Source organism: Bos taurus, chromosome 7 (genome assembly GCF_002263795.3).
Source record: "Bos taurus isolate L1 Dominette 01449 registration number 42190680 breed Hereford chromosome 7, ARS-UCD2.0, whole genome shotgun sequence".
Classification (NCBI taxonomy): domain Eukaryota; kingdom Metazoa; phylum Chordata; class Mammalia; order Artiodactyla; family Bovidae; genus Bos; species Bos taurus.
The window spans coordinates 109,073,590-109,361,947 of record NC_037334.1 but is presented as its reverse complement, the minus strand read 5'-3'; the positions used below and the strand labels follow the sequence as shown (position 1 = coordinate 109,361,947).

The 288,358-nt window shown below is 44.9% G+C and overlaps 3 long non-coding RNA genes across 10 annotated transcripts; 1 reads left to right on the top strand and 2 right to left on the bottom strand.

Annotated features, from left to right (window-relative positions):
• Positions 1-47,690: 47,690 nt before the first annotated feature.
• LOC112447502 (uncharacterized) lies at positions 47,691-189,739 on the bottom strand. 8 transcript variants are annotated; one of them, XR_009495383.1, is made up of 9 exons: positions 189,620-189,739; positions 142,635-142,725; positions 107,079-107,138; positions 101,576-101,648; positions 96,969-97,186; positions 54,246-54,407; positions 52,699-52,865; positions 51,095-51,167; positions 48,685-49,231 (listed from the first exon to the last, which is right to left on the bottom strand). It is a non-coding gene; the product is annotated as an uncharacterized lncRNA (long non-coding RNA). The 8 variants fall into 8 exon arrangements; XR_009495385.1 differs by lacking the exon at positions 189,620-189,739 and adding an exon at positions 186,879-187,181; XR_009495381.1 differs by lacking the exon at positions 189,620-189,739 and adding an exon at positions 162,018-162,721.
• LOC132345810 (uncharacterized) lies at positions 118,287-119,585 on the top strand. The gene is made up of 2 exons (XR_009495380.1): positions 118,287-118,371; positions 119,217-119,585. It is a non-coding gene; the product is annotated as an uncharacterized lncRNA (long non-coding RNA).
• LOC132345811 (uncharacterized) lies at positions 185,781-186,865 on the bottom strand. The gene is made up of 2 exons (XR_009495388.1): positions 186,510-186,865; positions 185,781-186,244 (listed from the first exon to the last, which is right to left on the bottom strand). It is a non-coding gene; the product is annotated as an uncharacterized lncRNA (long non-coding RNA).
• Positions 189,740-288,358: the final 98,619 nt, after the last annotated feature.

Below are 288,358 nucleotides of genomic sequence, written 5' to 3'. Positions count from 1 at the left end.
GAACTGTGAAAAAAAATTACAGTTTCTGTAAATAGCAGAGAACAAATTACTAGCTTACAGACTGACTCGGAATCAAACTTCAGCTCTCAGTATCTCTCCTGATTCCCCTTCTAGGGAGGGGTTAGATCACTGAGACTCCAAATCCTCAGGACTCATTTTGCAAACAGCTAGAATGCTTTCTAACTCATCTTTCAAGTTAGATGAGTCCTTACCAGGTTTGCAATCATGTCCAAAACGCAGACAATATATTCACTCAAGTGCACACATACCCATGTGTGGCCCACCAACCACAGTAAGCACCGTGGCGGGATATACTGCGCTGTCGTTCAGGCATTGAGAGCGAAGTCTGTGCCCCAACGCCAATTCCACGGAAGCTGAAGTTGGATGGTTCTCTAGTGACTAACAAGACCTCCTAGAACTAACACCAGAAAAAGATGGATGTTTCAACACAGGGAACTGGAATCCAAAAGTGGGAATTCAAGAGATACCTGGAAAAACAGGCAAGTTTGGCCTTGGAGTACAAAATGAAGCAGGGCAAAGGCTAACAGAGGTTTACCAAAGGTCAACAGAGTTTTACCACTGGTCATAGCAAACACCCTCTTCCAGCAACATGAGACGACTCTACACATGGACATCACCAGATGGTTAACACTGAACTCAGATTGATTATATTCTTTGCAGCTGAAGATGGAGAAGCTCTATACAGGCAGCAGAAACAAGACTGGGAGCTGACTGTGGCTCAGATCATGAACTCCTTATTGCCAAATTCAGACTTCACTTGAAGAAAGTGGGGAAAACCACTGGACCAGTCACTTCAGTTCAGTCGCTCAGCTGTGTCTGACTGTTTGTGAACCCATGAGCTGCAGCACGCCAGGCCTCCCTGTCCATCACCAACTCCTGGAGCTTGCTCAAACTCATGTCCATGGAGTTGGTGATGCCATCCAACCATCTTATCATCTGTCATCCCCTTCTCCTCCTGTCTTCAATCTTTCCCAGCATCAGGATCTTTTCAAATGAGTCAGCTCTTTGCATCAGATGGCCAAAGTACTGGAGTTTCAGCTTCAGCATCAGTCCTTCCAATGAATATACAGGACCGATTTCCATCCTTGATAGCTCAGATTCAGGTATGACCTAAATCAAACCCCTTACGATTATACAGTGGAAGTGAGAAATAGATCCAAGGGACTAGATCAGATAGACAGAGTGCCTGGAGAACTACGGACAGAGGTTCGTAACGTTGTACAGGTGGCCATAATCAAAACCACTCCCAGGAAAAAGAATGCAAAGTGGTTATCTGAGGAAGCCTTACAAATAGCTGAGAAGAGAAGAGAAGTGAAAGGTAAAGGAGAAAAGGAAAGATATACTCCTCTGAATGCAGAGTTCCAAAGAGTAGCAAAGAGAGATGAGAAAGCCTTCCTCAGTGATCAGTGCAAAGAGATAGAGGAAAATAATACAATGGGAAAGACTAGAGATCTCTTCAAGAAAATTAGAGATACATAGGGAACATTTCATGCAAAGATAGGCACAATAAAGGACAGAAATGGTATGGACCTAACAGAAGCAGAGGATATTAAGAAGAGGTGGCAAGAATATTTAGAAGAACTGTACAGAAAAGATCTTCACAACCCAGATAACCACGATGGTTGTGGTGACTCACTTAGAGCCAGACATCCTGGAATGGAAAGTCAACTGGGCCTTAGGAAGCATCACTAAGAACAAAGCTAGTGGAGGTGATGGAATTCCAGTTGAGCTATTTCAAATCCTGAAAGATGATGCTGTGAAAGTGCTGCACTCAATATGCCAGCAAATTGGCAAAACTCAGCAGTGGCCACAGGACTGGAAAAGGTCAGTTTTCATTCCAATCCCAAAGAAAGGCAATGCCGAAGAATGCTCAAGCTACCGCATAATTGCACTCATCTCACACGCTAGCAAAGTAATGTGCAAAATTCTCCAAGCTAGGCATCAATAGTACAGGAACCAAGAACTTCCAGATATTCAAGCTGGATTTAGAAAAGGCAGAAGAATCAGAGCTCAAATTGCCAACATCCGCTGGATCAATTAAAAAGCATAAGAATTCCAGAAATACATCTACTTCTGCTTCATTGACTATGCTAAAGCCTTTGACTGTGTGGATTACAACAAACTGCGGAAAATTCTGAAAGAGATGGGAATACCAGACCAACTGACCTGCCTCCTGAGAAATCTGTATGCAGGTCAAGAAGCAACAGTTAGAATCAGACATGGAAAAACTGGTTCTAAATTGGGAAAGGAGTACATCAAGGCTGTATATTGTCACCCTGCTTATTTAACTTACATGCAGAGTACATCAGGTGAAATGCCAGGCTGGATGAAGCACAGGCTGGAATCAAGATTTCTGAGAGAAATATCAATAACCTAAGACATGGAGATGATACCACCCTTATGGCAGAAAGCAAAGAGGAACTCAAGAGTCTCTTCATGAAAGTGAAAGAGGAGACTGAAAAAGCTGGTTTAAAATTCAACGTTCAAAAAACTAAGATCATGGCATCCAGTCCCATCAGTTCATGGCAAATAGATGGGGAGACAATGGAACAGGAAGAGAGTTTATTTTCTTGGGCTCCAAAATCACTGCAGATGGTGACTGCAGGCATGAAAGTAAAAGACATTTGCTCCTTGAAAGAAAAGCTATGATCAACCTAGACAGCATATTAAAAAGCAGAGATATTACATTGCTGACAAAGGTCCGTCTAGTCAAGGCTATGGTTTTTCCAGTGGTCATGTATGGATGTGAGAGTTGGACTATAAAGAAAGCTGAGCGCCGAAGAATTGATGCTTTTGAACTGTGGTGTTGGAGAAGACTCTTGAGAGTCCCTTGGACTGCAAGGAGGTCCAACCAGTCCATCCTAAAAGAAATCAGTCTTGAATATTCATTGGAAGGACTGATGCTGAAGCTGAAGCTCCAATACTTTGGCCACCTCATGTGAAGAGTTGACTCATTGGAAAAGACTCTGATGCTGGGAGAGATTGGGGGCAGGAGGAGAAGGGGACAACAGAGGATGAGATGGCTGGATGGCATCACTGACTCGATGGACGTGAGTCTGAGTGAACTCCGGATGTTGGTGATGGACAGGGAGGCCCAGCATGCTGCCGTCCATGGGGTCGCAAAGAGTCGGACACCACTGAGCAACTGAACTGAACTGATGCAGTGTATCTAAAGAGGATGAAGTCTTCTGATGTACATATAAATCATAATCATAGGAACACTCAGTAGTCTGTTTTCTCAAATTTAATTCACATTTAATGGCATATGTCGTGTACCATGTGAACTTCTTTTCATTCCTCAGAGGTTTTTTTATTGCTTCTTATCAGAAGGCATCAGAGTCCTTCATCAGGATCAATAGTCAACTTAAGAAGATGGATGGCTGCTCTGAGTTGTTTTAGATGCTGTTCCAGGATTGACTGTTCCGTTTTTATTGTGACTTTTCTTTCTCATGGTTCATTTACGTGTAGCAAGTATAAGCATTGGGGATAAAGTAACTGGTCATTCTATTGCTTCGGAAACAAAAACATTTTCATGCTTTCCTCAGTTGATATTTTATCATTATTATCAGGAATGATTTATATTTCAATAAAAGATAAAAATATCTCTTTAAGTATATGACTCATTATTTTACCCTAATTGTTTTATTTGAAGAAAAGCCACAATCAAAAGATCCACTCATGCAGACAAATCATATCTGTTTGCTTTTTCCTTTTCTCCTCTGGGTCTTAAACTAAAAGGCTGCAAAATGCACTACAGCTCTGTTACATTTTTTAGTCATTTTAACAGGATCTGTTACTGTGAAGAAATGGCATTTTTTTCCATAAAAATATGTGAAAATTATATAGCCATATTATAAAGTGCTATTATTTTAAATGACCATTCTCTAGGAGAGATAACGTGCATAAATAAAACCATTGTTCTAACTCACAAGAAGCTATAATTTAACCTGCATGATTGCTTCATGTAAGAGTTTGGCCAGGAACCTTCATATTTCTTACCCCTAGTTTCCTCATCTTTGAAGTGAGGAATAGAACCGGATGATGTCTAGGTCCCCTCTGGTTCTCGAATGCTGTGATTCTGGTCTCCTTTATTTAGATAATGTTTCCATAATGAAAAACACTGGTGTGATTGTCTCTGCGGGGTTGTACTCTGAGTACCAGATTCCCTTTTGAAAATTCCACACTCTTCCCCTTTTCACGTTTTCTGCTCCGAGGCTGCTGCTGGTGGGTTTCCTTCTCCATGGCTTGAACCAGCTCCCTCTTTCTCTGTGTTGGCCACGACAGGAGGCCACCCGTCGGGTGCCTGGCAGGAAGCAGCAACCCGGGATGCTGGCCATTGAGCAACGCTCAGGGGCACTGGTTTCCTGCTGTCCTCCGCCACCTCCTAGTCTAAGTGCTGGGAGGTTGGGACTGTGCAGAGTGCAAAGAGCATTGGATCCATCAAAAGGCTGAAGGTTCAAATTCTGGCTCTGCTACCAGCCTGTGTGAGCTGGAGGACGTGCATGTAGCCCTCATGAACCACAGTTTTCTCCTTTGTAAAATGAGGGCTGTTGTGAAAATGGATGAGATAAGGTGAATGTTCCTAGCACAGGGTCTGTCACGCTGTGGGTACCCATCAAGCACTAGCTGAACCTAGATCTGATATTGGCACCGTTGATTGAACACCCGAACCGTGAGCATGGCTTTTAGGCCAGAACTTTGTACATTTGTTAAATTCCACTGAAGTGGCTTCCCATGACTGATGTTCGAGTTCCCTGGGACTTGCAACAGGAGGTTCATAAAACAATAATCTATTTCCCAGAGAGACTCACACAGAGCTTGGTCTCCTCTTGGGATTTGTTGACAGAGAGGATGCAATAGACATTGGCTAAGCAATCACCTTGTTTAAGATCATCTGCCAAACCCACGTCTGCTGCCTGTACCTAAAAACATGTCAAGATTGTTCAGTGTAGAATCTGTGAAGGAGAAGGGCTTCAGAAATAAGAAGTGTTGCTAACAGACCGTTTCCTCCTTTGGAAACTCCTTTCTTTTTATTTTTTATTTTGTGTCTCAAGGGGTACAACCATAAAGCAGAAGGTACGGCAGCATGGACAGCTGGCTAAGCACTTGCTGCTGGAATGGGAAGAGTTATTTTCCTAGATAAAGGGAGCGTAAGTGTGGATAGGCAGAGCTTGCTCCTTGGAAGCAGGCTTCCTATGGCTGCTGTAATAAATCACCGCAAACTTGGTGGCTTAAACCAACAGAGATTTATTATCTCACAGCTCTCAAAGTTAGGATTCCAACATGGATCTCACCGGGATTAGATCACTGTGTTGGCTAGGCGGGTCCTTTCTGGAGACTCTGAAGGAGAATCCACCTTCTTGCTCTTTCCAGCTCTTAGAGCCTGCCCGCATTCCTTGGCTCTGGGCCCTCGTCTGTCTTCAAAGCCGGTAATGGCTGCTTGAGTCTCTCTTCCTTCCTTCCACGCTAACACTAACTCTTCTGTCTCCTCCTTCCACATTTGAAGGAACTTTGTCATCAGGCTCACCAGAATAATCCAGGATAACCTCTTGATTTTAAAGTCAGCTGGTTAGCAAACAATTCCATCTATAACCTTAACTCCTGCTTATCACGCAGCATCATGTATTTACAAATTTGGGGATCAGGGCATGGACGTCCTGGTGGAGGGCTGTCGTTCTGCCTACAAACAATGCATGGTGGGCACAAAACTGGGGAGGGTCTGTGAATGGTGCCTTTTAAAATGTGCAGTGGCTTCTGGGAAGTCCCAGGTTTAAACTGACCCCTGAATGCGGGGACTAAATATTAGCAGAGAGAGGGATACAATCATCCAGCTAGTATTTAAGGCCGTTACTCCATGAAGAGAAAGCAATACTTCATTTCTAATAGTTCACATCCCTCAATATGATGATTTCACGCCAGAAATGCAGTCTGGCTGTGACAGTAGTAAAGACGCGCGATGAAGAACTCGGCAGAGCACTACAGGAAGTAGACAAGACATCCAACAATAGCAGATTATTTATATACACCATGACACATCAGATCGCTACATCTGTTGGATCACAGAGAAAGCAAGACAGCTCCAGAAAAGCATCTACTTTGTTGATGGTGCTAAAATCTTTGTGTGGATCACAACAAACTGGAAAATTCTTCAAGAGATGGGAACACCAAACCCACCTTATCCGCCTCCTGAGCAACCTGTATGCAGGTCAAGAAGCAACAGTTAGAACTGGACATAGATCAACAGACTGGTTCAAAATTAGGAAAGGAATATGTCAAGGCTGTATATTGTAGCCTTGCTTATTTAATTTAAATGCTGAGTACATCATGTGGAATGCCAGGCTGGATGAACCACAAGCTGAAATCAAGATTGCTGGGAGACATATAACTAACCTCAGATATGCAGATGAAAATGAAAGTGAAAGTGAAGTCGCTCAGTCATGTCTGACTCTTTGCGACCCATGGACTGTAGCCTGGCGGGTTCCTCTGTCCATGAGATTTGCCAGGCAAGAATACTGGAGGGGATTGCCATTTACTTCTCCAGGGGATCATCCTAAACCAGGGATAGAATCTGCCTCTCCCACATTGCATTCACACTCTTTATCATCTGAACCATGAGGGGAGCCCAGTTAGAAATGCAGATGACACCACCCTTATGGGAGAAAGCAAAAAGGAACTAAAACAACTCTTGATGAAACTGAAAGATGAGAGTGAAAAAGCTGACCTAAAACTCAACATTCAGAAAACAAAGATCATGGCATCCTGTCCCATCACTTCATGGCAAACAGATGGGGAAACAATGGAAGCAGTGACAGACTTTATTTTCTTGGGCTCCAGAATTACTGCATGTGGTGACTACAGCCATGAAAGTAAAAGACACTTGCTTCTTGGAAGAAAAGCTATGACAAATTTAGACAGCATATTAAAAAGCTGAGATATTACTTTGCCAACAAAGGTCTGTCTAGTTAAAGCTATGGTTTTCCAGTGGTCATGTATGGATGTGAGAGTTGGACTTTAAAGAAAGCTGAGCACTGAAGAATTGATGCTTTTGAATTGTGGTGTTGGAGAAGACTCTTGAGAGTCCTTTGGACTGCAAGGAAATCAAACCAGTCCATCCTAAAGGAGATCCGTCCTGAATGTTCATTGGAAGGACTGATGCTGAAGCTGAAGCTCCAGTATTTTGGCCACCTGATGCGAACAGCTTACTCATTGGAAAAGACCCTGTTCCTGGGAAAGATTGAAGGCTGGAGGAGAAGGGGATGACAGAGCATGAGATGGCTGGATGGCACCACCCACTCAATGGAAATGAGTTTGAGCAAATTCCGGGAGATAGTGAAAGACAGGAAGCCTGGAATGCTACAGTCCATGGGGTCACAAAGAGACGGACACAACTGAATGACTGTACAGCAACAATCATGGCACTGTTCATATGACTGCATATTATACATCCATAAGGGGCTGTTTTTTTGAGAAATAAATTGTATTGTCTGGTTTGAGAGAATCCAGTTTAACTCTCCCATGTTTCTGTATGATTCTCTTGCCTTGATCCAGTGCTCTTGAGCTTAATTACTAAATGCTAGTCTCTGTGTTGCATGATAAAACACATTACTATACATTTCTGATCAAGTTTTTAACGGAGCTTAAACAGAGAAATTAGACACTACTCAGATAACCATAAGTACGATGAACATTTTGAAAGAGGTAGTGGGAGATACTTGTGGATAACACAGAATGGGAATCTGTCCACTTGTCAGCTTCCTAAAGTGTAAAGACCTTATCTGCTGGCTGAACCCTACTGCCCTATCCTTACTAGGACTGGAATCATCACTGCCTACAAGAGGCACGTTAGCTGAATCTGGTGCTTTAAAATAAACAACTGTCTTATAGGCATCACTTTTCTCTACTTTCTTCCTACTTTATGATCCCTGACCTTTTTTGGGAAATTTGTCACCTGCTTTCAATAAATGTTATCTCATTATATTTTACATAGCTTATAGTCTGCCTCAAAATCCGTTTGGAACAAAATGGGAGAAGCCAATTAATATTTGAAAATAATAAGAGCCATACCCACCAAGTTAATGTGTCATCAGCAAATGGGCTGAAGACCATCAGTATCTGACTCTGAGCAATTTCCCTTTGTTCCTCACCCTTTGCTTCCCCTTCCATCTGTTTCTGAAGCAGACAGGCACCCACTTCCTGGAGATTTGCCCTCGTTCCTTGAGTTCTCCATGAATTTTTCTGTTCAGAGGAATGCCTGCATATGGACCTCTTTTCCTCTTCTGCAGAATGACCGAGATGAGATTTGCTTGACTTGTGTGCTTCAGGTCATCTCTAAACATCACAGTTTTTGGCATAGCACATGTGCTCAGTGAAGGTCCGCTTATTTTTGCTCACTTTGTTGAGGCGTGCAGAGGAGACACTTCCCCAGGACCAGTGGGCGAAATGTTTGCCATGAATCCCAGCAGCAGCAGCAGCAGCAGCAGAAGAAGAATCCTGGGGTTTGTTTTAACAAGATCTACAGACCATTATTATTTAGCCTTTCGTAGGGGGATCCCTTGGACCATACCATCTGCAAGGTCTATTCCACTCTCCTCTCCTACATCTGAAAAATCTTCTAATGACACAGAAATATGTTTACCATGTAATGTTTACCCTAAAAAGGAGAAGTGTCAACCACACGGAACCTAATTTTCAGCAGGAACATCTCTGCCCAAAATTTCCTTAAAATTAATTCATAGGAACATTTTCTTGCATTTCTCCCTACTATATACAGAGATGACTGAGACCAGAATCTTGAAATTACTTTAAATTCCCCCCAAAGCATTCATCTACACAAGAAAATACTGGATAAGTAGGAAGAAGGCACACTCTGCAAATAACTTTTGGTCAAATCCAAATTTCCCATTGGAGCAATGGAAAATCACTGAATATGCACAATTTTTGATATGTAAATTGGAAATATAACTCTGGTTGCATGAGAAGACATGCTTTGGAGAACCAGAATGAGACAACATAGAAAGCTAACGACACAGTCTGGGTCATAGACTATGACGATGGCTTAGGGGCAGTAGGAACAGAGAAGGAAAGAAATTGATTTACTGTCTTAAGACAGTAACACTGGCAGAGGTTAATGATGGGCAGAGGATGAGGGATGCGGGAGAGAGAGATATCTAGGATGCCTGCCAAGTTTGTGCTTGGTAACTACATAGACTGTGTATGAGTGCCTTCACAAATCCTTCAAGGGGGTCAGGTAAACAAAGCCCTTACAATTAATTGGGTCCACCATTCCCACAGCAGAGTAAGGGTTCTAATTAGGTTTTTTTTGTCTTTGCCAGTGCTAAGTCACTTCAGTCAAGTCCAACTCTTTGTGACCCCATGGACTGTAGCCTGCCAGAGTCCTCTGTCCATGGGATTCTCTAGGCATGAATACTGGAGTGGGTTGCCATGTCCTCCTCCAGAGGATCTTCCTGACCCAGGGATTGAACCCACAACTCTTAGGTCTCTTGCATTGGCAGGAGGGTTCTTTACCACTAGCACCACCTGGGAATTCCAATGTAAATAATAAAATTCCAATTATTCTGTATGTGTATTTATGTTCAGTTTAGTTCAGTTGCTCAGTCATGTCCAACTCTTTGCAACCCCATGAACCGCAGCACGCCAGGCCTCCCTGTCCATCACCAACTCCTGGAGTGCACCCAAACCCATGTCCATTGAGTTGGTGATCCCATCCAACCATCTCATCCTCTGTCAGCCCCTTCTCCTCCTGCCTTCAATCTTTCCCAGCATCAGAGTCTTTTCCAAAGATGTCAGCTCTTTGCATCAGGTGGCCAAAGTATTGGAGTTTCAGCTTCAACATCAGTCCTAGTGAACATCCAGGACTGATCTCCTTTAGGATGGACGGGTTGAATCTCTTTGCAGTCCAAGGGTCTCTCAAGAGTCTTCTCCAACACCACAGTTCAAAAGCATCAATTCTTCAGCGCTCAGCTTTCTTTATGGTCCAACTCTCACATCTATACATGACTCCTGGAAAAACCATAGCCTTGACTAGGCAGACCTCTGTTGGCAAAGTAATGTCTCTGCTTTTGAATATGCTATCTAGGTTGGTCATAACTTTCCTTCCAAGAAGTAAGCATCTTTTAATTTCATGGCCGCAATCATATATATATATATGTACACATACACATATGAACACAATACAAATGTATATGTATGTATATGTACATACACACACACACACACACACACACACTTGGAAAGCATTTAAGTAAGATTATAACAATATGATGATAGTAGTGACAAAGAATGTTGAGGTTTTAAGTCATTATATTTTCTTCTTTTATTTATATTGTTATTTACTTTCCAGAATTTCTGTACTGAATAGAAATTATTTCTAGAATCAGAAAAACAACATATATAAATTTATTTTTTAAAGTTTTATTTTTCTTTTCAAGAAAATGGCTACTCTAGGGCCATCTGCCCATGTTTTTGTACTTCACATCTTGGTGACTATAGCATATTTGTATGTCCAAGATTTTTAGTTATAGTAAAATTTATGAAAGATGTAATCTACCTTAGTTCCTATTACCACTGTAACAAACTGGCAGGAATGTAGCAGCTTAAACAGTACATATTTATAATCTACAGTTCGAGAGGTGAAGAATCCAAGTTCTCACTGGGTAGGTGCAAAGGTGTGTTCCTTTCTGGGACTTCTAGGCAGAATCCACTTATTTCCCTTTTTCAGACTTTAGAAGCCACCTGCATTCTTGGCTCTAGCCTCTTTATTTCCTCTTCAAAGCTAGCACAGTAACACTCTCTCTGACCTCTCGTCTATTGCCGCAACTCTCTCTGATCTAGCTGGAAAGGTTTCCACACTAAGGACTCATGATTAGACTGGATTCAGCCAGATAATCCAGAATAATCTCCCCGTCTCAAAGTCCTCCACCTTCACTGTATCTGCAGTGTCCCTTCTGCCGTGTACGGTAGTACACGCACGGATTCTGGAGACGGGGAGGTGGACATCCTTGGACAATTATTCTCCCTGCCCCGAACTTCAAAAGACGAGACTATTACTATACTTCTTGGCTTAACTGCCTCTCCAGTTGCTCTGTAATTGCGTAACATAGGATTTGTAAAATGCATGTGAAGCAAATGGCACTGCACACAATGAAGAAAGACTTCTTCTAATCCTAACTCCCCATTTCCAGTGTTTAGCTGCCATCTATACTTCCTCTTCCCACTGTTTTCATTGATTCAGGTCTTTATTCTCTGAGCTGGCACTTTTTGACTAACCATCTTAGATAAGTTAAGGCTCCAAGTTTGACAGCTTTGGGGAATTGCTTTTCCATCTTGAATATTTCTAAATTAGAAAGTATCATGAAATGATGCCAGAAACCACCAAATGTACGAGAATTCAGTGTCAAAGAAATTTGAGATTCAAATCTCTAGTACCCCAGAAAAGAGAGCTTTAGTAAACAAGCAAATAAAATTAGTGTATCCTCAATAGAAATTGGAAATGCCCCAGCTCAGTTGGTAAAGAATCTGCCAGCAATGCAGAAGACCTGGGTTCGATCCCTGGGTTGGGAAGATCCCCTGGAGAAGGGAAACACTACCCACTCCAGTGTTCCAGCCTGGAGAATTCCATGGACTGGATAGTCCATGGGGTGGCAAAGAGTAGGACACGGATGAGCGACTTTCATCCGTGTTGGAAGGGCTTCCAGCCTCTTTGCTTGTACAGTCCTTTACAAATGGGATTAAACAAGCCTTTCAGAGGTGGAGAAGTGTGACGTGAAGTCTGCCAGACTTCTTTGCATCCTGCCCGACTCTGTGCAACCCCATGGACTGCAGCCCGCCAGGCTCCTCTGTCCATGGGATTTTCCAGGCAAGGATACTGGAGTGGTAGAGGTGGAGAACTAGACCATTAAAAACTACTTCTGCCTATAGGAGCTTATTTTCAATGCGATTGTCCTATTACGTCAGCATGCCAATGAACACAGTGCTGCCCTAGTCAATTTCCTTCCTATATTTTTCTATCCCACAGGACAGATTTCCCTGTAACTGATCCCAAACTGACCAGCAACCCTCTCTTACAGCTTTGGCATTTTCCAATATGAGTTTAGAAAAATCAAAAACTTCTTACTCCCTCATTTTCCCATTTGTGAAATGGTGCGACCATTTCCTGCTCTCTGACATAATCTGCTCTGTCTAAAAGCCAGGCTCTTAATGAGGCAGCTGGCTCAGTCTCCCCTGTAATCAGTGAGGGGAAAGCTTGCTGACAAACTAGCATTTCAATCTGATGGTTAATTCTTTCAGGGAAGCTGTAGCAGTGCCGCAAGGAGAACTCGCTACCCCGTTCATGAGTCAGGAAGAGAAGCTCAGATTTTCTAGCCCCTGAATAATACTAGAGCCATTTCCAGTGGACTGCGCTCTTCAGAGATGTGTCTTACCTAATTTCCTTGAAAATCCATGATGCATAATGGCAATGGTGGCACCTTCTTCCTCCCTCTCCTTCTTAAATCCCCGCATGCAGATGTTAAATCCTGAAAGGCAGCTGCTTCCAGCCGCCCAAGAGACAGAGCCATATGGAATACTGAGAAATACGGAGACCTGGAGGAGTGCCAAGCATCTTGACTTCTTCTTTTATCTCATGTTTTACCACCACAGATGTTGGTTTGATTCAGAGTCAGACCTTGGTACGTAAGCTCCAATTAGAGACAGATGATTATTTTCCTAATATGCCAGGCTAACCAGACAGACCAAAAAATAAGCGGCTGAAACGTAGCAGGATTATATGCAAAGTCTTAGCTTCCAGCAAAAAAATAAATCCCAGCTCTACAAGTTTCCATTTTTCTCCATTTCCTCTCCCACCACGCTGGCTACTCTCGCAGACTCCACTGCAGTGATGAATGGGCACATCTTAATCTCATTGTTAGAGCCAAAAATCTAGTGGTCATCATTATTTCTCTCTTTTTCTCATTCTCTTCTCAAAATTCACCAGCAGATTCTTTTGGTTATCCCTAAAAATATATCAAAAAATCCAGCTTGTTTATGAAAACAATAAGAAAAGGAAGTTGTTGATAAATTCAGCTGTGCCTATCTCCTATGCTTCAGAGCTGATGACACAAAAATCTGTTGTTTCCTAATAGTAAGCAGGATAAAGGGATCTCAACACAAGAGAAGTCAGATGATGACATTCATTCATCATAAGCAAGGTGGACACAATTATTTAAATGAAGGGCATGTTGAGAGTGGCATCCAGGGTAACCTAACCCACAGGAGTATGGAATGTGAAATTGCTGGGAGCAAAACAGACAGTAGCCAATAAGTTTATGGTTTAATTTATACATTTAAATAAAAGTGGAAGATTCGGAAGCCAAAGGGAGTCACGTCAGTGAAAACTCAGGATCCCTTGGCCAAATTCTGGATGTCAGCCCATGTTTAAACAGTTGAAGGAGAGGATCCGTCCCCAGGAAGAAGGACTCTGCAACACCACAGAAACGACTGTGATTTACCAAACTCTTCCCCAAAGGAACCAAGAGCTATTTACTGTGCTTCACCACACACGTTACAGACTGAATGTCAGTGTTAATATACAGATAGTATACCAACACACTACCCCCCAGTGTGATGGTATTAGGAGGTAGGAAGGTGCTTAGAATTAGATGACACCATAAAAGCGGGGCCCTCGTGAATGGTATTAGTGTCTTGCAGGGGTCACTGGGGAACTTGCTCCTTCCCTGGGCCCTCTACCAGGTGAAGAGACGACCAAAAGGCAGCCACCTGTAACCTGGAGGAGCTCTCACCAGAATTGGGTCATACCAGCACCCTGATCTCCGTCTTCCGGCCTCCAAAACCATAAAAACTAAATTTCTTTGTCTTTAAGCCATCTGGTTTATGGTATTGGGCTATAGCAGCCCAAACTAAGATAATATGTTAATGAAATAAAGTGTTCAATACAAGCTTGCAAGTATCAAGCTGACAGTTATACCCGGGGACTCAAAGTGTCATTATAGCCCTCCTGTTGTGGCGGGCTTTACCGGGTAAGGACATGAGTGAGTGTTGGGTGGGGTCAGCTCACAGCAGGTGCAGTGGGTCCGTACACCCCTGCAGTGGTCATTTCTCAGGTCCCTGAATGTCACGGCATACTTGGAGATGGAGAGTTTGCTCTGTTTTCCCTCTAGTTTGTAGGGTAAAAGCTAGCATGAAGGAAGGCTAATTGGAAGTCTCCGAAACTACTCCCCACGCCCTATCCCACACCAAGACAGTTAAGTTGAAAACAGCAGGGCATATAGAATTGAAGAAATCAATGCCACTCCTAATGGCCTGTAGACAGACCAGTGGTGGCCACATCACACATCTCTTGCTTCACCAGCGTGACTTACATAAGCGATACCTCAGAGGATAACAGCAGACCACGTCTAACTCACCCAAGTCATCGCCTCCATTGCCACCGCTGCTTATCGGCTGCAGCATCTTTAGTAGCAGGGCTTCAGTGGCAGACAGCCACTGATCCGACAAAAGAGCTCTCTTCCATCCCATTCGGGACGGAGGGTCTGAAGAAGTCTGCATTCATGGGAGACTCACAAAAATACACACTTACAGGCTTACCCTAGCCTATGTTGATTCTCTTGCCCTCTGGACAATGTAATCCTCAGGGATCTACTCTATTTGGACACCCAGCAGCAAATTCCATTGGTCCACATGTCTATGACATTGCATTAATCAAACTGGATGAGTAAGAAGTGGCAAAATGTTCTCGGTGTCAGTAAGAGACAGATGGTAGGAGATAAACCTGGCAAAGTTTCAGGCCTGTCACTTCAGTTAACTTTTTTAGGGGCTCAGTAATGAGGGGCATACCATCCACCGTCCAAAGCAGAAGGCCCATTTTTGCATTTAAAGACACTCGTTACTGGGTGGCCTCTTTAGGTTCTGGAGCCAGTGTATTTGACTCTTAGGAATACTGCTCTGCTCATGTTTGGGAGGAACAGATGGCAGCTGACTTCCGGGCCCAGGCCAGGGGTGACCTCTGACGCGAGCCCTGGCGGTGGGTCCACAGCCCCGCCGCTCTGCTTGTGCAGCTGCGAAGGCCCGGTGGCCGCTGAGGCACCAATGGTTGGACATGTCCTTCGACATCATGGCAAGCCCCAGTAGCAGAATCACAGCCCAAAACCTTGGGGTCTGGAGAAAGGCTCCACCAGCGCCTATTTAATCCACAGCTTTTGGCACGTTACCCAGTTCTGGGAGCAGCAGAGCAGCATCTTGAGACGTAAGGGGCCACGGAGACAGACTGACCATCGTGAGCCACTTTCTCTCTGACCCACCAAGTCACACATGTGCGGCGGCCCAACAGTGATTCATCACAAGGTGGGAAAAGCACCTTTGAAACTGGTGTGAACAAGGCCAGAGGGCGGAGGGCAGCAGCGTATGCTGGTGCTACAGATCCCACGACATCCACCACGGGAGCACTGCCCTGCCCCTCTCCTCGGTGCCTGCAGAGGAGTCCTCGTGGCCAGTTTAGAAAGGGGCTGGGCTGGGGAGTCCAGGTAAGACTGATTGATTGCTTCATGGATAGGCTGGCTGCACGTGTTGGCACAAGCCAGAAATGAATTGTGGCTGCACGATTACTCTAGTGTGATACGCTGCTAAAAGACAGCAGTGAGAGGAGACTCTCCCGAGGGGCAGGGCGTTAAACAGTGGCCTTGCCATCTGCTTTACATATAGGTGGAGAAGTAGACTGACGTAATGACAGTGAAAGTGAGAAGCGCTCAGGCGTGTCCGACTCTTTGTGACCCCATGGACAGTCCACGGGATTCTGCAGGCCAGAATGCTGGAGTGGGTAGCCTTTCCCTTCTCCAGCGGATCTTCCCAACCCAGGGATCAGACCCAGGTCTCCCATACTGCAGGCAGATTCTTTATCAGCTGAGCCACCAGGGAAGCCCAAGAATCCTGGAGTGGGTAGCCTATCCCTTCTCCAGCGGATCTTCCTGACCTAGGAATCGAACCAGGGTCTCCTACATTGCAGGCAGATTCTTTACCGACCAAGCTATCAGGGAAGCCAGCCTGACATAATAATACATATTAATTTATGGACAGAGAGGTGAATGGCTTTATTAATTTGGGGGTGGGATGGAAAAGATGATTGTAACGAGGAAAGTGGAAAAGAGGCACCCTATGGAAACGGGCACGAAGGTGGAAGCCTTGCTGTCATGTGTGAATGTCCGCCTCACCTTATCCACTGGGGGAGAGACTGAACGACTTCGCCAGTGGATTTTCACCTGTATTCATTACCAGCTTCTTCACTACCTGTAACAGATTTTGTTAACACAGTCACGTTGGTGACAGGAATGTAGGCTAGGCATGTAACTCCCACTCTCGAAGGCCAATCTAGTTTCTGTCACTGCCGAATGTCCAACCTGCCAGAAACGGAGACTGCTGCCATCTCCCTGATGCGGCTCTGCACCCGTGCTGCATCCCTGTCTCTCAAGGAGCCAGTCACCAGTGGCAAGTTGACTGCATCAAACCTCTTTCATTCTGATGGAACCACTTGAAGAGTCAGCATTTCATCTTGATGAAAATTGACACATATTCTGGGTATAGGGCTGCTGTTTATGTTCTCTGTATCTCAGCTAGCTGCCTTATCTGAGGATTTGCAGATTTTTGATTCACTGAAGCAGGATCTTGTTTAACATGGCATCTGTCTAAGGATCCTGCTTTACAGCAGAAGAAGTTTGTCAGTGGGCATATAACTCTGATAGCCACTAATTCTAACAGGTATTATATATCAGCCCTCAGAAACCATCAGGATGATGGAGAAATCAAATGGTCTTTTGAAGACACAACTGAAGTGCCACATTGGTTATGATACTGCAATTCCCATCCATCCGAACAGAATCTATGCCTTCAATCAACCACCATTATAAAGCACTGTGATTATAAAGTTATCAAGTTCACTCAATATGTCAAAGGCATAGGTCCTGGAACCAAAAGATACAAATAATGGAACTGCTTGGCATCATTCCAGTGACCTACCTGGAAATGTCTGGTATTTTTCCCCACTCATCTAAGCTTTGTGTCGTGCGTCTTAGTTCCCAAGAGGAAATACATTTACAAGGACGCACAGAAAGTGTGAAGTTAAACTTTGAGCCATGTCTGCCACCCAGTATGCCAGGTTCCTCGTGCTGAGAGACAAGCCAGCAAGGAAGAGCTAACAGCCTGTCAGGGCCAACCAGCCCCCGTCGTCAGGATGAGGCAGGTGAGCTGCTTCCAGCTGGGGGAAGGGAGAACACCTGGCATCCAGGTGATACACTGGAGCATCTCTTTCTTACTCTCTGCCCAGTTTGGTCAGGAAATGGACAGCCGCAGCAAACGTGTCCTGAAAAAGGCAAGGCTGACTAGGGGCTCAACCCTTTCAGTGATGAGGATTTGAGTCATTTTACCAAATAAACAGCATATTAAAAAGCAGAGACATTACTTTGCCAACAAAGGTCCATCTAGTCAAAGCTATGGTTTTTCCAGTGGTCATGGATGGATGTGAGAGTTGGACTGTGAAGAAAGCTGAGCACCAAAGAATTGATGCTTTTGAACTGTGGTGTTGGAGAAGACTCTTGAGAGTCCCTTGGACTGCAAGGAGATCCAGCTAGTCCAATCTAAAGGAAATCAGTCCTGAATACTCATTGGAAGGACTGATGTTGAAGCTGAAACTCCAATACTTTGGCCACCTGATGGGAAGGGCTGACTCATTTGAAAAGACCCTGATGCTGGGAAAGATTGAGGGCAGGAGGCGAAGGGGACGACAGAGGATGAGATGGTTGGATGGCATCACCGACTCGATGGACATGGGTCTGGGTGAACTCCGGGAGTTGGTGATGGACAGGGAGGCCTGATGTTCTGTGGTCCATCGGGTCTCAGAGAATCAGACACAACTGAGCGACTGAACTGAACTGAACTGAACCAAATAAACACCCTAGACCAGCTGAGATGCTAGCTGAAGGTGAGGAGGATCTACATTGAGCAATATGGGACAAAAATCAGTGCGAATTGCATCCTGAAATGAGTATCAGCCACAGGAGGCTGCAGTTCACGCCACTCAATTTCCTCTCTTCAGTTCCGCAGAAGTGAAACCAACCGGAAGCCTGGAACCGCTGTTCGCTGGTGGAGTGGAGCATTTCTATGGAACAAGTAGGTCTGAGGAGCACAGGAAGCAGACACGAAGAACTCTCGTTGGTTGCCAGCTCTGACCCCTCGAGACACCCCTTCCCCAGCGGCCCGAGGCCCATAGATGAGTCCCTCCCTGGAAACCAGCCTCGGCTGATGGTCTGGCATTTGCCTCCTCCCCAGGAGCCGGCTACACCCAGTGATTAGTGGATGACATGGTATAAAAGGGCCTTCTCTTGGCTCAGTTTGGGTCCCCTCTACACGGTCACCAGGGTCCCAGAGCTTGTTGGGGAGCAGGTGGAGGCGCCCGCTGCACCCACGCTGCGTATCCGCATATCCTCCGCCTAGCCGCTTCCCCCGGGACCCGGCCCCTGCTGTTTCTGGGCGCACCCACAACCAAACACCTTACAAGCGAAACTCTTAAGTCATGGTCTGTTTCCCAGGGCCCCTAACTTTAAACTATCACATTCTTAGTTAGCTGCTCCATACCCAAATTAGAGAGGTGATGAAAGCCTAGGATCCGAACTCATAAGACCACAGCTTGGACAACGTTCTGGGTCTCCAGTTTTAAGAGTGTCTGACAAATCCAAGCACCTGAGTTGGTGAAATATCTGGAAAAGTATCAGATAAGGGCAGTCCAGGAGTATGAGTTTGTAAACAGAGTACATTAGATCTAGTTAGATGAAGCTGTCATTCTTAAGGTAATTGAAACACTAACATATGATGGAAGACTTGGGGATTTTTCTTTTTTTTTTTTTTATGGCACTGCATGGACCCGAGATCAAAGAATAGAAATCACAGAGTGGATTTCAACCCTCTATGAAAAAGATCATAATGTGTAATAATTAAAAGCTTTTCTAGCAGATGAATGAGCTGCTTTGAAAGAGAACGACCCCCTTGAACTGAAGGTGAGTAAGGAGAAGCTGGGTGATCACCTTCATGGAGATTATCAGTGTAGTTTTTACATCATAAACCAAATGCACTTTGAGGCATATATTAGTTTTCTGCTACTCTATAATAAGTTACCACAAAACTAGCAGCTTAAAACAATACAAATTTATCATTGAACAGTTTTCACAGGTCAGGAGCCTGGGTATGAGTTAGGTAGGCCTCACCAGGTTAAAAGAAGGGCGTCAGCTGTCCTGGGGTCTTGTCTGATGCCTGGGGGCTCTCTTCCGAATGCACTCAGGCTGTTCAGCTCCTGGCAGCTCTTGGACCAGGCGCCCGTTTTCTTGCTGGTTACGGGCCAGGAGCCACTCTAGGTTATTAGAGGCTCTCCTTCCCTTGCCCTGTGGCCACGGTAGCCCCTCACACTCTCCCACTTCAAATCCCCTGTCAGGCAGGGCCGAGGGCCTTTGAAGGCTAATTTGATTAGGTCAGCCCCGTCTAGATAATTTCATTTTTGATCATCTCAAAGTCAGCCGGCTCATAACCTCATCTTGGGAATGATGTGCCACGATGTCCACGGTTTCTGTGGACGCCCTGGGGAGAGAATTACGCAAGGCACGTAGCCCAGGGGGCGGAGTTTGGGGGCCGGCTCAGCCAGCTGCCCACTGCGGTGTGCTTTCCAACCGAAGGCCCAGGACTCAGGTCCCAGGACCACGCATGGATTCTCACTAGATTAAATGTCTCCTGGGTTAACAGCGGGTACCTCCTGGGGCTGCTTTTACAGTCCGGCGTTAGCCTCAGCGCAGGCTGGGACAACCTGGCCATCTGGATCCCATTGGCGGGGCTTCAGAGGTTCCTGCAGAGGCTGGAGCAGGCTCTGAACAGGTAAAGCAGCTCCCATCGCCCTCCAAACTTCCACAAATGCCTCAGAAACGTCTCTGATCTGGAGACACCTGAGAATGGCCGATATTTCTGAGCACCAACATGAACAATTACTGAGCACCCAGAAGTATCTGGCGCTACTAGACATACATTTCTGGGAACAGACCAGGAATTTTCAGGGGTGAGACACGAAAATGTCCAAATCTCCTTATTTGTTTCTTTCTCTCAGTTCTCAGCTTTTCATCTGGGCACGAAGCAGGTTCGGATTTTGTGCAGAATCATGCAAGAAGCTCAACTGAGACGCTGCTGAAGACAGGAAGGCAGGAGTCCAGGACAAGTCTGGAGACAGAAGGCCACGCTCACCAGGAATCTGGCTGAAAGCGCCGCCAGGCCCTGAAGGAGCCGTGAGGGGCACGTGGCCATCCCGATGGAGGGCCAGCCCCAACTGCTCGCTCTGTGTGGCTGCCACCCCCATGACCGCGCCCTCCAGATCAAACGGGAAAAACCTCATTTGGCCTCAGCACGGTGAGGAACCGGAAGAGCGGCTGGCCCTCCTGACGCTTTGGCCTCCAGTGGGGGTCCCGCTGGCCCAGGCGCCCTGAGCTGAGCAGGGAGTCTTTCTCTTTGCTCAGTGAGCTGCTCTTTCCACCCTCAAGCACGAACCAAGCAGCCTTTGTAAAGACGGGTGTGCTGTTGCGCAGACCCAAAACATGAGCTTTGCTTTGTATAGAAATAAATGCTCTGTACGGAATTACGGCCAGATGAACACAGATCTACACTGATATTCAAGTGGAATCACAGTGTTATTTTCTCAAATAAGCAGTGAACATATTTGAGCTATGCTTTTTGATCTTGTCTTGAAACTTATACCCACAGAATTTGAAATATACTTCACCCTTCTTTTTTATGCCTTGGGCACGTATGTTTGTGTGTAGAAGTTCACATACATGTAATTATTCTGATTAAAAAAAAAAGATCATTATAGAAAACACAGAAGAGTTTCAAGAAAAACCAATAAAAGTTACCCACGCTTTCTCCATTTACAGATGAGCATTCTTAATGTTTTGTTATATCCATCATACCACTTATATATATATTTTTTCATACAGATCATGCACGCTGCTTGGTAGACTGAATTTTTTTAATGTAAAAATATATCGTGCATGAGATTGAGAGACAGCAGGGACCACAAACTCCCCAAACCTCAAAGCAGATACTCTCATTATTACTATCAGGCCTTGGCTTTATGCTTCTTTGTAGAACCCCATCTCTGGGGAATTTGACCATATCTGATAGGTGACAAGGGGCTATGTCAGGCTCTCTGGTCTAGGATTAGACTAAGAGATTTGTTTTTCTTTCTCCTGGACTGCTATACTCACCATGTACTTTTAAGAGAGAGAATCTAGAGAGAAAAAAGTTCCAAGAGCAAGTGTGAAAATCCCGGGAAGCCTTTGATTACTGCCTTTTTCTTCAGCCATACTGAAGACTTCACCCTCCAGCAGAATGGCCAGGGGACTGACCATCTTTCTCCCGTGTGAAAACTCTTTTCCACAAGAGTAGAGAGGAATCTTTGAACACATACCTCCCTTCACCTGAGGAGTCACCGTACATCATTTGGGGTGAACATTTTCTCAATTAATGAATCTTTGAAGGCTGTTTTTTTCATGGAACAGCATCCCATTGTTTGAATGTACCACAATTTAATCTACTGTGTTGGAATATTCATGTTTACCATTTTTTTCCTTTATAGATAAGGCTATGATAAATGTCTTTGTACACGAATCTTTAAAAATGTTTCCCCCATCATTTCAGAGGATGAGCAAACAATTTTGTTGCATTCTGACAACTGAAAACCATTTTTTTTCTTATATGAACTGTTAAAAATAGAATATATCATTCTAAATGACCTAAACAGAATTATTTCTGGTCTTAAGAGTTTAGAAAATTCAAAATGAGTATAGTACATAGAGAACCAATGTTTGGGAACCTCTTGGTGGCAATTCTATACAAGTCTTTTACAGAGAGGATATGAACTACTGATTATTCAAAGTTGTTGGAAAAAAAGAAGCATTACATTCAGACCAGTAAATTATCAGTGACAATGAATACAATGATGGATACCAAATGAGAACAGATCAGTGACATTAGTATGTCAGTAAGATAGACTCTGTGATCTATTCAAACTTTTCATAATCATAAAACAACTTGAAACACCTAGTGGCTTTGACTGCCTAAAAAGTACCAGCAATTAGAGAAATCTGTACTTGCCGTTTTTTTGTGATCTTCCTTTGCTCCTTTTCAGAGTTCAGCAGCATTCTTTGATGCAAAGAAGGAGTTTAGAAACTCAAAGTCTTCATCCCTTCTCAAGTGAAATAGATACAGATTACACTTGGGGGAAAGAGGGAGGAGGCGAAGCACCAGTGATGGGGAAGGAATGAGGAAAGGCGTATGTGGCTTTAGGGAGGAGGTTCCAACCAGTCAAAGGCGAGAGTGACAGACTTCAGGATGCAGCAGGAACCCAAGTTTCCTGTCTATCCACGGCTTATCTGCTTATCTAGCCGACTACTCACCTACCCATCCAAGCATATAGCCCAAACAATTTACAGTGGTTCGTTTGGCCAGATGTTAAGAAAAGTGTCTGGTGAGAATTCATGAATACCAATCTTTCTACTAGAGCATTGACCCTCACCAATATTTTTGAATTAAGTTTGAGAATAACAACAATATTTTCATGTAGTCCTTCTGTTTTTTAAATAATTTATTTTTTAAAAAGGTCTTTCTACTAGTCATGTACAGATGTGAGAGTTGGACCATGAAGAAGGCTGAGCACTGAAGAATTGATGCTTCTGAACTGTGGTGTTGGAGAAGACTCTTGAGAGGCCCCTTGGACTGCAAGGAGATCAAACAAGTCCATCTTAAAGGAAATCAACCCTGAATATTCATTGGAAGCACTGATGCTGAAGCTGAAATTCCAATACTTTGCCTACCTGATGTGAAGAGCTGACTCACTGGAAAAGATCCTGATGCTGGGAAATATTGAGAGCAGGAGGAGAAGGGTACAACAGAGGATGAAATGGTTGGATGGCATCACCAATGCAATGGATGTGAATTTGAGCAAGCTCCAGAAGATAGCAGAGGTCAGAGGAGACTGGTGTGCTGCATTCCATGGTGTTGCAAAGAATTAGACATGACTTAGCAACTGAACAATGACAACATTTTTTAAAATACTATTTGAAGAGAAGAGGGTAAAAAGATAGTGGAGAACACCTACTACATCCTCTAACACTATAAACAATTATCTTTGACTTCTGTATCTCAGATGTTCTCTTTTTCCAGCAGACAAGATGCCAAACATTTTGCTCCTCTCTAGTTCATCTTAAAGACCATGCATTTGAGAAGTATCAGGAGGGCAGGGTCTGGTGTAAAGCACTGAATCTTTGGCATTGCTGCTTAAGGTATTTGAGTCTTCAGACACATCCTTCATTTCTTGTGCCCGATTTCCCCATCTTTAGAGTGAGATGACTATGTCTCATCTTCCCTTAGGACGTACCCATCCTGAGTCACTTGCTAGTATCAGTAAATTGCCCCTCAATAAATGGCTGTTTAGAAGAGTTATCCTAATTTTTAAAGGCCAAATGTATAAAGAATTGGCTGAAACTATATAAAGAATTGGCTGAACTAAGAGAAGACTTTTTTGGTATCAGGAATAGCAAACGAGCAACATAGAGGTTTGGGAGGAAGCTAGAAGGTAGAGACAGTAGAACCTTGGAGAAGAAAAGTTCTGGCTCGGAGACTTCTCCAAGGCAGCTTTCCCCTGAGCTCTTCTCCCCATCACCGCAAGGCAGGCTGCCCCAAGCTCCTCCTCTAATCTCGTTCCAAGGGCCTCATTTCTATGGGAAACCAGTCAAAACACTGTCAAGCCACAGTGTGAATGTCACCCTAGGGAACAACTTTGGAATTAGACTTGCCTGCTTCTTAAACAGGTGAGGCAAATATACTCCCAAGAGCATGGTGTCAATGTCAAACAACCTCTCAGGGCTTTTGAGAGTGGGAGAGCAGACAAGGAGAAAGTTTCATATGTAGATATTGCTACAGCCAAATGCTGGAAATAGAAAGTACATATCCAAGTGTTTATTAGTACAGTTAAACCTCATCATAACAGACTCCACAGACATGAAGTTTTCTTAAAATAAGCATTACTTGCTAGCTCTTCTCTTCCTGCAGCTTTTCAATATTACACCCACAGTGCTATAGGGTCCTGTCTAAAAATACTGCAACATATGTTTATGTAAAAATACTGCACCATGAGGATAATAAGGGAGGACTCCCTTGAAAGGCACCACAGGATGGTGGAAAGAGAGCTGGGCTCAAAACCAAGAGATTCTGGCTTCTACTTTTGATTCTACCTGTGATTGAGCCTGAAGATGTGACCGCATCAAATGACCTTTCTAAACCTTGCCTTTTTTACTCGTAAATAAGAATTTTTTGAACAACATTCAGTCTAAAGCTCTTCTAGTTCTGCTGCCATAAGATAGCAAAGGTTACAGGAAGTGCTGTAACCGGTACTGCTGCATGAAGTTTTGTTTATATTTTTTATTTTTTAAATTTCTTTCTTAAAATTATTAAATTCAAAAGTCACTTATTGGGGTCACCAAAAATAGCACTGGCATTAAAATGCTTAAAAAATAAGCAAACACATCCATTTTTATAGTTCTTGAAACTAGAAATTTAAATTTTAAATTCAAGAAGCCTTTTTTTTTTTTTTTTCATTTAAATGGAAGACAAATCTAGGTCATGAAGATACCTTCCACTATGAAAGGGCAGAGACAAGAACACTACGGGGACAAAGTTGCCTTAGAGAAACTTTTTCTAATTACCAATTTCTTAAAAGCTGGTAGTTCTCAACTGGGGGCAATTTTACCCTGGGGGACATCAGGCAATGTCTAGAGACAGTTTTTGGTTCTCAAAACTGGTAAGAACTATTGGCATCTAGTGAGAAGAGGTCAGGGATGCTGCTAATCATCCTACAAGGCACAGAAGAGCCTCTGTAACATAAAATTAGCCAGCCTAAAATGTCAATACTGCCAAGGTTGAAAAACCCAGATATGATGCTCTCAAGACTACTAACCGTATTATGTTAAGCTTGAAATACCCAAGTTGACATTGAGAGCAGTTGCCTCACCACAGAATGGTTATTTTAGTTTTGCCTAGAGAGAAACCATCCTCTCAGACGAAATTCTCTAAAGGAGTTAGGCAAAATTATTACTTTTGTGAATACAGGCATTTATTCCTATACTCTGAGTTAAGATCCAGCAAACTCAGCTTTTTTGTGTTTCCTATATTGCTATTTCATATCTTGATTTCTAAATATTCTTTTTCAATCTCAAGCAAAAAAAGACAGCTAATATTAGTTAAAGTCATATTGAAAAATATGACAATCCAGGAAGCTAGTCAGATTTTCAGGCATTCCTGAGGACTATCAAATTGGAAGACATTAATGCAGAGCCATGCTGTAGTTTCAAGTACCCCCACATTCAAACTACTTGTGTTCTCTGTGTCTCATAGGCTTTTATGTTGGACGTCAGTCTTCTCTCTCTCTCAAGTAAACACTGGTAGCTGACATTCGGGCTTCCCATGTGGTGAGAGAGGTGAAGGGCCCATCAGCCAAGGCAGGAGACATAAAAGACACGGGTTCAACCCCTGGGTCAGGAAGGTCCCCTGGAGGAGGGCATGGCAGCCCACTCCATTATTCTTGCCTGGAGAATCCCCTGGGCAGAGGAGCCTGGAGGGCTATGGTTCATGGGGTCACAAAGAGTCGGACACAACTAAAGCAAATTAGCATGCAGCTGACATTTACAAAGGAGAAAATGATTAGTCAGTGATTGAAAAAGAGTTTCAAAAATCTCCTGAAATGAAGACAGGAGACTCTACTGACCAGAAACCAAAGGTCTAATGCTACTCAGTCCTAGTTTCAAACCTACCGTCCTATATTAATCACAGTGTGAGGGCTTGTATGCAAAGATGGACACAATCAATTTGTTCCTTCCCTATACATGCAAGTCCCTAATGATGAGAAATATTGAGAGCAGAAGAAGAGGGCATCAGAAGATGAGATGGCTGGATGGCATCATTGATGCATGGACATGAGCTTGACCAGGGCATCAGAAGATGAGATGGCTGGATGGCATCACTGATGCATGGACATGAGCTTGACCAAACTTCAGGAGACGGTGAGGGACAGGGAGACCTGGCATTCTGCAGCCCAAAGGGTCACAAAGTGTCGGACACGACTGGGTGACGGAGCAACAACAATTCACGTATGCCAGTTTCTTGTCAAATGCAGTCTATTCCTTCACCCTCTTGAATTTTAGCTGGCCTGGGATTTCTTTGACTGTTAAAATACAGTAGAAATGATGTTATGCCAGGTTGAGGCCAAACAGTTAGGAAGACTGATGTTTTCTGCTTTCTCCCTCTTAGAACCAGCCCCCATGCTCTGAGATGCCCAAGCAACTGCACAGACAAGTCCATGTGAACAAGAATCAAGGATTTCAGACCACAGGCTTAGTTGACCTGCCAGCTGATAGCAATAAACAATTTGCTCCTCCTGTGGGTAAGCCAGCTTATAAATGAATCTATCAGTCTCATTTGGGCCAACTGATACCACACAGAACAGAAGCAAACTGACCACACATGATCCAGGCCAATTACAAATTCATAGGATAATAATTGTTGTTTTTTATTTTTACTTTTTTGAACTTTATTGAAGTATAATTTTCAAAACTTGCATATATTTATGGATGTTTTAATATATGTATACATTGTGAAATGATTACCATAAACAAGATAATTAACACATCATCACCTTATATGGTTATGTGTTTTCCCTCTTCCCCTTTGTGAGAACAATAAAGATCTACTCTGCTGGAGAAAAACAAAAAAATCCATTTAAAATGATGCCCCCCCCCAAAAAAAAAAAATCCTAGGAATAAACTTAAGCAAGGAGGTCAAAGACCTATATGCTGAAAAAAAGAAAACACTGATAAAGGAAGGTTAAGATGATGTGAAGAGGTGGGAAGCTACTCTATACTCTTGGACAGGAAGAATTAATATTGTTAAAATGGTCACGCTACCCAAAGCAACCTACAAATGTAATGTTATCCCTATCAAAATGTCCATGGCATCTTTCATAGAACTAGGACAAATAATCCTAAAATTTATCTGCAACCACAGAAGATCTAGAATTGCCAAAGCAATCCTGAGGAAAAGGAACAAAGTTGGAGGAATAACCCTTCTAGATGTCAGAGTATACTACAAAGCTACAGTAGTCAGAACAGTGCAGTACTGGCACAAAAAGAGACATACAGATCAGTGGAACAGGGTGGAGAGTCCAGATATAAACCTACATACCCACAGTCAGTTAATCTATGACAAAGGGGGCAAGAATAGTGGTAGAGAAATCACAGTCTCTTTAGGAAGTGGTGCTGGGAAAGCTGGGCAGTAAATCAGTGAAATCAGAATACTCACTCAAACCACATGTGAAAACAAACTCAAAATGGCTTAAAGACATATATAAGACATTACACCATAAAACTTCTAGAAGAGTACATAGGCAAGCATTCTCAGATGTAAACTACAGCAATATTTTTAGATAAGTCTCCCAAAGGAAAAGAAATAAAAGCAAAAAATAAACAAATGGGACCTAATCACACTTAAAAGCTTTTACACAGCAAAGGAAACCAACAAAATGAACAAAAAACCTATGGAATGGGAAAAAATATTTCCAGATGATGCAACCAACAAGGAGTTAATATCCAAAATATACAAACAGTTCAAACAACTCAAAGAAAAAGCAACCTAATAAAACAAATGGGCAGAAGACCTACATTGACATTTCTCCAAAGAAGACATCCAGGTGGCCAATGGGAACACGAAAAATGCTCAACACCACCAATTAGAGAAATGCAAATCCAAACCACAGTGAGGTATCTCCTCATACCTGTGAAAATGACCATGATCATAAAGTCTGCACATAATAAATGCAGGAGAGGGTGTGGAGGAAATGGAAGCTTCCTACACGGTTGGCAGGAATGTGCACTGGTGCAGCCACTAGACAAAACAGTATGGCGGGTCCTCAAAAGACCAGAAGTAGAGCTACCGTATGACACAGCAATGCCACTCAGTCTTTTCACCTGCTTGACCTAGGTGAAAAGCCAAGTGAAAACACTACAGTTTGTAGACGAAAACACTACTTCAAATAGATACATGCATCCCAATGATAAGAGCAGCACTATGTACAATAGCAAGACACAGGAATGCCCAAATGCTCATCAAAAGATGACTGGCTTAAGAAGAAGTGCATATACAATGGAATAGTATTCAGCCATAAAAAAGAATGGAATATTGGCATTTGCAGCAACATGAATGCTCATAGAGAATATTTGTTTTCTTGCTGTTGTTACTTGAGTACCTTATGTATTTTGTATATTAACCACCTATCGGCTACACAGTTTGTAAATATTTTCTATTTTGCTTTTAAATGGCTGTTTTGGAATAGGTTTTATACAGTAATCTAGTACCAAAACATACATAGAAGTTTGATTTTTTTTAAAAAAATTCAAATTAATGGCCCTTGCTAACATCATATAAAGTATGATTTTATTTCTATGAATAGCAGATGTCCTATAATTTACTGTCTTTCTTAGAAACTGGACTCTCCGGGAGCTTTGAGATATTCAAATATACAAACAAAACCAAGCTTATTTTCTATCGATGAGATAAGGACATGATTCTACTATGAAGCACGTACGTGTAGTTTTTGGTAGTGTTCTAGGACCAAGATGGTCCACACTAGGTCCTTTTTGTGCTGGAACAGGCAAAACAAGGCCATGGCACTGTGTGACAGAAAGGAATCCTCTACCTTTACCACGACCCTCACTTTACTTAGACAGGAATAAAGCTGAATCCACATCCTGTCAAAATGCACAGCTAGAAAAAAGTTGGTGTTGGATGTAACATAAAACCACTTGAATTTCTCTTGGTAATAGGTATTCATCATTGCTATTATCTCTTGTCTTTTAACTTCATGCTTACCATCCCTAAGCTAGTAAGCATTTAATCAAATGTCTTCAAATATCAGTCAATGCCTTATATGTTAAGTACAACTTAAGGACCTTATGTTAGGGTGAAAGCACCAAGAAATTTTGGAAGATATTTCTTTTTCTTGCTTTGTAAGAACATTCAGAACATTAATAATTTTTACAAAGTCTACCTGGCTGTCCTGAAGTCCTTTAAAATAGGATTTAAACTGATAAAGGCTAACTTTATCAGGAACTACAATCAACCCTGACTGCTACAGATCTGACGACTCTAATTTCTATCAAATGCAATAATAGCAAGTGTAGAGACGGGAGGTCGCAGACTAGAGCTCTATTTATCTGTATCTGAAACTCATACACTTCAGAGAAGATAAAATATTCAATGAGAATATCTGGAGCAGACTTTTAATATAAACATGGAAATTACATTTATTTTTTGAATCACAGCTTCTTGAATATGGAAAGGCACAGGGAAATTTAAAAAGTAGCTGGCTTATGTCAGGAAAAGGCATTCTATTCACTTTCTAACGGCAATGGCTGAAACCACCAAAGTGCTGAGCAGCAAGTATTTCTGTTGATTCCTTTGCGGCCTCTGTGTGACTAGGAAGTTATTTGAACAAATGAAAACTGAAGAACTTCAATTCCACCTAGCTGAAGGAAGGTATCCACTAGGCTTCTATTTCAGGGACAAGAACTTGATGTTACATAAAGCTTTGTGAAGTATGGTTGCCACAAGAAATGAAATGGTTTGAAGGAGAATGTAGGGCAATTTAGAGAGAAGTTATCAGAATGCATCATTGGCATGGTTTGGATGAATGAAAATCTCTGCTAAACCAGCCAACTTGGATGGGGGCCTGAAATGAAATGGGGCTTTTGAACGCACCTCCCTCCACATGAACTAACCTCACTCCATGTGCCTTCCATAGATTTGCTGTGTGCACGTCACCGGAATGTCTTTAATCCATGAATAAGATGACCACTCAATGTCAGGTTGGAAATCAAAATAATGCACATTATAAGTAATTAGAATAAATATTGTATCTATTCAGTACTCAACAGAGCAGGTAATCTATGACAATATGCATATGTACATTTATATATCTCTGCACATTTTGTGAGAAAACCAATTTCTCACTGTTTTTTGCTTTTTATTGTAGTAAGAGCATTTATGGAGAAGGCGATGGCACCCCACTCCAGTACTCTTGCCTGGAAAATCCCATGGATGGAGGAGCCTGGTGGGCTGCAGTCCATGGGGTCACCAAGAGTCGGACACGACTGAGCGACTTCATTTTCACTTTTCACTTTCATGCATTGGAGAAGGAAATGGCAGCCTACTCCAGTGTTCTTGCCTGGAGAATCCCAGGGACAGGGGAGCCTGGTGGGCTGCTGTCTATGGGGTCACACAGAGTCGGACACGACTGAAGCGACATAGCAGCAGCAGCAGCAGCAGCATTTAACTTGAGATCTACTCTTTCACCATAACAGTACAGTATTTTTAACTGTAAGTTGATTGTATTTCTAATCAGTTTTTGCACGTCATTGTAACCAGTGGAATATATAAAAGTTCCATAAAATCAGGAAAACCACCTCTTCTCTGGTTAAATTTGGCATTTTACCCTCTGGGATGAGGAGCATGTCTTTTTTATGACCTAGCTAAGAAAGAAAAAAGGAAAACTTGCTAGGCTGGTGTACAACCGGTACTAGGCCGACCTTGGAGGATTGCGACCTTGGGGCAGAAAGAGTTCCGTGCTTCCCGGGGAGTGAGTGATGGTAGACCACTCGGCATCCTCCCAGCAGGCAGCGGAGTCCGCACTCTCGGACCTGAGCGAGGACTCTGCCCGATTCTTAGGCCCCGCCCTGCCCCCTGAAGGGCTGTGCTCTGAGCCCTTCTCTGAGCCACTGTCTCCGAGTCTATCAAACAGACTTAAAAGAAGCGCCTCACTCCGCATGAAAAACGTCTCATTTTATGTGCCTTCCACAGATTCGTTATGTGTACATCACGGGAACGTATTTAACCAACCGATAGGATTGCTTTGATGATTAAATGAGAAGACGTACACGTGAAAAATATTAACATATAAATATTTACAGTCTCACCCACTCCGTTACCCATCAAAGACAGTGTACGAGTCAAGACAGCTTAGGTTTGGGGTGATTAAAAAAAAAAAAAACAACCCTCCAACTCTCACGCAGCCCCTTCATGAAGATCTCTGCAGACAAGTTTCTGAGGAGCAGTCCCCCAGGTGTCAGCTTAGCGCATCAGCTCCTTTGATTTTACACCTTTCTGTCAACACTTGCTTCCACAACCCCCAGCAGGAGAACAGAAGGCCAGAGTGTCAGGTAACAGTGGAGCTGGGAAGATGGAGGTGGGGTTGGAGGGACATGTGTGCCACCCAAGAAATGCTAAAGATTGCCCTGAGTGACCGGAAGCTGAAGTAGGAAGGAAGGACACCCTGTAAAGCCTTCAGCAGGAACACAGCTCTGCTGACAGACTCATCTCAGGCTGGTGCCCTTTGGAACTGCGAGAGAGTAAATGCTGTTGTTGCAAGTCGCCCAGTTCGTGGTGACTGTGTTCCAGCAACTTTAAGAAACTCATAGATTTGAAAGCCAGTGTCTCTGGCAACCTCTCAGTCTTTCCCTCTTTCTGTCAAGATGGCTGTCCCACCTCCAAGCATCACGTCTATGTCCCAGAAAAACTAACAGAGAAAGAATGTTGCAAATGCCATTTGTCCCTTTGATTGAGAAAGTTTAGGCTCTCCACGAAGTGAACCTCTCTAGCAGGCTTTCCTTATTTCTTCCGTAGCTGGGTCCCTAAAAATGAGGTGTTCCTAGTTCAACCAAACCCAGAGAAAGTGAAGGACGCACTCCCTATGACTGGCTTAGCTCCAGCAAGTCTCGCTGCTTGGTAACAGCATAATGCTTCCCAAACAACATCTGTGTGCTATGAAGCAGGAAAGCAGAGGATAATGGATATTGAGTAGGAATAAAGTGTCATCCAAATCAGTGTTAGCTGTTCAGTTCAGTTCAGTTCAGTCACTCAGTTGTGTCTGACTCTTTGCGACCCCATGAATCACAGCACACCAGGCCTCCCTGTCCATCACCAACTCCCGGAGTTCACTCAGACTCACGTCCATCGAGTCAGTGATGCCATCCAGCCATCTCATGCTCTGTTGTCCCCTTCTCCTCCTGCCCCCAATCCCTCCCAGCATCAGAGTCTTTTCCAATGAGTCAACTCTTCGCATGAGGTGGCCAAAGTACTGGAGTTTCAGCTTCAGCATCATTCCTTCCAAAGAAATCCCAGGACTGATCTCCTTTAGGATGGACTGGTTGGATCTCCTTGCAGTCCAAGGGATTCTCAAGAGTCTTCTCCAACACCACAGTTCAAAAGCATCAGTTCTTCGGCTGTTACACTATCTCAAAATGGTGGCTCTTAAGTAAGATATTAGAAGAAGAGTTTGGGGTTCAGGACTTCCCAAGTAGCAAACCAGAGTTAGTGAGTGTGCCACACACGGGCTAGGCTGTCATCGCGCTCCCAGAGACCAGGGCTGATTACCTCTATCATCCAACAGTTCATCTCATTACCCTGGCGGTACGTTTAAGCATGACCACATTTTGTGTGTGGAGTTACGTAGGAAGGGTTGGGATCATTTCTAATTGCCAGAGGGTGGTGGCAGGAACTTCATCTAAACTCCGGGCAAAAGCAAAATGCCGTCCAGAGAACAAACGATGAAGAAAAGCAGAATGGAAGATTCAGGACACAGAAGGTGTAGAGCCGCCTGAGCCACCACGCCTCCCGAGGTGCGTTCACACTCCTGACCCCAGTGAGTCCTGCCTCCGGCTATCCTGAGCCCTGCGCTTCCTCCTTCCACCTTGACCCTGGGCCCGACCTTGTGATTTGCTTTGGTCCTTGGGACATCGAAAACAGGATGCAAGCAGAGGCTGGTGAGGCTGTTGGGAACTGAGACTCATATTCTGGGAATATTGTCACCATCTTGTCAAGAAACTTTAGTGGGCAGCACGTAACTCAGCCGGGAGCCAGCACTGATCTTCAGATACGTGAGTGAGACCACTTCAGACCAGCAGACACAGGGAGCAGAACAACTCACCTGAACCAGCCCGGACTGAAGAATTGTGACCAAACATTTGGCTACTGTTTCAGGAGACAAGGTGCGTATAAGAGACAGCATTAGAGAATGGACACAGCTCTCCGTGCCGATCTGCCATTTTCTCTTCCGTCTTGCCATCTTGGCCTGAGGTCTTCTTTCTCTTCCTTGAATAGGACAGGCTTATTTCTGTCTCAGGCCCTTTGACGGGGTGCTGGCTCCACCTGGGAAGCTTCGGTTGCTTCCTGCCTCACATGCTCATTGCCTTCAAGACTAGGATCAACCACAACCTCCTCGAGGAGGCCTCTGTTCACCACCACATCTAACAGACCAGTCCCATCCCTGTGCATTCTGTCGCCATTTCTTTTTTCTATTTTTTCTTGAGATCTTTTTTTTGAAAATATAGGATGCATTTCTTGGATTATGAGGTTATTTTCCGTCTCCTCCATAAGAATGCAAACTCCAGGGGGACAGAAACCATGTCTACTTGTTAATAGCTCTATCAGCTGCAGCTAGAATAGTGTGGCATATGGTAGACACCTCAGGAATGTCTTTTGAATGAACTGAAAAATAAAATGAAATTTATAAAGTGTGGACTTGGGTAGGACTAGAGGGAAGCAGAGGGATCCCCAGGTGGCTCAGTGGTAAAGAACCCACCTACCAGTGTGCCAGGGCAGGAGACACGGGTTCCGTCCTTGGGTCTGGAAGATCCCCTGGAGGAGGAAATGGCAACCCGCTCCAGTACTCTTGCCTGGAAAATCCCATGGATGGAGGAGCCTGGTAGGGGTCTCCATGGGGTCGCAAAGAGTTAGACACAACTGAGTAACTCAGCACACCACAAGATGGAATAAGATGATATTCAGTGCAAGGACTCAAAGACTCCTTAATTAGAAATACACTCCTAATAATTTTCATATAAATGCAATTTTTTACCCTTTGATTTTTTAAGTTGACATGTCAAATTTTAAACCCTTGTTTAGGGCAGAGCTCTTACAGTGTATGTATAATACTTTAATTCTAATTATATATTTAGTCACGTTTCCTATAATTTATAAATAAAATTCTTAATAAAGGCTACCATTTTAAATGTACCATTTCTTCATGGGATTACATATATTCTTCCTAATGAAAGACCATATTACCATTATTTTACAACTTCTTGAACATAAAGTTTCCAAGCAATTATGAAATTATACTTTACTTGTTTTGAAAAGCTTCATAATTCTTCACACTCCTAACTTAGACCTGTTCAACAAACATTTTTAATAATAATATATAATAAAATTCACTATTTTTATATATGAGTGACATACTTTAAAATCCTTACTCTCTTGGAATAACATAGAATCCACTATATGTATCAAACCATCTGTGGATTAAATCCTACGCAATCCACAATCTCATTCACAATTTTTGTATCTTTAATGTGAATAGTAGTCTGATAATTTTCTTATCTAGATCTCTAATCCCTAGCAGACTATAAGCAGAAAGCTGTACGGAAAGGGAATTTGAGGGTCTTCTGGAAAAGGCAAATCGGCACACACCCTGATCCATCCTCAGCTCAGATCAGATCAGTCGCTCAGTCGTGTCCGACGCTTTGCAACCCCAGGAATCGCAGCACACCAGGCCTCCCTGTCCATCACCAACTCCCGGAGTTCCCTCAGACTCACGTCCATTGAGTCAGTGATGCCATCCAGCCATCTCATGCTCTGTGGTCCCCTTCTCCTCCTGCCCCCAATCCCTCCCAGCATCAGAGTCTTTTCCAATGAGTCAACTCTTCGCATGAGGTGGCCAAAGTACTGGAGCTTCAGCTTCAGCATCAGTCTTTCCAAAGAAATCCCAGGGCTGATCTCCTTCAGAATGGACTGGTTGGATCTCCTTGCAGTCCAAGGGACTCGGGTCCTCTGAATTGCTTGTGTCCATGAACATAAAGTTATCCTTTGTACAAATGTCCAGTCAGAGTCATCAAGAGTCACTCACATTTAACCAGGAGGCCTTCAGTTCACTGAGGCCTCTCCGTCCTCACACCCGTCTCTATCGCCCTGCTATCTCTAACAACCTATGACTTGACCGTTCCACCTGCCTCTCTCTGTGTGTCTTTCTCTCAATCACACACACACACACACACACACACACACACACACACACACACACAATTTTGGCGCTTCCTTTTGGCACTAGGACTTCAGATTAGAAGAAGCCCCATCTTTGGTTTTGGTCTTCCCTGGTGGCTCAGTGATAAAGAAACTGCCCTCAACGCAGGAAGCAGGTGTTTGATCTCTGGGTCGGGAAGATCCCCTGGAAAAGGGAATGGCTACCCACTCCCATATTCTGGCCTGGAGAATCCCATGAACAGAGGAGCCCGGTGGACCACAGTCCATGGGATCACAATGAATCGGAGGTGACTCGGCGACTAAGCAACAGCAATAACCTTTGTGGCTTGAGCGTCTTAGGACTCACAGCAGTCAGCATAGTTTTTTCCTTCCCTTTCCAGTGGGGGACAGCCAATTAATACAGAGAGAAGGGGTTGATGGGCAAATAGGGAGAAGGGAGACCATGAACACTTAAAAACAACAGAAAAGCATGAAGAAAATGTGTGATACACACACACATATTTTGATTCTACCAAGTGTATGTGCATATACATACATAGATCCATATGTACTACATAAAGAAACCTGAGTTGTGCTTTATTTTACAGTTTTTTGTGTCTGTTCCTCACCACTGACCTTATGTTCATAGCTCACAGCCACCTGGGCCCACTCAGTGTAGGAACAAAGAAATCTGCATAGCGTTCATGTTGACCAGCGCTAATGGTGTGCATGTGTCTGCTAGAGGAAGCACGGTAAAGACAGAGCAATTGCTGCAGATCAACTCAAGTTAGTCTCACCCTTACTGACTTGTTGGTTGAAGACAACACACGCTGTATGGTTTGGTTCATATGAGGCCTCCTCTGAAGATAAGAGATGCTGTTGTCAAACATACCAGCCTGCTCTGCAAGGGCAGAGACTAATTTATACCTGGCATCCAGCATAACACACACATACTAGAAAACACACCAGGGAAAAGATCACGTGTCATGAGCTCAGCCCAGTTGCCGGTGCGTGAACCTGTTTGCAAATCATGGCCTGTCATTCCACAAAAGTGAGATGATTCCAAGCATCAGCTTGAGCAGATGAGAGTTTTATGCCTTCACAGTATGATTTAAGGATGTGACAGAATTGTTACAAGATCCACGTCTAAGGACATGGACTCTTAAATTCAACGGGAAGAAAAGGGAGCAGTTTCAGAAAGAGATAAGCAGAAATGTTTGACATGTTATCAAGGTTGGAAGCAACATTTCTCTAGCAAAGTATAAGTCAAAGAAAAGAATGAAAGAGGGTGATGAAATATGTAATCTCCTTTAGAAAGGATTCCAACATAGACAGTTAAATTTGAAAAAAAATTGTTTTGATGTTCAGAAATTCAGTTATCTTAAGCTGAGTAAATTAAACATCACTGTGACTTGTCATAGATTTTTAAATGGACAAAGGACAAAATGAAGCACACTCTAGACCCTTTGCTATAAGATGACAGATTTTTCTAAATCTGTGGCTTCATACACTCACTCACTCACTCTCCCTATATGACCACCTCTCCCCGCCCTTCCCAATGCCCACTCTGCTCTCTTTTGTCTTCCTAACTGTGTCCCTTTTATTCCCTTCTTTCGCCATCCCGCAAGCCTCTACACTTTGCAAGGTCACTTTTCTTCTTCTGAATTTCACCTTCTTTTGTTGTTAAACAGTGGTAATAACTCTCATGTACTAAACACTTGCTAGTTGCTCAGAATTTTGCATTCAGTGGCCCATTTGATGTTCATTAACAACAGCTATGGAGAAGGCGATGGCACCCCACTCCAGTATTCTTGCCTGGAGAATCCCATGGATGGAGTAGCCTGGTGGGCTGCAGTCCATGGGGTCGCTAAGAGTCTGACATGACTGAGAGACTTCACTTTCACTTTTCACTTTCATGCATTGGAGAAGGAAATGGCAACCCACTCCAGTGTTCTTGCCTGGAGAATCCCAGGGATGGGGGAGCCTGGTGGGCTGCTGTCTATGGGGTCGCACAGAGATGGACACGACTGAAGCGACTTAGCAGCAGCAGCAGCAGCAACAATAGCATAAGGTGGACACTTTATTACAGACAGGTCACATACGAGAATTATAAGGCTAGGAAGAATGCACTAATTCACTTAAAATAAAACAGCTACTAAACAGAAGAACCAAAAATTTGAACCTGACTATGAAATTTCCAATCTCCTGGTCCTCACCACGCTGTTTTAATGGCAAACCTCTTGCCATATTATGGCAATGATTTAAGTCAAACCAAGGCACAGTCATGACGCATATAAGTGCGAGACATCCCTCTAGACATCAGGGTCCAAAGCAGGGAAGCAAGAGCAATTCCCATGGTGCTGGAGAGGATTCTGTCAGGAGACAGAAACCGTACCCGTTACTTTATCAGAGAGAGTGTCATGTAAAGAATGTATAGAATAGCATCTAGCTCTTAAAGAACCGAAAGATCATGATGAAATAAACGTTCAACTCTCACAAATGTAGTAGGACACATATTCGGCCCCAGGAACTGAAGGATCAGAGGAAAAAGTTTAGAACTTCTGAAACTTAGACTTTGAAGGTGGGGACCCACAGATTCACCCCTCAGACCTCTGAGGAGGAGTCAGCCAGTAGGGGCTGGGGTCTCACTCAGAAAGGCTTGGTGAAGCTGGGGGGCAGACGCCACAGAGGGAAGCCGTGCTGGCGGGAGCCAGGTCTCAGGGGACACAGTGTCCCTGGCCCTGGGAAACTGAAGGTGCAAAATCAAGTGCTCCTTCTAGAACGGCCTGCCACGCAGATGTGAGTGGTGCTCCTGGTGCTCCTGGGGGACACGACAAGGACGTGAAGCAGCAGGGGGCAGGTGCGCCTTCCTCCTCCGCCAGCTCCTTGCCTCCAGTTTCCCTCCTGGCAGAGCCAGCAGAGAGATGCTGGGCGCAGCAGGCACTCTACTGGCGAGTTTCAGCAAAAAGTAGACCTTGGAGGGAGACGTTTGAAGCGGAGACAGAGGCTCACTCATTCTATACCCTTGCAGCTACAGTCTAGCAGAACGACTTGTGCAAACTATTATGCAGGGGCCACAGGGGCTGGGACACACACAGATGAGGTGGCGTGAAGCTACAGTCTAGCAGAACGACTTGTGCAAACTATTATGCAGGGGCCACAGGGGCTGGGGCACACACAGATGAGGCGGCATGAAGCTCAGCCCGTAAACCTGTGCACAGGCGATGGTCAGAAGGCATGTTTCAAATATATATATATTTCAAAGTACATATTTAATATGTATTTCCAAATATATTCTATAGTATATATTATAATATAATATATCCATTATGACATATTTAATTCAAAGTATGTATTTAATATATATTTCAAAATATGTATTTAATATATTTTAAAATATATTCTATAGTATATATTATAATATAATATAATATATCCAATATGACATGTATTTAACTCAAAGTATGTATTTAATATGTATTTCCAAATATATTCTATAGTATATATTATAATATAAATATACTTTAATATATCCAATATGACATGTATTTAACTCAAAGTATGTATTTAATATGTATTTCCAAAGATATTCTATAGTATATATTATAATATAAATATACTTTAATATATCCAATATGACATATATTTAATTCAAAGTACGTATTTAATATGTATTTCCAAATATATTCTATAGTATATATTATAATATAAATATACTTTAATATATCAATATAACATATATTTAATTCAAAGTGTGTATTTAATATGTATTTCCAAATATATTCTATCATATATATTATAATATAAATATAATTTAATATATCCAATATGACATATATTTAATTCAAAGTATGCATTTAATATATATTTCAAAATATGTATTTAATATTTTTTAAAATATATTCTATAGTATATAATATAATATATCCAATATAACATATATTTAACGCAAAGTGTGTTTTTAACCCACTCTGAGCCCTGCCGCAGGCAGGCCTCTCCCCTCCCCTTGGGTTTTGCTGTGGGCGGTGTGGCACGTTTGCACTGGTTTCTCCTGAGAAGCCCATGTTCTCCTTCTTCCCTCTGAGATACAACCATCATTCCTTCAAAGAACTTACAGCATTGCAAAAGGGGCAGAAACAGCCTCTGACTTCTGCTCTGGGGTCTTCAAAGACATCCTAAAGTGGGAAATCCTAAGAGGCTGTCTATCTGATGGGAAACAACTTTGGAAAAATCAAACAAGATTATTTAGCATACTGTCCTGTTACACACATACAATGCCTACGGGTCTAGAACAACAACAATATTTGAAGAGACAAAACTGGAAACTGGCAGATGTGCCTGCTTTAAAGCATGCGAGCTACTTTTTCCTACTGAGTTGTCCTGAGTATATCAGCCTTGAGGGACAGGGGCCGAATCTAGAATGTTCCTCCTGCTGTGCTATGTAAAAAGAGCATGTGATCAAACGCTGTTCAGGATCTAAGTTCCATTAATATGATTTACCTGCCCAACTGTGAATTTTCTGAAAAGGGAATAACAGTTTGGTTGTAATCCTCGTTACTATTTTCAACATGTGTACAGCGCTAGTTTCCCTGGGGGAACGTTCCTTTATGACAGTATTACCTGTGTCCACGAAACATTTCCAATTCCCTGCTGTTTTCCTCAAAGCAGAACAGAGGTGGCCTGAAACTCAACTTAATTTCCAGTGCTAATTTCCAGAACCTTGGAGATAACGAACATGTTATTTGATTTATAAATTAAATGTAACCTGCCAACGTGACTCACGCTCTGGAGATGCTGGTTGCATTCCAGAGCATGCCAGAGTTAGAGTGTTGCCTCAAGAGCCTCTCCCTAGGAGGGGCCTTGTGAGAGCAGGCTGCTGATCTGCAAACCAGCGCCAGGGACGCCTGTTACGGGCAGGTGTGAGGGCTTCAGCGCACTGTGAACGCTGAGAAATCACTTTCCAGGAACTTCCCGCGGCTTCAGATGTCTAACACTACCGTCTCAAGTGTAGAACGAGAAGAGATGTTAAAGTGTCTGCTTCGGGTTTGCTTCCTGCCAGAGACGACTTATGTTGCACCCCAAAGATACCCAGGAGTAATAATATGAATAAGAAGGTACCACCCACAGCGCTGGGGATTGGGAGCCGACAGCACTGTCAGAAATGAAACCACAGTCCAGATGCCTCGGGCCCTTTTTTTTAGCACGTTGCAAACAAGGGTGAGGGCAGAGTCCTAAGAGGTGGTACTTTGCTACACAATTTTCAAATGTTAAAACTTCTCCCCTTGGAGTCGTGACGAACTCCAAAACGGAAAGGAGCTTTCGTGATCCGCCTCCGCCCATTTCCTCCCTCACACTCACTACATCAAGAGACGCTTCCCCAAAATGGGTTCTCATGAAACAATAAACCCATGAAAATGATTTTCTTTGGTTTATCCTGACATAACAAGACACATAACCATTCAAAACAGCAGCCCACTGCTTCAGTGTGTACATGCAGTTCAAAAGGAAGTGGATGACGCTCTAAGACTTCTCAGACAATTACGCTCAAGGACTCTACAATAGTTAGTCCCCTTGATCACAAGCAAGTGCGTGCTGATAGCCAGCCCCGAGGCCTCTCTCACATCCTTTCTTTCTTCCAATAGAAGAACAGCGCTCCTTGTAATAAGGCTTCCTCTTCCTACTGCCCCTCAGTGGCACCAGGATAAATAGTAAATTAAAGTCTGTGCCCATGAATCACTACGATTCTTCAGCCTTGCCGAGGCACAGTGATTTATGCGACGGGAGCAATCGCCTTCTGCAGCCTGTCTCACCCTGTGCACTCTCCGCTCAGTAAGACGTGTCTGTCTCTCATCCTCCACGTTAGCTGGCCGCTAAAGGTCACAAAAGCTAAACCCACACATAATGACATCAGTAACACTTCTATTGCCAGGAGACTCCTAGCTGACTTTAACGTGATGCCTTCGTTAATGCAGAGTAGCACGTCTCTGAGCATTTATGATATGCCTGTGCATAGACCCAAATCGTTTATGTTTGCTCTGAAGAATAAAGCTATTCTGAACTGAAAGGAAAATGAAGGTGTTAATGACCATCACCACCAGGCTGATTTGGATTTTGCTGCTGTTTCCATTTCGGCAAGAAATTTCAGAAGAAATTACCCAACTGATGACTTAAACCAAGAGCTAAATCCTATGTGTAGATAAACAATGTGCCTTCCCATGGAAGTGGATATTACCTTACACAAAATTCTAAACTGAATTCTAACAGAGCTATTAGTCTAGGTGTTCATTAGCCTGTTGGAGCTCAGCAGTCCCGAGAACTGGAAATCTGTTTCAGTCATCCCACTGGCACTAGGAATAACTTAAGAACGATGTTGGAGTTCTCACCCAAAGCACTCAGAAAAAAGGGCAGGCTTGTCTTCCTGCTGTTGTGACTCTCCCCACATCTGAACCCAGTGATTTCTCCTGCTCTCTCCACAGATGCAATCCAACATCTTTAGAGAGACCGAGCCCTGGTGGCTGAGTTCTCAAAAGACTCAATGAGCTGTAATCAGCGTTGTGCAGTATGTTATTTGCAATCCCATAATAGTGTAATGTAAGTGGAGAACCTTCTTCTCTCCTTCACAGGACCACAGCTCCAGTAAACATGGAAAACCACGCATTTCCTTTCCCAAAGAGAGCCCTTTAATAGTAAAATGAAAAGGCTCCATCCCTCCTCTGCTGCGGTGGTTCCCACGCCTACCTAACTGAACAACACTGTAAAGCTCTGGTCGTTGCACCCTGCAGAAGCCACGTTAAAGTGTGGCTCTGGGTGAGAAATAACTAGACATCAAAGTCTCTCGAGAAACACGCATTCATTAGGCAGGAAAACAACACGAGAGGCAAGCTCAAGCTTGCCCTTGAAAGAAACACAAAGAGTCAAGATTCTGAGGTCACCGTGGATCCTAGAAAGCCAAGGAAAACCTGTATTTGATAATGTTGCTTTGGTGTGAAGAGGCTATTTATGGCATTGTATCACATTAAACCTGAATCGAAGGGTGTGGTCCCCCACAGAGTGTGCGCATGCTCAGTCACGTCTGCCGCTTTGCAACCCCATGGACTGTAGCCTTCTGTTCATGGAATTTTCCAGGCGAAAATACTGGAGTGGGTTGCCATTTTCCTCCTCCTGGGGATCTTCCCCACCCAGGGATCAAGCAGCTGTCTCCTGCATCTCCTACATCAGCAGGCAGACTCTTCACCACTGAGTCACCTGGGGAGCTGCATGGTCTCCACTGAACACTCATACTTAAGGTCCAACTCAATCACGGCCCCCGAGGAGAAATGAAAATGATGCTATCTGCAACTCTGAGTCCTGCCTGGAAGGAAATAGGTGATGCAACAAGCCTTCCTCTGAGGAGAAAAAGGAGCCATTTAAAGAATTCTGAACCTCTCAGTGGTCTATGAAATAAGGCATAGTGAGATGAATGAATTTTCTGTTTCCTCAACTTGGTTTAGAGGAGGGAGGTAGACTCAGAGCCAAGGATCCTAGCTGTCATTTCCATTTATACTTCTGGCTCATTAAAACCTCGAACTCGTTTTCCTTGTCTTGGCTTCCATTTATTAAATTCTAAAATGTGTCTTGCTGAAGATGTTCCCAAGTTACTTAGACCTTCTGAAAGGCCTATATAGCCCTATATAGCCCATTATTAAGCCCCTAAATAGTAAGGATTAAACTCAAATAGAAAGCTGGTATTTGGGCATCTAATTACAACGTATGAGATATAAAATTTTAAATATATTTGTGTAGGACCTAATATTAGTATAAATTAATATAAATAGAAATCTATTACATTTAAATGATTAAAGACATCATTCAAGATGCTCCTATTCTTATTTTTTCTGCACTTGATGAAATATTCTCAGAGAAATGTCAGTATGTCTCACTATGAGTATATATTTTTTCTTTTCCCTTATATTTCTTCTGACTTTTGCTTTATGTATCTTCGTTTCTTTATTGTTGTGTGTCTAATGATTTATGATGTTTATCCTCTTTGTCAATTGTACCTTTTATCATTAAAAATATTCCTCTTTGTTTCATTTAAAAAAGAATAAAACTGGTGTTTTCCCTAAGTTGGAACTACGTCCCCAGGTCTCCCTTTGTCTCGTGGCTCACATAGGCATTGCCACAGAAGAACCTGCATGAGACGCAGCAGTGGGGCATCATGGCGCCATCCAGCTCAGGAGGAGTCTCTCAGACTCCCGTCCTGTGCTCTGCCGCTGGCTTGCCGGCTCACCTCCCGCATTGGGCAGCAGCAGGCACTGTGGCCCTTCAACCGTCACCACGTCTTTCATTTTTCCCAGGTACATGTGCAACTGCAGCAAAGGGCCCCCGGTTTGCACATCTCCTCCATCATCTAGGTCGGTCATAACTGTTCTGCCAAGGAGCAAGCATCTTTTAATTCCATAGCTGCAGTCACCATCTGCAGTGATTTGGGGGCCCAAGAAAATGAAGTCTGTCACTGTTTCCACTGTTTCCCCATCGATTTGCCATGAAGTGATGGGACCGGATGCCATGATCTTAGTTTTCTGGATGTTGAGTTTTAATCCAGCTTCTTCACTCTTGTCTTTGACTTTCATCAAGAGTCTCTTTAGCTCTTCTTAGCTTTCTGCCATAAGGGTGGTGTCATCTGCATATCTGAGGTTATTGATATTTCTCCCAGCAATCTTGATTCCAGTTTGTGCTTCATCCAGTCCAGCGTTTCTCATGATGTACTCTGCATAGAAGTTAAATAAGCAGGGTGACAACATACAGCCTGGACGTACTCCTTTCCTGATTTGGAACCAGTCTGTTGTTCCATGTCCAGTTCTAACTGTTGCTTCCTGACTTGCATACAGATTTCTCAGGAAGCAGGTCAGGTGGTCTGGTATTCCCATCTCTTTAAGAATTTTCCACAGTTTGCTGTGATCCACACAAAGGCTTTGCTTAGTCAATAAAGCAGAAATAGATGTTTTTCTAGAACTCTCTTGCTTTTTTGATGATCCAACAGATGTTGGCAATTTGATCTCTAGTTCCTCTGCCTTTTCTAAATCCAGCTTGAACATCTGGAATTACATGGTTCACGTACTGTTGAAGCCTGGCTTGGAGAATTTTGAGCATTACTTTGTTAGTGTGTTCCCTTGGTATCTCTAATTTTCTCAAAGAGATATCTAATCTTTCCCATTCTGTTGTTTTCCTCTATTTCTTTGCATTGATCACTGAGAAAGGCTTTCTTATCTCTCCTTGCTATTCTTTGGAACTCTGCATTCAGATGCTTATATCATTCCTTTTCTCCTTTGCTTTTCGCTTCTCTTTTTTTCACAGCTATTTGTAAGGCCCCCTCACACAGCCATTTTGCTTTTTTGCATTTCTTTTCCATGGGGATGGTCTTGATCCCTGTCTCTGTACAATGTCACGAACCTCCATCCATAGTTCATCAGGCACTCTATCTATCAGATCTAGTCCCTTAAATCTATTTCTCACTTCCACTGTATAATCATAAGGGATTTGATTTAGGTCATACCTGAGTGGTCTAGTGGTTTTCCCTACTTTCTTGCAAAGATGGGCTTGATAAAGGACAGAAGTGGTATAGACCTAACAGAAGCAGAAGATATTAAGAAGAGGTGGCAAGAATACACAGAAGAACTATACAAAAAAGATCTTCATGACCCAGATAATCACGATGGTGTGATCATTCACCTAGAACCAGACATCCTAGAATGTGAAGTCAAGTTGGCCTTAGAAAGCATCACTATGAACAAAGCTAGTGGAGGTGATGGAATTCCAGTTGAGCTATTTTAAATCCTAAAAGATGATGCTGCAAAAGTGATGCACTCAATATGTCAGCAAATTTGAAAAACTCAGCAGTGGCCACGGGACTGGAAAAGGTCAGTTTTCATTCCAATCTCAAAGAAAGGCAATGCCAAAGAATGCTCAAACTACCACACAATTGTACTCATCTCACATGCTAGCAAAGTAATGCTCAAAATTCTCCAAGCCAGGCTTCAGCAAAATGTAAACCATGAAATTCCAGATGTTCAAGCTGGTTTTAGAAAAGGCAGAGGAACCAGAGATCAAATTGCCAAAATCCGCTGGATCATGGAAAAAGCAAGAGAGTTCCAGAAAAACATCTATTTCTGCTTTATTAACTATGCCAAAGCCTTTGACTGCATGGATGACAATAAACTGTGGAAAATTTTGAAAGAGATGGGAATAGCAGACCACCTAACCTGCCTCTTGAGAAATCTGTATGCAGGTCAGGAAGCAACTGTTAGAACTGGACATGGGACAACAGACTGGTTCCAAATAGGAAAAAGAGTACGTCAAAGCTGTATATTGTCACCTTGCTTATTTAACTTATATACAGAGTACATCATGAGAAATGCTGGGCTGGAAGAAGCACAAACTGGAATCAAGATTGCCGGGAGAAATATCAATAACCTCGGATATGTAGATGACACCACCCTTATTGCAGAAAGTGAAGAGGAACTAAAAAGTCTCTTGATGAAAGTGAAAGAGGAGAGTGAAAAAGTCGGCTTAAAGCTCAACATTCAGAAAACTAAGATTATGGTATCTGGTCCCATCACTTCATGGGAAATAGACGGGGAAACAGTGGAAACAGTGTCAGACTTTATTTGGGGGGGCTCCAAAATCACTGCTGATGGTGACTGCACCCATGAAATTAAAAGATGCTTATCCTCAGAAGGAAAGTTATGACCAACCTAGATAGCAGAGACATTACTTTCCCAACAAAGGTCCGTCTAGTCAAGGCTATGGTTTTTCCAGTGGTCATGTATGGATGTGAGAGTTGGACTTTAAAGAAAGCTGAGCACTGAAGAATTGATGCTTTTGAATTGTGGTGTTGGAGAAGACTCTTGAGAGTCCCTTGGACTGCAAGGAGATCCAACCAGTCCATCCTAAAGGAGATCAGTCCTGGGTGTTCATTGAAAGGACTAATGCTGAAGCTGAAACTCCAATATTTTGGCCACCTGATGAGAATAGTTGATTCACTGGAAAACACCCTAATGCTGGGAAGGACTGGGGGCAGGAGGAGAAGGGGACGACAGAGGATGAGATGGTTGGATGGCATCAGTGATTCAATGGACTTAAGTTTGGGTAAACTCCAATTGTTGGTGACAGACAGGGAGGCCTGGCGTGCTGTGCTTCATGGCATTGCAAAGAGTTGGACACAACTGAGCGACTGAGGTGAACTTGCTAGAGTGAGATGAGTGCAATTGTGCGGTAGTTTGAGCATTCTCTGGCATTGCCTTTCTTTGGGATCGGAATGAAAACTGACCTTTTCCAGTCCTGTGGCCACTGCTGTGTTTTCCAAATTTGCTGGCATATTGAGTGCAGCACTTTCACAGCATCATCTTTCGGGATTTGAAATAGCTCAACTGGAATTCCATCACCTCCACTAGCTTTGTTCATAGTGATGCTTCCTCAGGCCCACTTGACTTCACATTCCAGGATGTCTGGCTCTAGGTGAGTGATCACACCATTGTGATTATCTGGGTCGTGAAGATCTTTTTTGTACAGTTCTTCTATGTATTCTTGCCACCTCTTCTTAATATCTTCTGCTTCTGTTAGGTCCATACCATTTCTGTCCTTTATTGAGCCCATCTTTGCATGAAATGTTCCCTTGGTATCTCTAATTTTCTTCAAGCCATCTCTAGTCTTTCTCATTCTATTGTTTTCCTCTATCTCTTTGCGTTGATCACTGAGGAAGGCTTTCTTATCTCTCCTTGCTATTCTTTGGAACTCTGCATTCAGATGGGTGTATCTTTCCTTTTCTCCTTTGTCTTTCGCTTCTCTTCTTTTCACAGCTATTTGTATGGCCTCCTCAGATGACCACTTTGCCTCTTTGCATTTCTTTTGCTTGGTGATGGCCTTGATCACTGCCTTCTGTACAATGTTACGAACCTCTGTCCATAGTTCTTCAGGCGCTCTGTCTATCAGATTTAATCCCTTGAATCTCTTTGTCACTTCCACTGTATAACCATAAGGGATTTGATTTAGGTCATACCTGAATGGTCTAGTGGTTTTCCCTCCTTTCTTCAATTTCAGTCTGAATTTGGCAATAAGGAGTTCATGGTCTGAGCCACAGTCAGCTCCTGGTCTTGTTTTTGCTGACTGTATAGAGCTTCTCCATCTTTGGCTGCAAAGAATATAATCAATCTGATTTTGGTGTTGACCATCTGGTGATGTCCATGTGTAGAATCTTCTCTTGTGTTGTTGGAAGAGGGTGTTTGCTATGCCCATGCGTTCTCTTGGCAAAACTCTATTAGCCTTTGCCCTGCTTCATTCCGTATTCCAAGGCCAAATTTCCCTGTTACTGCAGGTATTTCTTGACTTCCTACTTTTGCTTTCCAGTCCCGTATAATGAAAAGAGATTACTAACCTCAAGAATATAGTTTAGAAAAAAAATGGTAATACCATAATTTTAAAACTGGTGAGTTGTCAGTATTTATTTTTAAAGTAGTAATTAACATTTAAATAGCAGGTTTAAACATTTTAAAATACTAGGCTGGTATAATTTAGTTTTTAATAATGGCTGTGTTTAAGAACCAGTTTTCAAAATTCCTGAAAATTTGGCAATTGTCTCTTTTGATATGGAACTAGTCCTCCCCGCACAGCTGCTGGCGGATGGTCTGAGTGGCGGGAAGTGGCCTGGAGCAGCCGCGCCGCACCGCAGCTCGCTGGGGCCCCTCCTGGGAACGGGGGTCCTGCAGTCCTCTCGCCTCTGGACGTGGTCGTGTGCACCGAGTCCTGATAGCAGAGGACGAGTGGGAGGGATGTGATCACTTTCAGGCGTAACTGGTGGCCCTCCCCACCCGTCTCCTCCATGACACATCAGCTCTCTTCCCATCTGCCAGCTTAATGGAGAGGACTCAGCGGTCCCAAAACACAGAGGCACAAGAAGCAAGAACCTGGCTCCTAAATAATACGTCCTGAAGAGCAGAATCTCCCCTCGCTTGACTCAGACTTACCTGTCACAGCGACTAGTTTTTTTTTTAAGCTCGACAAACACAAAATCAATGCAGTTTCCTTTTGTTTGCTCTGTTTTGTTTCTGCATCAGAATCTCAGCTGTGTTTCCTGTCTCTATTCATTGCTTTTCTAGCACATCTTAAGCAGAGGCTTCAGGCTGGAGACTCTGTTGAAGATCAGGGGCCAGGGAAATGGATCTTTCCAAACAGGCCCCATAGAGTGAGAATTATATTGGAAAACAAATTATATTGTCAAACCCACCTGAGGTTTGACAGCCTTTTTTTTTTTTTTTTTAAGGAGAAACAGCTTCTAAGCCTAGGGTTATGAAATTCTTTATGAATGAGGGAGTGGGAAATCTTAGATACCCCAAGAAGGAAAGCATGTCCTTCAACAACAGCATGTACATTTCTTATACTTGAATAGTGACACTAAAAGAAGTACCAAATCAGGCCAGATTAAAGAAATTAATTTTAGAAAATCAGGCTTCCACAAAAAACACTGACCAGTCCTCCAGAGGACAGCTGTCCCTACAGGACAGCCTGTGGACACCGACTCAAACTCAGATGATTTCTCCTCCTTCCTCTCTCGCCGCTCCAAGCGGATGTAGCTCAGCCACCTGAGCTTTGAGTGATGTGTGCAATATTACTGCTGTCTCCTGGGGTTTCCTTACTGCTTGTTTCTTTTCCCCTTTGACTGGAATGCTTCCACATGCCTTGAACAATACTGTTTCACAGTCCGGGGTCTCCTTCTTTATCTTTTAGTAGGATCCTTTAAAATGCTTCCCGGCTTGAGTTCTTTCTCTGTGCTTGCTGACCCTCTGCTGCAGGGAAAGACAGACACACCTCTCCCAGTCTCACCTTGTTAGTGACCCCAAACACACACACACTTCTTTTTCTTCACCTGCGGTGTCAGGCCCTCCAGCATCAAAACATCTCCTGTGTCTGCCAAGCTCACTCTTGTTTTTTTTAATCAAGAATAAGAGGTAGGTTCTTTGAAAGTAATCTGAAATTGAAACGAGTTCAAAGATTGTTTTATGATATATTCAGACCAAAATTAATGGAAAAATATGAAATATTTAAAGTCCTGCTTTCAAAATATAACCCTCCTTTCATAGGTGCATAAAATGCTAAATAAATGTCCTGTTCTATAATACACTGCTCGGCAAAATTTACAATAATAATGCCATCTAATCACATCCTGAAGGGTGCCTTCTTAAAACTTGCTATCAGGGTTCCTACATGCAACATTTTTCTACCATCAATGCTCTGAGTCTGTGCTTTTTCATGTGTAGTATTTAAATATAATAAAAATCAAAAGCCCATCACTCAATATCATAGGAGAATCATATAAAGAATTCCTAATACGTAAGGCCCAGATGCTGTCATTTGGATGCAAACTTCTATGGAATTTAAGGAAGAGAGACTATGAAGACGGTCAGCTGTTCGCAGTATCTATCATCTGCTCATCACTGTTGGTAACTGTGCCTCAGCTCCCCTCTGAGCCGCCTCTCCCCATCAGCTCCCAAGCTCTGGGAAAGTTCTGGCTGCTGACTGGAGCGTTAGTATGTGCTCCCAGTCACATGCAATCAGAGGATTTCCCTGAGTGATTGCTGCAGAGAAAGGCAAGAAACCCCATCAGAGATGGTGAGAGTCAAAGAGGCTGCTCCTGGGCCTGGGACTGGTTTCTGGACGGCTGTTTCTTTCACTCTGGCCTCTCCCTCGGGCTCCTTGGCTCCCCCTCACACGGCAATCACCTTCCATCACTACGTGGGCCTTCTAGCCCTAGTCCCTCCTTTGGGGGGCACAGAGGCCCCGGAGGGCCAGCTAACGTGGCTACCACAGTCCATCTTCTTCAGCACAGCCACATTCAGCTTTCCAAGGCTGATTCACGTCGCTTCCTCCCTGGCTACACTTGCTCCTGCGGCTTTAGTTCACAGCCCCTTTCTGGGGTGCTCTGCAGGGATGCTCTGCAGGGATCCACAGCACATGCCCCGCCGCCTCTCCCCTAACTCTTCCAGCCCCTCGTCTGCAGTCCCAGCCCCTCCAGCCTTCCGTGTGCCCCGAGAATATGCCAAGCTCCCCTGTCTCAGGACATTTGCAAGTACTCTTGATTCTGCTTCAGTCATTCTCGGGATGTTTTCAGGTCTGTTTTCTCATTCAAGCCGGACTTCAAAAAACAGCTTCCGGAAGTCCTTACCCCACTGTCCTGGCTAAAGAACGCACCCTGGCACCCATGCTCCCTCACACTTCTACGCTTAGTGATGCTTGTAAAAATCTAAATTTGTTTCACTGAGATTCTGTTTCCCCCTGGACTGCAGGCTGAGAATAGAGTGTAAACCGATGTAGGATATTATGGAAGTGGAGAGAGAACCTGGAGAGCGGTGCCAGCAGGAGGGCAGCCCAGTGAGGCAGAGGAGAAGCCAGCCTGGGGAGGCTCGTGGCTGAGACGACACACAGAGCCACCCAGCCTGGGGAGGCTCGTGGCTGAGACGACACACAGAGCCACCCGACTTCTGCTCATCTAGTGAAATTATATAGTAAATCTCTTAGTAGGTTTCAACTGGGTTTTCTGTCACTTGAGTTTACAGATAGCAAGGACTCTAAGGAAAAATCAGTGGGGATATTATTTAAAGACCAAAAGTAAACAAAAAAACCCAGGATACTCCTTAGAGAAACTGTCTTAAATATCTTAAGGAAATGTCTTAAACATCAAAGGAAATAAGAATCATACTAGAGCAAAGAGTTGCAGAGCTGATCAGACTTGAAGATACTTGTCAAACGAAAATTTTATTTGGTACTTTGACATAAGTTACAAAGGCTGAGGTGCACTGCCCTCCCCTGGAGATGCTGTTAAAGAGTGTCTCACCTGCTTGAGGTGACTGAGTTGGCATCAGTCTCGTGACAGGGAGAATCTGAATGATATCAGACTTCTTTTGACCCTGGATACAAACAAACCAAAGAAAATGAAAGTTGTCAATAAAAAAGCAGGCATTTGTAGGATAACACACAGTAACCAGACTAAGCAAGGACACATGCTTACAGCATGAAGGAAAAAAAAAAATAAGCAATAAGGATAACCAAGATAAGATGCACAAACTGCAAATTATAAAACAGAATGAAGAATATAACAGCCAGTAAATTTACCAGGGCTTCCCTGGTGGCTCAGACGGTAAAGCATCTGCCTGCAATGCAGGAGACCTGGGTTCGATTCCTGGGTCAGGAAGATCCCCTGGAGAAGGAAATGGCAATCCACTCCAGCACTCTTGCCTGGAAACATCCCATGGATGGAGGAACCTGATAGGCTACAGTCCATGAGGTCGCAAAGAGTCTGACACGACTGAGCGACTTCACTTCACTAAATTTATCAAATTTAGATATGACTATATTTTGGACCTCAGCTACTGAAAGCATGTTCTTGAAATTTAATACTGTGAGCAAACCAGATAAAATCTGAAACTCTGGTTTTCCATAGCTCTAGAATGTGGTAATTTACATCAGCATGAGGCAAAAACTCTGGATGTCAGAGAGGGGGCTGATGACGCTGGGCTACTTGAGGAGACAAACAGCAAGGAATGAAATAAGGCTAGACTGTGACCGACCGAGGAAATGGCAACGTGCCAGTTAGGGAGTGAAAACAGGGAAGTCCAGAGAACTTAGTGCATGCAAAGGCTTTTTGTTTTTGGCCCTGCAAAATGAGTCGATTTGAAAAGCTTCGGGGAAAATAAAATTTCTGTGTTGAGATGAAGTTTTAGATGAATGAAGAGCTTAAAGTACTTTCAACTTGACATGGCTTGGCTTCATTATGGAGTATAGACTATGCTACTGAAAGGACATCTCTTATCATGAACCAAGAGAGACCCAAAATGGTGAAGAACAAGGTTTGATTGCCAACATGCATGCTGTGCTTGCTAGCCTCATGTATTTTAAAGGGAAAACCCTTTTCCTCTAAAACTTTTTATATTCCTTCACATACATGACATCTTTCCTAACAATGGCATAATCCTTCAGGGACAACTCTGTACTCAAGGGCCAAATTATGGGTGAGAACTTGGAGCAGAAGATCCCAAGGAACAGAACAGGATTTCCCAGGGTGCACACCAATGAGACTCTGGCTGGAAGGATAACTCAGGGAAGCTCCAGCTTTTAGCAAGTATATGCTCCAGTGCACAACAGGAGGTAGTGGGAAATAAGGTTTGACTTAAAAAGAAAAAAACTAATTTCTAGGAGACATTTTCAAAATAAAACAGTGAATCTTTCTGGGTGGCTGGGGTGCATCAGTGTTCTGAAAAAAATGGGGGTGAGGGCTTTTGCGATGTTGCTTTCCTCTCTTACTAGATTCAAAACAGTGACAATTTCTGGAATATCTCTGCGCTGAGTCATTCTCTTACAGGCGTAAGGCTCTGGGAAAACAGGTTGGATTCTTTCAGACAGGTAAGGGTGTAGAGGTCTGCAGAAAGTAAGGGATCTTACAAAAGCCTCAGTAGGTAGGACAGTCTGAAGCAGAGGCTGTTGGAATCTTGAATTCTCTAGCTCTCAGCTTGCGGCCTCAGGAACATAAGATCCATCCCTTTCACTGGGGCTGTTTGAATCCTCTCTTCTTATATTTTCAGTTTATTGTGATGAACAGCAATAACCACCTATGAAATACCAAAGCACAGTGAACCCATTTGAAATGCCGTGATGTGATTCCAGTCTGTCTGCCTCCTCTCCTTGCCGGCTGCTGCTCACACACCTGGCGAGACTCAGAAGGTGCAGCTGGAGTCCTGCTTTTTAGTCTTTTTTTAAACATCAATTGGAAGCTGAAACTCAAAGCAATGTGACCCCTGCACAACCTGAAGCCTAGAAGTTTCCCAAGGCTCTTCTGTGAATTAAATGGCCAGGTTTCAAAAACACGCACACGGCATTTGAATGAGGTTCAGGCCAGCTGGCCAGAAAAAGGAATTGAACAAAAGAAGGGCAAACTTAAGCTCACTAAAAGAGCAGGCAGACCAACAACAAAAGCAGGCAGACAAGGCGGCGGGGCCAGGCAGAGATTCCCGGCCTCCAGCAGAGGGAGGGCTCCTGAGAGTTGGGCAACAGTGTAACTAATTAGGGAGCCCAGGACACTGGGAGTCCAAGCCCTGTTTGGCCTCCCAGATGTGACCTGGACAGCTTCATAGCTGTCATCTTTTCCAGGGACCCCTAGAAGCTTTCTGGGTCAACCTCCTTCAGCAATTCAATGGTGCTTCTAGGGGTGGCTCGCATGACCCTTTTCTTGAAATGTGCCCTGAGATTAGAGCGGAAATTCTTCCCCATCTACCATTCCTTTCAATTAATAAAAACAGCAGCCTAGATCAACATCTATAGTGTTCCATAATGTTCAAGGGGCTTCCCTAGTGGCTCAGACAGTAAAGAATCTGCCTTCAGTGCAGGAGACCTAGGTTTGATCCCTGGGTGGGGGAGATCCCCTGGAGAAGGGCCCAGCAACCCACTCCAGCAAACTCTGGGAGATAGTGAAGGACAGAGAAGCCTGGTGTGTTGCAGTCCATGGGTCTCAAAGAGCTGGCCACGACTGAGTGACCAAACAACACTCCAACTGCCACTTTTCCCGTGAGGGTCTACTTTGTATCCAGAACTGTGCAAATTGCAGTCAAAAATCTAGACTTCAAAGTATCCCTGTAATTTACAATTGCCTTTTGGACACAAGATTTATAAACCTGAACCAGTGTGGTAACAATGCAATACTGTGCTGAAAACCAACTTAGCCTTAATCAATATATTGTGTGTTCAATGGAGTTGGTCTCACAGCTCCTCTCAGAATGTGAAATCTCAGAGTGCAAGTCCTTGTCATCTGTATCCCCTAGAGCTTTGGCACTGAAGCTGAGTGCGGCAGGTCTGCAATGAATAATCCACTGGGAGCCTAAAATGCCTGTGTCTTCATGGGGTAGGTCCCACGGTAGCACAAGAGATGGAGGCGGCTGAAAAATGGCAGTAGCTGAATCAAAGAACTTCACTCCGGGCTGCAGAAGAGAGTTTACCTTATTTTTGCCTTCCTGTTTTAAAGTCTGAGGGTGGCCTCCCCTCAGGCCTGGGTGGTGTCTGGTGAGGAAGTGTTCCAGTAGGGAGCTTCCTGGCAATGTCCCTGGCCCACCGAGACCAGCACCTGGCTCGCGTCACAGGCATTCTCCTACTGGATCAATCTGTCAGGAGGGCAGATACAAAAACACCTTCTAGCATGGAGAGCGTGTTAGCTGTCTCCACATGTGTGTGTGCATGTGCACATGTGCACACACACTATTGACACAAAGAAAGTACAAGACAGTTGTTGAAAGCAGAGCAACTAGCTCAAAACGAGATTGCGGTTCTTCCTCCGGCAGAATGGGGAGAGCAGGAGCGGGGGGATGCCACAGCCCCCTCCCAGGACTCCGGAGGAAGCAGGTTGGCCACACCCCCAGCACGCGCTTTCCTCAGCTGCAGGAGAGAGGCTCCCATTCCTGAACTTTGTTGCAAAGGGAGCTGTGTGTCAAAACCACCTGCAGCTTTTGTCATCTAGTTGCATTTTACAGACTGTTTTTGCTAGTGCTGTCCAAAGAAAACGATGGCACTCCATCGTTCACCCATCTAACCAACATTTATCAACCACCTCCTGTATGCCAGGCACAGACTCCAGCGCTGAGGATATACTGTTGAACCAAAGACCCCTGTTCTCAGGAGACTATAACTAGTTACTCACTAGCTACATCATTATATACCACTAGTCATATCATTATAACCAGTGGTGTAACTAGCATATATCATTATAGCTAGTGATGTACCATTGCAACTAGTGATTATCACTAGTGATTTCATAGAATAAAAATGCTTTCTTTGAAGGAAATTAAACATGATGTGCTGGTATCAGAGGGAAACATCTAAGGTGGCTGCCCAGAGCAATCCTGGATGAGGAGGTAACACTTGGACTGAGAGCTGAACGGTAAGAAGAGAACGTTCCTGGCAGAGAGAAGAGCAAACACAAAGGCCATCGCGTTTCTTGATTTGCTTGTGAGTACAATCAGCCTGACCCCCGGCCCAGACAGTCGTCCGTGGCGGTGAAAGCCGTATGTTAGTGTGGCCTCCAGTCACAGGGTCATTCTTTCAGCTGACCCAAAGGCGTGAGAGCTGAGGACAGGGGCCCAGCAGAGTGCCTGCTGCTCACTTTCCCAGGAAAGGAGAGAACATCAGAAGAGGCAGGGCCTATCTCCCTCCCCTCCTGTAATAATGGTCCCTGAAGCCCTGAGGTATGGGAGTCGCCTGAAAGCATCCAGAGGGCAGAGGCTGGTCAGGGACGGAGCGCCCGGAGCCTTTACTGGTGATGGAGCACAGCCTGCCACGCAGACCACAGACCTGGCCAAGGTCGACTCAGAGATGGCCTCTCATCTCTGCTCTCACTTGAAATTAACGTGTCTTCCAGTTTCCTCTCTGCAACATTTTAACCTCCCATATTGGTATGATGTGAGGAAGAAGGTGGAGAGGCAGCCTGCCCCTGGAGCGCTAAGTCTCCGATCTGACAAGGTTCTGATCCTTCCATGTGTGATCTGGAATCATTTTATAAACTTCCATGTCGTGGTTAAAAGCAGAGCTCTGGAGTCACGCTGCTTGGACCAAACCCTGGCCACACTTCTGGTGGAGGGACCTAGAAAAGGTTCCTTCACGTCTCCAAGCTTCAGTTTCCTCATCTGTAAAGCAGTGGTTACGTTATCTCACGGAGTGGCTGAGAGGATTAAGAGCTCACTCAGGTAAAGCGAGAAGGCCTGCAGCCCCTAGCACACAGAACTTGATCAAACCGGCAGCCAGAGCAGAAGTAGCCAAGGAAGAGGGAGAAGCCAGCGCCGCAGAGACACTCCTAGGCTCAGCACCTGGTGCCCATGCGTGGCATCAGTAACACTTGGCTTCAGACACGGACGCAACCCCAGCACCCACCCACTGATGAAAAGAAAGAACGTGTGGGGCACACATACAATGGAACACTGCTTGTCCACAAGGAGAGTGAGACGAGCCCACTCGCAGCAACATGGATGAACCGAGAGAGCATCACGTGAGTGAAGTCAGACAGAGACAAATATGACGCCACCCATGTGAGTCCACAGCAGCAGTACCAATGCACCTGTACAGAAAACGGAAACAAACTCGTGGGCCTAGGAGACAAACCTGTGATCACCAAGGGGAGAAGGGACAACGGGGAGCAATGCATCAGGAGTGCGGGAGAATAGACACACAGCGCTGTGCACAAAACAGATGAACAAGGACCTACTGTGCAGCGCAGGAAGTGTATTCAACATCTTATGTAATGTATATAATACATTATGTATCACATATAATGGGAAAGAATCTGAAAAATATACATGTATAACAGGGACTTTGCTGTACATGCCTGAAACTAACACAATATTATAAATAACCTACACTTCAATAAAAAAAACAGAATGCTTGTCTTTACTAGACATGTTAGCCCTTAAAAAAAAGTCTCAAAAGCCTTAAATTAGAGAAAGTGGAAGAACTAATTCCCCTGTTCTACTCTCACTCGTGTTTTCAGAGCCCTCTAACGGGACTCAAGGGCTGAAAGCACCTTTGTTTGAAGTAAATATTAAAACAACTGCAAAGAGAAAAGGAAAGCTGTTTTGCAGCTGTCTGGCTATCCATAGTCATCTTTCCCTGGTGCCTCAAAAGGCAAAGAATCTGCCTGCAATGTGGGACACCCAGGCTCGATCCCTGGGTCGGGAAGATTCCCTGGCGGAGGGCACGGCAACCCCCTCCAGTATTCTTCCTTGGAGAATTCCATGGACAGAGGAGCCTGGTGGGCTACAGCGCAAGGGGTCACAGAGAACCAGACACAGCTGAGTGACCAACACTTTCACGTTCCTCTTGGACTGCACCCAGCCAGTGAAGGGAAGAGAAAGTCCAATCTGAAAGTTCTGGGCTCCTTATGAGGTCACTGCTGATTCTATGGTAACAGTGCACTTCCAGAAGCTTATTAATTTTTCAACAATAAGCCTGAAAGGAAAAGAAGCACAAATCTAGCTCTGCCTGGATGCTTGTGAGCGTTAATCACTTTATGCCCTTCTGTCCTCCTTTCCTACTAGGCTGAATTTTTTCCCAAAGCCAGAGACCAGGCCCACTCTTCTCATATGCCAAGAGCAAGGCTGACTTGTACTGTAATCACCTGAAGTCACTCACTGCACTTCTTTAGAAGGGGGTGGACTAGTGAATGTCTCACACCCATGACATGTTACTAATACATCACTAATCTTTGTTTTCTAGTTGCCTGGCATAGTTCCTGGAACACTGGTTTCCACTGAAGTTTATCTGAGGGAAAATTTGAAATAGGAGAAGGTGTATAAAGATGTTAGCAGCTACCATAGAAATTTAGCACAGAATAACAATAAGATAAAGTACACCCAGCATGTTAGCACAGGCTGACATACTATAGTTAGTATAAGATTGAAGATTACATTACAACTGGACTTGAAAGGGCTGGCAAATATTTATTTCTCGTACATAAGCCAAAAAGCATGGACGTCATTAAGCCTGGGCTAGAATGACAATTCCTTGGTCACCACAGACTCAGACTCTTTTTGTGATTACTACGATGTGGCCCTCATCATCAGGGTCCCAAAAGGATGCTGGAGCTCCAGCCGTCACAGCCATAATTTAAATCAGTATAAGAGTAGAAGGGAAGAAAGAGACTTCCCAGAATTTCTACACATGTGGTTACTTTTCACTGGCAAGACTTAATCATCTGGATCAGTCAAACACAAAGAAGGCTACTGCCCAGTTTCTGGCCTCAGAACAGTAGTGGCCAATAGGCTTGGCAACGGAGTCATAAGGGTAATAACTCCAAGTAGAAAAATACTTAGCGTCTTGCAGAGGATTTCACGTGTGCCTGTGCTATGACACAGGAGGAAGGAGGGCAGAAGGGAGAACTGGCTCTTGGAAACATAGCTAAAAGTAGCAGGAAGAGCGTCTCACCTGGGGCCTGTCCTGACAAAAATAGATGCACTTACAGACAGGGTCAGGGAGGATGCACGGAACGTAAACAGACCACCTTCAGCGGACGCCCTTGGTGCTGTCCAATCCAGCTTATCACAGAGACGCGGGAAGAGATTCGGGCAGAAAGCTCAGGTCCGGATGAAGACTCAGTTCTTAGCCTGTGTTCTGAATCTCTCAGAACTTGAGTATGACCTTGGGGGTGAAAAGATGAAGACCCTAACTGACCCTGAGAGACCCCGAGAAGGGCGGGGGGCCCACTGACCTTGACAGACCCTGAGAATCCCGACAAGGGAGGGGAGCCCACTGAACCTGAGAGACCCCGAGAAGGGAGGGGGGCTCCACTGATCCCGAGAGAGCTCAAGAAGGGTGGGGAGCCCACTGACCCTGAGAGACCCCGAGAAGGGAGGGGGCCCACTGACCCTGAGAGACCCCGAGAAGGGAGGGAGCCCACTGACCCTGAGAGACTCCGAGAAGGACGGGGGGCCCAGTGCTGTCCCTCACCCCTGCCCACGTGTGGGGTCTGCCAGGCATTGTCTTGGCCTCTCATTCTAGAGTCCTTTGCCAAACCTTCTTTGGCTCCAAATATTGTTATACTGTGATTTTTGCAAGGATAATTATCAGCCAATACTAGCGTTGAATGAGCATTCAACCCATCACGGTAAATACACCACCACCTGCCCTGACACACTCCACCACCACACTCTCATACACTTCTTATCTCAGAGCAAGCAGGCTTCTGGGAATTAATCTATCAAATAATTTGAAGGAAGACCCCACAGTCTGGAAACAAGACTTATGTTTCCCCAATGAATAATCATTCCATCATTAGCTGTAACTGGGAGAAGAGCATCACCTTGACCCTCCTGATTCCTTGCAGAGACAGGAGCGGGGTCCAAGACAACTTACAGCCATGGGAGATTCTGCCACGCTGAGGCTGCCCCAGAAAGGTTTGTCCTGGGGGAAACCTCCTCGAGGCAGAGGTATCATAGGCGACTGGAAGGTAAAAGTAGGAAGTCAAGAGATATCTGGAGTAACAGGCAAGTTTGGCCCTGGAGAAGAAAATGAAGCACAGCAAAGGCTAACAGAGTTCTGTAAAGACAACACACTGGTCATAGCAAACACCCTCTTCCAACAACACAAGAGAAGATTCTACACGTGGACATCATCAGATGGTCAACACCGAAATCAGATTGATTATATTCTTTGCAGCCAAAGATGGAGAAGCTCTATACAGTCAGCAAAAACAAGACTGGGAGCTGACTGTGGCTCAGACCATGAACTCCTTATTGCCAAATTCAGACTTAAATTGAAGAAAGGAGGGAAAACCACTAGACCATCCAGGTATGACCTAAATGAAATCCTTTATAGTTATACAGTAGAAGTGACAAAGAGATTCAAGGGATTAAATCTGATAGACAGAGTGCCTGAAGAACTCTGTGGAGGTTGGTAACATTATAGAGGAGGCGGTGATCAAAAACATTCCCAAGAAAAAGAAATGCAAAAAGGCAAAGTGGTTGTCTGAGGAGGCCTTACAAATAGCTGAGAAAAGAAGAGAAGTAAAAGGCAAAGAGAAAGGGAAAAGTGAAAGTGAAAGCCATTCAGTCCTGTCTGACTCTACAACCCCATGGACTATATAGTCCATGGAATTCTCCAGGCCAGAATACTGGAGTAGGTAGCCTTTCCCTTCTCCAGGGGATCTTCCCAACCCAGGGATCGAACCCACATCTCCCACACTGCAGGAGGATTCTTTACCAATTGAGCTATCTGAATGCAGAGTTTCAAAGAATAGTAAAGAGAGACAAGAAAACCTTCCTAAGTGAACATTGCAAAGAAATAGAGGAAAAGAGTAGAATGGGAAACACTAGAAATATCTTCAAGAAAATCAGAGATACAAGGGAACATTTCATGCAAAGATGAGTATGGACCTAAGAGAACCAGAAGATATTAAGAGAGGTGGCAAGAATACACAGAAGAACTACGCAAAAAGATCTTCATGACCCAGATAACCACCATGGTGTGATCACTCACCTAGAGCCAGACATCCTGGAGTGCAAAGTCAAGTGGACCTTAGGAAGCATCACTACAAACAAAGCTAGTGGAGTTGATGGAATTCTTGCTGAGCTATTTCAGATTATAAAAGATGAAGCTGTTAAAATGTTGCACTCAATATGACAGCAAATTTGGAAAACTCAGCAGTGGCCACAGGACTGGAAAAGGTCAGTTTTCATTCCAATCCCAAAGAAGGGCAATGTCAAAGAATGCTCAAACTACTGCACAATTGTACTCATTTCACATGCTAGCAAGGTCATGCTCAAAATCCTTCGAGCTAGGCTTCAACAGTACATGAACTGAGAACTTCCAGATGTACAAGCTGGATTTAGAAAAGGCAGAGGAACCAGAGATCAAATTGCCAACATCCATTGGATCATAGAAAAAGCAAGAGAATTCCAGAAAAACATCTAGTTCTGCTTCATTAACTATACTAAAGCCTTAGACTCTGTGGAGTACAACAAACTGGAAAATTCTTAAAGAGATGGGAATAGCAGACCACCTGACCTGCCTCCAGGCTTCCCTGGTGGCTCAGCTGGTAAAGACTCTGCCTGCAATGTGGGAAACCTGGGTTTGTTCCCTGGGTTGGGAAGATCCCCTGGAGAAAGGGCAAGGCTACCCACTCCAGTATTCTGGCCTGGAGAATTCCATGGACTGTATGGTCCTTAGGGTGGCATAGAGTCAGACATGACTGAGCAACTTTCACTTTACCTCCTTCCTGAGAGACCTGTATATAGGTTAAGAAGCAATAGTTAGAACTGGACATGAAACAACAGACTGGTTCCAGATTGGTAAAGGAGCATGTCAAAACCGTATATTGTCACACTGTGTATTTAACTTCTATGCAGAGTACATCATGAGAAATGCTGGGCTGGCTGAAGCACAAGCTGGAGTCAAGATTGCTGGGAGAAATATCAATAACCTCAGATATGGAGGTGATGGAATGTGAAGAGGAACTAAAGAACCTCTTGATGAAAGTGAAAGAGGAGAGTGAAAAACTGGCTTAAAACTCAGCATTCAAAAAACTAAGATTTGGCAACTATTCCCAAGACTTCACACCAAATAGATGGGGAAACAATGGAAACAGTGAGAGATTTTACTTTGTTGGGCTCCAAAATCACTGCAGATGATGACTATAGCTGTGAAATTAAAAGATACTTGCTCTTCGGAAGAAAAGATATGACCAACCTAGACAGCGTATTAAAGAGCAGAAACATTACTTTGCCAAGCAAGTTCTGTATAGTCAAAGCTATGTTTTTCCAGTTGTCACATACAGGTGTGAATGTTGGACCATAAAGAAGACTGAGCACCAAAGAATGGATACTTTCAAACTGTGGTGTTAGAGAAGACTCTTGAGAGTCCCTTGGACTGCAAGGAGATCAAACCAGTCTATCCTAAAGGTATTCATTGGAAGGACTGATGCTGAAGCTGAAGCTCCAAGCCTTTGGCCACTTGATGCGAAGAGCTGACTCATTGGATCTTGATGATGGGAAAGATTGAAGGTGGGAGAAGGGGACAACAGAGGATGAGATGGTTGGATGGCATCACCGACTCAATAGACATGGGTTTGGGTGGACTCCGGGAGTTGGTGATGGACAGGGAGGCATGGTGTGCTGCAGTCCGTGGGGTCGAAGAGAGTCACACACAACTGAGTGACAGAGCAACGACGAGAGAGCAGCGGTGCTGTTGTGAGGTCAGTCCTGCTGGACCCTGGGCCCTGCTCCAGACCCAAGTAAGAGTAGATAAAAATGGAGATTGCTGAGCTGGGGACTTTGTGCTTTGTTTACTTAGTTTGGTTTTGGTAGCTCAGACGGTAAAGTGTCTGCCTACAATGCGGGAGACCTGGGTTCAATCCCTGGGTCAGAAAGATCCCCTGGAGAAGGAAACGGCAACCCACTCCAGTATTCTTGCCCAGAAAATCCCATGGACTGAGGAGCATGGTAAGCTACAGTCCATGGGGTCGTGAAGAGTCGGACATGACTAAGCGACTTCACTTTTCACCTTGGTATGACAGAAGACAGAAGTGAAGGAAAGCATTAGTTATGACTGTGAATTTGATCTCCAATCTCCTCTTTTCTGCTGTACGGACTGGGAATTATGCAAGGCATCAAGGGCTATGAACCAATAACCTTAAAGGAATTCTATGAAATTGATCTACTCTCAGAAATTCAAAACAAAACAAAACACCCAGAGACCTGTGTCCCCCCTACCCTTCAGCAGGTTTCTGAGGCCTCTGCCACAGCAGGCATTCTGGCTTGGGAAGCGGGTAATCTTGGTGTATTTTACTTTACTGTCCACCTCAAGATTTACAATATACTGCCTGAGTTTTGGTTAGCTCAAAGTTTTGAATAAGACCTATCCCTTCCCTCACCACCAACTTTTCCTATTGGCAAAAATCAAGAATTCTCTGAATGTTTTCTGTTCTGACTTTGTATTCCTGGGAGGATCATAATGATCACAGGAGGAATTCATGGCACAGTAGTATTTTCACAATTTTTTCAGAACTCAATCTGAGCTTATCTCCAATGACTTAAAGGGAGAGAGAGTTTTTAAGAGGTGGGATGGTGGGAAATCATGGGTTACATGGATTCTGTAAGGACCTGGGTGAGAGCGAAGTTGGGCCAAGGGGCAGAAAGCAGGCTTTCTAAACTCCAGCCAAGCAAGAGGAACCTGAAGGTCATCCTGGTCAGTCCTTGCCATGACACCATGGAGTCGTGGATTAATATGCTCATCTTAGGGCAGGTTAAGCATTTCTAAATACACATTGTAAACAGCCATTTCTCCAAATACTATATGCAGATGGCCAACGTGAACATGGAATGATACTCGACATCTCTAATTATTAGAAAAATGCAAACCAAAACCACAACGAGGTATCATCTCACACTGGTCAGGATGGCCTCATCAAAAAGCCTACAAATAATTAATGCTGGAGAGGGTGTAGAGAAAGAGGAATCCTGTTACAGTGTTGGTGGGAATGTAAATTGGTGCAGTCACTATATAAAACAGTATGGAGGTTCCCAAAAAACACTAAAAATTGAGCTACCACATGATCCAGCAACACCACTTCTAGAGAAGACAAAAACTAATTTGAAAAGTGCATGCACCCTAATGTTCATAAAAGCACTATTTACAATAGACAAGACATGGAACAACCCAGGTAGCCACTGACAGACAACTGGCTTAAAATAGAGTAGTCTATATGTATACAATGGAATGTTATTCAGCCATAAACAGCACGAAACCTTTACAGCAGCTTGGATGGACCCAAAGACAATCACACTAAGTGAAGTCAGACAGAGAAGGATAAATGTTATACCATATCACTTACACATGGATTCAAGGTGAATACAAATGAATCTGTATACAAAACAGAAAAAGACTGACATAGAAATGAAGCTTATTGTTACCAGAGGAGACAGGGAGGCGGGTAGGGATAAAATAGGAGTATGGGTTAACAGATAAGAACTCCTATTTATAAAACTCCTATATATATAAAAACAAATAAGGACTAACTATAATTCAGTGTCTTATAATAAATAATGGAAACTAATCTGAAATGTGTACATATGTGTAACTGAAAGACTTGCTGCTTACCTGAAACTAACACAATATTGTAAACCAACCATATTTCAATGTAAAAAATGAATCTTTTACAATGCTGATTCACAGATTAGGAAACTGAGCTACAGAAAGGCCGGGACCTGCTCCGTCTCAGGACGCCTCATGCTTTCTGAGCCATCCTCCAGTGTACACCCCCCTACAGCACTCGATTTCCCACTAGTGAACCACGTTTTTCTCCATGTGCTTTGGAGCCAGGAGCTGCCTTGGACAGCACCTTCAGAGACAGTCTGGGGAGACAGGGAGGGGAGAGGGCGGATGAAGTGCGGGTGACGGGGAGGACAGTGAGCCTCATCCCCTCAGCCTCAGCCGGCACGTGGACGCAGTCTCCAGCAGCAGCTTCAGAGCTGGCGTGGCGGGAGCCTAGGAGTAATATCCCGGATGAACTCAGTGGGAACAGGAATACGACGGATGCGCAAATTTCGGGGACACATCAGAAGAGAGGCAGGAGTGCAAAAGAGAGAGGCTGGACGGGACTCCATCCAGTATGCCATTAGTCCTGAAAAGCCAGGACTGAAATGGCTTGGGAGAGGGAACAAGACTTTCGGGGAAAGATATGAATAAAGAATTATAGCATGTTGTCTTTAAGGTAGACTGACACGCCTATTACTTTGGAAATATTAGACCTATACTATACTATACTATAAGATCAATGCTGTGGACTTCTGTTTTCAAAGCGTTCATCTTCACAGCAATGTTACAGATACAAAAATAAATGACCTCAGTCAAAGAGGAACTTCCAAAGCGATACAAGCAAAGGGTAAGATCGGGAATCTTAAAGAACTATCATCTTCGAGGATCAGCCAAGGAGAGGCAAGAAAGAAAAAAAACAAGAGAAATGTAAGAGTCCAGAAAGGATCACATCACAGAAATTGAGGCAATGAGAAGTTTATGAAACATATTCCAAAGAGGCAAATGGTGCATTGAAGGAGAACTGCATTTTATAAGACACAGGACTATACTGGTGACTTTCAAGAAAGAAGTCTCAATATAGTTATGAGGGTGAAAACCAGACTCCAGCGGTTAAAGGAAGTGGTAAAGGATAAGAACCAGAAGCACGGGGTCACAGCCAAACACTAAAAGGAAGGAAGCTTGGATGCTAGTTGGAAAAACAAAGATCTTTTTCAATAATAAGGGAAAATGCATGAAGAACCTGAAGCATTAACCCTAGATCCAATATGTTCATCGGGGCTCCTGTACAGACTGCTGTTGTGTTCACAAAAAGCGTATGGCTCCATAAAAATGGCCTGTTTCTCTACCATATGGTGGCCCCGTCTCGGACAAGCAGCGTTCATAATGGGGGCGCTCTAGCCCAGGGACCTCCAGCCTCTGACGAGTGGAGAAGGCCGTTGCTCTCACCCTGGTTGCCAGTCCAAGGCCCTGTGGCTTGTAAACCATTTGGAGAGACTCTACTCTGGGCCTAGAGATCCCTACAGAGGACTCGCTCATCTTGGTGTCAATCACTATAGGCTCTTAAAACAAGCTATCACAACTGCGTGGCTTCAACAGCAATGCATTTCTCACGGTTGTGGAGGCTGGGGTGTCAGAGATCAAGGTGCCCAGTGAGAGCCTGCTTCCTGACTGGAGGGAGCCAGCTTCTCACTATACCCCTGCTTGGCAGAGAGAGCAGAAAGGAAGCAGGCCAGCTTTCCTGGGCCTCTTCTTACAGAAGCCCTACTCCCGTTTATGAGGACCTACCCCCGACGTAATTCCCGCCCAAAGGCCCCACCTCCTAATACTACCATACCGGAAGGAAGGACTTCCACATGTCAGCTTTGGGAGGTCACAGGCATGCAGTCCACGGCGCCTGGTGAGATGAGCCAGCGTTTCTGGGGATGCAGGGAAGGGTGCTGGTGCTCTTAAAACGGCTCAGGACATGGCAGCAGTGGTCACACTCACAGGCGACGCAGAGAATTACGAGAGAGAGCTGTCGCTCTGTCTGATGTGTCCCTGCCGTAGGGAGCTATTTCCAAATGGTGATCGTTTGCTCGCTCTCGACAGTCCCCAGCTATTTGCTCTGAGGCTACCAGGCATATATCTTTGTCTTATCAACTTTTGTTGAGTGTACATATATCTTTTTTCCAGCTATGGCCAGCAAACGCACTTGGAATAAGGTAACGTATCTTTCCTTCCCTGCCTTTCCACAGCCCTTAAAGCTCTCTGCTTCTGTAGAGCCCGTCCCCACCTGATCGATAGCTCAGGAGATTTATTCCAGGTCCTGCCTCTGATCGTTTCCTGCCCTTAACTTCCGTGTCCGTTTCTCCCCTGTGGTTCTCCCGAGAGCAGGCCTCTTCACGCCTTCCCCTCTCTCACCTGGCAGATTCAGCTCTGTGTTGCTCCATTTTATGCTTCCCCTTCATCTCTCCCAGTAGCCGTCCTAAATCTGCTCGCCCTGGAAACACTCTCAATGATATCTCTGTCCTCCAGAGCCCGGACAGAATAGACTGAGGGGCAAGGAGCAATTAAAAGCAGAGACCAAGTGCTTCCAATTACATGCTCGCTTTCGGCAATAATGGAGACAGCCAGCATATCAGTTCGGCACATGCACACGGGGAATCTTTTCACCAAATGAGCCACAACACGAGTTACACTCCAAATGCTATAAACTGGCTTTGAAAATAAGTGAAAACAATTAAGTACAAAGTGTATGCCTGATTCAGACTTGAATAAACCCTGTGATTTCTTCAAACATGCTATCTTTAGGAAAGAAGGCGTTGCCCCATCAGGGAGCAGGTCGAGGAAGCTGTGACGTGAGTAGCACAGATGTTTCTAAATGTCCAGATGGTATTTGAAAAGTTCAAAGCTTTCCAGTATCTGTTAAAGTCATGGGTCAGAACCGAGTATGCTGTTTGAAGCCATGCTCAGACACTGCTCAGGATATTAACTGTCTACCCAAATTATCCATGCCATGTAATTAATACAGGGCACCAGTTTATCCTGGAAGGGCGACGGGAAGTGGAGGGGGGACTGCACAGGCCACCGCTGCCCTGACCACACGGCATCAGGGAAAGGCTGGTCCCTCGGCCCAGCCAAAGAGCGAAATGCAGGTTCATAGTTCTTTTTGTTCACACATACGCATTCTTGAAAGTTCCATTGCTAGCACATGTGTCTACTCCCCTTTTGAAAAGCCACAGAATGAAAAAAGGTTTATCCGTTTTAAAATGCCATCTTTGCACAAACTGGAACCTGTGGGCACCCTCTGGCTTATAACCTTGCTGTTTCTCTGAACCTCGTAAAGCCTACGTGAGCCAGGTCGCTTGCCGTTTGCCCTCAGACGCTCAGGCCCTGGCTGGTAGGGGAGCCAATGCGTGCGGTTGGTTAGCTTTTCCTCGGCCTAATGAAGCTGAAGAATAGCAGTTTCCCATGTGAATTTTCTTCTCCTCTGCAGCACTGAGGAGGTGTTTGCAGGTTCTGGCGGGTCCAGGGGACTATTGTGTGTGCCTGCCGAGTTCCTCCAGCTGCAGGAGCGACCTGCAGGAGGCAATTGTGCTGAGAGCCTGGCACCCCTTAGACCGCTGTGTGAGGTCTGTGCTCCTTCCCAAGGCCTTCAGAATCACCCAGCTAGAGTGACTGCCTCCACAGCTGAACTCAGCACATCACGGGTGACTCCCAGGGAGCTGATGCCCACTGAGAGAGAGAGACAAAGAGAAAGTGTTGGTCTGAGAAGCGGGGACTCAAAGGGAATGAACCAGGGAGCAAGACAGAGACATCACTAGGGGCTGCTCTCCCCGGGCCTTCAGAGGGAGGTTCATAGCTAAGACTGAAGGTTCAGGGGGCTGTGCTTGTGCAGAATGTGTGCAGACCAGCTAGTGCAAAAGCAGAGACGAGAGCTGGACCCAGGAGTAGCCCCACGGCTGCCACCAAAATACCCGCAGGCCAGCGTCAGCTGCACCCAAGCATAATGGAAAGGGTGGAGCTGATGGTGTCCCCATTTCCATTAACATACATGAATACTAGGCTTTAAGATAGGGTAGGGACACCAAGTCGGAGAAGGCAATGGCAACCCACTCCAGTACTCTTGCCTGGAAAGTCCCATGGATGGAGGAGCCTGGTGGGCTGCAGTCCATGAGGTTGCTAAGAGTCGGACACGACTAAGCGACTTCACTTTCACTTTTCACATTCATGCATTGGAGAAGGAAATGGCAACCCACTCCAGTGGTCTTGCCTGGAGAATCCCAGGGGTGGGGGAGCCTGGTGGGCTGCCGTCTATGGGGTCGCACAGAGTCGGACACGACTGAAGCGACTTAGCAGCAGCAGCAGCAGCAGCAGGGGTACCAGGTATGAATCATCTCGTGTCTCTAACGTGACGGCTTGTGGCATGGCTGTGTGTGTGTGTGTGTTTTCCTGGGTGCAGCAACTAACAGTTACTGCATTCTTCAGGGAAGCATTAATAAATTAAACAGTTTGGAGCAGAAAAATATTACCAGTGGGCAGAGAGTCCAGAAAAAGTACTAAAATGATGAAGGAGCTGGCGGCCGCAGGGAACCATGCTGGAGCTATAAATACAGAGAGCACAGGCAATGAGTGAGGACTGGTTGCTCGAGCCACCCCTAAACACATGTCCCCAAGCAGGCAGCCCGAGCCCCCCACACTGCTCCCAGCGGGCCGGCATGTGGCCTCCGTCTCCAGGGCTGCGGACGCTCTCACAGGGTCGATTGCTCAGACAGAGATGCTGAAATTGGAGTATGCAAAGGATCACACAGGACTTACACAAACTTGCACAGCCTGAGTCCCACCCACCTCTCTCCCTACGCCCAAGAGAGAACTGACTCGATGCCTGTGTGATGGGACTCAGAAATGTGAAGTCTTCAAGCTCCTCAAATCTTCAAGGGACACTCTTCTCACCAATGCAAAGACGGACCCTGGATGAAACTCCAAGACGGAGCTGCCTTCAGAGACCTCACTGTTTTCTCTCTCGCGGGCGCTGTACTTACCGTCAGCTCTCATGGACCATCCACAGATAAAAAAGTGTTTCAGGAAATTAGCAGCTGATAGACATTTATGCCTTAGGTTAAGTTTAAGTCCATGTATTTCCTACCTTTGGATCATTGCTGGGCACATAAATCCCAAAAAGTGTTCGTGGATAAAATGAAACTGCTTAAAGAAAATAACATACATCAAGGAGTCCATTAAAGATGATCAGTTTCCTCTACATGCAATTGTTGGTACATCTGCCTCCTTGTTGGGCTGGGACTGTCTTGGCAAATGGAGAAACCAGACTCCATAAAACCCTACCACAAGGACTGTCCGCCTACCCAGCTCTGGGCCACATGGGAAGACTGTGTTTTTCCAGAAGAGCATTTTATGCCTGAAGCCACCAAAGGAAAGCAATAAATATTAATTTCCACTCTGTGCTTATTTGTTAGAAATCTAACTGAATTTAAGAAGACGGGGAGCCTTGCTACTGTGGTCATTCTCACTGTGCGTTAGAACACCCTGCTGGTCAGACCAGATAAGGAGGCTAGCAAGATGAAGCCACCTTCCATTTATTTTACCCAAGTGTAAAAAAGAAAATACTTGTTGAGAAAATAGTGGTTACTGGCTCAAATAAAGATGTCCTCAGTAACACTGAGATGGTGAGAATTATGCTTCTTTTGTTGTTTATAAGAAAGTAAATGGGAATCGGATTATCATATAAGGTAATGTTTATTGAGCACATAATATGTATGCACAGGTCACTGTATTAATAGTTGTACATGAATTTTCTTTTAATTTTCCTATTCAATGAGTACATTACTTTTAGCATTCTCATTTCACAGATGAGAAAAATAATTGGTGGATATTTGTTTGGTGGAGGAGAGGGTCATTCCACTGATTTGTAAGAAGCTGTACGTAGTAGTAATAGAGCTCACCAGGGCCCAAATTCCCCTTATAAAATAAGCAAGGCAAAAAAAGATTTGAGAAGAGATAAGTTAGATTATAACTAATGCAAAGCAGAGCAAAGATTCAAACATTGCTACAGTGATGCCAAAGCTCATGTTCGTAACAACTGCCCTGTACTCTTTCCTCTTGCTTCACTGCTTGGGTAAATCAACAGCGGGGAATGCTACAGTCCGGATGTTAAGTACTTACATAGATCATCATTTGAAAGGTCTCTCAGTGTGTATATCTAGGACAACTACCATCAAATAAATAGGTAATTGCTATACTTCTTTGAAGTAGAAATTTTCTTAAAGTCGGGCGTATGAGGGGGTCAATAAACTGTAATTTGCTTTGCTACTAAAATTGTGCACTGTGGGCTCAGGGAATTAGAAGCCACAGTAGCCATCTTCTTGTAGGACCCTGGATCCAACCAGGAATTCCACTCACAACATCCCCAGTGGAAAATCCTAGTAGCTCAGGCAACAGGCACTTGAGTCTGTTTTTACTAATGCTTCCAGATCCGAATTAAAGGATAGTTCCTATATGAGGATCTGCCTGATGGATGAGTCAGAATTTCTTTTAATGTTTTTAATCATAGTGTAGGTTACATGAGACGATCATATATTTTTTTCTCTCTCTCATTTTCTTCCCAGCTTTAGTGAGCTATAACTGACATATATATGCTTAAGTATAAAATACAATGCTCCTTCAGGGATCACAGCCTTGTCATGGCAAAGGGGCTTGCATAACTCAGTCACGCTAGGAGCCATGACGTGCAGGGAATGCCAGAGAAACTTGTATGCAGGTCAAGAAGGAACAGTTAGAACCGGACATAGGACAAAAGACTGGTTCAAAATTGGGAAACGAGCACGTCAAGACTATACTGTCACCCTGCTTATTTAACTTATATGCAGAGTCCATCATGCAAAACGCTGGGCTGGATGAAGCACAAGCTGCAATCAAGATTGCCGGGAGAAATGTCAACAACCTCAGATATGCAGACGACAGCACTCTAATGGCGGAAAGTGAAGAGGAACTAAAGAGCCTCTTGATGAAAGCAAAAGAGGAGAGTGAAAAAGCTGCCTTAAAGCTCAACATTCAACAAACTACGATCACAGCATCTGGTCCCATCACTGCATGGCTGTAGCCATGAAATTAAAAGATACCTGCTCCTTGAAAGAGAAGCTGTGACAAACCTAGTAAGGTTTTTAAAAAGCAGAGACGTCTATAGGCCAACAAAGATCCATATGCACACTCAAAGCTATGCTTTCCCAGTAGTCATGTATGAACCTGAGAGCTGGGCCATAAAGAAGGCAGAGAACCAAGGACTGATGCTTTTGAACTGTGGTGCTGGAGATTTCCAGTAGTCATGTATGAACCTGAGAGCTGGGCCATAAAGAAGGCAGAGAACCAAGGAACTGATGCTTTTCAACTGTGGTGCTGGAGAAACTTGAGAGTCCCTTGGACTGCAGGGAGATCCAGCCAGTCCATCCTAAAGGAAGTCAACCCTGAATATTTATTGCAAGGACTGATGCTGAAGGTGAAGCTCCAATACTTTGGCCACCTGATGGGAAGAGCTGATTCACTGGAAAAGTCTCTGATGCTGGAAAAGATTGAAGGCAGGAGGAGAAGGAAATGACAGAGGATGAGATGATTGGATGCATCACTGCCTCAATGGACGTGAGTTTGAGTAAACTCTAGGAGTTAGTGAAGGACAAGGAAGACTGGTGTCCTACAGTCTATGAGGTCGCAAAGAGTCGGACATGACTGAGCAACTTTCCAACAAGTAGTTAGTTGCAATTTCTTGTAATAGTTGGGTTCATATCTAACATCCTGTGATTCATTTTCCATTTTCTCCATTTGTTCATTGTTCCTCTATTCTTGACTTCTTTTAGGTCATACTCAACATTTTCTATTAACTTTCATCATGCATTCTTATACTCTTCTGTTAAGAGTAGCCATCAGTTCAGTTCAGTTCAGTTCAGTCGCTCAGTCGTGTCCAACTCTTTGCAACCCCATGAATCGCAGCACGCCAGGCCTCCCTGTCCATCACCAGCTCCCGGAGTTCACTGAGACTCACGTCCTTCGAGTTAGAGATGCCATCCAGCCATCTCATCCTCTGTTTTCCCCTTCTCCTCCTGCCCCCAATCCCTCCCAGCGTCAGAGTCTTTTCCAGTGAGTCAACTCTTCGCATGAGGTGGCCAAAGTACTGGAGTTTCAGCTTTAGCATCATTCCTTCCAAAGAAATCCCAGGGCTGATCTCCTTCAGAATGGACTGGTTGGATCTCCTTGCAGTCCAAGGGACTCTCAAGAGTCTCCTCCAATACTACAGTTCAAAAGTAGCCATGCTGCTGCTGCTAAGTCGCTTCAGTCATGTCCGACTCTGTGCGACTCCATAGATGGCAGCCTGCTAGGCTGCCCCGTCCCTGGGATTCTCCAGGCAAGAACTCTGGAGTGGGCTGCCATTTCCTTCTCCAATGCATGAAAGTGAAAAGTGAAAGTGAAGTTGCTCAGTCGTGTCCGACTCTTAGCGACCCCATGGACCGCAGCCTACCAGGCTCCTCCGTCCATGGGATTTTCCAGGTAACAGTACTGGAGTGGGGTGCCATTGCCTTCTCCGAAAAGTAGCCATAGATAACTACAAAAAATACTCTTGAATTATATAGTTCATTTCCATTTCTTACACTTACCACTCTGTAGCACTGTTGTTACTTCAAGACTTTTAAACTCCTTTTATTGTCGTGATACATTTTAGTTCTACACATAAATGAAACTCCATAATGTTCATGTATGATGAACATGCATATATTCATGTATCTATCAATATGTTTATCTTTTATTCTTTCTGCCTTTTTATTCCTTCCTACACTTCTGTTTTTGATAATCTTTCTGCTTGATAAATTCTAAGTTTTTTGCTTTTTATTTTTACTAAAAGCTAAGTGAAGAAAATTTCTCTCAGTCTTTGTCTGAAAACATTCATGCTATTCTAAAGGATATTCTTCCAGAATACATAATTCTTGTGTGGCAGTTATTTTCATTTAGCACTTTAAAGATATCATTCTATGTTTCTGACTTCTGTTGTGTTTGCAAAGAAGTAATTTAATGATCTAACTTTATTTCCCTTGAAAGCAATGTGGCTTTCTTCTCTGAATGCTTGTAAGATTATTTTCCTTTTTAGTTTAGTTTTTTTTTTTTTTTAACAGATTAATTGTATATGCTTATAACTATTTTTTTTCTACTTTGGACTTGCTAAATTCTTGAATCTTTGGATTGGGTTCATATCTAACATCTTGTTATTAAAAATTATTATTTTTTAATTTTGAAAGTTTTAAATCATTATCTTATTAAATACTGCTGCTGTCCTATTATGCATTCTCCCTTTAGGATTCCTTTTATGCGTATGGTACATACTATATATTGGTGTTTTAAAGTGTGTTTCATACGTCTTTTGCACTCTATTCTGTTCTGTCTGTGTCTTTTCATCTGTGTCTCAGTTTGCATCTTCTCTTCTGACCTGCTTTAACTAAATCTGTGTTCCATTGTATCCAGACAAATTTCAGGTTTGATTTTGTTGCTATTGTCTAGTTCTAGGATGGTTATTTTATTTTTTGAGATAGGCTTTATGTATTTGGCCCTTTCCTCTAATTTCTTTGATATATTGCTTGTAGTTATTCTAAACACTTTGTACACTAACTCTGTCACCTTGATCATCAGAGGATTGCATATATGTTATGTCTCTTCATCACTGGCCCTATTACCTTGTCTCTTCATGGTGCTATTAATGTTTAATTGTATCCCAGATATAATGAATAGAATGATCATAGATTGTTCAAGATACACAAATCAATGTTATATACCACATTAATAACGAAAAGATGAAACCATAGGATCATCTCAATAAATGTAAAAAAGCATTTGATAAAATTCAACATTCATTCATGATAAAAACTCTAACCAATGTAGGTACAGAGGGAACATATCTCTACATAATAAAAGTCATTTATGACAAACTCACAGCCAACATAATACTCAGTGCTAAAAGCTGAAAGCCTTCCTGCTAAATTCAGGAAGAAGACAAGGATGCTCACGCTCACCCCTTCTGCTCAACACAGTGTTGGAAGTTCCAGCCACAGCAATGAAATGGGAGGTAAAAGGTACCCAAACAGGAAGAGAAGAGGTAAAATCACCATTAACTGCAGATGACATGATACTCCATATAGAGAACTCTGAAGACTCCACACAAAATCTATTATAACTAATTAAGAAACTCAGCAAGGCAGCAGAATACAAGATTCATATACAGAATATGTTGCATTTCTTTACACAAGCAATGAAATATTAGAAATATAAAGTTAAAAAACAATACTCCCTTTAAAATCATGTCAAAAAAATGACCTAGGAATAAACTTAACCAAGGCAGTAAAGTCCTATATGAAATCTATAAAACATTGATAACATAAACTGAAGATGAGTCAGAGAAATGGAAAGATATTCCATGCTCTTGGATTGGAAGAATTAAAACCATTAAAATGGGCATACTACTTCCCAAGCTATCTGTAGATTTAATGTGATCTCTATCAAAATAGGCAGACATTTTTTTTCCACAGAACTAGAAGATATAACCCTAAAGTTTGTACAGAACCACAAAGACCCAGAATTGCCAAAGCAATCCTGAGAGAAAAGAACAAAGCTAGAGGCATAACCCTTCCGGATTTCAGACACTATTACAAAGCTACAGTAATCAAAACAGCATGGTATTGGCACAAACAGCATATAGATAAGTGGTACAGAATAGAGAACCCAGAATAAACCCACACACCTATGGTCAATTAACCCATGAGGTTAACTGAGGAGGCATGAATGGAGAAAAGACAATCTCCTCAAAAATAGTGTTGGGAAAGCTGGACAGCTACTTGTAAAATGATGAAGTTAGAACACTCCCTCACATCATATGCAAAAATAAGCTCAAAATGGTTCAAAGACATAAATATAAAACATGACACCATAAAACCCCTAGAAAAGAACACAGGCGAAACATTCTTGGACATAAATAATAGCTATATTTTCTTAGATCAGACTTTAAAGGCAAAAGAAATAAAAGCAAAAATAAATAAGTGGGACAGAACCATACTTCAAAGCTTTTACACAGCAAAGGGAACCATCAGCAAAATGAACAAATGACCTATGGAATAAGAGAAAATATTTGCAAATGCTGTGACTGACAAGTGGTTAATATCCAAAATACACAAACATCTCATACAACTCAATACCAAAAAAACATATAATCCAATTTTGGGCAGAAGACCTTAATAGACATTTCTCCAAAGAAGATATTCAGATGGCTAGTAGGCACATGAAAGGATGCTGAACTCAAGAGTACTGGAGTGGGGTGCCATTACCTTCTCCGAGCTAATTATTAGAGAAATGCAAATCAAAACCACAATGAGGTATCACCTCATACTGGTCAGAAAGACCATCATCAAAAAGTCCACAAACAGTAAACGTTGGAGAGGGTGTGGAGAGAAAACACTATGCTGTTGGTGGGAATGTAAAGTGGAACAACCAACATGGAAAAGAGCATGGAAGTTCCTTTTTTAACTAAAAACACAACGACCATAAGAACAAGCAATTCCACTCCTGGATATACATATATAGGAAAGACAAAAACTCTAATCCAAAAAGATATATTCACTCCAATGTTCATAGCACTATTTAAAACAGCAAAGACACAGGGACACTCCAAGTGTCCGTTGACACATGGTTGGTTTAAGAAATGATATGTGTGTATGTATGTGTGTATATATATATTATATATATAATATAATATATTACATATATACATTATATATATAATATATAATATTATATATATTACATATATACACACATATACACACACATACATACACACATGTCATTTCTTAAACCGTCCCATTATATATATATAATTATATATACACAATGGAATACCACTGAGCCATAAAAAAGAATGAAACATTACCTTTTGCAGCAACACAGACGGACTTAGAGGATATCATGTGAAGTGAAGTGAAGTCAGAGAAAGACAAATATTATATGAGATCACTTATATGTGGAATCTAAATAAAATACAAATGAATCTATATACAAAGCATAACTAGACTCACAGGCATAGAAACCAAATCTGTGGATAACTAAGGGAAGTATGGAGAGGGGGCAAATTAGGACTAAGGAATTAGCAGATACAAACCTCTATACATAAAATACATAAGCAACAAGGGTTTATGCGACAGCACAGGGAACTATATTCAATATCTTATAATAACTTATAATGGAAAATAATATGAGTATATATAACTGAATGACTTTGCTGTATACCTGAAACTAACACAATATTGTAAATCAACTATATTTCAATTAAAAAAAATCATAGAAGGTCCAGATCATTTTTTTTTTTCACCATAGGGTGCTCTCTCCCCAATTAAGCAAATGCAGTGAAATATCATCTTAAGCCATCTAGAAATTCATTATGGACAGAACCAGATTGCAATACTTATAGTATTCAGACCATTTCTAATTTTTACTGCTTGAAGGGCATAAATCTCCCAGATTTTTTTGAATAGAACCCTGATAGGATTCTGTCTACTGAACCCCAGAGCAGTAAATGGTTTCCATCTCTCCTCTTTACAAGTTTCAGGCAATATATCCATCCCCTGGAGCAAATGCCTTGAATTCCTGACACATATTGTTGAAGAATGCTCTCTCACTGGCAGATCTTAGTTCCTAACCATCAGGAAACTATAGATACTTTACTCTGCATTTTAAAATGAAGCTTTTAGCTTAGCTCGCCTGCAGCTCCAGAACTTGTGTGGAAAAAACATGAGTTTGAGTTCCTTCAAGTTTCTGAATTGCCACATCGGTCACATTAAGCTGCTGAAAGCTTGGGTGGTTACTCTCACCCCAGCAGAGTCCTGCTGAGTCAGCAAGACTACCGCTTGGGTCATGCCCCGAGCCAGGAGATGACTCAGGTTGAAACCTGACTGCAAGGGGCCAGCGTACTTCTCCCCTCTCAAGCGTGAATCTCACCTCTGCTACTTCCATAGCTCTCGTGCATTCAGAAATATGAACTTCACAGCTTATCTTTTTACGTCAAGTTGTTGCCTTGGGAGCATCCACTGCATTCTACCTAGAAGCACAAGTCTACCACACTCTATCTAGAAGTAGAAAAGGCCAAGTTAGGAATCTTTTGGTTGCAAGCAGCGAGCCACCAGACGCAAACTGGCTTAGGAAACATGAATCTGTTTCACCCAACTGAATAGTTCACGTGTCAGGCTGGCTTCAGCTACAGGCAATCCACAATTTCTTTCTCTCTAAGTCTCATTGACTATAGTCAGTTACGTGGCCATTCCTGTCTTAGTCATCACCCAAACTAAATGGCCTTAGAGAAGGGGGAATGCATGATTCCTGGGAGCAAAATCTGCATTGTGTTATTAGAAAAAAATAAGCAGATTGCGGGCAGTCAGAGCAACTGTGCACTATACCCAACCCGTCTAGCTGTCGTTCACCTACTTGTCTTCTCAAACGCCATCGTTTCTACCAGCCACTTAAGCCCCGAAATGAATTCCTTTCACTTGTGTATTGCACAGATTAAGCTGAAACCTTGTTCTCAGTACTTGTTTTGATATCCAAAGCACAAAACCCACGCTGGACGGCTGCTAGATGCTTAATACCCTGTGTCTTGGTTGGTTCTGGGAAAGTTGTGTGTTTGTGTCTGCGGTCACTACAGTTGTGTCTGGCTCTTTGCGACCCTGTGGAATGCAACTCTCTGTCCATGGGATTCTCCAGTCGAGAGTACTGGAGTGGGTTGCCATTTCCTTCTCCAGGGGATCTTCCCAACCCAGGGATTGAACCCTGGTCTCTGGCATCTCCTGAATTGGCAGGCGGGGATTTTACCACCAGCGCCACCCGGGAGGCCTCCTCGGTAGGTCACCTGATTGCATTTTATGCTGCAGGTCAGCGAGTGAAGAAGGATTCGCTTCTCAGTTTTCAACTCTAATCGTGTGCTAATAAGCTGTCAGAAGAAAGCACTTTAAAATAAGCTGTGGGCTACTGTTGTACATTTTATACAGTGCTCTATTAAGAAAAGCCAAACAGCACAGCGGCTGCCTTGCTAACCCCTGAGCCTCTTCCCTGGCGTGGAGGCTGACCTCGGAGGCCCACTCTGGGTGTGATGCGGCCCATCCCATTTCCCGCCCTCCAGGCGGCAATTACGGGGCCACGGCGGTGCTGCTCTGCAAGCGAGGAGACTATGGGCTGCACGGAACTGTGTCAGAGAGGCAGCCCGTTTCCTCCCACCTGCTTGATGTGTCTCTCCCAACAAAGGAAATGGTTGGGCATCCTTTCTTTCACCTGCCTGCCGCCAGAAATTGCATAAAAGAGTCTCCACTTTGAGCCTGAGCTTGAAACGAGGAACTGACTTCAGTCAGTGGAGGGCTGGGATTACCCGATCACGCTCGTTTCAGGAGGTGTGCAGCTCCCACAGTGGCTGTGTAAACTAAAGGCATCTGAGAGAGACCCAGAGGAAGTAACCAGTGAGAACAGAGGCGTGGTGTGACAACGTGGAGCAGAGTCTCTGGGGTCAGAACCCTGGCTCTGCCACTGGGTGGCCCTGGGCCTCCGTGCCTAGATACAGCCCTTGTGACTAATCGGGCTAACGCGAGTGAAGGGCTTAGCATGGTGTCAGGCGTAACTGATAAAAATAGTCATTATTGATATTTTTATTGAATTACACAGGGAACTTTAGGGATAGCTATTTATCACCATGGTAATGAGCTAGCGTGGCAACAGCCACAGATGAGTGCTGTAGATAAGCAGAAGAGGCTTAAGGATTAGGCTTTTTGAAGTGTGTCCATATATATTTTTTCTGCACATTAAAATGCCCAAAGTATTTTGAATGCCTGCAGACCCAAGAGCAGAGGTTATCATTAAAAGTTAACAGCATTAATTAAAGCAGGAAAAATTAGAGGTATTTTCCTCAGGACTAATACGGATGCCAAAATCTCCTTAGACTGTAACATACAAACTCGTATGTTAAATGCATTTTTTCCCAAGAAACAAAGTAGGAAGAAGCTAGGTGGAATGACTGGCATTTTATTTACTTATATACCCTGCATCTATGGTTATCCAGAACCATCCTGGATTGAAAGCAATTAGTATCCAAGCTTGATCCATTTTCTCTGTTCGAAGTTTTGACTTCTTTCTTCTTCCCTGTTGTGAATCTCATCCATAAGAACATTCTGCTCACCTAGTCATCACAGATACTTATTGATTTGTAATTGATTTGAAAAACACGAATAGTGTATGCCAGGCCTTGTGCTACTGACATGCTTTCCTGATGGCCCGGCAGAAAGAATCTACCTGCAAATGCAGGAGACATGAGTTTGATCCCTGGGTTGGAAGATCCCCTGGAAGAGGAAATGGCAACCCACTCCAGTATTCCTGCCTGGAGAATCCCACGGACAGAGGAACCGGGCAGGCCACAGTCCCTCGGGCTGCAAAGAGCTGGACCTAACTTAGCAGTGAACGACAGCAGCAGCGGCACAGACGTTAAGAGTGGAGGTCCTGCTCCCAGCGCCCTGGGGGTGAAGGCAAGGAAACAGTGTTCTAGCACAATGAGAGAGACGTGCAGACTGTGAGAAGCCAGGAGGCTCTGACTCTTAAATGATGATGGGAGTCAGGCGGACAAGCCCAGAAGTGAGGATCTTGGCACAAACAAATGTATAGAGGCGAGAAACAGCTCAGCATGGGAAGAAACTAAAAATCATTGGATGTTGCTCTCATAGGAGTTTCAAAGTAGTCAGTGGCAGAGGAATTCTGGAGAAGTGGACGGAAGCAAAGTAGCGAGGTGCCTCTTTCGCTTGAAGAACTTTGAGTTCTTTTCTGTACATAGTGAGGAGCCACTGAAAGTCCAGAAGCAAGAAGTGACCAGGTCAGATTTGACCAATGAGACAGATTACAGAGCCGAGGAGGTCATCCAAGGCTCTAGCTGGAGGCAGCAAGCCCCGCGGTGAACCTGCTGCAGTTCTCCAGGCCAGAAACCCGAGGGCCGGGATGCAGGCCAGGGCTGTCGACACCACCGCTGAGAGAAGACTAGGAAAACATCTGTCTAGGGAAGATGAAATGAAGCTTTCCCAGAAGAATCTTTAAAAGAAAACACAAGGAAAACACTCAGAAGCAAAAGAAAGATAAAGTATAAAAATACAGTGACCAGTGAATCTACACAACACGCGTCCAAGGTACTTAAGTCACACTGACCTCATATCCTACCAAGTGCTTAAGCCCCGTAAGTTTCCCTGGCCTCCGTCCGGCCTCATCCTGGGGCCGACTGTGATGGCACTGCAGCCAGCAGGGGAGGCGCCCTCAGCGGCCCCCGTGTTTCTCCTTCTGAGAACCGTGAAGCAGGTCTTCAGGCCTTAGATGACGAGGCCGTTGCTGTGTGTCTCCCATTTCCTACAGCTGACAGTCCTGGTCCCAGGCTCTGAGGCCTCAAAGGGGAAAGCTGCCTCTCTCCCTGCTTCCCAACACTTTTCTCATGGACTTTAGGCCTCTCGTCTTCATTTTATATTGACTTCCAGCACCTGGCCTGATACCTTTCTTCAGAGCAGAACTTCTGAGAATTCTAATCAGAGAAGCTCTTCTGTGAACCCTGACCAGTATCTTTTTATTCGGCAGTCTTTAAGAGAGTCACAGTCAATGGCAGGGAGACAAGCTAATCTCTTCAGTAGCAAACGTTTTGTTCATTTATGGTCCTAAGCGGAGGTCCCAAACCTATGGCCCTCAGGTCAAATCTGGCCCGCTGTTTGTTTTAATCAAGTTTTATTGGAACACGGCCACTCATTCACTCAAGCATTTCCTCAGTTGCATGTGCTCTACTGGAGCAGAGTTGCCCCCACAAGTTGAGGACATGTGTTCCAGAACATTAAAATATTTACCACGTGGCCCTCCACAGAGGATGTGGGCTGACACTTTCTCTAAACCACTCACAAGACTGACTTTTCTCAGTAGTGATATTTATGCAGCAGTAAATGCCCATACGCTTAGCATCTTTGGAACACTCCCCAGCTCCCCACCACAGCTACTATGTCCCAACCTCAGTACCGGATTCTCACGTGGGGACAAGCTTCAGCTTCACCAACTCCTCCCCACCCCATAATCCACCCTAGTGACCATCAGAATTCCATGAGTAAATTCTACAAATTATCTGCACAAAATTGCTTTTTTACACATGGTATCAGCTTTTGAAATTTTCCAGGCAACAGGAAATGGAAGAGTACTCCGTGGTTAGTGAAAGTCACTCAGTCGTGTCTGACTCTTTGTGACCCCATGGACTCTACAGTCCATGGGATTCTCCAGGCCAGAATACTGAGGTGGGGAGCCTCTCCCTTCTCCAGGGGATCTTCCCCACCCAGGGATGGAACCCAGAGCTCCAACACGGCAGGCGGCTTCTTTGCCCGCTAAGCCACCAGGAAAGCCCAAGAATATTGGAGTGGGCAGCCTCTCCCTTCTCCAGGGGATCTTCCTGACCCGGGGATGGAGCCTAGGGCTCCCACACTGTGGGTGGCTTCTTTGCCTGCTGAGCCACGGGGATGCCCAAGAATACTGGAGTGGGCAGTCTCTCCCTTCTCCAGGGGAACTTCCCCACCCAGGGATGGAGCCCAGGGCTCCCACACTTCGGGCAGCTTCTTTGCCTGCTGAGCCATGGGGATGCCCACTGTGTGGCTGAGCCTCTATGAAATCGTGCAATTAGTTTTCCTCCTTTGTTCTCTTTCTTACAAGACACATCAGCAGAGCAAAAGACCGAGGAAGCAAAGTGGAAATCTTTCAGCAATACATATTCCAGAAAATCAACTCATAACCAGAATTTAGCTGAACCACATATAAAGTGTCCTTGATTTTCCCGTAATACAGTAAGATAATTTACATCTGCTTTTACTTAAAGAAGTGTTTTGTTAAGAGACTATGTAATTTAATATTGCCTTGGCCAAAAATTTCAGTTGGGTTTTTCCGTAAGATGATATCAGTTCAGTTCAGGTCAGTCGCTCAGTTGTGTCTGACTCTTTGTAACCCCATGGACTGCAGCACGCCAGGCCTCCCTGTCCATCACCAACTCCCGGAGTTCACCCAAACTCATGTCCATCAAGTTGGTGATGCCATCCAACCATCTCATCCTCTGCTGTCCCCTTCTTCTCCTGCCTTCAATCTTTCCCAGCATCAGGGTCTTTTCAAATGAGTCAGTTCTTTTCATCAGGTGGCCAAAGTATTGGAGTTTCAGCTTCAGCATCAGTCCTTCCAGTGAATATTCAGGACTGATATACTTTAGGATGGACTGGCTGGATCTCCTTGCAGTCCAAGGGACTCTGAAGAGTCTTCTCCAACACCACACTTCAAAAGCATCAATTCCTCAGTGCTCAACTTTCTTTACAGTCTGATTCTCACATCCATACATGACTACTGGAAAAACCATAGCTTTGACTAGACTGACCTTAGTTGGCAAAGCGATGCCTTTGCTTTTTAGCATGCTGTCTAGGTTGGTCATAGCTTTTTTTTCTTTAATTTCATGGCTGCAGTCACCATCTGCAGTGATTTGGGAGTGCAAGAAAATAAAGTCTGTCACTGTTTCCATTGTTTCCCCATCTATTTGCCATGAAGTTATGGGACTGGATGCCAAGATGTTAGTTTTCTAAATGCTGATTTTTAAGCCAGCTTTTTCACTTTCATCAAGATGCTTTTTAATTCTTCACTTTCTGCCATAAGGGTGGTGTCATCTGCATATCTGAGGTTATTTCTCCTGGCAATCGTAATTCCAGCTTGTGTTTCATCCAGCCCAGCATTTAGCATGATGTACTCTGCATAGAAGTTAAATAAGCAGGGTGACAATATACTGCCTTGACGTACTCCTTTCCCTATTTGGAACCAGTCTGTTGTTTCATGTCCAATTCTAATTGTTGCTTCTTGACCTGCATACAGATTTCTCAGGAGGCAGGTCAGGTGGTTTGGTATTCCTGTCTCTTGAAGAATTTTCCACAGTTTGTTGTGTTCCACACAGTCAAAGGGTTGGCGTAGTCAATAAAGCAAATATATATGTATTTCTGGAACTCTTGCTTTTTCAATGACCCAACAGATGTTGGCAATTTGATCTCGTTCCTCTGCCTTTTCTAAAACCAGCTTGAACATCTGGAAGTTCACGGTTCACGTATTGCTGAAGCTTGGCTTGGAGAATTTTTAGCATTACTTTGCTAGTATGTGTGGTCTCCCCATCGTGTCCAACTCTATTGTGACCCCCTGGACTTTACCCCACCAGGCTCCTCTGTCCATGGGATTCTCCAGGAAAGAACACTGGAGTGGGTTGCCATTTCCTTCTCCAATGCATGAACGTGAAAAGTGAAAGTGAAGTCGCTCAGTCGTGTCCGACTCTTAGTGACCCCATGGACTGCAGCCTACCAGGCTCCTCAGTCCATGGGACTTTCCAAGCAAGAGTACTGGAGTGGCTTGCCATTGCCTTCAAGATATATATATATATATATATATATATACACACACACACATATGTATATACATGTATAGTAATTATATCTATACAAAGTTTCTTTATATATAAAGTAATTATATATATAAAATATTTATTGTAAGGACTGATGCTGAAGCTCCAATAATTTGGCCACCCAATATAAAGAGCCAACTCATTGGAAAAGACCCAGATAGGGGGATGGATTGAGGGCAGGAGGAGAAGGGGGCGACAGAGAACGAGATGGTTAGATAGCATCATCAGCTCAATGGACTTGAGTTTGAGCAAACTTCAGGAGATAGTGGGGAACAGTCCATGCGGCTGCAAAGAGTTGAACACAATGGAGCAACTGGACCACAAAACAAAGTAATTAGATGAGAATCACAATATTACCTCACATAGTAGAGTTAGTCACTCAGTTGGGGTCTTTTGGACCCCATGGATTGTGGTCCACCAGGCTCCTCTGTCCATGGAACTTTCCAGGCAAGAATACTGAAGTGGATTGCCATACCCTTCTCCAAGGGATCTTCCCAACCCAGGGATCAAACCTGGGTCTCCTGCATTGCAGGCAGTTCTTTACCATCTGAGCTATAGGGAAGACTGATATTATCTGTAAGTAAATAACCATGATTTGTCCCTAATTTGTCTGATAATGTTTCCACTCTTCCGGTGTTTGGTAATCTATTTATGCTGCTAACCATTTATTTGCTATTATTAACTCAGCATAAGCCTATAAAGTACATATTTGAATCCCACATTCTTCCTCAGGTGGAGGCTCTTTTGAAAAATGAGTAGCACATTGTTCTCGCTCCTGTTCTGAAGGAATGCCACTTAAAATTAAAAATGACAAATAATATAACATGTTAAGTGTTAATCACAGCAAGGAGGAAAGGCTATTGGAGAATGGAGGAGAGAAAAATTATTCTCTTCTACAAAGGAGACATCCAGGGCCACTTTGGAAATTGGAGATATTTCAGAGGAACTTTGAAGTTGAAACTTGCCAAGCAGTGAAGGAATGAAGGAATACGTCTGATAGATATGGATATCGTAAGACAAAACAAATTTTGAAAATGGCACAGCGTCTGAGGGCCTAGAATAGAGAGGATGCATTGGGGAGCAACAGGGGTTGAGACAGAAGATGCTTGAAGCCAGACTGGTAAAGCCGACACGTGCCCTGGAAGTCATCAGCGAGGTTTTTAAGGAAAAGGTGGTTGTGCCTCATCCCAGAAACTTCCACTTTGTGACTTGGGAAGATTCCTTGAGTTCTACCTATGAGCTAGTTTCCTCACCTTCAGGATATCCTGATCGAGGCTCTCTTTGGGGTTGTTGTGAGAACTAATGAGTTAATATATGCAAAGTACTTAAAACAGTGCCAGACTCAGGCTAATTCACATGTCAAAAGATTTCCTACTATTGTCTTCGAGAGTGAACTTCTCATCCCTGAGCCGTTGCTCAGGCACTTTGGAAGATCTACCACGTCTCTACTGCTCGGTCCCCCAGAATGGTCCATCAACGGAATATATGCCCGTCTCGGGTACTGTTCCCGCCAAGGCCCCGGGCCACGGTGAGGTCTGTGTCGGCTGCACATACATCAGGTGCCAAAAGCCCAGCGTGCGGATGACAAATTACGGGCTGAACCGGCTATTAATCACTCATGCCAAAGAAAAGGGAAGGATGTCCACAAGTTTCTGCAAGGTGAACCCTAACTTTGTTACCTGGACCAACATTATTTTTTGCTGTGCTTTCCTTCCTTCAAGATTTCCTTCTGGAATACTTTTTCAAAGAAATTTTGCTTATCAGATTAGTTGTAACTTTTAAGAAGCTTCCCCCTCTGGTGCTTTTCATCACACAGCTCCCTCTGAACGTGCTGAGTGCTGAAGTTCTAGGGATTGTCAGCAGAACAAATTGCTTTCCTTTATTATATGAAACTTGACCTTTATTTCCCCCTATATTATATTGGTATTTGATGTGGTTTTCCATTTTTAAAAGCACCAATATGGTAAAAATAAACTATCAGTGTCTGATATGCTCAATGCCAATGCTAGGAATTGGCTGCCCAGGGGCTAACTTGGAAACAGCTCTGTTTACCCACTGCAGCTCCTTCAGCTGAGAAATGAGCTCATCATATATTGCTCATCCAGGTTGTAGTCCAGAGAGCAGACTCCTAAGATGACTAAGCTTCACAACGGTTCTATTTAGCGCAGAACATCTGCCTTGGCCCATTGACACACCGAGGGGCCGCCCTCCCACTCTTCCTGCAGGCACTCTGCTCCTCCCAGGAAGACCACCGACCTGGTGGTCGGGGGCCCTCGGTATCACCCCTTGTCTGGACTCACTGAGCTTAAAGGGCTTTGTTCCTAAATTAAAATGAGTGGTGAAGTGATGGCCTTGGGTGGACTCTGTACTTGATAGTGATAATATGTACTGGACTTTGATCAACCTTTTATGCAAGAGAAGCTTCAAAATCAATAGTAGGTTCAGGATAGAGTAAGACTAACTGTGACGATATAAGTGACACGTGCTGGTAGCGAGCACTTTTCTAAGCCCAGCATCTGCTTTATTTATGCGCCATGTGAGAAGTGGATTTACAACAGGCCTGCTTTGCTCATTCATTAGCCCACTTGTTTATTATTTACAAAATCAATATTGGAGGAAAGTCACACTCTACCGATGACTTCTTTGCATTCTCCTCTGAATTCTAGTAGCTCTCTGCACATCACTTATAACGGTATTCATGTTTAATAGATAACCCCTAAATATCTTTAATCTTAAAGAAATAATATGCTGATATTTCTTTGTGAAGATTTTTGTGCTATTATTTTTGTTGCAGCATTATTTATAGTAAAAAATTCTAGAAACAACCTAGATATTCAGGAATAGAGGAATTGTTCAATGATGCCACATGTGTACAATAAAGTGCTACGAAGCCATCTCAACGTGTATGTGAAATTTTTAACAACAGCAAAATGTTTCATAATGTTCCTAGAAAAAAATGATGCACAACACTTTATTCCTAAATGCTCATAAATAAAATGATTCTTATTAACTGGTATGTTACTAGTGATTCTTTCTGAATTAGAAATTTAAGAACAGCATCTGCTGTTTAGTCAACAGCATCTGATGACCGCGTGCAAAGCCACTCCTCCGCTTGGAACCTGACCCGGTCCCCGGGCCCGGAGGAACCAAGCCGGGCAGGCAGGAAGCCAGGGTCTGGGACCTCAGAGCCGACCCGCTGGGGTCAGCCCCAGACCGGATCTGCAGCACCAGGAAGGGAACTCTTGAGCAGTAACTGGGTGGAGTGGAGTGAGGGCCGGATCCTCTAGTGATGCCCACCCCCCACGACAGGCGCGGTCCCCTCCGCGGGCCTGGGGCTGGCGTCCGGCGCACGCCTGCTAAGTGCCTGTTTGCAGACTCCTCCTTCCTCCGCTTTTCCCCTGGGCTTGGGGGCCAGCTGGGGGGTCAGGGAGCTGTGGGTGCTGCGCCACCGCGCCACCCGCAGACCAGGCCAGGCAGCAGGCGGGGAAGGCCCCGGAAGCCCCGGCCAGAGAACACTCTGCCCCTGCCACCCACAGCGGGTGTCTGGTGGAGGCGGCCCCAGAGCCAGGCTGGGGAGAGCTCAGGGGAAACTGCTGCCCAGGAGGCTGCGGGCCGCAGCCCATGGGGAAAGTGCCGCGTAGGGGCCCACGGCCCCGAGCCCAGAGCCCCGGGGAGGGGCCGCCCAGGAGGCCGCGGGCCACAGCCCCCAGGCCATTATAGAATGGCCTGGACAGAGTCGGGCACTCAGGCCCAGAGGTTAAGAATGTGCAGAACCAATAACGCTTCACAGTTTCTCTACACACCAATAGCAGGTGAGAAGTAAATGAAAAAGAGATCACTACCCCCATCTCTGTAAAGCACAGTCTAGAGTTAGAGAAGGAATAAAGTAGCTGCTGCCTCTCTTTCTTTCTTAATCTTGTATAAGTGCTTCTACTTGGCAAAAGGTCAATCTATCTAGAACACAGGAGTCAAAGTGCTCTAGAAAATGTAGTTGCAAGGCTTGTAGCCTCTGACACAAAGGATGAAGCAGAAAGGCGTAAAAATGAGTGCTGAGTACCTGACTGCTTCCCCAGATATTTACCACAGACAGTCCCGTTTACCCTTGAAAGCCAGGGTGAGAGCTTAGCCGTAAACACCAGAAGGTTTTTTTTAAGCAGACAGGAAAAAAAGAAAGAAAAAAAAAAGACCATGTTGGAAAAGTAAATTGGTTAAGAAAAACTATCTCACTGCGGTAAATGTATTTCAAGTTGCTTCATTAACACAGAGTTCAGGAACAACACAAACAAGCTCACAGAACTAAAGGGAAATCAAAAGGGCAGTAAAAGTTATGTGGGGTCAATTTAAGGGCCATGTGCCCAAACCTCACTATGGGTCTGGAGTTGTTTTACATGAACCACCCTGACCCTTTTACAAGTCTACTTACTGAAACGATAAATTCGGTGGGAAAAGTATTAAATCCAACTGGGTTTTAAACTGTTGTTCTGGTTGTACCATGTAAACCCAACTTAATAGCTTCTACAGTCAACTCTGGTCAAGTAAGAAATGTCATACTCATGCATACGAATCCTCTACTGGGATCTTTTATTCACATACTATTTTCATGTCATCCAATGCCTGGTTTTCAGTTTCTCTCAATGTGATTTAAGAGCATGATATTTTAGATTTCTAATGCATTATGAATAGAATGAATTTAATATAAACTCCCACTTGCTGAAAGATAATTTCTGTTTAGAAACAAAGGAATTTCAAATAGACAAAAAGAAATGAAACTCTTAAACTCTCCTCTCTTTTGGGTATTCCTGCAATGGCACCCCACTCCAGTACTCTTGCCTGGAAAATCCCATGGACAGAGGAGCCTGGTGGGCTGCAGTCCATGGGGTCACTAGGAGTCAGACACAACTGAGCAACGTCACTTTCACTTTTCACTTTCATGCACTGGGGAAGGAACTGGCAACCTACTCCAGTGTTCTTGCCTGGAGAATCCCAGGGACGGGGGAGCCTGGTGGGCTGCCGTCTTGGGGTCACACAGAGTCGGACACGACTGAAGTGACTTAGCAGCAGCAGCAGCAGCAGTGAGATAACTATAAGGGAGAAAGTCATGGAGGGTTTTTAACAATTTACCCTACTCTCCCACTTTTCTGTCTTTACAACCTTGTCGTTCAGTCACTAAGTTGTGTCTGATTCTTTGTGAGCCCATGGACTGCAGCATGCCAGGTCTCCCTGTCCATCACCAACTCCTTCCTGGAGTCTACCCAAACCCATGTCCATTGAGCAGTGATGCCACCCAACCATTTATCCTCTTTTGCCCCCTCCTCCTCTTGCCCTCAATCTTTGCCAGCATCAGGATCTTTTCCAATGAGATGACTTTTCACATCAGGTGGAGCTTCAGCTATAGCATTAGTCCTTCCAATGAATGTTAAGGATTGATTTCCCTTAGGATTGACTGGTTTGATTGCCTTCCAATCCAAAGGACTCTTAAGAATCTTCTCCAGCACCACAATTTGGAAGCATCATTTCTTCAGCACTTAACCCTCTTTATGGTCCAGCTCTCACATCCATCCATGACTACTGGAAAAACCTTTGTCGGCAAAGTGATATCTACTTTTTATTATACTGTCTAGGTTGGTCATAGCTTTCCTTCCAAGGAGCAAGTGTCTTTTAATTTCACGGCTGCAGTCACCATCTGCAGTGATTTTGGAGCCCCCCAAAATAAAGTCTGCCACTGTTTCCACTTTTTCCCCCATCTATTTGCCATGAAGGGAAAGGACCATATGCCATGATCTTAGGTTTTTGAATGCTGAGTTTTAAGCCAGCTTTATCACTCTCCTCTTTCACCCTCATCAAGAGGCTCTTTAATTCCTCTGCACTTTCTGCCATTAGAGTGGTATCATCTGCATATCTAGGTTGTTTATATTTCTCCCAGCAATCTTGATTCCAGCTTGTCATTCATCAGCCTGGCTTTTCACAAGATGTACTCCTCATATAAGTTAAATAAGCAAGGTGACAATACATAGCCTTAATATACTCCATTCCTACTTTTGAACCAGGATGTTGTTCCTTGTCCAGTTGTAACTGTTGCTTCTCAATCTGCATACAGCCTCAGATCAGATCAGATCAGTCGCTCAGTCGTGTCTGACTCTTTGCAACCCCATGAATAGCAGCACGCCAGGCCTCCCTGTCCATCACCAACTCCTGGAGTTCACTCAGACTCACGTCCATTGAGTCAGTGATGCCATCCAGCCATCCCATCCTCTGTCATCCCCTTCTCCTCCTGCCCCCAGTCCCTCCCAGCATCAGAGTCTTTTCCAATGAGTCAACTCTTTGCATGAGGTGGCCAAAGTACCGGAGTTTCAGCTTTAGCATCATTCCTTCCAAAGAAATCCCAGGACTGACCTCCTTTAGGATGGACTGGTTGGATCTCCTTGCAGTCCAAGGGACTCTCAAGAGTCTTCTCCAACACCACAGTTCAAAAGCATCAATTCTTCGGCACTCAGCCTTCTTCACAGTCCAACTCTCACATCCATACATGACCACTGGAAAAACCATAGCCTTGACTAGACGAACCTTTGTTGGCAAAGTAATGTCTCTGCTTTTGAATATGCTATCTAGGTTGGTCATAACTTTCCTTCCAAGGAGTAAGCGTCTTTTAATTTCATGGCTGCAGTCACCATCTGCAGTGATTTTGGAGCCCAGAAAAATAAAGTCTGACACTGTTTCCACTGTTTCCCCATCTATTTCCCATGAAGTGATGGGACCGGATGCCATGATCTTCATTTTCTGAATGTTGAGCTTTAAGCCAACTTTTTCACTCTCCACTTTCACTTTCATCAGGAGGCTTTTTAGTTCCTCTTCACTTTCTGCCATAAGGGTGGTGTCATCTGCATATCTGAGATTATTGATATTTCTCCCGGCAATCTTGATTCCAGCTGTGTTTCTTCCAGTCCAGCGTTTCTCATGATGTACTCTGCATATAAGTTAAATAAACAGGGTGACAATATACAGCCTTGATGTACTCCTTTTCCTATTTGGAACCAGTCTGTTGTTCCATGTCTAGTTCTAACTGTTGCTTCCTGACCTGCATACAAATTTCTCAAGAGGCAGATCAGGTAGTCTGGTATTCCCATCTCTTTCAGAATTTTCCACAGTTTATTGTGATCCACACAGTCTACTGGTCTGTAAATTCTTTGGATACAGATGGTGTGCTTTATATTTCCCAACACAGCTGACCTCAGACACTTGCCTACAAGCTTGTTTGATGAATAAATCTATTCTAATAGCCTCCACATCACTGATGCTATATCACAGTCCACAGTGACACTTAAAAAGATGGAAATTTCTTAGTCTGGAATTTTCTTATGTTAGAAGGTCCTCAGTAGCAGCATTAAATGCAGTGGATGAAGAAGAGGAGTAGGAAGAGATCAAAGAAAGAATGAAGGATGATGAAAGGAAAGGAAGCACGATGCAAAACTTTTCCAAGAGCTGGAACAGTATGTGACCCAAAGGAATTATAGGAAGAGCTGAGATGAAACAGGGATCGGGCAAAATGAAGTTACTTAGAGTCCTGACCAGACTCAATTGAAAAAGATCTGTGTTTCACCTGCCCATGTGTGGAAAGCAAGGCTGAGACTATGGAAAACTTATAGATCGTCTCCTGAAGTATGTTTTTGAAGACAGTTTGAATGATGATAATTCTCTCCAGTGGAGGTAAACAGAAAATTCTATGCAAAAAAATCATGATAAATGGAGAGTGTTCTCTGTGATCTATAATTCCTAAATTGATTTTTTAATAAAAGTGTTCATATTATTGTCATTAATATATGTCTTATGATCTTATCTACTCAGCTCATCTACCAGAAACTATAATTAATGTGAGCACTTCTGTTCCTTTTGAAGAAATTCTTTCAAGTCAATTTTCCTTGGATCCACCTTCAACATAAATTTTGACCCTTGTAGTGAAATTTAGTACAATGTATGCAGACCCATAAAGCAGGAAAGCCTACCTTCATCAAGGAAGCGGGGCACATTTATGTACAACGCCCCACATAAATCAGGAAACAACACAACTAAAGGCATTAAAAGCTCCAGGTCTTTCTACGGAACACTGTGGTTGGTGCATTTTTATGTGAAACAAAGTTAAAGCTGAGTCTCAAACTCTTCTGTGTTGCTGCAGTGCTTTTGCCTTAATCAAGATCTGGGGCCAGAAAGAATTGCCATCCATTCTCAACACATTTTTCTTTCCAAAATTACATTTCTCTTATAAATATCCCTGGGAAACAACGTTAAGGGTCCAATCAAGCCTGAATCATGTTGCCAGTGGCCTTATTTCTGGTTGAATGTTCTCGTCAGGAACCTGGAGGCAAGGCTGAAATCTGTGAGCTTTGGTGAGCCATGCAGACGGGACCTGCGATTTAGAATCGAAGGTCTGGGGAGACTTCTAAACAGAGACCAGAGCTCTTGTGTCCTGGATCCTCTACAATGTCTCCCTGTGTGGTCTTGTCCCTCCGTTCCTTTTGGTCACATGCACTTGAAAGGATTTTGTGGCAATACTGTAATTAAACATCAGGTTTAGGTTTAAATATACCCGTAGGGATTTTTCTCCCGTTTCTCTGACCCTCCTCTCCTCAATTTTTCACCGTACTGGCGGTAGCTTTGCAAGGCACGCCTTTATTCTCCACTGGGTTTGTATTTTTATCTGGTTGGGAATGACATACCTGCAGAGGCTTTGCTTTCTTCCCTCTCCTATATTTCAAAGCTTGTTTCTCCCTCAGTCCTGACATCAGCAATGCTTTGTGGCTTTTCTTGGCCCTCAAAGGCTTAATGGTGCAGCACAGAAGCTGAATCTTCGGAAACAGGTCCCAACCACCTCTAACGGCAGCTTCAGATAAGTTCAGAGAGCAGCCACTCAGAAAAGCGAAAGCGGTGCCCATGGTTAAAAGTTCCAGGGAGATTTTTGTCTTTAAAATCAAGCGAATATATTCAAAGATGGCTTTAAAGCCTGCAGCACTCACCCAGATAGCACAGAGAGGTTTCTACATTCACTGTGGGTAAGAAGATGAAACCAAGCTTAAAGCTAATTAGTTAGCTCTCTTCTGAATGTTGGGCAGCCCCTTCCCTGGGGAAGGGGGAAGAACGAGCACAATTGGGGAGGGGGACTCGCATGAAACCAGTTATTTGGAAGTAGGGTAATATTAAAAGCCTAGTTACCTTACAGGGCCACAGACGTAACTGCAATCAACGCAGCTAAACAGGTATGATGAAAGCAGGCCATCTAGTATTCTCATTAAGGCCCTCATTTGATACATTTTAAGACTTCAAAATTAAGCTACATTTAACATCCTTGGAGGTTAATATTTTGCTCATTTCTTTGTCATGGATTATCTCTTAGGGAAGGCCTGACATGGGAAGGGCGTGGTGAGAAAGAGAGAGAACTAACATCCATGTGTTATCTGTGTGCCAAAAGCTGCCTTACCACTTGACAAATGTTGACTTGTTTACTCCTCAGCAGCGCTATGCAGAAAACTATTCTTCCTCCCATTTAAGTATAATTTGTTTTGCTTCCACGTAAGGAAATTCGGGTACAGAAAGACAATTAACTTGCCCAGGACTGCATAGGTGGTCGGTGCCCAGTGGTGTTCCAGCCCAGGAAACCTGACCTCAGAGTCTGGGCCCTACTGAGAATACTTTTGTCCACTCTGCCTTAAAGCCCGAGGATTTTTGAACCCAGGATTCAGAAAGAGACTTAACATTGATGGGCCTTCTGCTGTACATTCTTCCCAGTGGCAATGTGTCCAGGTTACTATCTGCCTGAAAGGGAGGAGGAATGCATGGTAACATTTTGAAAATATGGCTCTATCACACTGCTACTAGATGGTACTGAAACCTCAGAGCTTCGAGCTTCGTGCAAAACTTTTACTTTTCAGTCAGATTTCCTCTCCGCCATTAAATTCAATCTCAGCTGGAAAGTTATGAATCGCTGCTCCTTCCTAGTCTTGCTCCCTCTTCAGAAGTTATATGCACTTGCTGCTCCCCACCCTCCACTGGCATCACTGCCAGGATCCGAGCTTTAACATCCAGTTCTCAGGGGCACGGGCGGACCCTGCAGACCCTAGGCAAAACTGATGGAGCCTTTAGCAACTTCAAAGCGAAATTTTCTATGGCAGAAAATCAGCATTTCTCATGGTGATGCTTTTCTTCAGAATGTCCTTACGTTGTTATATTGGGTTAGCCAAAAAGTTCATTCGGTTAGTGAATACGTTGTTCAATAAATTTCTTTGTAAAATAAAAAGCATGTACTTTATTTGTACTTAAAACCAAACGAACTTTTTGGCCAACCCAACCCAAGCAGGATTTGTATCCCTTCCCTCCATGTGGCCGAGAGACTCCCTGCCAGGAGGACTGAGGTAACAGTAAGCCTGCAGCCCACAGCTGTGGGAAAGGACTGTGGGACCCACGGCTGTGGGAAAGGACTTGGCGTGTCCCGGTTACATGATCAATCGTCCGCCACATGCACCCTCTCATCTGTTTAACACTGGCACCTTCCTGACCCATAAATTAAGTAACTGAGACATGGGCAATGTTTCTAATTCTAATATCTCTGTGGTATTATCTAGCTCAGTAGTTTTAAATTTGCCTAGGTCAACAGTTTTAAAATATAAGGATTCCTTTCAAGACAACAACATAGTTACAAAAAGATGGCAAGCAAGCCTATAAAAGATGCTCTGTGTCACATGTCATCAGGGAAATGCAAATTAAAATGAGATATAATCATATGCCTACTAGAAGAGTCAAAATCCAGAACACTGCTGCTGCTGCTGCTGCCGCTAAGTCCAACTCTGTGCGACCCCATGGACTGCAGCCTACCAGGCTTCTCTGTCCACTGGGCAACCCCAAATTCCGATGAGGATGTGGAACAACAGAGCTCTCGTTCACTGCTGATGAGAATGGAAAATGGTACAGCATATACCCTTACAAAGCAAAACACACCCTTACCATAAGATCCTGCAACTACGTTTTTTGGCCTTTATCCAGAGAAATTGAAAATTTATGCCCAGAAAAACCTGCACACAGATGTTTATAGCAGCTTATTCATAATTGCAAAAACTTGGAAGCAACCAAGATGTCCTTCTGTAGGTGGACAGATAAATAAACTGTGCTGCACCCAGACAACGTAATATTATTATTCCATGCTAAAAAGAAACGAGCCATCAAGCCATAAAAAGGGATGGGAGGAACGTAAATGCACATTACTAAAGTGAAAGAAGGCGATATGGAAAGGGTCTCATGATTTATATGTCCAGATGCAGACCTTTGGATGCAACTATTCTTAATCTAGAGATCTATGAACTAAAAAACATACGCTAGCTGACACCTACACATCTCAACACAGAGCGAATACCATCTTTATATGGCGTCAATAATGCTCCGACTCCCAGAGTCTACTTCATTTGAAGCTGAGCATCCTTCGTGCAATAGTATGAAAATAAAATAAGCAAGCAAAGCTCCATGACACTCTCCCAGCTTCTTTCATTCTACTCTGCCTACATCTGAACTTGCCCCGGTTGTACTGTTCATTGCTACGTGACCTGACAGAACTACATGTATTTGATAATGCCTGACGTCGAGCCAGAAGGGCCCTGGGTCATACGTGAGAGTGGCTACATTCCGGCTACCGCTTGCCCTGAGGCCCCCAAACAGACTTTCTTGGGAGAGTAATAAAGGTCATGAGAGCAGCTGCAGAGGTGGCTTTTGGTACTAAGCTAGGGAAGAAAAACTAAAACCTCAAACACTGACATGGATTCTAAATTTCTGGAGAGCAGTTGTGTTTATAAGGACTTTGTTGGACTTCTACAACTCTGTTTTAACGTGAATTTCTTTTCAGAGGAAAGAGAGTACATAGCACAACAACACCATGGTATGGCTGTTATGGTTGATAGAGGCGCTGTCGTTTGATGTTAGGTGTGGGTTTATTGATCCTTCTCTATGGCTGTTAGGGTTGATAGCGGCGCTGTCGTTTGATGTTAGGTGTGGGTTTATTGATCCTTCTCTATGGCTGTTAGGGTTGATAGCGGCGCTGTCGTTTGATGTTAGGTGTGGGTTTATTGATCCTTCTCAGTTACTGGTGGTAGCTCTCTGTAAGAATTTTAGTTATTTCCCAATGAAGCTTTGTTCATCCTTTTTTTTTTTTTTACTGCTTCTCAATACAATATACTTTCTAGCAACAAGAATGGGAAATTCTCTTGGAAAAAGAAGACAAAAGCAAGCAGAACTAATTTATCTTCAATAATTATTGGCAAGCAATTGGGTAACAGAGTCAATACTTCTGCTGAAATTTCTGGTCTTAACCTGGAATTATTTTCTTGCCAACCTGAAATTCACAAGAATGTTCTTGAACCCCAGCTCCACAGTAGTGCACAGGAGAGAAAACCAGTCCTTCTTCTGCAACAGTCATTCATTCTCTGATGCATATCTTAGACTTAAATAATCTCTTATGAATCTCTTTTGTTCCAGAATCACAAGGACCTCTGCTAATAAGAATGAAATATTCTAATTACAGGGAGAGTTGATGACACTCTGGGTGAAAATTAAAATAATGCCCACCCCCCCCCACAAAAAAAAAAAACCTCACCAATCTCTGGACTTTAAAATAATCTAGGCTAATCAACAAAAACATATCTCAAAATCACATTGAACAAAAAATGAATTACAGGAAATTCCCTGGAAGTCCAATGGTTAGGACTCCATGCTTCCATTGTGGAGGGCCCACGTTCCACACCTGACCGGGAACTAAGATCTCCCAAGCTGCATAGTGGAGCCAAAAAAAAAAAAAAATTAGAAAAATATATACCATATATGTATTTGTTAAAACACGTGAAGCTACACACCATTTGTGAACACATGTGTCTGGAGATCACATACACCACTTCTGGCCCGGTAGCTATCTCTGAGCAGAGCGCACAGCAGTTCTGAGAAGCATTAAGAAATGGCTTCAACAGAATTGGTGGGTATAATGGATGTTTGCAATATCATTCTCTATGTGCCTCATATATTTCATAAGTTTAAAAACTTATAAAGATTCAGAATCTTTCCAAATAACCTGTCAGTCCTGGTATGAAGGTCTGGCATTGGATATAAACTAGCTCAGACCCCAACAGAAGAGTGCACAGAAAGCAATGAGAGAAGAACGATGGGGCGAAAATGGGCAAGAATGGAGAGAGCGACTCCTCTCAGCCTGGCCCTCTCGGCCTCATCAATCTCTAGGAGTCTGCGCATGCTCACCCAAAAGTCAGAGCGCAAAGCAAGTGCTTAAGTGCCGTCGTTTTACTTCGCTCTTTCACTACTCGTTCCGGATTGTCTTGCCCTTAAGCAGCCCTCGATTGGATCAGCAGTTGCTCTAATTTGCTTGCCTGGCAAGGTGACCCAGACCGTCAATCCCGAGGCTTCAGAGTCCTCAAGTGCTTTTCCCTGGTGTTACGATTGCTATGATTTTCAACGTGTGATTATCACTGGGTTTGAAGGCATCAAAAGATGACTTGGTGAGTTTCTTGCATTTTAGACCCACTTCTTTATATCCCTATTGGGGTAGTGATAATTCCAGATCCTCACTGGGACATATGATAAAGCTCACCGAAATTAGGATGACTGGTGCAACACCACGAGGATTCCAAAGTGTCCAAGCAGGAGTCACAGCTTCAAGTCTACTGGGCCCACTGCTGCAGCCCTTTACAAAGCGCTACTTCATCAGCCCTGGAAACGAGGGCCTTCAACCCAGCAGATCCTAAGACTGCAGAGGCGAGAAACTGATGATTCAGGCTTGTCGAGCGGTTCCATACTGAACTCTGTTGGCTGAGGAAGGAAACCACACTGAAACCATGACTGCTTCTTGACACAGGTGACAGGGAAATTCGAACAACCTGTTCACGCAACTAACATGTCCTGACTCTGCTTGAACATTTCCATCACTAAACAGGGATTCTTGTTCATGGGTACATTGGGCCATGCTCTTAGGAAAAGGGGCGTGATGGTGAAAGATGTATTTAGCTCTTAACTCCACTGCGTCAGACTTTATTTGGAAATAAGGTCTCTGCAAATGTAGTCAAGATGAGACTATTAGACTCTTACGCACTATGACCCATGTCCTTATAAAATAGGGAAATTAGGCACAGAGAGAATGGCATGTGAAGATTAAGGCAGAGATCAGGTGATTCATGTACAAACCAAAACCTACCAAAGAATGCAGCAAGCCAACAGAAGCTAGGAGAGAGACAAGGAATGGATTCTTAACAACCTTTAGAAGGAACCAACGCTTCTAACCACCTTATCTCAGGTTCCTACCACCAGAACCGCAAGACAATACATTCTATTGTTTAAGCCACCCAGCTTGGAGTGCTTTGCTATGAAAATCCTAGCAAATTCACAGGGAGCCTGAGGGAAATGGAGGGTGTGGTACAAACATTCCTTAATTAGTATGCGGACCCATTGAGTTAAAAACTCATTGAACTCCATACTTAAAACGGTTTCATTTTGTTGAGTATATTATTCTTCAATAAAGTTGATTTTAGCAGGTAACATTAATGGATGAATCAATATTTCAAACATGATTACCATTAGTCATTTTTTGCTTTCCATGCCTGTATAGGACTTCATGCCAATCACTACTCTGATTACTAATTGCAAATGAACTCTATCACTGATGATGACAGACCACACAGTGAGGGCAGGGAGGAGTTTGTCTGTAACTCAAGTGATTCTGAGTGCCTGTTGGTGTTTCCATGTAAAGTGGCAATTCTAGCAAAACACATACAAGCAAAACAGATCCACTCCCCATCAGCTCTTCATAGAAAAATATTTCAGATACATAGAATTCTGGGTAACTACATTTAATTTTTTTTAAATTTCCAGGAGCCAGATTGTTGTTCCTAAGGTCTAGGATGAGGTTTGAAGGAGGTGATATGGAAAGGTTAGGACAAAGGAGGAATTAGAGATGCTATTTCTTAACTAAAGGCTGGGGATTTATATCTATTCTAAGTCAGGAGTCATAGGGTTTCTTTGAATACAGTAGGAAATCACGTCTAGTCTCTTACTAAACCAGGAAGAGGGATAACACTGTCCTGCCCCTGATGTGAGGCAATTACTAAATCACTCTTTATAAATCTTGGTTCTTTTGAATTTCTGAAGAAATACTGGTAGAATAGTGAGCCTAAATCCTAGCTGGCAGGACTAAGAAGCTTCATTTGGGACACACTGAGTCCAATGAGTGTTTGGGACACCTAACTGTCCCAAATGTCCAGCAGGCTTACCTCAGTTCAGTTCAGTTCCATTCAGTCGCTCAGTCATGACCCACTCTGCAACCCCATGAATCGCAGCACACCAGGCCTCCCTGTCCATCACCAACTCGGAGCTTGCTCAAACTCATGTCCATTGAGTTGGTAATGCCATCCAACCATCTCACCCTCTGTCATCCCCTTCTACTCCTGCCCTCAATCTTTCCCAGCATCAGGAGCTTTTCCAATGAGTCAACTCTTCACATGAGGTGGCCAAAGTATTGGAGTTTCAGCTTTAGCATCAGTCCTTCCAATGAACACCGAGGACTCATCTCCTTCAGAATGGACTTGTTGGATCTCCTTGCAGTCCAAGGGACTCTCAAGAGTCTTCTCCAACACCACAGTTCAAAAGCATCAATTCTTTGGTGCTCAGCTTTCTTCACAGTCCAACTCTCACATCCATACATGACCACTGGAAAAACCATAGCCTTGACTAGACGGACCTTTGTTGGCCAAGTAATGTCTCGGCTTTTGAATATGCTATCTAGGTTGGTCATACCTTTCCTTCCAAGGAGTAAGCATCTTTTAATTTCATGGCTGCAATCACCATCTGCAGTGATTTTGGAGCCCAAAAAAATAAAGTCTGACACTGTTTCCACTGTTTCCCCATCTATTTGCCATGAAATGATGGGACCAGATGCCATGATCTTCGTTTTCTGAATGTTGACCTTTAAGCCAACTTTTTCGCTCTCCTGTTTCACCTTCATCGAGAGGCCGTCTACCTCGTGTGTGACTATTTGACACGTTGCTGTTGTTGTTGTTCAGTCCCTCAGTCGTGTCCAACTCTCTGTGACCCTGTGGACTGTAGCACGCCAGGCCTCCCTGTCCATCACCAACTCGGAGCTTGCTCAAACTCATGTCCATTGAGTTGGTGATGCCATCCAACCATCTCATCCTCTGTCGTCCCCTTCTACTCCTGCCCTCAATCTTTCCCAGCATCAGGAGCTTTTCCAATGAGTCAGCTCTTTGGATCAGGTGGCCAAAGTATTGGATCATCTCAATAAATCAGACAGTTTATTGACCTGATTACAATGTTGAGCCCATCAATTTTACTATTAAGCCCTTTACACAGATGGATTGTATATGATGGGGAAAGTGTTAACAGCTAATGTAAAATAAATGCTTGGACAGGTTAAATACTTGATCTTTCAGCAAAACTCCCATTCCTGCTGTGATGAGGGTCTGTAACAATCAGCAGTTTAGGTGGGGGTTTGGGGAGACTCTAGTCACCTAATAAGGATGGTACCCAGCTGGTCAAGTCATACAATGAGTCCCAGCCTGTACGTCTGGGGTTTTCTAAAGTACAGCCTCATATCACTTTCTGTACCTCCACACGCCCAGCAGCAGAAGTTACTCTGGACACCATTTCACACAACTCACTGTGGTGAAGGAACCAGGTCTGAAGCCAGTCTCCTGGTGGAGAGTAAAGGCCCCAGCTGCCCACAGAGGGTGGTGAGTCTGCAGCCTGGCGCCCGACCAGAGGCGGCGGAGTGACCGGCCTTCTCAGAAACAGCACCCCCCGTGGGCTGGACCCAGCCTCCCTGGAGCACCCGTGGCCTGGTGACGTCCCCACGAAGCCCAGCTCGAGAGGACTCAGCAATATGCAGGAGTCAGATTCCGAGCTCTGAAACATCCAGGGGTTAGCGAAGGCTCCTTTTCCCTGCTCTGGAGCATTTCTAATCATGGTTTTCTCACCTACATGCTGAAGGAGGTGAACCCAACTGAAACTCTAAAAGTAGTATCCTTGGGCCTACTTCAGTCTTGTGGGGTTCCCAAGGAGAGTTACTGAGTGATTTGCTCACCGCAACCAGATTCTCCACACATGGGGAACTGAAAAAAAACTATCCTGGAAGATGCAGATGGACAATGTCTGTGGCTGGGGTCTTCGGAGGTGGGCTGCAATGGCAGCGAGTCATTCGGCCTCTGCCTCGCACAGAGCATTGGAGAAGCGTTTTCTCAATTTAAGCTGAGAAGGGTAGTGTTCACATTTGTGATCTGGCCCCCTTCCTGGGGGCCAAACGGACTCGCCAGCTGAGACAGTTAGGGCGGAGCCAACATCTCTGCCCCCTGGAGAGCGAACCCTCGGATGGTTTAGCCAAAACTGAGAAGCTAGTCATCAGTTCTACGGTGCTTCCTCTATGTCACCATTCGTAAAACGGAACCATTTTACTCTTCCTGGCCTATAATTTATGGGCTATTTATTTCAGAAATAACTTATGGGGGCATTAAAGGAGAGGAGAAGAATCTTGTTTCCTTCCCTGTCCTAACAGATTAGCTCTTGGCTTTCCCAGTCCTAAAACAAATGAGCATGAGAAATACTTACATCACATTCACTGTTCTTTCTTTCCACTGCTCACAGGAACCAGCAAACTGTTAATTGCATAGCAGTCAGAAGGGCATGAACAGAATTTCTAGAGAGTGAGGTGATGTCCTAGCAGCTTCTGGGGAGGTGGCTAATTATTTTTTAGAGATGGTTTTAAGAATAACCCTGCTATTAACATTAAGACTGGGTGGGAAATCAACTTCAACAAGGAGAAAACAGTACTTGTGAAACTTTTAATTAAGAAATCTCCTTATATCAAGAAAGTTAAAAAATGAATATTCTCCGACTGATAGGAATGCAACTTCTCAGAGCATGTGAATGCTTCCTGTAGAACCAGCTTAGGGAGGCTGTCGCTCTACATGCAACTGGCTGTGCTGAGCTGTCTTCAGGCACCATGGATACGGCACCATGGATACCTCCTCCTCCTCACCCCACTAGTTCAGAAACAAAAAAAATGTAATAAACAATGCTTCCCTCATCCACCCTACTATCCACTATATTTCCCTTCATAGGATATCAACATTTCATTTTCCCAATTAAAAGGATACCCGATCCAATACCTTTGCAAGGTAGACATCAGGACCTTACCTGAGATCTGGTTTCAAAAGGGCAGAGGACCAGATGACATAAGGATGACTGTTTGGGAAGCACAGATGCCAGACTGGGGGGAAAATGAGAAATAAACAGGAAGTTAAAGAATATATAAGATAGAGTTTGAGTATCCCTTAAAGTAACCCAAGGCCAGATTTCATGAAAGGGTAGCTTGTTAGAGAAGTTCTTGGAGCTAGGCATTTTAGGACTTCAAGGAGATCAAAACAATCAATCCTAAAGGAAATAAACCCTGAATATTCATTGGAAGGACTGATGCTGAAGCTGAAGCTCCAGTACTTTGGCCACCTGATGCGAAGAACTGACTCATTTGAAAAGACCCTGATGCTGGGAAAGACTGAAGGTGGGAAGAGAAGGGGACGACAGAGGATGAGATGGTTGGATGGTGTCACTGACTTGATGGATGTAAGTTTGAGTGAACTCTGTGAAATTTGTGAAAGACAGGGAAGCCTGGCATGCTGCAGTCCATGAGGTCAGAGTTGGACATGACTTAGTGACTGAACAATAGCAAGGCATTTGTAGTCAGACACATTTTGGTCTACATGTCATCTTTGTTGTACAGATCTCTAAAACTTGAAGCAATTCATCTAATGTCTCTAATTTTCCTCTTCCAGAATGCTGTATCAGCTACCTGGCCTTCCTGGGCATTTGAGTAAATGCTACTCACTACAGATACATCACTGTGTCAGAGATGCACAGTAGGGACCTAGAGAAACATTCAGGTGACATTGACTATTCATTCCTAGAAACACAGCTTTTTCCCTAAAATTCCTAAAATTTTTTGGAATAGTTATTAAAATACCAAACTGTTTAAAGTATCCTTCTCTCTGATAGTCGTTATGTTAGGAAGATGCCTAGCTCAGGCAGCCATGTGCAGAGGTAGCTAACAGGGTGCTTTGCTTCTGGACAGCTTGATCGAGGTGGTCTTAACCATCCCCTTAGCCTGACTAAACTTCAGTCATCTTCCTCCCTCTAGGCGTCTGACTTTTCTTAGAGCATTTATTTTCGAAAACTTGCCATTGTAAATCCTTTCTCGTCTACTTTGAATTGTATGTAAATCTTTTTCCAGCCTCTTGCCAGTTTTACAACCCAGGAAATGCTTTTTTCAAGGACTTATGAAGCATTTTGGAAAAGTCAACATTGAAGGATAAAGAGACCTACTCTCACAGTTTCTATGAAGGGTAGCAGTCAACTTTCAATACCTGTGGGTGCCAGTTGGCAAACACAGGTGGCCTCGTCACAGAAAAAACCTTGCAGACTCAGGAGTAACTAAGTGTGCTCCGGTACTTTTCCATGAGCTCAGCCCAGGATTAAAAACCCTCTGCCGTTTGTGTCCGTGAGTCTGTGTCCAGACTTGCTCCGGGCACTCTGCCCTGCTCCTGGCAATAGTATCAGAATGAAATCAACTTCTGTCTGCTCATCTCATCCTGTGCCCATTTTTTTCTTATTAAGCTCCACTCTTGCTTTGGAGCCCCACTCTTGGCTATGAGTTCCTCTGTCAACATCTGGTCTTGGTATAGTTTCTAAAGGTTCAAAGAGTGAGGAATTGCAGAATGAAGAGACTTGCAGTGGAGGTGAGCTTCAAGGAAATCCATCCACATTGGGCACCCTTTAAGGTACAAGAGGCAATGTACCGCTGTAATGCTCAAAGCCCTTCAAGAGAGGCTTCAGCAATACGTGAACCGAGAACTTCCAGATGTTCAAGCTGAATTTAGAAAAGGCAGAGGAATTAGGGATCAAATTGTCAACATCTGTTGGATCATAGAGAAAGCAAAGGGGTTCCAGAAAAACATCGACTTCTGCTTCATTGACTACGGTGAAGACTTTGACTGTGTGGATCACAATAAATTGTGGAAAATTCTAAAAGAGATGGGGATACCAGCCCACCTGACCTGACACCTGAGAAATCTGTGTGCAGGTCAAGAAGCAGCAGTTAGAACCAGACTTGGAACAATGGACTGGCTCCAAATTGGGGAAGAGTACATCAAGGCTGTATATTGTCATCTGCTTATTTAACTTATATGCAGAGTACTTCATGAGAAATGCCGGGCTGGACGAAGTACAAGCTGGAATCAAGATTTCCGGGAGAAATATCAATAACCTCAGATATGCAGATGACACCACCCTTATGGCAGAAAGTGAAGAGGAACTAAAGAGGCTCTTTATGTAAGTGAAAGAAGAGAGTGAAAAAGCTGTCTAATACTCAACATTCAACAAACTAAGATCATGGCATCTGGTCCCATCACTTCATGGGAAATAGATGGGCAAAAGTAGAAACAGTGGCAGATTTTATTTTTTTGGACTCCAAAATCACTGGAGATGGTGACTGCAGCCATGAAATTAAAGGATGCTTACTCTTTGAAAGGAAAGCTATGACCAACCTAGACAGCATATTCAAAAGCAGAGACATTACTTTGCCAACAAATGTCCATCTAGTCAAAGTTGTGGTTTTTCCAGTAGTCATGTATGGATGTGAGAGTTTGTGAGAGTTGGATCGTAAAGAAGTCTGAGCACTGAAGAACTGATGCTTTCAAATTGTGGCACTGGAAAAGACCCTTGAGAGTCCCTTGGACTGCAAGGAGATCAAACCAGTCAATGCTAAAGGATATCAACCCTGAATATTCATTGGAAGGACTGATGCTGTAGCTGAAGCTCCAATACTTTGGCCACCTGATGTGAAAAGTCATCTCATTGGAAAAGATCTGGAGCTGGCAAAGATTGAGGGCAAGAGGAGAAGGGGGCAGAAGAGGATAAAATGGTTGGATGGCATCATCGACACGAGGGACATGAGTGTGGGAAACTCCAGATCGTGAGAGGCAGGGAAAGCTGGTGTGCTGCAGTCTGTGGGGTCGCAACAAGTTGGACACGACTTCGTGATGGAATAACAGCAACAACAAGGAACAAGAACGTCGCTCCCCTGACAGCGTCCTCTGTGAGGTGCCCTCCTGCTGACCTCTGGGTTAACTGGTAAAGCGGAGTACAGTGGGCCCATCCTCCTTCCCTGTGCACACGGCCATTTGCAATGTGACTGCCCTCTCTTCTGCCAAGCGGTGCCATCTTTTTCTCCAACTCTGGAATCTGAATATGGTCTTTTGCCTTGCTTCAGTTAATGGGACACCAGCCAATGAGCTGGGAGGAGAATCTTGATAAGTGTGCATTCAGGATTGCCCTTTCTTGCACGCTATGGGACCCAAAACTGCCTCCAAAACATGAGAAGCCACAGGGAGAGACCCCAGCCCTCTCGGCTCCCCAGCAGAGTTCCCAAGCATCTGAATGAGGCCAGTTTAGCCCCAGATGATCAATTATATGCCAGAATGTGTAGCCAGCCTACAGAATCATGATACATACTTATGGTTTTAAGCATCTGAGTCACACTTAAAATATATATATATATAGCAAAAGTTGATAACAGTAGAATGTTACATTTACCAAGAAAGCATGAATGAGTTCCCAACCAAGAGAAATGATGAGAAATTAGTGGGAATGGAGGGGTATCCAAGGAAACATTCCTTCATATGGTGAGTTGCAAACTTGAAATGTTAGCTGGAGTTTAAAAGAAGTTTTTTTTTTTTTTTTTTAAGTCAATTCAGGATCTCATAGAAAATCAATCTCTCTGTCGGACTAAAAATATCTCCAGCTTTGAACACTTTTCCTTCATTCTTATTAGACTTGAAAGCATGCCCATTGATCTAGCAAGAGCAATTTGCTAATAATTAGACTGGCAAGGCAGGTTCAGGATTGTTACCAACAGGATGGGTGAGGGGCCCCTTCAGTTCACAAACGTCATGGTCCTGATGAGAGAAAGGACGAAGCAGCCGTAGCCACCACAAATGCCTGCTTCCCAAAATTCAGGTGAGATTAAACTCTAATGCAGGAAAAAGTCAGCTCCTCACCAGCAGTGCTGTCTGCAGAGGAGAGCCAGTCGGGCTCCCCTCCCAGGGGTCCCCCAGCTCTCGCGCACGCCGTTCACCGCCTCCCCTCTCCTCCCCTCCCTCGCCCTCATCTGCCTTCTCCTCTTCCTCCTTCCTCTCTGCTCCTCTGAGGATAGACAGTGCCCGGGTCCAGATCCCCCATGGACCTCAAGTTCACTGAGGGCAGGGTCTGTGCTCAACGCGTGTTTTCGTCTCCCACAGCACAAGGTACACAGAAGGCGCTCATCACACGCACTACAGAAGTGAACGGAAGAGGCCGAGCTCTGTGGAACACAGGGAGTCGTGACTGGATAACCCTGTTCCATCCCAAAGCCTGCACAGGGAGCTTGGCAAAGACTGGCTACCTTCTTCACATGAAATAAGCTCATATTACAGAAAGCAGCATGAGGGCTTCCCTGGAGGCTCAGGGGGTAAAGGGTCTGCCTGCAATGCGGGAGACCCGGGTTTGATCCCTGGGTAGGGAAGATCCCCTGGAGAAGGCAGTGGCACCCCACTCCAGTACTCTTGCCTCGAGAATCCCATGGACGGAGGAGCCTGGTGAGCTGCAGTCCACAGGGCTGCAAAGAGTTGGACGTGACTGAGCAACCTCACTTTCACTTTCACAGAAAGCTGCATAATGCATGAAATGTGTCATTTTTCTCCAGAGAAGGGCACCTGGTTTCCACCAGAAATCATGACACGGTACATCTGTGATTTGTCCACTTGAACGAATCCCTTTGAGTGCATTCCAGACCCTCTGCGTTGCTTGGCCCTCCTCTTGGGGAGGCCTGAGCAGGGGACAGACTTTGCGGTGTGCAGGGCAAAACCTCCTGAGACAGCACCTCCAAACAGGTTACATCCTGAGCTAAATATTTTTTGGAAGCTCAGACTAAAAACAGCATTGTTTGCTTTCAACTGGTTAATAGGGTGAGATTATTTTTACCGCTTCAGTTTGCTTATACCCCCAAAAAGAGAAAAAATCTATCCCTTCCCTTATAAAATATTTATTGTTTTATATTTTAAAAGAAAGAGCCAAATCAATTCTATTTTGAAAGGCACATTAAAAATGTAAGCACAAAGCACAGGGCACATTTCACAGAAGATTGGAACTGCTAACAGTTTTTTTTTTTTTTTTTTTCATTTACAAGAAGAAATCAAATGAAGCCAGCTTGCCTCTGGGGTTTTAAACATCATTACAATTCATCTTAATAATGAAGTTAAAATTAACTGAAAAAAGACAAAATGGAAAAAAAAAAAAACTCTCATATCACTTATATGAGCTTATTCATGGGAAAATGAATAAAAGGAATATCCTTTGGGTACAGTTAAGAAAACAACCAAAATTACCAGTACATAGGTGACCCATGATTGAAACACACCTCATTTTGTATTTATGGAAACATAAATTAATTCATAACACACACACTTTATACCCACATAAAACCATATGTTCAGAAACACACATACACACCCAACAAAACCAACAGCTCTTTAAATTATATTCAAAAATGTTATACCCATTATAATCTACTGACCATGGAATTCTGTTTCTGATATCACATATAACTAACCTGGAAACTCAAGTCAACTCTGCTTTGTGTAATCTTCCCAGCTGCCTTTGTGGAATCTTTCTGTTGAAGAACAAAAGAGGGGTAGAAAGGTCAGAGGGGACACCTCCACTCCATCAGTTCAGTCAGTTCAGTCGCTCAGTCATGTCCGACTCTTTGTGACCCCATGGACTGCAGCATGCCAGGTTTCCTGTCTATCACCAACCCCCAGAGCTTGCTCAAACTCATGTCCATTGAGTCATGGGGTCCATTGAGTCACCGATGCCATCCAAACATCTCATCCTCTATTGTCCCCTTCTCCTCCCGCCTTCAATCTTTCCCAGCATCAGGTTCTTTTCAAATAAGTCAGCTCTTCGCATCAGGTGGCCAAAGTATTAGTCTCAGCTTCAGCATCAATCCTTCCAATGAACACCAAGGACTCATCTTCCTTAGGATGGACTGGATGGATCTCCTTGCAGTCCAAGGGGCTCTCAAGAGTCTTCTCCAACACCACAGTTCAAAAGCATCAACTCTTTGGTGCTCAGCTTTCTTTATAGTGTAAAGAACTCTCACATCCATACATGACCACTGGAAAAACCATAGCTTTGACTAGACCAACCTTTGTTGGCAAAGTAATGTCTCTGCTTTTTAATATGCTATGTAGGTTGGTCATAACTTTCCTTCCAAGGAGCAAGAGTCTTTAATTTCATGGCTGCAGTCACCATCCACAGTGATTTTGGAGCCCCCAAAAATAAAGTCTGACACTGTTTCCCCTGTTTCCCCATCTACTTGCCATGAAGTGATGGGACCAGATGCCATGATCTTCATTTTCTGAATGTTGAGTTTTAAGCCAACTTTTTCACTCTCTTCTTTCACCTTCATCAAGAGACTCTTTAGTTCTTCGCTTTCTGCCATTAGGGTGGTGTCATCTGCATATCTGAGGTTATTGATATTTCTCCCAGCAATCTTGATTCCAGCTTGTGCTTCAAACAGCCCAGCATTTCTCATGATGTACTCTGCATATAAGTTAAATAAGCAGGGTGACAATTTACAGCCTTGACATATTCCTTTTCCTATCTGGAACCAGTCTGTTGTTCCGTGTCCAGTTCTAACTGCTGCTTCCTGACCTGCATACAGATTTCTCAGGAGGCAGTTCAGGTGGTGTGGTATTCCCATCTCTTTCAGAATTCTCCAGAGTTTGATGTGATCCACACAGTCAAAGGCTTTGGCATGGTCAATAAGGCTGAAGTACACGTGTTTCTGGATGTTTTACTCTCTTGCTTTTTCAATGATCCAGCAGATGTTGGCAATTTGATCTCTGGTTCCTCTGCCTTTTCTAAATCCAGCTTGAACATCTGGAAGTCCACTTCATAGGGCCCTTAAAGTCTTCAAGCGTACTCCTGCTTTGACTTCCATCCTCCTGCTCTGAGAGGAAGAACAAAATACGTACTTGCTTCTTGGAAATGGACAGGGGATTCGTTTTAACAAATGAAACCTTTTCAGAATCTGCAGCTGCCACGTTGGGGGTATAATGACGGCAACAATGAGGAAAGGCAGAGGCAGTTTACACACTAGAAGATACAGGGTCCCCGTGGCCCTCAGGTGGGAGCTCTGCCAACTCATTCATTCTCTTCTGCGGTCGAGTTCGGAATTCAGTCATTTCTTTTCAAGCTAGTAAGTTATTTTGATTTAATTGAAAAAAAAACAACCCTGTAATTTTCCTGAGTAGGTATGCTGCTGCTGCTGCTGCTAAGTCACTTCAGTCGTGTCCAACTCTGTGCGACCCCAGAGACGGCAGCCCACCAGGCTCCCCCGTCCCTGGGATTCTCCTGGCAAGAACACTGGAGTGGGTTGCCATTTCCTTCTCCAATGCATGAAAATGAAAAGTGAAAGTGAAGTCGCTCAGTCATGTCCGACTCTTCGTGACCCCATGGACTGCAGCCCACCAGGCTCCTCCATCCATGGGATTTTCCAGGCAAGAGTACTGGAGTGGGGCGCCATTGCCTTCTCCTACATAATAGGCTACTGCTGCTGCTGCTGCTAAGTCGCTTCAGTCATGTCCAACTCTGTGCGACCCCATAGACGGCAGCCAACCAGGCTTCCCCGTCCCTGGGATTCTCCAGGCAAGAACACTGGAGTGGGTTGCCATTTCCTTCTCCAATGCAATATATATGTGGAAAATAATACATGCACAGAAAATTTTTCCACAAAGTACTTATTTACATAATAAAACCAGAGATGACTTAGGCAGATAAATTAACATGATTAGGGGGCTTGATATCTAAGTCAAGATTTTAAATGACTTAATAATACCTTTCCACTGAAAAGATAAAGAATCATAGCAAGTAAGCAATTCAGAATATATGTGATGAAAAGCTATGGAATCATAGAATTCTAACATATATACATAATGGCTTAGATATCAACCCCAAGTTGAAAAGTGAAAGCATTAGTCACCAGGTAATATCCAACTCTTTGCAACTCCATGGACTGTAGCCCTCCAGGCTCCTCTGTCCAGGGAATTCTCCAGGCAAGAATATTGGAGTGCATTACCATTCCCTTTTCCAGGGGATCTTCCCAACCCAGGGATCAAACCTGTGTCTCCTGCATTGTAGGCAAATTCTTTACCCTCTCCACCCCAACTTAAGAACAGATTAAAACAGTGCTTCATATTGCTCAATTGGTTACTTCATAGAACACAATATATTCATTATATTCTCCTGTGGAAGGCAGTTTGCATGGTGGTTATATGCACAGGCTCTGAATTCACACTGCTTATATCCAGATCCCAGTTGCCTGCTAGCTGTCTGATCCTGCACAAATTAATCCTGCTTCCTGACATGGGTTTCATTTGTAAATTGGAGAGAATTCTCTCAGTTAGTGTCCAATCAGGAGACGGGAATTACATAATAATTTGAATGGGAAACATTTAAAAAAAAGAATGGACCATCGCAGGGTACTGGAGTAAGGAAGGAATGACTAATAAAAAGCATAAGGACTCCAAAGGACAGAGGAAGAGCACAAATGAGAGACAGACTTCAGGCTGAGGATGAACACCCAAGGAAGCAGTTGCCCTTGGGCTGAGATCCAGACCTCGGGAGAGGACACATCCACAGCTCACGGGATGAAAGAGAAGCCGCCGCGGTTTCTTACTAGTGTGACTTGCTGAAAATCCACCATCTGCAACCTATCAAAAACTTAACCTTCTCGGGTTCCAAGGAAAGCTGTTTGTGAGGAGGTGTCTCGATGAAAATGATCCACTAGAAATTTTATTTTATTAATACATTTTGACCCCACCCCTGCACTGAAGTTTCTTTAGTTGTAGTCAGAATAACTGCATCTTGACAAATCCAGTGATGCTTCTGCCTTGATTTTTCTGCTCCATCAGTACCATTGTTTTTCAGCTGCTAAGTCAGGTCTGACTCTCTGTGACCCCATGGACTGCAGCACACCAGGCTTCCCTGTCCTTCACTATCTCCCTATCCTTCCTGGGAGGATATTTTCCCTATCCTCCCTGTCCTTCACTATCTTCTCTATCTCACCATCTCTCAGAGTTTGCTCAAACTCATGTCCACTGAATCAGTGATGCTATCCAACATCTCATCCTCTGCCACCCTTTTCTCCTCTTGCCTTCAATCTTACCCAGCATCAAGGTCTTTTCCAATGAGTCGGCTCTTTGCATCAGCTGGCCAAAGTATTGGAGCTTCAGTATCAGTTCTTCCAATGAATATTCAGGGTTGATCTCCTTTAGGATTGAGTGATTTGATCTCCTTGCAGTCCAAGGGATGCTCAAGAGTCTTTTTTCAGCAACACAGTTTGAAGGCATGGCATTAGTTCAATACAATGATATTTAACAAAGTGAATATATTTTCTTTCTTGAAAAATGTTCTTCAATCAGCTTCAAAAATATCAGATTTATATGGACATTTCCCTATTCACTGATTATATTTGATGATTCCTCTTTCTCGTAATGTCACAGTGCCCTAACCCTTAATCCTAAAATGGTTATTTCCTACCTGAATAATCTGATCCAACTTCACTATATATACTGATGACCTCCACATGGATATCACCATCATTTACTTCTTCTTTTACTTTCAGGCCCATTTTTACACCCCTCTTCTTAGTATTTAAATATTTGGTAGGAAATTCAGAGGGGATTCTTGATTTCTCATACCGAAAACACAAATCTCTGCCTAGCCCTGTGTCTCTCTCATCTCAAAAACTGGCACTACCCTTTAATGACCTGCTGATGTCAAAACTCAGTCATCTTCAAGTGTTCTATTTTCTTATAATCCCATATCTAATCAGCAAGACAAGGTCCTCTGGACCCTGAACCCACAGCTTCTCTCTGCCTTTGCTCCGAGCTCTCTGGCCCCAGAGCCACCATTCTCTGGCTCTCTTACTTTCTACCAGCTTCTACTTTTTCCTTCCACAATTTCTGGTCCTCATGAAGGCTAACAGAAACTTTTCAAAGTCACCTCAGGTTCCATAGTGGAGAACAGCTAGTTTGAAAATCTAGCTTTTTCTTCTCCCTGCCTTCACAACTGGAGTAGATTGACAGCCTCCCTTGCAATTAGGTTTAGTCACTAAGGCCTTTCTAGCCAGTGACATAGAAAGAGAAGTGATGCTTACCACTGCCAAGTCTGAACCCCAAACCCTTCTCTGTATGATCCCCCATGCCTGTTTTCCTTCTTCCGGCTTGATACAATGAGCATTCACCTTGCCTCCGTATGGGTGTTACAGGGAGCAGCTAAGAATTCTTCTATCCTATCTTCTCAGCACCCTGGATGCAGGGCACGGGACCGTCAGAACAGACCGTCAGAACCACACCTAACCACATTCTCCCTCTATCCGCACCGCTGCATCTCTAGGAACACAAGCATTAAGGCTCTTCCTCTTTGCTCTCATTGCTTCCCAGGTGTGTAAGGAAGCTTTAGGGGGAGACGTCGTGTGGAAATCTCAGGTTTTGTTTCAAATATATTGATAATGTGTGGTCTGGTTGTGCACTTTCAAAGCACTTTGTACCATTTAATAATATTTGAGAGGTACAAGTAAAAATTCTCGATTCAAAATGTTTTATTCTATGTCAGAATATTCCAAAGATGAAAATGAATCTCTACTCTAGGAAGAGAATGATATCAAAAGTTGAATTAAATAGGAAAGTAGTGACACATTTTCACTCTGAAATAAATGTGTGAGACGAGCTGACAACAGGAAAGCCAGTTCAGATTCTCACGCCTCCAGCGTTACGGCTTATACTCAGAATCTAAAATAGGCATTTAGCTGGCTGATGGGGCAGGAAGGAGGGTCCGCAGCCCCTAATGCCTGCATCTGAGAACCCACTGACATCACTAAAATTAACACTGAAGACGAGGTTACCACCAAATTTGGGGATTTTTCTTTCTTTAAAGGTGAGTAGGCCAGACAAGCAGAAAATTTTGTCTCAGTGGCACAAAGGCTAAGTGTTGGAAAGTTAAAATTATCTCTGATAACATGAATATGGGCTTCCCTGATAGCTCAGTTGGTAAAGAATCTGCCTACAGGGCAGGAGATCCCAGTTCAATTCCTGGGTCAGGAAGATCCCCTGGAGAAGGGATAGGCTACCTACTCCAGTATTCTTGGGCTTCCCTGGTGGCTGAGCTGGTAAAGAATCTGCCTACAATGTTGGGAGACTTGAGTTCGATCCTAGGGTTGGGAAGATCCCCTGGAGAAAGGAAAGGCTCCCCACTCCAGTATTCTGGCCCGGAGAACTCCACGGGCTGTATAGTCCATGGGGTCGCAAAGAGTTGGACATGACTGAGCAACTTTCACAACATGAATATAAATTATCAAAATTGCTATGTGGAAATTCTCATTTCTCACAATCAAGTGTCCACTGGAGATTGTAAAGCATTTTTATTTGACTATTACAAGAAAAATGCAGTCTAACACCTGTCTTCAAGGAAGCCACGAGCCAGTGACTGCGGTCTAGAAAGCGTCAGGCCACATCAGCGCTCGGCAGGGCTGACACCACTGCTTCGGGGTCTGCAGGAGACGAGCACTACAGCAAAAAGCAGCGTAGGTTACTTCTGATTTTGGTCTGGTTGAGTACTCGGATGTTTACTCTCTCCACAGTTCATTGCACACGCAGCTGAAGCGGGAGAGGCATCGGCTAAGTGGGAGTTTCAGCTGTGCTATAGCATTTGTGTAGGTGAAAGGAATTGCCAATTAATCAGACAGTAAAGGTTAAACTTCCTCCTCAAGAAAAGGAAAACTATGGACATCAAGTCATGATCCAGATCCATGAAAATGAAAAGAAGGAAAGTTGGGCATTAGGGTCTATTTAAACACATTCTGTCTGCAGGGCGAAAGCAAGGCTAGAAAGGGTATTCCATCTAATAAAAGATTAATGTGCGAACTCTTCTGACTGATAACCACATTAGTTCCTCTCAGGGCTAATTATGCCTTTGAATCACATCCAAAAAGGAAGACAAAAGTTATCTTCGGCAAATGCTTATTTTAATTGTTTAATAGTGAATACTTTTTTGAGCTAATGGACTTATTTTTCTGAGAGGTATAAAAATCCATCTGTCCTCAGTAGAATATTGAGGATGAACAATGTTATTCCTTTAGAATAAAGATTTAGAATATTGTAAATACTGACATCCGATTGTTTCTGTCAAGAGATCATTTTAAATTGAATTTATTTTGGCCATGAAATTATTCTGTGGAGTTTGTGAATGTACCAAAGCTCAGGAACTAGCCTGCTGTTGGGGTCTGTATCTTCACATGAAAAAAATGAGGTCTTCTGTAACCTGATTTCTGTGCATCCATACAGATCAATGGAAAGCTAGGGCTGAGACTGTCTTACCATCTGATCTTTCTTGGACCATCAGGAAAATATATACACATGTTAATATCGTTTGTAAGAGGCTGACATTGTCTAACTACTCAGTGGTACACCAGGGTGGACATGGCAGTGGGGTATCTGGCAGGATGGAGTCCTTCATTACTGAAATGGTCTAGAATGTATGCACGGTGATATTAGACTATAATCCTGCTTTTAGTAGGCATTATTACTTTTACATTCTCCTCAGGCACTGCACCCCCACGAGTGTGCACGGCGACCCACGACCCCCATCTGGGTGTACCATTTAGTGTGACCTGACGCGCAGGATCACTGAATTCTCTCAGCCACAGAAAGGAAACTCAGAGGCAGCAAATGGCCTTACATAGTTACTCAGCTAGTAAACAAATTATTACAGCTACTCAACGATTCAGATAAGTTACTTGACTAGTAATGGAGAGTCAGGATTAACATGAATTAAAACCCAGAGCTTCCTGTTGCCGAAGCCTTTACGTTAACCATAGCTGGGCTGCTCAAATCTGCATCTCCGATCATCTCCTTCATTCCTTACATGTCGCTTTTTCAGTAGAGAAGTACTCAGTCTGACGCAATACTAACCAAAATGACATTTGCACCCCAACGTTCCTAGTGATGAGGGAAATGTTTTCTCCTGTGAATCCTGTTGCAGGAAACGCTTGCTAGACAGGGCGTGCACTGCCCTTTGCTCCTCTACCGAGGTCAGAGCAGTGAGGCAGCGAGCCTGGAGGAACACTGTGTATGCTCAGCTGTGACCCTCCAGGAAGAGCGCATCCTCCCTTAACTTGAAGACAGCATAGACCCCTCGTTACTGAACTATCTCAGGCTCAGTCTACTCTCCCTGAAGTCAACAAAACACTGTAGGGAGGAAAATACCAGATAAAAGGATACAGTGAATTTTCTCCTTCCCTTACTGTTTACTGGGTTCAAAATTCATTAAAAGATTTTCATACAACAACGAGGATGAGATTCAGTAACCACATTTTAAAAAATACACTTCTGAAGACCTCTATAAATTCTTTATCAGGCTATTGACTAACCAGACCATTCCCAAGTGGGTGGTTTACCTAAAAGGGAATGGGTATGTCTTCGCAGCCTACATGGTGGGAAGGATACGAGGGCTGAAGTCTTAGACGGAGGTGGAGAGAAAGCTGCTTCTTTCTCCGGGAGGGGGTGGATTCAGTCTGCACCCTCGCTGTGAACGCGCACGGCGTGCTCACGGCGCTGGTTAGCGAGCTGCCCCCGGCCCTGCGGCTGAGTCAGGAAAGCAGCTCTCCGAGGCCCCTCGCCGAGGCGTGGGCCGCAGTCTGTGCGGGCGCCGGAGTCAGTTGACACACCGCACAGCTAATTAGGCCAAGACACTGCCCGCAAGCGCGCTCCTCTGCAGCCTGTGTCCTTATCACGGATACAGGACCTGGGAGGCGGCTTCCTCCTGTCTTCTCTTCAGTTAGAGTTCCCTGGTGCCTTCGGTGGAGCCCTTCCCTGCACAGCACAACCCCGTCTGATAACTGGCTTTAACACCTGCGTTTCTGACCCCGAGACAAGCCTTCGTGCACAGCCTTTCTTTGGGTCTCCATTTTCTCTGCTATAAGCTGCAGAAGATTCCCTTTCAAACACTAGGGAGCTAAACAACGTCCTGGAGAGACGGTTGACAGTATCATCATTATAACAAGCACAGCCTATGGTCCAAAGGTCTCACTCCACGCCGTCAACTCTAGAGAAATGTGCACTTAGGCTCCCCAAAAAGCCTTCACGATAATGTTCATAGCAACACCATTTGTAATTGTCAAAAGCTACTGGAAACAATCCAAAGAGAATGGATATATAGAAAATGTTATATAAAGTAGCAGATTGCCATATAGAAAGAAGAAGAAACAACTCCAGCATGCAGTAACATGGGTGGATCCCATGAACATAAACAGCAAAATTAATAAAGGCAGAAACAAAAGCATGTATGTTGTATGATTTCATTCTTGTAACATATAATAAATACAGCAAAACTATTTCATGATGTTAGAAATCATGAAGATAGTGGTTGCCTCGATGGAGAGGGATAAACATTGACTAGAAAGGGGATTAAAAGGATTTCGGTATGCCGGTAACACTCTGTTAAGAGAGAGGTCTTTTCACATGGGTTTGTTCAGTTTGTGAATATGTTGTTTTTCTTGCTCAGCCGCTCAGTCATGTCCAGCTCTTTGTGACCTCGCGGACTCCAGGCTTCCCTGTCCTTCACCATCTCCAGAGTTTGCCCACACTCATCTCTATTCAGCTGATGATGCCATCCAACCATCATCCTCTGTAATCCCCTTCTCCTCCTGACCTCAATCTTTCCCAGCATCAGGGTATTTTCCAATGAGTTGGCTCTTTGCATCAGGTGAATTGTGAACATTCATGAAACTATATGCTTAAGACATGTACACTTTTCTTAATGTTACTATATGGTGCTAAAATACCTGAATTTAAAAGGTATACTTAAAACTAATACATTATAAGTCAACCATATAGCAACAAAAATTAAAAATAAATTAAAAGTACACTTAAGAAAGGCAAGATTGGAACTTACTTACTCTTACCAATATTGCCTTACTCTTGCTAACATCCTTCTCCCCATCCCGGACCTCACCACCTTTTCTGTGGTTTGTTTTCTTCTTTTTTTCAGAGTCATAAAACCCCATGAATAGAGGAGCCTGGTGGACTGCAGTCTGTGGTCTTGCAAGATAACGTGGCATCTAAGCTGCCACCCCCAAGAGGCTGAAGGACAGATCCTCGGGAGTGCGGCTTGCTAACTTCCCTGCACGTATAAATCCTGCCCTTTAGCAAACTCAGATCAACAGCTGGAATCAGGATATGTCTCACTTCTACTGTAGTGAAACATCAGATTCCATGGAGACCACATCTTGCTTTCACAGCTGAAAGTCTAAAGTCAGCTCAACACACCTCCGTCCTTAGTCTTCATTTATTCACAAGGTTCGTATTAAATTACCCTTTAATTACTTCGGCCATGTTGGGCCTTACGCCCCACCATGGAGACGGCATCGGCAAGCGCGGCCCACGTAACCGTCCTCTGCCTCCCTCTGCCCCTGACGCCTCGCCGAGCAGGACGCAGCTGCCCTCGTTGACCCCGGCGTGGCGGGCATCGCTCCCTCCTCCGCGGCCCCCGACAGGAGGCACAGAGGTGCAGGTGGGCCACGGCGGCCCCTGGGCCTGCATCTGGCAGTGAAACCCACTTGGAAAGAGGTAAGACAAGCATGTGAATTGCGTGAGTCCATTACGTGATTCTAGGGTGTGTAAATAAAATTTCCTTTAAAAAAGTTAGAACCAGAGACATACTTTTAGTGTCCGCTTGTGATTTATTTTTTCTTATTCACGAACCATTGATATCTTAAATGCCCAAGCAGATTTTAAATGTTTTTTATCTCATTTCCATGAAGTAGGGAGTCCATTTAAGTAGAATGTGGACTCCAGGAAGCATATTTTTAAGACCTAAAAAAAAAAAGGAGTCCATAACATTTTTCTGTAACTTTATCAGCTTCATTAATTAAATATTTACTCACTGAGTTCAATAATGTCAAGTAATAATACAGCCCATTAACTATGATTTCAGCTTTCCAGAATAACATGCGTAGCTAGATATGTACCAATCTTTTGGGTAGAACTCATAAAAATGGTATAATATTACTATGTTGCCAGCTTCAGTTTCATTTCCAACAAATCTAACAATTGAAAACTTTAAAGATATTTTATATTGGTTGAAAATTTGGACAATAGTTGGCATATCAACACACAATGCAAATTATAAACATCCTTTTGAACCTATCACTTTTCAGGCCAGTCTTGGTGATGTCTCTCACTTACATTATAAATAATGTTAGCACAAAAGAATAACCAGACTCTTAAGACTACAAATTATCTACATTTTTTCCTCCAAGATACTTTGACATTTCCAAGTAAACATATATTAACTGATGCACCTCTGCCCTTTGCTCAGAAAAGATGCATTTCCAGACATACAAGCCCAGAGGACAAAGATTTTACCGTACCTCCAACCTGATCTTTATTTTAAATTCTCTTTATTTAATTAGTGTGAGGAATTTTTAGGCAACCTTACCAAAAATGGGCCCCTCCCCCATAGGTTTCCTTTCCACCAACTCTGAGTGCTTCCCGTGGCTCACGCATAGGTGATACAGAGACAAATATGACACTCTCTGGCTTCTACCTCTAGAAGATTTCCACCCATCTGCCGATTTCAGAACACATGCGTTCCCTTAGCGCTCTGGAACCTGGTTGATCAGTTTCTAATAAGGAATCGAAGCTGCTTTTAGAATGCAGCTTTGTGACAGATCTTGCGTATTCTTACACGCCGCAGTGAAGCAATGGGTGAGCGCCCCTCCATCATCTCCTTTCTTTGACCTCCATCCTCTCATCCACTCGCCCAAGGACTTTAAAGGTCAGGTTAGTAAGGCGATTTCAGTAGGAATCCCAAACTGCTGCAAAAAGCTATACACCCTTCTGGAATCCACAGGGTAATTTTTGTGCCAAGGTTCTGCAGACAGTTTTCCATCGATGAAGACTGGGGATGAGGCGCCAAAAGCCCGGAAAACTGATGTTGACATGCGATGAGCCATGCATCCTACTTGGGCACTCCTCTGCTTAGCCCGAGACTATTTCGGGGGGTCTGTCGTTTTAGAGATACAGTGATGAGAGAAACGGCCTCTAATTTCTTCTGAACGATAAAATCATGAATATGTTATAACTATCCAATCTGATTTTTCCCCAATCAATTTTCAACTTGATTTCATCTCAGGGTCAGTACTAAGGGTCATTTTATATGCAGGAAATGTCCCTGCACTGAATTTATTGCTCTCAGTCTCTCAGCCAGCTTACTACTCCTGGATCAGAATGTTAATTGCACTAACATTAAGGGCTATTTTTTTTTTTTTTTCTTGTTAGGTGGCTGGCAATTAACACTAATACTATGTGAGTTGTGGCATAGCTTTAAATTCTTCAAGTAGCTTGATAGCTACCTTAAGGAAAACACAGTAATTCTTTTTCCTTTTTTTTGGCTTAAACAAAAGACATTAATTTTGTCACAGTTCTGTCCGATGCAAGTCTAAGATCAAGGCATTTGCAGTAATGGTTCCTCCTGAGGCTGCTCTCCCTGGCCTGCAGATAACCATCTCCTCCCACGGTTTTTCCTTCACACGGTCTTCCCTCCGGGCATGTCTAAGTCCTAATCCCTCCTTTTTTTTTTTTTTCAATTGAGAGTTAATTGACATGTAATATTGTATTGGTTTCAGGTGTACAACACTCTTCAATATTTGTGTACACTGCAAGATCATCACCACAATAAATCTAGCTAACATTCGTCACCATTCAGAATTACACAAAAATTTACTTCTTGTGATGAGAACTTTTAAGATGTACGCTCTTCGCAACTTTCAAATGCACGATACCGTGTCGTTAGCTGTCACCACCATGCCGCGTCTGATGCCGCAGGACTCGCTCACATTTTAACTGGCTGTCGGTACCTCTGATCACCCTCACGCGTGTCACGAGCTCTCCTCATCCTCCACCCCATACTTCTGGTAACCACCAGTTTGTTTATCATTTTCCATAAGTTCATTTTTGGGTGTAGTTTTTGGTTCAGTAAAATCATATTTGTCTTTCTCTGTCTGACGTGTTTCACTTAGTGTAATACCCTCAATGGCTATCCATGCTGTCACCAATGGTGAGGTTTCCTTCTGTTTTATAACTGAATAGTATTCCATTTTATACACACACACACCCCACATCTTCTTTATCCAGTCGTCCATCAGAGGACACAGGTTGTATCTATATCTTGGCTATTCTGAGTAATGCTGTAGTGAACACAGGGGGTGCATGTATCTTTTGGGTTTCCCCTTTCTTCAGATAAATACCCAGAGTGGTATTTATTACCCAGTACAGGGTAATATGGTAGTTTTATTTTTTAATTTTTGCAGGAAACCCCATATTCTTTTCCACAGTGCTTGCACCAATTTACATTCCCACCATCAATGCACAAGAGTTCCCTTTTCTCCCCATCCTCATCAATATTTGTGATCTCTCATCTGTTTAAGAGCAGCCATTGAACAGACATGAGCGGATAGCGCACTGTGGGCTGGACGGACCTTTCTCTGATGATTAGTGATGCTGAACACCTTTTCATGTAATGTCAGCCACGTGTGTGTCTTCTTTGGAAGAATGTCCACTCAGGTCCTTGGCCCTCTTTTTAATCAGACCATTTGGGTTTTTTTGATATGAAGCTACATAAGCTCCTTGTGTATTTTGGGTATTAACCCCTCGTCAGATACATGGTTTGCAATGGTTATGCTAACTATTCTGTGGTAATCAGTTCTCAATAGTTAAATACATCAAATCACAATGTCGTCCACCTTAAACTTATATAATGTTATATGTTAATTATATCTCAATAAAGCTGTAGGAAAGAAGAAAGAAATAGGGACACAGGACAAACAGGCGAAGTGAAGGCACTTGAGAAGTGGTTGTCATTGTTGCTCAGTCGCTCAGTCATGTCTGACTCTTTGTGACCCCATGAACCGCAGCACGCCAGGCCTCCCTGTCCATCACCAACTCCTGGAGTTTACTCAAACTCATGTCCATTGAGTCCATGATGCCATCCAGCCATCTCATCCTCTGTTGTCCCCTTCTCCTCCCACCTTCAATCTTTCCCAGCATCAGGGTCTTTTCTAATTAGTTGGCTCTTAGCATCAGGTGGCCAAAATATTGTAGCTTCAGCATCAGTCCTTCTGGTGAATATTCAGGGCTGATTTCCTTTAGGATGGACTGGTTTGATCTCCTTGCTCTCCAAGGGACTCTTAAGAGTCTTCTCCAACACCACAGTTCAAAAGCATCAATTCTTTGGTGCTCAGCCTTCTTTATGGTCCAGCTCTCACATCCATACATGACTCCTGGAGAAAACATAGCTTTGGCTATGAGGACTTTTGTCAGTAAAGTAATGTCTCTGCTTTTTAATACGCTGACTAGGTTTGCAATAACTCCCAAGGAGCAAGCATCTTTTAATTTCATGGCTTCAGTCACCAAGTGCAGTGATTCTGGAGCCCAAGAAAAGAAAGTCTATCACTGTCCCATTGGTTCCCCATATATTTGCCATGAAATCATAGGACTGGATGCCATAATCTCAGTTTGTTGACTGTTGAGTTTTAAGCCAGCTTTTTCACTCTCCTCTTTCACTTTCATCAAGAGGCTCTTTAATTCCTCTTCGATTTCTGCCATAAGTGTGGCATCATCTACATATCTGAGGTTATTGATATTTCTCCCGGCAATCTTGATTCCAGCTTGTGCTTCATCCAGCCCAGTGTTTCTCATGATGTACTCTGCATATAAGTTAAATAAGCAGGGTGACAATATACAGCCTTGGCATACTCCTTTCCCAATTTTGAACCCTCTGTTATTCCATGTCTGGTTCCAACTATTGCTTCCTGACCTGCATACAGATTTCTCAGGAGGCAGTTCAGGTGGTCTGGTATTCCCATCTCTTTAAGAATTTTCTAGTTTTTTTTGATCCACACAGTCAAAGGCTGTAGTGTAGTCAATGAAACAGAAGTAGATATTTTTCTGGAACTCTCTTGCTTTCTCTGTGATCCAATGTATGTTGGCAATTTGATCTCTGGTTCCTCTGCCTTTTCTAAATCCAAATTGAACACCTGAAAGTTCTCAGTTCACATACTGTTGAAGCCTGGCTTGGAGAATTTTGAGCATTACTTTGCTAGCATGTGAGATGAGTGCAATTGTGCCGTAGTTTGATCATTCTTTGGCATTGCCTTTCTTTGGGGTTTCAATGAAAACTGACCTTTTCCAGTCCTGTGGCCACTGCTCAGTTTTCCAAATTTGAGGGCATATTGAGTGCAGCACTTTCACAGCATCATCTTTTAGAATTTGAACTAGCTCAACTGGAATTCCATCACCTCCACTACCTTTGTTCATAGTGATGCTTCCTAAGGTCCCCTCATCTTCACACTCTAGGATGTCTGGCTCTAGGTGAGTCATCACACCATTGTGGTTATCTGGGTCATTAGATCTTTTTTTACAGTTCTTCTGTGTATTCTTACCACCTCTTCTTAATATCTTCTGCTTCTGTTAAGTCCATACCGTTTCTGTCCTTTATTGTGCTCATCTTTGCATGAAATGTTCCCTTGGTATCTCTAATTTTCTTGACAAGATCTCTAGTCTTTCCTATTCTGTTGTTTTCCTCTATTTCTTTGCATTGTTCACTTAGGAAGGTTTTCTTACCTTTCCTTGCTGTTCTTTGAAAAATGGTAGATTTCAATATAAATAGCAATTATATTACATATAAATGGACTAACTGCTTCAAACTATAATTTTCAAATTATAAGAAAAATATGACCAGATTACATAAAGAAAATTATAACCCCATGCTATTACAAGAGATATCTAAAACATACAGAAAATTGGAAAAAAAAATAAGACCCTATAAATACTAATTGAAGGAAAACTGATATAGCTAGATTTATATCAGAGAAATTAGACTATTAAGAGTAAGCATTATTAGGCATACAGATAAAGATTTCAAAATAATACATTCAACTCACCAGGAAACTATTTATCTAAAATTATGTCTCCAAAATATACAAAGCAAGAATTAACAGTATACTAATAAAATGTTTTCTAAAGAAATGGAGAGAGAAAATGTTTTATAGATTGAAGTTCTCAGTATTGTAAAGCTGATGATTTTTTTCCAAGCTGATTTTAAGAATTTATGCATTTATAATCAAACTCCCAACAAGTATTTTCTGGAACTTTACAAGTGGATTTTAAATTTTATGTAGAAATGCATCAATTATCTATAAATGATAAATTTTTTTCAACCCCATCTTTTATTTATGCACCCATGTCTTAATTTACTGATTTTAATCTTCAAAATGATATTGAATAGAGTTCTACTGTACTTCCTTGTTTTGAAACTGACCTCAAGATCAATAACATTAAACAGATGCTTAAAAAAAATTTTTTTAAATCAGAGTTAAGGGAGTTATTTTGTGGTGATTGTTTCCCACATTTCCCCATAAGTGTATAAACTCTTTTTCAAAAGTGTTTCCTCTATCTCTTTAGATTATATATGATCTCTCTTTTTATCCTGTTACTGTAATTAATTACATTGATTGGGTTCCTTATATTATACCAAGGACTTCCCTGGTGGCTTAGCGGTAAAGAATCCATCTGCCAGTGCAGGAGATGTGGGATTCATCCCTGGGTCAAGAAGATCCCCTGGAGAAGGAAATCGCAACCCACTCCAGTAATCTTGCCTGGGAAATCCCATGGACAGGGGCGCCTGGCCAACTATAGTTCATGGGGTCACAAAAGAGTCAAACATGACTTAGCAACGAAACAACATATTGTATCAACCTTGTTTTCCTAATCTAAAGCCAAATCAGTCGTGGCATGTCATCATTTTATGTATTGCTTGATGTGATTTGATAACACGTCATTTTAAAACCTTTACATCCATTTCTAAGGGTGAAATTGATCTATAATTTTTCTTTTAATATCCCTGTCAGGTGGTGATACCAAGATTTACTAGCTTCATAGACTGAGTTGGCACGTATTTTCTCCCCTCCCTCCCCTGCTTTGTCTCAGAGGGATTTTTGTTGTTGTTTTTGGCGGGGGTGCGGGGTGCGGGGTGGGTGGCGGGGAGGAGGCTGCTGCTGTTTCTTAAATATATATTAAAAGAAAAGCATGTTTAAATATCTCACTGTGAATGTGATTTGTCTATTTTTCCTTTTAGTTTTGTCCACATTTGCTTTATGCAACATATGCATTTAGAATCATTACCCCTTACTAATGAAATTAATATAATGACATTATGAAAGCCCCTGACTTGTGGTTAACAGTGCTCCTTGCCTCTGTCTGGCATCACTCTAGCGCGCTCAGCTCTCTTGCTGGCGTTTGTGTGACACACCCCTCCATCCTCTTTGCTTCGTGTCCCACGTCTTGTCCTTTATGTGTCCCTTGCAAGGGCAGTATGTACTTGCTATCTCGTAATCTAGCCTCACAGTCTTTATTTCTTGGTGGCGTCAGGTAGCTCATTTACATTTAGTATCATGACAGATACAGTTATAATAAGCCTACATTTTATTAGTTTTCCTGTTTCTCTTGGCCACCCTCCGCTCCTTTGTCCTTCCGTGCCTAACTTTGGATTGGCTGATTATCTTTTAGTGTTCCATTTTTCTCTCTACTAACTCAATAGTTGTTCACTCTTTTATTCTTCTATCAGTGATTTCACTAGATTAAAAATGCCTCCTAACCTTACCAAAGCCTAATGCTCTTTGCTACTCTCCCTTGTTTCCACAATTCAGGAACCGTACAACAGCGACCGTCTTTCTTTCTTCTCTTGAATTACATGTTACCCTCGCGATGTATTTTAGCTCTGTATCTATTTTCAGTGATAGCTGACTTGATTTCTTTGCTTTATGTGGCAATATTAATTGGATAGACCCTTAAGTACTAGTGGGTAAAGAGGAACCATATCTCAATATAACAAAGGTCACACAGAATAAACCCACAGCTAACTTAATACTCAGCAATGAAAAGCTGAAACACTTCCCCTAAGATAAGAAACAAGGCAAGGATGCCTACGCTTAGCACATTTACCCAGCACTGTATTGGGTATGCTAGTCACAGCAACAGGACAAGAAAAAAGAATAAAAGAGTCAAAATTGAAAAGGAAGAAGTAAGACTGTCACCGTTTGCAGATGGCATGATGCTATCACAGAAATCCTAAAAACAGCACCACAGAAACTACTAGAATAAATGAATTCAGTGAAGTTTCAGGATAAAAAATTAATATAGAGAAATCTTACATTTTTATATACTAATAATGAATAGTCAGAAAAGAAATGAAGAAAACTATCCTTTTTAAAATTACAACAAAAAGAATAAAATACCTAGTCTAACTAAAGAGCTTGTACTCTAAGAACTATAAGACATTGGTGAAGGAAGCTAAAGATGACACAAATAGAAAGATACATCATGATGATGGGAAAATAACAAATACTGGAGAGGGGGTGGAGAAAAGGGAGCCCTACTGCTCTTTTGAGACAGCAACGGCACCCCACTCCAGTACTCTTGCCTGGCAAATCCCATGGATGGAGGAGCCTGGTGGGCTGCCGTCTATGGGGTCGCACAGAGTCGGACACGACTGAAGCGACTTAGCGGCAGCAGCAGCAGCTCTGCTCTTTTGGTAGGAATGTAAATTGGCACAACCGCTATGGAGAACAGTATGGAGACTTTTTAACAAACTAGGACTAAAACTGCCATACGACTCAGCAATCCCACTACTGGGTACATGCCCTGAGAAACCATAGTTCAAGAAGGCATATGTACTCCAAGGTTCACTGCAGCACTGCTTATAAGAGTCAGGACATGGAAGCAACCTGGATGTCCATAGACAGATGAATGGATAAGGAAATCATGGTACATATATACAGCAGAATATTACACAGCCATTAAAAGGAACGAATTTTACTCAGTTGTAGTGAAGTGGGCGAAAGTGAAAGTGAAGTCACTCAGTCGCGTCCGACCCTCAGTGACCCCATGGATTGCAGCCTACCAGGCTCCTCCATCCACGGGATTTTCCAGGCAGGAGTACTGGAGTGGGGTGCCATTGCCTTCCCTGAGTGTTCTTGCCTGGAGAATCCCAGGAATGGGGGAGCCTGGTGGGCTGCCGTCTATGGGGTCACACGGAGTTGGACACGACTGAAGTGACTTAGAAGCAGTGAAGTGGATGAACCTAGAGCCTCTTATCCAGAGTGAAGTAAGTCAGAAAAACGAATATCGTATCTATATGGAATGTGGAAAAATAGTACTGGTGAATCTATTTATAGAGAAGGAATGGAGACACAGATACAGAGAATAAACTTGTGGATACGGCAGGGGAAGGAGAAGCTAGGACAAACTGAGAAGAGGTAGCACTGAGATAAACACCCTGTCGTGTGTGAAATAACAGGGGGAGCCCAGCCTGGTGCTCTGTGCAACCCAGAGAAATGGGGTGGAAGGCAGGCTTATGAGGGAGGGGGGATAGATATACACACATATACATATACACACATATATATAGTTATACTGATTTGCGTTGATGTTCAGCAGAGAAGGAGGTGACAGAGGATGAGATGGTTGGATGGCATCACCAACTCAATGGACATGAGTCTGAGTAAGCTTCAGGAAATAGTGAAAGACAGGGAACTCTGACATGATGCAGTCCATGGGGCCACAAAGAGTCGGACGTGACTGGGAGACTGAACAACAGCAGAGACCACCACAACATTGTAAAGCAATTATCCTCCAATAAAAAAAATTCATAATGTGAAAATGACCACAGTATTCAAGGTAATCTACAGATTCAATGCAATCTCAATGGTATTTTTCACAGAACTAGAAAAATTAATTCTAAGATTGTATGAAAACACAAAATATCTCAAGTAGCCACAAGCATCTGGAGTGAAAAGAATTAAGCCGCAGGTATCACATTCCCTGATAAGTATGTGCATGCTAAGTCTCTTTAGTCATATCCAACTCTTTGTGACCCCATGGACTGTAGCTCACCAGGCTCCTCTATCCATGGGATCCTCCAGGCAAGAATAGTGGAGTGGGTTGCCAAGCCTTTCTCCAGGGGGTCTTGCTGACCCAGGGATCAAACCCATGTCTCTTGTGTCTCCTGCACTGGCAGGAAGGTTCTTCACTTTCCCACCTGGGAAGCTGAAGGAGTATGGTGCTGGCACAAAAACAGACAGGAACGTCACTGGGATGGAACAGAGTCCAGAAATAAAGCCACACTTAAACGGTCAACTTGGCTATGACAGATGAAGCAAGAACACACAATGGGGAGAAGACAAGCTTTTCAATGAATGGTGTTGGAAACACTGGACAAGTGCATGCAATGTAATCCATTTAGACCACTTTCTCACACCATGCACAAAAATAAAGGCACAATGGAAAAGAAAATGAGACCTGAAACCATAAAGCTTGTAGAAGAAAACATAGGCTGTATGTTCTGTGACATCGGTTTAGCAGTTATTTCTTTGAATCTGTCTCCTCAGGTAAGGGAGACAAAACCAAAACTAAGCCAATGGCACTCTGTCAGACTAAAAAGCTTTTCCGCAGTGAAGGAAACTATCAACAAACCATAAAGGCCACCTACTTAATGGGAGAAGATATTTGCAAATGATATGTCTAATAAGTAACTAATGTCAAAAATATATATGGTGGGTTGAAAAAATATACAAAGAACTTATATGATTAAACATCAGAAAAACAAACAATCTGTTTTTAAAAATGGGCTGAGGATCTAAATAGACATTTTTCCAAAGAATACATTCATATGGCCAATGCTGCTGCTGCTAAGTCGCTTCAGTCGTGTCCGACTCTGTGTGATCCCATAGATGGCAGCCCATGAGGCTCCCCCCTCCCTGGGATTCTCCAGGCAAGAACACTGGAGTGGGTTGCCATTTCCTTCTCCAATGCATGAAAGTGAAAAGTGAAAGTGAAGTCGCTGAGTCTTGTCCGACTCCTAGCGACCCCATAGACTGCAGCCCACCAGGCTCCTGCGTCCATGGGGTTTTCCAGGCAAGAGTGCTGGAGTGGGGTGCCATTGCCTTCTCCACATATGGCCAATAGACACATGAAAAAATGCTCAGTATCACTAAGTATTAGGGTAATGCTCATCAAAACCACAGTAATATTACCTCACAGCTCTCAGAAAGGCTGTTAGCAAAATGATAACAAATTACTAGTATTGGCAAGGATGTGGAGAAAAGGGCCCCTCATGCACTGTTGGTGGGATTATAAGTTGATGAAGCCACTATGCAAAACAGCAGGGAAGTTCCTCAAAGAGTTAAGAAACAGAACTCCGCATGGCCCAGCAATTTCACTGCTGGCTCTTTACTGAAAGGAAAAGAACCCACCACTCCTATTTCCTTAAGCGTATTGAACAGTCCTTTAGTCTGCACCCTATCTTTCTATCATGTGTATCGCCTGTGTTTCTGTGCATCACCTAGGGTACAGCGTGTTGCTACTGTTAGGTTTGGGCCACATTTTTTCTCTCCTCCTGTGTGCTAGGACATTTTCTATTGAGTGTCACCCACTATATATCCAGAAGTGTAGGCACAATTTGAGGCTTAGGAAAATGCTGTTCTTTTTCATGGAGAAAATAATTCTCCCTGTGGCACAATGGTAGTGGCACTAGCAAATCAAAGAAACTCTGAAAAAAGTAAAGACTAGAAGGAGTCACAGCAAGCGTCCGCCCCGTGAGGACAGGACTGTAGTGTCCGCCCCGCGAGGACAGGACTGTTTACAGCTCACCGGTACCCTCAAGGCGTAAATGTTCAGAGCTCCAACCCACGGAGCTCACCAAGACCCAGCCATCCTGGAAGGCCTCGGAGCCTCACGAGCCTTTCAAAAAGTCTGCCTAAATGAAAGAGAAATAAGGATACAATGAGGGAAGGAAGAAATAAAAACGCCCCTACTCAAGGACTGCAAGCTGTGCATTAATAGAAAAGCCCGAGGAATCTATAAGAGACCTCTTAACAGAATCATAAGATAACAGGTAAGCACATAAAAATCAATCATATACACTAGCCATGTACAAGTGGAAAGGTAAATGTGATACTAATAACAGTTGTAACAAAAATTAAATATTAATACTGTAAACCTAAAAAAACATGTATAGGAGCTCTACGTGGAAATCTTTAAATGCCCCAATTCATCTATAGACTTAATGGAATATCTATAAAAATCTTAGAATAAGGTTTTATAGATATGAATGGATTCTAAAATTTTATGGATTTTATGGATTCTAAAATTTATATGAAAGGGCAAAGAAAATAGAATAACTAAAACAATTTTGAAAATGGAAACAGTTGGAGGAAGTGAATCTAACCACTTACCAAAGATGGTATCGTATTGATAAGGGACAGTACACAAATCAATGGAATAGAAGAGAAAGCCCAGAAATATTTCTACTCAAATATGGCAATACAATTTTTACAAAGATACAAAAAAATAATGATTAAGTATAGTCTTTTCAATAAATGGTATGGGAGCAACTGCATATCAATGTGCTTGAAAACCTGTAAACTTTGACGGGAACATCTCATTTTATACAAAAACTAATTCAAAATAGGTTGCTGCTGCTGCTAAGTCGCTTCAGTCGTGTCCGACTCTTAGCGGCCCCATGGACTGCAGCCCACCAGGCTCCTCCGTCCACAGGATTTTCCAGGCCAGAGTACTGGAGTGGGGTGCCATCGCCTTCTCTGCAAAATAGGTTACAGATCTAAATATAGATATAAAATTATAAAACTTTTAGAAGAAAACAGGAAATACATGTATGACCTAGAATTTGGCTAACAGCCCATAGACAATACACTAAAAACAAGACTTGTAAAGGAAAAAAAATTTTAATTAGACTTCATCAAAATTAAAAGCCTTGCCATGAGCAACTGTTGAGAGACTGGGAAGACAAACCTCCCTGGGAGGAAACAAGCAAATCCGGGATGAGACAGAGGGCTTGTCTCTAAAGCATACAGCAAACTCTGCCTTCTCTGCCATGAGATGGAGTAAGCAAAGGAGAAAGCCTATCAGTAGCCCTATTTGGGTTTCCTCCTCGAGGAAGAAGTATCTGCTGCTGACTTTCTCCAGCTTTTTCTTCTCTTGACCACTGAGCTTAATCATGAAGCCTGGGGCCAAATGGGGCTGGGACTTTCCCTTTCGGGGAGAAAAGCAACCTCTCAGGTCAGAGCCCTGCTCGCACCTGCACAGAACCTCTCTCCTCAGACCAGCGCTGAGGTTTTGTGTCTCACCCCAGGACAATCTGCAGACAGTTTAGACCTGACTCCGGCATATCCTGAAATTGACCAGAAAGGGGCATTAAATAAATCAGTTCCCCTCTGCATTTAAGAACGAAAATAAAACGCACTCTCTTCTCTGTTTTGGTTCCCGAGCTACATCCAGCAACAGTACCCCAGACAGAACATCACAAATCCTGCAATGAGATTAAGTGACAAGACGAAGATACTCCAGTAATAAAACGCCAACATAGAGATGCACCAACACTGAACACAAACTCCTGCCTAATATCAAATTCCCAGAGAGAAGAGATCAGAGATTAAATTTCCTTGCAAGCTTAAGTCCCCAAAACATTCAAGTCCAAAGGAATTGAACTTCATGATGAAATTCTCTTGCTCTTGACAATTAAAAGCTCAAAGTCTGAAGAGCTTCTTCCCTGCTTTCCATTCAGCTCAGTCTCAGTCAGAGGCATCTCAATGCCTGGGTGCAATTACAGGTCATCTTGCATATTCCAGGCAAGATTAGGGGCGCAAAACAGCCCTCTGTTCGCCAGACCACACAGAGACACAAGGTTATGTAAAAAAAGGAGGACGAGGGCGAAGGATGTTGGTCATTTATAAACACAAACTCAGCTGAGAATGGTTAATACTGTCACTTTTCCTTTACTGGGCTCCCTGGTGACTCCGTGCTAAGAACCCGCAAGAGACACGGCTTCCATCCCTGGATCAGGAAGACCCCCTGGAGAAGGAAATGGCGACCCACTCCAGTATTCTTGCCTGGGAAATCTCGTGGACAGAGGAGCCTTGCGGGCTACAGTCCACGGGGTCGCCAAGAGCTGGAGACGACTGAGCGACTAAACAATGACAACGCCTTTACCAGTGTCTGCGGGAGGGGAAGCATCTATCTATGCCTGCATGTTGCCTCACTTCCCAAAGAGTGGCATTTGAGATATGCTCGCCTTCTGTGAATTTTAGAATTTGCGATACCAAGGTATATACATTTGGTAAAACCCAAGCACTGTCACTGCAGCGCGGAGTGGAAAGTTCTCGCCAGATGGAGCATCGGGCTTCCAGAGACAGCGCGCTTGTGTTACTCACGATAGGCTGCTCCCATCAAGAGACGACCAAGTCAGTGGGAGATAAAATGGGGTTTACAGGCACACACAGGTTCCTAAGCTCGTGGGCTGAGAACAACCTTATTTAAGACAAAACCTAAATGTCCTTTCTCCTTTGTCAGATCCCTTGAAGCTGCACAAAATTTCCAAAACTCTCCAAGCCGTTGTCTCCAAGATGAAGCTCCTATAGGACAAGTTGATTTGCTGTGAATTAACATGAAATTAAAAGATGCTTACTTCTTCGAAGGAAAGTTATGACCAAACTAGACAGCATATTAAAAAGTAGAGACATTACTTTGCCAACAAAGGTCCATCTAGTCAAGGCTATGGTTTTTCCAGTAGTCATGTATGGATGTGACAGTTGGACTATACAGAAAGCTGAGTGCAGAAGAATTGGTGCTTTTGAACTGTAGTGTTGGAGAAGACTCTTGAGAGTCTCTTGGACTGCAAGGAGATCCAACAAGTCCATCCTAAAGGAGTGTCTTGAGTGTGCATTGGAAGGACTGATGCTGAAGCTGAAACTCCAATACTTTGGGCACCTGATTTGAAGAACTGACCCATTGGAAAAGACCCTGATGCTGGGAAAGATTGAAGGTGGGAGGAGAAGGGGATGACAGAGGATGAGATGGTTGGATGTCATCACCAACCCAATGGACATGGGTTTAGGTGGACTCCGGGAGCTGGTGATGGACAGGGAGGCCTGGCATGCTGCAGTCCATGGGGTCACAAAGTCACATGACTCAGCGACTGAACTGAACTATTTTCAGTACTTTTCTTATAATTCAAAAATTTGGTGACTGATTTGTTTTTCAAAATTGTATTCATGTCTATGTTAAGTTGTAATAAGCCAGTTAAAGAAATCCATAGAATCTGGCTGCAAACATTTTGACATAATTTTATAAGTCTTTTACAATGTATTATCCTAATGCAATTTTATCAAAAGAGAATTCCAGGTATCAATAAAAAATTTATTTTGGTTCTGGATGCCTCTTTACAAACATCTCTTATGTATACAAATTCTCTTCAGCCTTACAGCAAAACTACGAGCTAGTCTATTATTGTTCCCATTTTATAAATGAGTCAACTGGGATTCAGGGGTAGATTTTCCACACTCTAATTATTTAATATATGATCAATTTTGGACCTGAAAGCTAGTCGGAGGACTCAGTTCTTTTAGGACTAAAACAACTTTTAGTGCTTTTCCTGCAGCAGTAGTAAAACTTAGAGAATTTTAGGGAATCATCATTATCAGTATATTATTCAGTTCAGTCACTCAGTCGTGTCCAACTCTTTGCGACCCCATGGACTGCAGCATGCCAGGCCTCCCTGTCCATCACCAACTCCTGGAGCTTGCTCAAACGCATGTACATGGAGTCAGTGATGCCATCCAACCATCTTATCCTCTGTTGTCCCGTTCTCCTCCTGCCCTCAATCTTTCCCAGCATCAGGGTCTTTTCCAATGAGTCAGCTCTTCACATCAGGTGGCCAAAGTACTGGAGTTTCAGCTTCAACATCAGTCCCTCCAATGAACACCCAGGACTGATCTCCTTTAGGATGGACTGGTTGGATCTCTTTGCAGTCCAAGGGACTCTCAAGAGTCTTCTGTGAAAAGACTGAAAAGAAATGAAAAGAAAAAGCTGTGAAAGGAAGGGAAGTGAAAAGCAAAGGAGAAAAGGAAAGATATAAGCATCTGAATGCAGAATTCCAAAGAATAGCAAGGAGAGATAAGAAAGCCTTCCTCAGTGATCAATGCAAAGAGATAGAGGAAAACAATAGAATGGGAAACACTAGAGATCTCTTCAAGAAAATTAGAGATACCAAGGGAACATTTCATGCAAAGATGGGCTCGATAAAGGACAGAAATGGTACAGACCTAACAGAAGCAGACGATGTTAAGAAGAGGTGGCAAGAATACACAGAAGAACTGTACAGAAAAGATCTTCACGACCCAGATAATCACGATGGTGTGATCACTCACCTAGAGCCAGACATCCTGGAATGTGAAGTCAAGTGGGCCTTGGGAAGCATCACTACGAACAAAGCTAGTAGAGGTGATGGAATTCCAGTTGAGCTATTTCAAATCCTGAAAGATGATGCTGTGAAAATGCTGCACTCAATATGCCAGCAACTTTGGAGAACTCAGCAGGGGCCACAGGACTGGAAAAGGTCAGTTTTCATTCCAATCCCAAAGTATATTATTCAACTAATGCCTTAATAATGCCAAATAACAAATCACCGGCCGAGGCCTCCTCAGACTCCACACTGCTGACTTCTTTGTTGTGGTGCCTGTTCTCCTTCTGGTATGATGTTCAGCAGCACCCAAGGCTTCCATGCCCTGGGGCCATCTGAGGTGGGACAGAAAAATAGCTGCCTAAACATGTCCACCTCCTAATCCCCAGAACTATAAGCATGTTACATTTGCAGATATTACAAACGTGTTGGAATATCACTCTCAGGATCATCATGCATTTTATAATGTTCATCTTAACAGACTGAGGGACAGATTCTCCTACTGGCCTTGAAAAGTCATTAGCCAAATGTTGAACCACCATAGAGTAGGTCACAAAGGAAGGAACCTCATGTGACTTCTAGGGCCTGAGATCACTCTCCGGATGACAGCCAGTAATAAGCCAAATGAGTTTGGAAGCAGATTCCTCCCTAACCGAGCCTCCAGATGAGAACATTGCCTGACGATACTTTGCAGCCTTGTTGAGATGGCGGAGAACTAAGATAAGCAATGCCTGCAGTCTTGCTTCATGGAAATTGTGAGATAAATGTGTGCTGTTTAGTCAAAAAAATTTGTGGCAATTTGTTCCACAACATTAAAAACTAAGGCCCCACAACCATGAATGAGGCGAGACTTGGGGCTATTAACGGTAGCTCTGTCGGGGAAAGGAAATCAGAGTCAGGTGGTTAGAACAGAAAAAGGAGTCCAAAGTGGAGGCGGCTAGAAGACAGACAAAGAAGGGAAAAGTCCTTGGAAAGGGCACAAAGGGAAAATCTGCAGACCGGGCGTGGGAGCCTCAAGTGAAACAAACACACGCCCTTCCTGACTGATGATAGGTGCTACCCTGATTTGCTAGGGCAGGCTCAGGGGAGGAGACAAAAAACATAAAAAGAGGGACCCACGAGGGTTGGAGGCCACTCCTTCAGGGTCGGCCAGACCTCATGCCTTGGGGGTGTACCACCCTTTGCTTATCAAATACATTATGCTGTGTAACCGACCTGTAAGACTGGCACCTCATTTCAAATCCTCGTGGCAGCGAGACTAAACCGTGGCAATTATGCACTCTCCCACCATGGCATCATGCACTGCTGGACGACAGAAAGGGCCCTGTGCAACCAGCTGACCGGCTCCCCTGGAGAACAGTGCCCTAACAGGGGCTTCCTGGTAGCTCAGTCGATAAAGAGACCGCCTGCAATGCAAGAGACCCAGGTTCGATCCCTGGAGGAGGGCATGGCAGCCCACACCAGTATCCTTGCCTGGAGAATCTCCGTGGACAGAGGAGCCTGGCGGGCTACAGTCCATGGGGTCGCAAAGGGTCAGACACGACTCTTGCATCTTCCCATATATAGAAGAGAAAAGCACTAAATTCCTTAACTTGAGAATCTGGTTTTCTTTAACAGTAACCTTCTCAAGTTCTGAGTACCTTGTCTTTGCTGCAAAAATTACTATATATCCTGATTCCTCCCTTACCTCTTTGGAGCACTCTCTCAGAGTTATCTGAGATGCTATGTCCCGGGCTTAAGATCACACTTTCGTCTGCCAAATACAATATAATTCTTAGCTTTTAGGCTGTGCATTTATTTTTTCCATCAACAGTCTCATCTCCCACTTGTGTAGAAGCCCCCTGAGGTGGTGACTGTGTCTTTAATATTCTCCACAGTGCCCAGCACAGCATGCTTTTACTAATACGTGTTCAAAATTTTATTTTGCATATTAGACTTTACTTCAAGAATTAATTCACATCTTTGCAGTAAACTGACATTCATCTTCAGTGTGAAAATCATAACAATGCTAAATATTTGTATTCCCTTGAAAGTAAACATCAAGTGAGAAAGACTCTTTTTTTCCTCTTTCACTCGTCTTTGGAAACTTTTTTTTTTTTCCTTTCTTGTGTTAGAAACAAGAATGCATATTTAGCTTTCTGACGCTATTTAATGCCTGAAGCATTTTAGTTGAATTACAATAGTCCTGGAAGGAACTTTAAAGGGTGAAGTAAAGCACAGCTCTAAATAAGACTGTAATTAACTCTCCCTGGAAAAGTGAATACATTTAGTCTCTTAAGAATTTGCTTTAGAAAAGAACTGGATTAGAAAGGGAAGGTAGAGTAGAAAAAGTCAATCTTTTCATCCCTGATTACTCCCTCCTGTTCCAGTAGTTCCAACCGGCTTTACAGTGATCATCTCTGTAAGACCTTTTGTTGTTCTCAAGGCGAATATGCTTGAGGAGAATACAATTTTTTTGCTAATCATTTTGGTTGCTGTCTGCCACCCTCCCCCCCCCCCCCCCCCCGCCGAAAAAAAAAAAAAAATGGAGAGAATGACATTCTCTTTATATTCTTTAAAAAAGTCCCCTGGACCAATACATTTATCTCTAATAAGCATCAATGATTAGGTGGCAGCAATTTTTCATTTGGAGTAAAGTCACTTTATAGACCCACCATTGAAGTAAAGCAACGTATTAGAAATGCCTTAGGGCTCTAAGAGGTCTTCTGATTCATTCCTCTGACTTCAGGTATGAACACACAATCCATCACAAGGGAGACTCTCCCATGTTTCAAGATTTCAGGGGGAAAAATCCAATCTCCATTACTAACTGATTCCTAACTTCATTGGGTTTTATGCCTCAAGTCACCGTGCTATTTTCTGATGGTGACGGTGCTGGTATGGTTTAAACTGGCTTCAAACTAGATTCAGATGCTATGATCCCAAGTGAATGATGACCACTGTCTCTTCTGTGTTCCCACTGCTCTTCTTATTTACCTCTGTTCAGTCAGTTCAGTTCAGTCGCTCAGTCGTGTCCGACTCCTTGTGACCCCATGAATCGCAGCACGCCAGGCCTCCCTGTCCATCACCAACTCCCAGAGTTCACCCAAACTCATGTCCATCGAGTCGGTGATGCCATCCAACCATCTCATCCTCTGTTGTCCCCTTCTCCTCCTGCCTTCAATCTTTCCCAGCATCAGGGTCTTTTCAAATGAGTCAGTTCTTCACATTAGGTGGCCAAAGTACTGGAGTTTCAGCATCAGTCCTTCCAGTGAACACCCAGGACTGATCTCCTTTAGGATGGACTGGTTGGATCTCCTTGCAGTCCAAGGGACTGTCAAGAATTTTCTCCAACACCACAGTTCAAAAGCATCAATTCTTCAGTGCTCAGCTTTCTTTATGGTCCAACTCTCATATCCATACATGACTATTGGAAAAACCATAGCCTTTACTAGACGGACCTTTTTTAGATTACATATATACTTCAGACACATATGTTTCTTATACATGTTAAAATACAGTCAAAGTTGAAACTAAGAGAATACCTGTTTAGGTTAAATGATAAATGTGAAAAAGAAAAGGATGCAAGGAAGAAAGAAAAGGATGCAAGGAAGAAAGAAAATTCATTTAGAACTGGAAGAGATCACAGATATTATCAAGTTTAACCATACTTCACAAACAAAGGAAGACTGTAAGAATTCAGGTGAGCCAGCACCAGATGCCTCGTGAAAGGGCGATGGCAGACATTGTGAATTTGGAGTCACCAAGAGCTTGTTTCCCCATTTATTTGATCAGAGCACCCTGGTTTTAGATCCATGCCCTTCCAGAACTTCCACATGAACTCTTAAGAGAAGAGGAGCCACCCTATCTGCTAGTGTTGAGCCTGGGAGGATTCGCTACAGGAGCTGTTGGTGGCCAGCGTGTCACCATCTGGAGCGTGAGGAGGAAGTCTGCACAGGGCAGAAAGAGCAAGCCTGGGAGGTGGAGAGAGCCCAGGTGCACTGTGCTTCTGAAACCCTGCAGAACAGCCCCTCTCCTGTTTAACAAAGTGTGACTTGGGTTTTCTGACTTGGTCCTGACAAAAGCCCTGCAGAACTCGAACTCAAGGACATGCTGTCCAACTCTTCACCCATGTTCTTTTCACTGCCTCAGTATTGCCTGCTCCCCTCCCCGATACCGCTTTCCTTTGCCCTCATCAGTCAAACGACAAATCTTCTCTAGCAATGAGGCCCTGAGGCAGGGAGCCTCAGCTCTTAAAGGCCACCTCGGCAGCTCTGCGTGACCCTGCACCTGATGGTCAAGGATGACCTCACCATCGCTACGTGGCTAGATCCCTCTGTATCCACTCCCCAAGCACATCTGCCATTTAAGAAATAAGAGCACCTTCAATATTACCAGAGCCTTCAAGCTCATCTCAAATGCGCTCCAGTTTCTATTTATTCAGAGCTGGAAACCAGGGCCCTGGGGAACTCTGAGTTCTGGTACATACATATGTATGACCTTATCAATGCAGAGGCAGAAATTCCATGCACTGAGAAAGCCCTGAGTCAGAGGTGGTTCCTCAACATCGCTGGAATTCATTTCCTTAGGCCTTTAAGCTGACCACACCACCGCAGCAGAAAGGGTCATATTTGCTCAGTGACAAATCTAGGGGCCATATGGAAACACAGCTCAAACTTTTGTCTTCCCTGGCAAGGCTGGTAACAGCTAAACTAAACCAGAGAGAAATCCCACAGTCAGGAAGCAGCACTGTACTCTGACATACAGTTAATATTTCAAAAATAAAATATAATTAAGTCTGCCAAAGTTTTCTGCTGAGCCGAGGAGAAATTTTGCAACCATAGGAGAGGAGAGATGTGAGAAGCAATTCACATAATGGCAGTTTAAGCTCTAAGAATACTTTCCACAATAAGAGATACGTGCAATGTTCATTCCAACATTTCAGGAGCCAGTGAGGCAAAAGGGACTAAATCCCCACCCGCAGGAAGCTGGTTACAATTATGATACACACCTCAGTGTTCTTCTACACAGCTATTAAATGAAGAAGACTGGTCTCTATGCCCTAATATGAAATTGTCTCTACGACATCTTTTTAAGTAAAGAAGAGCAAGCAGCAGGAGAATGTGTATAGAACACAACTATTTATGTTAAAAAAAAGGAAGTCAGAGCTCGGTGAAGATGCTCGTGTATAAACACACACATCCAGGAACACACACACGCTTAGATACGCAGAGGATATCATCTATGGAAGGATCCACGAAACTGACATCAGGAGTATCTTCAGAAGCTCAGGGAAGGGGAACTGGAGTCCTGGTGGGCAGGGTTGGAAGGGAGAATCACTTTTCAATATATTTCCTTTTGTGCTGTTTGAATCTGTATTACCATGTCTCCACATTGCCTATTAAAAATAAAAACAAAGAACAATATTCCAAGGCCTGGCTTTGGTTTAGAGTTTAAAAATGAAAAGATTAAGATTTTTTATTCCGTTTTTCCCTTTAGGCAATAGCAGGCCCCTTCCATCTTTGCTACTTGCTTTTGAACAAATAGGCCACAGTATTTTTAGACTTTCTCCCTGGAGTCCAAAGCTCACAGTGTTAAAGTAACCAGGGAAATAGAGAAGGGCTGGAGTCCAGGTTCTGTGTCCTGAATGTTTTTCAGTCATGGAGAAACAAGCTTTTTTTTCCCGCCTAATACTGCTATTTATACCAGCAGGAACACGCACTGAGGTAATTTCTTCTTTCTGGTAGATTAAAGAAAGGGGCCTTTTTCTTTTCCTTCTTTCTCTTGCAGAAGGTTCTGCCGTTCTTTTCCTCAAGGTGCACACACATCTGCAAACAGCTCTAGTGCGGTTCTGCTGGAGAAGTAAGACGCCATTAGCAGCAGCGCTTGAGGCTGTCGTGCGGGTCCATTACCTCAGAAGTAGACGAAGGCCAGTCTGCGGAAGCGCCTTCCCCAGGCCGGATCACTCTTACCTGAGAGAACGCAGCTCCTACTTAGCAGGAGACAGATGTTCTGATCTCATTTCACTGACAAATTAGAGGGAAAGAAAGACAAATAAAAAGTTCACCTCCTGAGAATTTACATTGCCTCTTTCATTTGGAGTCGGAGATTTTGGTTAGTGGTGTTTTCTTTTTTTCTCCCCGAGCCCGCACCTCCTCTGAGGTTCTCAACGGCGTCAGCCTGGGGCAACGGTTCTGAAACAGCCGGCCTGAGTTCATTCCCTGACACGAGGGCGGGATCAGAGGGACCGAGACTGAGCCCAAGACCTGTGGCTTCTGAAGCCACTGGCGTCAACCCCAGGTTCTCATCCCAAAGCTGTTCATTAGGGTTACAAACCCACTGTCCGTTCCAGACAGACTCTCAGAGGTAACATGGTGGTCCAGGCAGAAATGGGCTCGCTCTGCTCCTCTCGACTCTTCCTGCCTTCCCTCCTTTCTCTCTCGCCTCCTAACACTGCAGGCCTTCAAAGGGCAACAGGGGAAGCCCACTGCGCCCAGCTCAGCGCTCTAAAGAGGGTTTAGAGAGGGTGAAGAGCGTTCAGGCTGATCTCTTTCGCCAAGGATATACAGTTCTCAGGAAGTTCACTTCTAACAGTGGTGCCGGAGGTGGTTCCCGCCTAATATGTGGGAAGAGAAAACGGCATCAGGACTAGGAGGCATGTGTGTCGAGCTGAGTAAGAAGGTGACACGGACAGCCCCTGCAGACCCGATCCTTGCAGCAGGGTTAGGGGGACGTCCTGGCAAGCACAAGGGGTATTACGACTTGAGATCAAGAATACCGTGAGGTTTCATTGTCCTCAGATCACCAGTTCTCAACTCTGCCTTCACGTCCATTTCAAATGCCCAGTCCTTCCCCTAGAAGCTCTGCTTGGGTGATACTGAGGCTGGCCCAGGAATCGGATCGCTATAGGAGTTTACGCTGAAGCTGTGACCGAGCACATGTGGGGCCTAGGACCAGCTTGATGTCAGCTCCCTGGCCAAAAGGACAGATCAGAAAACCTGGTAATTAATCAGCCTTGTATTGATTAGTTCTGGAAGTGAAGTGAAAGTTGCTCAGGCGTGTCCAACTCTTTGTGACCCCATAGACTGTGGCCCACCAGGCTCCCCCATCCCTGGGATTCTCCAAGCAAGAAGTATGGAGTGGGTTGTCATTGCCTTCTCCAGGGGCTCTTCCCCAGCCAAGGATGGAACCTGGGTCCCCTGCCTTGCAGGCAGATTCTTTTCCTGCAGTATACTCTCATCACAGCCCTGCAGGATTTGCAAGACAGGATCTTCATCACCATTTTCCAGATGAGGAAACTGAAGATCTAAGAGATTTGCCAAAGGCCAGATGCCTCTTCAAGAGGTAGATCCGGGACCCCTAACAACCCCTCTAAGCCCATTACAGTTCTCATGACGGCCTGGCAGCCAAAGGCTTCAGGTCCAAGACGAGCAGCCTGGGTGCTGGCGACCAGTTTACTTCCTAGAACCAAAGGAAAAAGCATGAAACCCACACTAGAGCGAAACAGTACAGCCACCTAATTGTATACGTAAGGAAACTGAAGCACAGTGACTTGCCCAAAATCACACAGCCCATCTGCGGCAAGAAAAACGCACAGCAGAGGAACTGCAATTACCATGGACCCAAAACAGAGCAAGGCGCAGGGGAGCTCTGCATCTCCTGCTTGGGGTTTCAAAGAAGGTGAAGTGATTACTGCAGAAAGAGCTGCTGTGTATCTGGAAGACTGCCCAAGGCATTGAGAAATGGACCGTGGCCAGGGGTAGCCATACAAATCACCGAGGTCACCTTGCAAGGTCTTTATGAGCGTACCAGCCAGCCTGTGCCCCCGCGAGCGTGTGTGTGTGTGTTTGTGTGTGATTGTTGGTTAGTTGCCAAGGGGATGCTCAAACAAGCAGGAACCTATATACATTTGGCAAAGCTAAAGAACAAAAAAATTCTCCCTGGGAAATGCTAGCCTAATTATATAGCCAGTCTGCTTCTTACCTGGAGGTAATTGCAGCCTCCACTATCCCTGTCGGCCGTGATAATCATTCATGATACAGGAGTGTGTGGGGGAGAGGTGCCCCCTCTCTGATTTCATCTAATTTCTCTAGCCCTCTAGCATAGCTGGAGATTAACCCAACTCCTATAAAGCAGAAACAAACTTCAAATCCATGTCGGAGCCCGCCGGAGAGAATGATTTACAAACTGCCAGAGAACGCTGGTGTAAACAAGATAATGCACGTTCATTCCCAGCAAGTCAATTAACATTCAGTTATTCCGGACAGACCTGACCTTGCTGCTGGAGGATCTGAGCAGAAGGGAACCTGCCGCTTAAAGGAAAATGCCACCTCTCCCACTCCAACTGGCAGGTCTCGAGGGTTCAAAGGCTCAAGAAGCGCTCCCTCTCGAAAGGATGCACAGAGGGACCACAGCCGCCTGAGCACAGCCCCTGTGTTTCAGAGCCGATGTCTCTCTGCCTTTGAGCCCGCCAACACTTTGACGACTCTCACCTTTGATCTAAGTGTCTGAAGGATCTAAGTGGAAAGTCGCCTTCCTGAGGCAGCTCTCCCTTCAAGACCTTGGAGGGTTAAAAAGACTCACAACGCAGAATTGCCCATGTTTATTTGTCTATTTCTTCAATTGCTAACTCAGAGAAGGGGGTTGACTTGTAATGGCTATGCTGATTAGCATCATCTGTGCTTTCTGAGGATGCGTTGCCTTGAATTTTTGGAGATGACCAACTACAGTCTTTGACGGTGTTCCGCAACTCCCAGCATCCAGAAAAGGGGCGTGACCCATTTGAGTCCAGGGGAAGAGAGTTGTTCAAATTCTCTTGCACCCCTAAGACTCCTGGGACCTCGGAGAGGGAGACTCGGATTCGGTCGGTCTGGAAGGAAAGCTGAGCGTCCGCCTGTCTCGTGAGCGCCCGGGTGGCACCGACCCTGTGGTCCAGGTCTGACCGAAGGACCTGTCCGAGGGGCTCCTCCTACAGAACGAGGGGCTCTTTAAACAGGGCCCTTCTACAATTACCAGACTCAGCCGTCGGTAACAAGACATGTGCCTAAACAGTATTTCAGGTCAGGGGCCTCGGGCTTGTCCACCACGCGCCCTAGACATGCAGGTTTAGAAGAAGCCCCCAGCACCAGCTCTGTGGTTTCCCTCAGGGAAACGGGCGTTCCACAGCTTCTTGGTGCATTGTTTGCAGGCTTCATAGTTGTCCACACTGGAGGTGAATTTGACAGAGACCACCCAATCCCTGTGGCGTTAGTGGCCCGTACTTGGGTCGGACAAGCAAGTGGCACAGAGAACACAGCTAAGGCCAGCAGAGGGGCACGCTTCCCCGGCTTGGTGGCTGCAGGATCAGCTGGCTAGGTCCTGGGTGTGTGCAAAACAGATTCTTCATTAGACACAAACAAAGCTGTTAGTTTCTAGGGAGAAATGTTTGGTACCAAACAGTGTTCTCCATAGAGGCCTTCTCGAGTGTGCTCACAGACCCGGCCCAGCCAGCACTTAACCAATTTCTAGTCTCTCCTTCCCTGCCCCCACCCACACACACTGTCCTAGGGTAATCACTCGGAAGTCTGGGGCGCACGCGTCTCTTCCATCCACTGCCATCCCTTCCCAGGATTTCAGGCCAATAGTGACAGTAAATAACAATAACAATCACTGTTTTAATCCTCATTACAACCATTTGAGATAGGTACTGTTATTATTCTCATTTTATGGATGAGGACTCTGGGGCATAGAGAGCAATTTTCCCGAGGTCACACACCTGATAAGCAGGGATCCAAACACACAGTCTGGCAGCAGAATCCAGGATCTTCACTCCACACGACACTTATCCATAGCTGCTAAATCACTTTCTAAAAAAAAGAGAGAGAGAGAGAAAGCCTTATTATCCTCTTTATATTTTACAGTGGATGGCTCATTAAAACCAAAATAATTAGCAACCAAATAAATTGGTTTTCTTTCCAAGAGAGTGTTTTCAAACACTCCCCTGAGGTGAGGGAAAATATTTGCATTCAGCCCCTGTTGGTGGGGTGTGTGCAGTGAAGTGCATTCTTCTAGAATGGGGGGCATCCGTATAAGGAAGCAAATGAGAAGAAAAACAGGCAATTGCTTCTAGGGTAAAATCTATTGATTCTTCTCATTCCCTTACATTTGAGAAAGTTTTAGCCTCTCTCAGGGCCTTCAGGTTGTACCGCCTTTGGGAAACTTCCTTCATTTACACCAACCCCTGACCTCTCTCATTTTTTAAAAAGAACTGTGGCCAGTATTATTAGAATCTCTCTGCATGCCAATTGAGCATATGCATTACATGTTCTTCTTTGTCTTACAGATATTATCCTGGTCTCTTCCACTTGATTCTAAGCATTTTGGTGTAAACACTTATTCCTAGAACACTGTATGATCATTTTGGCTCTTGTATTGAGTACTGAACATGTTCTTGCTTTACTGGGTAGATGCTGCTACTGTCCTTTTGTAACACAAGCTAACGTAGTTATCCGTAGTTAGTTCAGGCGGTTAGTGCATCCGTTTAGTTGTGCTCTCCTCTAGACAACCTGTACCCCGAGAGAGTTACCCATGATCCCTCGAAACCCAGCTAAACATTTCATGCCAGTGCATGATGGTCATAAGGAGACTGGGCAAGTGGTATACGCTAGAACAGAGCAAGCTTGGGAATTGCAGTCCTGAGGAAATGAACTCAGCGTTCAGGCCACATGGATAGAGGCCCAGCTGTGCTTCAGAGCAAGTTCGTCAGATCCCAGGGATAGGGCCTTAGCAGCAGCACCTCCAAGAAGTCCTTGTGATTTCACATGCAGCTGAGCTTAAGTACTTGTGCTTCATAATTTACCCAAAATGGCTACATACAAGTTTCTACCTCCATCTGTTTGTACATGTTATTCCCCACTATTGAGAATATTCCATCTCCATTCAAATTTAAGGATTATTTTTCTACTTCTGTGAAAAACAGCACTGGAACTTTAATAGGAATTGCACTGAATCTGCAGATAGCTTTGGGTCATACGGACATTCTAATAATGTTAATTTTTCTAATCCATGAACATGGGATAATGTTCCATTTAATTGAGTCAATGGGAGAAGGATATTCTCTTTAGTGAACGGTGTTGGGAAACCAGGGTATGCACATGCAAAAGAATGAAACTGGACCCTCATCACACACACAAGAGTTAATTCAAAACAAACTGAAAGCTTAAACATAAGGATTAAAACCGAAAAACTGCTACAAGAAAACAGAGGAAGAGCTTCCTAACACTGGTCTTGGCAATGATTTTTTGGATATAACCCTGGATAGGTAACAAAAGCAAAAATAAACAAATGAGGCTACATCACACTAAAAAGTTTCTGCACAGTAAAGGAAACCATCAACAAAATGTAAAGGCAACTTATGGAACGGCAGAAAATATCTGCAAACCACATATCAATAGAGGGCTAAGATCTAAAATATAAGAACCTCATACAACTCAAGAGCAAAAACCACAAATGAGCTTATTTTAAATTGGGCAAAGAACTTGAATAGACATTTTTTCAAAGAAGGCATACAATCTGAAATCCAAAAAAATGTTACAAATGAACTTATTTACAAAACAGAAATAGACTAACAGATACAGAAAATAAACTTATGGTTTCCAAAGAAGAAGGGGTGGGGGGGGGAGGGATAAATCATGAGTTTGGGACTAACAGATACACACTAAGATAAGATAAACAATAACGATCTGCTGTACAGCACAGGGAACTGTATTCAGCACCTTGTATGAACAGTAACCCCCAATGGAAAAGACTCTGAAAGGAGTGTGTGTATATACAGATATGACTGAGTCACTTTGCTGCACACTTGAAACTAATATGAAATTGCAAATCAATTATAGTTCAGTTTAAAAAGTGAATGAGTGCATTCATAAATTAATAAATAAGCAAAGGCATACAAATGGCCAAGATGAAAAGGTGTTCAGCATGACTAATAATCAGAGACATGGAAATCGAAAGCACAGTGAGGGGTTTCTCCGGTGGTCCAGTGGTTAAGAATCCGCCTACCAATGCAGGGCAGCTGGATTTGATCCCTGGCTAAAGAAGACCCCACCTGCCCCGGAGCTACTACTACTACAGCACAATTGCTAAGCCAGAGCTCTGGAGCCCATGAGCTGCAGCCTCCGAAGCCGGCGCACCTGGAGCCCACGCTCCACAACAGGAGAACCCACCACAGTGGGAGGCCTGCAACCACAACGAGCAAGCAGCCGAAGCTTGCAGCACCTGGAGAAAGCCCACAACAGCCACGAAGACCCAGTGAAGCCACAAACATGCACAAGTAATCAACAAATAAATCTTTAAAAAAAAAAACCCACAATGAGATATCTCTTTAGACCTGTTCAGATGGCTATCATCAAAAAGTCAAAAATTAGCAAGTGATGGTCAGGATGTGGAGACATTGGAATACCACTGGTGGGACCGTAAATTGGTACAATGACTAGGAAAAAACAGAGCTTCCTTAAAAAATTAAGAATATAACTACCATATGATTCAGCAATCTCACTTGATATCCAAAGAGAATGAAATCAACATCTTGAAGAGCTATCTGTGCCCCCATTTTCCTGCAGTACTGTTCACAACAGCCAATATACGGCAATAACCTAAGAGTCCATCCATGGGCGAACGGATAAGGAAAATGTGGTGTACTATACAGGCAACAATTCGGCCATAAGAAGAAGGAAATCCCGCCATTTGCAACAACAGGAACTAGACTAGAGGACGTGGTGCCAAGAGAAATATGCCAGACAGAGAAAAGCAAACACCGTAGGGTCTCGACTGCATCTGGAATCTAGAAAAGTCAAACCCATAGAAACACCACAGAGAGCTCCGGGAGCTGGAGACACGAGGGAATGGGAGGACACTGGTTGAAGGGTGCAAGCTTTCAGTTATAAGAGGAATACGCTCTGGAGTCACATGGAGACCACAGTTTATAAGGTACGGTGCACTTGAGATTCGCTAAGAGAGGAGATCTTAGGTGTTCTCACTACAAAACAGAAGGTAAATAGGCTAATTATCTTGACCGGGGGAATCATTTCACAGTGTATACATATATTAAACACCACATTGAACACCTTAAATAGATATAACATTTACTTTTCAATCATACCTCATTAATGCTGGAGGGGAACAAAGCAACCTGTGGTCTTGCTCCTTAGCAAAATGAAACTCTTAAAGCAATGGTGTGACATGGGTTAGCACTGTACTTTGTTAGGACGATGAGGCTGGGGTGTGGGACAAGAGTTTGCAAACAAGTCAGAGCAGAAGCAGAAGGCCAAACGGGAGATTATGACAGAGTGCACGGAAGAGGGGTGCTTCCATGGGTCCCCAAAGTCGCCGTGGGACAGAAACCAGACAGAAGCATTGACGAATATTCACACGGAAGAGTCGGGAAAGGATGATGGGATGGCGTTTGATCTAGTTTAATGTGGAACTGCCAAGAGACATACTGTGAAGCACATTCGCCCTTGTTTTACAGTTCCCGGAGTAAGACAGACCCCACAACTCAGTCGTCAATTGAGTTTGCCTTTGTAGGCGAGTTGGAAGACGTGTAGACTGAATATGAAGCTACCCTGCCCATTTTATCAATAAAAACAGTCCACGCTTCTAAAATTCAAGAAGATGAAGTAAAAAAGAAAAGTATTATTCTCCCTCAAGTGAAAAAGCAAACCTCACTTAGTTGTAGATTTAAAACCTTTTATTTTTCCATTGAAAGGTGCTGCTTTTGAAAATGTGATTTTGGTTAACTGAAAGTATCATTGCCAAAATATATCAAACGAGGTTCTCCTTGGGAATAAAAAAAGCAAAGGCAAATAAGCGACTTCCTGAAGAGATGTAAAATGGATTTTGCTTCCCATCTCTCCCCCAGTGTCAACACCCTGTTGAACTGGGGGCACTGATTAGTCTTCAAATGTATCAGAGAGAGAGAGGAATTCATAACGCCCCAAGTCTTTGATGCCTAAAGGAGTTTGAAGATGAGGACGTGCTGCACTTTTAAGAGCAGAGTACTTAAATGCCACTTTTTCAATAGCACCCAGAGGTGTGGGGAATCAACAAGCTCCAAAAAATATATTATGTGCTCTCTGAAGAAAAAGCACAAGTCAAAATTGTTGGGAGGAACATTAGTATCTTCCAGAACTGCACACGCGTGCTGTGTTCACGGTCCCCACAGGCCTGAGGCCAATAACCCAGAAACTACTTTCAACAGTTCAGTTCAGTTCAGTTCAGTCACTCAGTCGTGTCCGACTCTTTGCGACCCCATGAATCACAGCACGCCAGGCCTCCCTGTCCATCACCAGCTCCCACAGTTCACTCAAACTCATGTCCATCGAGTCGGTGACGCCATCCAGCCATCTCATCCTCTGTCGTCCCCTTCTCCTCCTGCCCCCAATCCCTCCCAGCATCAGAGTCTTTTCCAATGAGTCTTCACATGAGGTGGCCAAAGTACTGGAGTTTCAGCTTTAGCATCATTCCTTCCAAAGAAATCCCAGGGCTGATCTCCTTCAGAATGGATTGGTTGGATCTCCTTGCAGTCCAAGGGACTCTCAAGAGTCTTCTCCAACACCACACTTCAAAAGCATCAATTCTTCAGCACTCAGCCTTCTTCACAGTCCAACTCTCACATCGATACATGACCACAGGAAAAACCATAGCCTTGACTAGACGAACCTTTGTTGGCAAGGTAATGTCTCTGCTTTTGAATATGCTATCTAGGTTGGTCATAACTTTCCTTCCAAGGAGTAAGCGTCTTTTAATTTCATGGCTGCAGTCACCATCTGCAGTGACTTTGGAGCCCAGAAAAATAAAGTCTGACACTGTTTCCACTGTTTCCCCATCTATTTCCCATGAAGTGATGGGACCGGATGCCATGATCTTCATTTTCTGAATGTTGAGCTTTAAGCCAACTTTTTCACTCTCCACTTTCACTTTCATCAAGAGGCTTTTGAGTTCCTCTTCACTTTCTGCCATAAGGGTGGTGTCATCTGCATATCTGAGGTTTATTGATATTTCTCCCGGCAATCTTGATTCCAGTTTGTGTTTCTTCCAGTCCAGCATTTCTCATGATGTACTCTGCATATAGGTTAAATAAGCAGGGTGACAATATACAGCCTTGACGAACTCCTTTTCCTATTTGGAACCAGTCTGTTGTTCCATGGCCAGTTCTAACTGTTGCTTCCTGACCTGCATACAAATTTCTCAAGAGGCAGGTCAGGTGGTCTGGTATTCCCATCTCTTTCAGAATTTTCCACAGTTTATTGTGATCCACATAGTCAAAGGCTTTGGCATAGTCAATAAAGCAGAAATAGATGTTTTTCTGGAACTCTCTTGCTTTTTCCATGATCCAGCAGATGTTGGCAATTTGATCTCTGGTTCCTCTGCCTTTTCTAAAACCAGCTTGAACATCAGGAAGTACACGGCTCACGTCCTGCTGAGGCCTGTCTGGGGAATTCTGAGTGTTACTTCACTACTTTCAACACAAGCCAGCTAACCAGGGCAGGTCAGAGGGGCAGCTCCCGGGGGCACTGCGATCCCCTCCCTGCAAGCCTCTCACGCAGCAGCCCCTGGCCCCCGCTGGCACAGAGAGGTCAGTGCTCCTCGCTGCTCTGGAAGCTCCCTTCCCCCTCCTCTCCCACTTGCCCGCTTGGCAGCTTTGCTGTTCGTTACAGCTGCCGGTCATACACCTAAGACGGTGTTGGGAGTGAGTGTGATTTGGTTCAAAGGGAGATTTACACACGGCCTTTTGTAAATAATTTAAGCTCCAAAGGTGATGCAGAAAGAGAGCCAGGTACGTACCCTCTTTAGAGTTGTGGAACGCACAGTAACGTAACAGTAATGTAACTGCTGTGTAATACACTATATTTTAGAGTTGTAGAACGCACAGTAACGTAACTGCTGTGTAATACACTATATTTTAGAGTTGTAGAACGCACAGTAACGTAGCAGCCGTGTAATACACTATATTTTAGAGTTGTAGAACGCACAGTAACGTAGCAGCCGTGTAATACACATTATAGTCAATGCTCATCAGAGCATGATGCTCATATAAGCAACTCCTCGCTCTACACTTTACAATCACAACTGTCCATTTTTATCTTCAGAGTCAGCATTTACGGATCCATCCATTCAGCTCACACGCACTACAGCCATACGGTGTACAATGCACTGTACTGGACTCACTGAGAAAATTCAAGATGAATAAGGCCCCAGTTTTTCACAGAACAGCTGCCAGTACAGTGTAGAGGCTAAATCCCTTGACTTCTGGAGGGAAAACAGCCTAAGTATCAAGTCTGGTTGTCAACCTTGGGCAAGTCTGTAGGTCTCGCAGAACTCTGGTTTCCTCGCCTGTAACATGAATACAATAATAATATAAACCACACAGGCCAGGCATGTAGATGAGCAGACACAGAGCCACAGAGTCCAGCACAGAAAACGGAAAACCCAATTCAGTCTGCCTCAGGGTCACCAGGAGAGCACCAGCTGCGAGAAGTCTGGAAACGTGACTGGGCTAAGGCTACGCATGGCCTTGAATACCCGGCAGACGCGGGCCTCTGGTGTACCCTGGGAGCCTTTTTTGTGCAGGAAGAGACATGGATAAACCCATGCTTCAGATGAATAACCTCAGGTGCAATATGACAAGAAAGAAGACAGAAACGAAGTCAGTCAAAGGGTAAGAAAAACACACAAGCTCAGGCCAAACCACAAAGGATACCCTCAACATGACCCCAAAAACAGTGAGAGAAACTGGCATGAACGGATAGTCCACAAAAGAATGGGCTCATACTCTCCAATAGTGTCAAGGTCATGAAAAATAAGGAAAGACTGAGGAAGTGCCATGTTATTATTGAGAATCAAGGATTCATGGTAACTAAATGTAATGCAGATCATGGAACACGTCAAGGACATTCATGGGAAAACTGGTGAAATTCAAATAAAGACTATAGCTCAGTCAGTGATACTGTACAGATGTTAATTTGCTGATAAATGTGTCATGGTAGGTGAGATGTCAATGTTGGGGAAGCTAAGTGAAGGGAATAAGAACTTTCTGTATTATTTATGTAGACTTTTTCAAACAAAAGGGTGTTAAGTCTAGGCAAGAGAAGATAGGGGTCTGAACCACAGTAGAGGTTCTAAGAACTGGAAGAAGATAAAGCAGAACTGCTGAGTTGGATACTGACTGGTATTCGTAGGGTGATGGGGGAATCACTGAAAATCTGACTCAAGCCTTAGTGACTGAACTGAATTATTATTTTAAGGAAGTCTTGGGAAGAGACAGGTTTTAAAGGAGAGGTAATGAGTTCTCTCTTGCACATGCTGAGTTGTGGATGTTGAAAGGTTTACTGCAGATATTGATAGGAAATAATATGAAAGACAAAGGGAAAGGTGAGATGGAGTTATAGACGTGGTCTGTAACATCCATATACAATACAACATCCATATCCAGCCAACGCACAGGTAGGTAACAGCTGGATCTACAGGAGTGAATACACTTAACAAAATGTTAAATATGGGCAGTGAAGGCGTGAAGAAAAAATATGTAAATAGACACTTTATTTTTAGGAAATATCCACATTTAAGAAGAAGATAAAAAGAGACTAACCACATTATAGCTCCATTTCTTTCATTAGGAAGAAGCTAATTTTCAGAAATTAACAGATTTAGGGTAAAATTAGGTTTCAGAAGGCATCAGTCTGCACTGCCATGCTGCTGCTGCTGCTAAGTCACTTCAGTCGTGTCCGACTCTGTGCGACCCCATAGACGGCAGCCCACCAGCTCCCCTGCCCCTGGGACTCTCCAGGCAAGAACACTGGAGTGGGTTGCCATTTCCTTCTCCAATGCATGAAAGTGAAAAGTGAAAGTGAAGTCGTTCAGTCGTGTCCGACTCTTAGCGACCCCATGGACTGAAGCCCACCAGGCTCCTCGGTCCATGGGATTTTCCAGGCAAGAGTACTGGAGTGGGGTGCCGTAATGGAGGCAGTTAGTGATGGGAGTTAAATAAAAAATAAAAGAGAAGACTGAGAGTCATATGCCAGTTCTTTCAAATAAATAGAAACATTTCAAGAACTATGTTAATGGAGAAATCCAGCTTGGGATCTGAAGTCTCAATAGCACGTTTTAAAAGAATTTGACTGTGCTTTTTACCATTAGCCTTAAAAGGTAAAACCCTAACTCTGCAAACATACTTTTTCCCTATAGAATTCTATTATTCATTTAGGAGAATAACAGATTGAAAATGAGATGAGCTTGGATTGTCATGCATTTTAGGAACATTTGCTCAAGAAGAGTATGATGTTTTAAGTTTTCCACAAAAGAGTTTCTTCACCGATATTTTAAACGTGTTTGCTTACGTCTAAGGCCCACAAATCATAGGTTTACACTTTGGTGAGCCGGTTCTGAAAATGGATGGGCTCTGGTTTGGCAGCTTCCTGGTGCAGCTGGAGAGTGGCCTGTCTACAGACCCTTCATCTCAGACAGCCACTCCCCCTCCAGCTCTACGGGGTTCTTAAGGGTTCTGTCATGCTCCCACACCCTTGACCCCTGGGCCTCTCCCTTGGGATTTGAACTGGTAACTGAGAAAATTATTTAGATTCTGTGGCAATGAAAACTAGAAGCTGCAAGACTTGAAAGTGTCAGCAGCCATGTTTTCTGCAAGTCTATATTTAAAAATAATTATAAACCAAAATATAGATTATTTTGTGATTGGAAATGACCCAAAGGCATCATGGTTCCAGCTGTTGCTGACGCGCAGAAGCATCCCTGCCCCTTTCCAGCTCTAGCAGGTGCATATTAGCTACTCCAGGGAACCTTGCAACAGACTCCCCCTTTTTTGCCCAAGTAGTGACAGAAGACCATTTCTGTCGGATGCAGCTGTAACAGTTGAGACTAACACTCCTAAGGAATGCCTGGCTAAGAGGACTCTTAGTCTTCTTATGAACTTAGTCCACTATGAACAAAGCCAGGGGATGTGATGAAATTCTAGCTGAGATATTTCAAAACTATTTCAAATCCTAAAAGATGATGCTGTTGAAGTGCAGCACTCAATATGCCAGCAAATTTGGAAAACTCAGCAGTGGCCACAGGACTGGAAAAGGTCAGTTTTCATTCCAATCCCAAAGAAAGGCAATGCCAAAGAATGCTCAAACTACCGCACAATTGCACTCATCTCACATGCTAGTAAAGTAATGCTCAAAATTCTCCAAGCCAAGCTTGAACAGTACATGAACCAAGAACTTCCAGATGTACAAGCTGGATTTAGAAAAGGCAGAGGAACCAGAGATCAAATTGCCAACATCTGTTGGATCATCGAAAAAGCAACAGTGTTCCAGAAAATCATCTACTTCTGCTTCATTGACTATGCCAAAGCCTTTGGCTGTGTGGATCACAACAAATTGTGGAAAATTCTTAATGAGGTGGGAATACCAGACCACCTGACCTGCCTCCTGAGACATCTGCATGCAGGTCAGAAAGCAACAGTTAGAACTGGACATGGAACAACAGACTGGTTCCAAATTGGGAAAAGAGCACACCAAGGCTGTATACTGTCACCCTGCTTATTTAACTTATATGTAGACTACATCATGCGAAACCCTGGCTGGAAGAAGCACTAGCTGGAATCAAGATTGCCGAGAGAAATATCAATAACTTCAGATACATAGATGACAGCATCCTTATGGCAGAAAGTGAAGAACTAAACACCCTCTTGATGAAAGTGAAAGAGGAGAGTGAAAAAGTTGGCTTAAAACTCAACATTCAAGGAAACGAAGATCATGGCATCTGGTCCCATCATTTCATGGCAAATGGGGAAACAATGGAAACATGTGGAAAACAATGTGGAAACAATGGAAAATGTGAGAGAATTTTTATTTTCTTTGGCTCCAAAATCACTGCAGATAGTGACCACAGCCACAAAATTAAAAGATGCTTGCTCCTTGGAAGAAAAGCTATGACAAACTTAGACAGCATATTAAAAAGCAGACACATCACTTTGCCAACAAAGGTCCATCTAGTCAAGGCTATGGTTTTCCAGTGGTCTTGTATGAATGTGAGAATTGGACCATAAAGAAGGCTGAGCACCAAAAAATTGACAATTTTGAACTGTTGTGCTGGAGAAATTTCTTGAGAGTCCCTTGGACTGCAAGGAGATCCAACCAGTCCATTCTAAAGGAGATCGGTCCTGAATATTCATTGCAAGGACTGATGCTGAAGGGGAAGCTCCAATACTTTGGCCACCTGATGTAAAGAGCTTAGTAATTAGAAAAGACCTTGATGCTGGGAAAGACTGAGGGCAGGAGAAGAAGGGGACGACAGAGGATGAGATGGTTGGATGGCATCACCGACTCTATGGACATGAGTTTGAGCAAGCTCTGGGAGTTGGGGATGGACAGGGAGGCCTGGCGTGCTGCAGTCCATGGGGTCGCAGAGTCAGACACGACTGAGCAACTGAACAACAACAAAGAGGACTCTCCTCTGGTTATTCTTTTAAACCATTTCTAATGAGTGCTTGTGCCCGAGGATAGGATTTGTTTGTTAAATCTGAACTCCTCAAGACAGGGGCTTCATTCCTCTTTCCTGTCTTTCTTGGTTGGTGTTGGGGTTAAATACATCATCTGATATCTAATCTGGACCATGGAAGCATTCTTCTGTCTCTAACATGACTCTGCACGTGGGGTTTGGTTTTTCTGAAGAAACAGTCTTATTTTTAAAGACAAAGAAAAAAAACATATAATTTGTGATCAGATCAGATCAGTTGCTCAGTCATGTCCGACTCTTTGCGACCCCATGAATCACAGCACGCCAGGCCTCCCTGTCCATCACCAACTCCTGGAGTTCACTCAGACTCACATCCATCGAGTCAGTGATGCCATCCAGCCATCTCATCCTCTGTCGTCCCCTTCTCCTCCTGCCCACAATCCCTCCCAGCATCAGTGTCTTTTCCGATGAGTCAACTCTTCGCATGAGGTGGCCAAAGTACTGGAGTTTCAGCTTCAGCATCATTCCCTCCAAAGAAATCCCAGGGCTGATCTTCAGAATGGACTGGTTGGATCTCCTTGCAGTCAAAGGGACTCTCAAGGGTCTTCTTCAACACCACAGTTCAAAAGCATCAATTCTTCAGCACTCAGCCTTCTTCACAGTCCAACTCTCACATCCATACATGACCACTGGAAAAACCATAGCCTTGACTAGACGAACCTTTGTTGGCAAAGTAATGTCTCTGCTTTTCAGTATGCTATCTAGGTTGGTCATAACTTTCCTTCCAAGGAGTAAGCGTCTTTTAATTTCATGGCTGCAGTCACCATCTGTAGTGATTTTGGAGCCCAGAAAAATAAAGTCTGACACTGTTTCCACTGTTTCGCCATCTATTTCCCATGAAGTGGTGGGACTGGATGCCATGATCTTCGTTTTCTGAACGTTGAGCTTTAAGCCAACTTTTTCACTCTCCGCTTTCACTTTCATCAAGAGGCTTTTGAGTTCCTCTTCACTTTCTGCCATAAGGGTGGTGTCATCTGCATATCTGAGGTTCTTGATATTTCTCCCGGCAATCTTGATTCCAGCTTGTGTTTCTTCCAGTCCAGCGTTTCTCATGATATACTCTGCATATAAGTTAAATAAACAGGGTGACAATATACAGCCTTGACAAACTCCTAGGAAAAAAAAAAGAGAGTTTTTGGGCCAACCAAAATTGTATGTGAATCTCTCCTCTGCCACACACGAACTTGGTGACCTTGAATACAGCTTAACCATTCTGAGCTTGTAAAAATAACTGGCACTGAACCGTTTTCAATGTTTACAAGGCAGCTACTACTTACCCCCATGTTATAGACGAGGAAACTGAGGTTTAGAAACGTTCCACTTGCCAGTGGACACTGCACGGTGGAGTCCAAATCTTATACTTAACCACCAGCTGACACTACATGACAATGCCTGTCTCATAGGAATTGTAAAAATTAAGAAGATATTGCAGGTACTGTGCCTGGTGTTCTAAATATGACGGTAGCAATTATGATTTATTCTGAAGAACAAAGTCTATGTTTTTCTCTTTTCTTGTTTATATGTCCAACTCTAGGCTGCAGGAATCAAATGTTGATCATTTTGAAAAACAGAGATGCCTGCGATGAAACCGGGTGCTACTCGGGCATGGTGTCTTTGCTGTTGTTTTGTTTAAATGTTCATGTCAAGAAGGAACAGTCAGATTAACCCTTCTATAGGCAGTGTCTATCAGGTAAGTGTGGGTTAAGCAACAGGGTCAGTAGCTAACCACCAGTGGATAGGATAGCCCGCCGGTTGGGTTCTGACCTTCTCGACTCAGAAAGACCACAGAAGCCAGAAAGCAGGGTGGACGAGGCCTGTTTTGGTGGCTCGAGAGATTTATCCTCAGCGTCCCTGAGTGGCCCTCACACTGCCCCCATCTTATCTCTTCATCTGCTGGGTTTGTTACTCCAGCCCCTGTTCCTTTGAGCCCAGAGAATCCTGGGCTTGCCTTGGAAACAGACATCTTGCCACAGCTAACCAAATGAGCAAAGCAAAGATATGGTACGTGATCATGTAACCAGGCAGTTGGTCTCTCTGATGACATGAGCAAATTTAATGACAGAATCCACTTGTTCCTTATAGACTAAATTGTACCTTCTTTTTTCCTATCTTGCTCAGCACTTTCCCCTCAGCCATACTCTTGGTATAAGTGAGAATTAAAAAAATCTTCTTTCCAACACTCAATATCAAATACTTCCTCTCTGTGCTCAGATCTTTGGGACAAAGTTTCCCTCTGTTACCTGATTTCACACCCAAAAGTTGTCCATATTTTCCTTTCCTGAGACATGAAATGTAATTATCCGTCTGTCACAGCACCTGCAGCACGTCGGCTCACCGTTACTGTCACGGCGGCAGCATTACGTTTCAGCGGCGACCACGGCGATGACAGGGCAAGAATGTCCCTCATTTTTCCTGCCCTTTTCAAAAACAACTTGTCATGTAGAGGTTATGTTTTTATTAAAAGAATTCATCTCTTTTTCGACTTTCTATGTCAAATGAATCATTGTAATTGGACAATGACGTTTTCTGTCCAATCCACTATGGACTCAGACAAGCTAGTTAAATAAAAATTAACTGAAGAAACAGAAATTACTTTTATTATATACCACTACTCCAGGAGATAGTGAAGGACAGGGAAGCCTGGTGTGCTGCAGTCAATGGGGTCGCAAACAGTCGGACACTGACTTAGCAACTGGACAACAATACGGCAGCTGCTCATTCCACATGAATTCTACTGGAAGCCTGAAACATTAATTCAGACGTTTTGGCCATGCCTGACCTTATTCATATTGAAAAGCAGAGACATTACTTTGCCAACAAAGGTCCATCTAGTCAAGGCTATGGTTTTTCCTGTGGTCATGTATAGATGTGAGAGTTGGACTGTGAAGAAGGCTGAGTGCTGAAGAATTGATGCTTTTGAACTGTGGTGTTGGAGAAGACTCTTGAGAGTCCCTTGGACTGCAAGGAGATCCAACCAGTCCATTCTGAAGGAGATCAGCCCTGGGATTTCTTTGGAAGGAATGATGCTAAAGCTGAAACTCCAGTACTTTGGCCACCTCATGCAAAGAGTTGACTCATTGGAAAAGACTCTGATGCCGGGAGGGATTGTGGGCAGGAGGAGAAGGGGACGACAGAGGATGAGATGGCTGGATGGCATCACCGACTCGATGGACACGAGTTTGAGTGAACTCTGGGAGTTGGTGATGGACAGGGAGGCCTGGCGTGCTGCGATTCATGGGGTCGCAAAGAGTCGGACACGACTGAGCGATTGAACTGAACTGAACTGACCTTATTCATAACTGTGCTTACATGAATGTATCTGTGTTTGCATCAGACAATGAATGCATCCAGTGTCCGAAGCAGAACCATAGACCAAAACACTATAGTTGGTCTAGGGGATGAGAGACAGATTCTCCATTTATGAAACTGGGTGATAATAACTCCATAGATTTAACATCAAGATTAGAGTTCATAGATATAATATACCGCAAGGCATTCAGTACTTAGGGAATGTTAGCTCTTGACATATGGCACATGTCTATGTTAAAACTACCTACACACTCTTACTAAATCATCTAAAGGACATCCTCAGAGATTTAAATGTGGAATTACTGACTCAACCAAACCTCAGAAAATTATTCAAGGTCATTTAAGAGATGCTTCAGGGTCACCACTTCTGCAAACAGCCATTCTCTTAGAAGGTAGTGGAAAGTTCAGCGAGGCTTCGATGATTTGGGGCTGATGACTTGGAGAAGCAAAGAACAGTAGCAGAGACACTCGCCCACTTTGCGCTGCTTGTGTTCAGGCAGAACTAGCGGCGCTGTTAATTTTGAGTGACCCTACACAGTTCTCTGCGTTTGGGTGGTGCTTGTGCAGGCATCAAACCGACCCTCTGGGAACAAATGGGAAGGCAAATCAGCAACAGGCAATGCTTCTGTCAGTTTCTATCAGTTTCAGCGACTGTTGCCTTTCCATCACTGGTCTCCAACAGAACATGTGACTCGGTGGGCAGATGACTAATTTGAGAGTCAGAGCAGTTAACTTCACTTTTAAGGATTTCCTTCAAATTTGCTCCAAGAAGAGCGTCGCGGGTAACAGGGTGAGTTTTTAAATCAAAGACACTTAAATTGGATTCCCAGGTGGACATCTCACGGATTGAGTAAATCCAGAAAAGTTGCACAGCTTTCTGAATGCCAATTTCCTCATCAGAAATATTTCCTACCACAAAGGCTTGTTTTTACAAGTTCATGTTCACGTGTGCAAAGCACCCGTGTAGGCCTGGCAAATGGGAGCCAGTTGATAACAGCTTATTTTCTGTAAAATACTATTAGCACTTCCATCTACTCTCTGGCACTGTTCTAGGTAACTGGTGAATCTAGTAAACATCTGATCCAACAGAACAAACGCGTGAAAAGGACGGCAGACTTATGAATCAAAGATGGTGTTCACACAGCTGTTAAAAGCTCATGAGTTTTGCGTGCTCTAAAGTCACCTATATCTACTTATATTACACAGAACATTCAGCAAATGCTTTATTTAGATTTTACTAATAAGAGGACATTTTACATATCTGCTTTGCTTACATGATAGTCAAATATAGCTAATACTTTCAAAAAAGGTAGCTTGCAATTAAAGATCAATTTTCATGTCTTTAATACAGCGACAGTACTGGTTATCTAATAGGGTTGTTTTGAAACTTAAGAGAATGCCCCAAAAGGGCAAAATAAAACTTATAGAATACTGTAAGTTGTGAGTTTTTTGGTTTTTTTTTTTTTTTTTTACTATTAAGTCAACAATGGTCATTCTTTGCAAAGCAAATTACCCAATTTGCTAATTGTTCTTCCAAATGATTACATTGACTATTTATGCATGACATTTTAAGTAGTTAAAACAAGTCACAACAATAAACATCCCTAAAATGATAAAATGCAGCAAAACACTCTCCCATATTTCAGAGGACATCCTAGCTTCTAAAAAGTCAAAATAAATTATACAATGAACAAAAATAGCTAGATTTGTAAAAAGTGGACCAATGGCTGGTGGTGAATCAAATTCTTTTGTTTTGCAGTATTTATATGTGCAATGCATTGCACAATCACTTCTTACACAAAGCCCCAGATGCCTGATGAACTGTGGAAACAAGCTTCCCTCTGCTCTGCTGAAGTTAGAAACTCTTGCACAACCATTTGTTGTGTCCTTGACTTCACCTTCACTTTTCACTTTCATGCATCGGAGAAGGAAATGGCACCCCACTCCCGTGTTCTTGCCTGGAGAATCCCAGGGACGCGGGAGCCTGGTGGGCTGCCATCTATTGGGTCACACAGAGTTGGACACGACTGAAGCGACTTAGCAGCAACAGTTTGGTCCTAAAGTTTGTCAGCTTTTGGCTTGTGGGTATAATCTGATGTCTAAAATTTGCCAGTTTAATCAAATACATCCCCATATTTACTCAAATTAACAGGAGTGACTTTTAATTATACAAGGCTTATTCCCTGGACCTATTTGAAAATGCGATGAAAGCTGTGGGTTTTCTCTGCATATTACACGCACACACACAAGATTGTGAAGGCTGCTTTAGGAATCATCCAGTCACACAGCAGAGATAAGCGCCCTCGATGCAGACGAAACCGGTGTGTCCTTGAGAGTTCAGGGAGGGCAAGTGGTGAGCCGCGTCCGTGTGTACCACATTCTTCTCTGTATACCTGCGACTGGCACAGGGTCTTGATAACAGGTTCTCAGCAAATGTTGAATCGAAGAAAGAAGGCGTGAAAAATGAAGCACAAAGAACAGGCAGAGAACAGTAGAGGAGCCTTGATGTTGTATTTTATGAAAGCGTAACCAAACTCTCCCTTCCAAATGTCCACTCCCTTGGAGACAGGCATTCTGTTCGGCTCTACCAGCACAGCCGCCTTCCTCTGGGGACCCGGAAGAGTTGACGGTTTCACACAGTGGCTGATTCACAGCCAAGAAGGAAAGCGTGTCTGGGACGTGTGGGTCTCACGAGATCGCAGGTTTTCCTTGCTGAGCTCAGCAACGTGTGACTCTCGCCTCCTTCACAGGTAACACTCTAGCTTGCTGGCCACTGACATCACCGCCGTTTACTGCAAACCACAGAGGACAAACCCTCCCCAAGCACCAGGGCTGCCTGACAGCTTCTGCAGGTGTGTGAGGAAGCCACTCACCGACTCAGCGTCCCCTCTTTGGTGCAGGGACATTTCCTGAGAGGAGATTCTAACCGCGTCGGTTGTTACACATACCTAATTGTTTGTTATTAGGTATCAAGATTTCGGGGAGAAATATCAATAACCTCAGATATGCAGATGACACCATCCTTATGGCAGAAAGTGAAAAGGAACTCAAAAGCCTCTTGATGAAGGTGAAAGTGGAGAGTGAAAAAGTTGGCTTAAAGCTCAACATTCAGAAAATGAAGATCATGGCATCTGGTCCCAGAACTTCATGGCAAATAGATGGGGAAACAGTGGAAACAGTGTCAGACTTTATTTTTTGGGGCTCTAAAATCACTGCGGATGGTGACTGCAACCATGAAGTTAAAAGATGCTTACTCCTTGGAAGGAAGGTTATGACCAACCTAGATAGCATATTGAAAAGCAGAGATATTACTTTGCCAACAAAGGTCCATCTAGTCAAGTCTATGGTTTTCCCAGTGGTCATGTATGGATATGAGAGTTGGACTGTGAAGAAAGCTGAGGGCAGAAGAATTGATGCTTTTGAAGTGTGGTGTTGGAGAAGACTCTTGAGAGGCCCTTGGACTGCAAGGAGATCCAAACAGTCTATCCTAAAGGAAATCAGTCCTGAGTGTTCATTGGAAGGACTGATGCTAAAGCTGAAACTCCAATACTTTGGCCACCTGATGCGAAGAGCTGACTCATTTGAAAAGACCTTGATGCTGGGAAAGATTGAAGGAGGGAGGAGAAGGGGATGACAGAGGATGAGATAGTTGGATGTCATCACCGACTCAATGGACATGAGTTTGAGTGAACTCCAGGAGTTGGTGATGGACAGGGAGGCCTGGCATACTGCAGAGTCAGACATGACTGAGCAACCGATCTGAACTGAATTGTTTGTTGACCACACCCAGCCCTAGAATCTATCAGCTCTTTCAATTGGTCCTCCAAGGGCACCCCGAACCCCTAGAGAAGACATGGACAGGCTCTTGTTCACAAATTTCTACTGTGCAGAGCTGTGAACTTGAGGAGAAAGTACAAAATGAAGAAGCCTCCGGAAAGTAGAAGAGAAAGTAAAATTTCCCAACAATCCATCATGGAAGCTTCCCTTCACCACCCTGCATCTTTCTCCTTTCCAACACAAAAGTGCTCCTATTTCTAAGTCTCCCAATAGTTTTGGCTGCCAGAAACTACCATGACACATGAAGCAAACAGCAGTGGTGGAAATAAGGCAGCCACTGGGCTGATTATTTGAAATGAAATGGCACCCCACTCCAGTATTCTTGCCTGGAAAATTCCATGGACGGAGGAGCTGGTAGGCTACAGTCCACAGGGTCGCAAAGAGTCGGACACGACTGGGCGCCTTCACTTCACTATCAATTCTATGCAAGAGCAGCAGCATTCCTTTCATACCCTCAAAATTCCATGAGAAGGGCTTCCAAAAGCCTAACCAATATAACCGCAAGTTGACAACCTTTGTGATGAAATATTAAAAGCAGAAACAACTTCTCCCTCGTTGATTTTTCATATTCCTTTTTTTTTTCCCTTTTGAAAATACCCAGAGTCATTAAGTTTTCTCCGGGTATTAATGTCTACCCATCTAACAGTATTTAAAATGGAATAGGACTAAAAATGTGTGTCTTTCCCTGTCTCTACAGAATCTCTACCACCAAACTGGCACAAGGCAAAGAAAATAAGCAAGACAAAGGACTGTGCCACTTCTTAGCAACTGTCACTGTCCCTTTCATTTAAGATGCAATGTAACAGCTGAAAGTGAAAACTGAGAAGAATGAGAACTTTACTTACTCAGGACTCTGTAGTAACAATACATTAGGTAGCTGCCTTGAGGAGACACAGCGAGCCTTTTTACTGTGAGAGGCGGTGCCAAGACTGCTGGGGAAGAAACTGCAAAAGCTGTGTGCTCCTCCAGCCTTAGACTGTCCTGATTTTAGTGTGATGGTATTCCCTTCCCTCCAAGTGTTCACACACACACACACCCGCGTGGACTTCGCACACGATGCCACTAAGAGGATCTGCGTCTGGTAGCCCAGTTCACAGGTCTAGAGGGTTAGTTTGATTCCCCTTCATTTAAAAACAGAAGGGAGCTCTGACTACAAGGTCAATATGAAGTGGTCTGAGCTGTGTCAGCGATCACATTGCTATTCTAACGATGACAATTCCGAGGCGCCTCGGACTCGGGCGTCACCACCAGGCCATGGGGACAGGCCGCAGGTGACCTTGGCTTGGGTCAGCGTCCAGAACAGGCATCTTCAAGGTGCGCCCTTGGGTTTGTCTGCCCTTATTCCCTAGGGTCCTTCACATGAACCCTGGCTGCATAACCCTGACCTGCTGTGGAGACAGAGGGGATTCTGTCAATAAATCTCATACATGAATACCTGAGGATGTCCCAGCAGACCAGCTGAAGAGCAAGTTCTGAATTCCAAAGACATGCTTCCTGATTCTATAATTACAGAGATGATGGTGAAGTCACAAAAGGCTTCTGGGGAGCAGAGAGAAATTTAAGTAAAAGAGTATGCTCCTGGTTATAAAACAAGGCTGACTGCAGCTGTGTGATCTCAATTCTGAAGATTAAAAAAAATACACTTTATAAAAGCACAGTTTCCCAGCTTCATATTTGGCATGTCCAGAGAAACAAATTTATAGTAGACCAATCAAAGATATTCAGAGAAAGCAGACTATTCAAACACGGCTTCTCTAACCTCACCCAGCTGGCGATGACCACGTTATTAGACAAGCCCATTACACTGCATGGATACTAAGTGACACGCACTGTACTAGACACCAAGATATAGAAAGAAAGACCAAAATCCAGACGGCAACAGACCTATAAAAAAAGGATAGTGGTTTAGTGTTTAGTGGTTGCCTAGAATTAGGGGGAGCAACAGGGACTCCCCTGGTGGCTCAGACGGTAAAGCATCTACCTATAACGTGAGATACCCAGGTTCAATCCCTGGGTCAGGAAGATCTCCTGGAGAAGGCAATGGCACCCCACTCCAGTACTCTTGCCTGGAGAATCCCATGGACGGAGGAGCCTGGTGGGCTGCAGTCCATGGGTCGCAAAGAGCGTGACATGACTGAGCGACTTCACTTTCAGGGAGTGAAAATAGTGACTATTAAGCAAAGTGGTGTAAGGTTTCCCTGGAGCAGAATCAAAGGGCTCTAAAATTAAGGTTGACAGCGCACACCTCTATATATAAACTAAAACCCACTGAATTGTGCACCCTAAACACGTGACCATTATAGTGTATAAATTATGTCTCAAAAAGGCTGTTTCTAGTCACTAAAAAATCCAGACATCAAAAGTTCAGTATATAATTTGAAAGACAAACAAATAAATACAAACTTGCAATCTAAAATGCACCAAATTTGTCAACGCTTCTATGAAATCATCTCCATTGACTGAATAAATATATTATACTCTATACTTAAGATATATTGAGCTAAACGATTTATGGAAAAGACTTGCTAATGAGGAAAAATGAGTACAGCAAGCTTCTGATATCATATTACAAGCCAAAGAATAGAGGATATTCTGAGAAAAGTGCAAGATTCCAATCACATTGCCAGTACTTCTTCAACATTTTGGCCATGTCTTTTAATATTTCTGGCTTTTTTCAGCACTTACACTGTCATAAAATATTCCTAAAGGGTCGAAAAATGAAAATGAAATGAAAGTCGCTCAGTCATGTCCAACTCTTTGCGACCCCATGGACTGTCCATGGAATTCTCCAGGCCAGACTACTGGAGTGGGTAGCCGTTCCCTTCTCCAGGGGACCTTCCCACCCAGGGATCAAACCCAGGTCTCCCGCATTGCAGGCGGATTCCTTACCTGCTGAGCCACAAGGGAAGCGAGTACTAAAATAATATATTAATATTGTGTTCTGAAAAAACGTTTCACGTCTTGGGACTTCCCTGGCAGTGCCGTGGTTAAGCCTCCTTGCAGTCACTGCAGAGGAACTAAACCAGGACAGGAGCCGAGACTCCGCGTGCTGTGTGGCATGGCCAATATATATATGTATATACACTTCAAAGTTCACATCTGAAAATTCTACCTTATGAAATTTAATCCTTTAATGGTTCAAATGGTTAGTTATCACCGTAATGTCAATCTACAGACGAATGGGTTCAGTGCACGCTGAGGCTGTGGTTTATTCCGTCTGTTTCCGTATTGTGGTGCTAAGCAATGGTACTGGCCAGGGACTCAGGAAACAAGCAGCACATTCACAGTGGGATGTGCCGAGGAAGGGCCAAAGGCTGTTCACGAAGCTGCTGGTCAGTGTGGAAGAACCGCAACGGATAGTGCAGTAACGAGGAGAAAGAGGGCTTACCAGCCCACAAGAACGGAGGTTATTAAAGGAGGCCTCTCCCAGTCAAGGGACAGAACAGCCTGAGCCAACCCTGCAGGGACTCCCACTGGCCGAACCTGACTGGAATGCATCGCATCTGAGGCAGAGGCGGGCACGGAGAACGATGAGGAAGGTCTGGAATGCAATCGGAAGGTATGCAGCACGGCCGCCCAGGCCTTAAACTCCAGGACCGCCTCTTCCTTTATCCAGACATACAGTGTGTCAGCTCTGGAAAAGTGGGGTGGCTTTAAAAACGGTGGAGACCTAGGAGATGCTGAGGAGATCAAGAAAAGATGGAAAAAATACACGGGAAGAACTGGATAAAAAAGATCTTAATGAACCAAATCACTACGATGGTGTGGTCAGTCACCCAGAGCCAGACATTCTGGAGTGCCAAGTCAAGGGGGCCTCAAGAAGCACTGCTGTTAATAAAGCTAGTGGATGTGATGAAATTCCAGCAGAACTATTCAAACCCCTAAAGGAGGAGGCCATCAAGGTTTTGCATTCATATGTCAGCAAATCTGAACACTCAGCATTGGCCACAGGACTAGAAAAAGTCAATCCTCATCCCAATTCCTAAGAAGGGCAGTACCAAAGTCTGTGCTAACCATTGGACAGTTGCACTCATCTGCCATGCTAGGAGGGTCATGCCTAAAATCTTGCATGTTAGTCTTCAGCATTATGCGAACCAAGAACTTCAGATGTCTAAGCTGGGTTTAGAAAAGGAAGAGGAACTAGAGATCAAACTGCCAACATTTGCTGGATTATAGAGAAAGCAAGGGAACTTCAGAAAAACATCATCAGCTGTGTTAAAGCCTTTGACTGTGTGGGCCACGACAAACTGTAGAAAGCTCTTCAAGAGATGGGAGTACCAGACCATCCTAGCTGTCTCCCAAGAAACCTGTATGCGGGTCAAGAAGCAGCAGCTAGAACCCTGTATGGACAAACTGATTGGTTCAAAATAGAGAAAGGAGTACGACAGGGCTGTCTGCTGTCACCCTGTCTGTTTAATCTACATGCTAAGCACATCATGAGAAACGTCGGGCTGGATGAGTTACAAGCTGGCATAAAGATAGGCAGGAGACCCATCAACGACCTCAGATACGCAGGTGATAACACTCTAATGGCAGAAAGCAAAGAGGAACTAAAGAGCCTCTCTATGAGGGTGAAGGAGGAGAGTGAAAGAGCTGGCTTAAGACTAAATATAAAAATCTAAGATCATGGCACCCAGCCCCATTACTGCATGGCAAATAGAAGGGGAAAAGGGGGAAATAGTGACAGACTTCCTCTTCTTGGGCTCCAAATGCACTGCAGACGGTAACTGCAGCCATGAAATCAGAAGGCGATTGCTTCCTGGCAAGAAAGCAATGACAAACCTAGCCAGTATGTTGAAAAGCAGAGACATTACTCGGCCAACAAAGGTCTACGTAGTCAAGGCTACAGTCTTCCCAGTGGTCAACTATGGCTGTGAAAGCTGGACCATAAAGAAGGCAGAGCACCAAAGAATTGATGCCTTTGAACTGTGGTGCAGGAGAAGACTCCTGAGAGTCCCTTGGACAGCAAGGAGAGCCAACCCGTCCATCCTAAGGGAGATCCGCCCTGAATACTCACTGGAAGGACGGATGCTGAAGCTCCAGTATTTTGGTCATCTAATGCAAATAGACGACTCATTGGAAATGTCCCTGAGGCTGGGAAAGATTGACAGCAGAAGGAGAAGAGGGCATCAGAGGATGAAATGGCTGGACAGCATCACCAACGCAATAGATTTGAACTTGGGCAAACTCCGGAGATGGTGAGGGACAGGGAGGCCTGGCATGGTACAGTCCTTGGGGTCACAAAGAGCTGGACACGACTGGGAAACTGAACAACAGCAGCAGCTACCTTATCCTTTATCCAGATATAAAGTGTCAGCTACGGAAAAGCAGGACGGTCCTGCAAAGGTTAAGAATAGAGCTCCCGTAGGATCCAGCAATTTCGCTTCTGGTTTTACAGCTGAAGGAATTGAAATCAGTTATCTCAAAGGGATATCTGCACACCCATGTTCATTGAAGCATTAGTCACAACATCCAAGATATGAAAATAACATAAATGTCCTTTTACGGATGAATGGATAAGGAAATTCCATAATAAAGGAATATTAAGACTATAAAAAAAAGTCTACCTCAACATGGATAAAGCCGGAGAGCACTACGCTAAGTAAAATAAGCTACACAGAGAGAGAAATACCATATGGCAGTGCATCTATGTGGACTCTTAAAAAAACAAAAACAAAAATGAGGTCAAAGGGTATGAATTCCCCATTATAGGAAGAATAAGTTCTGGGGTCCTGATATGCAAATGGTGACTATACTTAATAATATTTATATACTTGAAAATTGCTAAGAGTAGGTATTAAACATTCTCACCACACATAATAAAGGACTTAATTATGCGAAGTAATAGATGTGTTAATTACCTGGATTTCAGTAATCAATCAATGTATATGCATATTGGATCACCACATTGAGAATTCAAATATACATATAAGTACTTGTCAATTATTCCTTAGTGACTTTTAAATTTTTAAAAAGTTTTCTTAAAAGAGGAACGTGTCCCCAGTATAGAGGTCACACAATGGCTCACTAGTTAACACATTAGAACAGTCAATTTAACCAGCTCTCACATCACCATTTGTGTCCACCATGAGAAAGAAGAGAAAACTTTTGAATCAAAATTATAGAACGAAACATAACCGCTGCAGCTAGTCATCCTAATCGTCTACCACCCTGGCCCGCGCTCCTCACACCTCCACCAAGACCTCAGCCACACAAATACTTCGCCCAGCAGTGTGGTCCAGACTTTCTGCCAAACGTAAGACTGCAGTGGACTAATCTTAATTGCATTTCTGTAGTTTTCCATAGACCAGAACTACTGAGAACAGCCTATTCAGTACACAAGTAAGAAATCCTCTATTAAATCCTCTGGTCTCCTGCTACTCTGCTCCCACTGAGCAGCATAAATTATATTCCTTCCTGGTAACTGGGGTAATCACCCCGTACAAAACAGTGACCCCCTTCTCTGCCACAAGGAGCCCAAAATGACCAGAGTACCGAGCAGAATAATGACTGCTCTCTGATACAGTAATTCCTCCTTTTATCCCTAAGTCCTCCCAAACCACCAAAGCCAAAACTGTAGATATGAGAAGCAATTGCTTCCCAAGTGGGCTGTGAGGGGGAATAGTGAGAGAGGTCACTCACATTCTTGTAGCAGAAGGCACGGACTCTGGCTAGCAGAGAAATGAACATACATGAGAGACTAGCTCAGAGAAACGTTTGTTCAGGACATCCCACATCCTGCCACGCAATACCTCGGTCTCCCAAGGTGTCTTCTAAGCAGGAAACAGAACCCAGCTGTCAGAAGTCTGCCCCAGCAGGCTGCTGAGCCGCACTTCCCAGCGACGAAACACACGCCGAGGCCGCGGATGGTGCCCGCGCTTCCACACTTCCGCGGCTGTGACACGCGCCCTGGCCGGAGGGGGCGCCATGCCGGGTACCCCGGGACTGAAGAGGATGCTCCGCAGACACACGCGCGGAGGGTAGCATTTCTGGAGTGGGGACCGCAGCCCTGGGGGACTGAGCTCCGCCTCCCTCTCTGGAGACTGTCGGCACAGCCAGCACAGCGCCAGCTCGCTCACTGGTCCCCCGTTGACACGGGAGCCCTGTCGGGAGCTGGTCTGCGTTTTTGGAAGTTCGCACAGTTAGGAGTGGCAGTGGCCACCGGAGTGAAAGCCCACGAGTGTGAAACCACGAACCACGTAGAGCTTCTGTCCCAGCTACTCCGGATGCTTTGCAGTTGGACTCACTGGACTAGAAGCAAGTGGGTTGGGGGAAATTGCATCCACAGAACGGACATCTTCATTTCCGCGTTGAGTGTCCTCTGACGGCTAGACGTGGAACAATGAGGGTCTCACATGCTGTCCCCACCCTCAGGGACCCACGCACACGCCTCACTTTCAGTCACACTTACAACCGGCTTTTCAACTGTGTTACTTCCAAGTCCCCACCAGTCGGCCAGCCCTTTAGCTACTGCCTCTGAGTCACTGTGGGTCTGATTTTCCACACCACATATCCGACCAGATGGTCTACGAGGAGCTCTGCTCACATGGAGGACTCCTGTTAACCAGCGTTTTCATCCTGAGTAGACAGCAGTGCAGCAGGCAGTCTGTTCTTGCTGGTACCAACACACCACACAGAAAACCTACGAACCAGGCCGGTGCCTTTCTCTCCTGCATCCACGAGTCAGGAAGCCCATACAGAAGTTCTATTTCCAATTACTGAGTGCACCATTGGAAATGAGACTTCCATACAGGCGCACTCTAGGGGCTTCCCAGCTGGCGCTAGTGGTAAAGAACCCACCTGTCAAGGCAGGAATCAGAAGAAACATGGGTTCAATCCCCGGGTCAGGAAGACCCCTGGAGGAGGAAATGGCAACCCACTCCAGTATTCTTGCCAGGAGAACTCCATGGACAGAGGATCTTGGCAGGCTACAGCCCATGGAGTTACAAAGAGTCGGACATGACTGAAGTGACTTAACAAATTTTACAACTGGGGGAAAAAAGACCCTGATACTGGGAAAGATTGAAGGCGGGAGGAGAAGGGGATGACAGAGGATGAGATGGTTGGATGGCATCACCAACTCAATGGACATGTGCTGAGTAAATTCCAAGAGATGGTGGAGGAGGGGGAAGCCTGGTGTGTGGCAGTCCATGGAGTGGCAAAGAGTCGGACGCGACTGAACGACTGAACGACATGGGTTTGTGTTCTTTCTGGACACACCGTGAGACAGACACTCTCTAGGACTCCGTATGATCTGAGCTCTATAAGGTTTCACAAAGACTAGTAAACAACAGTATTATTTTAACTTTCTGGGGATCATTTTAAGTTCAGAGCCGGTACTCAATAAACCCCAGAAAAGCTGAGTTTCATTCTCTCCCATGCACGGTCACCTGGTAAATGACTTCTGGAAGAGCAGAAGAATACATGTGGGTTTGTTGCAGTCACTCCTCAGAGAGACCTTCCCTCCCCTTAACTCAAAGGAATCTGGGGCTGTGCCCTGTAAGGAAACGGATAGATCCCACTTATAGTAATCCAATATTGTTTTCAACCCAGCCAAACTAAAATTTGTGTTTGCCTATGTATTTCAAGAAGGATTTTATTAGGCTGCCACCTATTGCATTTCTAAGGAGCCACTGCCAGCAATTCCTGCAGGTCAGACATCTTCCAACAACCATTTTAAACATGATTTTAATTGTAGAAATTGCATCACCACCTGTTCTCTACAACTCCATGTGATATTACTCCTGTTGACACAAAAAGAATTTCACTGAAGTTTCCCTATGTTATTATATATGGGCTACAGAGACTTAGCAACTCACAGGCCTTCAAGGATGGTGTGTGCTCCTTACCAATGATTTCTTAATGCCTCAGTGAAGAGGGTGCCTGCCACGTCATTGCAGAGTGTGTGAGTGGGAGAGGCTGAGCAGGTTACACAAGAAATCCATTCCAACAGCCCCATTTCCTTCAGCTTCAGACTCCCACGTCTTCCGAATGGTGGAAAGAGGAGAGCTAGCATTTTAACATTTCTCAGTGTAAGCCAGCCTTGGGGACAGCTTCAGATCAGCCAGTTCATTAAACTAGACATGTCTGCACCTAGTGTTTTAACCAAAACATTAGATTCTGAATTCCAAATGAGTACACTCACTTCCGTGAATTCAGTCTTCTCTGATTATATTTCATCAGAGTTGCTCAAACACCTCAAGAATCCACTCCTTGCTTGCTCTCCAAGTTTACTTCCCGGGCTACCAATGCCAATGACAAGGTCATTTGTCCCTTTTCTGGAAGTATACTTCTTTTTTATGTAACTTTTAGATTTCGATTTAACTTTTAAAAAAATGGATGAAGTCTACATGAATGGCGTAAAGAATTCTAATGTAACTTTCAACCATAATCAACAAGTGTTAACCCTTTATGTTATTTATGATTTTGTTTTTGTCTGTGAACACATCCTTGTGCATTTTTCTTCTGAATCATTTGCCCTTTGAGTGGAAACTGCACAAGTCATGCATGTTACCTCAAAGTACTTCAATATGCGATTTTCAAGGACCAAGGACATTCTCTTACATAAGGGCCATATAATAAATAAAGTCGGGAAATCTAATTTGGATACAATATTGTTATATAATTCACTATCTGTATTTGAGATTGCCACTTATCCCAATAATGTCCTCTACAGGTGTTTTTTCCTCAGATAATGAAATATATTTATTTTTTCATAGCAAACTTTTCTTTATGTTCACAGTAAGAGCACTTATAAACTACTCTTCTAAAATCGCAGGTGCCTGGTAAGCACTGACAAGTGCAGATGCAGTGTTACACAGCAGAGCTCTAGCAACCACTGGGTTTGCAAAGCTGAAGTTTCACTGTCTTTCGGTCCTTGGCCCTCACAGTTCTGCAGCGTCTCCGTGAGTTTGACCGTTTTAGGTGACTCACACACGGGGACCACACAACGTCTGTCCTTCAGTGACCAGTGTGCTTCGCTAAGTATAGTGTCTTCCATGTCCATGCATGTTCTATAGATCTTTTACCTCCTTGTTCAGTTTTATTCATGAGTATTTTATTCTTTTTGGTGTGATTGTAAATGAGGCCGCTTTCTTCATCTCTCTGTGGACAGCTCACTGTTAGAGAAGTTCGGGGAAGCACAGAAGTAGAAATTCCCCAGCCTCGTTCCTGCCTGATCCCTTTCAACTTCTTAGGGTCTTGCCCGTCTCTACCAGTCCCCTCGCTGCAGTATTCACAGGGTCGTGTGTGATCAGCCTGGCAGCTGCCCAGACCCGACAAGCAGAGATGCAGCAGCCAAGGCTGATTCCCACCGAGAACGGACCAAGACACGGGACCTCACTCTCCTCCTGCCTTGGGTCGCCAGCGGCGACTCCCCTCTGCTGAAACACAGGCAGGAGGCAGGGAAGCCTGCCGCTATCATTGACTCAGGCCAGCTCACAGACAGGGCAGAGGGGAGAGGGTCGGACACAGTCTGAAACGGGAAACCACAGACGCCCACACAGCCCCAAAGCCCACTCACCCAACCGACCAAAGGGGAGGATTCTGAAGAATAACCTCGGGGAGGTTAGAGAACTAGGCTCAGAAATGAAAGGGGGTCACGGCCAGAGACAGACTCTAGTGACAATCTAGTGAGATGAACCCCGTCACCCAAATTCTAGAGAGGGCCCAGTGGAGAAGAAGTGGCCACCGCTCCAGGGTCCTTCCTGGGAAATCCCCGGAGAGGGGAGCCTGGCAGGTTAAGTCCACGGAGTCACAAGAGTCAGACACGACCCAGCAGCCAAACAACAACAGAAGTTTAGCTTGTGCCGAATTTAGTTAAGAGGACAGACAGGACCTCTGATTCAGTTCAGTTCAGTCGCTGTCGTGTCCGACTCTTTGCGACCCCATGGACCGCGGCACACCAGGCCTCCCTGTCCATCACCAACTCCCAGAGTTTACTCAAATTCATGTCCATTGAGTCGGTGATGCCATCCAACCATCTCATCCTCTGTCCTCCCCTTCTCCTCCCACCCCCAGTCCCTCCCAGCATCAGGGTCTTTTCAGTTGAGTCAGTTCTTCACACCAGGTGGCCAAAGTATTGGAGTTTCAGCTTCAACAGCAGTCCTTCCAATGCACACTCAGAAGTGATCTCCTTTAGGATGGACTGGTTGGATCTCCTTGCAGTCCAAGGGACTCTCAGGAGTCTTCTCCAACACCACAGTTCAAAAGCATCACTTCTTCGGTGCTCAGCTTTCTTTATAGTCCAACTCTCACATCTATACATGACTACTAGAAAAAACAGGCTTGACTAGACAGACCTTTGTTGGCAAAGTAATGTCTCTGCTTTTTAATATGCTATCTAGGTTGGTCATAGCTTTTCTTCCAAGGAGCAAGCATCTTTAATTTCATGGCTGCAGTCACCACGTGCCAAATTTAGTTAAGAGGACATACAAGACCTCTAATGGAGTGCTGTCAGCTCCTACTCAACAGGTTAGAAATGGTATCCCAATGGAAAGCAGAAAAAGTGTGCTGGGCCACCTGCAAACAGTTTGTGCCGCTTTAGACGTGGAGGGGTCCCCTGCAGGGGCAGAGCCTGGCTGCCCACCAGGGAAGGCCTGCTGTGGGCAGGGCAGCCGCTGTGGCTGCCCCAGCGTGTGGAAATGTGAGCGTCACTTGAACGCCTGGTCTAGCCAGGGCTACCTGACCACCCTCCCCACGCCGGACACCTGGGGCCCTCCAGCAAACTTGTGCGTATTTCTCGCTTGCCCCTCGGATCGTGTCCGTTGAAGAAGGCGTCACGTCATTCCCACTCAACCACACTGCTTGGGAGGCAGAGTCCACAGCAGTTCGTTTTTATATCCCCCATACCCAGCTTAATGCCTTAAGCATGCAGCTCAATAAATACCAACTGAACAGATGAATAAATGAATGAAAAAAGCCACCTCTTGAACCATCCAGAAAACACTAAGCTCGATTTAGTTGGAAAGGCAAGTACATTTATGACGACCTCCCATCCTTCACTCATGATATATATGCTATTCTTTTAAAGTGAGAACTTGCTTAGAAATAACTCAGTCCAGAAAATAAGGAAAAGAAGGCTTCAGTGTTCCGTAGCAGCGGGGACTCTGACTGGCATGGCCACTTCGTTTCTAGGCGTCTCTGGGAACTAAGTGAAAATCTTCACACACACTTCCTCCTCTCTTCGCATCTCTCTGTGATTTCTCAAAGGAGCAGAAACTCTTTGATACTTTCCTTCTGTTAGGAAAATCACTGTGAGTCTCATATGAGTCTCAAATCAGCATTTATATTTTTTAAAAATAGATTTGGCTGATTTGAAAACATGTTAGAATTAGCTACAGTTAAGATTCAACTCATGACCGACAGCATCTTCTGGTTGAATTTTAAGTGACCAGAGTTTAAAAATAGTCTTTCAATGGGGCAAAATCAGCTTTATTCCCATGCTAACTCACTTAACCACTGCAAGATCTCAAACAAAATGTTTAAAAATAAAAAGGAAAAGAGAATGCGTGGGTGACATACAAAGCAATCTCACGGAGTTTAAAACCCTGCCCTGGCTGCTTCTTACACACACACACTAGCTGTGGCCTTCGGTGCCTTGGCATTTTGTACATCTTGCCGTGTGTGACATGGTATGCACACATGTTAGCTGTGCCACTGGTATCTTAAAGGAGGGCTTACCTAACCAAAATGCTAAAAATCTAACACATATACGAGCACAAGCCTTGAACAAGCTTAAAAGGAGAACACAAGGCAATGGACCGTTTGAATCACTAATAACAGTAAAAATAAAACAGTAAGGCAGTATTTTGGCTGGTAGGCAGAGAACTTTTTAAATAATAAGAAAAAATAATTGCTAACACTGGAAAAGATTCAATAAAGTAGGAACTCTCCTCACTTCTGGAAGTAGTGCAGATTACAGTTTGACATTAGGCATCAAGTGTCTTAAAATATTAATATCCTCTGACTGATCTAATCTCGCTTTGAAGATCCAGCCTAAGAAATGATTCCAAATGCCTGTGGTACAGTTCGCGAGCAGCTATTCATTTTGCCGAGACACTCCTCAATTAAAATTATATAAAAGGCCAAGACGGTTGACATCGCCCTTCCATGCTGTTCGCCTCCCTGCTGACGCCCCGTGCCTTCTCAAGTTCTCCGTGCCTCCTGTTCCTTGTTCCTTGGCTGTTCCCCTGTCTCCTAAGCTTTAGACAAGGAGAGGCATCAGGCTGGGATGAGAAGAGACTCAGCCAGCTTCTCTGAAATTACACTCGACCCTCTAATTCCACGACAGCTACTCTGTCTAACTCAAAGTCTTGCTCATTTGGGGCCTTGCCAGGCCCACACTTACCATAGAGAAAGAAAATAAATCATTGATGGGAAACAGGGGTTCTTAAAGCTTTTTCTGAGAAAGAAGGGATAAAGTAGACTGGGCGGGGGGCAGGGAGAAGCAATCAGGTACACACACACATGCCCTGAACGTAATTTCACCTGGAGCATTAGAACCATGCCCACTGGCATCTAATGCCTTGTCCACTCACGCAGACCATCATTTCCAAGGTCACTTTCACAACTGGGCATACGTGGGCTGCCTTTGGCATTCTTTGTCCCTACACAGGTTTGAGAAGATTGAAAAAGTACGATGTTTTCTGAGGCTGGCCTTTGGGTTTGAACAAAAAAGCAGAAGGGCAGTGCTTTGTAGAAGTCAAGAAAAAGAAAAACTTTATTCCTAGAGCCAGAAGCTTAGCGTTCACTATGGGGAGGCACTGGTACAAACAGCGGTGGTGATGATACCGTCTGGCACGTGTCTACACAGACCCACACCTGGTCTTTGCAGGGTGCAGGTCAGTGCTAGCAGCTCAGTGCTAGAGAGAGCCCCCCAGCTCACAGGGCACCCCCTCATTCTCCCACTCATCACACGGTGAGGGACGAAGAAGCAGACCCAGGGCACAGAACCCGAGATCTAAGCCCCATCCACACACCCCTGAAGCAGCTGTGCCTTGTCTTCAGACTTAGAGAAATCCGGTAAAAGTGCACACGAAATCGTTGGCAGTGGCTTTGGGGCCCATTGGCATCAGGCTGTCAGTAGCTCTATTATTAGAGGAGAGTGGGTTTAAGTGGACACATCCCCTTGGCCCCGTGCGCTCCTCTCCCTACAGGGAGTGAAGCAAGCGGAACACTGCAGGGGCTTCCACTAAAACCCTGGAGCTCAGGCAGGAGTCGCAGCAGCCAGCATCTCTCCGTCCACAGGCTTGGACCCATCGTATCCTCACTCGCTCTGAGTGTGGAAGGAAGGGAGCTGGAATGTCCCTACGTTTATCTCGATGACCCAAAGATGCTCATGTCTCCCCTTCCCTCTGATGGTGATGACAATACATTGGCAAGTTATTAATACGGTAATCAGTATCCCAACTGGGTTTGATCGTGAAGATTTTGTTGGAGTCTCTCACATATGAAAGTAAGAAGATTATCATTCTACCTATAAATAACAGGCCAGGCTGATGACAGAAGAGAAGGAATCACTGCCTTAGCTCATGTACCAGAAAGTCAAGAGGAAGGGCAGATAGGAGCTCCTGTTTTCAATGCCATTAGTCTGTTATAAATAGCTATCTAAATGGAGACATTACTGCTATGTGGAAATCATGGGCACATTTTTTTCTGAGTTCAGAGGACCCCATACTTCAGAGTACAATCAGGGGAAACATCAATATTCACATCCAGAAAATACACTGAGAAAGACCGAATATACATCCCTTTGATATAGAGGTATAGTCCCCTGCCCTCAATAAATGTGTTAAATCTCTCCACTGGGAGGTCTGCCAGTTCCCAAATAGCCTGTACGTGTCTGATGCTCCCTGGACCACAGATTTCTCCAACTCTGTTACAGCTTTCTCACACAAGCAGAGATGTGGTATGACAAAGATTTAAAGACACATCGTTCTCGTACTGTGTCGTGATGAGTCACCGACACACAGGAGATGCATGGTGGTCAGACTGGGTCAATGGTTCAGACCATCTTTCTCTTGGTAACTGGTCTCTTACTTTATTTCTTAATAAGGATCAATAATGCCTAGTCATTTTAAAAAATATTATCAGCAAACAGTCGGACACGACTGAGCGACTGAACTGAACTGAACTGATGACTACTCTATTACTGAACCGAGTTTTACACCTAATGGTGCCCTGGAGACAGAGCCCTTTTCTGGCCAGCCCAGGCCTCTTTGCCCCTAATTCATCAGGCAGCCTTACACTTGGAGTTCAAATGCAGGGGTGAATTTCCAAGCGCCGTTGTGTTTCCCCACGCAAAGTACGCAGCGACGGTGGGATCTGCACAGCGGTCGCCCGGTCGCTGCAGGGGCCTGAGAAACCGATCAGGGAGCAGTGTTGCGTGTCGGCCCTGTGAGGTCCCTGGGGCCGGGTGCTACACGGATACAAGGTGTTCGAGTCCCGTGACCCGTGGGGGTGGATGGTGCGTTTGCAACACTGTGCCAGGCGTCTGCACAGAAGCACGGGACAGTCAGCGGCTAAGTATCTCTGGCTGCGTAAACTCCAGCGGGAGACAGTCTTACCTGTACTGCAAGATGCCTTCCATGGAAGCTGTGATTATCTCCATCTCTTATTAATTTCCTTTCACACAACTGAAATATGCAGCTCTAGCTGCCTCTCTTTATTCAACAGATCGTGATAAGCGTCAAATGACCCGAAAACTCTCTGCTGTGCTTTTTTTGAATAAATGAACATTTAGAAAGAAGAAACAATTGCAGTCAGATTCTTCTGCAGATCTGATCTCATTAGTTCAAAAGACAATTCTTGACTGTGTTCACTTTCTATGCTGGAACATTAAGAGATCTCCTTACAGACAGAATATAGAAAGCAGAGCATCTGTCTACAGAGAATCACAGTCCTCACCTACACAGCAGCTAGAGGATACGGACCTATTGAATCTGCAGTAACAGAAAGACCATATACATAGACCATATACAATAACACAAAGACTCTCTTCTATAAATGAAATTTCAGGTAACAGTGGGACACAACAGAGTTATTTTTATATATCTATTCATCTTAAAGCCTTGTGAATTTTTAAAGGACACATGCCCTGGCTCATCCATGTTTGCAGAAAGTACTAAACCAGTCTTTTGATACTCATTGACTAGCAGCCACAGAAACAGCTTCAGTCCACCACGGTCCTCATCAAACCCCTTGGTGATGGAAGAGAGGGTAAGTGAACGCTTTACCCAGCATTCCGTAACTACCGGTGTAGAGCAGCAGTGGGACCAGAATTACAACAGTCTATCAGACGGAGGGAAAGACAGGAGTGGGAGCTCCAGCAAGCTCGGTCCTGCATTCCTTTACCCTTTCTGGCTCTCACCCACGGGTGACAAGCACACTTTTAGCTACGGGTGCATATCCAGTCTGGAGACTAGAATGCAAGGGAAGTCTTACCTTAAACTAGAACTTTAGGAAAAGTTACTCAGTCAGCTGATAGCAGAGTTAAAAGTTACTCTAATTCAAAGGTCAGTGTGACCATGTGAACCCAGAGACTCATTCAACATCAACAGCAGGATAGTCCAGCTGGCAAGAAGAGGTAGAAATGTGGGCATTAACACGGACAGAGGACTTCCAGGGACGCATTTTGGAAGCATGCCAGGAGGTTTAGTGACGGCAGGTTTTTTTCCTTTGGGACTCTGTGGTCACCCCCATATAAACGTGTCCTTCCAAAAGTCCCTTAATTTAAAATGTTAGTTCCCACAAGACAGCAAAGCTTTGAGTTGAAATCTAATTACCTGCACCTTCCTTTAAACGAATGGATTTCATAATAAATGACTGCAATAGCAGATGCAACATGACAGAAAAGCCACATTTCCCAGAATGTCGTCCTGACGAAAAGTTCAATGCTCCTTCTTTAATCAGAAAGCTGACCCATCAGATAAATGTGTTAGCTTTCAACATGACCCTGCATTGATTAAATTTTGCCCAAACTCACAGAATTAAATGGAAAGAAAAGGAAGAATAGATTGGCTTTACTTTGTTTTCAGCTGAAGTGATTCATTTGTCGGACTGCTTTGAATAAAAATTTACATGGTATAAATAAATTTATCTGAAATATAGAGGTTTATTTGTAATCAAAATGGATTTTAGCTCTTGGGTTGCCAGTGGCTTACACTCATTAGATCAGTAATTTCTATTTGCTGTGCAGTTTATCAGAGAATGCTTGCTAAAAAAGATAACAACGGTGAAATAGAACTGTTTGAGTATTTAATCACAGACAGTTTCAAGCATTAAAAATACGCCTTACATTTACATGCACATTAGATTCTAAAAATCTTGTATATACCCAGGGAGAAGAAGATATATATTTCTAACCATTAAAATAGAAGCGTAGAAACAGCCCTCAGTGTTAAAGATGAAGTAACTGAGCCATATAAAGATGAAATGACTCTTTTGCAATCATATCACAAATTAATAATCCAAACAGGACTAGGATCTAGTCTTCCAAGTGCTGTGTTGAGTCATGCAGTCATGTCCGACTCTTTGTGACCCCGTGGACCATAGCCTGCCAGGCTCCTCTGTCCATGGGATTCTCCAGGCAAGAACACTGGAGTGGGTTGCCATGCCCTCCTCCTTCTAGATACGAGACTAGGTCAACGGGTTTATCCACACACTATATATTCAATAAACATTCTTTGAATGAATGAATGACATGCAATGCTTTTCAAATAAATCTTTGCCCTGCCATTAGGGATTTAAATTTCAGTCTCCTAAATAAAAGAGCAGAAATTATTGTCTATACTAAAGATTAGATAGATAGTGAAAAGAGGGGTTCAGGGAAAGAGAAAGAGAGTGAAAGAGAAAGAGAACAAGTAAATGATTTCCCAATCCCTAAACTGGGAGTATAGATTATGTTTCCCATTTAGGAAACATTTTTTCTATCTCTTTTGAGTATTTCTAGGTGTTCAGAGATAAACACTCTACTACTCTCAGTTCAGTCACTCAGTCGTGTCCGACTCTGTGATCCCATGGACTGCAGCACGCCAGGCCTCCCTGTCCATCACCAACTCCTGGAGTTTGTTCAAACTCATGTCCATCGAGTAGTGATGCCATTCAACCATCTATCCTCTGCAGTCCCCTTCTCCTCCTGCCCTCAATCTTTCCCAACATCAGGGCCTTTTCAAATGAGTCAGCTCTTTGCATCAGGTGGCCAAAGTATTGGAGGTTCAGCTTCAACATCAGTCCTTCCAATGAATATTCAGGACTGATTTCCTTTAGGATGGACTGGATGGATCTCCTTGCAGTCAAGGGACTCTCAAGAGTCTTCTCCAACACCACAGTTCAAAAGTATCAATTCTTCGGCGCTCAGCTTTCTTTATGGCTCTACTCTCACATCCATACATGACTACTGGGAAAACCGCAGCCTTGACTAGACGGACCTTTGTTGGCAAAGTAATGTTTCTGCTTTTTAATATGTTGTCTAGGTTGGTCTTAGCTTTTCTTCCAAGGAGCAAGCAGCTTTTAATTTTATGGCTGCAGTCACCATCTACAGCAATTTTGGAGCCTGAGAAAAATACAATCTCACTGTTTCCATTGTTTCCCCATCTATTTGCTATGAAGTGATGGGACCTGATGCCATGATCTTAGTTTTCTGAATGCTGAGTTGTAAGCCAGCTTTTTCACTCTCCTCTTTCACTTTCATCGAGAGGCTCTTTAGTTCTTCTTTGCTTTCTGCCATAAGAGTGGTGTCATCTGTGTATGTGAGGTTATTGAAATCTCTCTCAGCAATCTTGATTCCAGCTTGTGCTGCACCTGGCCCAGCATTTCTCTGCACCTGGCCCAGCATTTCTCATGCTGTACTCTGCATGAAAGTTAAACAAGCAGGGTGACAATATGCAGCCTTAACGGACTCCTTTCCTGATTTGGAACAAGTCTGTTGTTCTATGTCCAGTTCTAACTGTTGCTTCTTGACCTGCATACAGATTTCTCAGGAGGTAGGTCAGGTGGTCTGGTATTCCCATCTCTTTCAGAATTTTCCACAGTTTATTGTGATTCACACAGTCAAAGTCTTTGGCATAGTCAATAGAGCAGAAATAGATGTTTTTCTGGAAGTCTCTTGCTTTTTCAATAATCCAATGGATATTGACAATTTGATCTGACAGAGATCAGAGACCTTTTCTAAAGCCATCTTCAACATCTGTAAGTTCTTAGTCCACATATTGCTGAAGCCTGGCTTGGAGAATTTTGAGCATTACTTTACTAGCGTGTGAGATGAGTACAATTGTGTGGTAGTTTGAGCATTCTTTGGCATTGCCTTTCTTTGGGATTGGAATGAAAACTGACCTTTTCCAGTCTTGTGGCCACTGCTGAGTTTTCCAAATTTGCTCACATATTGAGTGCTGGTATTCTAGACTGGCATAATAAGTGAATAGCATTTAGCCAAATGTCCATGTAAAATATTTCCAGTTATCCAACCCTGTTTTCCTGTTGACATGAATCTAAAAGGAGACAACTGCTTGTGGATATCCTTGCTTCCTTGTGTGAACTGCAGAGGCCGTTCTTTCCCCGGCCCCTGTAGGGCGATATTACACAGGAGCACACCAGGTGTGGACAGTGCCCAGGCCTTCTCACGTTCAGATCGCCTTACGGTGGAAGAAGAAGAATCGAGAATGCCAGCCCAGGGCTTTTTCCCTTCTCTACTCTTCCCTCCCTGCTTCCCATCCTTCCTTCCTCCTTTCTTTCCTTCTCTTATTTTTAAGCAGCAGATCACATTTTTAAAGCACACTGAAATTATAACTATTAATCCTGAAACCCACTACCTACTGAATCCGTGGCATTCCACATCATTAGAGGAAGCCAGACACCACTGGGTTACAAAGAAGTCAATTCTTATACTTAGGGTTTTGAAATTCATAGCAGAGTCATTAGCTTAAATGACAATTTTTCTATTTTAAGAGAAAAGACTTTGAAAGAAAAAAAGCATTTACTGAAATGGCAGTTTTGATAAAAATAAGAGCATTAATTTTATACTATATACAGTAAGGTTAGAAAAACAATGCCAGATTACGTAGATATCATTTTCTGCTCTCAAAAGGAGATAAATTTCAACCAGCTGGGAGGAGGCGTGGCTAGTCCAGCGGACAACAGTAGAGTGAGTTGCTGGTGGGAGTCTTTGCCCAAAAAAAGTCTAGGGAGGTTTAGGGGCGTGGCCTCAGGGCCAGAGAGAATTGTACCCCCTTCTCAGACCCCCCTTAGGAGAGGCAAAAAGCCTTACAGAAAGGCCTCCCCACCCCCACAGTGGGGCCACAACTGTGAACAGAACTGCCGGCAGGGCAGGTGTAGGTAGAGAGCGTGTCAGAGTCCCAGCCTGAGGCTCCATAGCCCAGAGGGGTTAGGAAGCAAGTGCAAAATTTCCAGTGAACCTCAAAAGGGAACACAAGTGGCTGAGAAAGTGAACCCAAGTGTGAGTTCAGTTACGACTAGAGCACGCCTCTGCGGACGCTGCAAGGCCTCAGGGTTACGGCAGGTCAGGGAGGGCAGCAGTTAAACAGTAATGACTAGAGTTCACGCGGAAACCAGCACACGGATGCACACAGCAACCTTACAGCTGCCAGCTTGGAAGCAATCAAGATATCCTCCAGGATATCCTCCAAGATATCCCTCCAAGATACCCTCCAGGAGATGACTAGATAGATACAGATGCGCCCACCTCTTTGCGACCCTATGAACCGTAGCCCGCCAGGCTTCTCTGTCCATGGGATTCTCCAGGCCAGAATACTGCAGTGGGTTGCCGTGCCCTCCTCCAGGGGATCTTCCTGACCCAGGACCAAACCCGTATCTCTTACGCCTCCTGCAATGGCAGGCGGGTTCTTCACCATTCAGTACTAAAAAGAACTGAGCTATCAGGCCATGAAAAGACATGGAGAAGGCTTGTAAATGCATGTTACTTAGTGAAAGCAGCCGATCTGAGAAGGTCACACACTGTGTGACATTCTGGAAAAGGAGACCTCCAGTGACAATGTGAAGATGAGCAGCTACAGGTCACAGGGAAGGAGGAATGAGCAGGTGGGACACGGGGCCTGGTGCGGAAACAGTCTGCATGGCACCATGATTGTAGATCCACGTCACGATGTGCTTGCCCAAACCCGCATATGCACCAAGAGCAAACCCTAAGGTAAACTACAGACTTTGGGTGACGAAGCTGTGTCAGTGAGGGCTCATCAGGTTTAAGAAATGCCTGACTCTGGTGGAGGACGTTTGTAAGAGCAGCGGCTATGCATGCAGGAGGCAGGCAGTGTAAGGAACTCTCTGTGCCCCCCTCTCAACTTAACTGTGAACGTCTCTAAACAAACTAAATCTTAAACACTGCCATCTGCAGCAACGTGGATGGATCTAGAGAATGTTACGCTCAGTGAAATAAGTCAGATAGAGAAAGACAAATACTATCTGATATCACTCATATGTGGAATCTAAAAAGTGGGGGCAGACAAGAGTGTAGGATCAGCAAGGGTAATGAACTAGACATCCACTTCCAATTCCAGGATGCTTTTCAAGCCCAGAGGTGGATTCGGAGTGGAAGAGAAGGACAGAAAAGAGCAGAACCTTGAAATACCTTAGTGAAAACTCTGAATCAACTGAGAACCAGTGTGGGCGAAAGAAGATACAATCTAAGCTCAATTATAGGAAATAAGAAAATCAAAGTTTGCACATTTCCTTATCGCCTGTCAAACTTATATCTGCTACATCCAGTAAAAATGGTATTATTGGGCACCAGTAAAAACAGTTCTTTGGTGTTACTGGGTTAGAGGTTCAGGCTCCCACATGGCAAGGCTCTCAGCCTGGGTGCTGTCGGCCTTGTAGGCACGTGATTCTCGGTCATGGGTGCTGCCTCCTATACAGTAGAACGTTCAGCAGCACCTAGGTCTCTACCCAGCAGACAGATGCCAGTAGTAAACACATTCCTCAGACAAAACCAAAACGTCCTCTGGGAATGAGGGGAGGAAACTGCCCCTTGTTGAGAGCCACTCTTCCAGAATACCGCCCCCCGCTACCCCGAGGAAGAAACTGCAGACCTCCCGGGAGCAGCTTATGAACCACAGGTGTAGCCAGTTCCTCATTCACAAATGAGAAGTTGGAGCCAAGGAAAGTAAGTTGACTTTTATTCCGCCTCAGTATAAACTAAAGAGAGAGCTGGTATTGTAAACTCAGATTTCCCTACACCAAGTTCTGTGCTTTGCCTTCCGAGAATCTGAAATGTCTTTAGAAAGCTAGCAGAGAGCCTGACACAGAACAGTCACGTCTGTTTCCACACTGAATGAGCCCTCAGGCCCACTCTTTGTCCCTGGACATTTCAGGGCCGGTGAAGAGCGAAGACCCGAACCTCCCAGCACGTGACACTTGCAGAGGTCACCCTGCACCTTTCAGCACTGATTCAGTCCTCACCTCTCACCTGTGAATCAACAGTCAACGCAGAACAGTGTCACCGGCCGATTTCTAACTCCGGGCTGAGAGCCATGCAGTATTTCAGGGCTGTGGAGATGGTAAATGCAGGATGGCACTTTCTATTTCCCAGGGCTCGTGGGTGAGCGAGCTGTTGAAGCAGCCGCGGTTTCCCTTGTGTGAGGCCCACTCTCCTTTGTGCAGTATGAAGCCCCCCTAATATTTGTTATCTGAACAGCGCACCTTGAGCTGTGCTCACATGTGCCCACAGCCTGTGACTGCCAGCGTGCTGTCGAAGCTCCCCAACAAAACTGCAGGTAGCGCTGCAACGGATAATAGTCCTTTTCTGCTTCTTTTATGTTTTCTATTCTGTCTGCCTAGCACAGTACTGGGCACGAAAGAGCACATGCTTGGATTTGAAAACTGCTAGCCACGGTTCTACAGAAACGCCTTTCATTTGTTCAGAAGCTGGGTGCCCTCCAGTCTGTCGTCTGTCTGCCGCAGACAGGCCAAAAGCTGCGGTTCTGTCTCCTATCCTCATCTATTAATGTGTCTCTGCACGCCACACTATCTGACATCAGAAGCTGGTGGCAACTCTCCAATCTGGGTTTCTAATAGAGATAAATGTTGAGCAGAGGTGGCGAGCTGGCCGATGGCCCGCTGAAGGCAGCCCCGGGCTAAGCGCTCAGGCCAATCATTAAAGGCGACTCGGCCAGGCACCGGCTGTGCTCGACACATCCAGGCAACTTGGCCCCAAGCCCGTCTTATCAGTCAGCGTCTCTGTGCCTCTGTCTCCTCATGCGCAGGATGCAAATCGGAGTTTCTGCTAATGAGGTCATATGGATACTAACACACACAAAGTTCCCAAAGACACCTAGCACACATCAGCTTCTCCATACAGATCAGCCATCATCATCATCATGAAAGTTACTGGGAGGACTCTTACCATGAAACAGTGGCCTGTCCGCCTTTCCAATGACCATAGAATCCTTGAAACCATTCAGCAACCAAATAACCAAACATATGAGCTTGACGTATAAATTAAAATGCTAAACTCTTATACATGAAGAGAGTCACAGATGTATTTATCACTCAAAATATTTAAAAATTATATTTTAGCATTAAATGATATGAAAAGACTTTGTTTTTTCTAAATGTCTTTGTTAACCTCAACTCTGCAAGGTCTGGGGAGACACATTTCCATTACAAAATACTTGAAACTAACTCCAGGCCTCCACCACCCCTGACACCCTGGAGCTCTTCTGAGAGGCAGAAAACAGGATGATTTTCTTACGGGTTTGCAGAATGAGATCATGTCTACCTACAGACAAGACTATTGCCATTAAAAACTTATTGAAATATGTGTATCCCCCAGCCTTTCTTTTCTCCTGCTAAAGAAAGTTTTGTGGCTTCTCCCTCTCCTCTGCCCTCCAAGCAGAGGAATAGGATAGCTTCTACAGAATTCCAGCAGTGGTTAAAAGGCAGAACTGGCAAAAATTTCAAAAAAAAAGATTTTGCATCAAAAATACATATGTCCAGTTTTCTTTAAAGTATTGAATGGCAGCGTAACAAAGAGGGGGAAATGGTTTAGAAGAATTAAAAACTAGCGGCTGGTGTGTGCCGGCCACTGGGGTACGATTCAGCTGGAAGATGAGATTAATGATGACCAGTTTGGGGGGAAACAGCAGCCATTGGTGCAGAGGCCGCTAGAATGAGGACCGTTAGGAAGGATTTCTAATGCGCTTCTGTGCATATTACCACACAGCTCCCTATCCTTCCTTCCCAGACGATGTTTCCTGAGAAGAGCAAATTTCTCATTTTTTTAAATCAACACCTACGAAATACCTAGGCCACGTAAAAACCTTGCATGATGGTTATACCGCATATCACACAGGGATGAGGGAGCAAGTCACAAATGAATGGTACAAATATCTAGAAGGACAGGTGTAATCAAATTTCAAAGATGGTGGCATTGTGGCTGGTTGTCAAACTGTTGGGAACGAATGAATCTTTTGGAAATGGTGGCTTGGTTGCTACCCTGAAGTTGCTGACAAAGCACAGCAGGAACGCTTGGAACCACGAACGGACTGACAGCTCCCACCCAAACCCCGGAGGGGAGTGACCCGAAGTCCCCGTGCCCTGCGGTTCGGTTCACGCTTTCACAGGAGGCGGCGGCAGCAGTGAGTTTATCAGCAGACAGAGCCCAGCAGCCCCATGGGCTGGGGCCCAGCTGCTCGCTCCCTTCTCGGAAGTGCAATACAAATTAATTTGCCAGAACATCCCAGAGTCATCTTTGTACTAAATGATGCATGATTAAACAAACACACACTGGCTAGGCTTGCCCTGGCCACATCCGCGATCGTGGTTTGCTGAACGCTGATGAGCCCACCACTATTTTGGGTGGCAACAGCTCAGTAGGCGCCAGGAGGACCCTGGAAACGCACCACGCTGCCGCTTCTGGAAGGCAGAGCTTCGGATTTCTCTGTTGCCATTTTCAAGCCAGATATTTCAAGGCAGTTGAGAGGCTTGGGAGAGCATTTTCAAGCCAGATATTTCAAGGCAGTTGAGAGGCTTGGGAGAGCATTTTCAAGCCAGACATTTCAAGGCAGTTGAGAGGCTTGGGAGAGCAGCTCTCCCAACAACCCCATCAGTCCTGAGTCCCACAGTGTGCCACGGTCTCAAGTGGTTTTTTAAAAAATAATAGTACCATAAAGTAGCAACTAAATATCAGCCAATAGAAACAATTCTGAAGAGAGAGCCTGAGACCATGTAAGAGATTAGTCACAGTTTATAAAACATTGATGACTTTTGGTTACTGTGCTTTATTCCTGCAAATGGGAGAAATTCATGCATAACCTATATAGTCGGGTGTCTTCAGAGTAAATGAAAGCAGCTGAATAATGCAGTTCCTTTCGACTTTGAGATGCCTTACATCTTACATAACCACCAGGCAAAGCATTTTGCTGCTTGGAGCGATTAAGTTGTAAAAAGAACGTTGTCCAGGCCCTGTGCGTCCTCAAAAATTCTCACGACAGGGACTCGCTGTCTCTTCTGGCCTCCCGAAAAGCTAAACCCTGGACGGGAACAGACAGCGCTCAAGCAGCTCCTCCTGCTGCAGCATCGCAGGCTCCGTCTCTGGGAAGGCGGAGACGCCCGTGTGTTCTCGCCTACACCCTTGCCTGCTTTCTGAAAGGCCAGAGCTGGCTTTGGCTTGGGAGGCCGTGTAAGTCTCCACTGTAATTAAAAAGTACAATGTCAAAAATTAGCTCTGCCTCCAGCAAGACAGAAGCTGTGCTCGTCAAAGGTCTTTGCCTCCTTCCTCACAGATCATCAAATCCAATCTTTTTTAAAAATGCAAATAAGAAAAACCCCTCCCAGGCAGAACAAGAACTATGTTGAAACTAAGTCAATGAAACAATTTGCTCTTCCAGGTAGCAGCAGAGGTAATTTCCACTCTGATCGTCCCTATGTACACCCCAGTTCAGACCGGATTATTCACCTTCCGGGAGGAAGCTCCGCATCCAACTTTTTGATTAAAGCCTGTTTTGTTGGTTGGGGGCAAAAGCTTTCAATTATCCTCATGGCCTTATTGTGTCTGAAAAAAAAAGAAGGTGCCCCTAAGCCCTGGGACAGGAAGACTATAAGGGTGTATTAATTCATAGGGATGACATGGAATTCCTTATAAATCACCTAAACCTGTGAGTCAGGAAGTACATTGGAAGTCAAAATGGAAGCTTTGCAGAAGCTTTTGGCTTCTAAAAGCCAAAAATGCAAGGCTTCATGCAAAGTTATTCACAGAGTGCAGAGCATGTTTCTTGCCAATTAGACAGCTCTATATTTACAGACTCTTATAATCAATTCAACTTACCATTTATAAAAGAAGAAACTGAGGCCCCCACAAATTAATTTCCCAAGATTAAATTACCCGGTTTACCCAAACGTGCCTGCTTAGTCCCAACTGCCGCCATGCCTTCACTCACCACGAGGCGGCAGCAGAGAGCCCCCCCCGCTGCGGAGAGCACGGGCCACGCGACGCGTGGAGCCTCGGGACGGGGCGGCCCAGTGCTTTAATAGGCTATCGCCTGTGTGTTTATGCGGCATGATGCCGAACAACCAACTGTCTGCATGCTTAAAACCTGGCCGCTGTCTGTCTCTGCACACCGTCAGGGTGGATGGAACACACTGCACTCTCCCTGTATTAAACGGGGCTCCCCTTGTCCTTCTGGGATTCTGCCTTCCCAATAGCCCAAAAGAGACTGTGTCTCCCAAAAGTGGGAAATCACTGCCTTCTTCTTCATTAATAATGAGATTAATTACCAACATCTTGGGCTGAAACTAGGAAAACGTGGTTGGATGTTTTAGGATTTCTTGAGGAAGGAGGAAAGTGCTGACTTACAGTATCATTAGCTCTAGGTGACTCTTACTCTAAACACAGGTACAAGTAAAACGCATACAATGTGTGCGTGGCTGTGACAGAGATGTGTGATGGAGAGCCGGCGAGACAAACTCAGACGAGTCCTGTCAGAGTGGACCCTGAGCAGCAAAGGAATAGCAGCTGGGGAAGCGAAAAAGATGCTGGTGGCCACAAGCGATGAGAAGCAAGCTCCGGCTCCTGATGACCCCAGTGGTGCCGTGGTGCATGCCTACCTACCGGCACCAGAGATTTGGAAAAACAAACCCAAAGATCAGGAAGGCGAGTCTTTGTTTGGTGGGGGTAGATTAAAAAGAGGCCTCACTTTTTCAGCCATTATACATCACAGGTATGTGGCGTCTGGTCCCATCACTTCATGGCAAATAAATGGGGAAACAGTGGAAACAGTAAAAGACCCTTTTTTGCGGGGGCTCCAAAATCACTGCAGATGGTGACTGCAGCCATGAAATTAAAAGATGCTTACTCCTTGGAAGAAAAGTTATGACCAACCTAGACAGCATATTAAAAAGCAGAGACATTACTTTGCCAACAAAGGTCTATCTAGTCAAAGCTACTGTTTTTCCAGTAGTCGTGTATGGATGTGAGATTTGGACTATAAAGAAAGCTGAGCACAGAAGAATTCATGCTTTTGAATTGCGGTGTTGGAGAAGACTCTTGAGAGTCCCATGGATTGCAAGGAGATCCAACCAGTCCATCCTAAAGGAGATCAGTCCTGAATATTCATTGGAAGGACTGATGCTAAAGCTGAAACTCCAGTCCTTTGGCCACCTGATGAGAAGAGCTGACTCATTTGAAAAGATCCTGATTCTGGGAAAGATTGAAGGCAGGAGGAGAAGGGGATGACAGAGGATGAGATGGTTGGATGGCATCACCAACTCAATGGACATGAGTCTGGGTAAACTCCGGGAGTTGGTGATGGACAGGGAGGCCTAATGTGCTGCAGTCCATGGGGTCACAAAGAGTCAGACACGACTGAGTGACTGAATTGAACTGATGTAGCAGAAGTTCTAGAATTTGGCAGAATATCGGAAGGAAGCTTTGCCATATTAATTATTATTACTTTACATTCATTAAACTTAAGTCCGTGTTAAAAGCGCTTTTCAGATATTCCTAAGAGGGCTTGCAGAGATGAGAGGGAAATGCTGAGACATTGATATCAGTGTGATTAATTATCTGGGGAATCTTCAGAGGCAGCCACTGACCCTGATATGACGCTCATCTCTCTCTACATACAGCCAGGGTGCTTCTGTCTCTACAACTCTTCATCAAGATGTAGGTGTACAGAGCACCTACATGTCCGGGGACTTCCAAACTGCTGAGACTAAAATGCTGAAACATTATCAAGTTACAGTGTGATTCTGACCACCCTCAGCTGTTTGGCCCGTCCTTGAGGCCAAAGTCCAGACAAGGTGTAGGTCCAGGAGCACCCACCCTTTCTAGCCCTTTCTGCTTTCACAGTGAGTTTTCAGACTTGGCCCATTTCGATCAAATGAAGTCTCACTGCGGCTCCCCCAGCCCCCGAACGCAAGGAATGCTAGTATTCAGGTGCAGTAAAACATGCCATGAAATCAGAAGGCAAAAGAAATGCAATTGACATTTGAACAACAAGGACAGTTAGGAACACCGACCCCAAGTGCAGCTGAAAACCTGCCTGTAACTTTTGATTCCCCCAAACTTAACTACTAACAGCCTTACTGATAACACAGTCAATTAACACATACATTTTAAGTTATATGTATTCTTAGACTAAACTAGATAAAAAATGTTCAGAAAACCATAAGAGAAAAGATATTTACAGGACTGAAGTGTGTTCTTTGATAACATAAGTTTATATTGTCAGCTCACAAGATGATTATCTATCAGTTCCTACGTCAATATTGTCTTATATGATACAAAATACTCTCAATGTTACTCACACTAGACATCAAAACTGAAAAGATAATGTGAACCAGAAACTCATATGCATTCGCAGGTTAAATGATTCGTGTGTTGATAACAAAGAAGCAGCAACATAATTGCTTTATAGTTGCCTGGTATAATCAATATGATTGCTTCACATTCGCCAAGCTTATACACTAATGAACAAATGGTTATAAAATTGTATGTCATACAATGTTACAGTCATGTCCATAATACATTATTAAAAACAGTGTTGCTTTTCAAAATAAACCACTTACCTGTGACAAGCTGATAGGCAGATTCTCCCATGATGAGAAAGGCATACTGTACCGTAACGTATTTCTCTGAAAGTAAAGTTAGAAAACAGTAAGAAAATGAACATATTTTCAATTTTCCATTAAATATTACTCACTTAATGCCAATGTAAAAATAGACTATCCCCTTTAATACAATCACCCACATGATGTTCTACATGCATATTTTTGTATATACTGATTGAAAAAAATCTACATGGACCCACACAGTTCAAATCTGTGTTGTTCAAGGGCCAACTGTACTATGGATACATACGTGCAGGGTATGAGATAAATATTGTCTCCCAGTCTGAGTGAGCACTCACAAACCAATGAGACAGAAGAAGCTGTGGGGCAGTCTTTCTGAGGTGAACATGTTTCCACCTTTGGAATTCTTAGTTGTCTGTGTATAGGGCACATAAAAATTTTAAATACAAGGTTTAACCCTCCCTGTTGAAAATAAAGGATGAGATTACGTCTTCTCTTTTTCTTATTCACTTTGACAATGTGATTTTAAGCGGTTTCTCCTCCCTTTTCAATGGATATAAAACCTTCTGAAAACTAGATAGACTTTGTGTCACCTTAATAACCCAGAAACATCTTTGTCAAGAACCTGGGAGTCAGGCCTTTGAAATGCAGACCTTAGGAGAGCTCCCTGGGTCCAATCTCCACGGGAGGGCAGGAACAGGACTTCGGTGGGCACTTTCTTCCAAGTTGTCCTAAAGGTATGAGGAGTTTGCTCTTCTGAATAAAGCTAGTGAACTAACATAGACGGTTACCCCAATTACCAGGTAAAGTTAGGGTGAAGTGTGTGCGTGTGACCAATGCTGCTGCCAGTCCTCTTATTTGAGGACTGGCTGTTGCTTTTCTTGAGGAATCTGTAACGAGCATAATTCAGTAACAGGATATGGCAAAGTGGACAGTTTAATTGCCACTGTAAATCTGGAAAGGAGGTAAGATGTACAGCAATAAAATAATAGCAACAATAACAAGTCCTCACACACGGGACAAACGTGCTAACAATTTGCAGTAGATTTTACAGCCCTCATTCGATTTTAGAAATGATTGTAGGCAGTGAGGACAGGTGTGATCATCCCACCCCAGACACAGAAACCAAAGCTCTTAGGACTGACAGCTTGCGCACCATCAGGCATGGAATCAGAAAGCAACAGACACCACGACCCGATCTTGTGATCGCATCCGGCCCCTGCGTTTGCTCACGTGGCCTCCTACCCAGGAGTGAAGCGCCAAGCGATGCCTGCAGGGCCTCTCTCCCACGCCCGCCCCGCCCTCCGCGCCGCCCCCAGGGCGCCTCCGCTCCGCCCACCCGCCCCGTCGCGGCGCGGCCCCTGATGAAGGCTCAGGAGCAGGAGCGGACAGCATCTTCTGCTCCTGCTGTCTCCTTTTCCGAGTGAACAAAGAAGGCGGGAGCTCATAACAGGGATTCTTAAAGGGCCCGAGAGTAGGCTCCAAAGAGAGCGGGAAAGAGTAGCTTCCGGTGCCTTTCCAAGGAGGTGAGGGGTGAGTTGGGAAAGCAGAATATGATACGTGTTTGCATTCATTCAGGAAACCTGCCCTGAGCACCTCGTGTGTGCCAGGCGTCGACTCTGCCATGATGAATAGGATGTGGATACAACAGAGTGATATAGAGAAGTGAATGAATAATTAAAAGAATTCCCTTTTATAAGTGCTTCAATAGCAACATCAACTATTAATAATCATCCAGTTAGAAATAGCACGTTCATCCAAAAATAAATGAATGGAAAATTTCACCAAATTGTACGATCAAATAACAAATGGGTCTAATGTAAATACTTATAAAAAAGTTTAAAAAAAAGTAAATAAAGCAAGGGTTTACTTTGAACTTAGCAGAGGGGACTGAAAAGTATTGAGAGTTAAATTCTTTGAAGCTGAGCTTATGGTACCAAGTCCGTACCATAGGGCAGACCCTGCGCTGGACTGTGAACATAAAAATTGGATAAAACAAAAGGAAGCAGACATATAAACTCACCATTGTAGAAGGAGTGAAACGTGCTATGACAGAGGCAACTGAAGAGCACTGTAGGAGCAGAGAAAGTGGAAAAGGTGGACGTGGTAGTTGGCATGTCCTGCTCTGCGATCCCCTGGACTGCAGCCCAACAGGCTCCTCTGTCCATGGGCTCTCCAGGCCAGAATACTGGAGTGGGTTGCTGTTCCCTTCTCCAGGGGATCTTCAGGAGGAAAATTTAAATAAAACAGAGAGGGTTCCCGGGATATATGATTCTTAAACTGAGTAATGGGTGAAAAGGAGTTTCCTAGTTGTTAGAGATTGAATGTTTTGTGTCTCTTCAGTGTATGCTGAAGCCCTAATCCCCAAGGTGACGGCATCAGGAGGTGAGGCTTTGGGGCAGTAATTACGTTTAATGAAGGCATGAGGGTGGAGCACGTATAATGGGGTTGCTGCTGCTGCCGCTAAGTCGCTTCAGTCGTGTCCGACTCTGTGCGACCCCATAGATGGCAGCCCACCAGGCTCCCCCGTCCCTGGGATTCTCCAGGCAAGAACACTGGAGTGGGTTGCCATTTCCTTCTCCAAAGCAGGAAAGTTAAAAGTGAAGTCGCTCAGTCGCTCAGTCGTGTCCAACCCTCAGCGACCCCATGGGCTGCAGCCTACCAGGCTCCTCCGTCCATGGGATTTTCCAGGCAAGAGTACTGGAGTGAGGTGCCATTGCTTTATAAGAACAGGAGACAGAGACCAAACTTTGTTCTCTTTTTCAGTTCAGTCTCTCAGTCGTGTCCAACTCTTTGCTACCCCATGGACTGCAGCACACCAGGCCTCCCTGTCTATCACCAACTCCCAGAGTTTACTCAAACTCATGTCCATGGAGTTGATGATGCCATCCAACCATCTCATCCTCTGTTGTCCCCTTCTCCTCCTGCCTTCAATCTTTCCCAGCATCAGGGTCTTTTCTAATGAATCGGTTCTTTGCATCAGGTGGCCAAAGTATTGGAGCTTCAGCTTCATCATCAGTTCTTCCAGTGAACATTCAGGACTGATCTCCTTGCAGTCCAAGAGACTCTCAAGAGTATTCTCCAACCACAGTTCAAAAGCATCAATTATTCTGTGCTCAGCTTTCTTTATACTCTAACTCTCACATCCATATATGACTAGTGGAAAAACAATAGGTTTGACTATAAGGACTTCTGTCGGCAAAATAATGTCTCTGCTTTTTAATACATTGTCTAGGTTGATCATAGCTTTTCTTCCAAGGAGCTAGTGTCTTTTAATTTCATGGCTGCAGTCAATGTCCACAGTGATTTTGGAGCCCAAGAAAATAAATTCTGCCACTGTTTTCATCGCTTCTCCATCTGTTTGCCATGAAGTGACGGGACCAGATGCTATGATCTTTGTTTTTTGAGTGTTGAGTTTTAAGCCAGATTTCTCACTCTCCTCTTTCACTCTCATCAAGAGGCTCTTTAGTTCCTCTTCAGTTTCTGCCATTAATGTCGTATCGTCTGCATATCTGAGGTTATTCATATTTCTCCCTCCAATCTTGATTCCAGCTTGTGCTTCATCCAGTCCAACATTTCTCATGATGTACTCTGCGTGTAAGTTAACTAAGCAGGGTGACAATATACAGCCTTACCATACTCCTTTCCCTATTTGGAACCCGTCTGTTGGTCCATGTCCAGTTCTAACTGTTGCTTCTTGACCTGGATACCGATTTTGCAGGAAGCAGGTTAGGTGGTCTGGTATTCCCATCTCTTGAAGAATTTTCCAGTTTGTGGTGATCCACACAGTCAAAGGCTTTAGCATAGTCAGAGAAGTCAAAGTAGATTTTTTCCTGGAACTCTCTTGCTTTCTTTAAGTGCACACATAGAAGAGGTCATGTGAGCATCCAGGGAGATGGCTGCTCTGTGCAAGCTGGGAAGAAAGTTCTCACCAAGAACGGAATCTGTCTCCACCTTGATCTTGGACTTTCCAGATTTTAGAACTGTGAGAAATAGATGTCTGTGGTTGAAGCCACTCAATCTGTGGTATTTTGATAGGACAGCCCCAGCTGATTAAGAAATCAGGTGAAAATGAAGAAAAGAAAACCATATAGAAAGAAAAAAAATAAGAAGTGAAGAAATCACAGATGCTCAAGATAGCGTGCCAGGCTTGAGAACTAAAAGAAGGTCGCCACGATTAAGGGGTGGGCTTGTGCAAGGCTTAGTGCAAGAAGATGGAGCTTCAGGAACAGGAAACTCAGGAAAGCCTGAGGTGCTCAAGCGGGCCCTTCATACCGACAACTGTGGAGGGATTTTCCACAAAATAGGGTTTCTTCAGAATTGCAATGTAGCCTACTCTAAGGAGGCCACAGGATGGAGGTGAGGCAGAAGTTAAGTGGGAAATAGAGTGGACACATGTTCTTCTTCTTTCCTGATTTTATAATCCTGGTCAAGCTACATGGCTCAGGGGAGCAGATGGGGCCTCCCCCAGCCCTAGAGATGGACAGTAGCTTCATTTGGGGTCAGCTGGAATACTGCTTCATCAACATCTAGGAAAGGGCTCAATATATAAGAAATGCCTTAAATTGTTGTTGAATATTATTATTAGAAAATAAACTGTGGAAGTGATCTGAGGAGTTTCTGCAATTGTTGAGGATGAGGGGTTGTAGTTTATGGTATGCAAATAAGCAGCACTGTAATGGGAAATGATAAGGAGGCAAGTGTCATCATTCAGTCTTCAAATTAGCATTTATTACATACTCTACATGCCAAGTGCAAGAGGAGATACTGGAATAGGGTTGATAGAAATAGAAGCATGACTAAAACACAGTTCCTGGCCTTAAATACCGTACTTTTAACAAGGGGAACCTTTCTTATTCAAAATCAAAAAATTTAAAGACATCAAATGGTACAAATAAAGGAATATGGTTATCCAGAGGGAAAAAAATAGTTGTTGTTGCAGGGATCAGGAAAGCTGTGAAGAAGGGATAGTTTTTGAGCTGAGCCTGGGATGGATGAAATGTGAATGGAGACGGGGGAAAAATCAACTGAGTCAAGAAGGATGAGAGTGAGGGTCATTAACTTGAATCCCAAGATGGCAGAAGAGAAAGAATTGCACAAGACATTGAAATTACTTAGAAAAAGGAAACCAGCAGAGGCAGTGGGAGACCACAGGGTCACCACTGGAAGCGTTCAAATGGCAAGAATCGGAATCAGCCAAGGGCGCGGAAGGAGCTCTGGAAAGCAAGGAGCCTGGTACCCGGAGGGAGGGAGGGAAGCGGAGTTTCTACTTAAGGAGGAAAAGGAGGGGGAGGCACCGGATGAAGGACAGCCTCTCCACAGAACAAGCCAAGGCGCACGGGCCACGGGGCACGAGCCGCGGGGGACAAGACGAGCCTCGGGGCATGAGCCGCAGTGGACAGGCCTCGGGGGACGAGCCAAGGGGCACGAGCCACAGTGGACGAGCTGCAGGGCATGAGCCAAGGGGCACAAGCCACAGTGGACGAGCCACAAGGCACAAGCCAAGGGGCACGAGCCGTGGCACACGAGCCACTGTGGACGAGCCGTGGTGGATGAGCCACAGGGCATGAGCCACAGGACACAAGCCAAGGGGCACGAGCCCTGGCAGAAGAGCAGGTGCAGCAGAGAGTAAGTGGAAGAGCCTCCATGCTGGTCACACCAGGCTCTACTAAGCCCCAGGCTGGGGATGGCAGGAGTGAGCACGTTGCTGTAGACCGAGAGCGTGGAGCGAAGGCCCCTCAACCAGCAGGAGAGTCTGACGTCCAGAAGGACAGTCGTTCCTCCTCTCATCTGGATCCCTCCACCGCTCTGGTTGTTCACTCCCCAATTCCTCTTCACACTCGTAAGCAGTCACACACACAGCGGGGTAGGATTTATATGTTTACCCTGATGCTAGCTGTAATATATCAGAATCCAATGGAGATACGCTTACCGCCAGGTTCCAACTCTTGATGGAGAAGGTGCTCGGCCCGACGAGCTTCTGTGGGTAGCAGGCTCCCATCATCCCTGGGTTCCTCTGGCTCGTAAGTCACGTTGGAGCTGCCCACCCTCACCACCCTCATCATTCCCGCACGATTCTCATCGTCCATAAAGCACAACACCTGGTTTCCAGCCCAAGACTCCCTGCTTAAAATCCCACCTGGTTGGTATTTTGCAACACCGAGAAACACCTGCGGAAGAGAAGGAACGAGGCAGCAAAGGCAGGCAGGTCACACCCTAGCGTTCCCTGTAAGCACACGGATACAGCACTGTCTCTGTCGTGTCTGAATCTTACTAAATGCGGTAGCAGGAATTACGGAATAAAACGAGGGCAGGAACTGGATGGGGAAAGAAGGGGGGAGTTCAGGTCAAACCTGACCCCATTTAGGAGAAGCAAGTGAAAAGGAGGGGAAGAGAGGGATGAGACCAAACTCCGCACCCTTTCTTCCCTGGGGGCAGTGGAACGTGGTGCCCCGGGCGTGTCTGAAGACGGGGCCCCAGGCAGGTGTGTGAGGAGACCGACTAGTTGGCCCAAGCCCCGGAGCCCCTAGTAGCTTTTTCTCAAAGGGCGTGAGAGCAGGCAGTCCTGGGTAACCCAGGGGCGCCGCCAAAGAGGCACTGACGACGGCGGCAGGTGTAGAGGCGGCAGTGACCCTGCAGAGCAGGCCCCGAGGAAGCTGTGCACAAAAGCAGAGGGGACGAGGGAAAAGGCACCCTGCTACTGCTGCTTTCTGGGGCATTCGTGACTGGACGCTCCTTACTCTCTTACGAAACACACCCAGGGACTCACTGGGTCCCGAAAGCAGGGCAGGGAGGAGACCTGCTCCCGTTCTTGCTGCATGTGGCCGAGTGACTCACTGGGTCCCAAAAGCAGGGCAGAGAGGAGACTTGCTCCCGTTCTTGCTGCATGTGGCCGAGTGCTGTGCTCAGTCGCTCACTCGTGTCTGGCCCTCTCTGACCCCGTGGACTGCAGCCTGCCGGGCTCCTCTGTCCACGGGATTCTCCAGGCAAGAGTACTGGAGTGGGATGCCATGCCCTCCTCCATGGGATCTTCCCAACCCAGGGATCAAACCCGGGTCTTCCACATTGCAGGGGGATTCTTTCCCTTCGTCTTCACAGCTGGATGAAAGGTGATGTCACAGCAGCTGAGTAAATCCAGCCTTCTTTAAAAGGCATATTTATGATTCAATAGTGCTACATTAATAGCCTCATCAAAATATGTCTAAATCCGCCTGCATTTATTTTTGCCATCATAACTGATTTATTTGCATTTGTCTTCTCCAGTTACTTTAGAGTATTCTGTGGTTTTTAAAATTCTTGATATATTCATTACTGTGCCAAAAACCTTAATTTGGGAATTATTCCCAATAATCTCTACTCATTACAGGATATTGGTGAGCAGGGCAGGATGAAAAGCTTTCATCTATTTTCCTCACATAAATGAGGACAGAAACAAACATGAACAGTTCAAGTCAAGCAATTGCCTAGGGAGCCAATCCAATTTCTTTCATAATTTTAATTACACAAGTAATACAAGAAATACTCTCCTCATAAAAGTTTCAGTAATGCAGACCAAAAGTCTCCACTTCCCTCAATACCCAGCCCCACTCCCCTCTTTAGAAGTAGTCACTATGATTAGTTTGCTGTTTACCCTCCGGAAGTTTTTCTGTGTGTTTGTACACACACACGCATATATAAATTGTATTTAATATACATGATATTATATGCTTTCTTCATCAATATATCTTTGAGATATGGTTACGTCAAAATATACTAATCTACTTCCTCCTTTTTAACCGGTACAGATCATTTGTACTAGGGTAACACTAGCTACTTTAACAAAAAAATCCCAAGATGTCAGTGGCTTGATATGGTAGAAGTTGATGTTTTATTCACCAACCAGTCCAATGGCAGTGATGGAAATGGAGAGGTAGCTTTCCTCCATTTGGGAACCCAACTCCTTTCCATCTGGTTGCTAGCCATCTCTTGGGTCTTCTGATTATACTCATCCTGTAAGTGGAAGAGCATGGAGAACACAAGCACTGGTTAAAGCACACGGCCTGGAAGTGACCCACACTCCTCTCACCAGTGTCGTCCCACTGACCGCAAGGCAGACAGGGAAACTGCCACCGTAACTTGTCTGCCGTTGACATGCTGTCTCATTCTTGTTCTCACAAGCAATGCTGCGACGCACGTCTTTGGCTGCCTTTGTAAGTACATGGGCAAATATTTCTCTCGGCTAGCAAAAAATGGTGTAGAAATAACGGCTCAAGAACACGCCCATTTCTTATCTTAATGGAGACTGACAGTGCGTTCCAGAAAAGACTGTGCCGATGGATGCTCCACCAACAGAGTATGATCTCCCTACGGAAATGATACGAATGATGCCACGAACACTATTTATTATCAATCATTTACATTCCACCAATATGATATACGCAATATCTAGTTGCTCTATTTCCAAGATTTCATAATTATGTTGAGCATCTTTTAAGACATGACTGTATCTGTGAAGTGATCAGTCATAACCTTTGCCAATATTGTGTTTCATTGTAGGTAAAACAAAATGTTCAAATGGAATTACTGCAGTGCAGTTTAGACTGGGGCCTTAAACCAAGGACCAGGCTTATTTACATTACAAAGTGAGTTGGGAGGAAGCAAAAGCAAGGACTTCCAAAATAGGTACCTGAGAACTAATTTGGGGATTGTGTTCAAACAGTAAAGAATCTGCCTGTAATGCAGGAGACCCAGGTTCATCCCTGGGTCGGGAAGATCCCCTTGAGAAGGGAATGGCAGCCTACTGCAGTATCCTCGCCTGGAGAATCCCATGGACAGAGGAGTCTGGCGGGCTACATCCATGGGTCACAAAGAGTCCGACATGACTGAGTGACTAACACTTTCACTTTTCGCTTTCTACCTCCAATCCATTAAAGAACTTGGAGAAGCTGAGAACGAGTGAATATTCTAGAAGGAACAGAAGTGAAATTTGAGGAATGGTTAAGAGAAGTATATTTCTCTTGCTGAAAAACAGTTAAATGGGCTTTAAACATGCCCTCCTCTAACCAAAACCAAAACTTAATCCTTGTTTCTTAGAACTTGGGGCAAGGAGCCTGCAGTCTCAAGCCCTCCTGACAAATATAAATGGAAGCTGTTGGAAGGAGCCAGCCACTCTGCAGACAGAAGAGAAGGTCCTTCCTTAGAGTCTCATGGAACAAAGAAATACATGATCTCCCTGGACCAGGGATAGGCCAGGCAGAGAGGACAGCTGGCTTGAAGCTACGTTCAGTCCTGTTCCAAAAGCTGCTTGGAGGAGCCAAGGGACCCTAGAGTAGAGAAGCTAGAAGTACATTACTTCATGGCTAGAGGCTGAGGAAGGAATAAGAAGCAACTTGTCCGAGGGACTCATTTAGCATTATCAAGGCGAGTGTCCACAGCGCACACCTCAGTGATGCAGAGGCAGTGTGCCCTACACCGTGCCCACACCAGCATATGACGTCAGTCAGCAGGAATGGTGTACACACCCTTTCCCTCCCAATCCTTCCCGAATTTCAACCCAGGAAGAGCCACAGGGACCCAGGAAATGGAAGGAGCAGAAAGCTTAGACTGAGCACACTGGAACTACTGGAGCTTGCCTACACACCCCTGCGTGACTGACGACTGTGACGCTTACACTTTCTACACCACCCAGGTTACAGACCTCAAGGTCAGGAGACAACACGAGAGCAAAGCAGGAGACGCTTCCAAATGTGCCAGATCAAGGTTTAGCACTCAATGGGGTACTGAACTGCAAGTGTTCATGAAGACAGGGGCTGCTAAGGAGACCATGTGTCAGTGGGCAGCAATGGTGGGAGAGATGACGAGAAGCAAGAGCAGACGGCAAGAGGCTGCCTGCTGGGGACCCTCATCTCTGTTCAGTCTGCCTCCAGCTGCCCTGGGAAGAGAGAAGGAATTTACCAAAAATGACCGAAGGGACGTGAGTCTACAAGACAGTCCAGTATCAATAATTCTCTGCATTCAATGGGCACACAGCGTCTGCCTACATTAGATATCCCCTCAGCTGGGTTTAGTGTGTTTTCAGAAGAGCCAATACATTTAAACTGCTTAGAAACTGGTCCAGCATATAGTGAATGCTACATAAATGGTACTGTTACCATTGCTACTATTATTAAAAATATTTAGATTTGGTATGAACAAAAACCATTTGGCAGATGATTTGGGTCGATGTTTGTATAGTCACTGAAATGCAAGTTCTTATGTCATTGAAAATGGCCATTGTGGTTGTCTCCTGGAAAAGTGTGTATAGGTATGTGTTTGTATGAAATTTCAAATGATTAGACGAACCCATGTTATCAAAACAGAACCACTAATTCTGCAAGGTAGAGGCTGCCACGTTACCGCGGGGCTAGGTGTTGATGTTGACATTGTACCTCAAAGCCAGATATTCTTCCCTAGTAATTGTGTGTTTAAAACAGCCATGAAAGAGTGGATATAAAGTAAAGCAAGCTGAAAAGAGCTTTACTATGGGCCGTGAATAACCAGGGCATGATGACCTCAGGCAGGGAGGAGTGATCCCAGACAAGAAGACGGTCTGGTGGGGCAAAACAGACCTGGGTGCAGGTCCAGCTAATCATGAGCTCTTGGCAATTGACGACAGCAAAGCCCAACTCTGTGCAGAGTCACACTTCCCCAGGGAGGAGGGTCTGGACAAGGAGGCCTGGAAAGGCTGCCTGCCCCTGAGAGGGCAGTGCAGAGTGGATGATGGGCACGGTGCAATCTGTGTGCCATCTCGCACATGGAGATTTGCCCTTTCACTTTGTTGGCCGAAACTGCTCAGAAACCCACCCAGGGATTCTCAAAGCCTTCCTGGTAGTCGAGAGCAGTTTATCTAAATGAAGAGGGGAAATGGCACAGATTTGTTTAGTACTATCCATTTTAAGAAAAGAAGTAATAATCAGGACAGTCACCTCTTCTTGGCAATTCAGAAAAGTTTCTAAGATTCCAGAAACTCAAGTTCTCAGGAACAGGACTCCCTAGAAACCTCAGCCACAGGAAACTGCTCCCCACTTGTGTCTAGAAGGTGAGTATTCTGGGAGGAGAGAAGGAGCTGAGACGCCAGAGAAAGGAGTCTAGCTGACTTCAGCAGGCATATAGCAGGTACTTTCTTATTTGTAACACTAACCATTGGATCCATAGAGGCTTTGTTTTCTTAATATTTGATATTTGTCAGCATAAACATGCTATCAAATAATTGTTTTTGTTGTTGTTTAGTTGCTAAATCATGTCCAACTCTTTGCGACCCCATGAACTGTTACCCACCAGGCTCCTCTGTTCATGGGATTCTCCAGCAAGAATACTGGAGTGGGTTGCCGTGCCCTCCTCCAGAGGATCTTTCTGACCCAGAGATTGAATCCATATCTCCTGCACTGGCTGGCAGATTCTTACTGCTGGACCACCAGGGAGCCTCAACTAACTGGTAAGTGGAGGTCGCTTTCTCCGAGTTGGCAAATATACAAATCAAGTATTCTGATTTGGTGAACAGGCAGGCCATCACAAGCGATCCTGTGTCTTCCAATCTATAATCTTGACATGTGCAGAAAGGTTCACTTGCCTTCTTCATGGGCTAGAATAGAATTCTGCCCAGTGCGAGGCCCAGCCAAAGCAAGACTGAGGAGTAGGAAGTCTGGTCGATGGAGGGAAAGGGCCTGGTGAACTCTGGACATGGACAAGAGGTGATCAGACTGGGCAACACAATCTCCTGGGCCTTTCTACAGGTTCATCTGCGCTGCGTTAGGAGGGACAGATGAGAAGATGAGATGTGCCAGACCATCACAACGTCCATCTCATAAGGTCCAGCAGAGGGCTTGTGAGTGTTCAACATTTTTGGGGAAAAAAAGAAAGGAAGGAGAGAAGGGCAGAAAAGAGGTGGTGAAGAATGGAAGGGACTGAGGGGAGAAAGAAGACAGGGTCACACGGCCTTTGGAATCCTCCAAGGGCCGAGTCTAGACCCCACTCGCTCATTCTGCAGAGGAGGCAACTGAGACCCAAGAAGCAACGGGAAGAGAGAGCAGAGCGCCGGGTCCCTGCCGCATCACTCCCGCTGGGACTCACCCTCCCGCTCTGCCAGCGTGAGCGCAGAGCTCGAGGAGGCCGTCCGCAAGCTGTGAAGTGAGCGCTCATCACGGCCCCACCCGACGGCACCCGGTTGTTGTCCAGGCCCAGGGCTTCGGGAGAACACGTTTCTGTCTCCTCGGCCCTCAGGTAGGACATTTCAGTGGCACCGCACACTGACCCGGACACACGCGTATGCGGAATTCAACCCGACGCAAACCTCAGCGGTCTGCTTTCTTCTGGAATTCCCATCTGGAATCCCTTTTCTCATCTCCATCCTCCTCAGGACCTCGCGCTCAGAAACACACTGTGTCATACTCATCCACCTTCTCCCTGCCCGTTCACCTTTCTTCACCTCCTAACACTCCCCGGATCCTGTCCGCTCAAAGTGAGTTTTCCACACCTCGGCCTCCCCAGAACCCAAGGGCTGAGAGGACGCCGCCTCCTGCCAGCTCTCCAGGCCACTCGGGGACGCGGCTCGCGGCGCCCCTCCCTAGGCGTTCAGCTCCCCGGGCGTCTGGGTCCCTTCACCTTTCAGGCCTTGCTTTGCTTAGCATCGTGTCTGACGCCAAGCAGCTTCTCAACGAGTGAGTATCTGCTGAATCCAATGGAGCAGCGCCTGGGCACTCACACAGCCCCCAGGGGAGCCCCTCCAGCCAGAAAAGAGGCTGGCAGGGCTCAGGGGGGCGCATGCCGCCTCTCCTCTGAGGTTTCAGAAACTGCCTGCAGCCTGCGCCGGTCTTCCGAGCGGCGGAAACCGATGACAACAAGCGGAGTCGTCCGGGGGCCGGGTCACGGGCGCGCGCGCACCCCGCAGGCCCTGGGGCAGGCCCACCGCTGCCGCGGCCCCGGGAAGCCAGCAAGGCCGCCTCCCCGTGGCCCCTGCGTGCAGCCAGGTCGCGGGGCAGAGGGTCCCCGCCGGGTCCCGTCCTCACTCCCGGAGGGATGTCTGGGTCTCAACACCGGGAGGACGGGAGAGGTGTCTCAGTGCTGAGCTGCAAGGCACGGAGGGGAACGCACGGCCACTTGTTCTCCTGCAAGACAGGGAGGAAGGGGGATGGGAAAAAAAAGACGGGCAAGGATGCGCGGAGGAGCCGGGCTCCTAGCACGCAGAGAAGGAAGATGGAAAAGACGCGCTGCACGTGGAATGCGTTGTCCACTTTAATTCTCAGGGGCAGGAGGAACCATCCAGTACTAAAATGTGAGGTGGGTAACATCCCTAGTATCGCGATATGTGCTTCCACATGCTAGCTGAGACTGAAAATCGCAGAGACTGGCGCGGGGCTGTGACACACGATGTATCTTTCTGTCGGGACGCTGCTCTGTCTTCTTTCTCCGGCCCCTGCCTCCACCCGTCCATCTCCACCATCCTTCCAGCTTTCCCTCCCGTGAGGGCTACCCTTCCTCCCCGAACAGCCAGCCCAGTTAGCGTAGCACAATAGATGAAGCGCCTTGACAGAGATGCTGGGAACCCCGGGGTAGAAAGATTGAACCGCAAAGGAGAGAAACAGGAGAGAAACAAGCAAAGTCGATTGAAGGCCTGAGAAGGCGCCTTTGACATTCCCATTCCCGCATTATCTTTGCCTGGCAGCTGCAGCTGTTCACCGACTTTCATCCCTGACATGAACCGTCCGTATCTGCAGTTACCCAGGCCGGGGAGCAAGCATTAGCATGCTGCATACGCTCTGGGAAAAGTGTGATGCTGGCTTCCGCCTGCCTTGGAAGTCTGTAGCAGACAGTCTCAGGAACAAAGGGAAACAAGATACAGAAAAGAACCAAATGTCTGCTGGAAGCCAGAGCCCATAGCTGATGCATGGGGTCAGAGGGTTGAGTCAGAATCAAAGTGGAGGTGGAGAGAGAAGGAGACAAAACGCAGCTGGTGGCTGAGGCTGATTTCTTTTTGATCTGTCTCAAAGAATTAACTTTGGGCTAATTTTAGGGGTAAGTAAAATGGTAATAATGGGGAAGGGAAGCCAGGTATATGGAGACAAAAGGGGGAAGTTGCAAAAGAAAAACTACTGAATAATCTCTCCCTTTCACTCTCATATTATCTGAGTTGATACCTTGTCATCACTTCTTGGCCTAGTTAAAATCACAGGCCACTACACTGAGCTTAGAGCAATCCAGTGTATCCCACCCAGGCTGACGTCAGTCTGAACAAGTTCTCTCTCTAAATGTCTCAGCTCTATGCAGTAACTAAGTCTCATAGGACTGTGGGAAACTTTTAAAGCCATCCAATTAAAAGATATATGAAAGAAAATTGATATGGAATATTGATATATCAGAACTTAAGTGTTCGATAACAGGGGCTAACTAAAATCTATCACACATCATACATCTGTCGGCACAGGGAACTCTGCACAGCGTTACGTCACAGCCTGGATGGGAGGGGAGCTTGGGTGAGAATGGATACATGCATATGGGTGGTTGAGTCCCCTTCCCTGTTCATCTGAAACTATCACAAGTTAATCAGCTGTTCAGCTCAGTTCAGTTCAGTCGCTCAGTCGTGTCCAACTCTCTGTGATCCCATGGACTGCCGCACTCCAGGCCTCCCTGTCCATCACCAACTCCCGGAGTCTACTCAAATTCATGTCCATTGAGTCAGTGATGCCATCCAACCTCCTCAACTATATCCCAATACAATATAAAAAGTATAAAAAATAAGAAAATAAAATATGCATTTACTAGAATTCTATGCAAAAGTACTTTAGCGCTGTAGTTTTGAGCTAGAGATATATTTTCACAAAACGCAAGCCTCATAAGGAAGCTGTTAGAGCCTGAGAGTTGCTGGAGCTTATAAACAAGGTTTTGTCTGACAGCAGGTAGAAACATTCTGGCCAGGAGTGCAAAGTCAGTCCTCAGGTCTACGTCACGCACCCGTGCAAACCCACAGACACCGACTGGCCGGTAAAACAACCCGAGTTCCTCCCTGAGGACCAGGGTCACAGCTCTGATAGATTTAGGGAGACTCTGCAGACAGTCCCAGCTGGCTCTTGCAATATCTGTTTTCCCTCTTTCCTTACGAAATGAAACTTTATTTGTTCCAATGCAGTAATATGTCCTGCTAAAAACAAAGAAAGCAACCCACTCCAGTGTTTGTGCCTGGAGAATCCCAGGGACGGCGGAGCCTGGTGGGCTGCCGTCTAAGGGGTCGCACAGAGTTGGACACGACGGAAGCAACTTAGCAGCAGCAGCAAATACAAAGAGACAAACAAAAACTAAAAAGAAATAAAAAATCTACCCCCCATCCCTGGCACATAAGCTGTTTCCAGACAACAAGACCTAGGCAGAAGGCTCGGGATAGGACTGGAGGGAGAGCTCAGTCAGAAGGAGCCACCAGCTTGCGTGGACCTTGGGTCAAGTGTGACGCTGAAGTCATCATCTTGTGTCCTTGAAGCAGCAAGCTCAAGGTCAAAATCCATGTTTCAAGGGCAACAGAGCTGGAAGCCGAGGAGCAATGGCTCCCAGCTGGCACTGGGAACACAGTACCTTCCTCGGCCATCTGTCTCCAGAGTCCTTGTCACGTGCAAAGAGGGAGAATGAGGGAAAAAATGTTCTTCGGGTTTTCTCTGACTTGCATCCAAGTCTGCTCCTGTATGAGATATCCATCCCAAACTGGGAGAAGTAAAATCTCCCTCCCCACAACCCCTAAGAAGAGAAGTCAAGTGAAAGTGTCCTGCTTGGTTAGCACTCTGGATTGAATGTCGTTCCCTCAAAACTCACAAACAAGTGTTAGTCGCTCAATCCTGTCCCACTCCTTGCGACCCCATGGACTGCAGCCCACCAGGCTTCTCTGTCCATGGGATTCTCCAGGCAAGAACACTGGAGTGGGTTGCCATTTCCTTCTCCAGGGGAACTTCCTAACCCAGGGATCAAACCCACGTCTCCCACACTGCAGCAGATGCTTTTCCATCTGAGCTACCAAGGAAGCCTTAAAACTTGTGTTCACCCAAAACCTGTGAATATGACCTCAGTAGGAAATAGGGGTTTTGCAGATGTCATCAAGTGAAGAGGAAGTCACACAGGATTAAGGTAAACCCTAAATGCAATTTGACCAGTGTCCTTGTAAGAAGAGGGAACTTTGGACACAGAGACACAGAGGAGAATGCCATGTGAAGACAGAGGGAGAGAATGTAATAATAAATGTACAAGAAATGCCACAAGAATGGCCAGTAAGAACCAGAAGCCTGGAGAGAGGCTCCTTAGAGCCTCCAGTAGGAACCACCCGACCAACAAGCTGATTCTGGACCTCACCCCAGAACTGTTAGAGAGTAAATTCCTATTGTTTTAAGCTGCTAAGTCTGTGGTGCTAGGAAACTAAGACAATGGATGTATCCCCTATTTGCACAGATATTTATTTTATACACCATGTTTCTAGAATGGAAAACTGAGGAATACTGAAAAAAAAAAAAACACCCTATATTATCATCCTGATCCTATGAGATAGGTCAGAACTCAGACTCCTTGGAAATCTTTAACTATTTATAGACTTCTCTCTTATGGAGGTGACCAAGTCACTGCAGATGGAGACTGCAGCCATGAAATTAAAAGACGCTTTCTCCTTGGAAGAAAAGTTATGACCAACTTAGACAGCATATTAAAAAGCAGAGCCATTACTTTGCCAACAAAGGTCCGTCTAGTCAAGGCTATAGTTTTTCCAGTGGTCACGTATGGATGTAAGAGTTGGACTGTGAAGAAAGCTGAGCACCGAAGAACTGATGCTTTTGAACGGCGGTGTTGAAGAAGACTCTTGAGAGTCCCTTGGACTGCAAGGAGACCCAACCTGTCCCTTCTAAAGGAGATCAGTCCTGGTTGTTCATTGGAAGGACTGATGCTGAAGCTGAAACTCCAGTACTTTGGCCACCTCATGCGAAGAGTTGACTCATTGGAAAAGACCCTGATGCTGGGAAAGATTGAGGGTGAGAGGAGAAGGGGACGACAGAGGATGAGATGGCTGGATGGTATCACTGACTCAATGGACATGAGTTTGGGTAAACTCCTAGAGCTGGTGATGGACAGGGAGGCCTGGCATGCTGCAGTTCATGGGGTCGCAAAGAGTCGGACACGACTGAGCAACTGAACTGAAGAACAGAAAAGAATTCCAGTTCTGTATTTAAAAGTAGAGGCGCTAGAGGAGTTCCCCAGTGGTCAAGTGGACTCTGCGTTCCGATGCAGGGACATGGGTTCAAACCCTAGCCAAGGAACTAAGATCCCAAATGCTGCAAGGTGAAGCTAATAAATAAATAAACAGTCGAGGCTCTTGAGTGGTTCTGAATGAAATAGCTGTTAATTTTTGATAAGAGGTTAAGCAAACACAGAAATTAAATAATATGGTAATCTAAACCAGCAACTATAGAGTAGTACTCATTGGGTACTCAAATTACATGTATGAACAGTGCTAATATTTAAATGATCAACAATCAGAAACTTTAGAAACAAACATGGAAATCACATGGAATACTATGATAACTGACACAGAAAATTGTTGGAAGGACATGATATCTATGTGAAAATCCACGCTGGTTACAATACAGTATTGATACCATGTTTTCATTTATTGTAAAGAAAAATGTTAGATGATAGAAAGTCAAAAATAAAGAAATGGATAAAAATAAAGTACCAATATATCTCCCATCAGAGGGAAGCTTAAAATTAACACGATTTAACTAGAGCCAACTGTGAGACTTGGCTGAGGCCTCCAGATCCAAGATGGTCTATGTAACAACCCGATCCTTCACTGAACAATAACCAGAGAACACAGTTTCTCAAGAACAGGGCTGGTGAGAATGAAAATATCCCTTCTCCAGCGTGAACTATAAATAACATTTATCTTCAGATGCAGGGACTGAATAAGTCTCCTGATCCCTGGTTGAGCAGTGGGTTGAACTGGAATAGGAAGAACCACAGGCCTGTCATGGGACTAGACTCCCCAATGAGGCCTGGGAACCTCAGTGTTAAGAAACGTGAGTGTTCCTCTTCATGAAACTCCAGACTGCAAGACTCGGGGAAGGACCAGTGAAGGAGAGTCTGCTACTAGGTGGGATTTTCCCAAGGGTAGGTGGCAAGTCTTGCTGGCCTCCGAGAACAAAAAAAGAAGCTAATTAAGGCAGTCACAAGGAGCTTTGTGGACTAAACCGGAGCAAGCATTATCCAAACTGAGCCTGCAAAGTTCAGATGCATGAGAAGAGAGAAATCCAGGTGTAGCTGCAAAGTCAGGGATCATAAACTGATCAAGAAACATCAAAGGAGAAAAGCAGTCTTCACAGGCTCGGCGGTAAAGAATCCACCTGCCTAGCAGGAGATGCCAGTTCAGTCCCCAGGCTGGCAAGATCCCCTGGAGAAGGGAATGGCAGCCCACGCCAGTATTCTTGCCTGGAGAATCCCAGAGCCACAGGAGCCTGGTGGGCTACAGTCCACAGGGTCACAATAGAGTTGGACACAATGGGGAGACCACACGGCAGCAGAGGAGGAAAGGCCAGTGACAGAGGGAAAGAAGGGGTGCAGAGAACTGGGTTGAACACGATTTTTTCTTGCAGGCAGAAGGAGGAGGAGAGGACCACAAGGTAACCTTTTCCTGGACCCCGTGGTCCTGGAGCAGTTCTCTGGCTCTGGGACACAGCCTTCTCTTCCACCTGCCGATGCACAACAAGTCTTTCCCACCCTGTGTGTGTGCGCTGGGGTAGGGTGTGTGTGCGTTGAGTTATAGCAATGTCTTCCCCAACCAACCTTCCAAAACTGAGTGCTGGTCTACTCTCACTTAATAATGTTCTGCTCATCACCTTAATTGCAGGGAGAAAACATGGGAGCTCCAGGGAGTCAGCGGCAGATCCAGAAACAGAGTCAAGCTCCCCTTACATGCGATGTGGGGCCCGCCCATCCGTCCAGGCTGCCTCTCCTGCATCTAATCAGGTATTAGCATCTTTGTTTAAAGGATGTAGACATAGTCGCTGGAAACTGAAGTTGGCTCAGAGGTTAAAGTGTCTGTCTGCGATGCAGGAGACCTGGGTTCAATCCCTGGGTCAGGAAGATCCCCTGGAGAATGAAATGGCACCCCACTCCAGTACTCTTGCCTGGAGAATCCCATGGACGGAGGAGCCTGGTGGGCTACAGTCCTCGGGGTCGAAAAGAGTCGGACACGACTGAGCGACTTCACTTTCACTTTTCACTTTCATGCAAAGGAAAGTCTACAGACGTCAGGTTCCTCATAGATCATAAAGACTGATTCCAGAGTAATTAAAGGTTTAAGAAAAGTAGGTGGAATGTGAAGAAATTATACAAAATATAACCAAGTTCAGGCAAAAGGGTTGAAGCAATAAATGCCTTTGCTCTCCCAGATTAGCATATTCATTTGGCAATATAAACTCACTTAATGAAGACCTAGAGGCCGTCTCATGTAACATGAAATATTAACAATGGTCATATGTATCACCAAAGGCTGAAAACTGAGAGGATCACGAAAACAGAATACGGAAGAGAAGTAATTAACATCAATAATTCGTAGCACTGCCAGATGGTCAAGCTAAAGGGCTCTTTTTACAAGTCAGACTATAAACTATATAAATTGGCCAGTAAAACACATCACCAAAGATTGAGACTGGAGATTATACCCAGGGTAAAACTTTAAATAGTTCAGAAGCGGGTTCTTACCTGGAAACACTGAGAACTACAGCGACACATCTTGACTTTTCCAGGTGATAGAAAGGGACCCAAATAAAGAATTGTTTAAACCTCCCCGTTTCACTGCTCTGTAGCCCTTATGCCGACAGCAGGGTTCCTAGGGTTCCCCAGTTATTCTGACCTCATGCTGTCTCAGGGGAGTGGACACACTTTTTTTCACCCACGCTCCTCTGTATTCTGGATGCCTGCCTCCAGAAAACACCCCACAAGCGGTGCTGGCTGTCTACACTGCCTCTGCGTCAGAGAGGGACTCCCAAGCCAATCCTCACTCGGTCACCTTGCACCAAAAGCGCGGTGCTGGATGCTGCAGGGGCGGGCGATTCCCAACTCCAGTGCATTTGGGGGCGATCCGCCAAGCAGGCCACCATGCAGTTGTCTTACACAACTGAGCTTCCTTCGTGGAAAGGAGGGCTTCAGTCTGCGCCTGTAAACCTTCCCTCCTCCAGACTCAGGCAGAGCTCCGTGAGCCAGGAGGCAGCGTGGTGACTGAGAAGCACCACACTGAGTCCCCACCTCCATCCCTCAGGTGCCGGGGTGCGCAGGGCGGCCCCTACAAGTCCACTCCTGGCCCCTGAACCCCAGCGGTGCCGATGGCTCAGGCGTTCATTAGTCAGTCAGTCAGCAAAGGTTTATTCAGAGTCGACAGGATGCCATCCAGCAGGAGAGCCGTCATGGACGGAAGCAGACCCGCTCCCTGTACGTCTGGAGCTAACGGTCTGGCTGCAGAAGCCAGCGCTAGTCAAGGCGTGAAACAGACGGACACAAATGCATATCCACAGTGAGGGTGGTACCTGGTGCCGTGAAGGGGCACACGAGCGGGAAAGCCGTCCATTCAGAGAGAGCAGAGGAGATTCCTCAGGAAGTCAAGGGTTAACTCGGGGAGGTGAGCGGGAGCAGCACCCAGCCCTGGGGAAGAACAGCAGGGCAAAGGGTGAGGCGTGAAGGAATTCAGACTCAGAATATTACCTTCCCCATGCATATTGATTCCATTAACATTACTGACAAGTACAGCTCAGCTGGTAAAGAATCTGCCTGCAATGCAGGAGACCCTGGATCAGGAAGATCCCCTGGAGAGGGGATAGGCTACCCACTCCAGTATTCTTGGGCTTCCCTGGTGGCTCAGCTGGTAAAGAATCTGCCTGCAATGCAGGAGTGAAAGTGAAAGTCTCTCAGTCGTGTCCGACTCTTAACCCCATGGACTATACCATCCATGGAATTCTCCAGGCCAGAATACTGGAGTGGGTAGCCTTTCCTTTCTCCAGGGGATCGTCCCAACTCAGGGAGCAAACCCAGGTCTCCCACATTGCAGGTGGATTCTGTACCAGCTGAGCCATAAGGGAAGCCCAAGAATACTGGAGTGGGTAGCCTATCCCTTCTCCAGCAGATCTTCCCGACCCAGGAATCAAACTGTGGTCTCCCACGTGGCAGGCAGATTCTTTACCAACTGAGCTATCAGGGAAGCCCACAGTGCAGGAGACCTGGGTTTGATCCCTGGGTTGGGAAGACCCCTGGAGGAGGGCATGGCAACCCACTCCAGTGTTCCTGCCCGGAGAATCCCATGGACAGAGGAGCCTGGTGGGCTGCAGTCCAGGGGGTTGCAAAGAGTCGTACACGACTGAGCAACAAAGCACACACTCTGGATAGCAGTGGTATAATTAATAAAAGAAAGGATGTAATCTTTGATCTCAAAGAGCTTAAGGTCTAATAGGAAAGATAAGATTAACTTCTATGGAAGTGTGAGAGAGACACTGGAGAGGTATACAGTAGGAGACTAAGGGATGCCTCACACTAAAGCGTGGAGCACGGCTTCCTAGTGAGAGGTCGGTGGGAAAGATGGAACGGACTGATATCCAGGAGGCGCAGCCAGGCTCGCAGAGGCACGGTGGCGTGAGGCAGGCCCCGCTCCGGGCTGGGAAGCTGAGTTTGCTTTCCAGGGAGACCAGGAACCAGGCAGAAGGCGGGCTGGATGGGCAGAGACACCGGAGACCTTGAGAGAAGAGGACCCAGGGTAAAGCCTAAAGTACAGAGGGAAAGGGAGGTAACGCGTTGAACCACCTCCTCTTTTATTTCATTTTGCTCTTTTCCCCTCTACCTCCAACAGTGAATGGTACTAAGATTTCAAAAGAAAACGAAAAACCCATAATGACTGACCCTGACTCTGCTTTGTCATTTTCACAGGTTTATTTCCCCTGCTGGATGTTAGCACATTAAATCCCCGGGTGCTTTTCAGTGAGTGTTACATTTCTCCCAGTTTGGTAAATCAGATATTTTTTTCTGATTTATTTGCTTTCAGTATGCTGCTTTCTATTTTGGTAGACAGTAAGCCATTCTGGCATTGAGGTAAAATGAATATTTTTAACAACTGGATGGCCACATGGAGGGTATAGATAGATGACAGTAGCTAGGAAGCAGCTTTTTTAAATATCATGATGCATTTGTTAAACGTCAAGAATGAAATAAATATTAAAAGATAGTCCCACTCTTAAAACAAGCTGACAGCTTAGACTACAGATCTTTTTTTTTTAATTTAATATAATGCCTGACACAAAAGAATTTATTTATGTTGCAAACACAATACATGTAACGTTTTGAGTATATTATTCAATGAACACATCACGAATAAGTTGCATTTGCCCTGGTGTTTCTCCTCCACCGCATCTCACCCCTTTCTCAATAAACCAGAGACAAGGCACTGTTTTGAATTTTGTGTTTATCTTTTCTTTACCTTTAAAAAACAGCTTTATTAAATGTTTATATCTTAAAATGTTGCTTACTTTGTGTGCTTGAGCATAATCTTAATGGTGTCATACTGTTAGGGTCTTTTAGAACTTCTCTTTTACTCAATACCAGATTTCTAAGATTCATGGGTGACTGAGAATAGCCGTGGATATATAAAGACAGCCTGTATATCCACCTCTTGATAATGGGCCTGTACAGCCTCTAGCTCTCGGCTCTTACAGACTGTTTCTTAGGAGCCCTGCCTTCTGGGTACATGTACAAAAATCGCTAAAAATTAAAATAAGCTGAACATCTTAGAATACAGGTCATTTTACATTTTAGATGTAGATTAGATGTGGATTATTCAGTTAGAGTGTGTTTCCATGTTCAGATTTCCAAAATAATCCCAACTTGTTTTCCAAAGTGATTTTTTAATTTACCTCTCAAAAACCACTATATAAGAATTCCTTTGATCCATATCTTCTCCAAGACCTTGTGAACTAAAAAAATGAAAGTCAAAAGGAAAAAAAAAAAGATTTAGGCTGTATTTAGGAGATAAAAGCAGAGACATTACTTTGTCAACAAAGGTTCATCTAGTCAAGGCTATGGTTTTTCCAGTGGTCATGTATGGATGTGAGAATTGCACTATAAAGAAAGCTGGGTGTCAAAGAATTGATGCTTTTGAACTGTGGTGTTGGAGAAGACTCTTGAGAGTCCCTTGGACTGCAAGGAGATCCAACCAGCCCATCCTAAAGAAAATCAGTCCTGGGTGTTCATTGGAAGGACTGATGCTGAAGCTGAACCTCCAATACTTTGGCCACCTGATGCGAAGAGCTGACTCATTGGAAAAGGCCCTGATGCTGGGAAAAATTGAGGGCAGGAGGAGAAGGGGACAATAGAGGATGAGATGGTTGGATGGCATCACTGACTCGATGGACATGGATTTGGGTGGACTCCAGGAGTTGGTGTTGTACAGAGAGGCCTGGTATGCTGCGGTTCATGGGGTCGCAAAGAATCGGACATGACTGAGCGACTAAACTGAACTGAACTGAGGAGAAAAAACACACAGAGATGTCTTGGATAAGAAGGAAAAGTCAAGATGACAATATTTACTTGTTAATATGTACCAATACAGTAATATTTCAATTTGATTATAACTTGCATTTCCCTGATGGCTGAAGAGACTGAACACCTTTTCATGGTTACTGGCCATACACTTACACGTCATTTGCTCATTTTCCTGTTTTGTTTGCATATATGCTGTTCCCATTGGTAATGTTAGTGGTAGAGAACTGGCCTGACCATGCCAGCGACGTAAGAGACACAGGTCTGATCCCTGGGTTCATCCCTAGGTGGGGAAGATCCCCTGGAGAAGGAAAGGGCAACCCATTCCAGTATTCTTGCCTGGTAAATCCCATGGACAGAGGAACCTGGCAGGCTACACAAAGTTGGACATGACTAAAGAGACTTAGCATACATCGATTGGTAAAAGTTTTTTTATTTAAATAATCTGGATATTAAACTTATGTTGCTTACACATTTGATAAATATGTTCTGCTACTTTGTCATCTTTTCATTTTCTTTATGATATTTTTGGGTAAACAGAAGTTATTAATTTAATATGCCCTCTGTCCATGAAATTCTCCAGGCAAGAATACTGGAGTGGGTTGCCATTTCCTCTCCAGGGGATCTTCCCAACCCAGGGATCAAACCCAAGGATCAAACCCAGGTCTCCTGCATTGTAGATAGATGCTTTACTGTCTGAGCTACTAAGAAAGCCATATTAAAGTTAATCAATCATTTATTTATGGTTAGAACTTTTTGTACCTTGTTTATCAAAACTTTCTCTACCCCAAAACCAGAAAAAAATAATCTTCTGTATTTTCTTCCTTAAGTTCTTGTCTCCTTAAGTCGACTCTAGTGTGTAGTATGAGGCAGGAATGCTGTTTCAGTCTCTGGAGCGGATGTCCATCTCAGCACTGTTTATCGAGCAGTTCTTCTTTTTCTCCATTGATCTTCAATGCACCCCAGGCTAGATGTTTCCTGTGGCCCGTGGCACTCATTGATTTCCCCTTCTTGCTCTCCCCTTTATCACAGAAGCTAGAAACCTAGGAATTGAATTTCCCAAACTTCTTTGCCAGCAAGGTTTGAGATGTGGTTTAGAGGCAGTCAGAGAAATGGACTTTTATAAAAAAAACTTGGAGAACAGTAGGGGGGTCGAAGCCATTCATGCCCAGCAACAACAGCAGAGGAATCACAGACGTAGGGAGGCACGAAGTTCAATTTTATTTTACTTTAGGAGCAGATGGGCTCAGAATTTCTATGCTAGTCGCCTGTCTTGGGGATACAGTTTGGAGGGGTTGAAGGTGTGTCCCAGTTTGCTGACCTCTGGGCAGCAGCCAAATATTTCTGCCCCTCTGGATGGCTGTAGCACTGAACATAAAGGTGATGTACTCGGTGTCCAAATCCTTTGTACTTCTGGCCCTTCAATAATTCACATAACTCTTCTTTCTGTTTTAAATTCCTCCTACTTAAAATACTGAGTAATTTCTGTTTCCCCTATTTTGCCCTAAGAGACAGCCCTCTGTCAAATATCATAGTTCCATTTACAAGTGGGTCTCCTGGCTTTTCCATTATGTGTTGTTGATCGGTCTGTCTGCCCATGAGGCAGTAGCATATTGCCTTGATTAAAGCTTTCAAACCAACTTTGGCATCATTAAAGCAAATCTTTCCCCCTGCTCTTCACATGTCCCAGCTGTTCTTGGCTCTTTGCTATTCTATATCTACTCTAGAAAAATATTTTTAAATGTACGTGTTTTAGAAAAAGACATAATTTTTATTAGAGCTTCATCAAATCTATAGACAAGTTTTAGTGAAATCAGCATGGATTCACATTTTAGAAGCATCATTCTAGTAACGTTAAGCGTATTAGGTTTATCCAGGTCAAACCGAGGAAATTTGAGAATAAGACCTGGAAAGCCAATATGGGCAGCTGGTGAAATAAAATAATGACAGAGAGAAGGAAGAGATTTCTGCTGTGTTCAGGAGATAAAACAGGTAAGGATGTACTGGCTAAGATGGAAGACGCAGAATGGGTTAGGTTTTCTTCTGGGCCTCGGGGCACTACTCTTTACGAGCAGAAGCTGTCTGCTTAGAACAAGGACCATGAGACACGTTTGGAGCATACTGACTTCCGGTGGCTAAGAGAGGTTCAAGTGAATGAGAGCCTGCAGCTCTGCAGAGGGAACTGAGCTGTCTGCTTAGAGGTACGAGGGGTTGCGGAGCTCAGTGCAGAAGCACGCACACACACCTGGGAAGAACCCTCCGGGAATCCTGCCATTTTAGAGGGATCACGAGAAAAGAGAGCCAGTCAGGGAGATCTAGAGAAGGAGCTGGAGACATAAGAGGAAAACGCCAGAGAAGAAGATTGTGAGGAAAGCCAAAAGGAAAGAGCTTTAAGACATAAGAGGAAAACGCCAGAGAAGAAGATTGTGAGGAAAGCCAGAAGGAAAGAGCTTTAAGAAAGAGGGAGTTGTCACGTCCTGAGGTAATTGCAAGGAAGAAGAAACAGATCCACTGGATTTATTAACATGAAGTTAATTGGTGGAAATAATTTCATTGCTGTTTTGGGGACAGGAGACAAATTGTTGTCAGATGAGCCGTAAACGGCCAGTGAGGAAGGGAACTGGGAATGTAAATGGCTCTTCAAGAAGATTGGTTGCAAAGCTTAAGAGACATCCAACAGTAGCTAGAGGCAGATACAGGGTCAGAGGACTTTTTTTAAAGGACATGTGTGTATCTGAAGGGAGCACACAATACCTGGTAGATGACTGATGGCCCAGGGTCTGGGTCAAGTCACAAGGCAAACTCCAGGGCAGGTGACCAGACAGATGAATCCGACTTTGGCAGTGAGCAAGAAAGACTGGGAAAGCGTGAGTCTTGGTGGAAATCCATTGTGTGGGTGGTTTGGATTGTGGAGGGAATGATTCCTTATCTTTCTTAATGAATAAAAAGGTGGGTATACATGCTGAGAGCAGGAGATGATGGGGCAGAGTCTGGACAGTCACGAAAGTTCAGAATAGCCATGGAGATGAAAGGGAGAAGCAGCTGACTGGCTGCAAGGAGAACGGCTCCGGCAAAGCGCAGCCGTGGTCGCGGGGTTTGTGCAAGCTGCTGGTCTCCTCCCATGGAGCGCGGCAGCCGGGGACTGCCTGCTTAGTTTTATCCCAAGCCTCTCATACAGAACCCGCCATGTTAGACCTAAAGTGAGTAAACGTCGTGGGCTCTCCCTTGACTTCTGTCGCAAAGCAGGCTAAGCGGCAGCTAGTCGCTATTATTGTTCAGTCACTAAGGCATGTCTGACTCTTTGCAGCCCCATGGACTCCAGCACACCAGCCTCTGTCCTGCACTGTCTCCCAGAGCTCGTTCAAATCCACGTCCACTGAGTCAGTGGTGCCACCCAGCCATCTCATCCTCTGCCCCTCCCTTCTCTTTTTGCCTTCCATCTTTCCCTGCATCAGGGTCTTTTCCAATAAGATGACTCTTCACATCAGGTGGCCAAAATATTGGAGTTTCAGCAATCCTTCCAATGAGTGTTCAGGGCTGCTTTCCTTTAGGATTGACTAGCCTGAGATCAAACCAGTAAATCCTAAAGTGGGAGCTAAGATTGCCACAATTAGACCCACAGGAAACAGAAGAGAGATTGAACGATAGCACGTGGCAGACAAAAAAGACAGAATATTTGTGTAGGAAAATGTTCTTTATCTTTGGCGGCTTAGAGCTACACTAAGAGGCATTGCTATGTAGCCAGGAGCAACAATTATTCTTTAAATGGGGTTTTCAAGTTAGACAACACTATTACTAACCTCAACTGAAAAACGAGCAGGAAAAACCACCGTCCCAAAATGGATTCATACAGGATGGCGATTAACCAACTCCAGCCAACAGATCAGATTTCCTGCTCTTTGAGAAACTTAATAAAACTCTAGGACTTATTGATTTTGCTCTTCCTCTAGACAGAAATATGCCAATAATATACACAGAGAAAATAAATAATCTCGAGCTTTTGTAAGCGAGCTAAAGCAAATGTGGAGTTACAGGCTCTCAGAGTGAACCCAGGGACAGGCTGGTTCAGCACGCAGCAAACAGGATAAAGATTCATGGCCAGGTGCTTGTCTTAACAAAGATGAAACACCTATCATATGACCTGGAGGTTTTTTCCCTCTAAAATGTACCCAGGAGAGTGGAGACAGAAGAGCAAGTTATTACTTGATGTCCTGATAAACCATCTGTGAAGCAGAGATCCATCAGATGTCTCCTGAGAGGCAGGTCTAGAAGGTTCCTGGGGAATGGCTAGATTCTTTGTTAATCACGGAGACTCTAATGGCACAGCTGCTCTTAGAAAATTCGAGGGGCTGGAACACAGAGTCCAGAGGGGTGTGGTGAACACCAGAGCATATCTCGCTGCCCTGGACACGAGGTCAAAGGGCATGGGCTGCAGGGGCCCACGGGACAGGACTGGCTCAGCTGGTCGCCGGTCACCACCCAGCAAGTTAGAAGTGATCTTCTGACCAGCGGGGACAGTGAATAGACTAGAAGAGTGCTTCTCAATTCATTTTATCCGGGGCACATAGGAACTGCCATCTATAGTGAAAATTAGGGAGAAAAAAGATACAAGAATGTTGGGAGGGGTCAGACCAGTTGAGAGGCTGATGAAAGGAGAAATGTGACTCAGGAAAGGAAAAGAAAGAGGAGGAATTCCTTTGTCGATGCCTGCGTAGGCCTCTCTCCTCTTTTCTCTGCTTGTTCGTTATGGGCAAACCCCCTGTTCCCCTGTTGCTGCGGTTCTGAAATAGCATCTCCAGAACTTGTTGCCAGCTTTTCATCTGCTCCTCCCAGAAGAAAGGGTGAGTCATCTGCCTAGTAGACACTCTACCCTTATCGAGCTGGAGACAGAAAGCAGCCTCTTTAATCTGATTATGGCTTAGGGAAGCCTTCCACAATAAATGCCAGGTGTCATGGGAGGTTTCTGTAGTGGCATGTGAAAAACTCTTCCTGCCTAAGATCAGGGGCAAAACAAGGATGTCAGTTACTCCTGACTCTGCCATTCACTGGAGGCGCTAGGCAGTGAAACAGGGAATAGCAATAGAACATGTAAGTCTTGCAGGGTCTCAGTCTCTGGGCTGCAATAATGGATCACCACAGGCTGGGTGGCTTATAAACAGTAAACTATTCGTCACGGTTCTGGAGGCTGAAAGTCCAAACCTTAAACTGGGAGACTTGGGGTCTGGTGAGGGCCTGCAGCCTGCTCATCCCAGGTCAGAAGGTAGACGGCACTCCCTGGGGTCTCTTTCACAAGGGCACTAACCCCATTCACAGAGGCCCACCCTCGTGACCTCATCACCTCCTCAAGGCCCCTCTTCCCACTATTAATACTATGCCATTAAGGGTTAGGCTTCAGTGTATGAATTTTTAGAGGGAGAGATACAAACATCCAGTCTACAGCAGGAAGAAAGAAAACTGTTCTTATTCACTGATGATGTAGTTATGTGCATTGTAAATTTCTGCAACTAAAGCCAACAAAGTAATAAATTTAACAGCGTTTCCCAATATAAACTCAATATTAACAATCAGTAAATTATGTATAATAGTAGCATGTAATTAGGAAGGATTTTTAAGTCAGAACTTGTACGATAGCATAAAAAAATCATCAAATGCTTAGAAATAAATTAAAGGAAAAATGTGTGAAACTGCCATACAGAAAAGCAAAAAGCATACTTAAAGAAATTTAATACTTAAATACATAGAAGGATGTTTCACATTTATGGATTGGAATAATCATTGTTATAAAACTTCAGTTTTCCTCAACCTGGTTCAGTATAATCCCAATTAAAATTCCAGCTTTATTTATAGAAATGGCAAGAGCCAAGAACAGGACTATCTTGAAGAAGAACAGAATGAGAAGCTTCATAGTACCAGATATTAAGGCATTAGAAATACTCAGTCATTGAAGAGCATTGTCTTAGCACACAGATAGACAATTAGATATCAATGAAACAGAGTGGAGAACGGAGAGTCAGAATCATGCTTGCATGATCTCCTGATTTTTGACTAAAGTACTACTATAATAGAGTAGGAAAAAGATGGTCTTTTCAGTAAATTAGCACCAGATCTATTGCACACACATGGCAGGAAAATACAGCTTCACCCTAGTACACATCATACACAAAACTCCACTCCAGATGGATTGTGGATGTAAATGTGAAAGAGAACAATTCTAGAAAAATATACCAAGAATATATTCATCTTTTCTTGGGGCAAGCTGCTGCTGCTGCTGCTGCTAAGTCACTTCAGTCGTGTCCGACTGTGCGACCCCAGAGACGGCAGCCCACCAGGCTTCCCCGTCCCTGGGATTCTCCAGGCAAGAACACTGGAGTGGGCTGCCATTTCCTTCTCCAGTGCGTGAAAGCGAAAAGTGAAGGTGAAGTCGCTCAGTCGTGCCCGACTCTTAGCGACCCCATGGACTGCAGCCTACCAGGCTCCTCCGTCCATGGGATTTTCCAGGCAAGAGTACTGGAGTGGGGTGCCAGTGCCTTCTTGGGGCAAGCAAAGATGTACTGAACAAGACTCAAGCAAATTGCTAGTCATAAAAAAGATAACACAAACTTGGACGGTATTGAAAACCACGTAGCAGTAACTGTCGAAGCTGGATGCATATTCTGCGAACAAGAAATTCCTCTCCTAGGGGTATACCTGACAGAAATATGCAGACGTGTGTACCAAATGTGTACCTAAGTCATGTGTTCAATGTTCCTAAAAGCTTTATTTCATAAGAGACCCAAACTGAAAGCAACCCAAACATTCATAGATAAGAGAATAAATAAATGTGGTATATTCCTACGATGGCATATTATTAGCACAGTAATAAATAAAATTACTACCACAAGCTGTGACTTGGGTGAATTTCACAGACATAATGTTGAGGGAAAAGCCAGAGACAAAAGAGCATATATCATGTGAGTCTATTTTTAGAAAACTAAAGAACATGTTAAACTAACTTGTTTGCCGAGAAGAGAGAATAGTGGTTAATTTGTAGGTTGTATAGTTTCTAACAGATGACTTCAGGAAGACTGGAGAGGCTTATATAGTGCTCTAATCCTTGATTATGGATATGTCCACTTTGTAAAAATTCATCAAGTTACGCACTTAAGATTGAGACATTATTATATGCAGTTTATATATCAGTCAAAATACAAAGTAAAAACTACAAATACAAGTTGAACTTCTCTCTCTCTCCCTAAGACTTTGAATTCCTTCTCTTACTCAAGCAAGAAGAACATATATGCCTCTTGCTTTTACACAATTAGGAAGATTTGAAAGATTCAATTGTGTTGTTGGTTGAGGTCGTGGGGTTTAGTGGAAAAAGAATGAAACCTCTTAGTCCAGGTACCTGAAATCTTATCTGGCAGGCTTGTGACCTTGAGAAGTGTTTTAGTGTTAACCTCAGCTTCTTCATCTGTAGAACAGTGGTAATAATACTCCAATATTCTCCTTCACCACTGCGGAAAACACTGTTCTTTTCACATCTTAAATTCTTGCTCATTTTTAAAACTTTTCCTATTCTTGTTAAAGTGCAAGCAGACGTCACCACCCTTCCCTGCCTCCCCATCTATGCTTTGTACACATTCACTTTGCAGTATTAGGTTTTGCAAGCTTCCACCAGAAGGGAACATGCAGAAGCTTCTAGAAGACAAGGATGGTGCTTTTTCATATGTTTTATGCCTGGAACCCAGCCCAAGGCCTGACACATCACTGCTCAATAAATTCTGGATTAAATGAAAGAATTAATGAATGAATTACTAGGTCTGCCTTACCCTTCTAACCAAGTGACTGTAACCTGTGGATTGATACTAATGAGAAAAGTGAAGTTGCTAACTCATGTCCGATTCTTTGTGACCCCATGGACTGTAGCCCACCAGGCTCCTCTGTCCATGGGATTCTCCAGGCAGGAATACTGGGGTGGATTGCCATTCCCTTCTCCAGGAGACTTCCCGACCCAGGGACTGAACCCGGGTCTCCCGCACTGCAGGCAGACGCTTTAGCCCCTAGTGATACACACAGAGGTGAATCAGTGCGATGCAGCGCACAGGAGCAAGTCACAAAACTGCATCCAGTTCGTCTTGTTCACTCGTGAAGGAACATCGAACATAACCAGTTGATTTTTGAAGATCTATTTTAACTGAAGGGTTTAAAAACATTCTCAGAATCTTCGCTGAAACTTGTGAACTCTGCAAAGACAGACAACTGACTGAACAAAATAGGAATCCAGACAGAAGTGACAATAAAACCCTTGTGGTGGAGGCAGAAGCAGTGCTGAAGTCAAGAAGCCCTCCGGTGTGAAACACAGTCTCACTGTCTGCTCCAGAACTCAAGGGATGGGTGAACACTGTGGATGGGAGCCAGCGTGCCCCATCACTACAGAGGAGGCAACCAGACCATCCGTGGAACACACATTGACGAAGTGCGGCGCTGACAAGCCTCTGCAGAAAAACGTGCCTGTTTCTTCCGCAGAAGTTATAGCCACACGGTCTCCTCCCGTGTAGACTGTGCCCACCTGTTTGCTTTTGGTGTATGGTGTGCTGGGGGATTTACACTTTTTATTTTGAATGCACAGGATAACTTTGGACAGACTATATTCCATCAATATTGCCATCGCTGCCACCAGTAGCAACATCACCATATTTTTCCTCCAGAACATTTACCATCACTTTTTTGAACCCAGCACAATTTTAAAAAATGCATGAGAAGGAGCTTACCTGACTCCAGGGATTTGGATCTAGGCTGTAGAACACTTCACCTCTAAGTCAGTAGTTCAAATCCAGCCTGGGGTGAAGAGGACAAAAATATTTCCAGGTGTTATGTGCTTAAATCAAGTTTAAGCCTTGATGCAGCTCCCTGAGGCAAAGGATCAGCAATATGTTTTAGCATCTTGTTCACAGCCCTGGAGTGAGAACAAGGCCTGCAGACCCAGGAGAATAAACCAGCTCTCCATCCCAACACCCAGCAGCATCATTCAGGCCTCACTCAGGCTCCTACTGGGCCCGCTCCAGACGTGCCAAGAAGACTTTCACTTCCCACGGCTTCCAAACACTTAAACCATTACGGCCCTCCACTGGGATGCTGGGAAACAGAGCTGAGAATTTATAAAGAAAAAGCCATTCAGTGTTTTGCTTCTCAAAGACTTAGATGCTTCAGAAAGAACAAGTGCAGGGGGAGAAATTTAAATTCAGAATTACATACCTTCATATACGTGGTATGAATGCATAGTAATTTCCCTGGTAAACTTTAAGCTGTTGCCCAGGGAAAATATTCACCCAATCATGAACATAACAGAGTTCCTATAAATATGACACATGCCCTCCTTGCATACTGAATTAGATGCTGGAGACACTGCTCAATCCCAATCATCTGTTTCTGAATTTCTGTAAAGACATCAGCTAACGAATCAAAGTGATCACCAGCAGTAGTAAATCACGACAAAATCAAGCCAGATATACCTCATGTATGAACAGATCCATCACCAAGCAAATTAAAATCTCAATGTATCACCACTGCTAAAATTTGCCAAACACAATTACATAGATCCTTCAGTTCAGTCCAGTTCAGTCACTCAGTCATGTCCGACTCTTTGCGATCCCATGAATGCAGCACGCCAGGCCTCCCTGTCCAACACCAACTCCCAGAGTTTACTCAAACTCATCTCCATTGAGTCGGTGATGCCATCCAGCCATCTCATCCTCTGTCGTCCCCTTCTCCTCCTGCCCCCAATCCCTCCCAGCATCAGAGTCTTTTCCAATGAGTCAACTCTTCACATGAGGTGGCCAAAGTACTGGAGTTTCAGCTTTAGCATCATTCCTTCCAAAGAAATCCCAGGGCTGATCTCCTTCAGAATGGACTGGTTGGATCTCCTTTGCAGTCCAAGGGACTCTCAAGAGTCTTTTCAAACACCACAGTTCAAAAGCATCAATTCTTCGGCTCTCAGCCTTCTTCACAGTCCAACTCTCACATCCATACATGACCACTGGAAAAACCATAGCCTTGACTAGACGGATCTTTGTTGGCAAAGTAATGTCTCTGCTTTTGAATATGCTATCTAGGTTGGTCATAACTTTCCTTCCAAGGAGTAGGTGTCTCTTAATTCTATGGCTGCAGTCACCATCTGCAGTGATTTTGGAGCCCCAAAAAACAAAGTCTGACACTGTTTCCACTGTTTCCCCATCCATTTCCCATGAAGTGATGGGACCAGATGCCATGATCTTAGTTTTCTGAATGTTGAGCTTTAAGCCAACTTTTTCACGCTCCTCTTTCACTTTCATCAAGAGGCTTTACCTTTCAACTATTGCCTCGAGCAATTCCTAATGTTTTATTCAGGTCTATGTCTGACAGAGGATGAGATGGCTGGATGGCATCACTGACTAGATGGATGTGAGTCTGAGTGAACTCCGGGAGTTGGTGATGGACAGGGAGGCCTGGCGTGCTGCGATTCACGGGGTCGCAAAGAGTCAGACACGATTGAGCGACTGAACTGAACTGATGTCTGAGATAACCTTATCACTTGACCAAAGGGGTATAAAGGAATGCTGTTCTGGCTACAGTTTGATCAAAGGGAACAATCTCTAGCCTGAAAATTCGTAATTACTCAGAACTGAAGTGAGAGTCACACAGTCATGTCCAACTCTTTGCGACCCGATGGACTATGCAGGCCATGGAATTCACCAGATCAGAATACTGGAGTGGGCAGCCTTTCCCTCCCCCAGGGATCTTCCCAACCCAGGGATTGAACCCAGGTCTCCCGCATTGCAGGTGGATTCTTTACCCGCTGAGCCACAAGGGAAGCCCAGTTACTCAGAGCTCCCCCTAAACTTTGCCATCACCATGTTGCAAAAGCTTGAACGGGAAATATCAACTTTCTTCTCTATCTCTTCATCTGCAGAACAAAGGTGGGAAAGGGAAATTATGAGGAATTCTGGGAGTGTCCTTCCAATTCCACATTCTAGAAAATGTGAAACAACCTTTAAAAGCCTCTTTAAAAAGTTTAGCTATTGTAAATTAGCTCTACATCTTTTTAAACTGAGGTATTAAAGTGTTTCTTATATGCATTAAATTTTTATTTTAAAAGAGCGAAGTAGTACATATTAATTGCCAAGTGATGTGTAGGAATATTTTTTCTTCAATTCAGAAGCCTATCTTTATTCCAGTTATAATACTATAAATTAAAATACAGTGGAGCCCAAGAATGCCATTTAGTCACAGTGAAAACAAAAACATTAAAAATCCAAGCAAAATCATTACTGCTTGCCCCAACTTGGCAGAGCACCTAATGCACGTTCCCTAATTCCCTCATTTACTCAGCCAACCAGCCAGGGTTTACTCAGCACCCAGCATGTGCCGCACACTCCTTAAAGCCACAGTTACAAAGAAAACAAGCTGCCGTCCCAAGGAGCTCCAGTCTCCCGAACAGTTTGACAGAAAGCAGAAAAGAATCTGTCAACTCAGTTATCCCCGAGGAGGACCTCAGCTCAGTAAATCAGGAAGAGATGGTAATTACACACATGTTTTTTCTAAGCCAATTATCATTTACTCTCTGCTACCTCAATGTCGGTAGTAGACCCGAGAACTTACTGATAGGTGTGTGGCGTCTCCCTCGCATCTGCCTCTGGGCTTATTCTAAAACCACTTTGTGGTTACCCCGTTTTTATTTCTTATCCATGTTATTTTGGAGTATTTCGTGTATCATTTTAGTCTGCTTAAAATCATTTCTAGAAAAACGCAACGTATAAATAAACAAACCCAGACACTGCCAAATTTATACAAATGCTTAATTCCAGAAAGCTTTACACAAATTGAATTTTTCATGAGCCAAGCATATCTTCCTTTCTTTAAAAATCTTAAGTTTCCGTTTTAAATCAACCTTTTTATGCTAAGGAACTATCTCTGTGTTCTGGATGCACTTGGTCTCTCCTCTGTCGAGATTAAACTGAGAAGAAAGAGGGGAAGTGAACACCCAGACAAAACTCTGCTGTTGTGTTTTTGAGTCGCTCAGTCGTGGCTGGCTCTGTGCGACCCCATGGACTGAGCACTCCGGGCTTCTCTGTCCTTCACCGTCTCCCGGAGTTGGCTCAGACTCACGTCCATTGAGTTGCTGATGCCATCCACCCATCGCATCTTCTGTCACCAAAACTGCGGCAGTAGGAGCTAATTCAGAGAGGCTGCTGAGACAAAGACAACAGGAGACCCTGAGCAAAGACCAAACAAGCTGCCGTCAACTTAGTGCATTCACTTGGAGATAGTCCTCATGCCTGCGTTTCCAATTATAAACCAAAATTTTTTCATCTCTTAAATTGCCATAACACCCTTTAGAGGGACCCAGCGAAGTGCTGCGAGGAGCTTTGCCCTCTGTGACCTCATGTCGCAGTCCCATGACCTGCGCTCACAAGGATTACTCTAAGTGCGTTGGGTAGATTACAAACAGTGAGCTCCTGGAGCAAGGAATGTGTCTATACGCTTTGCGATCTTTCAGGACCTAGAATGATGCCTGGTATACAGTCAATGCTTGATCAACACTCAGGGTTAGAAAACAGTATGAGCTTCAGATGACAGTTCAGTCCATCAGAAGGCTCCAGTGCCTGTAACAAGTTCAGAAATATAAGAGTGTACAAGACATTTCGTTCAATGCTTTTTACATCTCTTCTGTCTCCTGTACTGCCAGGCAGGTTCTTTACCACTAGCACCAACTGGGAAGCCCTTTATGATTTATACATGAGTTTTATTTCTAATGAGAGTTTTGCTGATAAACAAATTCTTGTCTGAAAGTGTATTTTCTTAGGCTGAAAAGATTCTAACTTCTCTGAGCAAGTTGAATAGATGCAGCAAAGATGATGAGGTTATCATAAACTAGTTCCAGACCTCACTCTTTCTGTAGCCATGAACACTAAAATAAGCTTGGACGGAGAAGAGGAGGCAGGGGGTGGGGACGAAAAAGGAGGTTTACTATTTTTATAAATTTTCACACCATCCAAGTAAGTTATTAAAATGCATATCCTCAATTAGATCAAAGCATTGCTGCTGCTGCTGCTGCTAAGTCACTTCAGTCGTGTCTGACTCTGTGTGACCCCATAGATGGCAGCCCACCAGGCTCCACTGTCCCTGGGATTCTCCAGGCAAATACACTGGAGTGGGTTGCCATTTCCTTCTCCAATGCATGTGCACATGCTAAATCGCCGCAGTCTTGTCCGACTCTGTGCGACCCTATGGACAGCAGCCCACCAGGCTCCTCCATCCACGGGATTCTCCAGGCAAGAGGACTGGAGTGGGGTGCCATTATTGCCTATATATATTTTCAAAGGTATAACTTTCCATTAGAAAGTGTCATCTGCTTCAGTGTGACCACCATCTGTGGAGATTTAAGGCTACATATATAGACTACATGCTTCAAAAACACTTTAAAAGAGAAAATATCGATAAAATAATGTTTAAATGCTGATTAGAATGCAAGAAATTTAGTGGTTCAAAAGAAAACTGCATTAATAATGCAAAGGTCGGATGGAACTGAGAGTATAGAGCAAAGACTTCGGGAAGAACTGAGCTTAAATCAAGAGTAAAATGAACCCTTTTGCAGCTGGGATAACCTTTATCCAGAAAAAGGGAAGTCTCGATTCCAAGGGATGAAGAGGGTGCTCGCTGCTGGGGACGCGGTCTGGGTAAGCTGCTCGCCCAGCAGACCTGCAGGCCCCCCTGGGTGCCAGCGTCTCCCTTCCTGCGTCCCAGGAGTTGATGCAGAGGGTTTACTTGAATCTGACTGGTTTATACTGTGGACTTCATGTGGGAGTCTGGAGCCATTCACTGTGATGGAATCATAGGGACTAAGAATTCTGCTCTCAGTCTAAGCTTCACCGTCAGGCCAATCAAAACCTCAGGATGGCTATATCCGGATCTGCCCAAACATCCTGGAGGCTAAGGGCAGCGGGGACACCAGGCGGATAAGGTCAGTGTTTCCCGCACAGCCCAGACTGAAGGGCTGTCACAAAGCCAAAGCCCAGTTTTGAAATATCTTATTCTTAGGCTCACGATTATGGCCTTAGAAGTTACAACTAGGAAGCACCATGAGCAATCAGGAGATTCTTCCTGAAAGACAATGGAGCCTATTTTCAGGTAATTACACTGAAAATGACACCATGGTTTTTAATTTGTTGTATCTGCTTGCCTTTCTTGCCGCCTAACTCTCACACATAAATAATGCAGAATCCTACGCGTGCGTCTTTTTTTTTTAAGGAAACAGAACAAAAGACTTTTCACTAAAAAATTTACATAAATGATCTTGTCATAAGCAAGTTGTTTTTCCAACAAACATTTATTGACCATCATGTGCCAAGTCTAGTGCTGATAGCTGCAAAGAGGAAAAAAGAAAAAACATATGTATAGTGCCTGCCCTCATGAAGTGTGTGTTCTAATGACAAAAACAATGCAAAAAAAATTACTATAAGTATAGGAGGAGGGTCAAAAGGTGGACAGAGTATTAAGGGCGGAAGTGACAAAGGAACCAACCTCTGCTGTTGGACTGAAGTTCAGGACCTGAAGTTCAAGGTGAAGTGTGAAAGGCGAGCAGAGGTTTATTAGATGAACGGTGGCGGTCGGCGCTTCCAGGCTGGGCAGACAGCACAGGAGGATTCCCAGAAGCAGGAGGAAGCAGGACCGTAGATGCTAAGAGACGGCACAGTGGTTGGAATGAGAAGCAGGAAGAGCCCGCCAGTTGTGCAGCGCCCAGCACACACGGTAAGTTATTTCAAGACTTGATCCTTACGTGCCTTAGAAGTTCCCAAGGAATAGGGAAGGGTGGCTTATCGACGCCTATTATCATTTCCAGAGGAAACAAAAATTACTACTGATGGCAACCTGCATCTGGAGACACTTCATGCATAATGTTTATAAGTTTTGCAACATATTCACATTTTTCGGACAACTTATAACAAAGGAAACGTTAAATGGACGTTTTCCTAGAAGCCGAGGTCCAGCGCAAATGTTCCCGCTAGTTTCTTTTCCTCTTTAATGTCCATAACAGGGTATGCGCCCTCATGAGGAAACTGAAATCACAGGTAGAAACGGACACTCCAGTAGGATCCGACACTCACACTGTAGTATTGATCCTGAGGTGCTGAGATGGGACTTCAGTGTTATTTAGCCTCCTTGCTGTTGGCGCCTTTCATGCTCCAGGGGCAAAGCGGGCAGTGAAGAGAGAGTTCCTCCCATCAGCCAGGGCGGCTCTTCCCTCAGAAGTCATTCAGGCAGGTGCAAAGTGAGGTGTTTTCGCCCCTAACCCCAGAGCCTCCTCAAAGCCCTGGAGCAGGCGCCTGGAAACCCCAGCTCTGCTTGTTATGCTCATGTTATTCATTCTTCAGGTCTCTTCCCCTGGGAAAAGGACTCCCAACACACAAACGGCTCCCCCTTCTTGCTCAAAGAGAATCCATTTCACTGGGGACAAAAATTTCCAGCCACAGCCAAAGCTTTTAAGGCAAGAGCTCCCAAAGAGCTAAGAGTTCTCAGTTCATTCCAGTCTCTCAGTCGTGTCCGACTCTTTGCAACTCTATGAACCGCAGCACACCAGGCTTCCCTGTCCATCACCAACTCCTGGAGTTTACCCAAACTCATGTCCATCGAGTTGGTGATGCCATCCAGCCATCTCATCCTCTGTCGTCCCCTTCTCCTCCTGCCCCCGATCCCTCCCAGCATCAGGGTCTTTTCCAGTGAGTCAGCTCTTCCCATCAGGGGGCCAAAGTATTGGAGTTTCATCTTCAGCATCAGTCCTTCCAATGAACACCCAGGACTGATCTCCTTTAGGATGGACTGGTTGCATCTCCTTGCATCCAAGGGACTCTCAAGAGTCTTCTCCAACACCACAATTCAAAAGCATCCATTAAGAGTCCTAGCTCAACTCTTTCAAGGACTCTCCCCTAAAGCCTTCTCAGGTGCCTCACAGACCTCTCTTGACTCTGAAAGCCCTTTCTTACAGCATCTTTTTCTTGAACAGGAAGAGATTGCAAATTGAGGGGAGAGGGAGTCACAGTCACTGAGTGGGGTGGGCAAGAAGAGACAGAGACACTTGTCTGGAGCCTGGCTGGGCAGGGACCCCTCACTTTCCAGGCAGCCCTCTAAGGAAACCACGGGTTTGGTTCTTTCCAAGAAAATCCTCCAAAACAACAAGAAGTACCCAGAGAGGCGGTGTTTCACCCACCGGGCAAAATTTATGCCAAGACCATTATGATCACTGAATGGGGAATAAAGGCATAAAATCATGTCTTACCAGGAAGGAAAAGCAAGAGGGAAAAAACAGTCCCCCACCCCCAAAACTGCATCACTGCACGTAGGTGTTTGTTATTTCAAATCAGGTTTCCAACACAGTTTTGTTCTCTTCTTGAAAGGGCTAATTATACCGATGTTGCCAAAGAAACACGTGGTTGTTACAGTCATTTTATTAGCATGTTTTCCAGAGAGCTGCTGTGAATTACCAGTTTCATTCAAATAATATTTGGTTGTTTTATTTTCAAACTCTGCAAGTAAGAGCATTCACATTTATAGATCCCTGTGTACACATAGAGATTGCAGAGAAGCAGCCAATGTCTGCCTTTGGCTCTCCTTCCAAGGAAACTGGAGGAATTACTCATGCACAAATAAGTACAGATCGCTGCCTTTGCAATAGTATGGAGCAAACGTATGAAAATACAGAGATTTCAAGTGGTATCAGTGTGCAAAGGCGTGTATTTGCTTAGCTGTTTATTAGATCTGAGAAACTGTGCTTTCTTGGTGCTAGAGACTCTTCAGGGAGGCGGTGCAGCATCCTGTTTAATTTAAATAGATTGCAAACCACCTTGACTGCCATAGATTAGCATCAGAAGCTCACCATAATAAAGAGAAGGTTTTTCCTCACTGCGGCTTTGCAGTCAGGGCAGGCAGGGAAAATTCTACAAATAAGGACCTGCCAAGGGAAGTGTCTGCTCCTCTTTCCCTAAAGACTGAATTTCTAAACTTCCACTGGAGCACTTCAAGTCATTTTAACTGTGATGATGGCCCAAGGGGAGAGGTGCAATTTCCAAGGCTGGGTTGGGGTCTTTCGGGACTTGGAGGCCAGTGTCTTCCACAGAATTACACTAGGAATGGAAAGAAAGCCTGGGCACTTGGGACTTAGCATCCCTGTGGCTTACCCCACTTAGCAGTCGCCTGGAGACTCTCAAACATACAATCGCTCAAATGACAGCGCAGCACTGACACACCCAGGGAAAATTGCTGGCAATGTAAAATCCCCTAAAATGCAACCTGTCTTCCCAGTCCATTCTGCAGTTTAGATGCTCACTTAGAAAATGAGTTTACCCTCCTAAACATCTCAATCTTCGGTTGAAAGAAAAGAGCGGGAGACCAGCAGGCACGCAGGAGCAAAGGGCAGAGGGCGAGGGTGGCCTAGACCTCTCCAGCGGGGAGCTGTTCTGTCGTGCACCCTGGACTGGCCCAGATCTTTTAAGGCACAGGACTGCCTTCTCTGAAGTGTTCAGTTCTTCCGAGGTTATGCCGATTTTCAGAAATAAGGAGGGCTTCTGGCGTCTGTGCCTCCCCAGTGAACACTCCTCTTTTCTCGGTGTTCCTGTGGACGCAACTTCTCTCACACTCAACCCCACCGTAGTAAGCGCTGAGGACCGGCCCACTGTGCGGTCCCAGAAGTGGGCACTGATCCCTTCCTGGGCAGTCAGAGCATTTGTGTCATTTGGCTACACCGACTGGTCCAAAAACTTGCACGCTGGACAAAGAAGAGCATGAGAGTGAGTGGCTGGAGTTTTGTCCTAACAGGAAGAAGGAGCTTTTCCTGGAAAGGTGTTGGGAGATGCTAAGCTGAGAAGATACACATTAGTAGGTTTGGGATGAGCAAGGTTCGATATAATCTTCCTCCGCTTATGCCAGTTTGGATAGTTTCCTGTCACTTGTCATCTGTGGAATAACGATGACTGCAGGGAAAGAACAAGGGTGTCAAAAGCTGGTAAAGGTCAGGGGCTGGGGGGACAGAGCACGTATGAAGAGTCAGGGGCTCCGAGATCTCAGTCTCCTACTAACTCTGTGATTATGACTGAATCGCAGCTTCCCCCTTTGTGAAATTATGGGAAGAACTGCAAAGTGTAAGTCCTAAACTTTTTATAAAAATCTCATTCTCAAATCAAGTTTTATCCAACCAGTCCATCCTAAAGGAAATCAGTCCTGAATATTCATTGGAAGGACTGATGCTGAAGCTGAAACTCCAATACTTTGGCCACCTGATGCGAAGAATTGACTCATTGGAAAAGACCCTGATGCTGGGAAAGATTGAAGGCAGGAGGAGAAGGGAACGACAGAGGATGAGATGGTTGGATGACATCACCGAGTTGATGGACATGACTTTGAATAAGCTCTGGGTGTTGGTGATGGACAGGGAGGTCTGGCGTGCTGCAGTCCATGGGGTCGCAAAGAGTCAGACACGACTGAGCAACTGAACAGAACAGAACAGATACCCTGTTATCTGAAATAAATCATAATGACAACAGCAACAAGAGCGTTCACTGAGCATGTACTCTAAAGATATCTTGGTTCTAAACCCATATTTTACTTCACGTGTATTTTACTCATGTTAATCCTCACAAAATCCTATGAGGTGAAGTCTGGTTACAAATTTCCTTTTACAGGGACATAAACTTAAGACAGAGAGATTAAGAAATTCCCACACAGTCAGAAATAAACATTATTTATTTATTTACCCGCCGCGCGTGATGGATCAGGGGCAGGACCCAGCTCCAGGGTCTGTCCTCTCAAGCACCCTGCTTTTTTTTTTCTAATATATAATTTTGTTTATTTATTTTTGGCTGTGCCGGGTCTCTGTTGCCGCATGGACTTCTCTCCCGTTGTGGTTGGTAGGCTTCTCATTGCAGGGGCTTCTCTGGCTGCAGACACAGGTCTGGGGCTGCGGGGCTCAGGAGTGCAGCTCAGCAGGGCGGAGCTCAGTCGCTGTGGTGCACGGGCTTAGTTACTCTACAGCATGTGGGGTCGTCCTGGCTCAGGAATCGAACCCGTGTCTCCTGCACTGGCAGGCTGATTCTTTACCACCAGGGGAGCCTGCTGCTTGTTTGTTTGTTTGTTTTAATCATCTGTAGTAAGAAAGAGACGCACTCTGCTTTTAACCAAAGCGAGGTAGGCAGGCTAGAAGCCCATTCCTGAAGCTTCCCTTGGAAGGGAAGGGCTCTGAAGAGTCTGATAACCATAAAATTCTTTGACAGCTAATATTTATTTCAACCTGAAATGTTTGTACGTATAGCTTGAGCCCACTGCACCACGTATGTCATAACAAACCAGCCCAAAGACAGTCTGACAAAACCCTGAGCAGACCTCTTCAAAGCCCCGCAGGGCCATTTCCAGCAGTTCATTTGGAGCAGCAGGAAGTCTCAGCCAGTTGTTAGGAAAACCATAACACGGAGGATGCTTGACCTCTGTCGGAACTGTAACTTCTTCTGCCTCGTATCATTTTGCCTAAAGGTACCACATCTGAGATGGTTGGATGGCATCACTGACTCGATGGACATGAGTTTGAGTAAACTCCAGGAATTGGTGATGGACAGTGAGGCCTGGCATGCTGGAGTCCATGGGGTCACAAAGAGTCAGACACCACTGAGCAGCTGGACTGAGCTGAACCACATCTGAAACTACAGACAAGTTTAGAAGCTTGGAAACCAAAACAGGCTTCTGGCCACCATGTCTGTAGACCTGTTCTCTGCGAGCTCAGACACTTGGAGCTGGGCTCGCTGCCCTTGGAGACCAAGGGCGGGGGAAACTGGCCCGCGTGCGTTACAAAACCAGACGCGCAGAAACAGGAGAGAGCGGGGCACGCTGCCGGGGCGACAGGTTATGACCGACACCCTGGCTGTGGGGGAACGCTTGCCAAGCCAGTAGAGAAAAGAGTTGACGACGAGAACGTCAGTGTGTGAGCGCTGCTGAAAGGAAAAGGAACCAGGCAGAGGCCCAGGAAGGTTCAGTCAGAGAGGCAGAAGAGAGGTGGAGAGCTGAGTTCCTCTTCTTAATTGTTCACCCCTTTGCGGAATCCCTATTCTCATTTCCAGCAACTGCCCAATAGGTGATCGTGTAATCTGTTTGATATATATTGCTATATCTACTTATTTTCTTACGTCTTGTCTTAGGAATTTGTGTACTTTTAGTTGACGTAAATATTTTTGTATTAAAATCTTTTTTAATTTCTGACTTTTTCCACTTAATTCTTTTCTTTCCATGAGAATCAAATTGGTATTTTACATCAGATTTATGGCTCCCTGCCCGCGATTGGCATTCTTGATCACACTTAACTTTCCCGTTCCCATACCGACGTGCACCGAGGTTTCTATAAGCAAAGATGCTTGTTCCTGCTTCACAGCGCAGTATCTTCTCTTATCTCCTTAAAGGTAATTATCACGTGTATTTTATATTCTTAAGCTCTGTTCCATTCATTCTGCTCCCATACCGGCTATTCTGTCTTTTTTTCTTGAATATGCTGTCCCTACTTGGTTACTTGGCCTGTGACTTTTTCCCTGGACGTTTGGCCATCTTGATGGTTATGTGTGGGCTCCCCTGGTGGCTCAGAGAGTTAAGAATCTGCCTGCCATGCAAGAGACCTGGGTTCGATCCCTGGGTCAAGAAGATCCCCTGGAGGATGGAATGGCCACTTGCCCCTGTACTCTGGCCTGGAGAACCCCATGGACGGAGGAGCCTGGTGGGCTGCCGCCCACGGGGTCACCGAGAGTCGGACACGCCTGAGCGACTGACGCTCCCCCTCTCAGTGTGTTCACAGGCCGTGTCTGATCAGCCCTCAGGCTTTCTGCTTGTCGGAGCGGTTCTGTGCCTGAGAAAGCTACCCCACGCCTCAGGCCCACACACTGCTCTTCTCTGAAAGCTTTTGCCTTTTGGATGTAACTCCCCAGACCTGAGAGTGTGAGGAGGCCCAAGAAGAAAGTGCTTAGAATGGGCCGGCCGGCCTGCCTCTAGGGCCACCCGCTCCTAAACCCAGCCCTCTCCCAGGCGATCAGCCCTCAGCCTCCTCCACCGCCAAACTGGGGCTGGTGGGGAGATGCTTTTCCATCCCTCTACTGAGGGGGAAGCACCGCTTAGCCTCTGCAGGCAGTATTACAGCAGATGCACAAGGGGACTCGTCCTGACTGTGAACCCGGCCTTTCGCCACCCTTGCCCGTCATCTCCTCTTCTGTCTCTCACAGTCACACTCCCTCTCCCAGGATTTCTCAGTCCTTTGCTTTCACTCTTGGGAATCTCCAGGGCTGGGCTGTGGATCCATCCAGCAGGTTGTGCTAACTCCCCACCTTGTCGGGCCCAAGACACAGTCAAGGGCTGGGCTGGTCCACCCACTGGACTCTGAGTCCTTCCAAAGGTGGGCATTGGGTACTTTCATATCTAAACTCCCAACTCCTAGGTCAGGGCCAGGTGAATGACAGGAACTAGAACAGATGTGCTGAGTGCTCTGGGCTGAACTACATCTCTCCAGAAAAGGACATGCTGCAGCCCTAACGGCAGTGCCCCAGAGTGGGGCCTCGTTTAGAGACAGGGTCTTTACAGGGGCGTTCAAGTTAGCGTGTGGTCAGCCCAATCCCATATGGCTGTAGTCCTTATAAAAAGGGGAAACATGGACACAGGGCAAGAGACACGTAGAGAGGACACTACATGGAGGGACACAGAGCCAAAGGTGCCGCCCACGAGCTGAGGAGAGCAGATTCTCCCCTCCGCTCTCAGGAGGAGCCGGCCCGGGGACGTGGGCGCCTTGGTGTGGGCTTCCAGCAACCAGAGCAGTGAGACAGTTCACTTCTGGGCTTTAGGCTGCCCCGCGGGTGGCACCTGGTTACAGCAGCCCTAGTGAAAAAGTGCAGAAGAGGGGAAGGGAGAGAGTATGACAGCAGCGTCTGCAGTGGGAGGGATCCTCAGGGCCAAACACCACAGACGGCTCAGGGCACCGGCAGGAACATGTCTTGGACATGACAGCTGGCAGTTTTCTTGCACTCCGTCTCCTAATGCTCCCAGTGAAACCAGCCTAGTGTCATGGGGAAGGCAGAAGCCCCGCCCCAAGGCGGTGAGAAGCCCAAAGAGAAGAAGGAGAGGGACAAGGACCCAAATTCCTGGGACGTTTCAGAATTACAGAGAAGGGAAGTAAATCTATAGCTTACAGAGGATTTTTCTGAAAGTTGGAGAACTAAGTCTATTGATGGGGTGGGTGAGAAAAGAAGCTAAAACAAGGAAATGTTGACAAGACAACGATACCTAATTAGACGGCCTTTTCCAAACTGCCTCTCTGCTGCGGCTTAAACCTCAGCAGTCGTGACAGATGCCACTTTCATCCCTGCAAGCCGGGTGACCTTTCTTCCCAACGCATCTGTAAAACTTTCCGATTTCTTTCGGGCCTCAGAATACCGTGGTGACCATCGGCATCAAAGATAAGTTAACAGCAGGGAGGGGCCTCCTGCAGAGCACACGTTACCACGATCCCTGCACACCCTTCACTGCACCCACCTCTCGCCCTAGAAGGTGAGTCCCTCTGTGTTCTGTTTCTTCGGCACTGGTTCAAAAATCAATTCCTGCTCACGTGGAAGCTGACTGGCTGGAAATGGCTGAAGGCATGATGGTCTTCCATATAAACACACACACAAATACGCATGAAAATCTGAACTCTTGGAATCCAAAGCTTTTTGGCCCCAAAGAATATAATCCTAAGAGATTTCTTGGGAAGGTAAGAGTTTGGGGCCAGTGATATTTAAGATAGGGTGCTGTCTTAGCGAAGGCTGCTGTAACAAGATAGAGCAGCTTACATAGTAAACATGTATTTCTATAAATGTTTCTGGAGGCTGGGACGTCTAAGATCGAGGCGCCTGGTGGAGGTCTGCTTCCCGGCCTGCTTCCCTTCTCCCTGTACCCTCACACGGAGAACACGCAGCACTTGAGTCTCTGCCTCTACTTTTCAGGGCTTTAATCCTATCACGGGGCCTTCTTTCTATGACCTCATCTAGACCAAAGCACCTTCAAAAGGCTCCACCTCCTAATGCCATCGCACAGACAATTAGGATTTTAACATGCAAATTGGGAGTGAGGCGGTGGGGGAGGGCACATTTACTCCATAACTAATGGGCACATATCTGACCTCCTCTCAATAAGATTCCATACCTCTTCCGCTCCATCCACAGTCATCCGCTGGGACATGCACTCGTTTCTGGAGGCGGTGTTCTAACGTGTCATTGAGATCTCAAAGGCAAGCTTGAAAGGAGTCCTGCAGCCAACTGGAGAGCATTTTACAAGCAGAAACTCCTGGGTCAAATTTCTAGTCCTGCCACTTATTAACCAAGTAAACCGGGAAGAGTAACTTAGCACTGCAAACCCTCATGGCCTCACCTGTGAAACTGCTTAATACTAATATCTACATCTGAGAGCTGTTACCGTGATTCTAAATGAGGTCATACAGGCAAAGCATCAGTCCTTGCCTACTTTGGAAGGAAGTTTTCTGTGAATGTTAGCGATCATCATTTGACCAACATAAGCTTCACTTTTAGAAAATCAACCCGTAAGCTAGTCAGCTCCATGCAAGTTAAAATTTTGTTAATGAAGAAAAAAAAATTTTCCCATAATGCAAGAAAAATCTCTCAGAATACAAACACACTCCCAGTAAAATTTAGCTGAACTGATGGAAGGTGTGAATAGCTGATGGTAGCACTTGGCCTCCTAACACAGGCTCCTGAGCCTTCTGCAAATCAAGCCCCCAGGGCAAAGTTTGCTCAAAGGAGACTTTTAAAAGTCTGCATTCCACAGCATCTACACACACATATTTACATTTACACTTTTCCTGACTTGCAGAGCACGCAAGAAGCCTCCGATTCATGTTTATAATGCAGTTGATTATCTGTTTTCAGTATAAAAAAGAAGAAGTAACTCCACCTGGGGAATTTAGTGGGAACATTCAGTGTCGGGTTGCAGGTAGTCAACGGGTAGCAGTTTGGAGTCAAACTACCAGCTCCCTTCAAACAGTGAGGTCAAGAGGAGAGTTTGAATTTTAGAGTGCGAGCCCCAGTTTTATTACTTAGCAACTGTACAATCCTGGGTAAGTTCAGTTATTTCAACCAGTGTCTATTATCTGCAGATATACTACTTAACCTCTCAGAGCCTCAGCTTCTCCATCTGAAAATGGGGGTAATAATCGCTATTCCAAGGTTGTAAGAGTTCAATTGGAAAAGCACGTATGACTCGGCTCATCTTGAGATGGTACCTTTCCTTGTCCACTCCCCGCACTCCAGGGGTTCGGTGTGTGCGTAGCATCACTTAAAGGAAGACAGATGAGGGCCTGTCCTACCCCGAAACTTTCAGTTCCCCACACACAGGCAGGAGCAGGTTCCGTGAATACTGGCCAGGAGGAAAGACATAGTGTGGCGGAAACCGTTTTATTTCCTTGTAAAACATTTGCCGTCATGGCTTTTGTGTCCACAATTTAATCCCCACAGTTGAGGGTGGAAGAAAGAAAGATTTGGGGCTGTGGAGAAAGGTGAAGGGAAGAAGATTTGCCTCAGGACTAAAGGAAGCTAGATCCTAGGCTGGTGGGCAAGGTGAACTGAGACCCAACCCCACTCTGGGGTCAAAGAGGAGCAGAGGAGCGTACGGTTGCACGGTGCCCCTGAGCAGACGGAGCCCTGCAGCTCCCCACGGAGAGGGGAGTGGCCTGTACACACACTGGCCATGTGGACAAAGCTGCTGGCTGCCTTAGCAGCGGACCATTCAGGGAGCAGTCAGCTCTGTTCCTGACCCACCAACACCCAGGTCCTGGGTGAGTCTCCCAGGATCCTGACGTGACCTCAGGTAGAAAACACCAGCACTCACTGACTTCAAGCCTAGCAGGAGGGAAGCTTAAAATAGAAAGTAAGCTGACTTGCAGATGAAAAGAGACAAAGCATCACCACAGTGAGAAATCGCATTTCACACCCATTAGGATAGTTATAATATAAGAGGTAATAATGTGCTGCTGAGAACACGGAAAAATTGGAACCTTCACATATTGTTGATGAGAAAGTAAATGCTGCTTTGGAAAACAGTTTGGCAGTTTCTTGAAAAGTTATAACGTAGTTACCATATGGCCCGGAAATTCCATTTCACCCAAGAGAAATGAAAGCATATGTAGCATGAATGCTGGAAAAATCGTACGCACATTTTTATAGCAGCATTATCTGTAATAGCCAAAATGCAGAAACCATCCAAATGTCCATTAACCAGGGAATGAATTAAATGTGATATATCCATACAATGGAATATTATTTGGCCATAAAAATGAAGTACATAAATGATTCATGAGTATAAACATAAATGACTCGTGTTATAAACATAAGCTAATTGAAGGAAGCCAGACACAAGATTTCGTATATTGTTTGATCAATTTATGTAAAGTACCTAAACCTGGCAAATCCAGAGACAGAAAGTAGAACAGCAGACACCAGGGTCTGGGGAGTGGGGGAAATAAGGGGTGGCTGCCAATGGGCATCTGACTTGCAGGGGGAATGAAGAAACTTTCTGGAATTAAATCATGGTGAAGGTTGCACAACTTTGTGAATATGTTAAAACCCACCACCTTGAACCCTTCCAAAGGGTGGATTTTGTGATATGTGAATTGTCACCTCAGTAAAAAAGGAAATACGTTTGTGTATTTGCGTTATAGACTGGAATTCACTTTTATATATAAACCTGGACCAAAACAGGAGTTCGATGAACGCGAGCCGCCGCGCGGTCATTATAAAGGCATCGAGACTGTGACTCCCAGCAGGGACAGGCCGTGAGCCATCCCGAGACAAGTGAAAACCCCCTTGGTCTCCACCCTCCAAAACCACAGAAATGTATTTCACTCGATACGGACCACTCATCTGTACTACTGAGGAAAGCAATTTCCCCACCTCCGGCGGTTCTTGAAGACCCTGCCCAAATGGCCGTGGTAAAGGAAGTTTCACCCACTCCTCCCCACTTTATACATTGTCATGACTGAAGCCCTTTCTGGGCTGATACCCAAAGACCACCCTGGAAAGGAAAACACTTCTGCCACAAGCTTTCTGATCCTATCACATGAGCGCAAGGGTAGGAGGCTTGGGGCAGAACTGTGTGACTTGAAGGACAGACGCTTCAAGGGGACTGAGAGGACAAGAGCGGACACACGAACGCAGCAAAGACTCAGGACAGCAAAACCGACAGGAGGCAGCTCCTGTAGAGACGAGGGAAGAAAGATTTTCTTTTTGAAAAAAAAAATAATAATAATAATAATTATCCTTGAAAATGCCTTTGTGGTTTCAAAACCAGCTTCAGTTCTCCTGAAAGAAGGAAAGACCTAAAATAAAAAGACTGTAGAACAGCTCTGACATGAAGTATGGGCCCTTTTCTCATGACCATTAAACGCACAATCCCCTTTATGACGGAAGCAATGCTCTTACCCTGGAGGGGCTCCATTAGGATGCACACCAGCTCATACTTCCATTTAGACCAAAAGTTCTTTATAGTGTGACATTTCTAAAGAATAAAGAGGACTTTGCAAAGAACAGAAGTAGTCAACATGATTATGGGGCATTGACATAGCAATTTGCTTGCAAATAATTTTTAAAACGACTGCTAATAATATACCTTTTTGTACATAGTACTCTCAACAAAGCCACCTTGGGTAATCAAATTAATGCGGGGGAACGGTAAGGGAGAGGGAGAGGAGATCCCACAGCGTTACCAGCAATGACTACAATTAACAAGTACACAAAATAACCCAACGGGGCCACTGGACAGCCCTGGGCAATGACACAGCCACTTAGTTACTTATTGTGGTGTGTAGCAGAGCAAAGTCATAGTTCTACTAAGGAAATACTCACCTGAAAACTCTGACTGACTGAAAACTCAGCAATGGAGGTGCATCTATGTGGTCAACTTGGGAGTAATGTTCTTTTCTTTACCTCTGATCAAACCACAGCACAGTCACACGCAGACCCAAGTTCAGAATGATAGTCAATGGAACCCCAGGGTCACTGTGTCTAAGCTACTGAAAAGCTTACCTGAATAAGGAAATCACAGGGATTGCTATCAAAGAACACGAAAGTAATACAGAAAAATGCCGACAATAAGTTGAAAAAAATCATGACGCACACATATATAGAAACACATCTCTCAATTTAAATGCTGCCAAGGATAAAGTTTGGGGCTTCCCTCACAGCTCAGTAAGTAAAGAATCTGCCTGCAATGCAGGAGACCCAGGTTTGATTCATGGGTTGGGAAGATCCTCTGGAGAAGGAAATGGCAACCACTCCAGTATTCTTGCACACACCGAATTTTCCAGAAGCAAAGATACAGAGAGAGGAAAGTCTTGAGACAGGCTCTGGATTAAAAGAGAGGGGGTTGAGGATTGCAAAGACGAGCCTTATAGGGAGGGCTTACTTTGAAAACAAGAAGGGCCATTACCACAGCCATGCAGAGAGACCAGAAAATGGAAAACAACAGAGAAAATTTCACAAAGGAAAAGGGAAGCTGGGGGAGTTTATGTTTGTTTATCTTGATATCTTTAAAGTGAGAAGATGGGGAACACATGTACACCCATGGCTGATTCATGTCAGTGTATGGCAAAAACCACTACAATATTGTACAATATTTAGCCTCCAATTAAAATAAATAAATTTTAAAAAATAATGAAGTGAGTGATAAGTCATCTTCTGTAAAGGAGGGAATCTGTGGCAAGGTATATGGTGGCAGTTGCCAGTCAAAAAGATGGGTAACTGGTCTACCAAACAGCGGTGAGGATCCGGTTCCAACTGGGGAGTGTAGGACACAGTGGAGATCTTCCTCACTGATCCTCAGAAGACTGACCAGACATAAGAAAACCAGGCAGCTCTGAAGATGGACCCGGCCAGGACGGAGGGGTCTGAAGGCAGGTCTGTTAACAGCTCTGTTAACAGCGGCAGGTCAGGAGTCCACATAGGAAGGGCTACGACAGGGTGGGCTCTGCGGGTGGGCAAGGAGCTCGTGGAGAAGCCCATGGTAAGGTCAGAATGATTAAGTGAAGGAGGAAGAGATGAGAGAACAGGGGTTTCCACCAAAGAAAAGTGAGACAAGGTCAATCCGAGTTTGTAGATGAAAGGGCTATGAAGCCAAGGTGATATGGACGTCTCAGGGCAGTAAGAAAGAGCCTTGAAAAGCTGTTGCCACAAGGGAAAGGGGAGAAAGGAAGACCAAAAGGCTTGTACTGAGGAAGACAGGACAGGATCCCCATGAAACCACCACTTAGCTCCAACAATTACCAACATTGTGTCAGTTTAAGAAGCATCTTCAATCCTTAGTCTCAGTAAGATAGGAAGCCCCTGGCAGGGCTGCGGGGGGGAAATAGTGAAGAGAGGAAAATACTCAACAGCCTTAAAGTCAGCCGGATAATCAGGAACAGCTGTTGACAGGCTTCTGTGCATACAGGTATATCCACATTTAATTACACAAGGGCTCTACACTGATCTAGAAAAACCCAGGCTCTTGCTTCACATCTATCTCTTCTTTCTCTACTTCAGGGTGTGAGGAAATAGGTAAATGCTCTCTGGATGACTAATCCAATTTATTTAATAGTATGTTTGTTTTTGTAAATGGCACGTTAACTACAATGTGTCACATCAGATAGAAAAGATATGGAGACCAGATTTTATTTTACATTCAATATTACTGTGATTTAGAGAGCATGATTGGCATTCCTGAAACTTGACAAAAACATTCACCAAGGATTTTAAAAATTATTTCTAAATTCCGCTTATTGATTCCATCTGTTCTCTGGGTTGTACATGTATATTTTTAACAGGCTTCTAGTTTTGTCAATTCTTTGATAGTTTTCTCAGGAAAATGCTTAGTGAGTTCAATCGATAACCATTCTATTGCTAAAAATTGATCGACTGTGAAAAAAGTTTTTCCTGTCATTCACTGGAGAGAGATTCCTCTTTTGTGTGTCCTTTAAGTTTTTAGATGCAAGGAGTCATTATTAAGGAGTTTGGCCTTTATGTTATATAAAACTGCATACATTATTGTATCAAATTTGGAATGCATTCTAAGTATCCTTGAAGAATATAACAGAATAACAGAATTCCTCTCCCGAATTCAAGGGAAAGTTAATGCTTAGTTAATTTTTACCTATATTGCCTAATGCTTCTGCTTCCATCCATGACAGAGAAATTGACCTCAGCCTTGCCTCTCTCCATAAACTCAGGAACTGAACAAAACATATGAAGTAATTACATGCAGATAATCATGATGGTGTGATCACTCACCTAGAGCGAGACATCCTGGAATGTGAAGTCAAGTGGGCCTTAGGAAGCATCACCATGAACAAAGCTAGTGGAGGTGATAGAATTCCAGTTGAGCTATTTCACATCCAGAAAGATGATGTTGTGAAAGTGCTGCACTCAATATGCCAGCAAATTTGGAAAACTCAGCAGTGGCCACAGGACTGGAAAAGGTCAGTTTTCATTCCAATCCCAAAGAAAGGCAATGCCAAAGAATGCTCAAACTACCACACAATTGCACTCATCTCACATGCTAGCAAAGTAATGCTTAAAATTCTCCAAGCCAGGCTTCAGCAATACATGAACCATGAACTTCCAGATGTTCAAGCTGGTTTTAGAAAAGGGAGAGGAACCAGAGGTCAAATTGCCAACATCCGCTGGATCATCGAAAAAGCAAGAGAGTTCCAGAAAAATATCTATTTCTGCTTTATTGACTATGCCAAAGCCTTTGACTGTGTGGATCACAATAAACTGTAGAAAATTCTGAAAGAGATGGGAATACCAGACCACCTGATCTGCCTCTTGAGAAATCTGTATGCAGGTCAAGAAGCAACAGTTAGAACTGGACATGGAACAACAGACTGGTTCCAAATAGGAAAAGGAGTTCATCAAGGCTGTTTATTGTCACCCTGTTTATTTAACATCTATGCAGAGTACATCATGAGAAACACTGGGCTGGAAGAAGCACAAGCTGGAATCAAGATTGCCAGGAGAAATATCAATAACCTCAGATATGCAGATGACACCACCCTTATGGCAGAAAGTGAAGAGGAACTAAAGAGCCTCTTGATGAAAGTGAAAGTGAAGAGTGAAAAAGTTGACTTAAAACTCAACATTCAGAAAACGAAGATCATGGAATCTGGTCCCATCACTTCATGGGAAGTAGATGGGGAAACAGTGGGAACAGTGGCAGACTTTATTTTTTGGGCTCCAAAATCACTGCAGATGGTGACTGCAGCCATGAAATTAAAAGATGCTTACTCCTTGGAAGGAAAGTTATGACCACCTAATAGCATATTCAAAAGCAGAGACATTACTTTGTCAACAAAAGTCTGTCTAGTCAAGGCTATGGTTTTTCCAGTGGTCATGTATGGATGTGAGAGTTGGACTATAAAGAAAGCTGAGCGCTGAAGAATTGATGCTTTTGAACTGTGGTGTTGGAGAAGACTGTTTAGAGTCCCTTGGACTGCAAGGAGATCCAACCAGTCCATCCTAAAGGAGATCAGTCCTGGGTGTTCATTGGTAGGACTAATGTTGAAGCTGAAACTCCAATAGTTTGGCCACCTGGTGCGAAGAGCTGACTGATTTCAAAAGACCCTGATGCTGGGAAAGATTGAGGGCAGGAGGAGAAGGGGACGACAGAGGATGAGATGGTTGGATGGCATCACTGGCTCAATGGACATGGATTTGGGTGGACTCTGGGAGTTGGTGATGGACAGGGAGGCCTGGTGTGCTGTGGTTCATGGGGTCACAAAGAGTCAGACACGACTGAGTGACTGAACTGAAGTGAAACTAAGAGACATACAATTATGTGTAAACAGAGGCCAAAAAAGCATTTGACAAGAATTCAATATCTATTTATTATCTTTTAAAAACTGTTAGCAAATTAGCAAGAGAAGAGAATTTCCCTCATCTACACTGTCTCCAGCAGTCTGATAGCATCCATGGAGAACATTCTCCCTGCAGTGAGGAAAGAGCCAGAAGACTCCCAGCACTGTTTTTATCCAACATTGATTGGAGGGTCCAAGCAATGCATCAAGGCAAGAAGATGAAATCAAAGATTCAAAGATTGGAAACAAAAATAAAACCACCATTATTCACAGAAGACATGACTGTGTATATAGAAAACTCAATTAATTAGCTAACTGAAAATCCAAAACAATTCTGAAGAATTCTGAAGTGAATTTATGTAGGTTTGAAGAAAATCTTCCTTTTATATTTTCATTTCTGCAACGTCTAGGCTTTCTAAGACAGGAGGCAAGTTTGAATATCAAAGGCCTCAGAAGCAAGAGAGAACGAGTGGTTCAGGAGAGATTCAGAGACTTCCCTCTCTGGAGCCATCTGCTGACATTCCTGGCTAATAAACCCTCTCTTGAGGGGAGAGTGGGCAGGTTTGCAGCAGCCTCTTACGAGATTAGGAGTTTCTAATACTCAGTGCCACTCAGCTGCCATACAGACCTGTGTGGGCAACAGCCCCAGGCCTCCTCCCACGGAACTTCGGAGGCGAAGCTGAGAGAACTGATGTAACATGTTCAGTTCAGCTCAATCACAGTCGTGTCCGACTCTTTGCAACCCCATGAACTGCAGCGCGCCAGGCCCTCCTGTACCAAGTAATAATCCTTCTACATCCATTCTGGCCCATTCCCTGATCAGATTTGTGAAAGTGTGGCAAGCAAATCTTAGGAACTGCTGACCATTCAAATGAACATATGACAGCAAGCAAACTTCATGGTGAAACTAAAATAATTATCCAATGCCTAGAATTGTATCTAACAAAAATGCAGGAAGACGTCCACACTAAAACATACGCGTGATGCTAACGAGTTAAAGTTCTAGATAAACGAACAGTACGCGTGATGCTAACGAGTTAAAGTTCTAGATAAACGAATGTCGGTGTGTTGTGTGCGTGTTTGGCAACTTCAACACTGTGAATTTGTCAATTATCTCAAAAGTAGCCTATAGATTAAATGCATTCTCCTCCCCCAAATCCCCAAAGGTTGCACAAACTAACAGGCTTTTAAAATTCTACATTTCATATGCATCCTAAACTTATATGAAAATGCAAAAAACCTGCAGTATAAAGACAATCCTGAAGGATATGAGCACTGGGGGACTCAAAGATGTTAAAAACACACAATTAGGAAAACATATAAATCAAACAGACTAGCAGAATACAATAGGCTTCTGAAGATGACACTGTAGTGCGAGGAGAAAGAATTACCTTTCAAAATGTGACGCTAAGTCAATTAATTCATCTAAAATATAAATCTAGAACCCTATGTCCTACCTTAACACACACAGAAAAAAATGATTTCAGATGGATTACAGACCTAAATGAGAAGAAAAAAGCAGAAGATTTTCAAGGAAACATAGAAGAATATATATTCATGATTTATGACTAATCAAAGATTTCCTAAAATAGGATACAAAATGCATTAATTCCAGAGGAAAAAATGATAAAATTTGACCATATTGAAATTAAATACTTCTCCTAAATATTTAAGACAATGCAGACAACACACAGAATGGGAAAAGATCACTGGGATGGATACATACATGTATTCATGAAACACACATACATACACGAGTCCAAAAAGCACCGATACCCAGAATATACAAAAGGCTTTTACGAATTATGTCCCCTACAGAGGGAGATAGAGAGAGAGGAACTCAACAAAAGGAGATACCTAAAAATGTAAACTCAACAAAAGGAGATACATAAATATGTAAAACAATCTCCTTTTTATTCACCATCAGGGAGGATAAATTACCATCAGCGACGTGATATCACGTGAACCCAGTGCAGCTGCTAGAAGGCACCAAGCCGCAGAACGTAGGCACGGTGCTGGTCTTCTCGTGTCTGTGGGTGGGAGCTTAAGCGTCCCAAGCCTTTGGAGATTAGTTCTAGTGCCTATTAAAGCTAAATAGCAACATACCCACCAACTGCACCACTAAGTACATGCCCAACAGGAACGGCACAACTCCACTAACAGATAAGAACGAGGATACTCTCAACAGCACTGCATAACAGCCAAAAGTGGAAACGGTCCGAATGCCTCCCAATGATGGAATAGATAGACATGTTGATGTTGTCACAGAAAAAAAGATGAGATGGCAACAATAAACTTCAACTACTAGCAACTACGTGGGTAAATCTCAATAAGAAGAAAAAGGAGTGTTTCCTAGAACCGTCTGCTGCCGTGATACAGAAGCGACCGCCACGCTGCAGTCCTGCCTCTGCTGCCCAGACTGTGGCCTCAAACACTGACTTCAGCCGAAAGGACCCAGAACTTCTCAGAGGAATGTGGGAGTTCAGGCCTGGGACAGAAACGCTCAAGAGGAACCTGGAACATCTCGTCATTACAGATGCCTAGGAAGCTGTCGGCGGCACCTAGGGTTCTGTCCAAATCACTCAGAAGCCATCATGAGTGTCTAAAGGCAGAACCGGGACCACGTATGTAACTTACAGGCAAAATGAAGCGGAGAGGCCCTTGTTCAAAGGGGAAGAGTTGGCACTGAAGGAACTAAAATACAACCTTTCTTTCTTATACACTCTCTTGACTTGTTATGACATTTTGTTTTCCATTTTATTAAATGTTAAAAATTCAACTTATTGGATGGATTTTGCCATTCATCTTTGTGTTTTCTAGTTTTAAATGCAGGAGAATTTCAGAAATACACCTACTTCTGCTTCATTGACTACACTAAAGCCTTTGACTGTGTGGATCACAACAAACAGTGGAAAATTCTGAAAGAGATGGGAATACCAGACCACCTTACCTGCCTCCTGAGAAACCTGTATGCAGGTCAAGAAGCAACAGTTGGAACTGGACATGGAGCAATGAACTGGTTCAAAACTGGGAAAGGATTACCTCAAGGCTGTATATTGTCACCCTGCTTATTTAACTTCTAAGCAGAGTATATCATGCAAAATGCCAGGCTCAGAGAATCACAAGCTGGAATCAAGATTGCTGGGAGAAATATCAACAACCTCAAATGTGCACATTATACCACTCTAATGGCAGAAAGTGAAGAACTAAAGAGTTTCTTGATGAAGGTGAAAGAGGAGAGTGAAAAGTTGGCTTAAAACTCAACATTCAAAAAACTAAGATCAAGGTATCTGGTTCCATCACTTCATGGCAAATAGATGGGGAAACAATGGAAACAGTGACAGACTTTATTTTCTTGGGCTCCAAAATCACTGTGGTTGGTGACTGCAGCCATGAAATTAAAAGACACTTGTTCCTTGGAAGAAAAGCTAAGACAAACATAGATGGTGTATTAAAAGCAGAGATACCACTTTTCTGACAAAGGATCATACAATTAAAGTTAGGATTTTTCCTACTCGTGTACACATGTGAGAGTTGGACCATAAAGAAGGCTGAGCACCAAAGAAGTGATGCTTTCGAACTGTGGTGTTGTAGAAGACTCTTGAGAGTCCCTTGGACTGCAAAGAGATCACACCTGCCAATCCAAAAGGAAATCAACCCTGAATATTCAACGAAAGGACTGGTGTTGAAGCTGAAGCTCCAGTACTTTGGCCACCTGCTGTGAAGAGCTGACTCATGTGAAAAGACCCTGATGCTGGGAGGGATTGAGGGCAGGAGGAGAAAGGGACCACAGAGGATGAGATGGTTGTTTGGCATCACTGACTCAATGGACATGGGTTTGAGCAAACTCTGGGAGTTGGTGATAGACAGGGAAGCCTGGCGTGCTGCAGTCCATGGGGTCACAGAGTCAGACACGACTGAGTGACTGAAAACAATTGATTGAACTTGGAAAAACTAAGGGAGAGGCCGTGTTGTCCACATGAGAAGTGGATCTGCATTGTGATGGGGGAGTGCAAAGAAAATAGAATTTATTTTGTCTTCTTTTTCTGTCTTATAAAGAAGTAAAAATATGAGAAGATATTTGAATGCAGATCATTGTTCCCGTGGATATAAGGTTCTTATGCATCGATTTTAAAATACTAGTGCCAAATGGGAGCAATATCTGAGAAGAAAAGAAATATCGTGGTAATAGGGAAGCAATGGGGGAAATTAAAGAGAAAACTAAGACACAAGCATTTGAAAAATTTTGACAGAAAAGGGGAAATTAAGGCAGAATGAACTATAAATGTGAGATGAAATTTGTGTGAAAGAAAAGCAAAAGGAGGATCTATTTAATCAAACTTAAGACTAGTGGCTAGGCACTGCTTTAGTTTAATGGGTGGGGTCAAACTTTCAGAGGTGGTAGTTTTCCAGGGCTTCTCAGTTAACAGAGGTCTGTACCCAGGTTAGGTGTTCTCTGCTCAGAGAACCCATAAGGTGTCATATCAGGAAAGGAGGACCTCTCACTGTCTCATTAAGGGAGACCGGCTCCCGCTCGACTTTAAGCAACTCTCAAAGTTGAAGCCAGATGCCATCTCTGGAATTCTGCTTACCGTTAGTGGCTCAGTTAAGACACGCCTATCTTCTTTCAACTTCTTTCAACAGCGGTGGTGGTGGTTTAGTCACCAAGTCATGCCCGACTCTTGTAAGATGTACCAAAAGACGATCGCATCAACATTTTTTTCTATTTTAAAAGCTCTTGGCCAAGCTTTATTTTCTAAGGATTTATACACATCTACCTTCTCTATAAAGGCTCCTCTAGTTTTATTGAAAGAAAAGTAATTAAGACTTTCTCCCTCCCAACTTGACCTCCGTCCCTGCCCGGCTTCCACACAGTGGCCTTGGAGCCCGTAAGTTGCACTAAACATCGACAGGGGTGGTCCTTTCTACCACGGGAGCAGAGTTCTGTGTCACCATCCACGCTTGTTTCATGCTTCGGGAAGGAAAGCAGCCACGCTTCCAGGTCTGAGCACGACGTATTTAACAACGAGACCGAGACTGCTGTCGTTTCTCACCCTGTGACGTTATAGTAGCTTACAAAAATGGAGTGATTTCTGGACAACCTGTGTCCATTTTTTTTTTTTTACCTTGAATACACTCCAAATAAGCCAGATGCTACTAGTATCTCTGTCACCTCCTGAGATCATTTGTTTAACGCACTAATGGATTTTAGGGTTTAAGAGGTGGGCAGCACAGTCGGAAGTGTGTATCAGCTAATTCTCAAGCGTCAGCACACACTGTGCTGACAGAGAGATTCCCCAAAGGCCCTCCCGAAGCCACGTGTCCTCGGGGGCAGTCATGTGAGCCCCGTGGGCTGAGCACTCGGGATAGAGTTTCAGCAGACGGCTGGCTCACACATCCTGGGCTAGAGGGAGAAAGCACAGAGAGTATGGTCTCTAGGTGTGGACAGAGGAAAAGTTCAGCGGAATGTGTTCAGTAAAGCTTGGGACCTGGCATGAGGCTATTCAACAAAAAGCACAGGCCTGTGGGCCCAGATGAAATGTCCGCAGTAATCAACTTTCCCTCTCCCCTGGCTGAAGTCCACCCAGCCCTTCTCTGCAGCATTAAGGACCCTGCATGTAAGCGCAGGATTGGAAGTCTCATGAGAAGAGGGTGGCGGGATCTTGTTTGACTTTCTATTCACTTATTTTTTTGTTGTTCCTGAATAAACTCAGACAATTGCTCATGCTTTTCATTAGAAAATCAACTTAGGGTGAGTAAGAGGGAAGATTCTAAAGAAAAACCCAGGGAAGTAATTTCCTCTGAGTTCCTTTGCTGGGTGCTTTCATATATTCCTTCCATTCAAACGACACGTTTCTTAAGAGGTAGCTATTGGTTTCCTCGTTTTCTCAGACCCAGAACCTCAGACTCAGGTAGGTTAAGTGCTCTTCTGAGCTCACCTGCCAGGGACGTAGGAGTAAGACCTCGGGTCTCCCGGACCCCACTGTCTCTCGCTGCCTCCAGCACGGTGCACTGCGGATGATGGTGTACGAAGGGTCCTGACTGGACTTGGGAATCAGAAGACTTGGACATCATGCCTCTCAGAGTCCGTCCCGCCGTGAGGATAGTGCGCATTCGTCGACCCACACCTCGTGAGCAAGGCTTGCATGGCGCGAAGGACGAGAGTTAGTGACGCCTGACCCAGAAGCCGTGAGCTCTCATCTGGGCTCTCACCTGCGACCAGGGTCGCTACTTACTCATTCCTTGTGTCACCTCTTTGCTTGTTTTCAGATGTCGCAACAAGGTGCTGTGAGAGCCAAATTCGATTTAGAGACCATTTCTGTTTGAACCTCCCGCTCCCTCAACTCTGCACAGCGCTTTACATGTTTTTAGCTGAAAGAAAAGTCAGTGATTCTTTAAAACTTGTGCACAATGGGAAATCAATGTTAAAACAATTCATGAGACTCTATAATTACACAATTCCAGGAGTTTGATTAAAGGAGAAAAGTTTAGAATGAATTAGTAAAAGCTTCTTTCTACTTAGAAAGAAAACATCAGAGGGATGTGTTTCAAGCAAAAGTCGGGTGACCATAACCTTTCCTTTTCAATAAGATTGCCTCAGCTCATGCTAAAATCAAGTTTCAAATGCAATTTAAGGATAAAAAACACCAGAATCCATCTGAGTTAAGCATAAGGGTGAAGGCACTAGGTATCCTGAGTTAAGCAGATGGCAGTTTTTGAACCAAAGTGTCAACTCCTAAGGACCTCTAAAAAACCACAGTAAACAAGTCAGGCTATACAAATTTAGTTTTCTGATAGTAGATCACAGCACCAAATTTTAGCTGGTGACCCAGCTAAAAAGGTCACCCGACTTTGGCTTTGCTGGCCATTTCTGAGGTTCAGAGAAGTCACGAACATACCTGAGATCACACGGTCAGTATGCAGCGTCAGCTGGTTTGACTCCAGGAATCTATTGTACGATCTTTAACTGGTTTTGCAATTGCATGGAATGAATTAGACTCAGTGCAGGGCTTCTGTTTATACTCGTGTGGAAACAGACTTTCTCTTTCAAGATTGCTGCCTTAATATGAGCCTCCAGTTCCAGGGTCTTCAGAGTAAGCCTAACAAAGATGGGGGCTGAGCAGAAAGAGTAGGGAGAGCCGCACATCTCCAGGGAGCGCTTCTGCCCGGTTTTCTTTGGAGGAGGGGTTACGTGACCCAAGGGGTCAGACTCAGAGATGGGGCCAGATGACCTCTCTAGAGCACCCCATCAAGGCCCTCCTAGCAACATGGCTCAGCCTGGACCTAGTCGATGATGGCAGTCAGTTCAGAATGGTCATGAGGAACATGGAATGTATGTATACAACTGCTTTAAAAAGACTCTCATAGACTCTGCTGCTGCTGCTGCTGAGTCGCTGCAGTCGTGTCCGACTCTGTGCGACCCCATAGATGGCAGCCCACCAGGCTCCTCCGTCCCAGGGATTCTCCAGGCAAGAACACTGGAGTGGGTTGCCATTGCCTTCTCCAATGCATGCGTGCATGCTAAGCTGTTTCAGTCGTGTCCGACTCTGTGCAACCCCATGGACAGCAGCCCACCAGGCTCCTCTGTCCACGGAATCCTCTAGGCAAGAATCCTGGAGTGGGTTGCCATGTCCTTCTCCGCTCACAGGTACTAGAAAAGGTAACGGAGACAAAGCGTCTCTCGCATGCTGAGGACGTAAGGAGCGCAGTTTCCGATTGGCTGTCTTCCTCTCCCAACTGTTTTGACTACGTTAAATCCCTACTTAAATTGGACCCGAAATAGGCAGTGATTCCAGTAAATGTGATTAATTCAGTTAATTGCCAGTCCTGATTCTTCATCCACGTCTACCCTCTTTATGCTCAATTTTAGGCAAAGAGAGAGGGCAGGCGGGCAGGGAAGGGAAGGCGGTGGGGGCGGCCGTGGGGGGAGGGGGACGGTAAAAGAAACAACCATCGCGGAGACCTCTAGCCACACGCCCCGCCTCTCCCCCACCTGCCTGCTTGCGAATGTTGGAAACACGGACCACGACTTTTAGAAAAGGGCGCGTTTCCCCATGCTAGTCTATTTTATATGGCTTACAATGAAAGAAACCAAACTCAAAGGAAACTTCAATTTAAAATGCCAGCTGTATTTTTGTAAAGGACGATCTCGAGTGCCCCAGGCGTGCAGGAGCGGAGTGGCCCAGGAACACAGGGATTATGTGGGGCAAAGCCTACCCTCTCTCTGCCGTACCTTACGTCTCCCTTCTCCGCCACTCCACGTCCGCTCATTTCTCATCTTGGCTTCTGTCCTTATCGACTCCATTCTCTCAGCAGTACTCCACATTCTGGGGGCCCTGGCAGCTTGGAAGTCGTGTATTTGCAGCTCATGGTCCAAGGCGAAATAGAGAATTCTCCCTCCCAGCTTCCGGGAAGAGTCCTGATTGTATAAGCTCGGTTCATAGGCCCACCAGTTGGGCCAGAGGCACAGAGTCTGTGAATGCCATTTCTTACAAAATCACTTTGCGTGGAGGAGGACCACTCTTCCCAGGAACTGGGTCTCGAGCACGCAGAGTAAAGGAGAGACCCCCTATGGAGACAGACAAGGGCTGTGTGCTCCCTCGCCCTCCCTCCCTGTGGGCCTGGGGCAGGCCTTGGCTGGCCAGCACCACGATGTCCGTCTCTGCAGCGGCCCGCTGTGCTCCAAGCCTGCAAAGCCAAAGTCCTGCCTAAGCACTGTGCGGAGACACAGCGAGGCCCCTAAGTCTCAGGCCCCAGAACCACTAAGAAGAGGCATTTGGACCCCTCCTCCTGTCCAAGTTTCACTCCTCATCTTCTTCCTGGAGCGTTCAGGAAACGAAATGATTGCTCAGAAAGGACGTTTCCCATACCTGTACTCCAATACGGAAGATGACCCCTCACACTGCAGTCTCAGTGGTCCCTATCAAACTTCTGTTCCCGTTTGCTTTAAGGACTGGCCCAGACTCCCCCACCCTGTGTGCCCAAGCTTCTCCGTGGAGACTGAGCTGAGCAGGTCACTGAGCCCGAGCGCTGGCGTTGGGTCAGGCTGAGTGTGAGAGGACGAGGCAGCCCTCTTCCTCACGCCCGCCGGCAGCTCCCTGAACAGTCGGCACAGACATAAGGAAAGTATGCGGAATCCAGAAAAGCGGTGCAGATGAACCTACATGCAAGGCAGGGACAGGATGCAGACACAGAGAATGAACACGCGGACACAGGGCAGGGAAGGGAGGGTGGGAGGGATCGGAGACTTGGGTTTCAGTACAGACTCCCCAGTGTGCAAAGCAGACAGCTAGTGGGCCTGCTGCATACCGCAGGGAGCTCAGCCCAAGTGGGTCTACTGTATACCACAGGGAGCTCAGCCCAAGTGGGCCTGCTGTATACCGCAGGGAGCTCAGCCTTAGTGGGGCCTGCTGTATACCACAGGGAGCTCAGCCCGAGTGGGCCTGCTGTATACCACAGGGAGCTCAGCCTTAGTGGGGCCTGCTGTATACCACAGGGGGCTCAGCCCGAGTGGGCCTGCTGTTACCGCAGGGAGCTCAGCCCAACGCTCTGTGATGACCTGGGGGGCTGGGATCTGGGTGAGTGTGGAAGGAGGTCCGGGAGGGAGGGGATATATCTATACATATAGCTGGTTCACTTCATTGTGCAGCAGAAGCTAACACAAAATTGTAAGCAATTATACTGCTGCTGCTGCTAAGTCGCTTCAGTCGTGTCCAACTCTGTGCGACCCCAGAGACGGCAGCCCACCAAGCTCCCCCATCCCTGGGATTTTCCAGTCATGAACACCGGAATGGGTTGCCATTTCCTTCTCCAATGAATGAAAGTGAAAGTCAAGTCACTCAGTAGTGTCCGACTCTTTGCAACCCCATGGACTGCAGCCCACCAGGCTCCTCTGTCCATGGGATTTTCCAGGCAAGAGTACTGGAGTGGGGTGCCATTGCCTTCTCCTAAAGCAATTGTACTGCAAGGCAAAAAACTGCTCGTAGCACAAGCATACGTTATGCTAACTTCATGATGTGCTCAAAACAAGGATGTTTTAAAAATCAAATGTTTCCACACCCTGTATCAATTCAATATAGCACTAACTATGACTATGGTTCTTTCCCGTATATTTTTGAATAACAAAAACACTGGGAAAAAAGAAAACGCCTACTGTCTACCACCCCAGCAAGAAAACGCCTACTGTCTGCCACCTCAGCAAGAAAACGCCTACTGTCTACCACCCCAGCAAGAAAAAGCCTATTGTCTACCACCCCAGCACAATTATTTTAGTTCTCACTGGTTTCACGCTAGCCTTAGGCATTGATTTTAAACTGCCTTAACATTTCTTCCTGATACCCCTAAATTTCTTTTCCAGGTTTTGAAAGACATTGTTCTGAAAATTCACGGGACTGTTTATCAAATCACTGACAATTGTGCATGGTGGCAAGAGAACGTCTCATCTCTGTTAGCACTGTGGTGAGGAAAAAGCTTCACATGCACAGTGTCGAGCTTCCGGCCAAAAAAATTAGGCAAAAGTGTACAGAGCAAAAAGATGAGGGACCGGGATGTCAGCAAAAGGGCTTGATTTCACCTGAAACTATCTTTTTCAAAGAGGTATACAATCACAGAGCCAGCGAAGCGTGGTTTTCAAGTGTGTACAGGGCCGGGGCGTCCCTTCCAGTCTCACCACTCATGCTGTTCAGGAAAGGTTGTCATCGAACGGGTGTGAAACTGATTGTGCCTGGTCTCGAGACTGAGTGAGTGCGTGCCAGTTCGAGTCATACAGAGGGCTGCTTATTTTTATCCCTGGAAAGTTCTCAGTGAGAACAGCAGTTTCTTCAGCCGAGGCTGGTCCCTTCTACTGTGGGCACCTGTCTTCCTGCCCGTTGCCCTCATAAGAAGAAAGAACCTTTCAGCCATGATGGCCGTCCAGCATCCAGCCCATCACCTCCTTCCCAGCCCCAGGAGCACAGTGTGGTCCGCCTCCTGGTTGGCTTCCTTCAAACCCATCCCTTTCCCGCCGCCTCAACATCCCTGCCAAACGGGATTCTTCCCAGTGGGTACCATCCTACCATGTCAGCATACAGCAGGTCCACCGTTCAGATTCCTCAGGCCAAATCCGATCTGCATCCTTAATTTCACTCTTTTCTTCCTACGAAGCCAATTGATCTGACTCAGCTGTCAAAACATCTCAGAATTTACCCCTTCTCACCACCTGACTCCTACAAGCCAAGCCCGTATGATAGTCCCGCCTCTTTACTAATCTCTTTACTAGTCTCCTTAGGAGTCTCACCATCTGACTCCTACAATCCTGGCCCAGATGATGGCCCCTCCTCTTTACTAACCTCTTTACTAATCTCCTTACTAGTCTCACCACCTGACTCCTACAAGCCCAGCCCAGACGATCGCACAGCCTCTTTACTAGTCTCTTTACTAGTCTTATAGCCTTACTCCTATGAGCCAAGCCCAGATGATGGCCCCACCTCTTTACTAGTCTCTTTACTAGTCTCACCACCACACTCCTAAGAGCCTGGCCCAGATGATGGCCCCGCCTCTTTACTAGTCTCTTTACTAGTCTCACCACCACACTCCTAAGAGCCTGGCCCAGATGATGGCCCCGCCTCTTTACTAGTCTCTTTACTAGTCTCACCACCTGACTCCTACAAGCCCAGCCCAGATGATCGCACTGCCTCTTTACTACTCTCTTTACTAGTCTCACAGCCTTACTCCTACGAGCCTAGCCCAGATGATGGCCCTGCCTCTTTACTAGTCTCCTTACTAGTCTCTTTACTAGTCTCACAGCCTTACTCCTACGAGCCTAGCCCTGGTGATAGCCCTGCCTCTTTACTAGTCTCCTTACTAGTCCCATCATCACTCCTACAAGCCCAGCCCAAACGACCGTACCGCCTCTTTACTAGTCTCTTTACTAGTCTCACCACCTGACTCCTACAATCCTGGCCCAGATAATGGCCCTGTCTCTACTAGTCTCTCTTTCTGCCCTTCCTGCTGTGTCCTTTCTACCCCAAGGCAGCTTCCTTTCAACACAGAATCCAAAACCCAAGTCAGATCGTTTGACTCCTCTGCCCCCAAGTTTTCTTGGTGAGCACGGCACCCTGACGGAAAGCCAGCCCCTCCCGGCGCAGCCCCCATGTTTGCTCGCTGCCGCTCCATGGTCTCTGACCTGACCTTCCACCCCCTGCCCCTCCTCAGGATGCTCCGCCACACTGGCTTCTGGTTTCCCCTTGACTGAGCAGGCTCATTCCTGGCTCAGGGGTTTTCTACCTGCTCTTTTCTCGGCTGAAACACCTTTCCCCCAGCTTCCTGCATGACTCCCTCTCCCGCCTCCTTGAGGACTTTGCTCAAATATCACCTCCTCTGTGAAGGCTTCTTTGTTCACTCAGTTTCCAACCACGGCCGCCTCCCCACCTAGCTCTTCTCCATGACACCTATGATCACCTGACCTGCTATATGGCTTAGTTATTATAACCTATTTATTTTTCCCTGCTAGAAATTAAGCTTTATGAGGACAGACATTTTCTGCTTTATTTGCTGCCTTATTCACACTTCCTGGTATAGGTTTGTAACATATATTTTTCAAAAGAACGGATTATTGGTTGGATAGATAGAGGAGTAGGGAGATAATTGAATGACTGAATTAATGAATTATTTAATCTTTTGAAACAAGTTTATTGGTTGTTTTTTAACAGATTATTAGTTTTAAGACAGACAGATCAATGAAACAGAATACAGAGCCCAGAAATACACCCGCACACTTATGGTCAATTACTCTGTGGCAAAGGAGGCAAGAGTAATCAATGCAGAAAAGATAGTCTCTTCAGTAAGTGATGCTGGGAAAACTAGACAGCTACATGCAAAACAATTAGAGTATTTCCTCACACCATAAATAAAAATAAGCTCAAAATAGATTAGAGATCTAAATATAAGACTTGAAACCATAAAACTCCTAGAAGAGAAGTAAGCAGAAAACTCTGACCTAAATGGCAGCAATATTTGGGCAGGGGGGAAGCCTGTCTCCTAAGGCCAAAGAAAAGCATAAACAAATGGGACTTAAATAGAAAAGCTCTTGCGCAACAAAGGAAACCATCGACATGAAAGGCAGCCTCCTGCATGGTTCAGACAACATGAGCAATAGAGGGTTAATATCCAAAATATACAAGCAGCTCAACATCGAAAAACAAAGAAACTACTTAAAAAACAAGCAGAAGACCTGAAGAGGCAGTTTTCCAAAGAAAATATACAGACGGTCACCAAGCCCATGAAAAAATGCTCAACACCACGAGTCATCACAGAAATGCAAATCAAAACCTCAAGATACCACCGCATACCTGTCAGAATAGCTATCATCAAAGAGCCCACAAGTAGCAGGCACGGGAGGGCGCAGAGAAAAGACAGCCCTCGTGCATCATCGGTGGGAATGCAAACCGGTGCAGCCGCTGCGGAAAACAATACGCAGGGTCTTCAAAAAATCAAAAACAGAGCTACCGTATGATCCGGCAACTCTACTGGTGGGTGTATATTCAAAGGAAACAAAAACACTAATTTGAAAAGACACACACCTCCATGTTAGCATCATTATTTACAACAGCCAAGATATGGAAGCAATCTAAGTGCCAATCAACAGATAAATGGATAAAGAAGATGTGGTATTTATATACAGCAGAATATTACTCATCCATGGAATTCTGCCATTTGCAATAACGTTGACGGACCTACAGAATATTATGCTCTGTGAAATAAGCCAGACGGAAAAAGACAAGTAACATTCTGTGTTATCACTTTTCTGTGGAATCTAAAACATTTTTTTAAATAATTGGTAAAAACAAAAATGAAACAGACTCACAGATACAGAGAACAAACTAGTAGTTGTCAGCAGGGAGAGTGAAGGAAGCAGAGGCGAGATATGGTTAGGGAATTAAGAGACACGAACAAACGTGTAAAATAAATCAGAAACAAGGGTATGCCGCACAGCGCAGGGCACTATAGCCATCATTTTGTAGTGATTTTAAATGGAGTATAATTTATAAAAATACTGAATCAGTATGTTGTACACCTGAAGCTAATAATGCAAACCAACTAGAGTTCAATAAAAAAAAAGACAGTGTTATCTCTAAGTTATATCTAACAAAGTAAATCATGTCAAATAAGCTATCCAAACTTCAGATCTAGAGTCCTGGCATTAGGATGTCTGACAAATGAACCAGTGCTCTTTCTATGCTGCTAATTCTAAAACTCCACTTGGATTTAAACTGAAATTTGGAAAAACATTAGGATTGAATGGTTTGGGTGAATAATTGCCTCTTTATGCATATCAGTCATGACACGCAAGCAAAGAAGAAAAATTAGGACAAAAAAATTTACCCTAATCAGTTTCAGGACACAAAACAAATAAAATTCCAACCAACTAACAAAACCAAAAAAAAAAAAAAAAAAGGAGGAGACAGAAAAAAAAGAAAAATACACATTGAGGGATGAATGTTCTTGCTTGACTTTCTATCCTGATAAAAATTAAATTTTCAGGGCTTTATTTTGCACTGTAAGGATGCAGACTATGGGCAACAAAACGTCACCCTTTCCAATTTCTGATCAATACTATTTCACGGCCTTTCAGGATCAGCAGATACTACAGTTGGTTTCTCAGGGACGTGACTAACAAGCAAGAGGAGTGGGCAGATGGCTTGAATGCAGATGGCTGCTTGAAAAGAGACGGTCTCAGAGAATGTGTCAGATCGTATCATTTGCGGATATCATGACATTCTTTGTTGGAGTGAAGGGAAGGAGGGAATATATTAGTCTGCATCCTTCACTTTGTCGCTTTGAGGTCACAGGCAGGAAGCACATGGCTAGTCGTTGGTGGCCGAGGCTTGGCTGTGGTCCCCTTTCTCATAGACCCAGGCCATTTAGTCACCCTTTGCTCTGTGCGCAGCGGGTAGCCCTCCTCTCTAGAAAGCTGCTCTTAGAGGCATGTGATGCTGAGACTCGGAACTAGTGAGCTTACCCTGACAGGGACAAAGGATGAAAATAAGGGTGGTGGGAGAAGAACATGAAATAATTGTCTCTCTCCTTATCTACCATCATGTAAGTATGCATTAATTTGTGAAGCAATCTCCTGTAAAAGGCAATTGGGAGGAACAGAACAGGCATATGGAAATGAAGATTGCTTCAAAGCCAGGGATGGAGAGAAGTGTGACCAAATGACCACAAGGAGTTTAATATATTTTATTCTTTTTCTCATCCTATAAACCACTCTAATGGCAGAAAGTGAAGATGAGGAAGAGGAACCAAAGAGCCTCTTGATGAGAGTAAAAGAGGAAGCTGAAAAAGCTGGCTTAAAACTCAACATTCAAAAAATTAAGATCATGGCATTTGGTACCACCACTTCACGGCAAATAGATGGGGAACCATGGAAACAGTGACAGACTTTATTTTTGGGGCTCCAAAATCCCTGCAGATGGTGACTGAAGCCATGAAATTTAAAGATTCTTACTCCTTGGAAGAAAAGCTATGACAAACCAAGATACTGTACTAAAAAGCAGAGACATCATTTTGCTGAGAAAGGTCCATATAGACAAAGCTAGGGTTTTTTCAATAGTTATGTATGGATGTAAAAGTTGGACCACAAAGAAGGCTGAGTGGCAAAGAGTTGATGTTTTTGAACTGTGGTGTTGGAGAAGACTCTTGAGAGTCCCTTGGACTGCAAGGAGATTGAACCAGTCCATCCTAAAGGAAATCAGTCCTGGGCGTTCATTGGAAGGACTGATGCTGAAGCTGAAGCTCCAGTCCTTTGGCCACCTGATGCAAAGAGCCGACTCACTGGAAAAGACCCTGATGCTGGGAAAGATTGAGGGCAGGAGGAGAAGGGTATGACAGAGGATGAGATGGTTGAATGGCATCACCGACTCAATGGAGATGAATTTGAGCAAGCTCCAGATGATAGAGAAGGACAGGAAATCCTGGTGTGCTGCAGTCCATGGGGTTGCAAAGAGTTGGACATGACAGTGGCTGAACAACAAGAGCAATTTTGTATTGGAAATGACACAACTGGGGAGAAGTAAGCAAGTATATGAGTAAATGTAATTTTCAGAAACATTCAAATAGCCAAAGGTGAAAAGATACAAACTATCTCTCAAAACTACTCTCTAGGAAACTAGCCTAAGTTAGTCCAAATGTTCATAAAAGTCCTTTTGGCTATTACATTGATCTATTCATATATAAATACTACTGTTTTGTAGTTTTTCAAAACAACTGGTAAAAATCCATTTCTCCCTCACTCCTCTATCTCCACTGCACTCATTCACCTACATACACCCTGTTGCATGTCTTTGGGTTTATTTTATATATTCTCCATATTTCCACTTTTTCCCATAATCTATACCTCCCCACAAATTGCATTCATAGATATTGTTTAACCAAATTCAGTTTTGTTCTCACTCATGTAAAAGCATCTATTTTCAGCAGACAAGTGCTCTTAGAATTGTAATAAAAGGCTCACATCTTAGGGCTAATTATTCAGGCATAAGTCCTTATCATTCTCTAAAAATTCTCCATCACATTGGTGTAGACAAGACTTCACTGTAATCTACCATTTTTCCTGTTACACTTCTGGGTGGGTTTTGGCAAACTAATGAACGAGAAGACGCTCTGTTTATTTACCTGAGGGCTTTCTACTAGGAAGTCACTATCTTACTAAAGCTATCAAAACCCTCTTTGATTAGTTCTTAAGACTTCCTGGTCCTTTCCTACATCACTTACAAATTCCTTATTTATCACTGGTCATTGAGAGGAAACAGACTTGTTTTATAAATAACAATGTAATTTCTCATAAGTGAAAACAGAGAAAATATTGTATACATATCGTCATTATGCATATTACAATATTTTGGATTTGAATGAGAAATTGTGCAGTGAAGTGGCAAGAAGAATGCATTTAAAGTCAGATCTGAGTTCTGGGGCCACATATACTACTACCAAGCTCTGTGACCCTGACTGAGTCATCTATCCTGCAGGCCTGGGGTTTTGTAACATAAAACTGAAAGCCTTATATCAGGTGAAGTTTTTTCACGTTGTATATCTCACAGAAAGCTAGTCTCATATAGTAAGAACTTTTCTTAAGTTCAGTATTTCATTTCATTCAACTAAGATTCACTGAATGCCTACATTATATTTGGGAAACAAGACAGGATAAATGATTCTGAATTCAGCATCAAGGGAAAAAAAGGCAAAAGGTACAGAAAGGGGGGTAAAAGATGGAGGAAATACAATCAGATCAGATCAGATCAGTTGCTCAGTCGTATCTGACTCTTTGTGACCCCATGAACTGCAGCACACCAGGCCTCCCTGTCCATCACCAACTCCCAGAGTTCACCCAGACTCACGTTCATCGAGTCAGTGATGCCATCCAGCCATCTCATCCTCTGTCGTCCCCTTCTCCTCCTGCCCACAATCCCTCCCAGCATCAGAGTCTTTTCCAATGAGTCAACTCTTCGCATGAGGTGGCCCAAGTACTGGAGTTTCAGCTTTAGCATCATTCCTTCCAAAGAAATCCCAGGGCTGATCTCCTTCAGAATGGACTGGTTGGATCTCCTTGCAGTCCAAGAGACTCTCAAGAGTCTTCTCCAACACCACAGCTCAAAAGCATCAATTCTTCGGCGCTCAGCCTTCTTCACAGTCCAACTGTAAATACTGAAGAACTAAAATGAAAGAAGAGACAGCATGGATTAGAGCAACATTTGAAAGGATTATATAGGCATACCTAGGAGATATTGTGGGTTAAGTTCCAGACCAACACAATAAAGCAAATATTGCAATAAAGCAAGTAACACAAATTGTGTGGTTTCCCAGCGCCTGTGAAAGTTATGTTTATATTATACTGTAGTCTTTTAAGTATGCAACATGTCTTTAAAAAAACAGTGACATGCTCCGTTGCTCAGTCATGTGTGACTCTTTGTGGCCCCTTGGACTGTCAGGTTCCTCTGCCTATGGGATTTTCCACGAAAGAAGACTGGAGTAGAGTGCCATTTCCTACTCCAGGGGATCTTCTTGACCCAGGGATCAAACCAATGTATTTTGTGTCTCCTGCATTGGCAGGCAGATTCTTTACCACTGAATACAGGCCTGAACTAAAAAAAAAATTTTTGCTAAAAAAATGCTAACCATTATCTAAGACTTCGATGAATCATAGTAGTAACAAAGTCCACTGATCACAGATCACCATAACAAAGACAACAGTAATGAAAAAGCTTGAAATACTGTGAGAACTGCCAAAATGTAGCAGAGACGCAAAGTGAGCAGATGCTATCGGGAACATGGCTCCAATCAACTTGCTAAATGTAGGGTCACCATGTATCTTCAATCTGGAAAAATGCAATATCTGCAAAGTAAAATAAAGCAAAGCTCAGTAACATGAAGTATGCTTGTGTCTGAAATTTTTCAGGGGCCAATAAGAGATAGTAATCCAGATATTCAAGAAACCTACTGCATCTCAAGTAGAATAAAATTAAATAAACTTTAAAATGTACATTATATTAAAATTGTTGAAAACTGGCAAAGATAAAAAAATTTAAGCCAGAAAAAAAGTCAGGTCATAAGCAAAGGAATAAGCTAGACAGCTGATTTCTCAAAACATCAACCGAATCCTGATAATAGTGGAATAAAGCCCTCAAAGTACTAAAAAAAACCACTTGCCAACCTGAAAGTCTATACCCTATGAAATATCTTTCAAGAATGAAGTAACTAGATTTAGCATGGTGATCATTTCGTAATGTACATTGAATTGTGACATTGTATACTTGCAACTGTGTCACAAAGAGCCGGACTGGGCCATTGAACAACAAATTCTTGAAACTGATATAATTTTCCAAGTCAATTACACTTCAATTAAAAAAATGAAGTAAAAATAAAGCCATTTATATACCTAAAACAAACTAAAGGAAAGTAATTCTAGATGTAAGATCTGAAATGCAGGATGGAATAAAGTGAAGTACTATTAATCAATATAATAGCATAAGACAATAATAATAATGTTTTTGTTTTTAAGCAGACTTAAAAATATACCATAATAACAAAAGTCAAGAGGGGATAAATGGAATCAAACTTTGAAAGGAACTTGTACTACGGGGAGGAGGGTCAAGCTGTTGGTTCACTTTAGACTTGAATAATTTAAATGTATTTGGTGAAATTTCTAGGATAACCACCAAAAGAAACAGAATGTGCTACTCTCCAATAAGTATAAGAGAAAATGGAAGACAAAAATCATTCATTCAAGAATAAAAGGCCAAAAAAATGAGGAACAACACTCCCTGAGCAGTCCTGGCACACAGCAGATAGTCTGAAAATACCGGCAGGATAAGTGGCTGCATTCACGAGGGCGAGCGAAATGAAGGCGCACGTCGACCTCTCTGCACGGCGGAGAGCAGGTCAGAGGAAATCAGGTCCCAGACACCGCATGGTTTGGCGGTCGTGATTTCGAGATAAATGGATAAGCGAGGTTGCTAGAGACACAAGAATCAGTACTGGTCCTGACATTCACGCCGCGCCCTGAAGTCCTGCACGTGACTTCGCATCCCTGCATCCCCTAGCGCCATCCCCTTGAGGCGAGACGGCGGAAAAGACAGAAGCGTGTGCCTCCCACAGCCCCGCTGTCTGTCTGGTGGCGCCCCAGGGTTTCCCCCTTCCCCGTGTGTTTAGGCAAAAGCCATTTTCATTTTGCACTTCATTTCAGCATTTCTGAATGCTGCTCACCACGCAGGACTGCATTTTCAGGCTGCCTTGATCAGCACAGGATTTTCGTGCTGCCGCCTTTATAGATCCCCGGGCGCAGCAGCTGCAGAACCTAATCTAGCTGTTGGTAATGAATTCATTCTCCCGATTAGTATGCAACTCAGGCAGACTAACCCCAACTTTAAAGGAAAATGAGTGCCGATCTTTTTAAAGAGTGAATATGGAGCAGCCTGATCCCTGAGAGGCTCCAAGAGATTGAAGTTGTTCAAGTCTCACCCCCGAGCCTTACGAGAGGAAAGTCACACAATCAGGCGGTGATTTGACTGCCCTGTCAATCAAAGACGCTGCAGCAAACCTCACTTATTCAAACTGATTAGCCAGAGGGACTCACCATAGGCTGGTTAAAAGAACACTGCACTGAAAATCAGCAGCTCCGCTCAGCCTCTTAATCTTTCTGGGCCTCAATGTACTCGTCTACAAATTAGGATGAGTTCAAATACAATCATCCACAGCCTTGGTTCTCCAACTTTAGAGTGCATCAGAAGTATCCAGCAAGCTATTAAAACACAGACTTCTGGGCTCAGCTCCCGTGTTCCAGCTGTGGCGCTTCTCAGGAGGGGCCTCAGAAGGTACTTTTATATCAAGGTCCTGAGTGATGCTAATGCTTCTGATACAGGAACCACACTTCGAAACATGGATCTACACAGCCCTTTTTAGCCTTATTGTTAATCTCCAGAGTAGCGTAAAATTCAAATTATGGAATTGTGCATTTAATATTAAGTTTACACATAAAATAAGTTTTACTTATCTTTATAAGCACATGCATTATCAGACCATACTGATACACTGTAGTTAAAAACCATTTATAATTGCTCTGTTTGCTTTTAAAAGTTAACAAAAGACTTGGCACATAGTTTATTATTCTCAGTGAGTGAACATTTAATAGGCAAGGTAAGCCTCCAATAAGCAGTAAAAGTGGCCATTTACGTGTTCACGGGTACCAGAAAGAAATACTCAATTTCAAAACTATGCTTGCTTGACCAGTTCCTTACTTCTAGAGTGCATTTAGTCCTTTGGATAAAGACTTTAGTTCTATTAAAAGGCAAGTGTCCCAGAATATAATGAAAAAATAATGAACTCTTACCAATCAACTGAATATCACTGCAAGTGATTTTATTAAAATATTTCACAAGCGCCAAATGTGAGGGGAGGAGGAAGGTGGAGGCATAGACTTGATTCCAGAGAGAGGTGGCATCGCTGCAGGAAAGGGTGGCATGGGCCAGGAAGGTGCAACGCTAAGAAGTCAGCGACACCACCGTTTTGCCGAAGTCTTGACTTGTCTCTACATTTAGCAAGGCCTTCTCCCCAGTGAGGAAAGTCGGGCCCAGCGGCCTTAAGTTCACGATGTGTGATCCAAATGAATGAAGCGCCATGATTCAGATTTGCCTAATAACAGATGGTGTGCAGCAAATTCCCTGCAAACGAACCTTCAAGCTGCAGACTTTCAAAGATGTGGACGTGGATCCGCATGTCCGACCACGTAAGCTGGTCCGTGTGTCTGGTGTACACGTCACACGCATGCCCTCTACCTGTGGCTGTGCTTGTGTATACTTGCTGTACAGTGCTGTTCAAAGGACAGAAGTGCCGTGTCCTCACTTCAAGCCCAGGATGTCCGGAAGCAAGCAGAAAAGCAGCGGTGATACGACCCGTACTGCCGAGAAGTGCCGGGAACTGAGCCCCAGAGAAGGGACAAAGAGGAAGAAGTAACAAAGACCCGAAGAGACTCAGCAGGAAAAGGCCGGGGCGGTTTCTTTACGTGAAGAGGCACTGTTAGATCTGGGGACCCAGGCCCCGAATGTACACTGGTACACAAAGTCTGCAGCGGGCATTCAGGATGCAGCCCAGGGCTACCACGGCATCTGAGATGAGAACAAAAGGAGCCAGTGCCCATCAGGATGCAGCCCAGTGCTACCACGGCATCCGAGATGAGAACAAAAGGAGCCAGTGCCCATCAGGATGTAGCCCAGGGCTACCACGGCATCTGAGATGAGAACAAAAGGAGCCAATGCCCATCAGGATGCAGCCCAGGGCTACCACGGCATCTGAGATGAGAACAAAAGGAGCCAGTGCCCAGACATCACCTGATCCTGGTTTCAAGAGGGTAGATGATTGTAACAAGCAGAATGAAATTTAGTATCTGTGTGTCCTCCTGAGTACTTATTCCCTTGCTACTTGTTTCTTTCTAACTGGAAAGAAGTAGAACATTTCAGAACCCCCAGGGCCTGCGAAGTCTTAGGCTACCTACCCATTTGAACCAAAATATACTCTCCGTTACAAGCAAGGAAAATTTATGAAAGGAAAACAAGCAACGTGTAGAGCATAAAGGAAGTCAGAGCCTAAATCAGACACTGAAAAAGACTAGTTCCCATAAAATAACATCACAAAGGCAGGCCTACGTGTAGCCAATGAAGATGGTGAACTGTGTGATCCTGCCATGACGTTGCATCCACTGAGCATATCCTTAAGGCAGGGTATATTCCAAGACAACAAAATGAGCAGACATTTAATTTGATTTCAGTAAATACAGATTAGAAGCCCTGCTGCTACCTAACTGCTCTGAAATTAGATACCAGTGACAGTCCTGAGAAGGATGACTTTAACTCTGGTCGCAAAGCCTTTGAGCCGCTGAGTTAGAGGGGCTCTTTCTGCCAGCTGCCGTTTTGCTTTGTACACAACTCTCACCACGATATGAAGCCTGCGGGGCTGTAAATACCGATTATTGCCTCCAGCTGTGTAAGACCTTGGGCGCTGGACTGCCAGAGTTTAAATCCAAGCTCGGCCACTCAAGGACTCTGACTTTGGGCAACAAGTCTAAATACTCGGTGCTAGCTTCTTCAGCCATAAACAGATAACACCAGTATCAGCCCGTGATATTACAGAAATTAAATCGTTTAAAGACTGCTCCATGTAAGGCATTTAAAACAGTGCCTGGTACAAAGTAACTGCTAAATATAAGCTAGCTATTAAAACTGATCATTTCTGCTGTCTTTCTTCTCTAAGTCTTATCCACATTAGTAAGTGTATGTATGAGCTTTCCTTGGGAATGAAAATTCTCATTCAAAGAGGAGCAAACCATTCATTCAGAGAGAAAATTCTGTCCTTAAAATACGCCAGCATGTGTATTTAAAATAGATCACTAACAGGGACCCCCTGTAGAGCACAGGGAACTCTGCTCAGTGTTACGTGGCCGCCTAGATGGGAAGGGCGTTTGGCTGAGGCCCCTCGCTGTCCACCTGAAACTCACAGCAGTGTGAACCGACTGTACCCCAGCACAAGACAAAGCGTTCTTTACAACATAAAGTTAGTAACTACTCTCCAATTGTGTATATTTTTCCTGCACATGGTATGAAATGTCTGCTGCTGCTGCTGCTGCTAAGTCGCTTCAGTCATGTCCAACCCTGTGTGACCCCAGAGACGGCAGCCCACCAGGCTCCCCCGTCCCTGGGATTCTCCAGGCAAGAACACTGGAGTGGGTTGCCATTTCCTTCTCCAGTGCATGAAAGTGAAAAGTGCAAATGAAGTCGCTCAGTCGTGTCCAACTCTTAGTGACCCCATGGACTGCAGCCCACCAGGCTCCTTCGTCCATGGGATTTTCCAGGCAAGAGTACTGGAGTGGGTTGCCATTGCCTTCTCCAATGAAATGTCTACTATTTTTGTATTCATAAATAGTATTGCTGAACATTAAAAAAAAAACCATGCCAGCACACAAGGGGATGGGCCCCTTTGGCACACACATGAGAGATGGGAACAAAATGGAGAGCTGTCCACAGGCTGCTGGCAGCCCAGAGCCAGAGCACCATCCCTGCAGTGGCCTGCCAGCCTGTCCAAGCCCCATCCGGGGTCCTGGGGGTGCCCCACGTCATCAGATGCAGCGGAGGCGGCTGGGGTCCACCCTGGGGTCTTACCGCCCCGTCCACAGCAGAGGGGAGCCCATGTCCACAGGCTGGCCCTGTGCTGGCCGGGAGCCGTGCAGTCACACTGTCCTCAGTGTTTTGTCCCTCTACCAGACCGCTCACGGTGCGTTGTTTTCTGTCTGCGTTCAACGTCCAGCAGACCGTGTAATTCACGTTGTCAGTGATGGCTGCTGCCCGCAGCTTAGGACTGTCCCACGCTGCTTGTCTCCAGTACAAACACCAGCTCTGGGCTTCCCAGGTGGCTCAGCGGTAAAGCATCCGCCTGCCAATGCAGGAGACGAGGGTCCCAGCCCAGGGTTGGGAAGATCCCCTGGAGGAGGGAATGGTAATCCACTCCAGGGTTCCTGCCTGGAGAATCCCATGGACAGAGGAGCCTGGTGGGGACACTCCACGGGGTTGCAAAAGAGTGGGCCACAACTCAGTGATGAAACAACAGCACTAAGTCTGCGAGGCAGACACGGCTCTCACCCATCGTTCTAGAGCTCCAGAAAGAGGGTGGGGGAGGGGAAGTAAGTTTCCCAAGCCTGCGAAGCTGCGCAGCAGCAGGTGTGGGATTTGACCGTGTGTCCACAGACTCTAGGTCCAGGCTCCTTCCCCACGTTCTGCCGTCCTCTACCTGGTGCAGAGCTGACCCCCTAGTGCGCGCTCTGTGGCCTCTGGAGAGTGGTCTGGGAGCATCTCTGTGGTCGGTGCATGTCGGACGGTCCTCACAGCTGCTGGGGGGTCATCTTCATGGAACCTGCTTCTTGTAGTCCAAGCTGCCCCCAGGCTTTCACTGGAGAGGAAGCTCCTCCTGTCTGCTGCTGAGTATGATCAGAAGCAGCCTCCTCTCTGGGGATGGTAAAGCAGGCACTGGGCCCACCAGAGCCAGGTTCAAACCCCGCTCTGCCACTTATCAGCTACAGCCCCTGAGCAAAGCTGCTTGGTCTAAACTGTTCTGAAAACGAGGATGTTGGTGCCCAGCAGGTCTCCGTGTAAGGGTTAGGCGAGCAGAGCTTCGCAAGTGCCTGGCACAGCGCCTCACACACAGCAGTGAAGCCTTAAGCTGAGAATAACAGCCACACCTCCCACCAGCAGGAGAGGAGAGAGCATGCTGCTGACCGTAGGACCCCACCCCCAAACATGGGAGGCTGATTCCCTGTCTTTCCCCTTCAACCCCAAAATGCCCAGCTGGCCCAGCTGGTACTGTTCATCCTGAAACTTCAGTGCAGCTCAGGAAGGTCAACAAATCTCCATCAAGAATAAGATCTTTAAGAGTAAAATCTTGCTTTTTCCCTATTCAGTTTGCTCACTCAGTTCACTAAACATTTATTGATCCTAGCTACTGATTTGTTGGCATCTATATTGAACTGTGGTGTTGGAGAAGACCCTTGAGAGTCCCTTGGACTGCAAGGAGATCCAACCAGTCCATCCTAAAGGAGATCAGTCCTGAATATTCACTGGAAGGACTGATGTTGAGGCTGAAACTCCAATAATTTGGCCACCTCATGTGAAGAGCTGACTCATTTGAAAAGACCCTGATGCTGGGAAAGATTGAAGGCAGGAGGAGAAGGGGGACGACAAAGGATGAGGTGGTTGGATGGCATCACCATTTCAATGGACATGGGTTTGGGTGAACTCCGGGAGTTGGTGATGGACGGGGAGGCCTGGTATACTACAGTCCATGGGGTCGCAAAGAGTCGGACACGACTGAGCGACTGAACAATAAGAACGGCATACATACACCCTATTGTTTATATATATATATAAGGTTTATTTGTATATTATCATGATATGTGTATACAAATCACTCACCTATGTTTGGGTCTATATGCTTATGTGTACATGTATGCATACCTGTGTGTTTCTTTACGTAGGTACATACACATGTACATAATTTCAAAGGATTCTAAAATGTCTATCCCAAGACCTCTTCTTAGGAACCTAAGGCAGACCAGGGATTTCAAAAGGAGCTTCCCTGTGAGTTAGTATTAAAACAGCCAGGCTGTCCTTTGCAGAATCAACTGTCTCTTTATCACCTCCTCAGGCTGAACTTGGTGGGAAGGCCGCACAACCCCGTTGAATCAGCTCAGTGTGCTCCTTTACAGTTTTCCACTGATGTGGGCGTGATTTGGATCCTGTGCATTGGCTGTGTCCCGTCCCCATCTCCAGGTCACTGCTGGCCCCCGGCCTTTATGGGGATGTTAACCATCAGCCCCTCGTGCTGTCTACCTATTTACACGTCTCCTGAGTCAGTACTGACCTTAGAGTGGCAAGAGCCTGGGCATTAAAAATCAAGCCCATATAGTCCACCTGCTGGCATAACTAACGTCCATTAACCTCACCTGAAACCATTCGGTTCGGACAAGACGGAAACCAAGCTTCAGTTCATTTACGAGAGTTAGCCAAAGCCTTCCAGGGCAGTGCATGAAGCCTGCAGTGAACCAAAGACCATGCAAAGGCCACAGAATTTATTTCTACTAGAATTGTCTCCTGATCTACAAGGAGCTATAATGGCAAATAGCAGGGCCTTGAATATTTTACAAGAAAAGTTTTCCACTCGCAGTAACTGAGCTGTTCAAGCTCTCTCTCCATCATTCTTGTCTCCTTTGCTCCTAAATGTTCTGGCTCTTGAACACACACACAACTTCTGTGTGTGCACGTGTGTTTAGATGTTTGAGAAAAAAATTTCAAGAAGACAAAAATAAAAGGAATACAGCAAACAATCAATAACTGTTAGAACAACAACACTGACTATTGCTAAGCATTTTATCTCATACACTTTGGATTTTTTATTTTGTAAAATAAAAATAGACCACATTGTGATTTTCTTTGACCATCTTCTCCCAATGCAGAGACATCCATTAGCATAAATTGCTTTTATGCTATAAGTGTATATGTATGTATGTTATGTATACATGTACATGCCACAAGTGTATACTTCTGGTCCATTTATTCTTTAACATACACACAAATGCCTATTAAAATGTATTAGTATATGTGTGTATATATATACATATTAAAGTTACATGAACAGCATCATGCTATACTCTTCTGGAAGTTGCTCTTTCTACTGTATAGTCTGTTTTGGAGACATATACGTGATATGCACAGATCTAATTAATTTTTCTTGATTTCCAGGATAAGGTCCAGGACAAGTTTGTGTAAAAGAAATAAAAATTGCCCATTTTATTACCAAGTGGTACAAGATACTAGGGACTCCAAATTACAATCAGCACACAGCAGTGGCCTTGAAACAAGTGTCCAGCTAATATTTATCAAATTACTGTACTCACCAAGAGTGCTCATCACGCCGTACCCTAAGCTTGACAAACTAAAACCACAAAGGGGCAGCTACCATTACCAAATTCACAAATGAGTAGGAAATGCCAATCTAGCACCTGGAGGAAATGAAAGATAGCGTAATTAGATTTTTAAGGGTGTTGCTTTGAAGGACAAAATCAATTCAGAGCTGGGAAAGGTCTCTGAACAGGTGTAAAGAGGTCTTCTTGGAAGAGGCAGTCGTGGAGACAGGTAGTGAAAAGTCAGAAAAAGTTCAAACACCTTGAGAGGCTAGGAAAGGCAGAAAGGACTGGGGCCTGTGAAAATAGGGTTCACAGGTTGGAATAAATATGGAGTGAGCAGGATAACCCCGAAAGGAGGGCGGAGGCTGGAGCAGGAGGGGTGCAGAGGAGGAGGGGTGCGGTGAGTGTGGAGAAGCCTGAGCTGGATGACAGAGCCCTGCCTGTCCGTGGGGCACCCTCTCAGCACCTCACTTGGCCTGGCTCTGTGTGCAGCTCCGGAGCCTTCCGCGCCCTCCAGCACCCTGGCAGCTCTGACACACTGCTTCCTCCGCAGGGTGCCACTTCTGACCACGCTCTTTCTGCAGCTTCCATCTCAGCAGGACACCCACAAAGCTTCCTGCACACCCCTAGTCAGCTCCAGGCGTCCCTTCTCACTCGCTACTTCAAGACCTTGGGCTTCCTTCCAGCACAGAATTTGTCAAACTGGTTTGTAATTACGTTATCTTTCCCACTGAATTATGAACTCATTAGGAAAAAGGACTTTGACTTATTTATCTTTTGGGTCCAGACTGTAGCCCAGTACGCGTTTCACAGAGGTACTCAGTGTTTGCATGAAACCTTAATTAATGATTAAATCAAAGAATTATGGGTATTCACTTAATTTTATGTATTTTAAAATATTTATATGCAAATATTACTCACATAGGCTAAAAAGAAATCAATATTTTGATGCCTCTTAACTTTTAGAATACTTCCTATGAGAAAAGACAAATTGCAACTGGTAGCAATATAAAATACTATGAAAGATAAGTCAGAGTTGTCTTTCTCCTGCAAGTCTTCGAAACTCAAAACCTTTTCATCTACAGAAAAGAAAAAGTAAGAGCACTTTGATATAACTGACTGACACTTCAATCATGCCATCGCTAAATTGATGTGACATCAGCAAAGCCCAGTAACAAAGTCCACAAAATGAAAATGGAACCTGGGTAATAAAGTCTAGCCTTTCTTTCCTTGGAGTTTGGTCGGGTTCCCTGGCTCACGTGGTGCTGGGCGTGGAAGCCAGGCACACCCAGCGTTTCAGGACAGAGGCGCTGGTGCCAAAGGGCTGTGCCTACACCTCCCCGGTGGCTCAGCTGGTAAAGAATCCACGTGCAATGCGGGAGACCCTGGTTCAATCCCCCGGTTGGGAAGATACCCTGGAGAAGGGAAAGGCTACAGTTCACGACGTCGCAAAGAGTCAGACACAACTGAGCCACACACACACCCCCGCTAAAGGAGGCTAAAACACACACACACACACCCCACCCCCCGCTGTTGCTGCTGCTGCTGCTAAGTCCCTGGGATTCTCCAGGCAAGAACACTGGAGGGGGTTGCCATTTCCTTCTCCAATGCGTGAAAGTGAAGTCGCTCAGTTGTGTCTGGCTCTTCGCGACCCCATGGACTGCAGCCCACCAGGCTCCTCCGTCCATGGGATTTTCCAGGCAAGAGTACTGGAGTGGGATGCCATCGCCTTCTCTGCCCACCCCCGCTAAAGAAGGCTAAAAGGTCAACGTTGGCCAGCCAGTCACTATATAGTATCCACACCTGGTTCAGGCTTTAGTGCGTTTTTAGGGAAGGGAATGTCTATCCCTTCAAAAGTCGATTCAAGTTCAAGCTATGCGTTTAGACAGTGGCTGCCGTAAAAACCTATGAGGTGCTAAAGCCTAGAGAAACGGGCCCCTGAAGCATTACCGCACAGAAAGCATTGCTGTTTAGTCTCCAAGTCGTATTCGACTCTGTGGCCCCATGGACTGTTCCCCACCAGGCTCCTCTGTCCATGGGATTCTCCAGGCAAGAACACTGGAGTGGGTTGTCACTTCCTTCTCCGGGGGACCTTCCTGACCCAGAAATGGAACCCAAGTCTCCTGCATTGGCGGGTGGATTGTTTACCACTGAGCCACCTGGGAAGCTCGTACAGAAGCCATGTCACAATCTGTTCCAGGCACCTGACCTAGGAAGTGAACCTCAACATCAGGGCACACTTGCACCGACGGCGAAAGGCCCAGACACACTCATGTTTAGGGAACTTTGACACATGGCCGTTTCCCCCTCCTAACATTGGGCCACACATCCTAAACTATCTGGGGTCCTTTGTCCCCAAGTGTTAGCCACTCAGTCGTGTCCAGCTCTTTGCGTCCCGTGCACTGCAGCCCACCAGGCTCCTCTGTCCATGGGATTTTCCAGGCAAGAACACTGGAGCAGGTTACCATTTCCTTCTCCGGGGGATCTTCCCAACGCAGGGATTGAACCCAGGTCTCCAGCATCTCCTGCATTGCTGACAGATTTTCTTATGACAGACTCTTTACCATCTAAGCCACCCGAGAAGCCTAGAAGGTTAGGCAAATGGTGGTCGCTCAGGGGCGTGAACCGCCGGCCCTGCGGCCCGGTGATGTCACCCACACTGACAGGCAGCCGGGAGAAGTCCTGCTCCTCCACCCGGCTCAGGATGGCTCCCAGACTCAGCAGGAAAGAGTTTCAGAAGAGGAAGCTCACCCCTTGGAGCCACTCAGAATGAGGAATGGGACAAAAGACTGAAGAGGGATTTGTCACCATTAACAGTTCTCAGGAAATAAAAGTAGAGCTTGGGTAATAAAATAAGGCGCAAGTTTTTCTCTCCTTTTCTGTCGGGCTTCACCAGCTGCATGTGGTCATCGGTGCAGAGGCCTTGCGCCTGGCTTTTCCGTCTGGGAGATGGTGTGCAGAGATGGCGCTGCCCTCAGCACTCCTGTTTGAGCTGGATCGCGGGGAGCCACACAGCCGGGCCTTGGAGGAGGCTACTCAGAGGGCCCTCAGGACGCCTTCCCCACCGCTCCATCCGAAGCTGCTCTTCCAGCATCCCGTCTGCTCACTCTGCTTCGTTTGGCTTCCGCCGCTGCTAGGAGCTGACAGTGTTAGAGTCCTACGTTGAGTCGTTCCTTGTCTGTCCTCCATGGAGGCAGAGACTTCATTTCTATACCCATATCCTCACTACCCAGAAAACAAACAGACGGGTGAATAAACGAACACAGGCATGGCCTCATGTAATGCTTGCAAATGCATAAGCGTATCGCCACGTCCTGGGGAAGAAAATTATGACCTCGTGAGGAACACTGACTGCTGGGATCGGCTGGTTCCTTCCTGTGCTCTCAGTCACGACAGCAGTCCATTTGCTCTCGGCTCCACACTCAGCCAGCGGCCCTGGCCACACCGACGCCTGCATCCCGCCCATGGTGATGCTACTAGAGGAAGCACTGTCCCTGGGACCCCTGCCACCTTGCAGCCACCAGAGTGACATTGTCAGAGTGGTACCCGCAGCTCGGTTCAGCAGATGCTCGTGGCGTCTCTCCATCTCACGGGGCCGACTGAGCTGCGCTGTCCCCCCTCCCAAGTCTTTCCTCCTTGATCTTTTCTGGGCGATCTCAAAGACGCAGGACCCGTCGGAAGAGGGAATTGTAAACAGATCATCTCCTTTGATGTCTTTCCCCAGCTGCCTACGTTCTTCCACAGAAAGGCTCCCTCCTTCTGGCAGAGGCCTCTTGGTGGCGCCTGACCTTCTGTGGTTTGATCTTTTCTCAGCCTGTCTCTGCCGTTCCCTCATACCGCCTGGTCCCTTTCAGTGTTCGGAATACTGATTTATTTTAAAAAGCCCTATCGGCCGTGTCTGCTGTGCTCCGTAAGTTAATCAATAACCGAGACCAGCCCAGCAGCAGATCAACTGACATTCCCCTTCTGCTCAGACCACCCTTCCAGTTCTGCCTCGCCCCGGGTTAGGAGGTCGTCGAGTTCCAGAGCCTGGGAGGGGCAGGGCATACCAGGAAGCAGAAATGCAAGTGCAGATCAATCGTCTGCAGAAAGTAGGGTAAACTCAACCTCCTTTTGAGGAGAGACATTTCCTCTGTTAGCTTTTTCAAAGGGAAACACAGAAAGAAACATTCATGCTGCTTCCAGGCCCCTATTTCCATGGAGCCCTGAACATCCAGTGAAGAGACGAGCTAGTTAGACACTTCCACCCCAGCAGAAGGGACTCTTTCAGGCTCCGTCTCCCCTTGACTTCTCCAAGCCTGCAAGCTGTAGGCTCACCAGGCTTTTCACCACACTGTCTCCAAAACCTAGACTTTCCCTCTGTGCCTCGCCCCTTCAGGCTCAGGACTGAAGCAGCTACATCACGTGTGGAGGTGTTAAGTCAGCTTCCCCCCTGCGCTTTCCCCGTTCCCTCCCTCATCAGAGCCCTAGCTGGCTCTCTGGTTCATGGCCGCAGGGCAGGTGCACTACTCAGCACAGACCAGGAAGCCTGCCAGACTCTGGCTTTGTGTTTCCTTAACCCCCAACCCCTGTGGAGGAGAGGGCTGCGCGAGAAGTGGAGGGGCTCACAGAAGTCGGGAGGACAGCGGGCTCCCCTGGGCTGGGGAGGGGAGACAGTTCAAGGGCCTGGGGAACGGGAGAGCCCCCTGGTCCCGCTCCACAGAGGTGCCGGGGGGCCCAGAGACCCCGGAGTGAGAGAGGACCACAGCACCCATGGGTGGGACTCTCACCCCAGATGGTCTTGGCTTCATCAGAGCTGCCCGCAGCCCTGTGTGTGGGAACAGGAAACCACCACATGTCAGAGACGGCGAGAGTGTGGGGTGATGAGGCCAGCAGTGGACACGGCGGACTCACAGAGACTCTGGGGGTTTTGCAGACGTCCTGTCTCTACCCCAGGCGCTGGTTCAGTCCCAAGAGAAAGGAGGAATCCCAGCGACAGAGAAGGGATGTGCCCCCAGTTGAGCAGGAAATGGGCACTCGGTGTCAAGTCAACTTGGCCTTCAAAAAAGTGGTATTTTTCCTCCCAGGAATCTACTGGAATGGGGTTCACACATGGCTTTAGACCACCCTCCTGGCTTTTCAACGTGCTTTTCCCCAGACTCTCTCCCGTGAACCTACTTGGACGCAGGTCAGTTCCAGGCAAACACTAGGGTATCACAGCCAATCTGGCTGCAGGCTCCTGCTCATCTGTGGGGAGAGGAGGCTTCTTCACACAGACACCCTAATTCACTGGCCTTGCTGGGTTAAGTGGTCCATTTTCCTTTTATTCACGTCATGTAGATACCTTGAATCAAGCATCCCCAGAACTTGGCTAATGTCTCCCCAAAGCAAAAGCCCACAGTCAGCCAACTCCTTCCTCCTCCTCTACATAGAATCACTTTCCCGGGCATTCTCCATCAGAAATGTCCTTCAGATCTTCCCCCTCCTCTTTGTCTTCACACCCTTATTTGGACTTTATAATCCTTGCTAATAACTATCGTAATTAATACAGCATGGCACACATCTCATGAGTATTTAAATGAACACATAGGAACAGTGAAGTAAAGAACCACACAGCCATGGGTCTTATTACCCCTCGCTTATAACCAATAAGTCCCAATATTACTGGAATTTATTCTATAGAAAGAGCTTTATATTTAATAAATATCTTCATTTTACCATTTTCTAACAAACATCTGTTATCTTTGCATGTAAGGGCCCTTTAAACTTTGTTTTATCCACATGCTAACATTACTTGTAAACCAGCATGGTTGGGGCATTTGTCACAATACCCAGTCTGCCAACTAGTCATCAGCCTTAATTCAGCTTGGGAAGCCAACCAAGGTCAATGGTTACTACCTAATAAAGTCAATGCTCCAACAACTGCAGATTTGCAAAAGCACTCTCAAAAAAAACAAAAAGTCGATACTAGAACTAGGATGGTTACTCTTTCTTGGTGGAACTGCGTTTGAACAGACAACTTGCCAGAAATATACATTCCCTTTCCAGCACTAAAGCAGCCAGGAAAAGGGGTCTGTTTTGTGGATGTAAATTCATTAGGGCATATTTCATAAATGTGAAGATGGCAGGCTCGGTGAGTAATGGCAGGGAACTTGGACACAGTAAGTTGTGAGAACGTATGAAATATGACACGGCCATCAAGCGGACATGGCGTTGCAGCGTGCGTTGGCAAGCCTCGACGCGCAGACCTCCACCCAGGAGAGGCCAGCCTCCTCCTGCCAGAAGAGAGCAGTGAGGAAAACAGATGCCTCGCGGAGCGCCCCAGGCCTCCACTCTTCCACGTTTATGTGACGAGAGACATTTTCAACATCCACGAGGGAGGAGGTAACCACTGCCTTCCAAATGATTCTTTACCTTCAATTTATTTGCTATCTATCGTATTGCAAGAAAGTGGAAAAACTGATTTTTTTTTTTTTGCATAGATTTCCACTGCGTATGTACTTGGAATCAATTTTCCGTTGATTCTTCACAGTTACAATAAGTCAGCTCTTGTCAGTATATCCTTTCCCTCTGGTTTGTGCCCACACTCTCACTATCCTAGCAGAGCACATGTTTACCTAACGTTTTGAGTAACTCTAGAGCTACAGATACCCACTCCAGTGTTCTTGCCTGGAGAATCCCAGGGACGGGGGAGCCTGGTGGGCTGCCATCTATGGGGTCGCACAGTTGGACACGACTGAACTGACTTAGCAGCAGCAGAGCTACAGATGACTCGTGGGCCTCACTTAGGATGTGCTGTGGATGGGCTGGCTGGCCGCCTTCACGGACCTCTCACCAGGCGTCCAGCAGTCATGTTGACCCAATTCCCACCCGTGCAATTAAACCCTGGACTTTCGGTCGCTGTTTGAGAATCATCTTCTGTGGTTTTATTTCGGCCTGTGCCACCTGAAGCAGAGCTCAGTATCTTAAAGTTCCATCATCTAAACTTGCGACACATGTTGGTTGTGTGTTTGTTTAGACCCAGAGTTTTAGGAAAAGGGGCATTCACGCAGTAACTGCTGTCATGGGGAGAAGCCCTTTGTCCCTCACCCACTCCTTTCCCTTAACAAAAATGTGCCTGTGGAAGATGAAAAACTCCAGTCTTGGTAACTAAAAGGTAGAAACTCTGGGCTTTCTAAGAATCAGAGATCTTAATATCACTGAAGAGGGAAATGATGTCACCTCTCCCCACTCGCTCTTCCACAATCCTCTGTCTTCCAGGCTTTCTTAATTTATACCTCTTAAACTCCAACACCTTCTAATACTATGTCAGAGTATCTTAGGCCTCTGAGAACAGGAGAATAATGACCCTGGTCAGAAACTTCACAGAGTTTGGAAAAGTATATATAAATCAAGCCAAACATTCTTTGTAAACTATATAAAGATAAATTGATTGGGAGAAAAATGATGGCTAGATATAGATTTATTAGCCCAGGCAAAACTGCAAGGATATAGATCAAAATGGTAGTGGTCTTTATCACTAAGAAGCATATTAGTGATTTTTATTACCATATTTGGTTTTCAAGATAATTTTTAGGTGAAGTTTTAGGTTCACAGCAAAACTGGAAGCAAGGTACCGAGGCGTTCCCTACAACCCCTGGCACACCCATTCCCAGCTCCCCATCATCAACACCCCTCAGCAGAGGGCCGCATCTGTTATCACTGATGTCCCTGCATCGACAAGTCACAGCCACCCTAAGCCCATGCTTTCCCTTAGGGTTCACTCTCATTGTGCATTCTATGTGTTTGGACAAGTGCATGATGAAACATTTTCATCAGTGTGGTTTTGATGAGAAAAAAAGCGTTTCATAGCACAGCAAAATCAGACTGGTCTGAAAAACTTTGAAATGCTGGATAAGATTATAACCACCACTTGGGTTTCTTACATTAATCATTTGAGAGAATGCAGAACTTGCTAAAGTGTCCAAAAGCAGGCAGCTTCACTTCTGCTGTGTTGTGTTGGACAAAGTAGCCGCAAGTTGGCCCAGATTCAAGTAGATGGAGGCGGTGAAGCAATGGTGCACGTGTACCGCCTGGGAAGGGATTGAAGGCAGCTGGTTCTCAAGACAAGTGACCTCATTCTACCACAGGGCTGTGATCAGAAGGGGAAGAAGGCAGAAGTCCCAGGTAGTGTTGACTTCTATCTGATTCTGCAGAGGAGCTCAAGGGAGAGTCATGTCTCAAGGTACCTCAATGTAAGGGACACAGCTTCCATGTTCTCACACCAAAAACCACTGGTCCACAGGGTGGGTGAACCCAATTCAAAGATAAACAAAGGATATGAGGACGTTTATTCAAGGAAGACGGAGAAGGCAATGGCATCCCACTCCAGTACTCTTGCCTGGAAAATCCCATGGACGGAGGAGCCTGGTAGGCTGCAATCCATGGGGTTGCTGAGGGTCGGACATGACTGAGCGACTTCACTTTCACTTTTTACTCTCATGCATTGGAGAAGGAAATGGCAACCCACTCCAGTGTTCTTGCCTGGAGAATCCCAGGGACGGGGGAGCCTGGTGGGCTGCCATCTATGGGGTCACACAGAGTCGGACATGACTGAAGTGACTTAGCAGCATTCAAGGAAGATATGCAAATTGCCAATAAGCACATACAAAATGTTCCACATCATTCAGTTCAGTCGCTCAGTCGTGTCCGACTCTGCGACCCCACGGACTGCAGCACGCCAGGCCGCCCTGTCCATCACCAGCTCTTGGAGCTTGCTCAAACTCACATCCATAGAGTTGGTGATGCCATCCAACCATCTCATTCTCTGTCATCCCTTTCTCCTCCTGCCTTCAATCTTTCCCAGCATCAGGGTCTTTTCAAATGAGTCAGCTCTTCACATCAGGTGGCCAAAGTACTGGAGTTTCAGCCTTACATCACTCCTTCCAATGAACACCCAGGACTGACCTCCTTTAGGATGGACTGGTTGGATCTCCTTGCAGTCCAAGGGACTCTAAACAGTCTTCTCCAACACCACAGTTCAAAAGCATCAATTCTTCGGCACTCAGCTTTCTTTATAGTCCAACTCTCACATCCATACATGACCACAGAAAAAACCATAGCTTTGACTAGATGGACCTTTGTTGGCAAAGTAATGTCTCTGTTTTTTAATATGTTCTCTAGGTTGGTCATATGTTTTCTTCCAAGGAGCAAGCGTCTTTTAATTTCATGGCTGCAGTCACCATCTGCAGTGATTTTGGAGCCCAAGAAAATAAGGTCTGTCACTGTTTCCACTGTTTCCCCATCGATTTGCCATCAAGTGATGGGACCAGGTGTCCACTGGCATCTAGTGCACATCATTAATCATCAAGAAAATGTAAGTTAAAGCCATAGAAGATACCATTTCACATTGACTAGAATGGCTAGAGTCAAAAAGTGTGATGATAACAAGTATTGGTGAAGATGTAGAGAAATCAGATCCCTCCTACACTGTGGTGTTGAAGAAGACTCTTGAGAGTCCCTTGGACTGCAAGGAGATCCAACCAGTCCATTCTAAAGGAGATCAGCCCTGGGATTTCTTTGGAAGGAATGATGCTAAAGCTGAAACTCCATACTTTGGCCACCTCATGTGAAGAGTTGACTCATTGGAAAAGACTCTGATGCTGGGATGGATTGGGGGCAGGAAGAGAAGGGGACGATAGAGGATGAGATGGCTGGATGGCATCACTGACTCAATGGACGTGAGTCTGAGTGAACTCCGGGAGTTGGTGATAGACAGGGAGGCATGGTGTGTTGCAATTCATGGGGTCACAGAGTCGGACACGCCTGAGCAACTGAACTGAACTGAACTGAACACTAATGGTGGGAATATACAGTGGACTATACAGCCACTTTGGAAATATGTTTCCAAACGTATTTCTTTTGTTTGGAAAAGAAAAGAAATTGCCATTCTTCAAACAGTTAAGAGTTACCTGTGATCCAGTCAATTCTGATCTTAGGTATATACTTGAAATGAAAATATGTCAACAAAAACACACACGTGGATTATTGTAACAGCACTATTCATTGTCACAAAATGTGGAAACAACACAATGCCCACCACTTGATGAGCGAATGGTCAACACGATGGATGGCTACTGTTGCACAGAAATGAGCGAAGCACGGGTAAATGGCACAGCGTGGATGAGCCGTGAGAGCTTCATGCTGAGTGACAGCATCTGGTCACCAGATACCATATATGACCCCACTCATATGAAATGTCCAGAATAGGAAAACTTAGACAGAAAGCTGGTTAGCAATTGCTCAGGGATGGGGAGGGGATTCGTGGGATAGAGAGGAACAGCCAAAGGATACGGGGTTTGCACCTCAGGTGTGCAGATATTCTAACAGTGACGGAGGACAGTTGCACATACCTGTGAGCACACTAGAAACCCCTGAGTTGAACATGTGAGTAGACGATGTGAAGTCATATCTCAATACTAATTTTCTAGAACTGCCATAACAGCTCGCCGTAAACAACATAAACAACAGAAATGTACCCTCCATAATTCTGGAGGGCGGGAAGTCCAAAATTAAGGTGTCAGTAGGACTGACTCCCCTTGGAGTCTCTGGAATAGAACCCTCCCCGGGGCCGCTTCTAGCTGCTGCCACGGCCCTTGGCTTGCTGGGCTTACAGCTTTAGCACTGCAGCCTCTGCGCCTATCTTGTTGTCTTTTTTTATCTGTTAAATCTCATCCACCTCTCTAATGTAAGTACGCCAACGGGGGCATACCTCAGAGATAGTGCAGCTTTGGTTCCAAACCACTGTAATAAAGCAAATGTCACATTAAAGGAAGCACAGAATTTTTTGGCATCCCAATGCATATAAAGTTATGTTTATACCATACTGTAGACTATTAAGTGTGCACTGGTGTTATGTCTAAAATCAACATACATACCTCAATTTTAAAATACTTGATTATTAAAAAATGCTAACCATCAAAAAAAGTTTTTTTAACAGGTCAAAAATAAAAATAGGAGGAATATAAACTCCTGGGCACCTCCAGTTCCCTGTGGTTGAGGTAGTGTCTGGGGCAGCCAGAGAAGGGTCCTCAGAAGAATCATTATGAACAGCCCTTGAAATCACATTGAAGTTTTAAGGGTAGAGAGGGGAGAAGGTTCACAGGAATGGTAAAGAGAGATCTCAGGGTCAGCTTAATGCTATCCCCTTTCCTTAACCAATTAAGAGAGAATATTCTGGCCAGAGTTCTGGATCCTGTGCCCCCTTCAAAGCCAGACTGAAGGTAGAGGAAGAGGGGCCTCCGATGGGCAAGTGCCAGACACAGAGGGGAGCTGGGAAGCTGCAGGCGAAACACACTCCTGTGAGAGCTCGAGTCCTAAGGCTCACTCTAAGGAATTCTAGAAGTGGAGCAGGAAGGGCTGCCACAGAAGAGACGAAGCCTCCTGAGCAAGAGGTCGTCAAGCAGAGCAGAGCCGGGGTTGGACGGGCCCGCTTCTCAGGAGACAGTTTTAGAAGGCCCTTCGGTGACTCCCGCTCCCTAGTGCTTGTGCCCCGTGTGACCCCCTCCCCGTGACTGTGGGCTGGAGGGAGCGACCCCCTTCTGGAGGACAGGATGCAGTGGAGGCGACGGGAGGTCCCTTCTGAGCTTAGGTGGCCCCACCTTGGATGCCCTCCTCTTGATCTCCTGGGCTCCTGCTCACTTACTCCGAGGGCCACCGCCGGCCTTACTGGAAGTGTCTGTGTGGGGCCCTGCAGAAGGCTATCTCTGGAGCAGCCCACGAGGAGACTGGTCACCAGGTCATGAGTGAGCTGAGGGGCACATGTCCCCGGGTTGGGGATGATGAGGATTGCAGATGGCACAAGCTAAGGATGAGGACTCCCCACCCTCCGTCTGGTTTGGGAGCGGGCACAGGATCCAAAGTCCCACTCAAAGTTTTCCCTCTCGGTAATCGGCTGAGGAAAGCATGGAGGCCTCAAGCTGGCCCTGACTTGAGATGCCGGCGGCCTCGGTGGACACCGTGGTTGCAGATCCGTGAGACGTGCTGAGTCAGAGGCCCCGGGCCAGGCTGGTTCCCTGACCTGCAGATGGTTCGATAATCAATGCTCTTTTCAGCTGCTATGCTTGGGGGCAACGTGTAGTGCAGAAATAGATGACACTCAGACCTGAAAGCTCCTTCTCATCCTAACACCAGCTGCAGATGCGTTTCCTCACAGGGACTGCCGCAGTGGTATGTGTGTACGATCAATGAACACGAGTGCGTGTCTGTGTCTGCCTGAATGTGTTTTGAAAGGGTGGCCAGGAAGGTGAAGCACAGAGAAGCAAAGATGACAATAATGCCAAGGACCCCGCCCTCCCGATGTTGACGTGCCCTGGCTCTCCCTGGCAGCACACTGGCCTCTGCCAACAGATCTGGTGCCATCCTTCAGAAGGAGGGAAAGCGTCGCTGTGACAGCAGCCACCGAAGAACTGGAGCTCTGCGTCTTCGCCAGGCGTCCTGCCCTAGGAGACACGGCTGCCAGCCCTGAACCTTAGCCGCCAACTTAGGTCCCAGAGAAAACATTTAAAGTACAATCAGTAGCATTTAGACTGTTTCGGATCCGTATGGACATGGTCAGGAGCTTCTCAAGCACCATTTATCCCACTAATTGTGCTCATGGCTTCACAAGAACATGTTAGCTTTTTTTTCCCCCTCTACCCAGAAATGTATGACTGCCCACTCTGAAGCCGTCAATTATACAGGAAGCTCTGATGTTCAGAGATCAAACCTGGACTGCTACGCGGGGTTCATTCGTGCCAAGAGCCTGCCGTCTGCCCGTCCTGGAGAGAGGGGTCCTCCCGCAGCAGGGGCAACACAAAACTGCAGACACGATCAGAAGCTCGGCCTCCCTCCCGTGTCCCTCCTGCCCCCACAATTAGCCCCGCTCAGAGTGGCAGCTCAGCCCTGGCCTAGGGGCGCACGGTAGCCAAACAGGGGCTGGCCTCTGAGAGCAGCGAGGGAGGGCCTGTCTAGGGCTCCTCCCCTCCAGTGACTCTGCAGAGACCCTTCCGGAGGGGCCTCAGGCACCATCCGCGCCCCCGGAGGCCTCTCAGGAGGGGGCATCCCCGGGGCTGACCCTCAGACGCTCAGAGGGCCTGCGGAGGTCAGGAAGGCCAAGGTGTCTCAGACATGCGGCTCGGACGGCTCGTGCAGAGGGCCCAGAACGGCCTTCTGCTCCAGCCTGCCAAGGATGAGCCTGGGCACCAGCACACCAGCCAGTCTGGGCCAAAGGGCTGCAGGGCAGGCCCCTCAGGCCCTGCTCCCACCAGGACAAAGGGGACCCGCCAAAGGAGAGCGAGCCTGCCTCTGCAGCCGGCAGCACGGCTCACAGGTCTAGTAACACAGGCAAGACGCTTACCTGTGGACAGGAGGCCTGGACTCCAGTTTCAAACCTTTCGTTAATCAGGTTGTTTTGGTCAAGGCTTTTCAAAAATGTATAATTAAGTACAATCTACTCCAGGACTTTCCTGTAGCTCAGACGGCAAAGTATCTGCTTGCAATGCAGGAGACCCGGGTTCTATCCCTGGGTCGGGAAGATCCCCTGGAGAAGGAAATGGCTACCTACTCCAGTGTTCTTGCCTGGAGAATCCCGTGGACAGAGGAGCCTGGCGAGCTATGGTCCCAGGGGTCACAAAGAGCCGGACACGACTGAGTGACCGACACACTACTAAAGTCTACTCTAGGCCAAACGGGTCTTGTGCTCGGGTCGTGCATAGAAGTTCCAGAAGGAACTGGAACTAGGAAGCCAGCAAGACTCAGGACGCTTCTCTCTCCCTCTCTAGGGCCTCTCCTCTAGTGTTGCTGTGCGGCTGTGTCTGGTCTGCCTCTGCTTTCGCATGCCCACAGAAGTCAGGCCTCCAAATCTAAAGGCCCCAAGTTCAAACAGCCAGCTGAACTGACCAGCATTGCTGAATTCCCTTTCCAAATTCCCAGGTGAGAGCACATGGGGTCAGGGGCCCCCTGGTGCAATCAGCTGTGGTCCGGATGGGACTGGGGGCTGGGAAGAGATCCTACAGCACGCAGAGAGCCGTCAGCAGCACCTCTGAGAACCGGGGGAGGAGGGTGGAGAGAGGGCGGGCACAAGAGGTGCTTCTTGGACAGGCACACATCCCCGGACACAGGAGCCTGGAGGCTGCAGGCTCTGGGGCTGCAAAGAGTGGGACACAGCTGAGCGGCTAGGCACAGCCCACATCGGCATTCATCCTTGCTAGTGCAAAGCCTGCTTGAATTCCGGTTCCTTCAGGAGCTTAACCTTCTCACCCCTCAAGTCCTCCCCTCCCTGTGAGCCTTAACTTCTGTTCAACAAAGTCTCAGCCTTGCAGTAAGGTAGCATCATCTAAGGTTCGCCCTCAGGAAGGGCAGACAGTCCAGGTGCCAAGTGCAGTAAGCCCTGCGGTCACAGAGGTGACACGGCATCGCGAGGACTAGTCTGAAAAACCAGGGAGACAGGTTATGTGACCACATGACCTCTGCGCCCTCCTCCCCCAGTGCCTAGAGCAAGGGGCAGGAGGCTGAGGGCAGAGCTTTAGCTGAACCGCTACAGCCCAATGCATTAGGCGGATCAGAACTCCCACTCCCTGAAAGGGCCCATGCACATTAGCACAAAGTGCCTGGGTCCCAAAGGCCTAGGAAGAGGCAGCAGGCCGCCCTAAGCACCCTGCTCTCGCTTCTCCACCAGAGCGATCTGAGCCTGCAGAGGTCCCTTCACAGGAGCGCAGCCGCATCGCGGTTTCCATGGAGACACGCACCCCACATTGCATACGCGGGCCTGTTTAGGGATTTCTTGCTACAGTGCATTCATGCTGGTTTGCTTCCCATTTTAGCCCACAAATCATCTCTTTTTCACTTTCCCGTCTTCCTACAAATGGTTGAGAAATTACACAACCCAAAGACATCATCCTTGGTCTGGGGTTTCCTTCCCTGTCAGTCACATTTGGATCAAGGATTTTTCAGTCGTCGTCTTGCTATTTTTCTAAATTACTGTCTTCCGTAAATGCTTCAGTAAAACGGTCCTTTTATTATTCTGATGAAATTTGGCAAACAGGGTCTATGGGACTTTTGTTTTTGTGAAGTGCTCTGTTGCCAGGATACCCAGGGTGAAGGTGTCAAAGGAAGACACGTTGAAAGGACAAGCTATGGTGAACATCCCAGAATCAGCCCCTTGCATACTAATCGTTCCGATTTACCCTACGCTGTTCCTGTCTGCTATAGGAAAGATAGAAGAGCCCAGTGTCTAAATAATAAACTATGGGGAGAACAGAAAACATGTATTATTCAACCGGGCAATGCACACTTCACTCTCTTCTTTTTCCTTTCCTTTAAAATGTAGCACTAAGACCATTAGAGAGAAATTCTGGTATTTCATTAAGGCAAGTAAGGAGATGAAATAGATTTCTACACTGACAACTTCAGGAAATTTACAACAGAGTGAAAAGGAAAATAAAAGGGTGAGAAGAATTAAAGCCACTTCCAACAATAGCAGAAAGACTCCGTGATCACTCATTATTTAAAAAGCGTATACTAAGCACTTTGTTAACAAGCATCTTGTAAGCACCTTCCGGGGACATCGTATACTAAATAAAGCCCTCCTTAGACTTAAACTAGATTCATTTGAAGTAGTAGAGATGTATGGTTCTATACTCAAATAAATATAAAAAAAAGACAAGGCAATGCTACAAGTTGAGAGTAAAGAGCTGAGATTGTCTTGGCAGTAACTCCCAAGGTCGCAGCAGACAACAGATTTATTATAAGCAAATAATATGGTGTGCCAGGCTCCCAAGGTGGCTTGGTGGTAAAAAATCCACCTGCCAACGAATGAGATGTGAGTTCAATCCCTGGGTCAGGAGGATCCCCTGGTGCAGGAAATGGCAACCCACTCCAGAATTCCTGTCTGGAAATTCTATGGACATAGGAGCCTGGTGAGCGACAGTCTATGGGGTCACAAAGAGTTGGACACGACTGAGTAACTGAGCACGCGTGCAGGACTTGTCAGGGGTGGGGGGGAATTTGACCCTGGACTCTCTCAGTAATATCATCCTGGCCTCGTGAGTTCACTGTACTGTTAGAAGGTCGGCTGGCCATGCCAGATGACACCCAGACTATCACGCTAATGCAGACACCGCATGTCAATAAAAATGTTGGCTCGCTACCTACATTCCAGATGAGACCAAACAGGCCTGAGGACGTGCAGGAGGGCTAACCAGAGGGAAAACTCTAGAAGTTACTCTACTGGAATAATCAAGAAACTGAGGGTGTTTAAACCAGAGAAGTTCACAGTGTTGGTGAAAATGCTATTGACACGGCAGAAATCGCCAAAATCAACTCTAAACGTGTCCGTCTTGGCCAAAAATTGTCCGAGCTCAAAACTGGCTTTGTTCTCTCACTGTCTGACAGAGTAAGAACTTGAATGGCACATTTCCCAAAGGAAATGAGAAAATTCGGCCAGGCACCGCTGGGTCCTCGTGTGGAACCTGGGCTTTAGGGCAGCTTGTTCTCAGAGGTGCCTCCCTGTCTGCGCACAGAGCTCGCTTCTGGGGTAGCCTACTCTCCTGCCCGGGTGCTTTTCCACTCGGCAGAGGAGGAGGAAGACTATTCGGAAGGCGGTTCCCGGCAGGAGCAAGGTTTCTCTCCCCCCATGACTAGTTCAGAGAGAACCACAGAGCCTGGGAGCCTTCACGGCAGGCCAGAGCTCTTCCCACCGAGGCACAGAGAACCAGGCTCCTCAAGACCCACTCACGGAAACCCACCCCGAGATTTCTGCCCAGTCTTACAACGCTCTTCCTAAGAAGCTGATGGGATATAAAAATCATTCTTCTTAAAAGGAAACCATCTTCTCCACGACTGGTGTAGAAACATGCTGCGGATACCAGAATGTAGCCCACCCGAGACCACTCACGGAGTTTCTAAAGGAAGAAATTTCCTCCCTGCCTGCTGCCCACCTAGACTTTAAAATAATTTGAGTACAGTGATGGACAAGGAAAGGGACTATCGAGACTCTCAGGAAAACATCAGACCATGAGAAATCTGAAGTTTAACAGAGTCAGCCTATACCAACAGTATGGAGTATGGAAGAAAGCAGGAGTTCTATACTGAAAAATACAGATTAATTTATATACTGGCTAGACCAGCATATCTTACAGAGTAAGGCACGGATCACTGTGCTGTTTATATTTACTGAGTGTTTACTAATTATTAAAATCATCATGGAAAGAAACAACAGTTGTGAACTGCAGCATTTTAAAATAGCTTCTTAGCTCTTCAATCTGCATAACTTTAAAAACTCCATGCCTTTGACCCTATAATTCTGCTCTTCCTTAAT